Below are 219358 nucleotides of genomic sequence, written 5' to 3' on the forward strand. Positions count from 1 at the left end.
TATTTAACTAGGCAATTAAGGTAAGATCAAATTCTTATTTACAATGACCGCCGTCAGGGGCAGAACAACAGATTTTTACCTTGTCAGCTCGAGGATTCAATCTAACAACCTTTTGGTTACTGGCCCAATGCTCTAACCACTACGCTACCTGCCACCCCAAACATATGAAGCAACTTTTAATTGACAGGGTAGAGTTGATATTGCATAGGATTTTCCTTTCTATATTGTATATATGGACTTAAAGTTTATGTCAATCAATGCCAGGGGGATACAAAACCTGTTGAAGAGGAAAGCTTTTTGTTTTATTTTGTAAGGACTGCAACATAGATCTTGTGTTCGTTCAAGAAACACATTCATGAAAAGAGAACTATAAATTTGGGAAAAATCAGTGGTGCACGGGACTAATCATTCAGGTGGGGTTGCAATTTTAGCACACAATTTCAAAGGGAAGTTTTTGTTTACTCAAATGGACACCAATGGACACTGGCTAGTAGCATTCATCAAATCATGGACAGATAAGTTGTGTTGTGTAATGTATAAGAATACTGTTCTAGTCCTTCAAAATACTTACTTCTAGAGGAAATTGTTAAAAGTCTTCTGAGAAAATATCCATCCAGTCAGGTTGTAGTTGGTTGGGATTTTAATATGGTTTATTATAATGAGACTGATAGATTACCCCATGAAATTAAATTAAATCTTATTTGTCACATAAGCCGAATACAACAGGCATTACAGTGAAATGCTTACTTACAGTGTAACGCTCGTCCTCTTCTTCTGGCGAGGAGAAATCATAGAAAAAGGAACATAGACAACCCACCCAACTCACGCCCTGACCATACTAAACAAAGACCTAACAAAATAACTAAGGTAAGAACGTGACAGTACCCCCCCCCCCCCCAAAGGTGCGGACTCCGGCCGCAAAACCTGAACCTATAGGGGAGGGTCTGGGTGGGTGTCTGCCCGCGGTGGCGGCTCTGGCGCAGGACGTGGACCCCACTCCACCATAGTCTTTCTCCGCCTCCTTAACCGCCTCCGTGGCCTCTTTAAAGCGGCTACCCACGCCGCCGACCTCGGACTTGGGACCCCTAGCAATGGGCCCCAAATGGACGGGCGATTCCGGCAGCTCAGGGCAGACGGGCGGCTCCGGCAGCTCAGGGCAGACGGGAGACTCCTTCAGCGCAGGGCAGACGGGAGACTCCTTCAGCGCAGGGCAGACGGGAGACTCCGGCAGCTCAGGGCAGACGGGAGACTCCGGCAGCTCAGGGCAGACGGGAGACTCCGGCAGCGCAGGGCAGACGGGAGACTGCGGCAGCGCAGGGCAGACGGGAGACTCCGGCAGCGCAGGGCAGACGGGAGACTCCGGCAGCGCAGGGCAGACGGGAGACTCCGGCAGCGCAGGGCAGACGGGAGACTCCGGCAGCGCTGGGCAGGAGGGAGACTGGCAGCACTGGACAGACGGGAGCACCTGTAGGGAGGAGACTGAGAGACAGCCGGGTGCGGGGGGCTGCCACCGGAGGGCTGGTGTGTGGAGGTGACACCGGATAGACCGGACCGTGAAGGCACGGTGCCTGCCCGGTCCCTCTCTCTCCACAGTAAGCACGGGGAGTTGGCGCAGGTCTCCTACCTGACTTCGCCACACTCCCCGTGTGCCCTCCCCCAATACATTTTTGGGTCCGCCTATCGGGCTTCCAACCGTGCTGCCGTGCTGCCTCCTCATACCACCGCCTCTCGGCTTTCGCTGCCTCCAGCTCTGCCTTGGGGGCGGCGATACTCTCCCGGCGGTACCCAGGGTCCCTTGCCATCCAGGATCCCCTCCCATGTCCAGGAGTCTGGAGATCGCTGCTGCTGCCCGTTACCACGCTGCTTGGTACTTTGGTGGTGGGTGATACTGTAACGATTGGCCTCCTCCTCCTCTGATGAGGAGTAAATGTCCATGGTAAGTGTCCATTTTAATATGTATAACTGAACACTACAAAATACAAAATAACAACGTGAACCAAACAAAACGGTCCCGTGTGGTACAAACACTGACACGGAAAATAATCACCCACAACTAAAAGTGAAACCAGGCTACCTAAGTATGGTTCTCAATCAGGGACAACGATTGACAGCTGCCTCTGATTGAGAACCATACCTGGCCAAACACAGAAATCCCAAATCATAGAAAAAGGAACATAGACAACCCACCCAACTCACGCCCTGACCATACTAAACAAAGCCATTACAAAATAACTAAGGTCAGAACGTGACATACAGGCCCTAACCAACAATGCAGTTTAAGAAATATATGTTTAAAAAAAATCCTTAAAATAAAATAAGAAATAAAAGTAACAAATAATTAAAGAGCAGCAGTAAAATAACAATAGTGCGGCTTTATGCAGGGGGTACCGGTTAGTGAATGTGCGGGGGCACCGGTTAGTCGAGGTAATTGAGGTAATAAGTATATAGAATTTATTGTAGAATTATTAATAACAGAGAGTAGCAGCAGTGTAAAAGAGGGGGGAATGCAAATAGGACCAGGATTGAGAACCAATGGCCTAAGGCACTGCATCACTGTGCCACTAGAGATTCTGGGTTTGAGTCCAGGCTCTGTTGCAGCCGGCCGTGACCGGGAGACACGTTAGGCGGCGCTCAATTGGGCCAGGGTCGTCCATGTTAGGGAGGGTTTGCTGGCAGGGATGTCCTTGTCCCTTCACACACTAGCAACTCCTGTGGCTGTCCGGGCGCAGTGCACGCTGACACGTTCGCCAGGTGTACGGTGTTTCCTCCGAACACATTGGTGCTGCTGGCTTGCGGGTTAAGTGGGCATTGTGTCAAGAAGCAGTGTGGCTTGGTTGGGTTGGGTTGTGTTTCGTACGGCTCTCAACTGGGAGTTGTAGCGATGAGACAAGACTGTAACTACCAATTGGATACCACAAAACGGGGGTAAAAAGGTGTAAAAAAAAAATATATATATATTATAAATAAATAAAATTAAATGACAAAATAGAAAAACAGAACAAAAAAAATCTAATTTCTGTTTACTGGAATGTAAACCTCTAATGCATGTAAACCTCTAACGCAGAATATGGGAAATATTGGGAACTGCTGAAATTTGAAGGCATTACATTCCAGGCCAGAGAGAGCAAGATATCCCAACTGGCGGATGACACCTTGACAAATGTGTCACAAGCTAGATTAGCATTGGATATTGTGAAGCAGTTCTCCAAAATCTCAGGTTTAGTATTAAATCCTTCCAAATGTGAGATGTTTGTTCTGAAAGGAGCTGTCAATCCAGCACATGGTAACATCTCTGAAAAAGATACTGTAACCTACCTCGGTAACCTACCTCGGTGTAAAGATCACCAAAAATCTTAAGGCTGTGAATGATCGTAATTTGAATCCTGTAACTGAATCTATCAAAAGAAGTATCCTCATGGTTAGGGAGGGATACATGTCTTCAAGGGAGGGTGCTTTTATCCAAAGCTGAGGGGCTATCTTGTGCATCCTATCTTTTTTAATCTATTGACATTCCAAATCCACTTGCTGTACCTTAGATAGGCCATTGTACAACTTCATATGGAAAAACAAGCCACGTAAGATAAACTGGGTTAAAAGGTACTTGAGAAATCCTGGAATATTATACCTCATTTGGTTATTCATAAGTTTGGAGGGCTTCATTTCTTACTACAATGTCCATATATTGTGATTAAACTTCCTGTGAAATTGGTGGATTTTCACAAACAGGCTTTAATGTTCTGGGCTTTGCTGAAAAACAACTTTTCACTTCATACAGTATTTGTTTTATATGGAATAATGGGTCTATATGACATAGAAACAAATTGTTATTTTACCGTAACTGGTTCTCGAAAACACATTGTCCTTGTCAGCCAATGAAAAATGCACTCTTGCAACATCTGCATAGTATGGAATAAAAGTGGGGCATTTGATAGTCTTAAAGGGGCAATCTGTAGTTGCTACATCCATTTTTGGATTTATAAATTATATATATTAATGTAAAGATATAATGTTATTATATGTAGTAGAACATCCATATTTGGCCAGCTATGTAAACCTTAACATTGGTTTATCCTGCAATAGATGTTCAATTGATAACATACATTTTTGTTTTCTTAAGTGGAAAGTAATCGAAAAAGGAACTGAAGGAATCAGATTATGTTACTGAGTTTGGTTAATCCAAAAGTTGCGTTAGTGATGACAATTTTGGACAGGTAACTAGTAACTGTAATGGATTACATTTAGAAAGTAACCAACCCTAATGACAACACAGCATGGTAGCAAAACAACATGACAACAACATGGTAGCAACACAGCGTGGCAGCAGCACAACATGGTAGCAGCACAAAACATGGTACAAATGTTATTGGGCACAGACAACAACACAAAGGACAAGAAGGTAGAGACAACAATACATCACGCGAAGCAGCCACAACTGTCAGTAAGAGTGTCCATGATTGAGTCTTTGAACGAAGAGATTGAGATAAAACTGTCTAGTTTGAGTGTTTGTTGCAGCTCGTTCCAGTCACTAGCTGCAGCGAATTGAAAAGAGGAGCAACCCAGGGATGTGTGTGCTTTGGGGACCTTTAACAGAATGTGACTGGCAGAACGGGTGTTGTATGTGGAGGATGAGGGCTGCAGTAGGTATGTCAGATAAGGGGAAGTGAGGCCTAAGAGAGTTTTCTAAATAAGCATCAACCAGTGGGTCTTGCGACAGGTATACAGAGATGACCAGTTTACAGAGGAGTATAGAGTGCAGTGATGTGTCCTATAAGGAGCATTGGTGGCTAATCTGGCCGAATGGTAAAGAACATCTAGCCGATCGAGACCACCCTTACCTGCCGACCTATAAATTACGTCTCCGTAATCTAGCATGGTAGGAGGTGGTAGGTCTGGTGAAGTCCTCGAAGGCCGAGGCTTGCCCGAGGGTCAGGATAAAGATGAGTCTGTGACAGTAGGAGTGAAGTTTTTGGAAAAAATGTACCCTTGCCTTTTGGCTGATCCATTTGTGGTTTAAGGGTGTGTGAAAACAGAGTTGGGTACTGTGGAATCGGTGAGGGTAACCAGAAGTGGTCTTGTGTTAATTGTTTGTGTTTCTGCTGGTCAGAGGGAGAAGGCGCTCTGCGTTAAACGAATGTGGGCAAGAAATGGGAATTGTTTCACTCTCAAGAAAAGGGCGCCATTGAAAGGAGTGATTACTGGGGTAGCAGTAAATGTTAAAGTTTACCAACTGAAGGGGAAGATTCCTGCTGTTTGTGATGCTCATCGTTTGGTGCGACGCAGACAGGGTGGCAAAGGTGGTGAAACAGAAGAGTCATTGTCTGTTCTTTTGAGTTTTGATGTTGAGTCTTTGCCCGACAAAGTGATGTTAGGCTATATAAATTATCCTGTACGAGATTTTGTACCGAATACATTACGTTGTTACAGGTGTCAAGCTTATGGGCATGTTGCAGTAGTGTGTAGGAGGGAGGTTCCTAGGTGTGAGAAGTGTGCAGAAGGGTATGAGACAAAGGAATGTGTAGCATTCCTGAGAGGAGTGGTGTGTGTAGTAGATCTGTACCAGTACAGAGAGATAGGCCAACAAGTGATATATGTTTCAGTAAGATTGGATTTTTAGCATTTATAGCAGTGGTTACCAACCGTACTGAAGGGATGGAACATAAGTCACAGAGGCAGCAGGTAGCCTAGTGGTTAGAGCGTTGGACTATTAACTGAAAGGTTGCAAGATTAAATCCCTGAGTTGATAAGGTAAAACATCTGTCGTTCTGCCCTTGAACAAGGCAGTTAATCAGTATTTTATAGCCAAGATCCACCCCCTAGTCGACATAACAAACCAGATGTTTTGAAAGGTCACAGGTGAGACTTTTTAAATGAGAAAGGAGTATCCAATAGCCAGATAGCATTCACTATAAATTATCATTCAGTTTGGTCCCTAAGACGAGGTTTCAATCTCGTTCCTGGCACTTCATAGCACAAAAACACCAACTCATCAAATGGCATAAATCAATTGTCAACTCCAGATACTCCCATCTCAAGTAAAATCCCTTCTTGACCCCACTCCTGGACAAGCTCACTGAGGGGACTGAGCCTCTAGGTCATACACTATCCCAGGATAAGTGCAACACCAGAGATGACATACAATGGTTCCAGACACTACCACACACATCCCCCAATGCCAAAGGAGGGAGTGACTGACGCACAGACATTGTGAAGACAAGGAATTGGTTCCCCATTAATCATGCCATCCCTTCACATGGTTTAAGAATAGGTAAAGACACATTCACATATGAAGACAATGTTCCCTCCTGTCCTCTTCCCTTTCTGATATTCTGCATAGCACCAGGGACATGTGAAAAACAAGCCTGACCTCTCCCATCTCTGGGCCCCAGGTGACTGACCCCCAGCTGAGGGAAGAAGTGCAACTGCCAACATCAGAGTCCAAAGGGATACATTATAATAACAAGTATATCACATAAGCATATTATGCAGATAAGACATATTAATTATCTATGTTACACAACTAATTCTGATTCTTCCACCACAGATGGTCACCTGAATCAGGGTTAGTTTGGCAGCTGGGGAGAAAGAGGAGCAATTACGATAAAGGAAACCAAGTCTAGATTTAACCTTAGCCTGCAGCTTTGATATGTGCTGAGAGAAGAGTGTACTGTCTAGCCATACTCCCAAGTACTTGTATGAGGTGACTACCTCAAGCTCTAAACCCTCAGAAGTAGTTATCACATAGCTAAGGGATCAACCCTACTCCTCAGGCAGAGCGTCCAGTGTGCGCTCTGAATTTAGTAAGATTTTCGTAAGATGTCTAGCTAATAATTTGTTATGCTAGCAAGAGATTGCATAGCAACAGCATCAATTTCCGGTAGACAGGCAAAACGTTAGTACGCTCAACTGAAAGTATACCGTTCATTTACAGGATACTAAAATGAACTAATAGTAAGTCGTATATACTCATGTAATATACAGTATGTTAGTATGGGCATTTAAACACAGCTACTGTCTGAAGCAGTTTGCAGAGGCTGCGCAGCATTAGCTGTATTTTGCCAGCGCGAGTTTCTTGAGTGATTGTTTTATTCTTTCAAGTAAAAACTATCAGAATACAGTGGCTACAGCCCTACAATCGATAAAAACATAGCCAAATACAACTGAATTGAACATGTGCTCCATATGTCTCTTCTGTGCCTAGGCGAAAATGATTTGCTGCAGTTTATCCTCCCATCACCAGAGTAACTCATCAACACCAAAAACAACATTACAATATAACCCAACTCAGATGTTGGCTTACCTTATAAGTAAGCAATGTTATTAGACTAGTAGCCTTCTGTGTTACAGTTCCGACTTAGCGAGAAGTGTGGGTCAGTGTTAAGCTATGTGTGATGTGGTGGGGGTGCTGAGAAGTGTGTCTGTGTTAGGCTGTGTGTGTTGGCGGCGGTGTATTAAGTATATAATTTACATAAAGTTGTATAAAAAGTTGTATTCTAATTTCTTTCATTGTTTAAAACTCTCAGTTTTGCATGAAAATGTGTTAATATGACCACTCTATCCTAAATGATTGGGCTTATATTACTGAAATATGTATTCCTTACTTCCCAATTTGCATATGAAGTGCTTAATTTTGATTTGCATAATGTAGCATTTTAATTTAATATTTTTTATTTTATTTGAATCATCTATGTGTTCTACATCAGCCCTGAAAACGTCATAACAATATAACCATCCTATCTTGAGATATTGGACAAAACATGTTGAATTTAAGAATCCAGACAGGTGATTTGGTACCATTATTGGTACCATTACTGCCATTATTACCATTATTGCTGTCACACCAGCCTTTGCTTTGGCTCCCCCTCCTGTCCAGCTCAAGCGTTCGGCATCGCCAAACTTCTAGCTGCTGCTGAACCTACTGCTGGCAAACGCCCTTCACTCATCAACCCTGGACTTATCTCGTCATCATTACACACACCTGGTTCCAATCCCCAGTCAATCACTGTATATATACTCCCTCTGCCATTTGTCATTGTCGGTCATTGTAAATGTCACTTGTTTTCCTGAGAGGAATCTTGGTTTCTCAAATGATTGCCTCGCCTGGTTCACCAACTACTTCTCTAATAGAGTTCAGTGTGTCAAATCGGAGGGTCTGCTGTCCGGACCTCTGGCAGTCTCTATGGGGGTGCCACAGGGTTCAATTCTTGGACCGACTCTCTTCTCTGTATACATCAATGAGGTCGCTCTTGCTGCTGGTGAGTCTCTGATCCACCTCTACACAGACGACACCATTCTGTATACTTCCGGCCCTTCTTTGGACACTGTGTTAACAACCCTCCAGGCAAGCTTCAATGCCATACAACTCTCCTTCCGTGGCCTCCAATTGCTCTTAAATACAAGTAAAACTAAATGCATGCTCTTCAACCGATCACTACCTGCACCTACCCGCCTGTCCAACATCACTACTCTGGACGGCTCTGACTTAGAATACGTGGACAACTACAAATACTTAGGTGTCTGGTTAGACTGTAAACTCTCCTTCCAGACCCATATCAAACATCTCCAATCCAAAGTTAAATCTAGAATTGGCTTCCTATTTCGCAACAAAGCATCCTTCACTCATGCTGCCAAACATACCCTTGTAAAACTGACCATCCTACCAATCCTCGACTTTGGCGATGGCATTTACAAAATAGCCTCCAAAACCCTACTCAACAAATTGGATGCAGTCTATCACAGTGCAATCCGTTTTGTCACCAAAGCCCCATATACTACCCACCATTGCGACCTGTACGCTCTCGTTGGCTGGCCCTCGCTTCATACTCGTCGCCAAACCCACTGGCTCCATGTCATCTACAAGACCCTGCTAGGTAAAGTCCCCCCTTATCTCAGCTCGCTGGTCACCATAGCATCTCCCACCTGTAGCACACGCTCCAGCAGGTATATCTCACTAGTCACCCCCAAAACCAATTCTTTCTTTGGCCGCCTCTCCTTCCAGTTCTCTGCTGCCAATGACTGGAACAAACTACAAAAATCTCTGAAACTGGAAACACTCATCTCCCTCACTAGCTTTAAGCACCAACTGTCAGAGCAGCTCACAGATTACTGCACCTGTACATAGCCCACCTATAATTTAGCCCAAACAACTACCTCTTTCCCAACTGTATTTAATTTATTTATTTATTTTGCTCCTTTGCACCGCATTATTTTTAATTCTACTTTGCACATTCTTCCATTGCAAAACTACCATTCCAGTGTTTTACTTGCTATATTGTATTTACTTTGCCACCATGGCCTTTTTTGCCTTTACCTCCCTTCTCACCTCATTTGCTCACATTGTATATAGACTTGTTTATACTGTATTATTGACTGTATGTTTGTTTTACTCCATGTGTAACTCTGTCGTTGTATCTGTCGAACTGCTTCGCTTTATCTTGGCCAGGTCGCAATTGTAAATGAGAACTTGTTCTCAACTTGCCTACCTGGTTAAATAAAGGTAAAATAAAAAATCTCTCCTACTATTTCCTGAGTACTTTATATTTTGCACTTTGGGTTCACCCTGTGCCTTTTTGTTTATGATGATATACACTGCTCAAAAAAATAAAGGGAAAACTAAAATAACACATCCTAGATCTGAATGAATTAAATATTCTTATTAAATACTTTTTTCTTTACATAGTTGAATGTGCTGACAACAAAATCACACAAATGATCAATGGAAATCAAATGTATCAACCCATGGAGGTCTGGATTTGGAGTCACACTCAAAATTAAAGTGGAAAACCACACTACAGGCTGATCCAACTTTGATGTAATGTCCTTAAAACAAGTCAAAATGAGGCTCAGTAGTGTGTGTGGCCTCCACATGCCTGTATGACCTCCCTACAACGCCTGGGCATGCTTCTGATGAGGTGGCGGATGGTCTCCTGAGGGATCTCCTCCCAGACCTGGAATCAAGCATCCACCAACTCCTGGACAGTCTGTGGTGCAACGTGGCGTTGGTGGATGGAGCGAGACATGATGTCCCAGATGTGCTCAATTGGATTCAGGTCTGGGGAACGGGCAGGCCAGTCCATAGCATCAATGCCTTCCTCTTGCAGGAACTGCTGACACACTCCAGCCACATGAGGTCTAGCATTGTCTTGCATTAGGAGGAACCCAGGGCCAACCGCACCAGCATATGGTCTCACAAGAGGTCTGAGGATCTCATCTCGGTACCTAATGGCAGTCAGGCTTCCTCTGGCGAGCACATGGAGGGCTGTGCGGCCCCCCCCAAAGAAATGCCACCCCACACCATGACTGACCCACCGCCAAACCGGTCATGCTGGAGGATGTTGCAGACAGCAGAACGTTCTCCACGGCATCTCCAGACTCTGTCACGTCTGTCACATGTGCTCAGTGTGAACCTGCTTTCATCTGTGAAGAGCACAGGGCGCCAGTGGCGAATTTGCCAATCTTGGTGTTCTCTGGCAAATGCCAAACGTCCTGCACAGTGTTGGGCTGTAAACACAACCCCCACCTGTGGACATCGGGCCCTCATACCACCCTCATGGAGTCTGTTTCTGACCGTTTGAGCAGACACATGCACATTTGTGGCCTGCTGGAGGTCATTTTGCAGGGCTCTGGCAGTGGTCCTCCTGCTCCTCCATGCACAAAGGTAGAGGTAGCGGTCCTGCTGCTGGGTTGTTGCCCTCCTACGGCCTCCTCCACGTCTCCTGATGTACTGGCCTGTCTCCTGGTAGCGCCTCCATGCTCTGGACACTATGCTGACAGACACAGCAAACCTTCTTGCCACAGCTCGCATTGATGTGCCATCCTGGATGAGATGCACTACCTGAGCCACTTGTGTGGGTTGTAGACTCCGTCTCATACCACTAGAGTGAAAGCACAGAAGTGTGATTGACTTGGAGTTACATTGTGTTGTTTAAGTGTTCCCTTTATTTTTTTGAGCAGTGTATTTTGAGCACATTTGGTATTTGGTTTTCGTCCCGCTTTGTTCTATGGTGCTTAAATAAATTCAGTAGTTCTAAACCTGCGACATAGGCAGGTTTCCATTGACCCAGTTATATTCGACAAAACCAATGTAGCGATTAATATATATTTTTTCACATGTGTAATGAAAATGGCAGGGGTGGATTTGACTTTTGTTAAACTTTCTTTATTGCGACAAATTATGATGTAACCTGTATTTTTTTTAAAGAAATTATAATTGCCGAATCATTTTGAAGGTACGTGATGTCATTGCGTAACCATAAAGCGCCACTCCACATTTAATTCTAAATGCCTACTATGCTTGCAAAGTCATTTTCAACTATAACAATTGTTTCTTTCAGGACAAGGATTGTCTTGACTTTCAAGAATGCCTGAACTGCTTCGCCTTGCTTTTCTGGTTGGCTGGCAAGTTTCACCATAAAATTATTTCAGATCTACAGGAGTGAAAGTTTCACCATGGCACAGACCATTTCAATATTTTGCCACACGTGAGAATTATTATAATAGGTCAAATATTTGTCAATTATTGCATTCTATCCATGCAGGCTTTCACGGGCTACCTGAGACACGAAATGGATACAGTGCCTTCAGAAAGTATTCACAGCACTTGATTTATTCCACATTTTGTGACACAGCCTGAATTCAAAATGGATTCCATATATTTTTTCTCTCTCACCCATCTACACACAACATGTTTTCAGAAGTGTTTGCTCATATATTGAAAATGAAATACAGAAATATCGCATTTACATAAGTATTCACACCCCTCGGTCAATACATGTTAGAATCATCTTTGGCAGCGAGTACAGCTGTGATTCTTTCTGAGTAAGTCTCTAAATATTGCACACCTGGGTTGTGCAATATTTGCACGTTATTCTTTCTACAATTCTTCAAGCTCTGTGAAGATGGTTGTTGATCATTGCTAGACAGACATTTCCAAATCTTGCCATATTTTCAAGATGATTTAAGTCAAAACTGTAGCTAGGCCTCTCAGCAACATTCAATGTCATCTTGTTAAGCAACTCCAGTGTATATTTGGCCTTGTGTTTTAGGTTATTGTCCTGCTGAAAGGTGAATTTGTCTCCCAGTGTGTATTGGAAAGCACTAAGCAGACTGAACCCGGTTTTCCTCTAAGATTTTGCCTGTACTTAGCTCTATTCCATTCATTTTATCCTAAGAAAAACTCCCTAGTTCTTGCTGATGACAAGCATACCCACAACATGGTGCAGACACCACCAAGCTTGAAAATATGAAGACTGGTACTCAGTGATGTGTCATTGTGTTGGATTTGCCCCAAACATAACACTTTGTATTCAGGACCTAAAGTTAATATCTTCACCACATGTTTTGCAGTTTTACTTTAGTGCCTTATTGTAAACAGGATGTATGTTTTGGAATATTTTTTATTTTGTATAGGTTTCCTTCTTTTCACTCTGTCATGTAGGTTAGTATTGTGGAGTAACTACAATGTTGGTGATCCATCCTCAGCTTTCTCCTATCACAGCCATTAAACTCTGTAACTGTTTTAAAGTCGGCCTCCCGAGTGGCAAAGTTGTCTTAGGCACTGCATCGCAGTTGCTAGCTGTGCCACTAGGGATCCTTGTTCGAGTCCAGGGTCGGTCGCAGCCGGCCGCGACCGGGAGACCCATGAGGAGGCTCACAATTGGCCCAGCGACGTCCGGGTTAGGGGAGGGTTTGTCTAGCAGGGCTTGTCCTTGTCCTCTAGCGACTCCTGTGGCGGGCCGGGCACATGCACGCTGACACGGTCGACAGGTGTACAGTGTTTCCTCAGACACATTGGTGTGGCTGGCTTCCGGGTTAAGCGGGCATTGTGTGAAGAAGCAGTGTGGCTTAGTTAGGTCGTGTTTGCATGGAAACCAACCTTTCAGGTTTATCCAAGTTGGATAAAAAAAGTCAGGACAGGCCGGATGGCAACTGCAAATGTGTCAATAAACTTCCCAAATGTCTACAAAAACATGCTAGACAAAGTGGGATCTTTTTGTATCTGTAGAGTTAATTATGCGGTGAAAAAGCTTGTATGTGCAAATATTGATATAATAACCAAGTCAATTTGGAGCCACGCGATATTATGTAGACCTCCCACTACAACTCGGGAAAGCATGCCGTTTTTTAGGCTACAGATGAAATTCACAGGGTCGTGATTTTGCAAAGCATTAACTTGATGCACCTTTCCAATAAATATCGAGGGGCTTATTTCTGGTCACATGATGATCGATGCTTGGCTGAGCTTTTTTTTATTTTATTTTTTTACATTTTACATTTTTATTAACAACAAATCAATACAGAAAGTACATGAGGGAACACAAGTATATATAGATTATATAGATTATATACAATGGACAATCGAGCTAGGGGGTTGTTAGTAGAGTATTTAACTGTCTTAAAATACAGTTAAATGTATTTTTGTAGGGTAAGAAAATGTGTTTTTTTGTTTGTAAATTTACATTTGTGTATATGAAATTTGGCCAAAAGAATGCTGAAATTAATTACATAAAAAATTTTCAGCTTATTTCTATCGTATGTAAAGACTCCAAGCATTACATCTCTCCACAATAGTGTAACATTTTCATAAATGTGTTCAATTATAAATCTACTGATGTCTTGCCACAGTTTTCTTACATGAATACAATGCCAAAAAAGATGTAACACTGTTTCTAGGTGGTCATTACAAAAGGAGCAATTTGAGTTGATGTTTTCCTTAAACTTCTTCATATAGTGGTTGGCAGGATAATATTTATGAATAATTTTAAAGGAAACTTCATTAATTTTATTAACAAGTAGGTATGTGTGTGGCAACATCCAAACTTTTTTCCAACAGATATTATCAATAAATCCATTCCAATAAGGCATGACATAAGGTACAACATCCTGCTGAAACAAGGTTCGTATCGCTCTGTTGTTGAATGGACCAAAAGAGAAACAAATCTTTCCTACTGATGAGTCAACAGGGTCAACAGAAGGTAGGCTCTGAGGGTCAGGTCTTGACATGTTCCTGAATAACATAGCAACACCTGAGGGAATGGCATCTAAAACAATTGCAAAATCTTTAGGTGTTACAGGGACCTTGTAAAGTGATAAGAATTCCTTATAACTGAGTAAAAGACCCTCTGCATTTACCAGTTGGCTCACCAATAGGATATTATTTCGGAACCAATATTCTAAAAACAAAGACGTATTTTTATACAATATATCCCGATTATTCCATATATAATATCTGCGTGGAGAAAAATTGTGTTTATAAATTAAGGACCATGACAAGAGAACCTGCTGATGAAAAGCAGAAAGTTTCACTGGAACTTTGTCAATATTATAATTGCAAAACAACATGAAGTTAAGGCCACCAAAAGTAGAGAAGACATGATGAGGAATACAATTCCAGATAGAAGTGGGTCTTCTTAGGAATTGTTTTATCCAATTGATCTTAAAAGTATTATTTAAAGTAGTAAAGTCCAGAAAATTCAGTCCACCACTCAAGTGTTCATTGCAACAGTTTTCCTAATGTAATGGGTACGGTTTCTCCAAAGAAAGTTGAAAAGCATCTGGTCTATCTCCTTGTTTATTTTACTGTCAAGATATAAAGATAGAGTTCCATATGTTAGTCCAGAGATACCTTCAGCCTTGGTTATTAGGACTCTACCTTTTAAAGATAAGTCCCTCTGTAGCCATTGATTTAGCTTCTTCTGGGGTTTTTTAATAAGAGGGTTAAAATTTAGTAAGCCTCTAGACTTTTGACCCTTTGTAATTGTAATGATGCTTGGCTGAGTTGTTGCCTAGAGCGCCAACCTGGTTGCGAGCACACATGCCAATACCAGAGTGGGCACATTCGCTATACAACGCAACATTTTATGACGAAACTATAAATTGAGTTGAAAATGTGCTGAAAACCGATTTAACTTGTATTTTTTATTCAGTACTTGGGAATGTAACAGCAAAGATTATTTTTCATTTTTCAGGTTATTTTTCATTTCAACTAGTCAATTTGATAGAAATCTCTGGGGAGATTTTTTTAAATATATATGGATTTCAGAATATTTCAGGTGAAAATCTGTCGCCAATTGGATGGAAACCTAATGATTTTTTTTTCTACACAGAATTGAATTTAAAATGATTGCCTGATGAATACCTTTCTGATGCATTTTAGCACAGGAGGCTGGTGAGGGGAGAACTGCTCACAATAATGGCCAGAATGGAGCTTGTGCTTGATGTATTTGATACCACTCCACTAATTCCGCTCTAGTGATTAGCACGATCCCGTTCTCCCTAATTAAATTGCCACCAACCTCCCGTGCATTTCAGTCACTTCAAACCATATTTCCTTCAAATTGAAATACTGTCAAAAGTACTATCAGGCTGATTTGTAAGACTGTCATAGTCCCAATTAAAAAAGTAAACATTGGCCTTTGATTACATGAACATTTTTACATGGTGGGGTCACAACTTTTTTTTTTATCAAAGTGGGGTCGCAGGCCAATAAAGTTTGGGAACCCCTGACTTACCATTTAAAAAGTATTGCTAACGGCCTGGCCTCCGTAGCCTGCTTTATAACACTAACAATTAAAATAGCTTAGAATATTTCCCTCTGCTTCCTTCTTTAGTTTTGGGCCGGCATACAGCTAAAGTCGTTAGCCATGTTGTGATTCCCAAGAAATGTTTTCTTTATGTGGATTCTAGAATATATATTCACATGAAACTGTCACCAATTGGATGGAAACCTAGCTCCAGAAATCACTAGCCAGTATTGCCATTTTCCTGATGTTTTTGAGACAATCAACACAAAATGTGCATCTTAGAGTGCAACATGCACCTAATGTTGTGTCAAATATTGCTATCCTTCTGTGGTCCAATGATATTTGGTGAATTGACTGGGACACTTTCTGACCCTCAAAATAATTTTGATCAAAATAGATGTTAAATCAGTCCCTGTAGCAAAGAGAGCAGAACACAAATGTATGGCTGAGGGCAGCAACCAGAGGCTATATTGGCAGATGTTATGTGTACGGACTAACTATGAGAAAATACAAGTCTTGATCCTACACAGCCTATACTATATTCCGGTAACACCTTCAACCAGGCATGCTACCCTTGAGCCAAACACTCTCAAGCCACTATGTCAAAAACATGGACAACTTACTTTTAAACAGTTTATTACAATTCGTTTGAACAATGAGGGAAAACACAATAACAACAAGTGAAAGACATAAGTAGAATGGCCACAGTTAAAGAGCTGACGACTCATTTTGGCACTCCCTCTTCCTGTGGCTCAAATTATCCTGGCTCAGCCAAAATGGAAGGATATTTCTGCAATGCATATTCTTTAAAATCTCCATAGGGGTGGGTACACTCCTTCACATAATCACTTTTGAATTGACCTTATAAAATAAACGTTCCCCTATTAGGATGTCCTTAACTAGTTTTGATTTGCACAAATACATTATGTTAGTCCGTGATCAAATAAATGCGATGCAGAGCTAGTGTGCAAAGATTAAGATAGCATTAAAGAGTCAATCCATTGTAACATTGTGGGAGATGCTGTGGTATTATAGTCACCCTCCAGCAGCCAAATACACACAGTGTGACGTGTATTTTGTGGTCCCACAGACCAAATACAAAATTGTAAAAAGACATAGCTAGTTAAAAAAAAAAAGGACAAACATGGAAATGGTCACAAATGTAGTTTTCAACCCTCAGCCAAACTGCAACATCCAGTCCAGCATACCATCTTGGTTTAGGTCAATGTCTCTCCTTTTGTGACCTAAACAGAAAAAGAGGGTTAGAGAACACATTATGACGACATCCAGTATTGTACAGGCAAAACAAACTGGAAACATTTAATGTATTTACAACGTAGAATTTGAGTGGCAATTCTGACACTTACCCTTGCTTCAATGTACTCAATTCTCCGCTCTAACGCTGTCAGCTTTTCGTTCAGGGTGGCCAAACGAGACCGGCAGGACATATCTAAAGCAAAGGAAATATATGTTCCACATATTTTCATTTCTGATCACATCAATGTTACTCATAAGAAAATATTGTTAATTGACTTTGAATAAAATTGCATCAATATCATACGTTATGAAGTTAATGCACATGTTCATAATCTCCCAAAAGACAATGCACATGTTCATAATCTCCCAACTGTAGGCTAACTATTGCAATCAATTTGTCTCAATTGACAGTATGCATGGGACAGGTAGGTACCAAAGTACATAGAGGCTAGCTAGAGGCTAAAAAAAAGTACATCGAGGCTATTGTAAATGTGTTCAAGCTAATCAAATCAAAGTTTATTTATGATACAGAAGTGTAAACTGCACAATACAATGAAATGCCTACTCGCAATTAAAGCGCTCTCCTCAAACAGTGCAATGCTACTTGTATTTACATTAGGCTACAGCCTACAAATAACTATACCACGTAGTCAAAGCCCGTAACCAACAATTCCGTTAAGAAAATACCTAATAAAAAGCAAAAAGTAAGAGAAGAATAACACAATTAAAGAGCAGCAGTAAATAACAATAGCGGACCTATAAACAGGGGGTACCGGTACAGCGTCAATGTGCGGGGGCACCGGTGTCGAGGTAATTGAGGTAATTTGTACATGAAGGTAGAGTTATTAAAGTGACTATGCATAGATAATAACAGAGAGTAGCAGCATTGTAGAAGAGGGGAGGGGGAGGGCAATGCAAATAGTCTGGGTAGCCAATTGATTAGCTGTTCAGGAGTCTTATGGCTTGGGGGTAGAAGCTGTTTAGAAGCCTCTTGGACTTAGACTTGGCGCTCTGGTACCGCTTGCCATGCGGTAGCAGAGAGAACAGTCTATGACTAGGGTGGCTGGAGTATTTGACAATTTTTAGGGCCTTCCTCTGACACCGCCTGGTATAAATGCAAGTAAAACTAAATGCATGCTCTTCAATCGATTGCTGCCCACACCTGCCCGCCCGTCCAGCATCACTACTCTGGACGGTTCTGACTTAGAACATGTGGACAACTACAAATACCTAGGTGTCTGGTTAGAATGTAAACTCTCCTTCCAGACTCACATTAAGCATCTCCAATCCAAAATTAAATCTAGAATCGGCTTCCTATTTCGCAACAAAGCATCCTTCACTCATGCTGCCAAACATACCCCCGTAAAACTGACTATCCTATCGATCATTGACTTTGGCGATGTCATTCACAAAATAGCCTCCAACACTACTCAGCAAATTGGATGTAGTCGATCACAGTGCCATCCGTTTTGTCACCAAAGCCCCGTATACTACCCACTTGATCCCGTTGAAGGAGAGGTTGTTGTCCTTACACCACATGGTCAGGTCTCTGACCTCCTCCCTATAGGCGGTCTCATCGTTGTCTGTGATCAGGCCTACCATTGTTGGGTCATCAGCCAATGTAATGGTGGTGCTGGAGTTGTGCCTGGCAGTGCAGTCAAGAGTGAACAGGGAGTACAGGGGCTGAGCACGCACCCCTGAGAGGCCCCCGTGTTGAGGATCAGCGTGGCGGATGTGTTGCTACCTAACATTACCACCTGGGGGCAACCCATCAGGAAGTCCAGGATCCAGTTGCAGAGGGAGGTGTTTAGTCCAAGGGTCCTTAGCTTATTGATGAGCTTTGAGGGCATTATGGTGTTGAACGCTGAGCTGTACTCAATGAATAGCATTCTCACATAGGTGTTCCTTTTGTCCAGGTGGGAAAGGGCAGTGTGGAGTGCAATAGAGATTGCATCATCTGTGGATCTGTTGGGGCGGTATGCAAATTGGAGTGGGTCTAGGGTTTCTGGGATAATGTTGTTGATGTGAGCCATGACCAGCATTTCAAAGCACTTCATGGCTACAGACGTGAGTGCTACGGGTCAGTAGTCATTTAGGTAGGATACCTTAGTGTTCATTGGCAGAGGGACTATGGTGGTCTGCTTGGAACATGTTGATATTACAGACTCGGACAGGGAGAGGTTGAAAATGTTAGGTGAAGACACTTGCCAGTTGGTCAGCACATGCTCACAGTACACATCCTGGTAATCCGTAATCCGTCCGCCCTGCGGCCTTGTGAATGTTGAACTGTTTAAACTGCCTTACATCGGATGCAGAGAGCATGATCACACAGTCGTCCAGAACAGTTGATGCTCTCAAGCATGTTTCAATGTTACTTGCCTCGAAGCGAGCATAGAAGTAGTTTAGCTCGTCTGGTAGGCTCATGTCACTGGGAAGCTATCGGCTGTGCTTTCCTTTGTAGTCTGTAATAGTTTGCAAGCCCTGCCACATCCGACGAGCATCAGGTGTAGTACGATTCGATCTTAGTCCTGTATTGACGCTTTGCTTGTTTGATGGTTCGTTGGAAGGCATAGCGGGATTTCGTATAAGCTTCCCACTCCTTGAAAGTCGCAGCTCTACCCTTTAGCTCAGTGCGAATGTTGCCTGTAATCCATGACTTCTGGTTGGGGTATGTACATACAGTCACTGTGTGGACGACGTCCTCGATGCACTTATTGATAAAGCCAGTGACTGATGTGGTGTACTCCTCAATGCCATCGGAAGAATCCCGGAACATATTCCAGTCTGAGCCGATAAGGCGGCAGCCAACCCCTCCGGCTCCAACTTCCATAAAGAAGTCGTAAGCCTATTAGGCTATACTGCAACAACAACAAAATAATCATGAACTGGCCGAATGGCAGAGCTATGATTCAGCTATACTTCACCACCACAAGTTGGTTCAACTTCTAACATCATTGTTCGATCCTAGCGCTGTCCTTTCAGAACCACGAAGGGCGTTCCAATAGTTTAAAATAACACTCAAGATATGTTGGCTATGCCTAATAGTCCTACTCATCACTTATTATTACAAATAAAATATTGTTACTTCTCACGATTGTGTTAGATCAAAGCTGAAGCAGTGTCTCGCAAGATCACATAACGATTATTTAATATTTAACATAACCGAATATAACAGCATAGTTACTAAAAAAAAATGTTTAGTGAGATTTTATGATTTTTATTTAACTGGGCAAGTCCATTAAGAACAAATTCTTATTTACAATTGACGGACTACCCCGGACGACGCTGGGCCAATTGTGCGCCCAATCACGGGCGGTTGTGCCTGGATTCGAACCAGGGACTGTAGTGACTTCAATTGCACTGAGATGCACTCGGGAGCCATAATGGTTAGATGAAGCTGAATAGTCACATTTTCTCATGCGCCAAAACACAACAGAGGGCGCCACTAAGCAGGATATATGATTTGATTGAAACAAAATACAAGAAAAGCTAATAGTTAACACCAACTGTGCTAATTTGCTCACAAAACAGTAATTCAAGATCGAAATGCGTAGGCTATTCCCATTAAAATAATTGAGATCAATCAAATGATTGAAAGTGCATCTGCATGCCACTGGTAAAATTGAAAGAATTATCATTCACAATTGACAGCAATGGCCTATTTTGAAATTAACTTGGCGTTTGAGGGTATTAAAAATATAAAATGTTTAAACTGTGTGGGCATAGGCAGACGTTGCAATCGTATGCATATTCTATAACAGGGCTCCCCAATCTGTTCCTGGAGGGCTACCATCCTGCAGGTTTTCATTCCAACCCTAATCTAGCTCACATGATTCTAATAATTAGCTGGTTTATAAAATGCATCAGGTTAGTTACAACCGGGGATGGAGTAAAAACCTACTGGAGGGTAGATCTCCAGGAACAGGTTTCAAGATCCCTGTTCTATAATGATAGGTTTACTAAATACATTACATCTGTCGGTACAAACTATTATGCACCGCCAATGTCAAGAGCTGTTGTAGACTTCCGACCTGCACGGATGCATGTACATTTAAGTTTGAAAGTACATACCGGCCTTAACGAGAGTAAATGGAGATAGTAGCTAAGTGATACTCATTTGGTGAGTAAGGAAAGTATTTTGACTTCAACGCTTGCCGAGCTTCCTGGGCGTAGACGAGACACGTCATATACTCATCGTCGGCATCGCACAGATACACCCCTCCTTAATAATGCAAGTTCACACTCGTTGCAAACTGGTGCTAGCTATCCATTTTAGAACACACAGATACAAAATCAGTGTTGGCTCACTTCATCTTATGTTAAGTTTATACTACAACATGTATTTACAAAATAAACATACGTGTATCGAGTTCAGTCCAATCTCATCGCAATTAGATAGCAAGCGCAGTGAACCTGTTTCATCGATTGCGCGATAAAGTAAACGTAGCCATAACATTGCAAGTATAATTCTTAACCCGTGTTATACATATTAGTAAGAGAGTTGTACTGCAGGTATATTATATTATTGCTGTCTTGGATAGAAACCAACTAACGTACTACGTTAGCCAAGAAGACCAGCAGGGCTGGAAGTAGGTTAGGCCTTCACATTGACAGCAGTTTTGTTGCTGTTGCCAAGTCATCTAGCTACTGAGTACTTACCGAAGGAATTTAGAAAATCTGCTATTTTCTTGATACTGCTCGTGATAACCTCAATGTATTCTCGATTTGCCCAGTCTTGGTGAATCTCCCTCTGCACAGGATCTTCTTGACCGGCCATTTTCTGTTTTGAGGAAGCTGTGTTAGCGCTAGCTACCAGCAGGTAGCGACAGTTCCCTGAAAAGTGAACTACTTCTTTGGTGGGATTTATCGACATCCAACTTTATGGTGCATTACCGCTGCCTACTGTATTGGAGGTTGGGCCAGAGACGATGAGAAACTAAATCCTACCTGCCTGCCCCGTTTCTCTTAAAATATAACAAACTATTTGAGACTGTATCTAATGACGTTCAACTCAATATACCCTTTAAACGAATGTAATGTATCCCCTTCATATTAGATACATGCTCCACTGTCTGTTTCCTGGCAATAATTACACTTTCCTATTGGATGCTTTCTTATCACATTTCAAGTATTATTTAACCGTTTGTGTCCCACCCTTAATCTAGTAAAAAATAGCCTCCTCTCTTCTGTCCCTTCCTGCAATCTTTCCTGTCTTTCCCCTGTACTTGAAATAAATGCCTGCCCTTAGTATCTCTTCTGCTGCTCCTGCCATCTCTGCACCATGACTGTCCATATCAGACTGTTTGCCTCTGCTTTGCTAATTGAAGCAACAACATCAACATCCCCACTACTAAGTGCTTGTTTAGCCAGTACATCAACTGCCTCATTCCCCTCCACCCCCACATGGGCTAGGACCCAAGTAAATCCTATCTGTATACCCATCTGTCTAATCCTGCCATGGGTTTGTAGTACATCATAAAGCAGGTCTTGTCTGCTATTTGAGCTAAAGGACTACGGAATCATCAACAATGCACATGAATCAGAGCAAATAACTACTCTGTCTGGCTTGACTTCCCCCACCCACTGCAAGGCCAATAGTATGGCCATCAGCTCTGCCATATACAGTGCCTTGCGAAAGTATTCGGCCCCCTTAAATGTGGCAAAAGGTCGCAAAGTTCAAGGCTTCAAACATAAAGATATAAAACTGTATTTTTTGGGGGTCCTGATACAGTATCCAGGCGTCTATTAAACTAATCAGATGGATCAACTCCCTCCCTATCTTTCCCGTAATCTCTCCAACACTTCTAGATCAAATACTGGAGGCGGGAGTAGCCATGGTGGGTTTACAGGTATAGCTACTGTTGGACTAAACTCCCTTCCATACAGTCCCATCTCCTTCGCCTGGATATTACACACCCTCCCTAAGCTTGTGTTCTGTCCTCGCTCATGCTCCCAGCATGCCTGTAAAATCCCTTTCACAGGATGAGACACCCCATGTCTTGGGCTCCTGAGTGGCGCAGCGGTCTAAGGCACTGCATCTCAGTGCAAGAGGTGTCATTACAGTCCCTGGTTTGAATCCAGGCTGTATCACAACTTCCCGTGATTGGGAGTCCCATCGGGATAATTGGCCCAGCGTCGTCTGGGGTAGGCTGTCATTGTAAATAAGAATTTGTTCTTAACTGACTTGCCTAGTTAAATGATTCATTGCTAACTGCTGTCTCCAAATCTGCAGTGGCATATCCCTCATTTCCACCTGTAGTGCAGACACTGGGGACGTCCGAAACACCACACTACATATTCTGAGTCCTTGCCCCTGTATGACACCTAACCTTTCCAATGAGCTCCGGGCTGCCGAACCATACTCTATACTACCATAGTCTATTACAGATTGGATCAATACACCATACATGGTCCTCAATAAGGAACACCCATCAGACAGTGCATCACATTTAGCACCTTCTTATACTTTCACACCACTATGTGTGTTCTGCCCAGGTCAGCCTAGTGTCAAAGCACACCCGAAGGAACTTGAAGGCCCCCAACCTCTCCAAGTTTCTCCCATATAACCTCAAGCATACCTTGAGGTATTCTTACTCCTGGTAAAGAACACTGAGTTTTCGCTACAGAGAACCTGAATCCCCACATTAATGCCAACTGCTCTACCTCATCAATTGCTTCCTGACTATATATGGCACATTTCTTCCCCTCTTTCATAAGGCCCCATCTTCTGAAAATAACAACCTCCTAACATCCGGCCGTACCTGACAGTAAACATCATTGATCGTGATTGAGAACAACAAAGGACTAATCGCGCTCCCCTGCAGTGTACCTTTATCCACCAGGTAGCTAGCTGCCTGATAGAGACTTCTCCAATCTCACCTGGACAGACCTTCCAAACAGGAAATCCTTAATCCAGTTGTACATTCTTCCTGCTACTGCCATAATATCAAGCTTGATTAACAACCCCTCCTTCCACATCTCCACATCAAAAAAGACAGCTACAACAGTCTCCTTGTTCACTGAGCCTTCCTGACCTCTGCTTATAATAAGAGCACTGAGTCCATAGTTCCCCTCCCCTTCCTGAATCCACTCTGTGACGATACTAGTCCCCACCTCTCCGGGAAGTAAGTTAGCCTTTCTGTAATCATACTTTCCATAACCTTACATACATGTAAGGTTAAAGCTATTGGCAGATAGCTTGTTTGCCTCATTGGGTCCTTCCTGGCTTCCGGATTGGTACCACTACTGCCTCTTTCCAGCTGCCTGGTAGTTTCCCCTTCTCCCACACTCTGTTGTACAACACCTATACCTTATCCTGTGCCTCATCACTAAGATGGGCCAACATATCATAGCACACCTCATCTTTCCCAGGCGAAGTTAATCCAGTCTTACCTATTGCCCTTTTCATCTCTGCCTTGGTAAATGGTGCATTCAACGCATCATTTAAATCAAATTGTATTAGTCACATGCGCCGAATACATTGAAATGCTAACTTACGAGCCCCTAACCAACAGTGCAGTTTCTACACCGCCTGGTGTAGAGGTCCTGGATGGCAGGCAGCTTTGCCCCAGTGATGTACTGGGCTGTACGCACTACCCTCTGAAGTGACTTGCAGTCGGAGGCCGAGCAATTGCCATACCAGGCAGTGATGCAACCTGTCAGGATGGTCTCGATGTTGCAGTTGTAGAACCTTTTGAGGATCTCAGGACCCATGCCAAATCTTTTCAGTCTCCTGAGGGGGAATAGGCTTTGTCGTGCCCTCTTCACGACTGTCTTGGTGTGTTTGGACCAATCTAGTTTGTTGTTGATGTGGACACCAAGGAATTTGAAGCTCTCAACCTGCTCCACTACAGCCCTGTCAATGAGAATGGGGACATGCTCGGTGCTCCTTTTCCTGTAGTCCACAATCATCTCCTTAGTCTTGGTTACGTTGAGGGATAGGTTGTTATTCTGGCACCATCCGGCCAGGTCTCTGACCTCCTCCCTATAGGCTGTCTCCTTGAGTGATAGGGGGTGGGACTAGGTCTGTATGGAAAGCGACATGGAGAGAGAGAGCGGAGAGGGATGACTCAAGTAGCAGAGTAAACTATAAAAATGACGTCACACACAGCACATTTAACACACCAAACATTAAAAATACCGTTATAAAAAGGTAAATTAAAAACCCAAACCGGTCCTGCATCAATTCTGTTATATAGTAAAATACGTTATACCGCCCAGCCCTAGTTCCAAGTACTCAACAATGATGTTGAACATGTCTTTGTCTGGAAGTCATGTCTCCATCCTAAGTACTATCAGATAGCTGTGATGCTGAATACCTGTTGTGGATATACAGCAAATTCACCTTCAACTGCGCTAATGTTTCAAGATGCACCTCAATGAGAACTTTCTTCAACTGTGCATACAGCAGCCTCCTCCTTTCTTCAGCTGCCGATGGACCTGGATCTTCCTTTTCTGCTATGGTGGATGAGCAACCTTTTCTAGTAAATACAGGGGTATTTCTCTTTCCCACCGGAAAATGAAAGCTGCAGATCCGAGTGTTGTCACTGGGTTTCCGGTCCAACCGGGAAAAAAAGTCACGATTTCTAGGGTAACTTGGTTGACTACTAAAATGGAAACATACAGTGCCTTGCGAAAGTATTCGGCCCCCTTGAACTTTGCGACCTTTTGCCACATTTCAGGCTTCAAACATAAAGATATAAAACTGTATTTTTTTGTGAAGAATCAACAACAAGTGGGACACAATCATGAAGTGGAACGACATTTATTGGATATTTCAAACTTTTTTAACAAATCAAAAACTGAAAAATTGGGCGTGCAAAATTATTCAGCCCCTTTGTAGCGCCACCTTTTGCTGCGATTACATCTGTAAGTCGCTTGGGGTATGTCTATCAGTTTTGCACATCGAGAGACTGACATTTTTTCCCATTCCTCCTTGCAAAACAGCTCGAGCTCAGTGATGTTGGATGGAGAGCATTTGTGAACAGCAGTTTTCAGTTCTTTCCACAGATTCTCGATTGGATTCAGGTCTGGACTTTGACTTGGCCATTCTAACACCTGGATATGTTTATTTTTGAACCATTCCATTGTAGATTTTGCTTTATGTTTTGGATCATTGTCTTGTTGGAAGACAAATCTCCATCCCAGTCTCAGGTCTTTTGCAGACTCCATCAGGTTTTCTTCCAGAATGGTCCTGTATTTGGCTCCATCCATCTTCCCATCAATTTTAACCATCTTCCCTGTCCCTGCTGAAGAAAAGCAGGCCCAAACCATGATGCTGCCACCACCATGTTTGACAGTGGGGATGGTGTGTTCAGGGTGATAAGCTGTGTTGCTTTTACGCCAAACATAACGTTTTGCATTGTTGCCAAAAAGTTCAATTTTGGTTTCATCTGACCAGAGCACCTTCTTCCACATGTTTGGTGTGTCTCCCAGGTGTCTTGTGGCAAACTTTAAACAACACTTTTTATGGATATCTTTAAGAAATGGCTTTCTTGCCACTCTTCCATAAAAGGCCCGATTTGTGCAATATATGACTGATTGTTGTCCTATGGACAGAGTCTCCCACCTCAGCTGTAGATCTCTGCAGTTCATCCAGAGTGATCATGGGCCTCTTGGCTGCATCTCTGATCAGTCTTCTCCTTGTATGAGCTGAAAGTTTAGAGGGACGGCCAGGTCTTGGTAGATTTGCAGTGGTCTGATACTCCTTCCATTTCAATATTATCGCTTGCACAGTGCTCCTTGGGATGTTTAAAGCTTGGGAAATCTTTTTGTATCGAAATCCGGCTTTAAACTTCTTCACAACAGTATCTCGGACCTGCCTGGTGTGTTCCTTGTTCTTCATGATGCTCTCTGCGCTTTTAACGGACCTCTGAGACTATCACAGTGCAGGTGCATTTATATGGAGACTTGATTACACACAGGTGGATTGTATTTATCATCATTAGTCATTTAGGTCAACATTGGATCATTCAGAGATCCTCACTGAACTTCTGGAGAGAGTTTGCTGCACTGAAAGTAAAGGGGCTGAATAATTTTGCACGCCCAATTTTTCAGCTTTTGATTTGTTAAAAAGGTTTGAAATATCCAATAAATGTCGTTCCACTTCATGAGTGTCCCACTTGTTGTTGATTCTTCACAAAAAAATAGTTTTATATCTTTATGTTTGAAGCCTGAAATGTGGCAAAAGGTCGCAAAGTTCCAAGGGGGCCGAATACTGTCGCAAGGCACTGTATATAGTTAAATACCATAACCTATCAGCACATCTAATATTGTACTATGTATGAGGTTTCTGTGTTTTACATTATAGCCATTACCATATATATGATTGAATATTATCTGCTGTTGGCTTGTGTGGATGTATGTATGTATGTGTTATGCAACATAGCTGACTTGAAACATTGTTAAAAGTTTCAAGGCCATGGGCCTTTCTCATGATGGAAAAATACAGAAGACAGGACCTGTGCAATGAGTTGGGGGGGCACATTCAGAGCGTGGGGTTGCAGAACAAGCGGTCTTTTGTTAGATAACAGGAGCCAGGTGTGAGATAACGGTATCGAGCATGAGCGCATGGATGTTCTTCACAGCAACAGTTACATCTATCAACAGAAGCGCCAAGAGGCGGGGACCCGCCTGAACGCCTCCAATAGGCTGAGCAAGTTTAAACCACGCCCAGTCTCTACTCTGACAGGCCGGCTCGGAAGCCGGAACTACCACTGTCATCAGGGTATATTATAATATCTTTGTCAGGAACAAGTCAGTTCTCTGTTTTGCCCTGCGAGGTGGGACAGAGAGCCTGTATATACGAAAATTGCATTTACCACTTATTGCTTAGCTAATAAAAAATACATAGTATACAATCGGTGACTCATTGTCATATTTATCCTGATACCAGATTCGAATTGACGCAAATCTAACATATGTGGATGGGAAATTTCTGTGGGATGGAGGAATCATCTGGAATGCTCAAACAAGATGATCAGGACAGTCTAGTGTCCCATTTGCCCGAAGAGGTTAAGTATTGCGATGAGCTATACAGCTGTACTTATTCTAATTCTCAAGAAAGTTAAAACCCTCTTCTGTGAGGTCCCTGAGGAGGACCAACAGTGGTAGGGGTAGCATCTGAAAGGTACTGAGATGCAGGGATGGAACATAAGGATTTTGGGCACTGGCCAGAAGACCACAATTTTTCTTCTAGCCCAGGTAACATTCAGGTCATAAGTCTGTGGCATGCAATGTTTGCAAAGGCAACATTTCACTGCTGTGCCATGCTAGTTTGGCATAGTCTACTAGCCCATTCTGAAAAGTACTAGCCTTGGGCTAGCTTACTTTCAATCCCGGGTTGACATTTCTAATGGACTTCACAAATCAAATCAAATTAATTTGTCACATACACATGGTTAGCAGATGTTAATGCGAGTGTAGCGAAATGCTTGTGCTTCTAGTTCCGACAATGCAGTAATAACCAACGAGTAATCTAACCTAACAATTCCAAAACCCCTACCTTATACACACACACACACAAGTGTGAAGGGATAAAGAATATGTACATAAATATATATGAATGAGTGATGGTACAGAACGGCATAGGCAAGCTGCAGTAGATGGTATCGAGTACAGTATATACATATGAGATGAGTAATGTAGGGTATGTAAACAAAGTGGCATAGTTTAAAGTGGCTAGTGATACATGTATTACATAAAGATGCAGTAGATGATATAGAGTGCAGTATATACATATACATATGAGATGAATAATGTAGGGTATGTAAACATTATATTAAGTAGCATTGTCATTTGATAAGTCATATACAACAGATGCACTCGTGGAACAAAACCATTTCTGTATTTTGTATGGGGAAAATATTGAGCCCACAAGTCCTTTGAGCCAGCTAGCCACTTTTCCACGTGGTAACATGCTAGCTAATGTTAGACCACTAGGGTAGGGATAATTAGCTAACGTTTAGCTAGCTAGTTACGTTTGCTCATCATTCGTGTAGTCAGTCTTTTCCCCAGAACCCACGGGTGGTGACACGCTAGCTGGTCCACAATGTTAGCACTAATCGCAAATTTTAGGCACATTCCCTAGTACGCCTGTCAGGAATGTCCAACTACACCACTGAGATACAGTGTAATGTTCGCTAGCTAATGTAGCCAACTAGTCAACCAAGGTGCCTAACTACCTAGCCCAACAAGCGATATTTAGCTAGGGGGCTAACGTTAGCTAGCATTAGCTAGCATGTCACCATGTGAAAAAGTATGACTACACAAACGGTGAGCTAACGTTAACTAGCTGGCTAGCTCACAAAGGACTTGTCAATAATACGTTCACAACAGTCATTATGCTAGCCTATGCTGATTTTTATTTGTTTTTACTTTTAAGGAAGGTTACTTAACGTGAGTAAGTACATGTACAGTTGAAGTCGGAAGTTTACATACACTTAGGTTGGAGCCATTATAACTTGTTTTTCAACCACTCCACAAATTTCTTGTTAGCAAACTATAGTTTTGGTAAGTCAGTTAGGACATCTACTTTGTGCATGACACACGTCATTTTTCCAAGAATTGTTTAGACAGACTATTTCACAATTCCAGTGGGTCAGAAGTGTATATACACTAAGTTGACTGTGCCTTTACACAACTTGGAAAATTCCAGAAAATTATGCAATGGCTTTAGAAGCTTCTAATAGGCTAATTGACATCATTTGAGTCAGTTGGAGGTGTACCTGTAGATGTATTTCAAGGACTACCTTCAAACTCAGCGCCTTTTTGCTTGACATCATGGGAAAATCAAAAGAAATCAGCCAAGACCTCAAAAACAATTGTGAACATCCACAAGTCTGGTTCATCCTTGTGAGAAATTTCCAAATGCCTGAAGGTACCACGTTCATCTGTACAAACAATAGTACGCAAGTATAAACACCATAGGACCACGCAGCCGTCATACCGCTCAAGAAGGAGATGCATTCTGTCTCCTTGAGATGAACATACTTTGGTGCGAAAAGTGCAAATCAATCCCAGAACAACAGCAAAGGACCTTGTGAAGATGCTGGAGAAAACAGTTACAAATGTATCTATATCCACAGCAAAACAAGTCCTATATCGACTTAACCTGAAAGGCCACTCAGCAAGGAAGAAGCCACTGCTCCAAAACCGCCATAAAAAAGCCAGACTACAGTTTGCAACTGCATATGGGGACAAAGATCATACTTTTTGGAGAAATGTCATCTGGTCTGATGAAACAAATATAGAACTGTTTGGCCATAATGACCATCGTTATGTTTGGAGGGGAAAAAAAGGGGAGGCTTGCTTGCAAGGGACTGGTGCACTTCACAAAATAGATTACATCATGAGGAAAGAAGAGTATGTGGATATATTGAAGCAATATCAAGACATGAGTCAGGAAGTTAAAGCTTGGTCAAAAATGTGTCTTCCAAATGGACAATGACCCCAAGCATACTTCCAAAGTTGTTACAAAAAGGCTTAAGGACAACAAAGTCAAGGTATTGGAGTGAACATCACAAAGCCCTGACCTCAATCCCATAGAAAACTTGTGGGCAGAACTGAAAAAGTGTGTGCGATCAAGGAGGCCTACAAACCTGACTCAGTTACACCAGCTCTGTCAGGAGGAATGGGCCAAAGTTCACCCAACTTATTGTGGGAAGCTTGTGGAAGTCTACATGAAACGTGTGACCCAAGGTAAACAGTTTAAAGGCAATGCTACCAAATACTAATTGAGTGCATGTAAACTTCTGGCCCACTGGGAATGTTATGAAAGAAAGAAATAAAAGCTGAAATAAATCATTCTCTCTACTATTATTCTGACATTTCACATTCTTAAAATAAAGTGGTGATCCTAACTGACCCAAGACATGGAATTTTGACTAGAATTAAATGTCAGGAATTGTGAAAAACTGAGTTTAAAATGTATTTGACTAAGGTGTATGTAAACTCCTGACTTCAACTATACCTACAGTCAGTGTTAATCTAGCTAATTTTCTAAAGTATCTACCAAACAACAGCTCTTTGACCTAAACAAAATAGCTTGTGAGCAGCTAGCAAACAGGGCTTACCTTATCGCGACAAAATGCATGTGTGCTTATTGGAGTAGTGGTTACGATCTGCTACATAGCACAGAACCACCCTTGCTACTAATCGACGGAGATACCCGAGGTTAGTTACAAGTCCAGGGCAAAAAATGTTTTAATGCAAAGGTAGCTAGCTAGGTAATTTGAAAAATGCTAAACAAGAATACTCACAAGAAGTACACTATCAATGATTTACATTAGAAAAAACTAAAAAGGCTATAATATCTACTTGCTATGTTACTTACTACTTGCCGATGAGTTTGCATGGAGTAATTGATGTTTTTCCTCACCCTGCACCTTAATAAATATTTTTTTCTTATGTTATATCATGGAGGTCACGTTTAAGGTGTACGCCTCCCCCTACTGTGCTGGGGTGTGCAATTAATACAAGTCTACCTAATTCTGCACTACGAAGATAATAAAATGTCAAAGTCAAATAAATCCCTACTATTACACCCGCAATAACAAGACTTAACCTCCACATTGCTCCCACATTCACCGAGTTCTGTATGAAAGTCACATTAGCGGTACATTTTTTTAGGGTTAATTACAGGGGAGGGAATATATTGATAACCTTGTCCCATAGAGATTTGCACGGTTAACAAAACGTCACGCCTGGGTAAGCCTACACGAAACACAGACCTTGCATGGGGTAGTTCTAAAATCCGCTACGGAAAAATGAATGGTGGAAAACGATTGGAACCATTTTTCGGGTTTTGCCGCTAGGTTTTATGGGTATTATGACGCGTCCACTGTGCCGGACTATAGACAGTACCCTAATTAGCATAGCAACGTCCGAGATATGTAACCACGACACACGTCTTTGCCAAACGAAATAGCTACATTCGGTAAGATAAACATCAAACACGGCAGCGATTTGTTTCCTAACCGGTTGAATCGTGTATTATTAGCTAGCTGTAGCATCTTTCAACCTACTCATTCTAACAGCTAACAGCTAACAGTCAGTAGTAGCTAGATAGTTGCTAGCCAGCCAGCTCTTTCCAGCAGCTCTTCTAGCTAGCTAAAGTACTGTTATTCTGTTTTTGGAAATTGGCAAGAATGCCAAGATGGTACATGTTAACAGAATAATTTATATAGTTAGCTGACTAGTTGTGCATTCACAAGTAGCTTCCTATACGACCAAATTGACAGTAACGTACTGACAGGTATTTGATGTAGCTACTGTAACTAGCTAACGTTAGCTCGTAGTAGCTAGCTAACATGGTGGTGCCAGTGAATCAGTCAGTAAGCTAAAATATGCGATTCATTGTTCGCTAGCTAGCTAACGTTAGCAACTTTGGAAACAGGAGTAACGTTATATTGCTGCACTGTCCAGTTTGTTAGACGCCAAAATGCTTGTGCAATGCATTCACCAGGGCCCTGTTTCCCAAAGGTATCTTATTAAGTTAAGGATAAGTTCGTCGTTGGGAAACCGGGCCCAGTTCGCTCGAAACATAGTGCTGCTATTAACTTACTTCCATTTTCAAGATTTTGTCATATCAGAAGTTATTCCTATGAAACCTGCTCTTACACATGTTCTCTGTCTTATCACCTTGCTAGATATGGCTGAGCCTGAGCTTCTGCTGGATTCCAATATCAGACTTTGGGTGGTCTTGCCCATTGTCTTCATCACTTTTCTTGTTGGGGTGATTCGACATTATGTCTCCATTTTGCTTCAAAGTGACAAGAAGCTGACATTAGAGCAGGTATCAGACAGGTAAGGGTATTGTAAGCATGTAGCACTGCCTAGATGGTCTGTGCATTGACCGTTTATAAAAAGGCTTTCAGAACATGTAGGGTTAAAGTAGAAATGTCTTACCGTAAGTTTGTTTTTGACATATTCCTCTCCAATATTCAGCCAGGTTCTCATCAGGAGCAGAATCCTCAGAGAGAATGGGAAGTACATTCCAAAACAGGTGAGATCAATGTTGGATATACCATAAAACACTGATTTGCACTGTTTGACTCTTCAAGTTTAAAAAAAAAAAAATGTAAGTGTAGGCTAGTTGCGCTCAGACTTTGAGAATTCTCTCTTTTACTTCAGTCATTTTTGATGAGGAAGTTTTACTTCAATAATCAAGAAGATGGATTCTTCAAAAATACCAAAAGAAAGGTTGTTCCTCCCTCCCCAATGACAGGTGAGCATAAGAGAATCACATCATTCCTTCTCATATAATCCTATTCTCATACCATGATAGGCAGGTATTGGGCCGTGTATCACAATTAAACCCTGCCACATGATATGGAGCATATTATTTCTAATAGCGCACCATTTACAACTCAGTTTGTTTGCGATTGTACTCTGTAAAGCTACGCTAACTGTTTCTTTGTCCAGACCCCAGCATGCTGACAGACATGATGAAAGGCAATGTGACCAATGTTCTTCCCATGATCCTCATCGGAGGCTGGATTAACTGGACCTTCTCAGGGTTTGTCACAAGTAAGTGACATCCTCCTCACTCACTGCACTGAGACTGGGTTGTTTGGATGATGATTGTCACTAGAGAGCTTCGATATCAACTTTATTTTATGGTACAGAAATTACCAGGTATTTACTAAGAAATTGCATGGTTAAATTGTTATTACATAGAAATAACCTATGAATAACAGTAGTATATAATTAAGTTAGTTTCTTTGCTATAAGCAGTTTGTTCTACATTTGAATTGCCAAACTTACAATGTTCTCTTAACTATTTTCTTGTTCCTCACAGCCAAGGTTCCATTTCCTCTCACCCTGCGCTTCAAGCCCATGTTGCAACAAGGAATCGAGCTACTCTCACTTGATGCATCCTGGTTAGTTGAGGAAATACATACTTGTTAAATTATCTGAGTTCCGTGAAGTTAATATGGTATTATTGCCTCTGAGTCCTTTTGCTAGTGTAAGCATTGATGAATTACAACCTCACCCTCATTTATGTTTTAAGGGTGAGCTCAGCGTCGTGGTATTTCCTGAATGTGTTTGGGCTGCGAAGCATGTACTCCTTAATTCTAGGACAAGATAATGGTAATTTTCATCAAACTTCATAATTCAGTTTAGTTTTTCCTCCAAAGGTTACTGATGCATGTGTTTCTGTAAACTAGATGTGACAGAATTGAATCATAGATTGTAACCAACTTACAGCAGTATTTGTTATCAAAAGCAATAGGTCATTGACAGAAGGTCATTGACTTGATTTGAGGCAACAACAAATCATTTGGAGAAATGAGACTTCTAGTAGGCAAGCTGTCTTGCCTTGATTTGATAATAGACATGTCTGCAACCATTCAGTGTCATGTCAGCAGCAAGGCTGGTTTGAATGGAACATGATTCCATAATGTCAACTATGTTGAAGTGGCAGGCCTCCAATTCTTAACAGTCCTGGTTTTGTCATTAAAGCGATATGAAATAACAAGCGTGTTGATGCTGGTGTAATGTGACACATGCAGGTGCAGACCAGTCCAGGATCATGCAGGAGCAGATGAGTGGTGCTGCCATGGCCATGCCTGCAGACACCAACAAAGCCTTCAAGGTAGAGTTGTCTCCTCTTGATAACATTGACTTACTCTCCATGGTGAATTACAGAGGTGGTGAATTCCTACAGGTCCCAGCAGAATCATCTGACAGACAGATGTTTATTTCCCCCTTTTAGGCAGAATGGGAGGCACTTGAGCTAACTGACCACCAGTGGGCACTGGAGAATATTGAGGAGGAGCTGATGAGCAGGGAACTGGATCTGGATGGAATGTTCAGTAAGGAGTTACCAATGGGTATCTTCTGATTGCCAGTTCATTACTGCAGGGAACCTGCCGCTGGACAACATTTTAGTTTTACTTAAAGTGGCTGACTTCGAGTTTTTCTAGGAACTGACATAGAGAATGATGTCTACATTAATTTCAGTGCCATCATTGTCCATTTAATTTTAATTGGAGATTAATAGTAGATTAATTAACAGAAAACATTATAGTACCAATACTTTTAACTATTTGGAAGATTCAGTGTCAGCTATGTAAAACTCATTACAAAAAAGGATAATAGTAATGGAAAACATAGAAATAATGTACTGTCAAAAACAAAACATTTAAAAGGTGAATGAAAATGTGTTGTATCACCACTTTGAATCATATTTGACCTTGCAGTCTGATTCCACCTACTTGCCATTTGTTTGGTCATACTTGTTGGTTATTTGTGAGCTTGTCGTAAAAAAAAAAAAGGTTTTAATATTATTAGTAACTAAACCCATTTGTAAGAGTTGGCTCTTAGCAACATAAGACAACTAGGTGTTGAAGTAAAAACAACAACAATTAAACATGGTCATTGCTGATGATTAAATTCCAGTTAACAATCTTTTATCATTCCTCTTTGAGTTTATGTGCAGCATCCTGTCATGGCTGACATTAGGCAAATCTAGACATTGGGTGCTGGAAAACTACTGTTTGTGATAGTTTTATGCAATGTGTCATTTTTTTATATTTATTTCTCCCAATTTATTTTTTAACATTTCCCTTGTGTTTTTGTATAAAGACTGTTTTGACTAAATTGCAGTTGAGTTTTATTTACCTCTTAATTGCAAAGAGACACAAGGAACCCAGTTGTCATGGCAATGGCTTGGGACCTTTCTGAAGACAGCAAACACTGAAGGCATCATTTAGCTATCTGACTGTCGTGAACTTTTAATCTAAGAAAATTGTAAGTAAAGTATTTGCCTACCAAGTTGATGATAGTAATTACAGATAGTTCCAATACATTAAGAAGTTGCTGCTACTTTAGTGGAGCCCTATACCGTCGAGCTCCAGCAACTTTCTGCGGTTTCTACTAGATATCACAGCCACAAAGTAAAATTGGGTAGGGTTAGGTTTAAATATGAACTTTAGGAAATGTAATTTAAAAAATGGGGGTGTTAATGACTTTGTGGTTGTGGTAACTAGTGATGACCCCCCAGATCACGGAAACAGCAAATCTCACCAACATTGTGGTGCTCGTGCATCCGCGGTTCTTCTACTGCGCGTTCACGACTCCGGCTCACTCACTGCATGATGGCCGAGGGAGGCGGACCCGAGTCGGGTAGCGCGGCAGACCCCGAGCCCGAGTCTGTAGCCGCTCAAATACCGACACCTTCAACCGAGAGTCAAAAACAGAGTATTGGAACACTTCTCAAAACAACTCTACGAAAGAGCGACGAGTGGTAAGGAAGTGTTTTGAATGTATCTTTAGCAGCTAGACAATAGCTACGGTAATGTTAGCTAGGCTAGCTACTTTTCAGTTCACGGGAACTAACGTTAGCCAGCTAGCTACCTAGTAGCATAGGCCTGTCAAGAGACGGGTAAACCGGTTCCTATTGCATTGAACGGGAAATCGTTTGATTTGTGGGGTTAGTTGGGCCAGAGTAGACATGTGACTAACATTAACAACTTAACGTTTCTTCTCGCCCGATAGTTACTGTAGCTAGTGCAAGCTAGTTAGCTAGCTAGTTGTACTTAGTTAATAACTAAGGTTAGCTAGCCGGCAAGCTATCCAAGCGAAGGCATTGCGCAAGTTAACTGTCTACTCACATTAACTTGCTAGCCGGCTAACTAGTTACGACATGACGAGGTGTCGTCAAAAGGCCCCTGTTCAATGCGATAACGAGTGACTGCGAAGTAATGTTATCTAGCTAACGTTAGCTATTTTACAAGCTAACTAATGCTTTGTCATTGAAACTGGATAACACCCATCGACTGGCCCTCTCATATATTCAGTTGCCAAGGCCACAGGTTTCCAGTTAAGATCTTTGCAAGGTTTTAACTTTAACTAGCCATATCCATACTGAACAACAAGGGACGGGAAACAACCAATGTGGGCTCAGTAGAGCAAGGCTAACCAGACAGGCACTACCAGTACCTGCGACTATTAAACACTGAATCCCTGAACACGTTGTCTTGAGACAGCAAGCTGCCGGGTCATAACGTTTGGTTTGTTATGGTACATCTAAATAACCTTAACCTAAATAAACATGTTGTGAATTTAGCTAAGTAAGCAATCTTTTTAGTTGGGATCGATGGAAAGTATGATATGTTTTTGGGGCAAGGCTACAGACAACTTCGATTGTTTTGGCCTTCGAGTCTTTCTAAACAGGGCAATGTCAACTGGGTAGGTGTTTTTAGCAACGCAGGTGTACAGTGCCTTCAAAAATTATTCACACCCCTTTACTTTTCCCACATTTTGTTGCTACAGTCTGAGTTTAAAATAGATTAAATTTAGATGTCTCATTGATCTACACAACACCCAATAATGTCAGTGAAATTTTGTTTGTCGAATTAAAAAATAATAGTAATACAAAATGAGAAGCTGAAATGTCTTGAGTGACTAAAGTATTCTACCCCTTTGTTATGGTAAAATTTTTATTAACAAATTGCATCATATGTTGCATGGACTCATTCTGTGTTGATTAATAGTGGTTAACATGATTTTCGATTAACTAATCCATCTCTGTACTCCACACAAACAATTATCTGTAAGGTCCCTCAATCGAGTAGGGAATTAAAAGCACAGATTCAACCACAAAGACCAGGGAGTTTTTTTTCAATGCCTTGCAAAGAAGGGTTAAAAACAAAATTAAAAAAAAAGTAGATGCTGAATATCCCTTTGAGCATGGTGAAGTTATTCATTTCACTTTGGGTGGTGTATCAATACACACAGTCACTACAAAGATACCGGAGTCCTTCCTAACTCAGTTGCCAGAGAGGCAGGAAACTACTCAGGGATTTCACCTTGAGGCCAATGGTGACTTTATAACAGTTAGTTTAATGGCTATGATAAGAGAAAACACTGTGAATAGATCAACAACATTGTAATTACTACACAACGCTAAGCTAATTGACAGAGTGAAAATAAGGAAGCCTGTACAGAATAAAACATATTCCAAAACATGCATCATGTTTGTAACAAGGCGCTTAAGTAACACTGCAATGAATGTGGCAAATAAATTACTTTTGTCCTGAATACAACGCGTTATGTTTGGGGCAAACAACACATCTCTGAATACCACTCTTCATAATTTCAAGCATGGTGGTGGCTGCATCATGTTATGGGTATGCTTGTCATCAGCAAGCACTAGGGTGCTTTCTGGGCGGAGATAAAATGAAACGGAATAAAGCTAAGCACAGGCAAAATCATAGAGGAAAACCTGGTTCAGTCTGCTTAGTGCTTTCCAACACACACTGGGAGACAAATTCACCTTTCAGCAGGACAATAACCTAAAACGCAAGGCCAAATATACACTGGATTTGCTTACCAAGACAACTTTGAATGTTTCTGAATGGCATAGTTACAGTTTTGACTTATCGGCTTAAATCTATGGCAAGACTTAAATACCTAACAATGAACAACAATCAACTTGACAGAGCTTGAAGAATTCAAAAAATAACTATGTGCAAATATTGAACAATCTAGGTGTCTGTTCACATTAGCTTGCTAGCCGGCTAACTAGTTACGACATAACGAGGTGTAGTCAAAAAGCACCTGTTCAATGCGATAACGAGTGACTACGAACTAAAGTTAACTAGTTAGCTATTTTACATGCTAGCTAATGCTTTGCATTTGAACTGGATACCCTAAAAGACTCTCAGCTGTAATCAGCACTAAAGTTGCTTCGACAAAGAATTGAATACTCTACACAGTGAATACTAATACAAATTAGATGAATGTATTTAATTTTCAATACATTTGCGAACATTTCTAAAAACATGTTTTTACTTTGCTTATAGGGTATTTTGTGTAGATGGGTGAGAACGGAAAAAAACTATTTAATCCATTTTGAACTAACACAAAATGTGTATAAATCCTTTCTAAAGGCACTGTATTTACATACACTAGCATTGGTTTAAACTGTATTGGGTTGCACAAAAACAGTTAGTGGGAAGCGAAGTTAAATACAACTCCATTTCAACTTACTGTTCCAGAGGGCAGGATTGTTGGGTACTTGAGGCCAAATATTTTAAAGGATGGTATTAATAAACATACTTTCCAGACGTTGGTGTGTTGTAGACCCACTCCTTCTGCTTACCTCATGAGCTCCCAAGTGGCACAGTGGTCTTAGACACTGCATCTCAGTGCAAGAGGCGTCACTGCAGTACCTGGTTTGAATCCAGGCTGCATCACATCTGGCCGTGATTGGGAGTCCCATAGGTTGGCGCACAATTGGCCCAGTATCGTCCGGGGTAGGCCATCATTGTAAATCAGAATTAGTTCTTAACTGACTTAAATATTAAAACATGTAAAAAATAAGTCCCCGCCTCCCGGGTGGCGCAGCGGCAGCTGTGCCATCAGAGTCCCTGGGTTCGCGCCCAGGCTCTGTCGTAACCGGCCGCGACCGGGAGGTCCGTGGGGCGACGCACAATTGGCCTAGCGTCGTCCGGGTTAGGGAGGGCTTGGTCGGTAGGGATGTCTTGTCTCATCGCGCGCCAGCGACTCCTGTGGCGGGCCGGGCGCAGTGCGCGCTAACCAAGGTTGCCGGGTGCACAGTGTAGCCTCCGACACATTGGTGCGGCTGGCTTCCAGGTTGGATGCGCGCTGTGTTAAGAAGCAGTGCGGCTGGTTGGGTTGTGTATCGGAGGACGCCTTCGTCTCTCCCGAGCCCGTACGGGAGTTGTAGCGATGAGACAAGATAGTAGCTACTACAACAATTGAATACCACGAAATTGGGGAGAAAAAGGGCTAAAGTCCTGCACATGCTTCATATGATGCATGTGCAGGACTTTTATTTTGACATGAGGTAACCAGAGTCAACAGACCCACTTTTGGAAAATCTGTTAATACGATCCTTTAGATATTTTGTCTGAAATTCCCCCATTATAATGACCAACTATCCTGCCCACTGGCACAGTAAATTAAAATGGAATTAAATTTCACTTCTGGCTTCCCATGGAATGTCTTTGTGCAACCCAATACAATTGACAGCAACGCTAGTGTATGTAAATATACCAGCTATGGGCTATCTGACAGACTATGGCTGAATTTACACAGGCAGCCCAATTGTTTTTTTTGCCACCAATTGATCTTTTGACCAAACAGATCTGATGTTTTGTTAATAATTGCGCAAAAGATCAAAATTGGCCTGGCTGTGTAAACAGAGCCTACCTAGTATGCTGACTCCTGACCTCATTTTAAACACAGCTGAGATGGGCATTGTAAAGGCTTTAGTTGCATTACCATGTGTCTCATTTAAAGTACACCTAGCTAATTTAGTCACAAAGTTCTCAATTCTAATAAGGGTTCTTTAGAAATAAAGTTTCCCTTGCCTGGGCTTTGGACCATGTGTAATCCTGCTTGAGATTAAAGACATCCTAGCTCACTGTTACTAAATGTGAATGTGACCTAGAGCGCAAGACAGTTTGTTTTGGAGTTGCATAATATGTTGACAGATTAATACAAACACTAACCAGGTTTCCATTCAACCTTTTTATGCAAGTAAAGTACATTTTGGATAAATGTCATGACGGGCCTGATGGAAGAATTCATTTTTTTGTTAAACTTTCCCAATGCCGAAAATACTAAATACGCTAGACAACGTGTCATCCTTTTTGTGTCAGTAAAATCAACAGTGCAAGAAATGTTGGTGTAAAGGTTTTTTTAATGCACAAATATTGATATAACATTCATATCGATGTAAACTGAGTCACACGATGACGTGTGGTCCTCCCACTATGGCTCTTAAAGGAAGCATGCAGTTTATTAGGCTACAGATTAATTAAATTAAAGATCCCAGAAATGTTTTAAACACATAAAAAAGCTTCTCATGTTGTGCACAAATTTGTTAACATCCCTGTTAGTGAGCATCTCTCATTTGCCAAGATAATTCCTTTAGTGACCTGACAAGTGTGGCATACCAAGAAGCTGATTAAACAGCATGACACAGGTGCCCCTTGTGCTGGGGACAATAACACAATGCCACAGATGTGGCAAGTTTTGAGGGAGTGTGTAATTGGCATGTTGACAGCAGGCATGTCCACCAGAGCTGTTGTCGGGATTTAATTTCTCTACCATAAGCCTTCATGTGGGCGAGCGGTTTGCTGATGTCAACGTTGTGAACAGAGTGCCCCTTGGTGGCGGTGGAGTTATGGTATGGGCAGGCATACGCTACAGACAAAAACACAATTGCATTTTATCGATGGCAATTTGAATCAGAGGTCGACCGATTATGATTTTTCAACACCGATACGGATTGTTGGAGGGCCAAAAAAGCCGATACAGATTAATCGGCCATTTTTTACATTTGTAATAATGACTATTACAACAATACTGAATTAACACTTATTTGAACTTAATATAAAACATAAAAATCAATTTAGCCTCAAATAAATAATGAAACATGTTCAATTTGGTTTAAATAATGCAAAAACAAAGTGTTGGAGAAAAAAGTAATGTATGCCATGTAAAATATGTGTGCCATGTAAAAAGCTAACGTTTAAGTTCCTTGCTCAGAACATGAGAACATATGAAAGTTGGTGGTTCCTTTTAACATGAGACTTCAATATTCCAAGGTAAGAGGTTTTAGGTTGTAGTTAATATAGTATTTATAGGACTATTTCTCTCTCTACCATTTGTATTTCATATACCGTTGACTATTGGATGTTCTTATAGGCACTATAGTATTGCCAGTGTAACAGTATAGCTTCCATCCCCCTCCTTGCCCCTGGGCTTGAACCAGGAACACATAGACAACAGCAACACTCGAAGCATCGTTACCCATCGCTTCACAAAAGCCGCGGCCCTTGCAGCGCAAGGGGAATAACTACTCCAAATCTAAAAGCGAGTGACGTTTGAAACAGTATTAGCGCTAGCTAATGCTAGCTAGCAATTTACCTTGGCTTCTACTACATTCGCGTAACAGGCAGGCTACTCGTGGAGTGCAATGGTTAGAGCGTTGGACTAGTTAACTGTGCGGTTGTAAGGGGCGACAGGGTAGCCTAGTGGTTAGTGTTGGGCTAGTAACCGAAAGGCTGCAAGTTCAAACCCCAGAGCTGACAAGGTACAAATCTGTCATTCTGCCCCTGAACAAGGCCCACTGTTCCTAGGCCGTCATTGAAAATAAGAATTTGTTCTTAACTGACTTGCCTAGTTAAATAAAGGTAAATTAAATTAAATAAGATTTCTAGCTCTGACAGTGCTGTAATATCTAACAATTTCACAACATATACCCAATACTCACACATTTAACTAAAGGAATGGAATTAAGAATATATCAAATATATGGATGAGCAATATCAGAGTGGCATAGACCCAGTAGAATAGAATACAGAAAATACATACGAGATGAGTAATGCAAAATATGTTAACATTAACGTGACTAATGTTCCATTTATTAAAGTGGCCAGTGATATCAAGTCTATGTATATAGGCAGCAGCCTCTGTGATGGTTATTTTAACAGTCTAATGACCTTGAGTTAGAAGCTGTTTTTCAGTCTCGGTCCCAGCTTTGATACACCTGTACTGACCTCACCTTCTGGATGATAATGGGATGAACAGGCAGTGGATCGGGTGGTTGTTATCCTTGATGATCTTTTTGGCCTTCCTGTGACATCGGGTGCTGTAGGTGTCCTGGAGGGCAGGTAGTTTGCCCCCGGTGATGTGTTGGGCATACCACACCACCCTCTGTGTGTCTGTAAAAGTTGGTGAGGGTTTTAGGTGCCAAACCAATTTGTTTTCAGCCTCCTGAGGTTGAAGATGCTGTGTTGCGCCTTCACCACACTGTCTGTGTGGGTGGACCGTTTCAGTTTGTCAGTGATGTGTACGCCGAGGAACTTGAAGCTTTCCACCTTCTCCACTGCAGTCCCGTTGATGTGGATAGAGGGGTGCTCCCTCTGCTGTTTCCTGAAGTTCCACGATCATCTTCTTTGATTTGTTGACATTGAGTGAGAGGTTATTTTCCTGGCTCCACACTCTGAGCCCTCACCACCTTCTTGTAGGCTGTCATTGTTGGTCATCAAGCCTACTACTATTGTGTAGTCTGCTAACTTGATGATTGCGTTGGTGGCGTGCTTGGCCATGCAGTCATTGGTGAACTGGGAGTACAGGAGGGGGCTGAGTACGCACACTTGTGGAGCCCCAGTGTTGAGGATCATCGTAGTAGAGGTCTTGTTTCCTAACGTTCAGGTCTCTCCAGAGATATTTGATCGTGTTCAAGTCCGGGCTCTGGCTGGGCCCTTTAAGGACATAAAGAGACTTGTCCCGAAGCCACTCCTGCGTTGTCTTGGCTCTATGTTTAGGGTCAATGTCCTGTTGGAAGGTGAACCTTTGCCCCAGCCTGAGGTCCTGAGTGCTCTGCAGCGGATTTTCGTCAAGGATCTCTCTTGTACTTTGCTCCGTTCATCTTTCCCTCGATCCTGACTAGTCTCCCAGTCCCTACCTGCTGAAAAACATCCCCACAGCATGATACTGCCACCACCATACTTCACCATAGGGATGGTATTGGCCAGGTGATGAGCGGTGCCTGGTTTCCTCCAGATGTGACACTTGGCATTCAGGCCAAAGAGTTCAATCTTGGTTTCATCAGACCAGAGAATTTTGTTTTTCATGGTCAGAGTCCTTTAGGTGCCTTTTGACTATCTCCAAGCAGGCTGTCATATGCCTTTACTGAGGAGTGGCTTCCGTCTGGCCACTCTACCATAAAGGCCTGATTTGGTGGAGTGCTGCAGAGATGGTTGTCCTTCTGGAAAGTTCTATCTCCATAGAGGAACTCTGGAGCTTTGTCAGTGACCATCAGGTTCTTGGTCACCTCCCTGACCAAGGCCCTTCTCCCACGATTGCTCAGTTTGGCCGGGTGGCCAACTCTAGGAAGAGTCTAGGTTCCTAACTTCTTCCTTTTAAGAATGATGGAGGCCACTGTGTTTTGGACACCTTCAATGCTGCAGACATTTTTTTTTGTACCCTTCCCCAGAACTGTGCCTCAACACAATCGTGTCTTGGAGCAACGCAGACAATTCCTTCGGCCTCGTGGCTTGTTTTTTTTCTCTGTCATAGACTGTCAACTGTGGGATCTTAAATAGACTGGTGTGAGCTTTTCCAAAACATTACCAATTAATTGAATTGACTGCAGGTGGACGCCAATCAAGTTGTAGAAACTTCTTCTCATGGATGATCAATGGAAACAGGACACACCGGACCTCAATTTCGAGTCTCCTAGCAAAGGGTCTGAATAATTATTGAATAAATAAAAAAAATGTTTTGCTTTGTCGTTATGGGGTATTATGTGTAGATTGAGGAAAAACACATGATTTAATCTACTTTAGAATAAGGCTGTAGTGTAACAATGTAGTAAAAGTGAAGGAGTCTGAATACTCTCCGAATGCAGTGTATCTATATTCCCAGTCATGCGAAATCCATAGTTTAGGGCCTAATACATTTATTTCAATTGACGGATTTCCTCATATGAACTGTAACTCAGTAAAATCTTTGAAATTGTGGGATGTTGCGTTAATTAAATGTATTTTTATATTTTTCTGTAATTTTTTTATTTGGTACATGGGAATAAAACCGTAAAATGTATTTTTATATGCACTACGTCATCATTCACAGACTTATCTGCAAGAAGTCAATTTGATGGAAACATCTCTGGATTAAAAATGTGCATATTGCTTTTATGCAGATTTTGGAATATTCACTTGATAATCTGTCACCGATTGAAACCTAGCAATTGTTAGACATAATTTAGAAACTAGTCGCACAGGTTGTCTGCATGCAGGGCAAGTTTATATAAAACATTTGTTTTACCGTTGTGTGATATACATTTTAACCTGCAAGTTATCATTCCACCCAATACAGTAGCACTTCTTTTTGCAGGTTTCTGATTGATAGTCGGTGGTTCAAGCAGTGGAAGAAATATGTGGGATTTGACAGTTGGGATATGTACAATGTTGGAGAGCACAGTCTCTATCCCGGCCCTGTTGACAACTCTGGCCTGTTCTCAGGTAATGCAGGCATCATATTCACTTCCACAAAATGTCACATTGTATTTTAATCTGTGTGTAGGCCTGTGTGTTTTCTTTTGTCTCTGCTGTGAGCATGATTCTAATAAGTGCAAAACTAGTTATAAACGAGCACTCTAAATACTTGTTGTCATAAACTTACCTTGACACACTCTCTCTTTCTCCTTAGACCATGAGACCCAGATCCTGAAGGAGCACCTTATAGATGAGTTGGACTATGTCCTAGTGCCCACTGAGGCATGGAACAAGTTTGTCAGCTGGTATGGTTGCCTTGAGGGCCAGCGTCCCATCGTCAGAAAGGTGATACCATTTAAACATTGTATATTTTCACTCTTTTGCTTTAGTCTCTCTCTTTAACCTTGTGCTTTCTATCTAGGTGGTTGAACATGGCATGTTTGTCAAGCACTGTAAAGTGGAGGTCTATCTGTTGGAGCTCAACTTGTGTGAGAATGACAACATGGACAATGTGGTCACACGTCATTTCAGCAAAGCTGACACTATAGGTGAGAGAGAACAGTGTACTGTACTGTGAGCCAGAGAGCAAACTGACGTGTGAACTAACTAGATATGTATCATCTTCAGCCACTTCTGACTTTTAATTAACTAAATATTGTGTGTGCCCTGTCCAGACAGCATAGAGAAGGAGATGCGGTCACTATTTGAGATCCCAACGGGGAAGGAGACTCGACTGTGGAACAAGTACATGAGCAACACGTACGAGCAGCTGAACAAGCCAGACAGCACCGTACAGGATGCTGGTCTCTTCCAGGGCCAGGTAAGAGTACTGGCTCCACCCCAACATCCAAATCTGCTCACTCACTACAATTTTTCAGTTTTTGATTTGTTAAAAAAGTTTGAAATATCCAATAAATGTCGTTCCACTTCATGATTGTGTCCCACTTGTTGTTGATTCTTCACAAAAAAATACAGTTTTATATCTTTATGTTTGAAGCCTGAAATGTGGCAAAAGGTCGCAAAGTTCAAGGGGGCCGAATACTTTCGCAAGGCACTGTACATTCATACATGACTATGAGTATGTTATGACACATGTTATGTTATGACACAGTTGTTGAAATCAGCTGGGTTCAGCACGGCTCTCACTAGTGTGATGCCCACACAGGTGCTCGTGATTGAATGCAAGAACGAGGACGGCACGTGGCCCAGGCAAGCCTCCCATCCAAAGTAAGTCTATCATTATATGGTTACCCATCCTCAATTCTAGGACTTTGACTAAGGTTGCAAAGCGGCACTATATTACTGGATCTTTCGAAGTTCATCAGTAAACTACTAGAATTTTGTTATCTTTCAAGGATATTATGTTATCTAGCACAAGATGTCTAGTGGCCATTTTGGGTACTTCAGATTATCACAGGCGTCTGTAATATTATCTTTAGCCTTATTACATGTCAGATTTAAGAAATAATTACGATTTTTAAATTAAAAAAAAGAATAGAATGACCAAGCTGTAAACGTTATCCTAAATATTAACCATCAACATAGTGAAACCCATTGGTGTTTTAATATGGGGTTTCAGCATGAAATATCCTTTACAATTTTTTGTTACACACATTGTTTTTACAATGTCAATATGTATTTGTTTTCAATGTTTTGGCCTCAAACTGGTGACAGGTGTGAAAAGTAAATAGTTGGAATAGTTGCAGAGTTTATTGAAAATAATGCCATTGTTGATCATTTTTTAATTATTAGGCTATTTTCTCGTGAACCATACTAGATACCGTCTTGAACATCTAGTGGAAAATATCAGGGAAAAAATGAATATTATATATGAATACATAAAAAATCCAAGTATAAATTACGATAGATTGTCATAGATTTACTGTTTATTACAAAAATTACAGAAGATTCCCGTAACTTTAATAAATTACCTGTAGCTTTGCAACCCCACTTGTTGACTAAAATTGCTTAAATTGTCACATTTACTATTTTCTGTCTGATAGGCTTGGGCGGTATACTATATACCAGGGTATTTGGTGATAGCCACGAGATAGTTTCAACGGTATTGAAAAATCTTGGAAGTTTTAATATTTGTAGCTACTTTTGAAGTAAATACCTGTAGTCCACTTGTGCAATATGTTAGGAGATAAAGCAGATCACGTTCTTTATTTTACCTGTCACATTATTTTACATTTGCATGAAGCCATGATTGCCATAGTTCCCCAGAACAGTTGAGCCAGTCATGTTTGTTTGTAAATAGCACAATGGGAGAAAGTGGGAGCAGGTGAGTCCAGCTATGTATTGACAGGGGTTGCTATTTATATAGAAAGTTTTATTTACTTCAATAGTCTAATCAGGGATGTGCAACTATAGTTTTCCTTTGCAGAAAATACTTTAGGGCAACACATTTGGCAGATAGTAGCTTCATTTTCATCAGATGACAACCGAAGTGCAACAGTATTTGGCTGGCAGCCACCCAAGTAAATGAGCTTACAAGGAAAAAGCAAGGTCTTTTTTGCAAAAACTATGCATGACCATCATATTTCCAATGTTTTATCAAAGAAAGAATGTAGCGGACTACATTTCCTAATGTTTTTCTGACAGAGAAAAGTAGGCGGACTACACCAAACAACACATCAGTCAGAGGAGCGCTGTCTGCTAATACAATGCCCATTCGTGAATTTTTATCTGAATGGAGAAGTGTAACGGAAGCACAACATTTGTCTGGTACTGAGCAGAAATTACAATTAAAAGCATTTTAGAAATGTGTTTACAAAATGCAGCAATATATTTCTTATACAATTCCCTTAAACTTAACTTGCTAGTTATCAAAGTAAGTGACTTAATTAATAAGGTGACGGGGCATCAAATTGTGCTAGCTTTCTGCTTTGTTTCAGAAGTCAAAGCCCGTTTGGATGGGTTATCTGTACAGCTGGTGCTGCCATCTTGGTTTTCTGTGTGTTTTTTTCCCTCCTCTCTGTTCTCGGCCTGACTGCTCCCCCACACAATCTCTCTCGTTCACATTTGCTTGTAAATTTACAAAATTACATTCAAAGCTGGATTGCCTGTTTTTGCTATTTGTTTATTTTAGTTTGCTCTTGTAAGCATATTTAGCTAGCAACCTCCATGGAAATGAGCTTTTGTGCTGACTTTGTTAGCATTCTGGTAATAGACATCCAATGGGCTTTTTACCATTTCAGGCGCCCCCTTGTGTACTAAGACGGTAATACCGTAATTCCTGGGATGAGAGAGAAACTATATGAAAATCTGGATACCGCTCAACCCTAATGTTTGAATGCAGAAAATAGTATATATCAGATAATGTGTCTGAAACTTATCCAGTAAGTCTTATGTTCATGTTATTCAGATCCAGTACGGCTACATCCAGGAATTTCACTACCTCTCCAAAGCTCTCGTCCAACTCGTCGACAACCATCTCCTCAACAGTAACAAATGGGGACAGCGGCAGCAACTCTGGCTATACACTGAACAACAGCACCTCCTCTGGCAATAGGCAAGCAAACTGTGTTTTTATCACTATGCCACAATATGCAGTCACTGGGATATCACTAGCCAGTCAGACCAAGTCAATGGAGTCCCATTTACACTACCGGTCAAAAGTTTTAGAACACCTACTCATTCAAGGGTTTTTTCTTTATTTTTACTATTTTCTACATTGTATGAAATAACACATGGAATCATGTAGTAACCATATTTTATATTTGAGATTCTTCAAATAGCCTCCCTTTGCCTTGATGACAGCTTTGCACACTCTTGGCATTCTCTCAGCCAGCTTCACCTGGAATGATTTTCCAACAGTCTTGGAGTTCCCACATATATGCTGAGCACTTGTTGGTTGCTTTTTCTTCACTCTGCTGTCTGACTCATCCCAAACCAACTCAATTGGGTTGAGGTTGGGTGATTGTGGAGGCCAGGTCATCTGATGCAGCACTCCATGATTCTCCTTCTTGGTCAAATAGCCCTTACACAGCCTGGAGGTGTGTTTTGGGTCATTATCCTGTTGGAAAAACAAATGATAGTCCCACTAAGCGCAAACCAGATTTGATGGTGTATCGCTGCAGAATGCTGTGGTAGCCGTGCTGGTTAAGTGTGCCTTGAATTCTAAATAAATCACCAACAGAGTCACCAGCAAAACACCATCACACCTCCTCCATTCTTCACGGTGGGAACCACACATGCAGAGATCATCCATTCACCTACTCTGCATCTCACAAAGACACGGCGGTTCGAACCAAAAATCTCAAATTTGGACTCATCAGACCAAAGGACACATTTCCACCAGTCTAATGTCCATTGCTTGTGTTTCTTGGCACAAACAAGTATCTTCTTCTTATTGGTGTCCTTTAGTAACTTTTTAAAATTGAAATGCAATCCAGGTGAAGCTGGTTGAGAGAATGCCAAGAGTGTGCAAAGCTTTCCTCAAGGCAAAGGTTGGCTATTTTGAAGATTCTCATATATAACATATATTTTGACTTGTTTAACACTTTTTTTTTGGTTACTACATGAATCCATATGTGTTATTTCATAGTTGTGATGTCTCCACTATTATTCCACAATGTAGAAAATAGTAAAAATAAAAAGCCTTGAAAGAGTAGGTGTTCTAAAACTTTTGACCGATAGTGTATGTTTTGGAATATTTGTACAATCCATTGATGTTTGACCTGTTAAACAGTGGACTAAACCTTACTGTTTCTACAGATTGGGAGGTTACAATTCATACAGCTCCTCCTACAACTACAGAGAGTCACCATCCCAACCTGGCCTCTGTGGTCTCAGTAACCTAGGCAACACCTGTTTTATGAACTCCGCTCTTCAGGTACCACACACACACACACACACACACACACACACAAGGTCTGTGTGCAAACTCACATTAGCATGTACTGCACAAAGAATTCATATGGACCCCACAGCAAATATTGGGTACTGTAAAACTAAATTAAAATCAGTCCATAGCCACCTGTGTCTTTTTTTAATAGCTGGGCAATGGCACGCATTTCAGCAAAGCAGAACCTCAAGACTTCCTTATTATTAGGATTGCACATCAGCTGTTGTTAACGAAGAGACCCATGCCCTTGAGTTTACGAGAAGCTGCCGTTCTGTCCTGCCGATGCATACAAAAACCAACTAGATTTATGTTAACCGTGTCCTCGTTCAGCCACGACTCCGTGAAGCATAGGATATTACAGTTCTTCAGTTAACTATGCAAATGAGAAAAAGCTGTGTGCCTTAAGGAAATAGACGCCTGGCTCGAATAGAAGCCGGACTCTAATAAGCTCCCGCTGGGATCAGTGATTTAAGCAAATGAACGCCTGACTATTAATTTAAATTTCAGGATATGTCTTGCTATAGAGCATATTTCCCTTGTCTAAGACATCCAATTATCCCTTGTCTAAGACCGAGCTGTACTTACCTCTCTAAATCAGTTGATGGTGTGGAAGAGCAGGCCACAGACTCCCAGGCTTAGACAGGCTCTCTGACTCACACACACCAAACAAAGTTTGAACTGTATATTTCCCCCTTATTCACCTCACTGTTTTGTTGCAGTGCCTGAGCAACGCGTGTCCTCTCACGGAGTACTTCCTAGATGACCAGTATGAGGCGGAGATCAACCGGGAGAATCCATTAGGAATGAGGGGGGAGATCGCAGAGGCCTATGCAGACCTGGTCAAGCAGATGTGGCTTAGCCGCAGCAGCTATGTGGCTCCCCGCACATTTAAAGTGAGCATCACTTTGAGACTGAATTTCTATAGGTTACTGCAATGTAGTTCTGTTGGAGTGCACCTTCCTCATCCTCTTTTTGACCAGTAGATTTTCCAATTGTCAGTTACGAGTAGATTTATCCTATAGTCAGTTACTAATTTACGAACTCATTGTAGACAGCAATGAGCATGAAACACTCTGTCATAATTACTATAACACGTGTGACTAACAAGCTGCACAGTCTGCTAACCTCCACCCTGTGTTCCCCCTCTATCTCAGACCCAAGTGGGTCGCTTCGCCCCCCAGTTTTCAGGGTACCAGCAGCAGGACTCCCAGGAGTTGCTGGCCTTCCTGATGGACGGGCTCCACGAAGACCTGAACCGTGTTAAAAAGAAGCCTTACCTGGCCCTGCAAGATGCAGGGGGGCGGCCAGACGAGGTACACATACACACAATCTTGGTGATGCTAGAAAGGAGGATTTCCCATAGCATTGTCATTAAGTCCTATCTCGTTTGTGATCACCTCTGTAAAAATCTCTTAACAGTTTTTTTCCCTTCTTCTGAGTGACAGATTGTAGCTAAGGAAGCATGGACTAATCATCGCCTGCGCAATGACTCAATCATCGTGGACATATTCCATGGCCTGTTCAAATCCACTCTGGTGTGTCCAGAGTGTGCCAAGATCTCTGTGACTTTTGACCCATTCTGCTACCTCACACTCCCTCTGCCCATGAAGAAGGACCGCACTATGGAGGTGTTCTTGGTCCGCATTGACCCCCAGTCCAGACCCACACAGGTAACACACACACACACACATACATAGACACATACATACACACACACACACTGGATGTGTGCTGCGTTTCCCCCTCAATGTCGTTACACTGTCATTTATTATAACAATCTTTTTTTATTTATTAAGGATTTCACAACAACGACGAAAAGGACAAGACAAACACAGAGTAATATAAAACCAAACAATGATATCAGACACACCAAAAACAAGAGAGAACTAATAGATAATAAATAATAGCACCACTGCTATACCCCATTATAAACTGACTTTAGATACAGTTCACCTTTTAAGGTCCATTTGACCAAGCAATGAAAGGGGCCCCAAGTATATTCAAAGTAGTAGCGAGTAAGAAACTCTCATAGCTAGCCAGCTGTGCTATGGTACTGGCCCGTTCATCAAAGGGAGGGGGGGGGGGGGATCTTCTTTCTTCCAATGCCTTAAGAGTAAGTGCTTAGCAGTTGTGATGGCCAGGATAAGCCATCTCTTTTCAAAGGAAGTGAAAACATAGACTCAACAGCTGAAGATGAGGACTAACATATACAGTTTTACTGTGATCAGGAACTTTCTAAATAACCTCAAAATCAACTTGTTGTATATTATTCCACCAATCTCTTAGCACTTGACATGACCAGAGTATATGTGTATTAGAGGCATCATCACCTTTACATATCCAACATTGGTCTTCTGGTATTAACTTTGTGGAGTCCAATTGAATAAATGTGTTTACCATTTCTTTATACATAGTATTCAAATTAGACAAGCATTATTTCCACTCTTCGTGGGATATATGTAGAGACAAATATTTTGCCCATTTGTACTTGATCCTTATTTAAAGGATCAGACAATTGCTCCTGTAGCAGATTATAAATTATTTATTTTATCGGGCTGGCTATGGGACAGGTAAGGTTGTTTCCCAACCACTTTGACAAATAACTTCATAGCTGAAGGTGTCTCCAATATTCATTATGTGGCAGCTTATATTTCTCTATAATTTGGGTAAAGTTTAAGAGTTGCTTAGAATGCTCATCAAATAGATCTAACAGATAATGTATTCTGTACCTCAAAAATGTATTACATCCAATTAGGATACTCTTTTTGTGCCACGGAGGAGATTTATAAAGGTCCTTTTTTATCTTACCCCACAAGGTTCTAGTGTTTGTAACAGTGGGGTGATTGTTCAGTTGTGGTCTTACTCTGCCAAAAATTCCAAGCCAGGTCTAAATCTGGTACCAGCCGGGTTTTGCCCCTCCCTTCCAACATGACAACTAAATACTGATATGTTTGACATTGATAGCCCAGTAGTACTTCCTGAAGTTATGGAGACCAGATCCACCTTTTTTGGGGGAAGACTGACTTATATAAAAATATATATGTTTTATACCTAAACTGCTGAGAGAATAAAATAAAATTAAAATAAATAAAATCTAGAACATGCCTGTAAATATCAAATCAAATCAAATGTATTTATATATCCCTTCGTACATCAGCTGATATCTCAAAGTGCTGTACAGAAACCCAGCCTAAAACCCCAAACTACAAGCAATGCAGATGTAGAAGCACGGTGGCTAGGAAAAACTTCCTAGAAAGGCCAAAACCTAGGAAGAAACATAGCGAGGAACCAGGCTATGTGGGGTGGCCAGTCCTCTTCTGGCTGTGCCGGGTGGAGATTATAACAGAACATGGCCAAGATGTTCAAATGTTCATAAATGACCAGCATGGTGCAATAATAATAATAATAAGGCAGAACAGTTGAAACTGGAGCAGCAGCACTGGGGACAGCAAGGAGTCATCATGTCAGGTAGTCCTGAGGCATGGTCCTAGGGCTCAGGTCCTCTGAGAGAGAAAGAGAGAATTAGAGAGAGCACACTTAAATTCACACAGGACACCGAATAAGACAGGAGAAGTACTCCAGATATAACAAACTGACCCTAGCCCCCCGACACATAAACTACTGCAGCATAAATACTGGAGGCTGAGACCGGAGGGGTCAGGAGACACTTTGGCCCCATCCGAGGACACCCCCGGACAGGGCCAAACAGGAAGGATATAACCCCACCCACTTTGCCAAAGCACAGCCCCCACACCACTAGAGGGATATCTTCAACCACCAACTTACCATCCTGAGACAAGGCCGAGTATAGCCCACAAAGATCTCCGCCACGGCACAACCCGGGGGGGGGGGGGGGGGGGGGGACGCCAACCCAGACCGGAATATCACATCAGTGACTCAACCCACTCAGGTGACGCACCCCTCCCAGGGACAGTATGAAAGAGCCCCAGTAAGCCAGTGACTCAGCCCCTGTAATAGGGTTAGAGGCAGAGAATCCCAGTGGAAAGAGGGGAACCGGCCAGGCAGAGACAGCAAGGGCGGTTCGTTGCTCCAGAGCCTTTCCGTTCACCTTCCCACTCCTGGGCCAGACTACAATCAATCATATGACCCACTGAAGAGATGAGTCTTCAGTAAAGACTTAAAGGTTGAGACCGAGTTTGCGTCTCTTACATGGGTAGGCAGACCATTCCATAAAAATGGAGCTCTATAGTAGAATGCCCTGCCTCCAGCTGTTTGCTTAGAAATTCTAGGGACAATTAGGAGGCCTGCGTCTTGTGACCGTAGCGTACGTGTAGGTATGTACGGCAGGACCAAATCAGAGAGATGGGTAGGAGCAAGCCCATGTAATGCTTTGTAGGTATCTTCAAAGTAATTATCTGGGATATATAGAGGGAGATGAGGTAGAGGATAATATATTACAGGTGCCAGCATTGTGTTAATAGAATACATTTTACCCCATAATGAAATGTATATATTTGCCCATCTAGCAAAGTCCTTCATTTTTAGAAGAAAGGGTTTCATATTCTCTCCAACAATATCCCTGTGGCTGGGTGTTATTAGAATGTCAAGGTTTCTGATACTCTTAGTGGACCATCTACACTACCGTTTCTAAGTGACCCCAAACTTTTGAACGGTAGTGTAATATTCTTAAGCACAGCCTTAGACAAAACATTCATTAGTTTAAACCTGGGCTAGTTGAATTTTATTCAAATATAGTGTCTGTGTATGGTTAATGTTCAGAGGTGCCCCTATTGTGTTTGTTTTCGTGATGAGGTCTGCAAAGTAAATAAGATATTTGCCTATACTCTTGAGTCATTGAGGTGGTTCTCAAAACAAGACCAGTTTTTTTTAATGGGGACCTAGAAACAGTGGTCTTTGTACATACTGCTGCGACGCCTTCGATTTCAGAGTGGATGGCAGTCATACCATCTGTGTCGAAGTCAATATTTGTCTCTCCATCCTTCTCTTTCTCTCCCTCTGCATCTCTTTTTTTTTTTCTCATCTCCAGTACCGAGTGGTGGTCCCCAAGCTTGGCTCAGTGACTGACCTGTGCAGCGCCTTGTCCCGGCTTTCTGGAATCCTCGCTGAGAATGTGAGAGCTTTACCCTTTATGTGCTGCTAGTTGAATAAGGGCCATTGTACTTTTAGACTCTCCTTTTACAGTCCCTGCCTGGCATTTGCACACACGTCCTTTATGCTTATGTGCTCATGATGACATTTTTGTTGTGACTTGATAGGATTAAAAGTATCGGTCAGTAGGCTTGGCAATACTCTGGCATATTTCGACATTTCAATACAGTAAAAAAATTAAAATAGGGGGGATTTGGGGCATCCACGCCTGGTGTCAAGATCAAGCTTCTTGGTTACAGCAGAGACATTCTAGCCTGAGTACCAGTCTCTTTAGCGAACAGAGACGGGCCTTTCTGCCATCTACAAATATCTTCTATTGTTAATAAGCTCGAGGAGATCAGAGGAGTTGATCCTGATTCGATAGCCCTCAGCTATTCTTCAATCACAATGATTATCCAAATATTTGGACTATATCACCATTAACATTTAAAAAAAAAAAACACTCCTCATAACAGAGGTATAAGGTTTGCTAAGCAACCGTTTTGTGTTTGTCCACACAGCACGTCTAAATTCAGAAACTACGGGTGCTTTCGTAAATTCTGGCTATCTACTCTGATTTCAGAGCACTCTCGTCTGAGTTGTGCCAGAGTGCAGAATAACTGATGAATTTACGAATGCTCAACACCTGTTGATAATGGCCTGTGTAAGTAAATGTTGGCAATAAAAGCATAATTAAATTGTTGGCAGCACCACAGCTACACTCCCCAATGCTATGGATAACATGAAAACAGCTTAACCAGCTCTGCTAGGGCAAGTAAAATTGGCAGAGTGAGTTGTTTGGAAGTAGCTAGCCAACATTAGCCAGTTAGCTTGGGTGCTTGACTCTCTTTGTGGGGTCAGAACTCTCGGATCAACCCTTCTCCTCAGCCAGAGCGTCCAGTGTGCGCTCTGAACACTCCGAGAGCGAAACACTCTGAATTTACGAATGGACAATCTGACAACTCTTAAATTTACAAATGCCCAGAGCGTACTCTAGCACTCCAGATTGAATTTACGAACAATCTAAACACATTGCAATTCCAACCACAAAACCTATTTGCATTGATTTTAAGCCTCAAAATACAACGTCTTGCCTATCTAACAGCTAAATATTTGTTTTTGACATTGTTATAATTCTAATTCCTATTTTAAGGTTCAACATGTTGCCATGGAAAATATTAATGTTATTTCTAACAACCACTGAGCAACTCTGCCGTATATCCAGCTGCATATTAAATGTTGTGATTGCCGAAATGCCAGTCTCTTTGGCAATGGCAAGGAGTGGAACGTTAGCTAAAGACTGGTGCCCAGACTAGAGAAATTCACACACCAAAAAAAAAAAAGATAGCTTCCGGTAATACTGTATACCCCAGTAAAGTACAGAAACGGTATGAAAATGTGGATACCACCCAACCCTATCGGCCAGTAAATGTGTAGATTAGGTTACAATTATTTAATGCTTTGTAGCCTTTTTTCAATTGTGAGGATAACATTTTGTGCCACTGACGGGTCTGACAAAGACACTCCAGTTGAGAGGAAACCATAAATGCTCCCTCCTGTCTTCCTAGATGGTGGTGGCTGATGTTTACAATCACCGGTTCCACAAGATCTACAGACGAGACGACGGACTCAACCAAATCATGGAGAAAGATGACATATTTGTGTAAGCCTGGTCTCTTCTCTTGCACTGGAAGATAACATATTGAACAGTGGTTGGGTATGAGCAGACGTCAAACAGTATCTTTATTGTCCCAGGGAAATTAATTTACAGAATAACCACGTACAGTGCCTTCAAAGTATTCACAACCCTTGATTTTTTAAAACGTTTTGTTACAGCCTGATTTTAAAAATGATTAAATTGAGATGTTGTGTCGCTACGGGCTACACAGATAATACCCAATAATGTCAATGTGGATATTTTTTTTTTGAAATGTTTACAAATGAATTAAAAGCTGAAATGTCTTGAGTGAATAATTATTCAACCCCTTTGTTATGGCATGCCAAAATAAGTTCATGAGTAAAAATTTGCTTAACAAGTCACTTAAGTTGCATGGACTCATTGTGTGAGCAATAATAGTGTTTAACATGACTTTTGAATGACTGCCTCATCTCTGTACCCCACACATACTAAGGTCCCTCAGTTGAGCAGTGCATTTCAACCACAAAGACCAGGGAGGTTTTCCAATGCTTCACAAAGAAGGGCACCTATTGGTAGATGGGTAAAAAACAAAAAAAGCAGACATTGAATATCCCTTTGAGCATGGTGAAGTTATTAATTACGCTTTGGCTGGTGTTTCAATACACTCAGTCACTACAAAGATACAGGTGGCCTTCCTAACTTCGTTGCCAGAGAGAAAGGAAACCCCTCAAGGATTTCACCGTGAGGCCAATTAAAACAGTTACAGAGTTGAATGGCTATGATTAAAAGAAAACTGAGGATGGATCAACATTTTAGTTACTCTGCAATACTAACCTAAATTACAGTGTGAAAAGAAGAAAGTGCATCCGGTTTGCAATAATGCACTAAAGTAAAACTAAAAATGTGGCAAAGAAATTAACTTGGTGGCCTGAATACACAAACACAACACATCAGCATATCGCTCTTATATTTTCAAGCATGGTGGTGGCTGCATCATGTTATGGGTATGCCTGTCAGGAAGTTCTGTAGGATAAAAAGAAACAGAATAGAGCTAAGCAGAGGCAAAATCCTAGAGGAAAACTGGGAGACAAATTCACCTTTCCGCACGACGGTAACCTAAAATACAAGGCCAAATATATGCTGGAGTTGTTTACCAAGACGACAGAATGTTCCTGAGTGGCCTAGTTACAGTTTTAACTTAAATCTATGGCAAGACTTTAAAATGTCAGTCTAGCAGCAACTAACTTGACAGAGCTTGAATAATTAAAATAATATATAATGTGCACATATATTACAATTCAGGTGTGGAAAGCTTTTAGAGACTTTACAGTTGGGTGTCTTTCTGGGTATCGCTGCCAAATGTGATTCTAACATGTAATAACTCAGAGGTGTGAATACTTAAGTAAATTAAATATTTCATTTTCAATAAATTTGCCAAATTTTTTCAAAACATTTGTGCTTTGTCATTATGGGGTATGGTGTGTAGATGGGTGACAAATGTGTTTTTATCCATTTTGAATTCAGGCTGTAACACAACAAAATGTGGAATACATCTAGAGGTATGAATACTTTCTGGAGGCACTGTACAGTATCCACCACAGATACAAAATGTATTTAAATCGTAAAAACGGAACACCCGAAGTGTGCTACTGTATCATTCTCCATGTTTGTGGTCCAGGTATGAGGTGGCGGAGGAGGACAGGGAGAGGATGAACCTGCCTGTGTACTTCAGAGAGCGCCACTCCAAACACACAGGCGGCTCCACGGGAACCATGCTGTTCGGCCAGCCCCTCCTCATCACTGTTCCCCGGCAGAACCTGGCTGCTGACATGCTCTACGAGAAGGTGCTGGAGAGGATTGGGTGGGTACGCTGTCTGTCTGTGGGCCTGCTTTTGTTTCCACTTCTGCTCATATGTACAGTATGCAGCACATAGACTTGAGATATTGAACATGTACTTGGTGTGCTAAATGTGGGAATATCACGTGGCAAAAGGTTAACGATATTTACTCACTGTTTTCCCGTTCCAGGCGCTACGTGAATCGCGCTCAGAGCTCCACCGGTGAGGGGAGGGTGAATGCCTCTGCCTCCTCGGCCAGCTGCAGCCTGGCAGCTGAGTGCTCCGCATCATCCTCCAATCACAACACTGCAGGGAGTAGTAGCCCCCTGTCAGAAGGGGCGTCCTGCAGCTCCAGCAACGGCAGCAACCACTCCGGGACCTCCAACAGGTCCAACGGGAATGGTGTGTGTGAGGGTAAGCAACAACATGGATCAGAGTGCTCCAGCAGCAGTAAAGGCAGCACAGTTATTTACATCTCGTACACCTATTGGTTTCTTTATTATCCCATGATAAATTGTGTACTAAGCAGATTTTAGTTTTGCATTCATGTAGAAGTGCAATATTTCATTGCCACGGGCTGACATGGCTTGTGTGAATCCGATATTGGGATTTCATACTTTTGTGTGTGTGTTGGTTCCAGGTGAGGAGGAGGCCATGGATCACCAGGTGAGCCCGGAGCCAGAGAACGGACAGTCGGGGGAGGAGGAGGAAGCCTCAGACCTGGAGAATGGCCCTAAAACCAAACAGTGCTCCAGCACCCCGCCCAAACTCTTCTCCTTCAGCATGGTCAACTCCTACGGAACTGCCAACATCAGTCCACTGCCTTGTGACGGAAACTTCCTCAAACTCAATAGTTAGTATTCAGTCTCGCCTCTGGCTTTTCAGTGTTTTGACCAGTTACAAGAGGAGAAAATGTCTTGAAATACATGTTTTAAACTTTTTTCGCAGTGTTTATAGTTAAAGGCAGGTGGTTAAAATATGTTTGTTGAGTTGCCATTAGAAAACCATCTTTCGATGTGTGTTGAGGGCTGACCAAACCTCCTAATCTCCTCCATAGCACATTCCACAGTGGCGATTGACTGGGACTCGGACACAAAGAAACTGTGTTACGATGATCAGGAAGCAGAGGTCAGTACAGTTTCAGTTGACTTGATTAGGATGACCTAAAACCCTTTTATTAATGTCAAAAGTTGGATGCCAGTCTATGTCTATACAGTGTGTATCTGTCTGTGTGACTCAGTCCTCTATCCTCTGTGTGTACTGTAGGCCTATGAGAAGCACGAGAGCATGCTGCAGGCCCAGAAGAAGAAAGCCACAGTGGCTCTGAGGGAATGCATGGAGCTCTTCACCACCATGGAGACGCTAGGAGAGCATGACCCATGGTGAGACCAGGCGCAAGAGAAACAGGCCTTCATTACTCTACTCGCTAAATCATTGAAACCACTACTTTGTAATGTTGTTTTCTGTGTTTCTGTCTGTTTCACTGATATCAACGATGCCTCACCTTGTCCTAACAGGTATTGCCCCACCTGTAAGAAGCACCAACAAGCCACAAAGAAGTTTGACTTGTGGTCGTTGCCTCGCATCCTGGTGGTCCACCTAAAGCGTTTCTCATACAACCGCTGCTGGAGGGACAAGCTGGACACTGTGGTGGACTTCCCTGTCAGGTACAGACAGCACTATGCCAAGAGGTTCTGACAGATACGTGTCCTCTTTTAGTTTAGTTTATTTGCACACATAGAAATAGTTTGTAACAGTAAAAGTCCAGCTACTGTGGATGTAGAACTGTGATGTACAGTAAGTACCTCTTTTCAAAAATGTTCAAACAATGACGGGATAGCTTGGCAAAATCAGTTGGGAGTGAGTGTCAGATCATAGAGCCTCTGTAGGTAATTCAGAATTGGTTCTTGAATGTGGGTGACGTAGATGTTGTCTGTTTCTTGTTGAGTACTTATTGAATTTATATGTGGTGGTGAATTAGAAGGAGGGTAAAACTGATTTTAAAGAGCCGTAAAAAAAATGGAGCAACTTTTTAAATAATTAATTTTCTAAATATTCAGGAGTTCTCTTTTTTTTTAAAGTCATGTGCAGTATGGTCTAGGGAGGGGCATAAGTAATCGAGTATTTGAACCTAGTCAAAACTCAATCTTTACCAGATATTTAAAAAAAATACTGAATCTATTTTGTCAATGTTGTCTTGAAGACAACTTTAATATACTTTGACTCTAGTGTTCCATTTGTACATGTGTTGTTTGCGGGACACATCAAAAAGTAAGCCAAGCATCACAAAGTTCTGCTCCCTAAATTCCCTTTCCCCTCCATGTCCGACTCACTCAATTGTGTTCCGAATGCTGCCTACACATGCGTGCTGTGTGCGCTTACACAAAATAAATGCCTATAAAAATGTATCTAACTGATGGGATACACAAGCTACATTCCTTGCCAAATTATGACAGTTTTATCACAAATTCAAAATGGACTGGTTGACTGAAGTGGGGAAATAAGTGTTCCAACATGGGGATGAATTATGATTGTATCAGTTTGGAATAATTGCACCCCCCCTAAAAATTAAGGTTCCACAATAAAAATAATCAAAAACATTAGTTTGATAAAGACTAAGCATATTTTCATCAGCATCATTAAGCCTGGGCCTACTCACCAAGCAGATGTCCTTGCCATAATTCATTCCCATGCCATGTTCAATGTAGAATTCTTTAGAAATTCCAAGGAACAGGCATAATAAACTCAACTGAATGTCTGTATATCGAAAAGAAGACCGATTTTCATTTGTAACCCTGACAAATTTCTTTCATCTTGTCGTTTCAAATGATCACTCTTTGAGAAAATCTATTCCAGACCCGAGATCCGAATCACTTCGCTATTTTATTCCGTTATACATGTTTTAGTTTTTTTCCAATTGTTCTCTAAAACCAGCAGGTGTTATTATTCTTACAGAGTGTTTCTGCAGGTGACAGATTGATAGTAGTTTGGTATGGTGTGCTGGCCCATATAATGTTAAGTAACTGATGAACGGGGAGATCATTATGTAATAGAGACAGAGAAGTGCTTCTGTTTGAGATATCTAATTTTGCCAAGTATCCTGGCATTTTTGCTGATCTTGGAGGTTGTCTTTGTGTTTCCATGACAATTCATCAATCAAAACACCAAGAATGCGTGTTGTACTGGCTGGATCAACAGGTATATTATCAAAATGGACACCTATATAGTCTCTCTTGTATTTTCTGTTCTTTGGACCAGATAGTAAAACATTTGTTTGTTTTAGATTTAGTGATAATTTGTTGATTTTTAAACCACTCTTATTCATAAATTATTCACATTAAGAAGGGACATTGTCTGTGCTCTTTATTCTTTGTACTTTAAGAGGTGAAGTTATGAAAGCATCCTTTTGATTTTGTAGTCAACTTTTATGGACCCACGGTATTGACAGCTTTTACACTAGAGGGTGCTGGTTTGCTAGATATGTCAGAAAAAGGTCTGTCCATTTTGAGGAAATCATGGTCACATATTTGAAGTGTGTCTAAACTGTCAGGGAGATTGACGTCACACTCCAACAGACAAAGATAATTCTAACCATATATGCTATCCGGTAATAACTGCTCACAAGGAAATTTCACAATCACAAAAAAGGCCTTTCAACTAAACCATATTTTTTTTAAATGTATTTTCCATTTGCAGTTCACTGACCCCTATTGAGTCACATTATCCAGCAAGAAGTAGAACTAAATGTTGCTGACATAGACAACCACTGCTGCGTCCAAGAACCTGAGTCATGCTTACTGAGGAGTTTTGAGACCGATAGAGCCATCTGTTGTACCTCACCCCTCTCACCATCATATCAGCTGTAGTTCTGGCTGACCATCATCCCTCCCACACTGGGTTCAGTGCTGATGACATGTCCAATATTAATCACATTTGATATAATAAAAAATGGCTTTCTGTACAGCCCTTTGCTTATGTTTCTAGCTGTCAGTTATTGTATATGGGTGTAAAGGGCAGGTTTTGCTGATGACATGTCTTCTCTCTCCACACAGGGACCTGAACATGTCTGAGTTTGTGTGTGACCCCAAGGCCGGCCCCTATGTTTATGACCTCATAGCAGTCTCCAACCACTATGGAGGAATGGGAGGAGGCCACTGTGAGTAATGTTTGCCTCTGCTAGCAACACCCTGGTCAGGTCCATCCTTATTGCAGACCTAGATAATGAGATACACAGTACACACACCCTACCCCACCCACATTAATGACACAGTCCGCTCTCACTTTGTTACATTTCAAATATCTGTTTACCTGGGAAATAGTGTGAAGCAATTGGTGCTTTTTGAGGTTGGTTCAGATTCGATTATTTAAAAAAATCACATTTCGGTTTCAATTTTTGTTTAACATTAACCCACATAATGCTTAGTGCATTTAAGTGCTGTAGCACAGAATAAAACAATTAATAAAAGTCCCATGATGGTAGTGACTGCCCATTACTGTTTATCACTTATTAACCATCATTAAGTCACATTCTATTTCAGTTGTGTATTTTACATTTGTTTTGTTTGATTACTTTATTTAATTCCAAGTCACCTCATCTCTATAGAGCTGCTGCCTGACAAAAATCACAATTTTATTAGTTTGTCAAAGTAAATAAGGCATACTTTTATGAATACCATCTATTGATCACTTAGATAATGTAGATGCCTCGCAAAGCAACTGCTTTCTACCCCTCTCGATCGCATGTGTTCTGTCTCTTCTCTCCCTCCTTGTCTGACCACAGACGAACAAGTAGGCGCGCAATGGATGATAGTCATTGTAGTTAATTACCATGTTTTCTGCGTTTGGGCTTGATCTGATTCATCTCTGGAGAAATTGTGAATTGAACTCATAGAAAGAAAAAAATGAATTAAATGTTTTTAGTGGTTTAAAACAAAAATAACCGAAATTGGAGTTAATCGCTCTGCACTGCTGGGAAAAGAGAGAACAGTTTGCTGAAAGGCAGGTTTAACTGCAGTTGATCGGAGGCCATTGTTCTTTTTATATTCACTCTGTTCCTGTTATCTGAATACTACTATCTGCTAACATAGGTATTTGTTTTAGTACCTGGTAACCTGAAGCAGGCCAACTATGCAGAATGTATGATAACAGATAAGGTGTCTGGCTTATGCCTTTTCTCTAAGGAAACTGAGCTTATAATCAGCAGTATTTAATTAGACTGTTGGTTCCCACTTACTCACTGTCAATTTCGATTTGCTCAAACCTTTTTGTGTGTTTTAGCCAAGCTCTTGTTTGGTGACTAACCAGGCCTGCTAGTGGAAACCAGTTCATCAGATAGTCATCCTAGCTCAACTTTAGTCCACCATGACCATAGTTTTATAATCTTCCTCCAATATCTTTTACCTGCAGACACAGCCTACGGCAAGAACAAAGCTGATGGGAAGTGGCATTACTTTGATGACAGCAGTGTCTCAGCTGCCTCAGAGGATCAGATTGTGGTGAGTGAGCCACCTCAACTCTTACTTTCATGTGTAACTCTATGTTCTTTTAGAAAATGTGATTATGTATATACATTTCTATGACGTGGGACTCGTTATTACCCGTTTGAAAGCTATACACGGAGTATACAAAACATTAAGAACACCTTATCTTTCCATGACAGACATACCAGGTAAATCCAGGTGAAGGCTATGATCCCTTATTGATGCCACTTGTTAAATCCACTTTAATCAGTGTAGATGAAGGGGAGGAGAGAGGTTAAAGAAAGTTTTTTTTTTTAAGCATTGAGGCATGGGTTGTGTAAGTGTGCAATTGAGGGCGAATGGGCAAGACAAAATATAAAGTGCCTTTGAATCAAATCAAATTAATCAAAGTTTATTTGCCATGTGCGCTGAATACAACAGGTGTAGTAGACCTTACAGTGAAATGCTTACTTACAGGCTCCAACCAACAGTGCAATTATTTATTTATTTTTATGAAGGTATTAGGTGAACAATAGGTATGTAAAGAAATAAAAAGACAGTGAAAAATAACAGTAGCGAGGCTATATACAGGCACCGGTTAGTCGTGTTAATTGAGTTAGTATGTAGATATGGTTAAAGTGACTGCATATATGATAGATAACCAGAGAGTAGCAGTAGCATAAAATAGGGGTTTGGCAGGTGGTGGGTGGCGGGACACAATGCAGATAGCCCGTTAGCCAATGTGCGGGGTCACTGGTTGGTTGGGATAATTGAATGTAAAGTTAAAGTGACTATGCATATATGATAAACAGAGTAGCAGCAGCAGCGTGAAAGAGGGGTTGTTGGGGTGCAGGCAATGCAAATAGTCCGGGTAGCCATTTGATTACCTGTTCAGGAGTCTTATGGCTTGGTGGTCAAATCTGTTGAGAAGCCTTTTTGTCCTAGACTTTGCACTCCTGTAACACTTGCCATGCGGTAGTAGAGAGAACAGTCTGACTGGGGTGGCGGGGTCTTTGACCATTTTTAGGGCCTTCCTCTTGACACCGCCTGGTGTAGAGGTCCTGGATGGCAGGCAGCTTAGCCCCAGTGATGTACTCGGCCGTACGCACTACCCTCTGTAGTGCCTTGCTGTCGGAGGCCGAGCAGTTGCCGTACCAGGCAGTGATGCAACCAGTCAGAATGCTCTTTATTTTGCAGCTGTAGAATCTTTTAAGAATCTGAGGACCCATGTCAAATCTTTTTAGTTTCCTGAGGGGAATAGGCTTTGTTGTGACCTCTTCATGACTGTCTTTGTGTGTTTGGACCATTCTAGTTTGTTGGTGATGTAGACACCAAGGAACTTGAAGCTCTCAACCTGCCCCACTACAGCCCTGTTGATGAGAATGGGGGTGTGCTTGGTCCTCCATTTCCTGTAGTCCACAATCATCTCCTTTGTCTTGATTACGTTGAGGGATAGGTTGTTATTCTGCCAGCAACCGGCCAGGTCTCTGACCTCCTCCCTATAGGCGGTCTCGTCGTTGTCTGTGATCAGGCCTACCACTGTTGTGTCGTCTGCAAACCTAATGATGCTATTGGAGTCGTGCCTGGCCATGCAGTCGTGGGTGAACAGGGAGTACAGGAGCGGACTGTGCACACACCCCTGAGGGGCTCCAGTGTTGATGATCAGTGTGGCAGATGTGTTGCTACCTACCCTCACCACCTGGGGGGCGGCCCGTCAGGAAGTCCAGGATCCAGTTGCAGTGGGAGGTGTTTAGTCCCAGGATCCTTGGCTTAGTGATGAGCTTTGAGGGCACTATGGTGTTGAATGCTGAGCTGTTGTCAATGAATAGCATTCTCACGTAGGTGTTCCTTTTGTCCAGGTGGGAAAGGGCAGTGTGGAGTGCAATAGAGATAGCATCATCTGTGGATCTGTTTGGGCGGTATGCAAATTGGAGTGGGTCTAGAGTTTCTGGGATAATAGTGTTGATGTGAGCCATGACCAGCCTTTCAAAGCACTTCATGGATGTGAGTGCTATAGGTCTATAGTGATTTAGGCAGGTTGCCTTCGTGTTCTTGGGCACAGGGACTATGGTGGTCTGCTTGAAACATGTTGGTGTTACAGACTCAATCAGGGAGATGTTGAAAATGTCAGTGAAGACACCTGCCAGTTGGTCAGCACATGCCCGGAGCACATGTCCTGGTAATCCGTCTGGCCCCGCAGCCTTGTGTATGTTGACCTGTTTAAAGGTCTTACTCACGTCGGCTACGGAGAGCGTGATCACACAGTCGACCGGAACAGCTAATGCTCTCATGCATGTTTCAGTGCTACTTGCCTCGAAACGAGCATAGAAGTTATTTAGCTTCTCTGGTAGGCTCGTGTCACTGGGCAGCTCTCGGCTGTGCTTCCCTTTGTAGTCTAATAGTTTGCAAGCCCTGCCACGTCCGAAGAGCGTCGGAGCCGGTGTAGTACGATTCAATCTTAGCCCTGTATTGATGCTTTGCCTGTTTGATGGTTCGTCGGAGGGCATTGCAGGATTTCTTATATGCTTCTGGGTTAGAGTCCTGCACCTTGAAAGCAGCAGCTCTACCCTTTAGCTCAGTGAGAATGTTGCCTGTAATCCATGGCTTCTGGTTGGGGTATGTACATACAGTCTCTGTGGGGACGACGTCCTCGATGCACTTATTGATAAAGCCAATGACGGATGTGGTGTACTCCTCAATGCCATCGGAAGAACAGGGTGTGGTAGTAGGTGCCAGGCACACTGTTTTGTCAAGAACTGTAACTCTGCTGGGTTTTTCATGCTCAACAGTTTCCCGTGTGTATCAAGAATGGTCCACCATACAATGGACATCCAGCCAACTTGACACATCCCAATATTAGGAAGGTGTTGCTAATGTTTGTTATGCTCAGTCTGTTCCATGTGTCCCGTGTCTATTAATTAATAATGTCAGCAGTGATGAAAGCTCCCATTGACTTCCTGTCCTTTGGTGTTGTCAGTGTTGCTACAGTGTAACACTATCTCCACCTCTCCCCTCCACAGACAAAAGCAGCCTACGTGCTATTTTACCAACGCAGAGACGCGGGCGACGTCCCTGCCAAGCCTCCGCCCTCTGCCTCTCTGGGGGGTGCCACCGCTGAAGCAGCCGATCACATGGATACCAACTGAGCAGCGCTGATGCTCAGGGACATGCACTGAAGCAAACAAATAATGACAAAAGAGATACTTTGATGCACACACCAAGCTACTTCAGTGACATAAGACTTCTCAGTCAATATTATTAACTCCCCCCCCCCCAGCCCTGTGTTTTATTTTATTTTGCTCATACATCGTCACAAAGAGCCAAAAGCCTTGTTGGATGCGTGACCCTCGAGACTTCCTCCCAGAGCTGGTGGCCTGCTGATGTATGAAACCTAGTTTACTCGTTTGGAAAAAATAAGGGGAATAGAAGGCAAAGAATCCTCTCACTGGACAAACAGAATGTTAGTTGTACCCTAAAATGCATAGGTATTATTAACACAAACTTTTCTGTTACCCACTAGAAAAGTACAAAATAAAAAAAGCCAAATGAGAATCTTGTTTTTACCAAAGTGTTCCAAATTGTACATCGTAAAGAACTGTACCAACTTCACTGACGGATTGGGGGAAAGAGAAACTTGTCCTTGAGTTGTCTCTGAGTGGTATCTGTGATGATAACCCTCCAGTGCAGGGGTGAATTTATGCAAAGTTGTATTTAACATTGAGATATGCACACAATTCAACACATGACACCGATGGATCCTGTGACCTTCTACCTCCTGTAAATGGATCCAGTTAGAAAGTCACACTGGATGTGTTCCTTCTACACACTCACAGAAACAAACACACTCAGGCCCTCTCATTTTAGTCTTCCTCTGGGTTGGCTTGCAGGGCCTGTGTTTAATTGATCAAGGTCCTGTTTACTGGGCCTTGATGTAAGCTGTGGCAGAGGCTATTTATTTTCATAGGCACGAGTTCAGTCAGACCTTAGCGCCTGCTCTTTATGAAGCCCAGCATGCTAACTCTCTCATTCATACACTGCCCTCTGTATTTATTTGGACAGTGAAGCTAAAATATGTACATTTGCTCTATTTTCCAGCATTTTGGATTTGAGATCAAATGTTTAATGAGGCGACAGTACAGAATGACACAGTGATATTTCGTACATCTGTTTTATCATTTAGAAATGAAAGCACGGAGTCTATTATTATTTTTTATTTTTTTCACAAGTGCACAAATTCACTTATAGGGTGTTAAAGTAGTCAAGTGTAGTATTTACTGGAACAGAGAGCCAAATGTACAAATGTTTGCTTCACTGTACAAATAAATATTGTGGGAAGGGTACCCCTTTTTCTCTGAGAAGTCTCATCCTGATAAAGGTGTGCTGTGCCCCCTCGTCACACAAAAGCAACAGCGGCCTTTTAATCCTGCAACCTGTTTAAAAAGGAGGCACTTTTAGTTTTACTTTAGTCACATCTGAAATTTTAAATATGTATGACGTGGCGAGGCCCTGACCATTCGTACATTTCTGGATAATATTGCTGTAGTTTAGAAGAACATTTGATTGCTGACTGAATGGACCCCCTCGACTGCCCCGCTATGACTTATCCTTAGACTACCGGTCCTGTATGGTATTACATTGAAATTGCTTTTGTTTTTTCTTAAAAGCACACTGCGTGATGCAAAATGTGATGTGTATGAAAGGTGCTATATTTATGAAACTTGAAATTGTTGCTGTTCACAAGGCTCCTATCCGTTAAATAGAATTTGGACAGCAATAACTTAAAGGCGTCCTCAGTGTGTTTAGGACTGCAGGCATCTGTGTTCTCCCAACAATGGACTTTCAGACAACCAATCAGCTGTTAAATAAAATATGTTGGTGACATGACAGTTTGCTCATCAATGGATGGAACAAGGACTCCTACAAATCGGTCTGCTTGTATGTTGGACTGTTGCTACATAGCTCTATATTCTTAACTGACACTTAAATGTGTCCCATTGAATAGTAGTAGTCTTCAGGAGTAGCTGTTCAGCTTGTGAGGGCTAGTGGTGGCAACACAATACATGATGGCAGGAACCAGTGTCTCTGATACCAGTTACCCAGATTCAACACCCTGACCTTACTGTAATAATTCTCTATGTCGCCAAGTGTCTTGTAAAGGTTCATACAAGACACCAGTAACCGGAGCTGTACAGTATATGGCTCTGCCAGTAACTACTTCATGGATCAATTTCCCTTAAGATCATTTCTAGCTCAGTGGCATTTGTCTTGTTTTTTCATGTGGCACAACAGCATGTAAATGTCTTTGGGATTGCAGATGTCATACTTGCTGGTCAGTCCATTTCTGATTATGCCCTCCTAAGATGATTACATGATTAATATAACCATATTTATGCCAATGAATAGAAACTCTTTATATATCTGTAATTATTATTCTATAGCAAATGAAAAAGACATCCAGCTGTCCAAAACAGATTTGATTTTAAAGTTGATTTTCTTTACAATCCTCATTAGAAACTTAGCCTTTTGAGCTTCAATTTGATGTCAAATATCTTGAATAGATCTAAATATCAAATCAAAGTTTGTTCCCATACACAAATTTGCAGATGTTACCGAAGGTGCATCAAAATGATTGTTGCTAGCTCCAACAGTGCAGTAATGCCAAGCAAAACAATACACATAATCCAAAAAAGTAAAAGTAAGAAATATAACGAGCAATGTCAGAGTCCGGAATATAAATATATATATCATATGGTGTATAGACAGTATATGAATGGAAACGGTGTGTACAGCAGTAGTTATATAGAATGGGCCATGACTATAATACAGTATGTAAATATTATTGAAGTGACCCGTGTTAAATTACTATGTACTTAGGGCAGCAGTCTCTTAAGGTGCAGGGAAGAGTACCGGGTTGTAGCCAGCTAGTAACATGTTACTAAGGTTCAGGGCAGGGTACTGGCTAGTAGCCACTGAAATCACACTATTTCAAAAATAGGAACATAACTGTTCTAATATTAATCATATTGCCAATATCTGCAATATACATTTTTAATGGAGAATTATTTGGAATGAAAATACAATAAAGACTGGAAGCCTAAAAGGGTGTCTTGTTTGGACAAGTTGCTTTTCAGAACAGTAAGAATTGGAAGAAAACAGCTATTTCATCACATTAGACATTCTTGCTTAAAGTGTATTGTGTGAGTACACACGGTTATTCACCATATCCTTAGGCAATAATGTGATGCAACCTGAAATTGCATCCATTTCCTTGGTGTTTTTTACAGAATAACTTCCTGGAGTCGTCGAATGAACTAAACAAATGGCATTCGAAGCATCTAAGCAAATAAACATCTTTCAGGAAATTTTTCCTTACAGTGATATGTGGTTGTCTCACCTAGCTAACTAAGATGCACTGGTTAAGAGCATCTGCTAAATGACAAATGTTAATATCAGGCTATTTCCTCCCTCAGATCATTTAAATCCCCTCCCCACTCAAACGGTGCTATAAATTCTCAAAAATAAAGTTCACAATCTACTGCCTGTTCACACAACCACACTGGTAACCTTTTTTGGTTGTGTTCCAGATGGGAACTGGCGAGGTAATCCTGCTATGATTCATTGACCTACTTATAGGTCGGCCTCAATGATTCAGAATGGCATTCACCTGAGAACCTGAATAACCAAATTTTGCCTGTCAGAATGGCTTGCACTTCCTCGCATGGCTATTCTGAGAAAAAAATCCGTTCTCTTTCAGCCTTTTTGGCTCAGGTGCACATCTAGTATCAGCAGCTTCCCCTCCCCCAATCCTTACCTTGACCCTAAGTGGGGAAAATATTAACTGACCAAAGATCCTCATCTAAAGGCAACAGCACATTTTTGCTCATGCCACACTTTCACATTTGACCTGAGCATTAATCACATGAAACTCCTGTAAAAGACGAAGACAGACAACACAAAGGGGAAAATAATTTATTTGGCCAACTTCTTACACTTCTTGAAACACAGTCGTGCTTTACATGGGCCAAAGGCAACTGTTATGTTAAGTCTTTTACATTTCATCAGACATCCCTCTCACAAAAGGCTTGGTTTCAATGGATGCCTTCATTTAATAAAAGTTCAGAACACAGCAGCTTTTTGCATATGAGAGCACGGCACATGATGTGAAAAGGTAATGGGTGTGCTGCTGTCACACAGAAGCTAATCTTGTATGGAGGAAGTATTTGTTGAATGGGGAACTGTTGAAAGTTGTTTATTTTTTAAGTTATGGCCAAGCACATGTCCCAAAGTGTGACAATACTTAATAATTTGAAAAGCCATTACAAGTCATTGACATGATTTCCACTCCCCACCATTGCTTCTGTGTGACCAACATGGACGGTTTAGTTAGCCGTATTGAGAAGCTCCTTGATGTCACCCTCAATGTTGCTGGTAAGGAATCTCCTGCCATAACGCTTGAATGGCTCTCCAGCTGGCCCAATGAGGAACTTCTCAAAGTTCCAGGCGATGTCAGTCCTGCAGACTGGACTCCAGATGATGCACTTGGGGTCATTCATTAAGGCCATGGGCTCGTCGCTTGGGAATGGCAGCTTATCCTTGAGGTACACAAACAGTGGGTGGGCGTCCTTCCCATTCACATCCACTTTCTCAAGGAGCTGGAACTTAGGCTCAAAGCCATTTCCCGGACGGACATACTTTAAGGACATCAGGATCTCTTCGTTCTTGCAGTTCTCCTGCAGGAGTAGATGGGAAGAATATGTAACATGTACAGAAAAAAATGTGTTAGATGTTTGATCTCAAAAGTGGCCTAATATCAAGGTGAGTCCATTGTCAAAAGCCATAGCTAGAATCCTCAAATTGGATGGACACCATCTAATTTCATAATTGATAGTGCCCTTTCCCCTTCATTAGGAATTGAGACTAGGCCTATAGCTATATACAGTATAAGGACACTGAAGCCCAACCTTGGTATTTTTTCCCAGCCGATGGCAAAATTAGTAGAATTGCGTGAAATTACTTATAAAATTGCCTTTGCTACAGCAACCAAAGTGACAATGGCTGGGTCATTTTTAACTTGTTTTTGCTGTTGTCAAAATAGAATGAGTTTTAAAATTGTATAGAAATGGTTTAGTCCTAAATTAGCTTACATTTTCTAAAACTGGATGGGGGGAGGCTATGATGAGAAAGAATACAGTGACATTAGCCCATATTTAGAATTATAAGAAAATGCATCCCCTCTTACCTGATGTCCGAACTGATTGCAGGGCACCCCCAGAATCACTAGCCCCTTGTCGGCGTACCGTTCATGGAGCTCATTCATCTGGGTGTAATCCCTGGTGGTCGTGCCTCAGAGAGACGCCACATTCTCGATCAGCACCACTTTACCCTGAAGAGACGAGAAATTAAACAATTCTCCTGTAAGGAGCTTTGCTGTCAGGTCGTAGAACATCTTACATACAGCCATTTGCCTGGTAAATGTCACTCCCCGCTTCTGTCTGCGAAAATGCTCTGTTGGACTTTTTATACAAGGTATCAACACGGAAATGGGAGGTACTTCATGAACATTTTAGGGACGGTCTAGAAACATTGGGATATTTTGAACTAAAATCGCACGAGTATGCGTTATCCAGGACAAACAACTATGTACACTTGAAGAATACAATACGATACAAATTATAATGACACCCCTTGGACGTCAAAAGTAGAGACAAAGATTGTTATAACTAAACCAAGATAGACCACTGCTTGTCGTTTCCAATGTGAACAAATGAGTCATAGTGGGCAGAACAAGCAAGGATGGTCGGGCAGTGCCAAGCACGCGCAAGCGATATCCTATTGGCGCGTTCTAATAGACATCTGCATATTTCCGTTAGGGAACGCCTACTATGTGAAGTGCGCATGTGCAATAACTCGCGTTTTGGGAACAGAAAACTGTATTGAGATAAAATGTTTAATTGATGAGAAGATTTGCAGAATGTCGGTCAAAATCCACCTGTTCCATCTTCTCCCACGGCCCACAGTGGGCTTCCTCTCACTACCATATTTGGATTAGTGTCCCCTCTACCATATTTGGTAGTGAGTGGAAACGCCAACTGGATGCTTCGCATTTACACACCCAGTCAAATATCTGTATCATTGTTCTTTCTGTGGTAGAAACCTAGTAGACAGCTAGAGTTTCACTGGTTTCACAATATTGCTACTGTCTTGACTTTATACAAGGTCCCTCACTGCATTGCAAAACACGGGTGGGAATTCTTACAGTACAATTCTTACAGTACGTCTTACAGTACGTCTTACAGTACGTTTCATTCTCTATAATCCTTCCTAAGTAAGTAAAATTAACAAATTATTGCAGGCCACGCTTCTGTGAAACATCTGTCTAATTTACAATCTATCAGTTTAGAGAGTTAGCTAACGTTAGCCAATTAATAATTGAGTAACACTAGACTAGTCTTATACTTGCGGCTACTCAACCTCTACGGGATTAGTGCACGCCTCCAACTCAATCATCAAGTTTGCGGACGACACTATATTGGTAGGCTTGATTACCAACAACGACGAGACGGCGTACAGGGAGGAGGTGAGATACCCCACAAATTCTGACAAACTCCAAGCATTGATTATGCAAGAATGGGCTGCCATCAGTCAGGATGTGGCCCAGAAGTTAATTGACAGCATACCAGGGCGGATTGCTGAGGTCTTGAAAAAGAAGGATCAACACTGCAAATGTTGACTCTTTGCATCAACTTCATGTAATTATCAATAAAAGCCTTTGACACTTATGAAATGCTTGTAATTATACTTCAGTATTCCATAATGCGTACCTGTACCTATGTTTGTCCTGTACAAATGCGGTCCTTCCGCAGGGAGCTGAAATTCATATTTGAATAAAAACTTTTATCTAATACAACCACCAACTTTTTCACCATTTGTGTTGCTCAACTCAGCACGAATGTGCATGTTCCAATTGAATCTCAGCTTACATAGTAAGTAGTTTTAGCAACACAAATGAGGAAAATGTCAGTGGTTGTCTTCGCTGAAAGTTTGATTAAAAGTATGAATTTCAGCATCATGCGAAGGACCGCTGTCGTACAGGAAAAACATAGGTAGCTACAGGTAAGCGTTTTCAGAATTGACATTTTTACAAGAATCGACTGAAGGTGACTCCATGTTGTTGCTTGCAAATCCCATGACCAGCTATCAAAACTCTGTTCCGCCTCGATATAAGAGAATGGAGTTGAGCGTTTCTCAGCTAACCAAACTATTGCCCTGTGTGCAGACCCAGCACTAGGATAAAGTTACTAAGGGGGCAGTTGAAATTGGCAAGGTGGCAAACAATGTTTTGGGTTCTTGCAGTGGAATTATATTGAATTACGCGTATATAATCAGCTATACCACAAACATAAAGTTCAAATGCAGAGACTCTGAGATCATTGAGTGCTTTTGAAATATGTAGCCTCTGCTGCGCTGTATCAGCACAATGGACAGCGCCATACAGCTAGGCCGTTTTGGTAATGAATATAGGCTACGAGTTATGGCAATTCACATTACAAACAACCCATGTGAATGCAGCAGTACACACAGCTGTCTTACCAAAATAATGCAAACTAAATGCTGAAAGTAGTAGCCTAGTTATTCATGCATGCAAACAGTTCAGCAACACGTTGTGATATGGTACATTTTGGTGAATCAAATTCGACCCACGTAATCAATTAAGCAATGCCAGCCTACCATAAACATGTTTCCAAAACGTACAGTTCCATTTAAAGCAACGAAAACCAATAGGCCACCAATAAGACCATAATAGAAAGTAGCCTATCTATTTATATAAACTGTCTGTAGCTATACCCATGGCCGTCATTTGGGTTTTTACGTTGGAATTATATTAAATTCTGCTTATACCACAATAAAAAACAAACTTTAAAAAATGCTTTTGACCAAGAAGTGTGTCACGGCCGTTGAATGAAGAGGACCAAGGCGCAGCGTGGTGAGCTTACATATTCCTTTATTAAGAATGACGCCGACAAAAACAATAAACACTACCAAACAGACCGTGAAGCTTAATGCTATGTGCCATAAACAAAGTCAACTTCCCACAAAGACAGGTGGGAAAATGGCTACCTAAGTATGGTTCTCAATCAGAGACAACGATAGACAGCTGTCCCTGATTGAGAACCCGGCCAAAACATAGAATACCCACCCCAAATCAATCAGGGGTGACAAAGTGACAGGGTCAATGGAACGAAATCTCACTGCACTCTATCAGGACCATGGAGAGTGGCCTACACACAAAAGCAAGATTTTTATAAAAACCAACCAGCTAGATTGTTTCAATCATAACTTTTCAGAAGAGTTGCAGCTTTCTAAATTCTCTGTGGAACGTCCTGAGTAATTGATTATTCCATTCTCCCCTAAATTAACTTGTAAGATCCCCCTCAAATACCAGTTGGGTTAGTTGAGCTTTCTTCGGGTGTATTACGCCTCTTCTCTGCTGACTGAAAATGTTTGTCGAAGTGGATAATTTGTTCTCGCATTTAGCTGTTGACTCCCCAAAAGTCAGTCCATGTTTCAGTGCAGTAAGTATGATCGGGATAGCAAAGAGAGGACCAGAAAATCATTGCAGGATATCAAGTGGGGTCCATTTGTCCTCATTGGATCCAGCGCGGGTGACTTCGGTCTGCAAGAACTGGCGAGCAACACTAAACTCAGCTTCCACCAAAACACACCAAGACAGTCATGAAGAGGGCACAACAAAACGTATTCCCCCTCAGAAGACTGAAAAGATTTGGCATGGGTCCTCAGATCCTCAAAAAGTTCTACAGCCGTACCATCGAGAGCATCCTGACTGGTTGCATCACTGCCTGATATGGCAACTGCTCTGCCTCGTACCTCAAGGCACTACAGAGGGTAGAGCGTATGGCCCAGTACCATGCTGGGGCCAAGCTTCCTGCCACCCAAGACCTCTATACCAGGCGGTGTCAGAGGAAGGCCCTGTAAATTGTCAAAGACTCCAGCCACCCTAGTCATAAACTGTTCTCTCTACTACCGCATGGCAAGCGGTACCGGAACGCCAAGTCTAGGTCCAAAAGGCTTCTTAACAGCTTCTACCCCCAAGCAATAAGTCTCTTGAACAGCTAATCAAATGGCTACCCAGACTAATTGCATTGTGTGTGTGTGTGTGTGTTTGTCCCTGTTATGCTGCTGCTACTCTCTGTTTATTATCTATGCATAGTCACTTCAACTCTACCTACATGTAAATACTACCTTAATTACCTCTACTAAGCTGTGCCCCCGCACATTGACGATGTACCGGTACCCCCTGTTTTATAGCCTTGCTACTGTTATTTTACTGCTGCTTTAATTTTTTACAAAACACTTATTTTTCTTAAAACGGCATTGTTGGTTAAGGGCTTGTAAGTAAGCATTTCACTGTAAGGTTGTATTCGGCACATGTGACAAATACAATTTGCTTTGATTTGATTTAAACTGTTTTGCTTAGATTCAGAAGTGGTTTCACCTTTTTCATATCTAGAAAGTAATGGCTCTCTGGGTCAAGGGCACACAGGGCCTCCACCAGTTGGCTGAATCGTTCAGACATTTCACCAATGACAGCATCCAACGTGCTGAAGAACAGTCTTATAGACTCAGTCTCTTCTCCTCTGTCCTGCTGGCCTACTGTACTGTCCACCACGTATTGCAACGTACATAACGTTGTCGTTTGCTTGGAGCTGGTGGTGTGTCATTGCCACTGACACTGCATTGTGCCCAAATGGCTTCAAACTCACTGTTGCACCTCAAAATCTCGACAAACTCCAGCGCACTGCAGACCACTTTGACTCCAGTGTAAAGATCTGTTGCTTTTGTCTGGAGTATTTGGTTTGGAGGATCATGAAGACTAAGGATTCTGTGGAGCATGGTGGCTGTAAACTTAAAGCTGGGTACCGTCACTGCCTTCAGAAGCCCTATTGCCTCCACTCTTACTTCTGTGTTGTACAAACGCATGCATTTTCCCCCACTTTTTATGGAAACCCAAAGGAGTCATACCTAACCGCCCAGTGGCTTTCTATAGAACCCCTACACACCGTGGCGCACCCTGTTCATTGTGCTGACACGGTGCAGCGGAGATACAGATTTTGCACAAACCTGTCACTCAATCATTGAAACTTTCTTGCTATTTTTAAATAGAGACATACCACTAAAACTGTGGGGGATAAAGTTTGAACTGAAGGGCTAAGCCCCCTTTAGCCCCCTTGTGGAACCGGGCCTGCCTGTGGATGACCTCTTCATTTGTCTCTTTGCATTTTCCAGACAATGATGCGTAAGAAGAGACCCTCTGTGGAAAAAAGCGAAAGTGCTGCTCCACCAGATGTGTCAAGTAAGTAATTTAAGTCCTTCAGGCTCTCAAACAAACAAGGAAACCAGACTGTGTCTATTGACTTTGTATGTCCCATGAGAAATACACAAACTAGCTAGTGTCAGTCAGTTCATTAGGGATCCATCCCCATCTCATTCAGAAGCCAAGAAGAGTAAGACCACTGGGCATCATCCAAGGCCACTACTCAGGAGGACACCAATAATGACTCTGTCTTTGGTCAATTTCTGTGCGCGGGCTGGTGTCATCTTGAGAAAAGGAAGTATATCCAATGAAATTGGTAAGACACACACCCTCAATAGTCATTCATCAACATATTGACTAATTAGTGTTCTTAACTGGCAATTGGTGGATAATGCATCACTATATTGCTTTGTAAGCTGTAGAACAAATGGTTTTCCAAAAGAGACTCCAGCAACGACTGAAAAAGAGTCCCAGATACCCCGGGGTGAGTATAATGTTTCCAAACTGTCTTTGGTATTGCACATTCTATAAAGCATGATGCCTGATCTTCTGACCTTGATGTCTAAGATTGTCCAGGAGTTAATCAAAGGACTGGAATCTCACATTGAGGATCCTGAGAGGTTCAGGAACTGTCTCCTCCCTGTGTACCACGCCTGGCCGATGGGACCTGCAGGTAACGCCACAGATCACACAGCCCCAAGGGGAGCAGGGCACCTGGCTCTCTCAAATTCTCTGAAATGTTTGCTGAGTGGCAGTAGAGAATTGTTACATGGAAACATCACTTTGTGTCCTGTCTGTGATCCAGCTCTGTCAGTTCATTTTAGGAGAGTCTGCTGTGAATGCTGCTGGGGATCGAGATGCTGCAGGTTTGACAGCCTCTCTCTATGCAAAAACACCTTGGTCTAAGTAGTGTTGGGGTATTTATCCATCATCCTCCACTGGATGTGAAATTCAAATATGACCACAATTTTGTAAAGCCTTTCCTTTTTTATTTTTGTTGTAGACTGGTCATTAACACTATGACAGCAGATCTAACCTATACTCTACACTAATTCCATCTGTATATTCCCACTAAGTAGCAAGGCTAGACTGACTTTCCTCAAACCTCACTGTAACCTGTCACTATCAAGGCATAAGGCGAGACCCAAATGCAGACACAGGAGGAAGATGGTTGGAGTCTTACAATGTTTATTAATCCAAAGGGGTAGTCAAGTGAATGGCCATGGACAGGCAAAAAGGTCAAAACCAGATCGGAGTCCAGGAGGTACAGAGTGGCAGACAGGCTCATGGTCAAGGCAGGCAGAATGGTCAGGCAGGCGGGTACAGAAACAAAGTACAGAAATAGGCAAGGGTCAAAACCGGGAAGACTAGAAAACGGATCATGCAAAAAGCAGGCGAACGGGAGAACCGCTGGTTGACTTGGAAACATACAAGACGAACTGGCACAGAGAGACAGGAAACACAGGAATAAATACACTGGGGAAAATAAGTGACACCCGGAGGGGGTGGAGACAATCATAAGGACAGGTGAAACAGATCAGGGTGTGACAAGGAGTTAGCAGGTAAGCTGATGCAGCTGGTTTCCATGGCGCCAGTGGAGATTCAGCGTGACATCAATAGTCTGCCAGAGATCTTGGAGGACTCCCAGCACAGTGACATCGCCAGCGAGCTCAAGTGGGTGTAGCCCTGTTAGTCTAGTGTTTTTTCTGGGGATATGTGATGCCATGACGTAATTTTTCCAACAATTGTTTTCAGACAGATTATTTCACTTCTAATTCACTGTATCACAATTCCAGTGGGTCAGAAGTTTACATACACTAAGCTGACTGTGCCTTTTAAACAGCTTGGAAAATTCCAGAAAATTAGGTCATGGCTTTAGAAGCTTCTGATAGGCTAGTTGACATAATTTCAGTCAATTGGGGGTGTACCTGTAGATGTATTGCAAGGCCTACCTTCAAACTCAGTGCCTCTTTGCTTGACTTCAAGGGAAAATCAAAAGAAATCAGCCAAGACCTCAGAAAAACAATTGTAGACCTCCACAAGTCTGGTTAATCCCTGGGAGCAAATTTCAAAAGTCTGAAGGTACCAAGTTCATCTGTACAAACAATAGTACACAAGTATAAACACCATGGGACCACGCAGCCGTCATACCGCTCAGAAAGGAGACGCATTCTGTCTCCTAGAGATGAACGTACTTTGATGCGATAAGTGCAAATCAATCCCAGAACAACAGCAAAGGAGCTTGTGAAGATGCTGGAGGAAACAGGTACAAAAGTATCAATATCCACAGTAAAACGAGTCCTATATCGACATAACCTGAAAGGTCGCTCAGCAAGGAAGAAGACACTGCTCCAAAACCGCCATAAAAAAGCCAGACTACGGTTTGCAACTGCACATGGGGACAAATATCATACATTTTGGAGAAATGTCTTCTGGTCGGATGAAACAAAAATAGAACTGTTTCGCCATAATGACCATCACTATGTTTAAGGGTAAAGGGGGAGGCTTGCAAGCCGATGAACACCATCCCAACCGTGGAGCTTGGGGGTGACAGCATCATGATGTGGGGGTGCTTTGCTGCAGGAGGGTCTGGTGCACTTCACAAAATAGATGGCATCATGAGGGAGGATTATTGTGGAAATTATGTGGATACATATATATTGAATCTCAGGACAATGGGTCTTCCAAATGGACAATGACCCCAAGCATACTTCCAAAGTTGTGTCAAAATGGCTTAAGGACAATAAAGTCAAGGTATTGGAGTGGCCATCACAAAGCCCTGACCTCAATCCTATTGAAAATTTGTGTGCAGAACTGAAAAAGTGTGTGCGAGCAAGGTGGCCTACAGACCTGACTCAGTTACACCAGCTCTGTCAGAAGGAATGGGCCAAAATTCACCCACTTGTTGTGGGAAGCTTGTGGAAGGCTAACTGAAACGTTTGACCCAAGTTAAACAATTTAAAAGCAATGATACCAAATACTAATTGAGTGTATGTAAACTTCTGACCCACTGGGAATGTGATGAAAGAAATAAAAGCTGAAATAAATCATTCTCTCTACTATTATTCTGACATTTTACATTCTTAAAATAAAGTGGTGATCCTAACTGACCTAAGACAGGGAATTTTTACTATGATTATATGTCAGGAATTGTGAAAAACTGAGTTTAAATGTATTTGGCTAGGTATATGTAAACTTCCGACTTCAACTGTATACTGAGACACTTAGATTGCACACAGGTGAACTTTATTTGATTAATTATGTTCCTTCTGAAGGTAATTGTTTGCATCAGATATTATTTAGGGGCTTCATAGTAAAGGGAGTGAATACATATGCACTCAACATTTTAACGTTTTTAATTTTTTAGAATTTTTTTAAACAAGTAATTTTTTTCATTTCACTTCACCAATCTGGACTATTTTGTGTATGTCCATTACATGAAAACCAAATAAAAATCTATTTAAATTACAGGTTGTAATGCAACAAAATAGGAAAAACACAAAGGAGTGAATACTTTTGCAAGGCTCTGTAAAATGATGCTGCCACCACCATGCTTGAAAATATGAAGTGTGGTACTCAGTAGTGATGTGTTATATTGGATTTGCCCAAAACATAACACTTTTTATTCAGGACAAAAACTTAATTGCTTTGCGATATTTTTTGCAGTATTACTTTAGTGCCTAGTTGCAAACAGGATGCATGTTTGGGAATATTTGTATTCTGTACAAGCTTTGTTATTTTCATTCTATCAATCAGGTTAGTATTGTGGAGTAACTACAATGTTGTTGATCCATCCTCAGTTTTCTCCTATCACAGCCATTGAACTCTGTAACTGTTTTAAAGTCACCATTAGCCTCATGGTGAAATCCCTGCGCTGTTTCCTTCCACTCCAGCAACTGAGTTAGGAAGGACACCTGTATCTTTGTAGTGACTGGGTGTATTGATACACCACCCAACGTGTAATTCATAACTTCACTATGCTCAAAGGGATATTCAATGTCTGCTTTTTTCGTTTTTACCCATCTACCAATAGGTGCCCTTCATTGTTAGGCATTGGAAAACCTCCCTGGTCTTTGTATATGTGGGGTACAGAGATGAGGTAATCATTCAAAAGTAATGTTAAACACTATTATTGAACACAGAATGAGTCCATGGAACAAGGGGTGTGAATACTTTCCTGAAGGCACTGTAAATGTTGGTACGGTCAGTGTCGATCATTTTTGTTTTATCGGCCCAGTTATACGCGTAAGTACAAGTACTTTTTGAAAATGACAACATGCAGACACCTGCATGTTTCAACTCAGCCTGCTGTGCTGGGAATGGAGTAGACATGCTATGGTTCTTGCCTTTCTAATGGAGTGAGTGAGTGAGTGAGTGAGTGAGTGAGTGTGTGTGTGTGTGTGTGTGTGTGTGTGTGTGTGTGTGTGTGTGTGTGTGTGTGTGTGTGTGTGTGTGTGGGTGTGTGTGTGTGTGTGTGTGTGTGTGTGTGTGTGTGTGTGTGTGTGTGTGTGTGTGTGTGTGTGTGTGTGTGTGTGTGTGTGTGTGTGTGTGTGTGTGTGTGTGTGTGTGTGTGTGTGTGTGTGTGTGTGTGTGTGTTTGCAGGCTGCCCACTGATCCTGACTGACATGGATGTGGTGGAGAAGTCAGAGAGCCTGTCCAAGCCAGGTAGAGAGTTCCTCTCTGGCCTGCTCTTCCACACCATCAACTGGTTTAGAGAGGTCAGTACAGCTCTTTCTTAGACAATGGGGTAATGGGATGTCTTAGACAAGGGTTTTATGGTCTATAGCAAGGTGTGGACTCCATTCATATGGCATATTTGTGGATCTGTCTTATCTTGCATGTCACACCTATAAGTCACTCTTCATGTTTCCCATGTTCATGTTACACACCTCTCCTACCCGTATCTGTGTTTTCATGTTTATGTCACCTGTATCTACAGTTGAAGTCAGAAGTTTAAATACACCTTAGCCAAATACATTTAAACTCAGTTTTTCACAATTCCTGACATTTAATCCTAGTAAAAATTCCCTGTCTTAGGTCAGTTAGGATCACCACTTTATTTTAAGAATATGAAATGACAGAATAATAGTAGAGAGAATGATTTATTTCAGCTTTTATTTATTTCATCACATTCCAAGTGGGTCAGAAGTTTACATACACTCAATTAGTATTTGGTGACGTTACCTTCAAATTGTTGAACTTGGGTCAAACGTTTACGGGTAGCCTTCCACAAGCTTCCCACAATAAGTTGGGTGAATTTTGGCCCATTCCTCCTGACAGAGCTGGTGTAACTGAGTCAGGTTTGTAGGCCTCCTTGCTCGCACACACTTTTTCAGTTCTGCCCACAAATTTTATATGGGATTGAGGTCAGGGCTTTCTGATGACCACTCCAATACCATTACTTTATTGTCCTTAAGTCATTTTGCAACATCTTCAGAAGTATGCTTGGGGTCATTGTTCATTTGGAAGAACCATTTGCGACCAAGCTTTAACTTCCTGACTGAGATGTTGCTTCAATATTTCCACATAATTCTCCATCCTCATGAAGCCATCTATTTTGTGAAGTGCACCAGTCCCTCAAGGTAGGCCTTGAAATACATCCACAGGTACATCTCCAATTGACTCAAATGATGTCAATTAGCCTATCAGAAGCTTCTAAAGCCATGACATCATTTTCTGGAATTTTCCAAGCTGTTTAAAGGTACAGTCAACTTAGTGTATGTAAATTTCTGACCCACTGGAATTGTGATACAGTGAATTATAAGTGAAATTATCTGTCTGTAAACAATTGTTGGAAAAATGACTTGTGTCATGCACAAAGTAGATGTCCTAACCGACTTGCCAAAACTATAGTTTGTTAACAAGACATTTGGGGAGTGGTTGAAAAACGAGTTTTAATGACTCCAACCTAAGTGTATGTAAACTTCAGACTTCAACTGTATCTATCAACACTTGACTCACTAATCAAATTAGCTCAGTCTGATCTCATCTGTTTTACCAATGTGTTTGTGTTTGTCTGTGTTTACTCAACTCACCTGCTTGTGTGTGTGTGTGTGTATATATGTGTGTGTATACACAGGTTGTGAATGCATTCTGCAGTCAGAAAGACCCTGAGATGAAAATAAAGGTGGTGACTCGTCTTCAGAACATCACCTACCTCCAGACTCTATTGGACAGGACTTTGGCAGGTACAATACTGCACTGAAACAATACTATAACAACGGACAGGAAATTAAAATGTAATTTTATCAACATTTTTCTGATCAAAATGTTTAAATATTACATGCTTTGAAAATGTGAGAATTCCATGCACTGTTAATTTGACCATTCCAGCTTTTGTGTTTCAGAAATCCCTGGCTATGCTCCTCCTCTAGCCAACTTTGATGGGGAGAGTACAGAGGGAGCTCCCGTGTCTAGCTCCACTGCTATTCCAAAGAAGGGAAAGAAATATATATTTTTTTAAACTTTTTCCTGAGATGAGATTCATCACTTATTGTGGTGCCACAATCTGCCACAATCACTTCCAGGTACACAAGACACAACACAGCTTCATGTTTTTTTGTGTCTCGGCACACATTTAGCTCATTGTTGTAGTCCCCCTTTGTGACTGTCTTTCCTGCTGTGTGCAGACTCTGCTGTCTAAAAACCAGGGGATGGTGGACACCCCAGGTCCTGATGTGAAGGAGCACCAGCTGCTGTCCTCAGCCTACCAGCTCCTCCTACAGGTCCTACACACCACCTTCAGCTGGTCAGTCACACTTCAACACAACACCACCTGCACACTCCTGCCTTTCAGAACAATATCAAATGACAATTACTCAGGGTTTGGCAACTGTGGTCCTGGAGAGGTTGGTGTTGGCTTGTTTTGTTTCAGCCCAGATCTATCACACCTGATTCAACAAATGGGAATCAGGTGTGTTAGTGATCTGCAACAAAAGCATGCAGCTATTGTGTGTTAGGTCTGGTTTTTCCCAACCAGAGCACCATAGCCTGCTGAAGAGAGCTCTGGGACTGCTGGCTGACCGCCTGAAAGAGGGAGGGCCTGAACTGACCTTGGACCAGCTCATCCATTGAGAGGTGAAACATTCCCTGTCAGATCACAGCCAGTGTTGTGTGTGTGACAAGTATGGTGGAGCGGTTCTCCCCTATCTCTCTGGTCTTCAGACACAGCTTTAAGTACATCCTGAACTTCCGCAGTACAGTGCCCAGCCTCAGCATAGCTCTGTGTCTCTCCCAGCTCCTCACCACTGTCTAACCTCCAAACAAGCTTCAATGCCATACAACACTCCTTCCGTGGCCTCCGACTGCTCTTAAACGCTAGTAAAACCAAATGCATGCTTTTCAACCGATCGCTGCCTGCACCCGCATGCCCGCCTAGCATCACCACCCTGGATGGTTCCGACCTAGAATATGTGGACATCTATAAGTACTGTGTCTGGCTAGACTGCAAACTCTCCTTCCAGACTCATATCAAACATCTCCAATCGAAAATCAAATCAAGAGTCGGCTTTCTATTCCGCAACAAAGCCTCCTTCACTCACGCCGCCAAGCTTACCCTAGTAAAACTGACTATCCTACCGATCCTCGACTTCGGCGATATCATCTACAAAATGGCCTCCAACACTCTACTCAGCAAACTGGATGCAGTCTATCACAGTGCCATCCGTTTTGTCACTAAAGCACCTTATACCACCCACCACTGCGACTTGTATGCTCTAGTCGGCTGGCCCTCGCTACATATTCGTCACCAGACCCACTGGCTCCAGGTCATCTACAAGTCCATGCTAGGTAAAGCTCCGCCTTATCTCAGCTCACTGGTCACGATGGCAACACCCATCCGTAGCACGCGCTCCAGCAGGTGTATCTCACTGATCATCCCTAAAGCCAACACCTCATTTGGCCGCCTTTCGTTCCAGTACTCTGCTGCCTGTGACTGGAACGAATTGCAAAAATCGCTGAAGTTGGAGACTTTTATCTCCCTCACCAACTTCAAACATCAGCTATCTGAGCAGCTAACCGATCGCTGCAGCTGTACATAGTCTATTGGTAAATAGCCCACCCATTTTCACCTACCTCATCCCCATACTGTTTTTATTTATTTATTTACTTTTCTGCTCTTTTGCACACCAATATCTCTACCTGTACATGACCATCTGATCATTTATCACTCCAGTGTTAATCTGCAAAATTGTAATTATTCGCCTACCTCATGCCTTTTGCACACATTGTATATAGACTCCCCCTTTGTTTTCTACTGTGTTATTGACTTGTTAATTGTTTCCTCCATGTGTAACTCTGTGTTGTCTGCTTATACTGATATGCTTTATCTTGACCAGGTCGCAGTTGCAAATGAGAACTTGTTCTCAACTAGCCTACCTGGTTAAATAAAGGTGAAATAAAAAATAAAAAAAATAAACTGTGGCTGAGAGAGGAGGGCACCAGGCTACAAACAGGGAGCAGACTGGTAAGACATGCACTAAATCAATGTCTATAAGATTGATGCAACAGTAAAATGGACTGTATCAGGATCAATTCCATTTCAATCCAGTCAATTCCAAAGATGTAATGATATTCTGAAAAGTTACATTGATTTTCAATGAGGATCTGTTCAGTATATAACAGTCTCTGCCTCTAGCAACCCTAGCCCGGCAGTTCCTGTGCCAGGAGTTGGTGACTACGAGCGGAGACCGAGAGAACCAAAGAGGACCCAAAGACAACGAGACTCTCCAAACTCTCCTCAGGTGTGTGTCCCATATGGATTCATGGCTGATGTAGAGCAGTTAATGAATTAAGGTGGCCATTAGGTGTCAGTATACCACAGACACTGGAAAGGGGAATTTACTTTATTGGATAGACCCAACCCTCTTGTAACCTCCATTTATTGTAGCTCTTCTCCTGCTATTGTGGTTGCCATGCTCCCACTGGCTGTATAAGGTGAATACTACTATTCAGAGTGTTCATGGTGTTTGCGTTTCCTTCTCCTCCTCTCTGTAATATTTACCTGGAACACACTGATGATGTTCTGAAGGCAGTGGAGGAGATAGCTGGAGAGGGCATCCCTGAGATCCTCAACGCAGTAGCCAAAGACGCCAGCTCTAGAACTTGGCCCACTCTCAACAGGTAGGTCCTGGTACATATGCGTACAACTACCACTATCTCTCCTGTCCTCTATAAGCCCCCCCCCCCCCCTCCCCAGGCTGACGTTCCTGGCGTTCTATAAGGGAATGATGGGAGAGCTTGAGAAGGCTGTGAGGAAGATTCCTCCTGTCAGGCACAGTGACAGCACTGAGGTACACCAGTTACACAACTGGACACATACACAGGCAGGCACAGAGGAACTGCCAGTGGAGCAGAGCAGAGCAGATGCAAGCTAGCTGGCTAGTGGGCGCTAGTAGACAGTGACTATGATACGCTTGTGTGTGACTGCATACATTCAGCAAGCATTAGTGCGTACTCTGTGTGATTTATAATGGGACATTTACCCATTTCTGTGTCCAGGTGAAGAGTGAGAAGCTGCTGACATGGAACCTGGTTGTCAGAGACTTCCACATCCTGGTCAACCTGGTCAAAGTACTGAGTCTGTTTGCACTAGGAGCTTGTCATGAATGGGTTAACCCTTATTCAAACACATGATGTGTCTTGAATGTGTAATGATTGTTCAGTTCACTATGGAACATGTATTGCTGGAAATAGCATTTAAATTACTGTGTCCACGCCAAATGAGAAGCGTGTAAACATGTATTCCCCCAGGTGTTCTGCCTCTCCAACACACACTCTGGCTGGAGGGAGATCAAGCCATCTGTCATGCTCTACTGGCTCCAGTGCAGGGGTGTATGTGTGTGTGCATGTGGATGGGCTCTGCTGGCTGGGTTTGGGTGTTGAGAAGCTCGAGGTAGTGTGTGTATTCTAATGTGTCGCCTCCATCTTCTCCTTGCCAGGTGTTTGACAACAGACCCGTGCTCAATGTGTGCCTGAAGGGGAGTCTCAGTACATTGACACTGGCTCACGCTGCCACAGTGTCAGACAGATTCCATAACTATTATATTACCTGTCTTTTTATGTTGTTGTTGTTGCTAGTATGGCCGTTTTTTCCTGGAGTCTTTCCTGAAGCTGGGGATGCAATTTGTTGGATTTCAGTTTTAAAAAGCACAAGATACAATACAAAATACTGAGGGGAAAAATACTAGAGAATGGTTTATTTAAAATTAAATAAGGCAACATTACATGGTGTTAATAGCAGCTAATGCTGAATTATTTGACATAATTTACAATAGTCATCAATACATAATACACAAGAAATCCATCAACACAATAAAATCTACACTACCGTTCAAAAGTTTGGGATCACTTAGAAATGCCCTTGTTTTTGAAAGAAAAGCACATTTTTTGTCCATTAAAATAACATCAAATTAATCAGAAATAGAGCGTAGACATAATGTTGTAAATTACTATTGTAGCTGGAAACGGCAGATAAAAAAAAAAATGGAATATCTACATAGGCGTACAGAGGCCCATTCTCAGCAACCATTACTCCTGTGTTCCAATGGCACGTTGTGTTAGCTAATCCAAGTGAATCATTTTAAAATGCTAATTGATCATTAGAAAACCCTTTTGCAATTATGTTAGCTCAGCTGAAAACTGTTGTTCTGATTAAAGAAGCAATAAAACACTTTTTTCCCCCCGTTACTACATGATTCCGCATGGGTTATTTCATAGTTTTGATGTCTTCCCTATTATTCTACATTGTAGAAAATAGTACAAATAAAGAAAAACCCTTGAATGAGTAGGTGTGTCCAAACTTTTGACAGGTACTGTATGTGTAACTGATAGACGCACACACACTACATGTTAATGTTTTTAAATGTATGTAAATTGCAAAGTCTTTTGTCTATTATGTATTTTTCTTTGTGTGTCGGACCCCAGTAAGACTAGATGTTGCCATTGGTGTTGGCCAATGGGGATCCTAATAAATCAAATCAAATAGATGCCTTTGTGTTGCAGGGTGAGGAGATCCTCTCTCAACGCTCAAAGGGGAGTTATGACGAGGAAGACTCCCTGCTGCCTCAGGAGCAGTCAGAAGATGAGGTACTGGCCATAATAAACTTATGAAGCTACTGAGTTAAATGTAATTTCTAAAATAATTTCTCTCTTTGTTACATATTTGATTAAAACACTATTCTAAATTCCCATAAGGAAAACAGACAAAAGCTTTTATGTGGCGTTTTTATCATCTTTAATTTTCTGCAAGCTTTCTGTCTATTGTAATCAAATCAAATTGTATTTGTCACATGCGCCGAATATAACAGGTGTAGACCTTACAGTGAAATGCTTACTTACAAGCCCTTAACCAACAATGCTGTTTTTAGAAAATACCTAAAAAAAGAAAAAATATGGGAAAAGAATAACAAATAATTAAAGAGCAGCAGTAAATAACAATAGTGGGGTATACACGGGGTACCGGTACAGAGTCAATGTGTCAATGTGCGGGGGCACCGGTGTCGAGGTAATTATGTACATATAGGTAGAGTTATTATGGCTATGCATAGATAATAACAGAGAGGAAGGAGTAGCAGCAGCGTGTGGGGCAATGCAAATAGACTGGGTAGCCATTTGATTAGCTGTTCAGGAGTCTTATGGCTTGAGGGCAGAAGCTGTTTAGAAGCCTCTTGGCGCTCCGGTAATCTCAAGAACATTTTGATTTGTGGAGGATCCTTATGTAGTGAATATTGAGGTTTACAGACAGCTGTAAGGGAAATGGGAAGCTGTGTGTGGAACACTGGGCTGATAAGATATGTTGTACTGTTTTTGTTCCTAGCTAATCATTACTGGCTAGATCCAGAAAACAACAGTGAGGCATGTTCAGGCGCACTGAGCCATGTTGTTAGACAGTAGCCTTCTATTCTACACTAAGGGGGTGATTTGCTGTACAATCCTTCTTAAACACTGCTCAGTTTGTTTATAACACATAGCTACTTCCCCAGCTTCCTCTGCTTGCAAAGTGAGATGTTTTCCTGTCTAATGCCCTGCTGTGGCAAAATTAGAGAGCTCAAACAAATGTTTTACTGTTTCTTTCAGGCCCAGGAGAGTGACTCTGAGGAGAGGAAGAATGGCAACAGGAAGGAAGAGGGGGATAACGATGAAATTGCAGATGACTCGGATAATTAGGACAATGTGTAGGAATACTGTCAACTCTGTGAACTCTTGACCTTTGTGTCAACAAACTCTAACCTTGCTTAACCCATATCCCTTTGCACCCTCAGATAGGAATAGGTCAGGGAGAACCAAGAGAGGATTCCTTGTGCGTTGCTGCCATTGAGAAAATGGACAATTAGGGGATTACTGTGGAAAGAGGGGTCACTATGTTAGTGGATGTTCAAAACGCTGCAAACGGCAATAGAGTGCTGCATTTTTTCAAACACTAATGTCTGAGGCTGAGAAAGGGTCTTATGAAATTGTGACGTTTTGGAAAGCTGCTGAGTGCAGAAAAGTTAGATTTACTTTGAAGATACAGTATGTTGCAATGAAATACTTCAACTGTAAAATATTATTATTCATGTATAAGACTCTCTTTAAATATTTTACAGATTTTCTCTATAAATATGTTAATCAGGTTTAGCATGTTTTAAAGTAACTGCCCAGTTAAAATCTCACTTTTAAAAGTTAACATTCTGTTAACTCATATCCAAATAATGTTGTTGACTCGTCCTATACTCGTATTTGTGGCCAAAGCACAAATTGGAGAAGAAACACTTAAAAACCCCCACCTCAAACTTTTTCTCAAAAAACAAATAGTTATCATATATAATGTGACGTACTGTATCATTCAAATATATACAAGTTAGTCTTGTTTCCAGTCTCACAAGCTTGATTGATTGCCTGAAACTGTAGTAGATAATGCAATGGGCTCATTTGAGTGGTAAGGCGAAAACAACCAACAGTAGACGAAGGTTGAGGAGTGAAGTTGGGGGAGGTGCATCTGTAACAGCTGAAAGTATGACACTAACCACATTTCCTTCCACAGTTTTGCGAGTAAAGTCATACCGTATATAAAAAAAATCACGACAGCTGTGATGCAAAAAAGAAAGGTCGATGGAAACTCCTTTATGCGCAAATGTGAATATAATCACCATCATATTGAAGTAAACTTAGTCACACGATATGGTGTGTGTGGTCCTCACCACTACGACTCAGGAAACCAAGTAGTTTATAAGGCTACAGATTAAATTATCTATGATGAACTTCACAGGGTGGTGAATGTGCACAGTGAACTTGATGCTCCATTACAATACATATCGAGGGTCTTATTCTGGTTACATGATGATCGATGCTTAAATATTCTGGCTCTTATTATCCACAATAATCTCATCATGTAGACTAGCCTACCCGCACTGTATCTGCGAGCTGTTGGCTACAGCGCATGTGCCAAAACCATAGTAGGCACATTTGTTATTTAACTCATCAGTTTTGTGACTAAACTATCGGTAGGGTTGAAAATGCGATGGAAACATTTAACTTTCGATTTTGAAAACTTCAGTGAAAAGACAATTTCGTGTGCACTGTCATCATGCACATATTTTTATCCGCAACAAGTCCATCGGGATTCTAGAATATTCGCATGAAAATCTGTCGCCAATTGGATGGAAACCTGGCTACTGATGTGGTTTTCCAACAAGGCTAAGTACAACATGGCAGTGTTGCCATTGTTTATGAAAGTTGTTCTTCATGTCGAAATAAATGTCTATAATCCCCATAAAACACTTAACTTGCAGTTGACTGTGGTGAAAACTTCTTGACCTTTGATCAAAATAATTTTTGTAAAGTTCATGCAGTCGACATGTAATTGCAAGTCTGGCAATTTTTATCCCCATAATGCAACACTTTGAAAGGCGGTGACTAACAATGACAAAAGTGATCAGCTCAACACGCCCCATGTACGCATCTCTTTGGTCAAGGAACCTACGAAGTTTACACAAGTGTAACAGGATGCGGATGTAGTCTCGTGGTAATATATTTTAGCTACTTTAAAATAAATGGCACCTGGACTAGCCAACCAGCCGATTGATAATGTAATAATAATTCCCACAATAATGCACAAATGTTATGTTATTTTTTATGATTATAGCTTCGTCGAAAAGGGACACCCCTTCATACGAGGCTAGATGGTTTATCCGGGAAGCATGTTCCTGTGTTTAGGGAAATAAACGGTGTTAGTCTATATAACGCCACCGTCCTACCACAGATGATCAATGAGCCAGATATCTCACAGGATGTATACATGTGAAGCATCCTGTTGGCGTTTCAACTCACTACCAAATATGATGAGGAGGAAGCCCAGCGGCCGGCAGTGGGAGAAGATGGAGCGAGATGGATTTTGGCCAAGATTCTGCAAATGTTCTCATTGATGAAACATTTGATCTGCATATAGTTTTCTGTTTCCAAAACTAAAATTGGTAACAAACAGTGTGGTATGCGTTTCGTATAATGTACCCTTTGCCAAAGTTTCTAAAAATTGGGATGTTTAAAAGGAGTGCAAGAGCGGGCTTTTATTATTGCCCATGCGCACTTCAGAGTAGGCGTTCCCTAACGAATAGATGCAAATAAATTCTAAAACGCGCCAATAGGATCTCACTAGCTTGTGCTTGGCTCTGCCCACCTCCGTGCTTGTGCTGCAGACTATGATTAATTTGCTCCATTGGAAACGACAGGCTCTGGTCTATCTTGGGTTAGTTATAAAAATCTTTCGCCCTACCTTCAGTTATCACGGAAAATCGTATGAATGCAAACAACAGTTATACGGATTATTCTCGTTTTTACATCACAAGCAATTCATATGCATCTTCTTTTCAAATCTCGGGGATATCTTATTCATGACGTTTGCGCTTTGTAGTTTGTAGACTGTCCGCAAATTTGTACATTCCGAGGAGGCTCTTCTTGACACTTCATATAGAGCTTGACATAATCAAAATAGAACGTTTCACTTGGAAGAGGTTGAGTTGCATCAGTGGCACCAGTGTTAGTGTAGAAAATGTCTGACTCTATTATTTTAGCACTGATAGTGTTTCTCATCTTGTGTTTGATTGTAACGGTGGTTGCAGCTGTTGTGTACTCTGGGCTGTTCACTGAGGTCAATATCAAGACAGGGTCGCCTTATATCAAAAACGTTACTATTGCCTACAAATTCCATAAAGGACCGTATAAAGACTGTGGTGCAGCTTTCACAGAGACTGTCAGTATTGGGCCAAAGCTCAATACCATCCGTGTGTCCTACGATGACTCCACAGAGGTAAGGTATGGTTCTTGCCTTTCTAATGGAGTGAGTGAGTGAGTGAGTGTGTGTGTGTGTGTGTGTGTGTGAGAGAGAGAGAGAATAACTGATATAAATAAACTGTCCTCACTTTCAGATGTTTTCTCACTGGCCACTCTTTTCAAAGGGACATGCCTTGAATCCAGAGAGCTGAATGTGAATTCTGATTTGGGAGCATTAATAGTCAGCTGTACAATGCCACGTTGCACAGCTGATGATTTCCCCCCTATTGTGGTTCCAGTTTACTTTGGCATTAGCATACAACTGACTCATACATGTCAAAGAGATGGGCAAATCCTCCCTCCCATGGGTCAGATGAGAACTGAATTTATGACACTAAATATAGTCTAGTAAGTACACCCTGACTAGTATTTATGCAGTTCTGTTCATTTTTATTTATAGTGCTTGCGGGGAATTTCTTCTGACACAGTGGCTGTAAGAACAAACTGTCTTGAGGGTTGTTCCTAGGCCTAGGCCTCCTTCTCGAGGCCCCACTGTTTAGTAATTTTACACTGCAACAGTTCGTGGAGTATCATGGTTACATCCTTGTTAATATTTTACTATACCTGTACTGTAATGCACCACTAAATATACAGCTGGGAACTGTATTTTGATTCAGTCCTTACATGAGCCTGGGTGTTTAGTCAACAAGCTGTGGCAGGCACACAACAGCTGCCTGTTAGATAGGATCTCGGTACACATCTAGGCTAACTGATGATAAGGGCTGAACACAGGCTGGGTGGCGAGTGGGACGGGCTGGCTATGCTCATGTGACCCAATGGTAATAGGAGCAGACAGGCTACAAGAGAAACAGGTTGAATATTACATTTGTGATGTGAAATTCCTGCAAGACCAGGAGTGAAAGTAAGCCAGGACGGTAAGGCATACCGGCAAAATAAATAGTTGGGGTACACCGTACCGGTAAAGGATGAGCCTATCACAATAATTAAAACACACTGAGTGTACAAAACATTATGAATATGTCATGAAAATAGCATGAACTGACCAGGTGAATCAAGGTAAAAGCTATGATCCCTTATTGATGTCTCTTGTCAAATCCACTTCAATAAGTGTAGATAAAGGGGTGGAGATGGATTTTGAGAAGCCTTGAGACAATTGAGACATGGATTGTGTATGTGTGCCAATCAGAGGGTGAATGGGCAAGAGAAAAGATTTAAGTGCCTTTGAACAGGGTATGGTAGTAGGTGCCAGGCACACGGTTTGAGTGTGTCAAGAACTGCAACACTGCTAGGTCTTTCACATTCAACAGTTTCTCGTGTGTATCAAGACTGGTCCCCCACCCAAAGGACATCCAGCCAACTTGACACAACTGTGGGAAGCATTGGAGTCAACATGGGCCAGTATCCCTGTGGAATGCTTTTGACACCTTGTAGAGGCCATGCCCCATTGAATTGAGGTTGTTCTGAGGGCAAAAGGGAGGGGTGGAACTCAATACTAGGAAGGTGTTCTTAATGTTTTGTACACTTGGTGTATATTCCAAGAGAACTGTAGGCTATTACACTATTTATCATTACTGTATGTCAGTCGGGTGAAAAATGAGTGAATAGACTTAAACTTGTGGAATATGTTCCAAAATGCGGCATGGTTCAATGATAACACTGAAATTGAAATTGATTCAATGATAACACTTTGTCAAGGCAAAGATGAGTGGCCGAGACAGTCGCCCGCGGACAGAAGTGTACGCATCAATTCATGTTACAAAACTTGTGTAGGCCTAATGAATAACAATCACCAAATTTCATTCAAAACACTTTTTGGTGTTTTGAAAGGGATCTCTCTTTGGCACAATTATTTGAGAGTGTTGTAGCCTAGTAGTTGGAATAGTAGACTAACTGAGGTCTGGACACTGACTGTAGGCCTCACATTAGGGCTGGGCGGTATACTGTATTTTATGATATTTGGTATTGATGCAGGGACCGGTTTGGGTTTTTACTCTACCTTCTATACCAGTATTTTAATATTTAGTTTGTTAAATGTGATATGCCATGTATAATGTCAATTTTTATAGTTTACTTCGCTACTTGAGTCATCTCTTTCTCTCTGTGCTACTTTCCACACAGACCTAGCCACGCCCCCTGTCACTCAAGGAGCGCATTTGATGTTCCTCAACCACGACACTTGCTTTCAGTCTGCATGGAAAATGCAGCACATGCAACAATGTTGATGACAACAATGCTGTTTTCACTTTGCTTCATAATATAAATCCACTAGCGTTCTATAATGACACTATTAGTTTGTGTTTCTTACATCAGCAAACAGCTAGTTTGTCTTTTCTTAGCAAGTTGCCCTAAATCTTGTGAGATGCTAATTGCTAGCTAATAAATGTACTGAGTAAGAGCAAACATAGCTAGCTAATACAGCCTGATAATACCAGTGATGGTGTAGATCTAAATCAGCATGTTGTTTATGCAACAGTATCTTCTAAATCAAAGAGGAATATGCAAAGCAAGAATATGTTAGTTACATGAAGTAGCTATGAGAAAACATGCAATGTAGCCAAAGCCTATAGGATCCTCTAGGGAACACTTATCAACACTTTAGTTCCTACCCTGTCACAATAACTCCTCCCTGGAATTTTAATTCGTTGTCATCTCAAACAAGACTGTTTTCAAAGTGCCCACTATTATATTCTAACTATAGAATTATAATAGTCATTCTATTTCCATGATTCCAACAGTTTTGCTGTAATTCACAAGTGAAATCGCAATTGCAACATATGGTTAAAAATAAGTCCTGGATTATTTGCCCATATCGTGCAGCCCTACGTAGCAGTGTGGAATTTCTCAATTGAGCAGTGGTGTAAAGTACTTTAAGTAAAAATACTTTCAAGTACTACTTAAGTAGTAGTAGTATTTTTTGTTTGTTGGTATCTGTACTTTACTTTACTATTTTTATTGTTGACAACTACACTACATTCCTAAAGAAAATACAGTACTTTTTACTCCATTCATTTTCCCTGACACCCAAAAGTACTCGTTACATTTGAAATGCTTAGCAGGACAGGAAAATGGTCAAATTCACGCATTTGTCAAGAGAACATCCCTAGTCATCTACTGCCTCTGATCTGGAGGACTCACTAAACACAAATGCTTTGTCTGTAAATTATGTTGGAGTGTGCTCCTGGCTATCTGTAAATACAAAAGAAACAAGAAAATGGTGCCATCTGGTTTGCTTAATGTAAGGAAATTGAAATTATTTGATACTTAAGTACATTTTATCAATTACATTTACTTTTGATACTTAAGTATATTTTAAACCAAATACTTTTAGACTCTTACTCAAGTAGTATTATACTGTGTGACTTTCACTTTTAATTGAGTAATTTTCTATTAACATATCTTTACTTTTACTCAAGTATGACAATTGGGTACTTTTTCCACCACTGCAATTGAGTGCAGGAAATGCAGAAATAATAAAAGTGCTGAAATTTGTTTTAGTTGAATTGAACAGTATTAAAACATCAGAATGGAGAAATACTCTTAGAATGTACAGCTGAAGTCGGAAGTTTACATACACCTTAGCCAAATACATTTAAACTTAGTTTTTCACAATTCCTGACATTTAATCCTAGTAACAATTCCCTGTCTTAGGTCAGTTAGGATCACCACTTTTTGTTAACGATGTGAAATGTCAGAATCATATTAGAGAGAATGATTTATTTCAGCTTTTATTTCTTTCATCACATTTCCAGTGGGTCAGAAGTTTACATGCACTCAATTAGTATTTGTTTGCATTGCCTTTAAATTGTTTAACCTGGGTCAAACATTTCAGGTAGCCTTCCTCAAGCTTCCCACAATAAGTTGGGTGAATTTTGGCCCATTCCTCCTGACAGAGCTGGTGTAACTGAGTCAGGTTTGTAGGCCTCCTTGCTCGTACATGTTTTTTTTCAGCTCTGCCTACACATTTTCAATATGATTGAGGTCAGGGCTTTGTGATGGCCACTCCAATACCTTGACTTTGCTGTCCTTAAGCCATTTTTCCACAACTTTGTAAGTATGCTTGGGGTCATTGTCTATTTGGAAGACCCATTTGCGTCCAAGCTTTAACTTCCTGACTGATGTTGCTTCAATATATCCGCCAACTTATCCAGCCTCATGATGCCATCTATTTTGTGAAGTGCACCAGTCTCTCCTGCAGCAAAGCACCCCCACAACATGATGTTGCCACCCCTGTGCTTCATGGTAGGGATGGTGTTCTTTGTCTTGCAAGCGTCCCACTTTTTCCTTCAAATATAACAATGGTCATTATGGCCAAACAGTTCTATTCTATTCTGTTTCATCAGACCAGAGGACATTTCTCCAAAAAGTACGATCTTTGTCCCCATGTGCAGTTGGAAAGCATAGTCTGGCTTTTTTATGGCGGTTTTGGAGCAGTGGCTTCTTCCTTGCTGAATGGCCTTTCAGGTTGTCGAAATAGGACTCGTTTTACTGTGGATATAGATACTTTTGCACCCGTTTCCTCCAGCATCTTCACAAGGTCCTTTGCTGTTGTTCTGGGATTGATTTGCACTTTTCGTACCAAATTACATGAATCTCTAGGAGACAGAATGCGTCTCCTTCCTGAGCGGTATGACAGCTAGTTGGTCCCATGGTGTTTATTCAAATCAAATCAAATCAAATTTTATTTGTCACATACACATGGTTAGCAGATGTTAATGCGAGTGTAGCGAAATGCTTGTGCTTCTAGTTCCGACAATGCAGTAATAACCAACAAGTAATCTAACTAACAATTCCAAAACTACTGTCTTATACACAGTGTAAGGGGATAAAGAATATGTACATAAGGATATATGAATGAGTGATGGTACAGAGCAGCATAGGCAGGATACAGTAGATGGTATCGAGTACAGTATATACATGAGGTGAGTATGTAAACAAAGTGGCATAGTTAAAGTGGCTAGTGATACATGTATTACATAAGGATGCAGTCGATGATATAGAGTACAGTATATACGTATGCATATGAGATGAATAATGTAGGGTAAGTAACATTATATAAGGTAGCATTGTTTAAAGTGGCTAGTGATATATTTACATAATTTCCCATCAATTCCCATTATTAAAGAGGCTGGAGTTGAATCAGTGTGTTGGCAGCAGCCACTCAATGTTAGTGGCTGTTTAACAGTCTGATGGTCTTGAGATAGAAGCTGTTTTTCAGTCTCTCGGTCCCAGCTTTGATGCACCTGTTCTGACCTCGCCTTCTGGATGATAGCGGGGTGAACAGGCAGTGGCTCGGGTGGTTGTTGTCCTTGATGATCTTTATGGCCTTCCTGTGACATCGGGTGGTGTAGGTGTCCTGGAGGGCAGGTAGTTTGCCCCCGGTGATGCGTTGTGCAGACCTCACTACCCTCTGGAGAGCCTTACGGTTGTGGCCGGAGCAGTTGCCGTACCAGGCGGTGATACAGCCCGACAGGATGCTCTCAATTGTGCATCTATAGAAGTTTGTGAGTGCTTTTGGTGACAAGCCAAATTTCTTCAGCCTCCTGAGGTTGAAGAGGCGCTGCTGCGCCTTCTTCACGATGCTGTCTGTGTGGGTGGACCAATTCAGTTTGTCTGTGATGTGTACGCCGAGGAACTTAACTTACTACCCTCTCCACTACTGTTCCATCGATGTGGATAGGGGGGTGTTCCCTCTGCTGTTTCCTGAAGTCCACAATTATCTCCTTAGTTTTGTTGATGTTGAGTGTGAGGTTATTTTCCTGACACCACACTCCGAGGGCCCTCACCTCCTCCCTGTAGGCCGTCTCGTCATTGTTGGTAATCAAGCCTACCACTGTTGTGTCGTCCGCAAACTTGATGATTGAGTTGGAGGCGTGCGTGGCCACGCAGTCGTGGGTGAACAGGGAGTACAGGAGAGGGCTCAGAACGCACCCTTGTGGGGCCCCAGTGTTGAGGATCAGCGGGGTCGAAATGTTGTTGCCTACCCTCACTACCTGGGGGCGGCCCGTCAGGAAGTCCAGTACCCAGTTGGACAGGGCGGGGTCGAGACTCAGGGTCTCGAGCTTGATGACGAGCTTGGAGGGCACTATGGTGTTAAATGCCGAGCTGTAGTCGATGAACAGCATTCTCACATAGGTATTCCTCTTGTCCAGATGGGTTAGGGCAGTATGCAGTGTGGTTGAGATTGCATCGTCTGTGGACCTATTTGGGCGGTAAGCAAATTGGAGTGGGTCTAGGGTGTCAGGTAGGGTGGAGGTGATATGGTCCTTTACTAGTCCTTTAAAGCACTTCATGATGACGGAAGTGAGTGCTACGGGAGGCGGTAGTCGTTTAGCTCAGTTACCTTAGCTTTCTTGGGAACAGGAACAATGGTGGCCCTCTTGAAGCATGTGGGAACAACAGACTGGGATAGGGATTGATTGAATATGTCCGTAAACACACCAGCCAGCTGGTCTGCGCATGCTCTAGGGCGCGGCTGGGGATGCCGTCTGGGCCTGCAGCCTTGCGAGGGTTGACACGTTTAAATGTTTTCCTCACGTCGGCTGCAGTGAAGGAGAGTCCGCATGTTTTCGTTGCAGGCCGTGTCAGTGGCACTGTATTGTCCTCAAAGCGGGCAAAAAAGTTATTTAGTCTGCCTGGGAGCAATGGTTGCCATGGCGCCGACAGAGATGGCCGCCTCGCTTCATGTTCCTAGGAAACTATGCAGTTTTTTGTTTTTTTACGTGTTATTTCTTACATTAGTACCCCAGGTCATCTTAGGTTTCATTACATACAGTCGAGAAGAACTACTGAATATAAGATCAGCGTCAACTCACCATCAGTACAACCAAGAATATGATTTTCGCGAAGCGGATCCTGTGTTCTGCCTTTCAACCAGGACAACGGAATGGATCCCAGCCGGCGACCCAAAAAAACAACTCCGTAAAAGAGGGAAACGAGGCGGTCTTCTGGTCAGACTCCAGAGACGGGCACATCGTGCACTACTCCCTAGCATTCTTCTCGCCAATGTCCAGTCTCTTGACAACAAGGTTGATGAAATCCGAGCAAGGGTAGCATTCCAGAGGGACATCAGAGACTGTAACGTTCTTTGCTTCACGGAAACATGGCTCACTGGAGAGACGCTATCGGAGGCCAGCGGGTTTCTCCACGCATCGCGCCGACAGAAACAAACATCTTTCTGGTAAGAAGAGGGGCGGGGGCGTATGCCTTATGGCTAACGAGACGTGGTGTGATCACAGAAACTCATATCCTTCTGTTCACCTGATTTAGAATTCCTCACAATCAAATGTCGACCGCATTATCTACCAAGAGAATTCTCTTCGATTATAATCACAGCCGTATATATTCCCCCCCAAGCAGACACATCGATGGCTCTGAACAAACTTTATTTAACTCTTTGCAAACTGGAATCCTTACATCCTGAGGCTGCATTCATTCTAGCTGGGGATTTTAACAAGGCTAATCTGAAAACAAGACTCCCCAAATTGTATCAACATATCGATTGCGCAACCAGGGCTGGAAAAACCTTGGATCATTGTTATTCTAACTTCCTCGACGCATATAAGGCCCTGCCCCGCCCTCCTTTCGGAAAAGCTGACCACGACTCCATTTTGCTGATCCCTGCCTACAGACAGAAACTAAAACAAGAAGCTCCCACGCTGAGGTCTGTCCAACGCTGGTCCGACCAAGCTGATTCCACACTCCAAGACTAAATAACGTTTGTTCAGAGCCATCGATGTGTCTGCTTGGGGGGAATATATACGGCTGTGGTTATAATCGAAGAGAATTCCCTTGGTAGATAATGCGGTCGACATTTGATTGTGAGGAATTCTAAATCAGGTGAACAGAAGGATTTGAGTTCCTGTATGTTTCTGTGATCACACCACGTCTCGTTAGCCATAAGGCATACACCCCCGCCCCTCTTCTTACCAGAAAGATGTTTGTTTCTGTCTGCGCGATGCGTGGAGAAACCAGTTGGCTGCACCGACTCCGATAGCGTCTCTCCAGTGAGCCATGTTTCTGTGAAGCAAAGAACGTTACAGTCTCTGATGTCCCTCTGGAATGCTACCCTTGCTCGGATTTCATCAACCTTGTTGTCAAGAGACTGGATATTGGCGAGAAGAATGCTAGGGAGTGGTGCACGATGTGCCCGTCTCCGGAGTCTGACCAGAAGTCCGCTCCGTTTCCCTCTTTTACGAAGTCGTTTTTTTGGGTTGCCGGCTGGGATCCATTCCGTTGTCTTGGGTGAAAGGCAGAACACAGGATCCGCTTCGCGAAAGTCATATTCTTGGTCGTACTGATGGTGAGTTGACGCTGCTCTTATGTTCAGTAGTTCTTCTCGACTGTATGTAATGAAACCTAAGATGACCTGGGGTACCAATGTAAGAAATAACACGTAAAAAAACAAAAAACTGCATAGTTTCCTAGGAACGCGAAGCGAGGCGGCCATCTCTGCATACTATTGTTTGTACAGATGCATGTGGTAATATCAGCCGTTAGGAAATTACTCCCAAGGATGAACCAGACTTGTGGAGGTCTACAATTTATTTTCTGAGGTCTTGGCTGATTTCTTTTGATTTCCCCATGATGTCAAGCAAAGAGGCACTGAGTTTGAAGTTTGAAATGGATCCACAGTGTCATGACGTTGCCCTCTTTGGGTATAGCAAGCCCCTTCCCCCTCTCCCTGCCTCCCCCTGCCTCCTTCAACTAGGCTGCTGTGGTCAGAGAGGGGTCGTAAATTCCTGATGAGAAGACCCTGACACATGGCCACACAGTTTAAGAGGCGGAGTGAACTTCCACCTCACAGAACTTGAGGTCCGAACAAATTTCATGTTCCGGACAAGGTATAAAAGATTGGTGAAGAATCCAGCTACGAACTGGTCCATTTGTTACATTTTGGGGAAGCTCATGGGAGACCCATTACCAGAACGCTGTTTATATAATAGCCTCAGATATGAGGTTTACATCTAATTGTTGTATAAGATGAATGAGTGAGTATGATACTGTTTACACAATTTTACAATGTGATTTTGGACTGTTTAATGAAGGAAAATCCAATTCCCTTTTGAGTTTAACTAAATCAGAAGACCGCCCACTGAGCCCAGTTAGGGTCAGGCATCCTGGGACAACCCCTTTTCTGCAATTCCGAATAAAACCTAACTTTGAGAAATTATCACCAGACCATGTTTTTCTCCATTAGGAGAGGACGAAGGTTGTAGACCATTGCTGAATCTTTTAACCATACCACGTGGTTAAACTCTTAGACTATCGATACCGACATAATAAGAACAAGTCTTTGATATTAATTACTAGTCTGCAGCTAGGAATTTGGTATCATTGAATGCGAAGAACGACAACTGCCGAAAACATCCATTCTATAATGAATGAAGGAATGTCACTCTGAACAATCTACTATAACCACAACCAAGAGAGAGAGGGAGAGAGACGGACAATTCTACAAAGAAACAAACTTTTCACCAGCGATCAAGATGACACACTGAGCGTAAATATATATATTGATTGCAATTTTTCCCGAATGAGTGAGCGTTCATGTGCAAAGGATTAGCATTTCAATTGTTATATAATTATCAACTCTGTAGTGACTTCTCAGCTGACCCCACTCCGTGTTTTGTCCACCAAGCCGCGATGCCGGTTTAGCCCACTAGGGCACATTCCCTTATCATTTCTTGTAACCATATTTATTTATGCATTTCTGTGAATTACTTAGTAATAAATAAATGATTTAAGACAATTGATGAATGGATGACTCAAAGTGAAGACTGGATTCGTGCAGATAACAATAACAATTTACGATGTTTGGAATGAGACTAACATGAGGTAAAATAAATAATTCATTAATCAGAAGACTATTGATCAGATATGAAAAGATCTGAAAGGTTATATTGGGAAATTATATCTTTGTAATCTGAATATTTTCCTTGGTGCCCCGACTTCCTAGTTAATTACAGTTTCATGATTAATCAGTCTAACCGCGTAATACTAATTACAGAGAATCTTTGATAAATTTAAGTCTTCAATTTAATGATAGTAAAGACACGACAATAGGTACACCTCCAATTGATTGAAATGTCAATTAGCCTATCAGAAGCTTCTAAAGCCATGACATAATTTTCTGGAATTTTCCAAGCTTTTTAAAGGCACAGTCAACTTAGTGTATGTGAACTTCAGACCCACTGGAATTGTGATACAGTGAATATTAAGTGAAATTATGTCTGTAAACAATTGTTGGAAAAATGACTTGTGTCATGCACAAAGTAGATGTCCTAACCGACTTGCCAAAACTATAGTTTGTTAACAAGACATTTGTGGAGTGGTTGAAAAATGAGTTTTAATGACTCCAACCTAAGTGTATGTAAACTTCAGACTTCAACTGTATGTGTTGCCACCCTAGGATTATTCAGTACTCATAAAGCAAATGTAGAACCTTAATTATTCGAAACCAATAAATATTGTCATACCGTGCAATTAAAAAAATATATACTGTGATATAATATTTTTGCAATATCGCCCAGCCCTACCTCACATTTTTTATTTTATTTATTAGGATCCCAATTAGCGGAAGCCAATGGCGACAGCTAGTCTTACTGGTATCCGAAACATAGTGAAAAATATATTAAAGACAAAATCATTTCCAATTTAAAAACATTAACATGTAGTGTGTGTGCATTTATCAGTTAAACATTTGTATATCCGTACATCCGTACATACACAACAAGTAGGTCACATTGGGGAGAGGGCTTGTGCCGTCAGGTGTTGCTTTATTAGTTTAAAAAAACAAGTTTTTCTGTTCTATATAAGATGGGAGTTCCATGCACTCATGGCTCTGAAATAATATTTTGTGTTTAGTTGTGAAAAAACCCCACGGTGGCACATAAGTGTGTGTGTGTGTGTGTGTCCGTGCTGTTTATAAGTTGACTATGCAAACAATTTAGAATTTCCAACACATTCATGTTTCTTAGAAAAAAAAAGAAGTGACGCTGTCAGTCTTGCCTCAACTCTCAGCCAAGAGAGACTGGCATGCGCAGTATTAATATTAGCCCGCTCTGTTCTGGGCCAGCTGCAGCTTAACTAGGTCTTGCTTTGCAGTACTTGACCATATGACTAAACTATAATCAAGATAAGATAAAACTAGAGCCTGCAGGACTTGCTTTGTGGAGTGTGGTGTCAAAAAAGCAGAGCATCTCTTTATTACAGACAGGCCTCTCCCCAACTTTACAACCATTGAATCTATATGTTTTGACCACGACAGTTTAACACCAAGTACTTTAGTCTCCTCAACTTGTTCAACAGCCACAATATTATTTTTGGATACAATGTTCAGACATTCACAGAAGTAGCTACAGCATAACACAATCTTACAAACCGGAAAATGTAGGCTACATTTGTTTTTGTTTTTCAATATTTTTTTTATTAACAACAAATCAATACATAAAGCACATGAGGGAACACAAGCATACATAGATTACAAACAATGGGCAATCGAGCTAGGGGGTACAATATCACATTACATTACACAAGGACCTTAAGGGACATGCATATACTTACAATTCTAACAGCTTTTTTTGTTAGTAGAGCATTTAACCGTCTTAAAATACAGTTCAATTTCTTTTTATAGGGTACGAAAATGTGTTTTTCTGTTTGTAAATTTACATTTGTGTATATGAAATTTGGCCAAAATAATAATGAAATTAATTACACAAATGTTTCAGCTTATTTATATCGTATGTAAAGACTCCAAGCATTACATCTCTCCACAATAGTGTAAAATCTTCATAAATGTGTTCAATTATAAATCTACTGATATCTTGCCACAGTTTTCTTACATGAATACAATGCCAAAAAAGATGCAACACTGTTTATGGGTGGTCCTTACAAAAAGAGCAATTTGAGTTGATGTTTTCCTTAAACTTCTTCATATAGTGGTTGGCAGGATAATATTTATAAATCATTTTTAAAACAATTTCCTTTAACAAGTAGGTATGTGTGTGGCAACATCCAAACTTTTTTCCAACAGATATCAATAAATCCATTCCAATAAGGCATGACATAAGGTACAACATCCTGCTGAAACAAGGTTCGTATCGCTCTGTTGTTGAATGGACCAAAAGAGAAACAAATCTTTCCTACTGATGAGTCAACAGGGTCAACAGAAGGTAGGCTCTGAGGGTCAGGTCTTGACACGTTCCTGAATAACAGAGCAACACCTGAGGGAATGGCATCTAAAACAATTGCAAAATCTTTAGGTGTTACAGGGACCTTGTAAAGTGATAAGAATTCCTTATAACTGAGTAAAAGACCCTCTGCATTTACCAGTTGGCTCACCAATAGGATATTATTTCGGAACCAATATTCTAAAAACAAAGAAGTATTTTTATACAATATATCCCGATTATTCCATATATAATATCTGTGTGGAGAAAAATTGTGTTTATAAATTAAGGACCATGACAAGAGAACCTGCTGATGAAAAGCAGAAAGTTTCACTGGAACTTTGTCAATATTATAATTGCAAAACAACATGAAGTTAAGGCCACCAAAAGTAGAGAAGACATGATGAGGAATACAATTCCAGATAGAAGTGGGTCTTCTTAGGAATTGTTTTATCCAATTGATCTTAAAAGTATTATTTAAAGTAGTAAAGTCCAGAAAATTCAGTCCACCATTCTCATAAGTGTTCATTGCAACAGTTTTCCTAATGTAATGGGTACGGTTTCTATCTCCTTGTTTATTTTACTGTCAAGATATAAAGATACCTTCAGCCTTGGTTATTAGGGGACTCTACCTTTTAAAGATAAGTCCCTCTGTAGCCATTGATTTAGACTCTTCTGGGAATTTTTAATAAGATGGTTAAAATTGAACAAGCCTCTAGACTTCTGATCCTTTCTAATGGTTATGCCTAAATATGTAAGTTCTTCTTTTACTGGAATACCATAATATGAAGGTGTCACACAATCTTTGACAGCTATGAATTCACATTTATTAATGTTAAGATAAGCCCAGACGCTTTGGAAAAGGATTGTATCACATTGAATGATATGGGAATTTGGTTAGCGTCTTTCAGAAAAAGTGTAGTATCATCAGCCAGCTGGCTTATAATAATTTCTTTATCAGCTATGGAAATACCTTGTACAGGACTATTATTTAAAGAATTTGCAAGAAGTTGGGTGATTAATAAAAACAGGTAGGGAGAGATAGAACAACCTTGCCTAATTCCTCTCTTTAACTCAAATCTAGTTGAGGTGCCATATTTCAATTTGATAGAGCTGTTACCATTTGCATAGAGAGTCTTAATAGTCTTGCAGAAAAAATCCCCAAAGCCTAGTCTCAAGGGAGTGGAAGAGAAACTGATGCTCTACTGTGTCAAATGCTTTATAAAAATCTAAAAATAATATGAAGCTATCGTCAGTTTAGGTCTGAGTAGTCAAGTATGTCTAATACTAGTCTGACATTGTTAGAAACATGTCTGTTCCTCATGAAGCCAGACTGTCGTTCATCAATGATTGCATCTAGGACCTCTAATTCTTTTTGCAAGTAGTAAGGCTTATATCTTATAGTCATTATTAAGAAGACAAATTGGACGCCAGTTATCGATGAGCAGCACTTATTTTTTAGGCTTAGGTATCAGTGTTATTAACCCCTGACTCATTGTAGGAGGGAGAACATTGTTTTTAATACTCTCTAAAAAGACTTCAAATAGGAAAGGGAGCTACTTGTTCAGAAAATAATTTGTAAAATTCTGATGTAATTCCATCAACACCTGGTGATTTATTGTTCTTTAGATGTTTGATAGACTCTATAATCTCTTCAACTTTGATGGGTTCATCACACTGTTTAGATTTTATATCACTGATAGAGTGAACATTATTCAGTGAGTTAAAAAAACATATCTGTGGATTCCTGACAGTATGTAGAGTAATACAATTTTCTGTAAAAATTGCTACAGTATTTAGCGATTTATATTCTGGTCATCTGTAATAACACCATTAATCTTTTAACTTATGGATAGTGTTATTTTTAGTGTGACATTTCTCAAGTCTAAAGAAATAGGATGAATTCTGTTCTCCCTCAATCCATTTTTTCCTAGATCTAATAAAGGCTCCTTCTGCTTTTAATTTATATATATTATCCAGTTTATTTTGTAACTCAATTAGTTCCATCTTCTCCTCCCCCGAGAGGTCGGCTGGGGACCTCTGAGAAAGGGAATTTATCTTAATGATCACCTTTTCCTCTTCAGCTCTTCTGGTCTTAGCAAGATTACTACCACATTTGATAAGGTATTTGGACACCTCAAATTTAGGTTACATAGGCTACATTTGTCAGAGCGCTAACTGAGGAAAGATTGACGTAACACAAGTGGTCATAATTTTATAACTCTCGGCTGACAGAAACTACAATTTGAATTAGTTAATAGCAGTTACTATTTATAATTTATCCCATAACAGGTGAGCTCACCATTGATCGAAATAATTGATAGAAAAAAATGCTTTCTAGAAATCTAAAGTCATTCGACAATGGGTAGTTTGCGCGCTGCCATTTTTTTTGTTTGTTTTCGCATCAACCAAAGATGATAATAAGAGGAGACGATGAGTTTGGTCTGTTTATAGTATGCATGTTGAAGGGGGTGTGTCGTCTACGATCATTCACTTCCCTTTATTCACTTCCGGAAGTTTACCCGAAAGATGAATGAACCATTCTTTCACCTCCTTTTCTTGTAACATCTTTGGTTTGAGAGACGTTTAAACATGGCACCACATATAGCTGGTAAAGAGCTTAGCATTAGCTCATTATAATCAGTACAACCTTTAAAAAGGTATTGGGTGTCCATTACATTCTATGCATTAATCAGAATGCATTATTTGTCAACAGTACTTGAAAATGTGAATTAAACTGTAAATACAGTAATGAAACAGCAGGGAGCAGGTCTCAAACCCTATGTGCCTACAGTAGAAACGACAACACGTTTACAGAAAATAAGGAACTTACTTTGATAGGAACATACACATGTCCAAAGTTATTATTTGTAAGGAAAACAAGCACCAGACAGAAAATGTATGTGAATTAATGAGGAGGCAGGAACCCACCTCAATTCCAACTGTTGATCGAAAATACAACTTAGTCAATAATATCAAAGGCTGCAATGAAATCTGAAAGTACAGCTCCCACAATCTTTGTATTATCAATTTCTTTCCACCAATCATAGAATGGACCTATCCCAAAAATAAATAAATGTTCATTCTGAACAGAACCATTATTTTTTTCGTTCCGTTACACAGGTCCAACCTGAAGTTTAGTTCTGAACCGTTTCGAACTCCCAAAAAGTTACATTTTATATCGTTCCATTTTAAACCTGAGATTTGTATTTACATTTCGCTCAACTTTAAATTACTTCACCAATCAGTGCGGATAGAGTATCTTGCTATGGAGCAGGCAAGCTATTGGAGTGTAGGGCGCAAGAAGCAACAGAAATTTTGTTGGGCGAGAGACGATGGAGAAGGAGGCTTGCATTATCTGAATTAGGCCCACTGAATTATACCAACTGAGGAGCGGCTTCTATGAAGGTTGGCTAGCTAGCTAACAAGCTTCTGTGTGCAGAGTGGCATCAGAATTAAAATAAAAACACCTTACCTTTTCGTACTTTATAAATCCAATTTGAAACGTGAACTGTAGTACCTTTTTAAGTAGCATTGAAAAGGTTAATCCGGTCTTCTCTAATAAAAAAATATCTCTGATTTCTGAATCACGCATGTAATGTCAGTAGGCTACAGTAGACTGTGTTTCAGAGGGAGGGGCAGGTAGCCTACACACAGAAGCACTGGCAAATATGTTCAGCTGGCAGGCAGGCAGACACCGGAATACGTTTCTGAGTGACAGAGTGAGGTCTTTAATGGGACTAGAAAAAAATGTCCAGAACATTATTAACCGGTTCCCATGCTTTTAAAATAACGGTTCTGTTCCAGAACGGTTCCTCAACATTTTTTGTTCATCTCTGGTATTCGGTTCTGTTCCCTGAACCGGGTTCAACCCCTGCTTCAGACCACTGCAATTTAGCTGGTACACATTTACATTTTTATTGGATTGAAATTTTAACTTCTAATTACTACCACAAAGATGGCCTTCGGTCCACCTACCATCAAATATCAACTTAAATGATCATGTCTATTCTATGATCTATATTTCAATAGGTTTCCAATGGAGGATTAAAACAGCAGATATTCTCATTCAAGTTAACCTTCTCTGATGTGTGACATCAAACTGTCTTTGTGGTAAAGAATGTAAGAGGGGCGCTGCACCATCTTGTGGACTGGCTGCGCCACTATGTAATCATTGTCCAGGCACCACACCATAATAGAGTATTTTTTGCAGGAAATGGCAGTTTCAACAACAGGAGTCCAAAGGGGGGCACTTGGGCACGTCCCTGACCAAGGCCCTTCTCCCCCGATTGCTCAGTTTGGCCGGGTGTCCAGCTCTATTAAGAGACTTGGTACTTCCAAACTTCTTCCATTGAAGAAATGATGGAGGACACTGTGTTCTTGGGGACCTTCAATGCTGCATAATTTTGTTGGTACCCTTCCCCAGATCTGTGCCTCGACACAATTCCTTTGACCTCATGGCTTGGTTTTCTGCTCTGACATGCACTGTCAACTGTGGGACCTTATATAGACAGGTGTGAGCCTTTCCAAATCATGTCCAATCAATTGAATTTATCACAGGTGGACTCCAATGAAGTTGTAGAAACATCTCAAGGATGATCAATGGAGATGCACCTGGGCTCAACTTCGAGTCTCATAGCAAAGGGTATGAACACTTATGTAAATAAGGTAGTTCTGTTTTTGTTTTTTTATGATCAAATATTTCTAAAAAACAGTTTTTGCTTTGTCATTATGGAGGATTGTGTGTAGATTGATGAGGGGGAAATGTAATTTAATACATTTTAGAATAAGGCTGTAATGTAACAAAACGTGGAAAAAGTGAAGGGGTCTGAATTAGGGATGCATGATATTTTAGTGAACATATCGGAATCGGCCGATATTAGTTAAAAATGGCAACATCGGTATCGTCCGATGTCTAGTTTAATGCCGATGTGCAAATCCGATGTCAAAGCTGACGTGCATACCTATATAACGTAGGTACATGGCGTAATGACGCCACGTAAAATGTTGCACTACACGTGGAACACAGCATTCATAACCTAGCCCACAATGTCTGCTGTGTGGATCGAGCAGTCAACAAGTCATTTGAAAGAGTAAGAACATTTCAGCGAGACAACTCAAAGGCGAAATGGAATTCACTGTCCTTGACAATAAACTGTTTTCTGTCGTGGGTGATGTTGGCTTTCGCTGACTGGACGAGCACCGGTACACACTACCAAGTGCGCTATTTTTCAGATGTTGCTCTACTGGAGTTACACTGTAATATCGTCACTGCTATTAGCTTCACGACATACATACTATGGAATGCCGTTTGGTTCTTTGTGTCAAAAAAGATACAGTAGCACTGTCATTGATGTACAAAAAAGTCTGCAAACAAGCAAACGCCGGCCACGAATGATGTGTTTACAATATTGCGTTGGTAATAAAGAATAATTTGTTCAACCGCAACTTCTGGGGTAGCTAGCTTTAGCTTGGTACCTAGCTAGCACCAATACAACCAGCCTGAGAACAATGACCAGTAGAAACCGCAGTCATTTTCATTATTCTTAGCAATGATTTAGGAATCCTTGTGAGTAACGTAAACTCACTCACTTTTGTACATCGCCTTGGTCCGTACAATTGACCTTATTTTAGCGCCCAAAAAACGTAATACTTCCAGGTCAACTGTAATGTCAATACCATTGTAAAGCACAATTTTTCCCCTTTCCAACAGAATTCATGCCGAGACCTCCACGCTGCCCGTTTCTGCATAATTCAACAAGGCAATGAGCTCCTGTCGGGTCTTTAAAAAAATGGTGGGTGGGGAAGCAAAACTAATGCGTGGTAGTGAGATGGAGAGATGTATGGGAAAACGTATTTAAAAAAAAAAACACTATAAAGAGTTTATATAATGTATCATTACATACTTATTTGAAGGTTTGTTTCTAATTTAAATCGGGTTTTTTGGGCGGTGCTAAAGTGATCTTCAGAAGTAAACAGCGGCTTTGAGAATCATGATCGCTTGCAGTGATGACGCAAAAAATTACTAGGTATCCCCCCTTACACCGTCACTGTCCATTTCTTGTTTTTAAACGATGAGAGAAGTGCTACACCTGGTGGAGAGAGATTGTAAGACAGAAATAGTTGCTTTATTCATGCTGTACGTTGCGGCATGACACGTCTCGATGTAACGGTGGGTCAGTTTTTTTTCACCTTTTCTCCAATACTGTAGAGCCATTACCATGTCGATCAACACTTGAATAGAAACGTAGTTCACACCCCAGATTTTGAAGTCAACACAGTCGCTGCTATTATTTTTCTTTGTAGCCTCTTATGTAAACTCGCCCTTACTTTAGCGCCCCAAAAATGTAATACTTCCAGATCAACTGTAATGTCAATACCATTGTAAAGCACAATTTCTCCTCTTTCCAACATAATCAATTACACGGCCTAAACGCAGCCTGTTTCTGCATAATTCAAGCAGGCAATGAGCCCTGTCGGGTCTTTTTAAAAATGGCGGTTGGGGAAGCGAAACTAATGCGCGATAGTGAGAAGGAGAGATGTTGTGTGGGAAAATTGCTTTTCTTCACTCGGTCTGTCCAACTTATCACGTTATCGCCTCTAAAATGTAAGTAAAACACTATAAAGAGTTTATATAATGTGTCGTTACATACCTATTTGAAGGTTTGTGTCGAATTTGAATCAGGTTTTTAGGGCGCATGCAATGATGATGCAAAAAATTATTAGGTATCCCCCCCTTTACCCCCGTCACTGTCCATTTCTTGTTTTTAAAGGATGAGAGAAGTGCTACACCTGGTGGAGAGAGATTGTAAGACAGAGATAGTTGCTTTATGTGTGCTGTACGTTACGACATGACACGTCACAATGTAACGGAGGGTCAGTTTTTTTGAAGTCAACACAGTCGCTACAGTCCCATTAGTTTTCTTTGTAGCCTCGTTTAATGTTGCGGTTGCGCACATTTGTACGGAATGGGGTGAGTTTACGTTACTTAACCCTGTTGCCCAAAGCTAACGTTATAAGCAGCCAGCTAGCTTCATCTGGCTTGTGAGGCTCGACCGGAACGGTTTATGTGTTGTGAAGCTAGCCACATTAAGGATTAGGCACAATAGTGGAATTTGCAGTTTGCCTTCAAAATAAAAGTCTGTCATTGACAGTGATGCAAATAAATACAAATAGTATAATTATGCCATATGTTTATTTTGATCGCTAACCGCAATGTCCACTATTGTGGATAATCCTTTTTGTGGCTAGCTTCACATAGATAAAAAACTCCCTCATAAATTAGGGTTATTTTAGATGACACCTAGCTGTATAGTTAGCTAGCTGAAACGGATGTCCTTTTGCAATGTTTTTAGGGAAGAACATTGCTAACTAAATTTTTTTATGACTAGCACTGTAGGTGCGCGAGACAACTTTACCAGCATCATAGCATACGTATCAATGAATCGTTGTGACATAAAATACGAGTGAAAGTGTAATCAATGTGTAATAACTACGTAAAAAAATGTATGAACGTGTTAAATTATTATGTGACGCACAGTCATTCAGGTCCTGATTGGTCAACAAGCTTATTCGACACGTCATATAGTGTTATCTACTGGTCATTTTCTTTTTTTGACACGCAAAGACCTAAACAGCGTTCCATAGAAATCCTGATTGAGAATGAAACGACTGAACAAATGAACAACAAAATAGCACAGCAAGTAAGTGAAAGAAATAGGTTTTGATGATGTTTTCCTGGTAATGGGGACATATATAAATGCCAACAAAATAAATGTTGTGTCTGTCTATAACCTTTTATTTAACTAGGCAAGTCAGTTAAGAACAAATTCTTATTTACAATGACGGCCTACCCCGGACGACGCTGGGCCAATTATGCACCGCCCAATGGGACTCCCAATAACGGCTGGATGTGATACAGCCTGGATTCGAACCAGGGACTGTAGTGACGCCTGCAGTGCCTTAGACCACTGCGTCCATGTGTGTTGACTATTTAACTGTACTAGAACGCTTAAAAGGCCATAAAAAATGTAAATATCGGAATTGTTATTTTTTTTGGCAAGGAAAGTATAAGATATCGGTATCGGCCAAAAATGTCATATTACTAGTCTGAATTCTGTCCGAATGCACTGTATCAACAGAAATAAGACAGATCCTGCTTCTGTTGCCTGTTTAAGTGTTTGTTTAATAGCCGACTCATTCTGTGAGCAACAATCCTCTGTGAGCACCAACCACAAATTGTTTGTCGGATAAACAATTTTGAAAATTCATCTGTTTTTACTTTTGGCTATGCTGTAATAAGAGCTTTAAACTTTTTTTCATTAGAACAGCCTCTCTTCTATTATTTATAAATTATTTAGTGTTCCAAATTGTCCCAAAAATTATAATAATAACCCTCCCTTTTTCTTGATCTCCTTATTGTTATTTTGACTATTATTGTTATGATCATCATTATTAGAATAAGTAATGTCATTATCATTAGTAGGTTTACAATAGCAGCCTTGTATAACCACAATCGAGCTGTAGGCCTAAGAGCGTTTAGTCTTAATACCGTAATTTACTTCGGGCCTTTATTTTAATACTTATATGCTGCTGTACTGTATCAATCAATCATTAATTTGTTCATGTCATCACACAGCATACGAGTCATTCATGAATTGCAATGCAATCAAGCATTTTAGTTTTAAAATACCATAACAAAGCGTAAATCATAAATAAACTGTTCCATTTTGGAAATTGCATTCAAGAATGAATGTGACTGGTTTTAGTCTTTGCAGCAATAAAGGCTTTAAAAAGAATAAGTACAATAACAAGCACGTTACAACAGACTCTGGTACGCTTATCATTTATTTAGTGTTGTTTACAAAGTTCCAAACGGGCAGAGAAATTATGTTGTAATCTAACAGCACCTGTTTGGCACACACAATATTCACACAACGCTTGCTCCGTACCTTATTTTTCTTGATCTCCAGCATTTTCCGCAACTAGTCAAATTTATTCCACACTTTTGACTTCCCCTTTACCTCTTGAGCAAAAAGTAAACAGTCCCCCATTTCAAGTTTATTTGTCACGTCCTCTGCATCCATTATGCTGTCACGTGTTTTGAGTTTGTTATAACCAGTTTATTGATGTGATTATGAAATGCTACAGCTCAGGCCCTATTGGTCACATGCATGCGATGCATACATGTGTCACTTAAAGAGAGCAAGGGTGGAGGGAATAGGGAATGTTTTTCCTAAGCAAATGAGGGATCTTCAGTCAAACTTTTCAGCCCGTAATGGCTGTAACCTAATTATGTTCCAGCTTCACCAACACAGACAGCGTGATAAACACTATTAATGTTCTGTGGTGGTCGCTGGGGCAGGGAGGAGAGGGAGCTAATGGGTGCTAGTTATTCGATGTCATTTAAAAAAAAACACAGCATAGCAAGTCTGAGCCCGGTTGGCACAATAAAGTCAATTAAGGTCGGACTCATTTGTGTGTCTTAATTATTTCGTCAAACAGTGTGTTTTTAAAGCATCAGACAAGCTCACTGGATATAGTTGATAGGATGTATCTATATATGGAAAAATATAAGTTTGAAAATGTCGACCTACCGATTGGTCGAAAGAACAGGCAACTCGGTTGACAGAGATGTATTTTTGTCGGGGACAGGCCTAGTGCCCTGACAAGCTACTACAGTGCCTTCAGAAAGTATTCACACCCCTTGACTTTTTCCACATTTTGTTGTGTTAGTCTGAATTTTAAAATGTATTACATTTAGATGTAGTCACTAGCCTACACACAATTCGCTATAATGTCATTTAAAAAGTCTGTCTGCTTTCCCACAGACACTGGGTGACATTCACCTTTCAGCAAGACAATAGCCTGAAACATAAGGCCAAATATACACTGGAGGTGCTTTCCAAGACAACATGGAATGATCCTGAGTGTTCTAGTTACAGTTTTGACTTTAATTGGCCTGAAAATCTACGGCAAGACTTGAAAATGACTGTCTAGGAATGATCAACAACCAACTTGATAGAGCTTGAAGAATAAAAATAATAATAATAATGTGCTATATTGTAGTCGTGGCCAAAAGTTTTGAGAATGACATAAATATACATTTTCACAAAGTCTGCAGCCTCAGTTTGTATGATAGCAATTTGCATATACTCCAGAATGTTATGAAGCATGATCAGGTGATTGCAATGAATTGCAAAGTCCCTCTTTGCCATGCAAATTAACTGAATCCCCCAAAAACATTTCCACTGCATTTCAGCCCTGCCACAAAAGGACCAGTGACACCATGTCAGTGATTCTCTTATTAACACAGGTGTGTAGTTGTATAGTTGTTCTTTACATTAATTTCCATCTAATGACTGTAGGCTAATTCAAACACTGATGTAATGGTGGCCTTTTGTCATGATAAATCGTCTGCTCCTATGAACTTTTAAAATTTTTAATGAATTTATCTCATTAACACTTTGTTCTAGCTAGCTATTTGTATAGGTAGCTAGCAATGGCTATCACTGCGTTTACTTGATAGCTACCTATACAAATAGCTAGCTAGAACAAAGTGTTAATAAGATAAATTCATTAAAAATATTAAACGTTGGTGCTCATGGTTCCTTTTCCATGGAAATGCCCAGTACTACTTCTGAGTTATACTGTTTACTTTCTATACTTGAGCTGCCAATGCCACTTCACCATATTCCTTCATCCAAATAAGGAACAATCCAAATTGTGCGTGAGGAGTTCCTGAAGGGGAAAAGCAATATTTGAAAAGGGGGGAAGAGTGACATGCTGCTCGCTGTCTGTTTCCCTTGTGCATTAATATTTTAGTGAGTGTGTTTTGACAGGCTTTCCAACAGAGCTGTTTTAGTATGCATGTGGGGTGTGCAATTAATGTCTCCTCACAAGCGGAACAGATGAGAAGAGCGAGCGAGAGAAAAAAGTAGGTTTCAACCCCACCAGCAGGGGAATGGAGTCTCAGTCCTCTCTGTCTGTCTTCCCTGGGGGAAAGGATGCCTGATGGATGCAGACGGAGCTGTAATTATCTTCTAACGAGCCTCAAACTCTCTCTTTTGCTTATGTTACAGTTTCAACACCATGTCTTACAGGTCTGCCAACGAACTGCCACTTAACTGAGGATGTTTGTCAATGGCTCTTTTGGTTAGAGACATTCATTTAATGCTCCAATGTAATGCAGCAGCTGTCAGTCATAATATAGGCTAGCTTAAGCTCTATTAGTTGACCCCTCGTCAACCAGTGCATAAGCCTTCTGTTTAGAAGTATTTCAGGCCTTATGTATTGGAAGATTTTAAGAGCAATGTTTGAATGGTTATAAATGTGTTATTATGGCTGTTCATGTAAGGGCCTATAATTTACCACTAGATGGCAGTGATGACATGCCTGTAGCAGAGGGATCTTTTCTGGAGGGCACAAACACACACGCTATTAGCATAACTAACAGGATTCCGGTAGCATATATGCATTGCATGTTATTTTGATATTAGGTTAAGCATCTTAATTTGACCTAGGTCTATAGCCAGTGTGTCCAATATTAATCTGCTGTGGTCACTCTGTTGTGACTGGCATCCACACCTCTCTACGTCGGGGCATCACAGTCAGACAGCACCCAGACAGCCAATTATCTTTAGGCCTGGCTGGCTCTTTGTCCTGGCTGCCCAGTGTTGGGCGGGCGGACAGGCGGCTGGTGTGTGCGTGTGTTTGCTTTAATTGGCTTAATGCTCTAATCTCATTACCACAAAGGCATGGGTGTCCTAACAGGGTTGCTGACAGTCACGGGTCAGGTCTCCGGTCAGTCTACCTCATAGCAGAGTGGACAGGTAGATATGTAGACCACAGTGACGTCATCGTTTCCTCCGCTTATTAGACTGTTTGAGTGGAGACACAGCAGGTCTATGGTGCTCTTTAGTGTGGTAATAGGGAGAGGTTCAGCGGAAAGCAGCCAGAAGTCTACCTGTCTGATTCGATTGGCCAGAAGCATTAAGCCTACATGGGAAATGGCCTGGAATTAAAAGCTTGTTTCAAAGTTTATTCGCTACGTGCACAGGATACAACCGGTGTAAAACTATATAGTAAAATTCTTACCTTGAGAGCTTTTTCCAAACAATGCATTGATAGTAATAATAATAATATACACTGAACAGAAATATAAACACAACATGGAAAGTGTTGGTCCCATGTTTGAGTTTAAATAAAAGATTCCAGAAATGTTCCATATTCACAAACTTTATTTCTCTCAAATGTTGTGCACAAATTTGTTAACATCCCTGTTAGTGAGCATTTCTCCTTTACCAAGATAAATCCACCTGACAGGTGTGGCATATCAAGAAGCTGATTAAACAGCATGACCATTACACAGGTGCACCTTGTGCTGGGGACCATAGAAGGCCACTCTAAAATGTGTAGTTTTGTCAAACAACACAATGCCACAGATGTCTCAAGGTTTGAGGTAGCATGAAATTGGCATGCTGACTTCCGGAATATCCACCAGAGCTGTTGCCAGAGAATTTAATGTTCATTTCTCTACCATAAGCCAATGTCGTTTTAGAGAATTTGGCAGTACGTCCAACCGGCCTCACAACCGCAGACCACATGTAATCCAGGACCTCCACCTGCAGGATTGTCTGAGACCAGCCACAAGGACAGCTGATGAAACTGGGTTTGCACAAATTAAGAATTTCTACACAAACTGTCTCAGGGAAACCCATCTGCGTGCTCGTCGTCATCACCAGGGTCTTGACATGACTGCAGTTCGATGTCGTAACCAACTTCAGTGGGATAATGCTTACAGTGCCTTGCGAAAGTATTCGGCCCCCTTGAACTTTGCGACCTTTTGCCACATTTCAGGCTTCAAACATAAAGATATAAAACTGTATTTTTTTTGTGAAGAATCAACAACAAGTGGGACACAATCATGAAGTGGAACGACATTTATTGGATATTTCAAACTTTTTTAACAAATCAAAAACTGAAGAATTGGGCATGCAAAATTATTCAGCCCCTTTACTTTCAGTGCAGCAAACTCTCTCCAGAAGTTCAGTGAGGATCTCTGAATGATCCAATGTTGACCTAAATGACTAATGATGATAAATACAACCCACCTGTGTGTAATCAAGTCTCCGTATAAATGCACCTGCACTGTGATAGTATCAGAGGTCCGTTAAAAGCGCAGAGAGCATCATGAAGAACAAGGAACACACCAGGCAGGTCCGAGATACTGTTGTGAAGAAGTTTAAAGCCGGATTTGGATACAAAAAGATTTCCCAAGCTTTAAACATCCCAAGGAGCACTGTGCAAGCGATAATATTGAAATGGAAGGAGTATCAGACCACTGCAAATCTACCAAGACCTGGCCGTCCCTCTAAACTTTCAGCTCATACAAGGAGAAGACTGATCAGAGATGCAGCCAAGAGGCCCATGATCACTCTGGATGAACTGCAGAGATCTACAGCTGAGGTGGGAGACTCTGTCCATAGGACAACACTCAGTCGTATATTGCACAAATCGGGCCTTTATGGAAGAGTGGCAAGAAGAAAGCCATTTCTTAAAGATATCCATAAAAAGTGTTTAAAGTTTGCCACAAGCCACCTGGGAGACACACCAAACATGTGGAAGAAGGTGCTCTGGTCAGATGAAACCAAAATTGAACTTTTTGGCAACAATGCAAAACGTTATGTTTGGCGTAAAAGCAACACAGCTGAACACACCATCCCCACTGTCAAACATGGTGGTGGCAGCATCATGGTTTGGGCCTGCTTTTCTTCAGCAGGGACAGGGAAGATGGTTAAAATTGATGGGAAGATGGATGGAGCCAAATACAGACCATTCTGGAAGAAAACCTGATGGAGTCTGCAAAAGACCTGGGACGGAGATTTGTCTTCCAACAAGACAATGATCCAAAACATAAAGCAAAATCTACAATGGAATGGTTCAAAAATAAACATATCCAGGTGTTAGAATGGCCAAGTCAAAGTCCAGACCTGAATCCAATCGAGAATCTGTGGAAAGAACTGAAAACTGCTGTTCACAAATGCTCTCCATCCAACCTCACTGAGCTCGAGCTGTTTTGCAAGGAGGAATGGGAAAAATGTTCAGTCTCTCGATGTGCAAAACTGATAGAGACATACCCCAAGCGACTTACAGCTGTAATCGCAGCAAAAGGTGGCGCTACAAAGTATTAACTTAAGGGGGCTGAATAATTTTGCACGCCCAATTTTTCAGTTTTTGATTTGTTAAAAAAGTTTGAAATATCCAATAAATGTCGTTCCACTTCATGATTGTGTCCCACTTGTTGTTGATTCTTCACAAAAAAATACAGTTTTATATCTTTATGTTTGAAGCCTGAAATGTGGCAAAAGGTCGCAAAGTTCAAGGGGGCCGAATACTTTCGCAAGGCACCGTACCTTCGATGTCACTGGGATGGTGGAGAAATGTGCTCTTCATGGTTGAATCCCGGTTTCAACTGTACTGGGCAGATGGCAGACAGCGTGTATGGCGTTGTGTGGGTGAGCAGTTTGCTGAGGTCAATGTTGTGAACAGAGTGCCCCATGGTGGTGGTGTGGTTATGGTATGGGCAGGCATAAGTTACTGACAACGAACACAATTGTATTTTATCGATGTGCATTCAAATTGCCAGAGATACCGTGACGAGGTCCCGAGGCCCATTGTCGTGCCATTCATCCGCCGCCATCACCTCATGTTTCAGCATGATAATGCACAACCCCATGTACTCAATTCCTGGAAGTTGAACATGTCCTAGTTCTTACATGGCCTGCATACTCACCAGACATGTCACCCATTGAGCGCATCTACTCGCAACCCCTCATGTTGTAAACACAGTCCAATTCAAAGTGAATGGCACAGATCCATACAGTGCCTTGACCCCTTGACTTTTTCCACATTTTGTAACATTACAGCCTTATTTTAAAATAGATTAAAAAAAAAAAAAAAATCCTTAGCAATCTACACACAATACCCCCAGAATGACAAAGAAAAATCTAAAATACCTTATTTACACAATTATTGAGGCCCTTTTCTATGAGACTAGAAATTGAGCTCCGGTGCATCCTGTTTCTATTGACCATCCTTGAGATGTTTAACGACTTGATTGGAGTACACCTGTGGTAAATTTAAATAGATTAGATATGATTCGGAAACACACACCTGTCTATATAAGGTCCCACAGTTGACAGTGTATGTCAGAGCAAAAACCAAGCCATGTGGTCGAAGGAATTGTCCGTAGAGCTGCGATACAAGATTGTGTCAAGGTACAGATCTGGGGAAGGGTACCAAATCATTTGTGCAGCATTGAAGGTCCCCAAGAACACAGTGGCCTCCATCATTCTTACATGGAAGAAGTTCGAAACCACCAAGACTCTTCCTAGAGCTGGCCACCCAGGCCAAACTGAGCAATCTGGGGGGAAGGGCCTTGGTCAGGGTGGTGACCAAGAACCAGAGTTCCTCTGTGTAGATGGGAGAACCTTCCAGAAGGACATCCATCTCTGCAGCACTCCATCAATCAGGCCTTTATGGTAGAGTGGCCAGACAGAAGCCACTCCTCAGTGAAAGGCACATGACAGCCCGAGTTTGCCAAAAGGCACCTAAAGGACTCTCAGACCATGACAAACAAGATTCTCTGGTCTGATGAAATCAAGATTGAACTCTTTGGCCTGAATACCAAGCGTCACGTCTGGAGGAAAACTTGCACCATCCCTACGGTGAAGCATGGTGGTGGCGGCAGCATCATTCTGTGGGGATGTTTTTCAGCGGTAGGGACTGGGAGACTAGTCAGGATTGAGGGAAAGATGAGCGGAGGAAATTACAGAGATCCTTGATGAAAACATGCTCCAGAGCGCTCAGGACCACAGACTGGGGGTGAAGGTTCACCTTCCAACAGGACAACGACCCTAAGCACACAGCCAAGACAACGCAGGAGTTACTTCGGGACATGTCTCTGAATGTCCTTGAGTGGCCCAGCCAAAGCCCGGACTTGAACCCAATCGAACATCTCTGGAGAGACCTGAAAATATCTGTGCAGCGACGCTCCCCATCCAGAATTGGAGAAACTCCCCAAACACAAGTGTGCCAAGCTTGTAGCGTCATATGAATAAGACTCTAGGCTGTTATCTCTGCTGAAGGTGCTTCAACAAAGTATTGAGTAAAGGGTCTGAATACGTATGTAAATATAATAGTTCTGTTTTAAATTGTTATACATTTGCAAAAATTCTAAAAACCTGTTTTTGCTTTGTCATTATGGGGTATTGTGTGTAGATGAGAACCCCCAGATTTAATCAATTTTAGAATAAGGCTGTAACATAACAAAATGTGGAAAAAGTCAAGGGGTCTGAATACCTTCCGAATGCACTTTAATAAATTGACCGTCTCGGCCTCAATTTTTTGCCAGTTGTTTTCCAAACGACTTTTTGCTGTCCCTTTTAATTGGGCCTGAAACAGCCCAACGTCATAAGATATCTGCAGTCTTTCCACTGTGAACCCCTACTAGTTTCAATCTCAGGCAGCCTGGGAATCTCTTGTCTTTGTCGTGGGCCTATTGGGGCGGGGGAGTTGGCTTAATTGCTTCCAATCAAGCTACCTTAACAACAATTGCAACCGACAGGCCGTCTCTCATCTCACACAAAATCGAGGGGAGAAAGACTTGATGTCTGGGTCTCTGACTGACTTTGTCATTCCTGTTCTCTCAATCTCCTCTCCTCACTGTCAGTGTCATTTTACTTTGATTTGCTCTCTGTGGATGGATATCAAGTCTACTCCATAGCCCAATTCTTATTAGGCGAACACATGGAGAGAGTCGGACTTCACATAGGCTATACTACATGCCATGATTGTAAGGGTCTATCAACTGTAGTGCAGTGCAGCTTTGGTTCACAATCACACAGCCTCTAAGCTCCGTCCATCCCATCCCATCACAACAGTCAGTCAACACACATACTGCACTGTACTGGAGCCTGATCACACAAGATTTAAGGGGGCAGCAAATTTCAAAATATATGAGCGAACAAGCAATGTTTTATTCTCTACTCTGAAGATGATGTCCCACGTCATTCTGTTTCTGTGGAACGTTTATCTATGTTGGACTACACAAACTAACCAAGAAAGATGAAATTGAGAGGGCATTACTGTAGTTTGAAACCAGCAGTGCTAAATTAACCTAGAATGAGGACACTAACCGTGTCCCCACTACTGTGACAGGATGGGTGGTGAATCCTGCCACCAGAACTCGGAGAGGAGAGAAACCCACCCTATGGTGTGTTAGGCTGAGAGAAACTCAACTGTGTATACCTACCCTGTGTACTACTTTGGCATCAGTCAAGAGGTGCCGGTTTCCCATAGCCAGATTATGCCTAGTCCTGGATTATCAATATTTCTAAATGATGAATCTTCATTGTGATTTTTTTTGTCCAGGACTAGGCTTAATCTGGGAAACTGGCCCAAACTGGTGTTGAGTGGACATCATGTAGGCTGCCCATAGACAGTGAGCTGGTGATCCATTCTGGTGTTGAGTGGACATCATGTAGGCTGCCCATAGACAGTGAGCTGATGATCCATTCTGGTGTTGAGTGGACATCATGTAGGCTGCCCATAGACAGTGAGCTGATGATCCATTCTGGTGTTGAGTGGACATCATGTATGCTGCCCATAGACAGTGAGCTGATGATCCATTCTTTAACTGGCCTGTTAACCAAGGATTCATCAGGAGACTAAATGACCCCACGCCACATTGCCAATCCAGACTAATATTTAGATTTGTAGTCCTGCCTGGCTGTTAAATTGTCATGTGTGATACTTGGCTAGGCAGAGTGCATGGGGCTCCATCATTATGTACATCTTTTCTCTTCTTGGACTGTAATACAAAGGTTAGGCTTCTCTCCTCCTAGCTGAAAAACAAGTATGTGTCTGTGCCCCCGCACTGTCCTCCCTAAAGCGCTAATGCTTTAGCGATGAGCCATTGGAAAATAGGCTGATTTTGAGAATAATTAATTCCTAGAAGTGATACCCGGGAGGGAAGAGCAGCAGAGAGAAGATGAGTGTAAATCCTCATTACATGTCTGCTAATAATGAATTACCTCTGCCAGCCATATCTTTTTATTGTTGGAGAGTCCTCATCTGTCAGAAAAGGCCCTCGCACCTCCAAGCAAAGAATTGCTTTTGAAATGACTTTTCTTCCCAACAGCTCTCAGGAGACCTGGTTTATAGAGGAACTGGGGTGGAGAGAGAAGGAGAATCACACCATTTGTGAGAGGATGCATCTGCATTAGGAAATAATGAGCATTCTAAAGCATGGGCAGGAGCATAAACAACGATTGTTAAAGTTGACTGGAGGGAAAATTGAGGGACCTCTGGCAGTTTGTGTAAACTCTAGCTATGTTTTTGGTGGTGTTGATGTGATGGAGCTTACACCGTGTGATGTGCTGAATTAGTTTTCTGAGGCTTGGCGATGCAACTTGACAACTACACCGTCCAATTACGGCCCGGACAGCTCCACTGTCTTCCCATTAACCAACGAGCCAGTTGTTTGCCTGGGCCAATATCAGGGCACTGTTAACTCTCCTCAGCCTCTCCTTTGGATTGAAGCCAGCTCTGTGTTTCAGACCAACTGTTTTTTAAGGAGCTGTGGTTGGCTTTGAGAACACAGCTCTCTGCATTGGACAAACTGTCTGGCAGAATTCTCCTAGTGCGTTACATTTCTGACATAAACCTAACTTTTATTTATTTATATATTTTATATATATACACACACACACACACACACACAGCTAAAAGAAGAGGAGAGAGCAAGAAGGATACTCAAATCTCCTAATTGCCTGTAGTCTCTCTGGGGTGTGTTATCTGTAGTGGAGGAGAGATGAAATCAAGTGTTGCTGATTGTGTTTGTGTCTGCCACTGTGTCTGCGTGTGTGTTGTCTGTGCATGCGCGCACAAGTGTGTTTGTGTGTGTCAGTTGCGGTCTGTGTCGTTTTAAGATGAGGGAGGCCGTATTTATTTTTAATAAGCATGGCCTTATTTCTATTAAAGCTTATTGGATGAATCGTTCATATTCCATTCACCCAGCTCTATGGAACATTGATAGATTTAGGCTACTACATGATACTAGAATTGTCCCTATACCCATCATGAGGTTGCAACAACCAAGCCTACGAATGAAAGTTTTCAACGTAGGTGCAACATTTGAGTAATCAAGGTGACAGTGATATATTCTTTGACCAGGTGAAAAAACTTTTCCAAGCCAAACCTTCGTACCATAACTGCTACACTCAGCCTACATCATTGTCACTGTGAAAGTAAAGAAAATACAAAAAAAATCTCTCTTGCTTTTTCATGTTTGTAGATATGTATTTGTTCAAAATTGTTCAAACTATTGTCTTTCTCCCTCTGAGTCAACTACTCACCACATTTTCTTCACTGCAGTGCTAGCTAGCTGTAGCTTATGCTTTCAGTACTAGATTAATTCTCTCTTAATTTGATTGGGCAGACATGTCAATTTATGCTGCAAGAGCTCTGATAGGTTGGAGGATGTCATAATTACTCTAAGTCTATGGAAGGGGGTGAGAACCATGAGACTCCTAGGTTTTGTATAAGTCAATGTACCCAGAGGTGGACGGAAACTGTCTTCTGGCTAAACCATGGTGCTATCCCGGAGTGTGCTGTTGAGGCTACTGTAGACCTTCACTGCTACTGTAGACCTTCTTCAAAAGTGTGTTTTAATTATTTGGTGAAGTGAATATATTTAGTATAGTTTTATCTAAAAAAGGATAACTTTTTTTTTTTTAAATCACTATTAATAAAATAATAATAATTCACTGAGGATGCTGCTTCTCTGAGGAGCCTCCACTGGTGGGTGTGTGGGCTGCGAGTGATAGCAGGAGCTCTAATTGATATCATTAGCAAGCGAGGTAGGTAGTATCAAAAACCTAGGCAACAGTGACTAGGGTCTGGTTTCAGTGGCAAACTATTTTGGTATAGAAGAACTACATCTCTGCCAACGCCACTACCTTATCCGCTTAAATAAAGCAGTAGCTAGCAACATGGAGAACACCAAGGTTATTCTTAATGAGTGCACCTTCACTAAAACCACTGCAAACGTTGTTTTCCAATCGCCATGTTCTTCTGCCTTGTGATTTGTTTGGAGAGTTGTCTATCTGAAGAGTGCCCCTTATCAAAGTTGCCAAAAGAGAACGTCATTGAAACCAGACCCTAGTCACTGTTGCCCAGGGTTGGGTTTTCGAGACTAAGCGAAAAAGGGAGAGATGGTTAAATAGTGGGACGAAGCCGTGGGAGGGCAGCGGCCATCTCTCCTTTTATTTAAATGGATGTAGCTGTTTCTTATCACAGCCTGGCAGTATTGACCAGTCATTATACACAAGCCTTGTTGACAACCAACACCTTTTATCATGCTCATGTAGGAAGGTGGGTGATACACGCAGCCAAGACAATATAACTTGTACATCGACAGCCTGGACAAAAGCAGCATCCACATGGACCGTTTTTAGTGTTGATTGTGTACTAAGTCGCTAGGAACACAGCCATTGTGATTATTTCTAATGCTTGCATGGCCCAGCCACTGGTCAGGAAGGCAATTAAAGGGATGTTTTGTTGGTTGGGGAGTAGACTATAGCCCATACCTAGAGACACTTGTGACTTTCTTCACAATGTTTTGATCTTACATTCTCCTGTACCAAGGCCTGGCTTCTTTATGGTAACAGAATGTTTATTCAAAAAAATGTAGTGGGGAGAGAGAAAGGAACAAGAGAGAGGAATTGTGGCTGGTTAAATTATAAGATGTGTGTGGCTGTCAGGGATGTTGATGAAGAGCGCTAGGGACCAGTCACACCAAGGAAGATCGTCACAGGCCTACAGGAACAGCGCCCAGCCCAGAAGCCATGTCTCTGAGATCTGACCTCATGCCATTCTTACGTCACTGTATCACCAGCTACCAGACAGACTGCAGCAAGACTGGAGCCCAGTGTGATTGACAGCTTGCTGTCTGATGTCCACACGTACTTATGTTGAAAGATTCTCCCATTCCTTCTGCCTTCTGTTGTTCTCTTGTACTAGCTGGTCTGATTGGAGGACTGGGAGGATGGATAGGGATTTCCACTGTGTACAAAACATTAGGAACACCTGCTCTTTCCATGACAGACTGGCCAGGTGAATCCAGGTGAAAGCTATGATCCCTTACTAATGTCACTTGTTAATAAATCCACTTCAATCATTGTAGATAAAGGGGAGAAGACAGGTTAAAGAAGGATTTTTAAGCCTTGAGAAAATTAAGACATGGATTGTGTTTGTGTACCATTTAGAGTGAATGGGCAAGACAAAATATTCAATTTTTTTAATGTAGGATCTTATTTTGAGCCAGTTTGCTTCAGCAGGAAAATAATCCTGCAGCAACAGGAAATGTGAATTATTATGTTGATTATAATTAATGGACATTTATGTAGGGGTTGATACATTTTTCGTTAGGGAAAATCATGTTTGACATTTCAAGTGGAAATTACAAACTTTTTAAACTTTTTAAAACCTAAAATACACAAGTTTTCATTGTAGGAAAATATTAAGCAATACAACAGTGATTCAGTTAAGATCTTACATCTGTAGTAGGTGCCAGGTGCACCAGTTTGAGTGTGTCAAGAACTGCAACACTGCTGGGTTTTTCATGCTCAACAATTTCCTGTGTGCACCAATAATGGTCCACCAACGAAAAGACATCCAGCCAACTCGACACAACTGTGGGAAGCATTGGAGTCAACATAGGCCAGCAAAATGTTTTGTTCACACAGTGTATATGTTCTGAACTTAATATTTGACATGTGTTTTGGTCTCATTTTGGTTTCTGTCTGTGCCCCCCCCCCCCTCCCCCCCTGTTCATCTCAATGTCTCTCTCACACACACACAGGTGCCCGATGACCAGTGTCGCTACATCATTGGCAGTATCCTGAGCGAGGGAGATGAAAAGCCTGACGAAGATCTCCAGAAGCTGTATGAGAAGTTTGGCTTCAATGTGCTGTCCTTCCCCGAGGTGTCCCTGGCTGTGACCACCACCTTTCCCTCCACCACCCCCCTGTCCCACTGGCTGGCACCCTACAGAGTATACCCCGAACTCCGCAACTACATCATGGTATGTACCATACATCATTGGAGGTTACCTAGTCCTCTTTATTCCTATGTGGTACCAGAGAGGATGAAGTGAAGTGAGAGGGGTAACTGGGCCCAAAATTAGTTTTCTCCTGTTTTTGTTGTAGTTGTTTGCTCACCAAGCGAGGAGTTTTTGTACAGAGGTCAATGAGAGCTTGTCGAATGTGTTTATTTGCTACATGTGGCTTATTTGATCGGATAGAAGTTCCATAATGCTTAGGTTGTTACGAGTATACTAATATTTAGAAGTAGGACACGTGACATCCTGGCAACTTAACAGTTGTGCCTGTTATCACAGTCGTATATGCCCTCTCATTGGCTAGAAGGGTGCCACCTGACCTTGCCGCCTCATGACTGCTTTCCATTTTTGAAGACATTTATTTTAATTGTTTGAGCGGGTGGTGGAGTATCTGGTCAATATAATGCATAATCTGTGGTGGTACATAAGGCTTACATCCGATTAGGCTGTTGTCACAAACTGTCGTCCTCTAATCTGTCTTTGTCAAAAGTCCTCCATGTTTGTGCTGTATATGTTCAAAATCAAATGTAATTGGTCACATACATATGGTTAGCAGATGTTAATGCGAGTGTAGCGAAATGCTTGTTCTTCTAGTTCCGACCATGCAGTAATATCTAACAAGTAATCTAACAATTTCCCAACAGCTACCTTATATACACACAAGTGTAAAGGAATTAATAAGAATATGTACATATAAATATATGGATGAGCGATAGCCGAACGGCATAGGCAAGATGCAGTAGATGGTATAGAGTACAGTATATACATATGAGATGAGTAATGTAGGGTATATTAACATTATATAAAGTGTCCTTGTTTAAAGTGACTAGTGAAACATTTATTACATCCAATTTTTTATTATTAAAGTGGCTGGAGTTGAGTCCGTGTGTTGGCAGCAGCCACTCAATGTTAATGATGGCTGTTTAACAGTCTGATGGCCTTGAGATAGAAGCTGTTTTTCAGTCTCTCGGTCCCAGCTTTGATGCACCTGTACTGACCTCGCCTTTTGGATGATAGTGGAGTGAACAGGCAGTGGCTCGGGTGGTTGTTGTCCTTGATGATCTTTATGGCCTTCCTGTGACATCGGGTGGTGTAGGTGTCCTGGAGGACAGGTAGTTTGCTCCCGGTGATGCGTTGTGCAGACCTCACTACCCTCTGGAGAGCCTTGCGGTTGTGGGCAGAGCTGTTCCCGTACCAGGCGGTGATGCAGCCCGACAGGATGCTCTCGATTGTGCATCTGTAAATGTTTGTGTGTGTTTTTGGTGACAAGCCAAATTTCTTCAGCCTCCTGAGGTTGAAGAGGCGCTGTTGCGCCTTCTTCACCACGCTGTCTGTGTGGGTGGACCATTTCAGTTTGTCCGTGATGTGTACGCCGAGGAACATAACTTTCCACCTTCTCCACTACTGTGCCGTCGATGTGGCTAGAGGGCTGCTCCCTCCCTGTTTCCTGAAGTCCACGATCAGGAGAGGGCTGAGAACGCACCCTTGTGGGGCCCCAGTGTTGAGGATCAGCGGGGTGGAGATGTTGTTTCCTACCCTCACCACCTGGGGGTGGCCCGTCAGAAAGTCCAAGAACCAGTTGCACAGGTTTGGAGGATACTATGGTGTTAGACTACAGCTCAGCATTTATGAACAGCATTCTTACATACAGTGCCTTGCGAAAGTATTCGGCCCCCTTGAACTTTGCGACCTTTTGCCACATTTCAGGCTTCAAACATAAAGATATAAAACTATTTTTTTGTGAAGAATCAACAACAAGTGGGACACAATCATGAAGTGGAACGACATTTATTGGATATTTCAAACTTTTTTAACAAATCAAAAACTGAAAAATTGGGCGTGCAAAATTATTCACCCCCCTTAAGTTAATACTTTGTAGCGTCACCTTTTGCTGCGATTACAGCTGTAAGTCGCTTGGGGTATGTCTCTATCAGTTTTGCACATCGAGAGGCTGAACATTTTTCCCATTCCTCCTTGCAAAACAGCTCGAGCTCAGTGAGGTTGGATGGAGAGCATTTGTGAACAGCAGTTTTCAGTTCTTTCCACAGATTCTCTATTGGATTCAGGTCTGGACTTTGACTTGGCCATTCTAACACCTGGATATGTTTATTTTTGAACCATTCCATTGTAGATTTTGCTTTATGTTTTGGATCATTGTCTTGTTGGAAGACAAATCTCCGTCCCAGTCTCAGGTCTTTTGCAGACTCCATCAGGTTTTCTTCCAGAATGGTCTGTATTTGGCTTCATCCATCTTCCCATCAATTTTAACCATCTTCCCTGTCCCTGCTGAAGAAAAGCAGGCCCAAACCACGATGCTGCCACCACCATGTTTGACAGTGGGGATGGTGTGTTCAGCTGTGTTGCTTTTACGCCAAACATAACGTTTTGCATTGTTGCCAAAAAGTTCAATTTTGGTTTCATCTGACCAGAGCACCTTCTTCCACATGTTTGGTGTGTCTCCCAGTTGGCTTGTGGCAAACTTTAAACAACACTTTTTATGGATATCTTTAAGAAATGGCTTTCTTCTTGCCACTCTTCCATAAAGGCCAGATTTGTGCAATATAGGACTGATTGTTGTCCTATGGACAGAGTCTCCCACCTCAGCTGTAGATCTCTGCAGTTCATCCAGAGTGATCATGGGCCTCTTGGCTGCATCTCTGATCAGTCTTCTCCTTGTATGAGCTGAAAGTTTAGAGGGACGGCCAGGTCTTGGTAGATTTGCAGTGGTCTGATACTCCTTCCATTTCAATATTATCGCTTGCACAGTGCTCCTTGGGATGTTTAAAGCTTGGGAAATCTTTTTGTATCCAAATCCGGCTTTAAACTTCTTCACAACAGTATCTCGGACCTGCCTGGTGTGTTCCTTGTTCTTCATGATGCTCTCTGCGCTTTTAACGGACCTCTGAGACTATCACAGTGCAGGTGCATTTATACGGAGACTTGATTACACACAGGTGGATTGTATTTATCATCATTAGTCATTTAGGTCAACATTGGATCATTCAGAGATCCTCACTGAACTTCTGGAGAGAGTTTGCTGCACTGAAAGTAAAGGGGCTGAATAATTTTGCACGCCCAATTTTTCCGTTTTGGATTTGTTAAAAAAGTTTCAAATATCCAATAAATGTCGTTCCACTTCATGATTGTGTCCCACTTGTTGTTGATTCTTCACAAAAAAATACAGTTTTATATCTTTATGTTTGAAGCCTGAAATGTGGCAAAAGGTCGCAAAGTTCAAGGTGGCCGAATACTTTCGCAAGGCACTGTAGGTGTTCCTCATGTCCAGATGGGTTAGGGCAGTGTGATTGCGATTGAGTCGTCTGTGGACCTATTGGGGCGGTAAGCAAATTGGAGTGGGTATAGGGTGTCAGGTAGGGTGGAGGTGATATGATCCTTGACTAGTCTCTCAAAGCACTTCATGATGACGGAAGTGAGTGCTACGGGGCGATAGTTGTTTAGCTCAGTTACCTTAGCTTTCTTGGGAACAGGAACCATGGTGGCCCTCCTGAAGCATATGGGGACAGCAGACTGGGACAGGGATTGATTGAATATGTCCTTAAACACACCAGCCAGCTGGTCTGCGCATGCTCTGAGTATTCGGCTAGGAATGCCGTCTGGGCCTGGCAGCCCTGCTTGGGTTTTCCTCACGTTGGCTGCGGTGAAGGAGAGTTTTGGTAGCGGGCCGTGTCGGTGGCACTGTAGTGTCCTCAAAGCAAGCAAAGAAGTTGTTTAGTATTTCTGGGAGCAAGACATCGGGGTCCGCGACGGGGCTGGTTTTATTTTTGTAGTCCGTGATTGACTGTAGACCCTGCCACATACCTCTCGTGTCTGAGCCGTTGAATTGCGACTCTACTTTGTCTCTATACTGACACTTAGCTAGTTTGATTGCCTTGCGGAGGGAATAGCTAAACTATTTGTATGCGGCCATGTTTCCCGTCACCTTGCCCTGATTAAAAGCAGTGGTTCCCGCTTTCAGTTTTGCGCGAATCCACGGTTTCTGGTTGGGGAAGGTTTTAATTGTTGCCGTGGGTACAACATCACCAATGCACTTGCTAATAAATTCGCCCACCAAATCAGCGTATACATCAATTTTGTTGTTTGAATCTATCCGGAACATATCCCAGTTCACGTGATCAAAGCAATCTTGAAGTGTGGAATCAGATTGGTCGGACCAGCGTTGAACAGACTTGAGCACAGGTGTTTTAGTTTCTGTCTATTGGCTGTGAGCCTATATGATTATGATTATTATTATGATTATAATCGAAGGGAATTTTCTTGGTAGATAATGCGCTCGGCATTTGATTGTAAGGAGTTCTAGGTCAGGTGAACAAAAGGACTTGAGTTCCTGTATGTTGTAATGATCACACCACGACTCGTTAATCATAAGGCATACACCCCCGCCCTTCTTCTTACCAGAGAGATTATTATTTCTGTCGGCGCGATGCGTGAAGAAACCAGCTGGCTGTACCGACTCCGCTAGCGTGTCTCGAGTGAGCCATGTTTCCGTGAAACAGAGAATGTTACAGTCTCTGACGTCTCTCTGGAAGGCAACTCTTGCTCGGATTTCATCTACCTTGTTGTCAAGAGACTGGACATTGGCGAGTAGTATACTCGGGAGCGGTGCGCGATGTGCCCATCTACAGAGCCTGACCAGAAGACCACTCCGTCTGCCCCTTCTGCGGCGCCGTTGTTTTGGGTCGCCTGCTGGGATCCGATTCATTGTCCTGGGTGGTGAACCAAACACAGGATCCGCTTCTGGAAATTCGTATTCCTGGTCCTAATGTTGGTAAGTTGCTTTTATGTCCAATAGTTACTGTATGTAATAAGACTTAAGATTTCCTGGGGTAACAGTGTAAGAAATGATACATACATTATTTTTTTTATCACATAAGAACGCAAAGCGAGGCACCCATCTCTGTCGGTGCTGGATGTTATGTTGTTTAATTCATCACGCTAGACAGAGAAGCTCTTTATAGTTGATTAAGAATTAATTTAAGGTAGGTGTTGGTCCCTGGGCCCATATACTGAGCCTCCATGTCCTCAGGCCTGGCTCCAGAAAAGCTATTGACATTTACTGATGACATTTACACACATGGATTCATTCAGGGGCATCCTTCTGCATGCATAATGCCCTGGATGTGATATGATTGTCTGTCTGTCTGTCTGTCTGTCTGTCTGTCTGACCCACTGTGATGTGCTGTCTGTCTGTCTGACCCACTGTGATGTGCTGTCTGTCTGTCTGTCTGTCTGACCCACTGTGATGTGCTGTCTGTCTGTCTGACCCTCTGTGATGTGCTGTCTGTCAGACAGACAGACAGACAGACAGACAGACAGACAGACAGACAGACAGACAGACAGACAGACAGACAGACAGCACATCACAGTGGGTCAGACAGACAGACAGCATATCACAGTGGGTCAGACAGACAGACAGCACATCACAGTGGGTCAGACAGACAATCATATCACATCCAGGGCATTATGCATGCGGAGGGATGCCCCTGAATGAATCCTGTCTGTCACACTGTCTGTCACACTGTCTGTCACACTGTCTGTCACACTGTCTGTCACACTGTCTGTCACACTGTCTGTCACACTGTCTGTCTGTCTGACACACTGTCTGTCTGTCTGTCACACTGTCTGTCTGACACACTGTCACTCTGTCTGTCTGACACACACTCTGTCTGTCTGACACACTGTCTGTCTGTCTGTCACACTGTCTGTCTGTCTGTCTGTCACTCTGTCACTCTGTCTGTCTGACACACTGTCAGTCACTCTGTCTGTCACTCTGTCTGTCACTCTGTCTGTCACTCTGTCTGTCACTCTGTCTGTCACTATGTCTGTCACTCTGTCTGTCTGTCACTCTGTCTGTCACTCTGTCTGACACACTGTCACTCTGTCTGTCTGTCACTCTGTCTGTCTGTCACTCTGTCTGTCACTCTGTCTGTCACTCTGTCTGACACACTGTCACTCTGTCACTCTGTCACTCTGTCTGACACACTGTCACTCTGTCTGACACACTGTCACTCTGTCTGTCACTCTGTCACTCTGTCTGACACACTGTCACTCTCTGTCTGTCTGTCTGTCTGTCTGTCTGTCTGTCTGTCTGTCTGTCTGTCTGTCACACTGTCTGTCTGTCTGTCACACTGTCTGTCACTCTGTCTGTCACTCTGTCTGTCTGTCACTCTGTCTGTCTGTCACACTGTCTGACACACTGTCACTCTGTCTGTCTGTCACTCTGTCTGACACACTGTCACTCTGTCTGTCTGTCACTCTGTCACTCTGTCTGACACACTGTCACTCTGTCACTCTGTCACTCTGTCTGTCACTCTGTCACTCTGTCTGACACACTCACTCTGTCTGTCTGTCTGTCTGTCTGTCTGTCACACTGTCTGTCTGTCTGTCACACTGTCTGTCACTGTCTGTCACACTGTCTGTCACTCTCTGTCACTCTGTCACTCTGTCTGACACACTGTCTGTCTGACACACTGTCTGTCTGACACACTGTCTGTCTGTCTGTCTGACAGACACACTCTGTCTGTCTGTCTGACAGACACACTCTGTCTGTCTGTCTGACAGACACACTGTCTGTCTGTCTGTCTGTGGGTTAGACACACTGTGATATGCTGTGCTGTCTGTCTGTCTGTGGTCAAATATGTAAAAAAATAGTTGCAGGGTCTTTTGATTTAGGATTATATGAAGGTAGAGTGGCCCACCGGCACCATCTGTATGTGTGTCACCAGCGCCTTGCTCCCATACAAGCTAAACACCTTCACCCACTTCAAGGAAACTATAGTGCCGCCGTCACTGGCCACCTCCACAAACGTGGACTGTGAGCTCTCGTTCTCAGTGGTCAACGTGAGTAAGATATTTAAGCGTGTTAACCCTCGCAAGGCTGCCGGCCCAGACGGCATCCCAAGCAGCGTCCTCAGAGTATGTGCAGACCAGCTGGCTGGAGACAGCCTACAGGGAGGAGGTGAGGGCCCTGACAGAGTGGTGCCAAGAAAATAACCTGTTCCTCAACGTCAACCAAACAAAGGAGCTGATTGTGGACTTCAGGAGACAGCAGAGTGAGCATAACCCCATCCACATTGATGGGGCCGCAGCGGAGAGGGTGAAAATATTAATGTTTATCATCGTGCACATCACTGGCAACCTGAAATGGTCCTTCTGCAACAGTGCCTCTTCAACCTCAGGAGGCTGAAGAAATGTGGCTTGTCCCCGAAGACCCTCACGGACTTCTACAGATGCACCAACGCTGTATCACCGCCTGGTATGGCAATTGCACCGTCCACAACAGCAAGGCTCTCCAGAGGGTCAGCCCAACCCTGCCTGCCCCCCAGGACATCTAGAGCACCCGGTGTCACAGGAAGGCCAAGAAGATCATCAAGGACCTCAGCCACCCGAGCCATGGCCTGTTTACCCCGCTATGATCTAGAAGATCATCAAGGACCTCAGCCACCTGAGCCATGGCCTGTTTACCCCGCTACGATCTAGAAGATCATCAAGGACCTCAGCCACCCGAGCCATGGCCTGTTTACCCCGCTACCATCTAGAAGGCGGAGACAGTACAGGGACCGAGAGACTGAAAACAGCTTCTATCTCCATGCCATCAGATTGTTAAATAGTCACCACTAGCCGGCCTCCGCCCAGTACCCTGCCCTGAATTTAGTCACTGTTACGAGCCGGCTACAACCTGGTACTCTACCCTGCACATCAGAGACTGCTGCCCTATGTACATAGTAATTGAACACTGGTCACTAATAATCTTTACACACTTTTTTACCCACTTCATATGTATATACTCTATTTTAGTCAAGACTCATCCTATATAACTACAGCTGTACACACCTTTTCTATTCACATACTGCCCATACTATACACACCATCCTAGACATATATATTTATATTCCACACTCTGACATTGTTCATTCTGATATTTCTTAATTTCTTATTTTGGGGATTTGTGTGTATTGTAATACAAATTATCATATGCATTTTGCTGCACTTGTGGTAATATATGCAAAATACTGTATGTGTATGCGACCAAAAGAAACATTTTATTTGATAGAATCACGAATGCAATAGTCAGAGGAGTTGGCTCAAACACATACAGATCTGGGACCAGGCTATACAATTTACATCTGGTTGTGTGGGTTTCTCTATAAACTGTTTATTAGTTGAGAAGTATTTTTAGGCTGACGCTGGCCATGTTTGTGCTGACAGTTGCTAAGGTACTGCCAACAGTGCCAGTGTGGCATGGGAGTGGCACTTTGGTCTGTTGAGCCCTCCATCTGTTGTAGAGGTGTGTTGGCGGGCACAGAGAAGGCGGCAAGAGAGCAACACACAACTGAGTCTCTGCCCACTGCTCACTGCCCTGATACAGCCATGCCATCACATGCAGACAATTACTCAAAAGCTTGAGTGGGTTTTACTGTTGACATGGCATTATGGATGGCATTCAGCACCATGCAAGACCACAATAAAACCTTAACTCAGAATTACATTGTTATGAGAATTTTGTTATCAATGTTCATGAACTGATTAATCTACTCAGTCTGCAACCCAGAGTTTGTAAGATTCTGGTTGAATGAAACAGACGAGTCCCAGCTTACAAAAGTCAGTGTTTATTCACGAGAACGTTCTAACATCACAAATGCAAGCCCAGTCTTTATAACAAACACGTTCAAATCTTAAGCTACGCTTTTCTTAGACAGTCTGTGTTTTTCCACTACACAGATACATTGTTTAATCTGCAACATGTTTCATCATTTTCTGCAAGCCTAGCAGTTTCTCCCCTCCACGGGTGGGGACAGAATGTCCTGTAAAGAACACAGTAGTCCAGCTTGTCTGTCGATAGCTCCTCTTATCATTTGTTTCACACTTGCACCCTGCTTACATACTAAAAAGGGACAAAAGGTCCTTGTTCTAATTCTGACTAAAACTACACACATCATCAGATTATAGTTTTAGGATTGTAATACATTTCATACAATTATATGGTTTCAGAGTGGAATTATTTAATCATTATCTTTAGACATATAAACTATTTTATCACATTATGACATCTGTTGAAGGCTAACGGTAGCCTTTCGCCTTGGTGTTCCATGACTAAGGGACCTACTACACCAAGTGGAAGCAGATCAGCAATAATAATCTAGCCATCAAACCAAGTAATAATCTCACACCACATTACTCCTGTCTTCTGTTACATTACCATGGACAGGCTATGTGTCTGCTAGCCTGCCTATAGCTGATGTCAGGGTGGTGGAAACAGCATCATGTCCTACTCAGGGCAGAGAAAGGCTCATAACATGGTGTGTCCGAGTCCACCAGCTGACAATGACTTGACCTGGGTGCTGTGACCGATCATTAAACCCCCTGCTCCCGTCTCTGTCTGTCCATGAACGCACTACTGTTAACATCCTTAGCCTGAGGAGTCAATGTGAGTGAGGTCCGGGCTGTGTGTTAGTGGGGTTAGTGCTGTCAGTGGTATGCATGGGGGCCACAGCTAGGCTAATGAATAATGGAGGGTAATGTTGAGAGGGCTGGTGTGAGGCTGGAGTTTAGATTAGGAGTAGGGCTGTGGTTGGGCATATGAATAATTGAGCATGGTGGAGAGGGGGGAGCCTCCAGTGACAGTTCTTACTTTAGTACTACACTCTGTCCCACTCTGCTACAGTCTTTACTGCCAGGAGGCAGGCTGGTGGTGGGAGCCTAGCTTCTTTACGGCCCCGTCATATCTCTTAAAGGCAGGTGAAATCAGTGGCGTTTTAGCACAAGAGCCAGTGAGAGGCTTCCTGGCATTAGCAAGCCTGACTATGAAACAGAGGGTTAAGTGGGTGGTCTGGCAAAGTGGGTTTCATGCATTCTGCCACACTCAAGTACATGTGTTTTCTCCCACTGGCCATATGCTCAGCCTGCCTGTCTCCTAGGGCCCTGGCCCCACTCTAGGCAATATCGGCTCCAGGCTCCCAGAGACCAGGCTACAGGCTGTCAGAAAAGCCGGTTAATTACAGAGCTGCTCCCGTCTCTCCCTGGAGCTCTCTCACTCCACAGTTCAATAGCCCCCCTGTTCTCTAGTTTAACTCTCCTAATCTCTCACCCACCTACTCTGGCAGGAAGCAAGCTGCCTCACAGACACTCTGAAATACACAACAGCACGTCAGACAACACAGTCAAACTCCTTACATTTCACATTTTCGATTTATTCAATGATTTTAAGGAAGACAAATGGATTATTTTCTGTGGGGGCATGTGTATGCGTTTCTGTCACTGTTTTGGTGTGTGTGCCTGTGCCTTTGCAGCATTCAATGTAAAAACAGCGGAAGCGTGCGTATGTGGGTATGTATGTGGACTGTGTGAGCAGAGCTTGATGGTGAAAGGAAATAAATTGGGGGAAAAAGCAGGAACAGACATACTATATTAAGGGGATTGCAGTGGGCTCTGCCTGATCTTTGATCTCTGTTTTGCCTTGGCTTAGATGACATGACACATTTTGTCAATGTGTGTTCTTATCTTGTGGATTCAAGTGGGAGCTATATGCCAGGTCGCAATTGTAAATGAGAACTTGTTCTCAACTTGCCTACCTGGTTAAATAAAGGTGAAATGTAAAAAATATTGGCCTTGACCTTTTTAAGGAAACGGATACACGTTTTCTAAGATGTTACTGGAACTGCCAGAGCAGAGTAGAAACAACCGTGCGATCAATCAAAGTGGGCTGCTGCTTTTATTGCTTTGTTTTACCTTCTACATAGAACTGTAGGATATTAATTGTATCACCTTGTTGTTGCAGGACATTTCCTGCACAGCACAACATGGAAACTAGTAGTATATTCACGGTTATAAAGGCTTCTAAAGTTTTTAATTTTCTCTTTAAAATGTCAGACTTAATTTGCCATAAAAGATGAAGTATCCCCTACAAAATGTCCCATGAATTATAATCAACACAATAATTCACATTTCCTGTTGTGAGAAACTGGTCAAATTAAGATCATGCATCTCTACACTATATTAGTAAAGGAGCAACAGAATGGGAAACATGGGAAATTACAGCCAAGAATGTATGTAATATTGAAGCTCAAGTATGCAATACTTTCCTGGATGACAGACTTTTCCTGCGTCATTGGCTCGCCAAGACAGCAACAAGTTGGCACCCAAGGCTAATTCACTATACGACTGTACCCCATGGCCATGATGTCGCAGTGTAGTTTAGTCAAGAACATAGGTAAGGTCCAGAGTTTCTCCTGATCAGGACACAACTCCTGGCCCTAGCGTTTAGTTTGGTGGATCGTTGCATTAATAGATGATATAGAGGTGAGTGACCCTTCTCTCTGTTCTCTCCTGAATGGTGGCACCTTCCCAGTTTGCTCCAGCACCCTGAGAGCTACAGTCCTGTCATGGTTTATTCACCTGCTGCTCTTCTTAATATTCTTTTGATGTTATTATTTGTTGAATTAAACAGAAAATTGCTTCTGCTTGTCCACAGCATCCATATTTAATGTCCTGGCCTGATGAGTGTAGCTGGAGCTGGAACCGAAAGGATTTCAGGTGTATTCACCTAGAAAACCACAACATCCAAATCAGCCACCACTCACTGTGAAGTTCGCTTCCAGCCAGCTATCCAGCGCTGTGAGGAAGCGTGTTTTGAACGTGTTCATGTGTGATGCCTATCCTTTTACTGAAGGGAGGCTGTTCGCTGATGCCGTAATGATCAGCCAAATGGATTTCAAAGTATGTTTCGGCAAGTGTTTGTATTCCTGGTCGTATTCCTCAGGTTGTTGACACATCCCTCTGTAGTGATTGTCAGGGTGTGGGGTCTGATATTGTCACAGTTGTTCTTACATTGTTACTGTATTCCACTTCCTACTATTACACATATCTGTCTGTCTCACCACTGTGCCAGCTAAGAGCCTGTTTGGGGGGACTCTAGTGTTTTGCATTTACAGATACCCCTTTACCATCTTAGTTATTACATGCATGATAGGTTTAGAGCAAGGATAGCGTCAGCAATTCTCTGCACCCGTCATATGTACACACTAACACACATTCTCAAACTCTGACACACACACACGCATGCACACGTGTCTACACTATATGAAATACTTACATAGAAAGCCATAGAACCTGCGCCAGTGAATGACATCTCCCAGTCCATATGCTCTTACAGATGAAGAGTTCCCTCTCTGTATCCTACTTTCTACTGAATTAGTGGACGACAACATGGGTCCTGAATACCTCGCCTCATATTAGAAGACTCATATTTGTTGATAACCAGACTGTTATTGACTGAGTAATAAGAATGATCTCTCAAAGACAGGGCTCCAGCTGGAAAGACATAGGCCTACCTATTTATGTTTTAGTTGTCCTCCTCCCTTAGTCACAGAAATGACTGTTTATATTAGTAACAGTCTGTGCTCATAAGGCTCTCAGGATGTTTAGGCCCCAAAGGAGGGATGTACACTCAGTGTGCAACCGGCTGACCCATTGTACTCAATGACAATACGATAGGTCTAACATTACTAGTGTGCATGAGTACGTGTGTATGCGAGTGTGTTGGCATGCAGTTTGGCCAGAGCTACAGTTGAAGTCAGAAGTTTACATACACTTAGGTAGGAGTGATTTAAAACTTTAAATTTAAAACTCCACATTTCTTGTTAACAAACTATAGTTTTGGCAGGTCGGTTAGGACATCCACTTTGTGCCAAGTAATTTTTCCAACAATTGTTCACAGATAGATTATATCACTGTATCACATTTCCAGTGGGTCAGACATTTACATACACTAAGTTGACTGTGCCTTTAAACAGCTTGGAAAAATCCAGAAAATTTCGTCATGGCTTTAGAAGCTTCTGATAGGCTAATTGATGTCATTTGAGTCAATTGGAGGTGTACCTGTAGATGTATTGCAAGGCCTACCTTCAAACTCAGTGCCTCTTTGCTTGACATCAAGGCGAAAATCAAAAGAAATCAGCCAAGACCTAAGAAAAAAATTGTAGACCTCCACAAGTCTCGTTAATCCTTGGGAGCAATTTCCAAACGCCTGAAGGTACCACCTTCATCTGTACAAACAATAGTACAGAAGTATAAACAACATGAGACCACGCAGCCGTCATTCCGCTCAGGAAGGAGACGATATTCTGTCTCCTAGAGATGATTGTACTTTTATGCGAAAAGTGCAAATCAATCCCAGGACAACAGCAAAGGACCTTGTGAAGATGCTGGAGGAAACAGGTACAAATGTATCTATATCCACATTAAAACAAGACCTATATCGACATAACCTGAAAGGCCGCTCAGCAAGGAAGAAGCCACTGCTCCAAAATCTCCATAAAAAAGCCAGACTATGGTTTGCAACTGCACATGGGGAAGATCATACTTTTTTGAGAAATGTCCTCTGGTCTGATGAAAAAAAATAGTAACTGTTTGGCCATAATGACCATTGTTATGTTTAAGGACAGCAAAGTCAAGGTATTGGAGTGGCCATCACAAAGCCCTGACCTCAATCCCATCGAACATTTGTGGGCAGAACTGAAAAAGTGTGTGCGAGCAAGGAGGCCTACAAACCTGACCAGTTACACCAGCTCTGGCAAGAGGAATGGGCCAAAATTCACTCAACTTATTGTGGGAAGCTTGTGGAAGTCTTCCCTAAATGTTTGACCCAAGTTAAACAATTGAAAGGCAATGTTACCAAATACTAATTGGGTGTATGTAAACTTCTGACCCACTGGGAATGTGATGAAATAAATAAAAGCTAAAATAAATCATTCTCTCTACTATTATTCTGACATTTCACATTCTTAAAATAAAGTGGTGATCCTAACTGACCTAAGAAATGGTAATTTACTAGGATTAAATGTCAGGAATTGTGAAAATCTGAGTTTAAATGTATTTGGCTAAGGTGTATGTTAACTTCTGACCTCAACTGTAGATGGGCTTCCTTCATTATTAATGCTGTCATTATTTATTTTACACTTAGATTGGTTAACACAAGGCCTGCGTCCCTAGGGTGACTCAGAGCTTATGGCCTTTCTTAGACTCCACCCTGTCTAGAACCAGCACCAGACCTTATAGTTTCTATATATAGTATAGAATATGCAGTATGCACTGCGGTGTCCTGTGTCTTATGGTGCATCTTCCTATTTAGGGAAAGGTTGGTTATGGATAGGGTTGCAAAATTTCAGTAACTTTCCCAAAATTCACAGGTTTTACAGAAATCGGGAAGGAATAAAAGCTGGAAATCCAGAAACGGCCAACCAGGATTTCTGGAAAACATGGGATTTTTGGCAAAGTTACCGGAATTTTGCAGCCCAAAGTTATGGATGAGCATCACGGCTATATTAAGACTGATATGATGCTGATGCAGGCCCGGTCCTGGCCATTCTGCCTTTCTAGGCGAGACAAAAATAAATTTCCGGCCTCCTATCCCTGCAAACATAGAATAGTCTACAGTGTCACAATGAAATTGTATAAATGGCCATCCATATGTTATTACTTGTTAAACAGACAGTTTTATTAGTCCTGATTCCTGACATAGTGTGCAGGTCCTCCCCTTTCTGAATGTGTTCTCTCACCCAGCACTGACTGAACCAGTACCAATACTGCAGCATTGGCATTAGAGGAGCAAGGTACAGTTTGACGAGTTTCATCTCTGTGTACAGTTTGATTGGTGTGGGACTAACATTTAAACTAGTCTTCTTTTTAACTCTTATACATAGTATACCTAAACTGAAGTTGAGGTCATATTCTTATGCTGGTTAATGTGGTATTCTGGTAGGCCTTGAAGCTGTTATTTCCAGAGACAGTCTATGGGGGCCAGTGGAGGTTGATGCAGGTCGTTTTGTTTGTGATGTGCTCATTGATTCCTTGTTTCCTCAGTCTCTCAGCTACTCTTCCAGTCTGATGCCCCTGCTGTGGATCACACACCCTGCTGACAATTAGACTCCCTTCCTGTGAGCATAGCCTTATAGGTTGTGTGTGTGTGTGGGGGGTGGTGGGGGACAGCTCTGGGCTGCTGTTCCCAAATCAAATTTTATTGGTCACATACACATGGTTAGCAGATGTTATTGCGAGTGTTGCGTAATGCTTGCGCTTCTAGTTCCGACAGTGCAGTAATATCTAACAAGTAATCTAACAATTCCACAACTACCTAATATACACAAATCTAAGACTATATACATATAAATATATGGATGAGTGATGACCGAGCAGCGTAGGCAAGATACAATAGATGGTATAAAATATAGTATATACATATGAGATGAGTAATGTAGTCGGGGTGATATTATATTATCCTTAAAGCGGGCAAAGGTGTTTAGTTTGTCTGGAAGCAAGACGTCGGTGACCATCATGGGTGAACAGGGAGTACCGGAGGGGGCTGAGCACGCACCCTTGTGGGGCCCCAGTGGTGAGGATCAGCGAAGTGAAAATGTTGTTTCCTACCTTCACCACCTGGGGGCGGCCCGTCAGGAAGTCTGGGACCCAATTACACATGGCAGGGTTGAGACCCTGGGCCAGGCTTAATGATGAGCTTGGAGGGTACTATAGTGTTTAATGTTGAGCTGTAGTCAATGAACAGCATTCTTCAGATGGGATAGGGCAGTGTGATTTTGGGGCATCTGTGGACCTTTTGGTGGCATTATGCAAATTGAAGTGGGTCTAGGGTGGCAGTTAGGGTGCAGGTGATATGATCCTTGTCTTGTCTCTCAAAGTACTTCATGATGACAAGTGAGTGCTATGGGATGATAGTCATTTTGTTCAGTTACCTTTGACTTCTTGGGTACAGGAACATGGGTGGCCATCTTGAAGCATGTGGGGACAGCAGACTGGGATAGGGAGAGATTGAATATGTCCGTAAACACACCAGCCAGTTGGTTTGCGCATGCTCTGAGGACGTGGCTAGGGATGCCGTCTGGGCCGGCAGCCTTGCGATGGTTAGCACGTTTTAAATGTCTTACTCATGTCGGCCACGGAGAAGGAGGACATGCAGTCCTTGGTAGCGGGCCATGTTGGTGGCCCTGTATTATCCTCAAAGCAGACAAAGAAGGTGTTTAGTTTGTCTGGAAGCAAGACGTTGGTGTCCGTGACGTTGGCTGGTTTTCTTTTGAAGTCCGTGATTGCCTGCAGACCCTGCCACATAAGTTTTCTAACAATGTAAGAAATAGTACATCAAAAAAACAAATACTACATAGTTTCCTAAGGACTTGAAGCGAGGTGACTTTCTCTGTCAGCGCCATCTTCCCTGCAATGCTTTTCCATTTGAGCTGCAGGTCAAATCTGCCTCTCACATTCACTTTGACACAGTCACCATCTCCTTAATGTGTGATACGTGAGTAAGGGTTGCCATGGAAATATTGCTTTTGATATAGTCACGCTAAGGCATGAAGCATTATTCTGTGAGACCGATGCAGTGTCCTCGCCTATCCTCTGGCACATAGATGTTATGGCTGTTTGACTTCATTTGAAGGCCATTAGTCAGTAGAAACTTTTGGATGCTCACCAAATGATGTTAACCTTTTGGATGGGAGTCCTCAACACTCACACACGGATTCTCTGTTATGTTGATCAGTCTGACTATTGTTTAGTGCCAGTCTCCTCTCAATACCTCTCTTCCCTCCCAGATGACAAGACTCCAACGCTTCTCTTCTCTTCCTGTCTGTCTTCTATCTCTGCAGAGAAAACAACAATCCAATCTCACCAACAAGAAAACGAGAGAGGCGGGGAAGTAAAACAAAATTATAATGCCACCGTGGCATTTCACTTTATCCTCGTCTCATAAATCCAATAATAGAGAATGATAATTAAGATGGACAAGATAATACTCTATTACCTGTTATCATACTTGAAATGAATGTTGAATGTTATTGCTTTGCCCGCCTATACCCACTCACCCCCCCACTAGCCCTCCTGCTGCTGAGAAACCCCCGTGTGGGAGGTAGAGGGTCTGTGTGGGGGCTACAGGCGGTAGGAGGGTGGAACTGACCCAGAAGGAGTACTGAGTGGCAGGCAGGGCTACAGACTCCAGGGTATAGCCCTGCCCTACACTGACACTGACACATAAACACACACGCACGCACACATAAACACACACGCACGCATAAACACACACACACACACACACACACACTTAAAGCCCCGTTGGGCTGAACTCTCCCACACAGACTTTGAGCATCATGGTGTGTGTGTGGATCCAGCCATCATCCGACACCTCTGTGAGATCCATCGACTTGGTGTGTCTGCTTAGTCCATCCGGCCAAATGAGCAGATTCATCTTGGCCTTTAAACTGAAGGTCATGGCATTTAAAGAAGTTCAGAATAACCTTGGGCCCAGATTTGTTTCTGCTTGAAATGGAGGCAATAGGGTTGCATGAAACGAGAACACCTCCAATGATGCATGAAACGACAACATGTTGTGTGTGTGAGAGCTGCACAGCAACAACTACAGCAACAGCATAGAACCTGCCCCAGTGACCCTACAGGAGAACAAGGATAGAAAACATCAAACAACATGACCAAAGTCATCCACGGCATTCTCCAAAAATCTAATCAAATCAGAAGGCTACATAAAACAGATGGCTTCCCGCTCTAAAGCTTTCTCTTGGTCTCTCTCCATCGCTCGCTCCCTCTCTTCTCTCTCTATCATTAGCGGCTGCTGGAGTTAGTGTTTGATCCTGTGATCTACAAAGACAGAGTGGGCCTGTGTTTGTCTCTGTGTGCCGGGATCTTTCTGAGAACACAAGCTATTTACCCACTCCATCCATCTCCGAGAGGATAAATCCAATCTTCCGCGTGTGGGTACTGAAGGCACGATATATGTGTATTCACACATTTTGGCACAAGAAAAAACAAAATGCAGCTTAACTGAGGTAGATTCTGCATTATCAGGCAATGTTATAGTCCCAGGGTCTTTAGCTAGAGACATAGATTGAGTGAATGTCCTAAACCTCAGGGTATCCATTCGTTGGTCCAGGTGTGAGCACACACCTCTCACACAGCCCTACTCCTGGTGTGTAGCCCTCATAGCATCTCTGATGAGGCTCTACGGTTGGCTTGTTCTCTCCCCTCTCTTTCTACTCATTCCCTCCACAGCCTCAGCCTACACTTTGATAAACAATTCAAGGCTGTCTTACTAAGAATTGTTTTAGTCATTCTAGCGCTCTGGTGTTTAACCAGTGGAATGTTGGCTTATCCTGTGTGCTTTTTAAGATCCCTGATTCTACTGTCTGCACCCCATAATACAGGCTGTCTTCGCTGTCCTGTCTGTCCTGTGGTTAGTTGTTTTTTTACTGTCCCCTAACCGCCTCATAAAGTAGTTCCTGTTCTATTGGAGGTTTGTGCTGGATATCCTATGAATGGCCAAACCCTGATTCCCAAATCCGAGTAAGTAAACGTTTCCTTTAACCACTGATATAGGATCAGATGTTTCCAATCCCCCTAATGGTTAAGGTTGGGTTAGGATTGGGGTTGGGTAATAATCTGATCCTAGATCTGTGGTTAAGACCAACATGTACCTGGATCTCACATGTCAGAGTCAGGCAGCCAGCCCTCTCCTCTGGACCAGATGGTTCTGGTCTCCAGCCTCACATTTGTAAAGACCAGTCTGCCTGGCAGAGGAACGGTGGGTGAGTGAATATTAGTCAGGAGGACCCTTCTGGGTGAAGCAGGCAGAAGGCTGATAATCCAGTACCCTGTGTCTGTACTGGAGATACACAGACATAACCAGGATCAGAGGTGTTGAGACTGATCTGCTGTTGACATTTCTTCTCAGACGCTAGGCTTTGCTTTCACATTCCCCAGGTTTTTCCGATAGGAGGGGAGGGGAAGGGAAATGGGAGGCAGTGGGTTTCTGATAACCACTTTGCCTGGGAAAGTGTGTGTTGGAGTGTGTGACATTACAAAGTGTCATGTTTGACAGTTGCAGACAAGTCAGTTGAGAGCGAGTTGTCAGGTTTGCTAATAAGGCCGAGGCAGGGAGCCATAGTGGTTCTGTGCTGTGTGTTGGTTGGGAACATGGGGACCGACCCCACACAGACCACACACCGCATCTTGCACCTCAGGGGCCATCACCCACTGACTGGGTGAAAGACCAGCGTTATTGTATAAATGTACATTATTGGGGAATAGAAGTGCATTGCGGGTGAAGTAGAAGATAAAACACCTCTAGCACTGTGTTTTGTTAGAGGCATCCTCTTCTCATGTCTCTGTTGGAACTGTGTCGTGTCTTTGGCTATGCCGGATTAAGTGATATGACATGCTATTCTATAAAATAATTTATCCGTAATTAAATTACCTGATTGAGCTAATCATGGGGCACCATGAAATAATATTTATAGAGCTGTTATCTTCCGAATAAACTCTTAAAGACCTAGTAATATTTTACATCAATAGCAGTCAATATTAATCGTCATCTTAATTCAGTCTCATCTGAAAGTTGTAAATTCTTGGTTATCTGCACCAACCCTGGCTAACAAGTTGCATCAGCAATACAAAATTTGGTTTAATTATTTATTTACTAAATACCTAACTAATCACACAGAATTACACATACACATAATTAAATCATAACTTGATTACAAATGATGTCATAAAGTAAAATGTCCCTAGTGGGAGGAACAGATATGACAGCTTGTTACACAAAAGAAAAGGGGCTGGGTTTGAGTGAAAGAGCCGGGAAGACTGATGAACAAAGGGCGAAGCTGTGCCATCGTAAATACAGTATGTTATGCATTCTAAATTACCGCCCATTTGGATAAGGAAAATGCAATATATATTTACTCTGATCTGCGCGTAGGTAGGTTGGTGGTAGATGGAAGGCCGTGTTGCCCAACCGAGTCCTTTGTCCTTTGAAGAATGTCTCTGCTGGTAAATTGGATACGTTGTAGTAACATCGTTGTGTGGTAGACGGGATACTCTCTGTTCCTTCCTAACCTGCGTTTGCAGCTGCTGTTGCTAACTCAACGGCTAGGAGGTATCACGTCTGTAGTGAATAAGAGTTCAAAGTTCATACCATTCACAACCAAAGCTCACGCTGATGTTGGCTTCGTTCTGTAGTTATTATCTGAACCATTCTGACATCGGACCGTCGTCCTCACATCCTCGGAACAGGAGGTTATATTGTCGTCAAGGAACATAGGAAGGGAGAGGAGGGCGTGTTTGAAAAGTTTTATAGCCGATGTCCCTTCACAGGGGCGGGCCACTGATTGAGCTGAGCCCTACCTTATGAAAACCCAAATCTCACGTTTTAGAAGCTAAAATCACATTTCATCCCATCACGAATCCCATGTGAATCTGATAACTCTGATGTGTAGACTTTCCACTGTAGAGTTTGTCATCTTATCATTGATGAGAATTTCTCAAATGACAACCGAACTGACATCATATTCATTAAGTACCACCGCATATGTTCAATTGGTCGGATTACCAGAATATAGTTCATTTCCCCCCACCTTCTGATGTTCCCAGAATCTCTGTTAACCAAGGGTTTTGTAAATGTGACATCAGTACGGTAGAGAGAGGAAAAACGGGGGAAGAGGTATTTATGAATGTCAAAAACCTACACCCCAGGCCAACGTCATGACAACTGTTTTGAGAGAACAATGAGATGGACTAGATTGACTTGGTTATTGTCCACAATGCAAACCAGATAGATTAGATATGTAACAGCGGTCAAGCCTCACTAATGGTTAAATTAAATCAGCAAGCTAGTCAATTATGCTTGGAGTATAACTGCTAGCTCCAAACAAGCCCAAAGGTCACTTTCTGAGTGTGTGGTTTTGGTTCCTCCTACCTAAGGCCTTTTAGATTGCTATGGTGCACCCCCCCCCCCCCCCCCCCAATGTAGTGGTATTTCCAGCAGCAATTGTGCTCAGTGGGGCGCACTCTTAGTTGAGGCTTCATGATGACCACTGATGTGGGGAGTGAAGTACAGAGGGAACAGGCAGGTAATCAGTTGGCCCAACACCCTTCAATTAACCAGACCTTTATTTAGCTCAGTGCCCAGTGTGTGTTTGTTTCCCAGTGCATTTTGGCTCTGAGCATTGTCAGTGGATATAAGCATGGAGCATGAGAATCAAACCGGACTAAAGGAAAGGAAACTCCCCCTTCCAACTTTAATGTCCGATTCACTTAAACTTTTTTATGGACTTCTGTAATTGGGTCCCCTGCTCTGTTTTTTTTCCAAGCCTAATGCTGTGTTCGTAACCAAGTGGGATAGAGGACACTAGGTGGATAAAACACACATTGCCGTTGAGGAAAATGTAAGCTTAATGACAATTGTGTTAGACAACTATATGGTGTTCTTTAAAGCTACCGTAATTTCTGGACTATTAAGCGCACCTGAATATAAACCGCACCCACTGAATTAAAAAAAATATGTATTTTGTACATAAATAAGCCGCACATGTCTATAAGCCGCAGGAGCCTACTGGTACATTGAAACAAATGAACTTTACACAGCCTTTAAACGAAACACGGCTTGTAACAAAAATAAATAGGCTTTTAAACTAAACACGGCTTGTAATTTTTTTTTTCTTTAAATAGCAGTAAACAGTAGCCTACCAAGAAAGTCATTGGTCACTATCTTCCTCCTCCTGTGCACTGAAACTACTGAAGTCATCTCCTTCGGTGTCGGAGTTGAATAGCCTCAGAATTGCTTCATCCGATGTTGGATCGCTGCCCTCTTCAACACGCAGCAGTCCAGCCTTTCAAAACCCGTTGATGATAGTGGATTTTTTTGACAATGCTCCACGCTGTCAGCAGCTCTATTTCCCTTTTCAACAGCCAGATCGATCGCCTTCAACTTGAAAGCTGCATCATATGCATTTCTCCGTGTCTTTGCCATGATGAGGGTGACAAAATGACTACCGTAATCAGAATGATGGGAAGTTTGAGCGCGCTCAATTTACGTCACATTATGTGACGGTGCTCAGTTTTTTGGCGGCATGAATCTTGTGAAAGCGTGAAAAATCCATAAATTAGCCGCGTCATTGTATAAACCGCGAGGTTCAAAGCGTGGGATAAAAGTAGCGGCTTATAGTCCGGAAATTACGGTATTATCCAAGTTGAACTAGAACCGGACAAATCTGGATTTGAGGAAGGGGAGTATGAATTGAGGCAATCCCACATGTTATACAGTTGTGGCCAAAAGTTTTGAGAATGACAAATATCAATTTCCACAAAGTTTGCTGCTTCAGTGTCTTTAGATATTTTTGTCAGATGTTATTATGGAATACTGAAGAATAATTACAAGCATTTCATAAGTGTCAAAGGCTTTTATTGATAATTACATGAAGTTGATGCAAAGAGTCAATATTTGCAGTGTTGACTCTTCTTTTTCAAGACCTCTGCAATCCGCCCTGGCATGCTGTCAATTAACTTCAGAATTTGTGGGTTTTTGTTTGTCCACCCGCCTCTTGAGGAGTGACCACAAGTTCTCAATGGGATTAAGGTCTGGGGAGTTTCCTGGCCATGGACCCAAAATATCTATGTTTTGTTCCCCGAGCCACTTAGTTATCACTTTTGCCTTACGGCAACCTGCTCCATCATGCTGGAAAAGGCATTGTTCGTCACCAAACTGTTCCTGAATGGTTGGGAGAAGTTGCTCTCGGAGGATGTACCATTCTTTATTCATGGTTGAGTTCTTAGGCAAAATTGTGAGTGAGCCCACTTCCTTGGCTGAGAAGCAACCCCACACATGAATGGTCTCAGGATGCTTTACTGTTGGCATGACACAGGACTGATGGTAGCGCTCACCTTGTCTTCTCAGGACAAGCTTTTTTCCGGATGTCCCAAACAATCGGAAAGGGGATTCATCAGAGAAAATGACTTTACCCCAGTCCTCAGCAGTCCAATCCCTGTACCTTTTGCAGAATATCAGTCTGTCCCTGATGTTTTTCCTGGAGAGAAGTGGCTTCTTTGCTGCCCTTCTTGACACCAGGCCATCCTCCAAAAGTCTTCGCCTCACTGTGCGTGCAGATGCACTCACACCTGCCTGCTGCCATTCCTGAGCAAGCTCTGTACTGGTGGTGCCCCGATCCCGCAGCTGAATCAATTTTAGGAGACAGTCCAATATTAGCACATCACTTGTGAATGATGCCCAGCATAAGAAACAATGCCTTTTTTTTGCGACTTTGTCGCACACTTCATCCAGCCTAGCCTATACCTTGGTAAGGTTTGTATCACAACCAAAGAGGCTAAATAACTTGTTAAAATGAAGTACAAGGGGTGTAGAGCCTAACTGACATGCATAAGCAGCAAGTTTAGGGAAGATAATTTTCACCGTTAAAAATGCACCTTTATAGTTAAAGCATTACATGCATAATTGCGGTCACTTTTGATAATGGTGTTTTTCCACTAATGGAACATTCGCGCTTATAGACTACTACCATGTGTGCATTGCTGTGCTTATAATGTGAAGAAATAGGCTAATAGTTTATCAACATTTGTAAGCTAAACATTCTGATCTGTTGCATCAGACACATTGCCTATAAAGTTTTTTTTGATGCGTGTGGTTGTATTAATTTGGGCTCTATCGCATCCCACAACTGTCCCAGATTATGTTTAGAATATTTATTTCTCGCACAGAATAGAATGGATCTGTACTATGGGGGATAATAGACTGACATAGGCTAGTGCTTTTGCTGTTCGTTAGGCCTACTCATCTTGTTGGCTGAAGAAAAGTAAACGTGGACCATTCTTCCAATATCTTCAATATGCACCTCGGAATTGGATAAGGACATGCTCAGTTGCGTCCCTGATTGTGTCTGTCTTCACTTGTAGCCTGTGAGAAAGACCCGATCACGAGATGGAGAGTCATGTGAGTGAGAGGTGATTTGGAGCGCTCGGAGAAGGGCACAACAACCACTGGCCGCAAAAGGCATGGATATTTTTAGGGTGCACTACGGCCACACAAAGGGGTTGCCGCCATGAAATTCTAGTCATTAACAAGTGCTTGTCAGGGCCTCCCGACTGGCACAGTGGTCTAAGGCACTGCATCACAGTGCTAGCTGTGTCACTAGAGATCCTGGTTTGAGTTCATGCTCTGTCACAGCTGGCCGTGACCGGGTGCACAATTGACCCAGCGTCGTCCAGATTAGGGGAGGGTTGGCTAGCAGGGGTGTTCTTGTCCCTTCGCGCACTAGCGACTCCTGTGGCGGGCCGGGCGCAATTCACGCTGACACGGTCACCAGGTATACAGTGTTTCCTCCAACACATTGGTGTATAAAGAAAATCAAGTGAAAACTGAATTATTGTAGGCCTATGTCACAGGTTTTTTTAATAAATGGTGTTAAATGCTGTGGACGTGTCTGTACTTGGAGTTGGGCAGTGATGGTTAGAACACATTGACCTGTAGCTCCCCCAATCTCCTGTTTAAATCCAGAAATAACACCACCACCTCGTTTTAATTATTAATTTGCAGAAGCTGTCTGTGAAAGTAAACAGAGCTGTGAGTAAGTGGCTTTATCATTAAGTTCTTCCTGAGAAACGAAAGACATTTGGTCCAAATGAAAACAGCAATATTTTTGAAAGTATTCGTAGTTGAACAACTTTACTGAACAACTTTCTTTCTTTCGTTTTTTTTATTTTACCTTTATTTAACTAGGCAAGTCAGTTAAGAACAAATTCTTATTTTCAATGACGGCCTAGGAACAGTGGGTTAACTACCTGTTCAGGGGCAGAATGACAGATTTGTACCTTGTCAGCTCGGGGATTTGAACTTGCAACCTTTCGGTTACTAGTCCAACACTCTAACCACTAGCCCCAGGCGTCCTTGTAAGCCGTCTTTGTGAACAGAGGACAATACATGTTTTAATTTTTTATTTTATTTTTAAGATCGAGCCTACTTGCCCAAATTCTGCTCCATCTCTCATCAATGCCTTCACTTGATCCCGTGTGCCCTTTCCCCCTGCACCATGTGGAGTGTAAACTTGTCACATGCTAACAAGCAGCAGCTCTGCATTTGGAAAGTAATTCAGACCCCTTCACTTTTCCACAGTGTTAAAGTTACAGCCTCATTCTAAAATGGATGAAAAAATATATATATATTGTCCTCAATCTACACTATTGAAGGTCCACAAGAACACAGTGGCTTCCATCATTCTTAAATGGAAGAAGTTTGGATCCAGCAAGACTCTTCCTAGAGCTGGCCGCCCAGGCCAAACAGAGAAATCGGGGGAGGAGGGCCTTGGTCAGGGAGGTGACCAAGAACCCGATGGGCACTCTGAAAGATCTCCAGCATTTCTCTGTTGAGATGGGAGAACCTTCCAGAAGGACAATCATCTCTGCAGCACTCCACCAATCAGGCATTTATGGTAGAGTGGCCAGACGGAAGCCACTCCTCTGTAAAAGGCACATGACAGCTCACTTGGAGTTTGCCAAAAGGCACCTAAAGGACTCTGACCATGAGAAACAACATTCTCTTCTCTGATGAAGCCAAGATTTAACAATTTGGCCTGAATGTGAAGTGTCACGTCTGGAGGAAACCTGACACCGCTCGTCACCTGGCCAATGCCATCCCTACGGTGAAGCATGGTGGTGGCAGCATCATGCTGTGGGGATGTTTTTCAGCCACAGGGACTAGAAGGTTTGTCAGGATCAGGGGAAAGATGAACAGAGCAAAGTACAGAGTGATCCTTGAGGAAAACCTGCTCCAGAGTGCAACAGGACAACAATCCTAAGTACACAGCCAGGAACATGCAGAAGTGGCTTCGGGACAAGTCTCTGAATGTCCTTGAGTGGCCCGGACTTGAACCCGATCGAACATCTCTGGAGAGACCTGAAAATAGCTGTGCCATAACACTCCCCATCCAACCTGACAGAGAAGAATGGGAGAAACTTCCCAAATACAGGTTTGCCAAGCTTGTCGCGTCTTACCCAAGAAGACTCGAGACTGTAATTGCTGCCAAAGGTGCTTCAACTAAGTACTGAGTAAAGGGTCTGAATATTAAAAACCCTAAAAACCTGTTGTTTTTGCTTTGTCATTATTGTGTGTAGATTGATGAGTGAAAAAACTAAACATTTAATCCATTTTAGAATAAGGCTGTGCCGTAACAAAATTTTGAAAAAGTGAAGGAGTCTAAATACTTTCGAATGCACTGTATATTAGAAGCACGCAGCTAGCTTTGCCACATTAAGAGAGATGATAAATTGGTGTTCCTCTATGGAGAGCCTGCCTGGAGAGACACTTTATGGGTGCGAAATATTGATTCAGTTCAGTCAATTCCCCCGGGATGGGAGACATTGTAGATCTAGTTATATATTTCCTCTGATTATTAACGATCAAATACTTCACTCCCAGGCTCTGATTTAACTAGCTAACGTGTATACAGAATTGCTTTCATTTTAGCAGTCACTGTCTGACTTATGTTGCTTGAAGTGGTGTGGCAGTTGGGTAAAAGCCTGGCCGTGCTCTTCAAATATCACAGTGATTTGAGTGTGCAGATTTTTCATTCAAATCTAACAGTGTCTGAACAGACAGACTTGGGTATGACTCATTCTCTATCAGTCTCAGTCTAGGTATTCTCTCTCAGGAAGAGGACTCCTCGTGTGTGTGTGTGTGTGTGTGTGTGAGAGGCTGCTGCAGGCTAGGCATGCTGGGGAGATGAATGGTGTTGAAGACTAGAGATGGTGGCAACATCAACTCTCTGCTGCTGATCTGTACCTGAACTCACTGATAACAAGAACCACTGACAGCCTGAGAAAAGGCAAGCTTGTTATTCGATTTACGGATGGTGTTTGTGTGTGCTTGCATGGGTTTGTGTATGCATTTGAATGAATGTCTCTCTCTCTGTGTGTGTGTGTCACAGATAGCTCATGTTTTCCATGTTGCGTGTGCCTGGAATGAAAACAGGGCATGGAGCTGTGTGTGAGCCACTCGATTAAATTAAGGAAGCAAATTGATTGAGCATAGCGCTGTCTACATCGGAAACTGGCACTGATTTGTGGAGGCGGGTGAGCGTGTTGGCGCCTAATTTGATCACTCAGCTGCTAATGCAATCTGTGTTACGGCAGTCAGTGCAATTGCGATTAATGTGCCAATGGGCCGAGCTGGAAGGGAGAAGCAGCTAGTTAGGGGAGAGGGGGGATGGCTAGAGCTGCTCCACAGCCCTGTGATTGTTATGGGGAGATAGGAGCAGGAACCTTAGCCCCCAGGTGTTCCATTCAGCTTTAGTGTTCATACACATAATCAAGACGTTGATACAGTACTTGGAATCTGGACAGTTTAAATCTCATGAGGACTACCCTACAAAGCTTGAAATGCACATGTATCAGTTCGTAGTCAATCATTATTTCAACCATGTATCACCAATAGCGCAAATTCCCCTAGGCAGTTTTTCTATTACAGCCATTTCCACACTAAAAGTATGTTTGCGGTAGCTCCTCTTTAATCCTGCTCCACTCAATGATATCAAACCTAATTGAATCAGAGTATGATGGACATGTGTGGATTGATTTTATCCTTTTCTGTGGTAGTATGCAGGTTGATATAGCCTAATATTAGTGGGTCATAGAGAGGGTGTTATTTATTATTACACGGTTATCACATAGAGATGAGCCCTGCCTCCTGTTCACTTCTATTATCTCCTGTCACAGTCCCTTATAGCCCCAAATGTCACATTAACATGTCCCTGTCCCACTGTGGTCTCATACAGCCACCAGCCCTCCCTCCTCACACCAGACCAGAGACACTTCTATTCAGACCAGCAGGATTTCTTTATCATATCATGGTTTATGCATTCCCTGGTTCTTTGTGGGGATTTGAAATGGCTGTGATGTGAATAGGCATGTGTTAGATTGGGATTGTGGTAGAAAAGGGCTCTCTGTTTGAAGACAGATATTTGAGATGTGAGGTTTTGACTGAAATAAGTGGCGGTGAGGGTGTTTGATGGCAGGTAGAGAGGAGAGAGGGAAGATAAGCCCTCTGCTTGCGACCGTCGCTGCTCAGAATGATATGCGTCTTCTCTTTCTGGTGCTGGGGGAATTCATGGATATTTACAGGGGATAAATGTTACATTTCAATGTGATTTATCAGATATGAGGTATAATAGAGTTGACCTTTACGGAAGCACCCCTTAGAGAAAGAAATAGGGAGAAAAGGAGAAAGAAAAAGAGTGAGAGAGACCGGTCAGAGTGAGGCAGGCTTTTGATGCTGAGGGCTATTGTAGTGGGGCACAATATGCACCGGCCTGCAAAGACTCCCTTTGTTTCCGTGTGGACAAAGCTGGCCCTGGTTCATCCTCCATCTTTCACTGGTGCCGTGGTGCTATCAAAGGCCTGGCCTGTCGCAGTCAACAGTATCACTCGGCTGGGGATGGGAGCCCGTCTCTATGGACCTGACACACTGGCTTGTATCCCAAATGGCACCCTATTCCCTACACTGTGCACTACTCATTATGGGTCCTGGTCAAATGTAGTGCACTACAAAAGGAATAAGGTTCCGTTTGGAATGTGACCTCTGTCATGGATAAATATGGTAATGTGACTTTTCCAGCTCTAAGCCTTACACAACAATGGTTTAAAGTCAACCCTGTACATTCAGACCATTTTTTTGAGGCAAGTCATTGTGCTGAGATAATTTGCCTGCCAGATATACATTTCTCCACCAGTTATTTCAAAAATGTTTTTTATTGAATATCCAAAACATACAATATACTTGCAGTAACGCCGCTCAACAACTACATCATACCAGTCATCATACCAGTCAGATTCCCATTCAGAGCGACACACAGAAGCATCCAGGGCCAATGCCCTGCTCAAGGGCACATTGACAGATCTACCACCAGGCTAAAAAACATGAATCCAAACCCTCCAAGATCCCCCCCACAGTTCCCCAATAGCTGCCCCTCAACCATTCGAGACCCCTCCCACAGCCCCCCCAAGAAGAAAAATAAAAAATACAATGAATTCCATTCCTCACCCCCAAGAACCCCCAATGCACCAACAACCAAGAGAAGGAACTAAAGAAAAAAGGAGAAGACAGAAGAAAACAGCAAACAACAATGCACATTTTTTAAATTAAACAAAATCAATTTAAAACAAAGGACATCAAATCATAACAGCAATGCCAACTGTCTATGCTTGTGTGCATGTCTGGAACTATTACATGTATGTGTGTGTGTTCTTGTATGTGTTTACTTGAATGAGAGTGTGTGTGTATATGCATATGTACAAACACCTGCATGGCATCAGCCTCAGGCAAACCGACATTAGTTTTAAAAACACTGCCCCTCAGTGTCATTCAAACCTGCTTTTTATTATGTTTTATTTTGCCTTTAAAGAAAAAAAAATGTACTTTTATCTTTGACCATCATTCTATCTCCCGCACAGCAACTCCACTCGCACTTGTCTCCAATTCCACATCCCAGCCCTCAGCTTCCCTCAGCCCAACCCATCTATCTCTGCTGGCCACCCACTTCGGGTTTCTACGCAACACATATCTTTCATCTATGCTGTGATGTTTAACGTGCAATTTCAATCTTAATCGAATAGAATCCACAGAATGCGTGTTGAAGATAAATACTTTTACTAAGAGTATTAGTAATTGACTGACCCGGTCTCTCCAGATCTCCTAACAGTACTATTTCTAGGGTTAATTTTAGATCATTGCTATGCGTTTTCAGCCATTCCTGAATCTGAGACCAGAAACAGGCTACCTTAGGGCCATACCAAAATAAATGGTCTATTGATTCTGTATCCTCACAACAAAATCTGCAGAGCTTCGATGATTTTATGCCCCAAATATTCAACATTTTGTTGGTGGAAATTATTCTATATAATAATTTTAGCTGAAAAGCACAAAGTCTTGAATCTTGAGTTGTTTTATAAATCAACTCATACAAAAATCTCTTCCCAACTATTTTGCAATCTGTATGCCACAGTTGTCAACATCCTGGTCCTCAAATGAAACTGGTATACTTTCCTATTTATGCTATTTTTTATTCCTCTGCCAGTTTTGATCCTTATATTGGGCAGACAGACCAGTTCCCTACCTCCTCCCACTGCCACCTGCCTCCTCCCTCCTCCATTTTTGGGGTGATGCTGCAATCAGTTGGTTGTACTCTTGGATTGAGCAGACCTTCCCGTACAATTCTGATAACTGTACCATTCCAATTAACAATATAATTTAAGAACAAAATACCCTTTTCAAACATCTTTCCCATAAATACAGGTATTCTATCAACCAGCAAATTTGAGTTCAGCCATAATATTTGTTGTATCTTTTCAGGGGGATGAAATTGAAATTGTAGCCAGCTCTGCAATGCTTGTTTGAAAAAGAGATACTTTTTTCGAAGTATCATTTTCAATTCATCATAAATTAAACATGGCAATCTGCACAAAGGCAAAAAGGTCATTTTTAAACAATGGATGAGCTTTTCTTATTAATCTACTTGAGAACCATTTAGGGTTCAAATAAAGCGTTTGAATGAGTGAAGCTTTTAGAGAGAGGTTTAGTTCTTTTATATTTAATCATCTCAATCCACCCAATTCATATTCATTATATAGATAGGCTCGTTTTATTTTGTTTGGTTTAGCGTCCCAGATAAAGCAACGTATTTTTGCTCATATGATTTGAAAAACAAATCATCAGGAGTAGGCATCGCCATAAGTAAGTGAGTAAACAGATATAACTAAGGAGTTAATTAGGGTATTTTTTCCATAAATAGACAAATAGACCTCTCCATTGATGCAGGATCTTGTCTATTTTTACAAGTTTTCTATTGAAATTCATTGTGGATAGATTATTTATATATTTTGTGATATGAATACCGAGTATGTCTACATCACCATCAGACCATTTTATAGGTAAACTGCACTCTAATGTAAAAGTTGTATTTTTTAAAGATCCAATACCTAATATTGTACACTTATTATAATTAGGTTTTAGTCCAGAAAGTACAGAAAAGTTAGAGACATTGCAGGGATCTAGCTTGTGGACTTAACATACAACTTGAGTCATCGGCATACATGCACAGCTTTGTTTTTAAGCCTTGGATTTCTAATCCTCTAATGTCTTTCAGCATGACAATGATCCCAAACAAACACCGCCCGGGCAACAAAGGAGTGGCTTCTTAAGAAGCATTTCAAGGTCCTGGAGTGGCCTAGCCAGTCTCCAGATCTCAATCCCATAGAAAATCTTTGGAGGGAGTTGAAAGTCTGTGTTGCCCAGCAACAGCCCCAAAACATCACTGCTCTAGAGGAGATCTGCATGCAGGAATGGGCCAAAATACCAGCAACAGTGTGTGAAAACCTTGTGAAGACTTACAAAAAATGTTTTACCTCTGTCATTGCCAACAAAGGGTATATAACAAAGTATTGAGATAAACTTTTGTTATTGACCAAATACTTATTTTCCACCATAATTTGCAAATAAATTCATTAAAAATCCTACAATGTGATTTTCTGGATTTTGTCTGTCATAATTGAAGTGTACACATGATGAAAATTACAGGCCTCATCTTTTTAAGTCGGAGAACTTGCACAATTGGTGGCTGACTAAATACTTTTTTGCCCCACACATGTATGTGTGTATATGTATGTATGTGTGTATATGTATGTATGTGTGTGTGTGTGTGTGTGTGTATATATATTCATGCATATATATATATATATATATATATATATATATATATATATATATATATATATATATATATATATATACATACAGTATATCACAAAAGTGAGTACACCCCTCACATTTTTGTAAATATTTGAGTATATATTTTCACTGAAGAAATGACACTTTGCTACAATGTAAAGTAGTGAGTGTACAGCTTGATTAATTGTGCCCAATTAGCCATTTTCCCTCCCCGGTGTCATGTGACTTGTTAGTGTTACAAGGTCTCAGGTGTGTTAAATTTGGTGTCATCGCTCTCACACTCCCTCATACTGACTGGTCACTGGAAGTTCAACATGGGACCTCCACTGCTCTTGATAATGACCATATGTAATGAAGCTTCCTGATGAGCTCCATGTGAGCGATGAGCATCTCCCTTCCTAAATTTAAAACAATTGTGGCACTGAGTAGGAGAGGATGACAGCGGTGTACCCAAGTGCAATGAACAGAAACACACAGGCTGGGTGTGGTGTAGGGAGGGCTGGGAAGGGAGGATGGTTGGGCTGCCGGACACACACAACAAATACTTGTTAGTGTCCACTCCAGCTCTCCATGCATGGCATGTACACGGCTCCTCAGCCTTCACTGTGACTGACTGACTGAATGGGCTCAATCCAAAAAGAGCAGACAACCAGCATATCGCATGAATGAGTTCTACACAGAAAGAGAGATTGGCAGACACTCTGGAGAGAGATGGGGAGGGAGGGAGTTGTGGTGACAGACGGTGAGAGACAGCTAGCAGACTGACATGAGACTGTCCCTATTCTCTCTAGTTAGGTTCGTCCCAGCCTGGAACAAATTACACCCAGAGATAAGGACACTGGTTAGCAGGACATTGACTGCGAGGGGAGGTGTGCATTAGCAGGACCCATGGATTCCTTTAAAATAGCCATTATTTTAAAGATTAAACTAGCAGTTTTAATTAGCCCCCCACCAAGATGTACTAGTGACTAACTCCCTCAAGTTTACTAATTGCCCTGTTATGTGGAAATAATAAGGAATAAGCTAATTGATTCACACGTTAGCGCTCCTGTATTGATGGTAATGTATCTTATCACCTTGATGGATTATGTAATATGTGTCTATTTCCTCGCATTCCCATTATGGTAAATGAGCCACTACTTGTTCATGGTGACAGTGAATCAGATGGACAGTATGGAGTGTGTTTTTTTGTCCTTGTGTGCATCTCTCATCACTCTCCCCTTCTCTCTCGGTCTTTGTCTCTCTCCCCTCCTGTTTTTTACCTCTCACCCTCCCGCTCTCCCAACTCTCTCAACTCTCACCTGTTTCTCTCAATTCAATTCAAGGGGCTTTATTGGCATGGGAAATATATGTTTACATTGCCAAAGCAAGTGAAATTGATCAAATAAATAGTAAAAAGTTAACAGTAAATATTACTCACACAAGTTCTAAAATAATAGAGACATTTCAAATGTCATTATGTCTATATACAGTGCTGTAACGATGTACAAATAGTTAAAGTACAAAAAATAAACATAAATATGGGTTGTGTTCATAATGGTGTTAGTTCTTCACTGGTTGTCCTTTTCTTCTGGCAATAGGTCACAAATCTTGCTGCTGGGATTGCACACTGTGGTATTTCATCCAATATAAATGGGAGTTTTATTTATTTTTTGTAGTTCTGTGTAATCTGAGGGAAATATGTGTCTCTAATATGGTCATACATTTGGCAGGAGCTTAGGAAGTGAGTTCCACCTCATTTTTTGGGCAGTGTGCACATAGCCTGTCTTCTCTTGAGAGCCAGGTCTGCCCATGGTGACGTTTCTCAATAGCAAGGCTGTACATAGTCAAAGCTTTCCTTAATTTTGGGTCAGTCACAGTGGTCAGGTAATCTGCCACTGTGTACTGTCTGTTTAGGGCCAAATAGCATTCTAGTTTGCTCTGTTTTTTCGTTAATTATTTCCAATGTGTCAAGTAATTATCTTTTTGTTTTCTCACGATTTGGTTGGGTCTAACTGTGGTGCTGTCCTGGGGCTCTGTGGGGTCAGTTTGTGAACAGAGCACCAGGACCAGCTTGCTTAGGGTACTCTTCTCCAGGTGAATCTCTCAATAGGTGATGGCTTTGTTATGGAAGGTTTTGGAATCGCTTCCTTTCAAGTGGTTGTAGAATTTAATGGCTCTTTTCTCGATTTTGATCATTAGTGGGTATTGGCCATAATTCTGCTCTGCATGTATTATTTGGTGTTTTACATTGTACACCGGATATTTTTTCAATTTGGTGTTTGTTCCATTTTGTGAGTTCTTGGTTGGTGAGCGGACCCCAGACCTCACAACCATGAAGGGCAATGGGTTAAAAAAAAAATAGCCAGATCCTAATAGGTATGTCACATTACATGTTCCTTTTGATGGCATAGAAAGCCCTTCTTGCCTTATCTCTCTGATTGTTCAGTTTTGTGGAAGTTACACGTGGTGCGGATGTTTAGGCCGAGGTATGTATACATTTTGTGTGCTCTAGGGTGCTTTAACAGCGTCTAGATGAAATTTGTATTTGTGGTCCTGCCAACTGGACCTTTTTTTGGAACACCATTATTTTCCGCCTTACTGAGATTTACTGTCAGGGCCCAGGTCTGACAGAATCTGTGCAGAAGATCTAGGTACTGCTGTAGATTGGGGACAGAAGTACCAGATCATCAGTAAACAGACATTTGACTTCAGATTCTAGTAGGGTGAGGCTGGGTACTGCAGACTGTTCTAGTGCCCTTGCTAATTCGTTGATATATATTTTGAAATGGATGGGGCTTAAGCTGCATCCCTGTCTCACCCCACAGCCCTGAGGGGGAAAAATGGTGTGTGTTTTGCCTATTTTAACCGCACACTTGTTGTTTGTGTACATGGATTTTATAATGTCGTATGTTTTCCCTCAACACCACTTTCCTTCAATTTGTATAGCAGACCCTCATGCCAAATTGAGTCAAAAGCTTTTTTGAAGTCAACAAAGCATGAGAAGACTTTGCCTTTGTTTTGGTTTGTTTGTTTTGGTTTGTTTGTTTGTCAATTAGGGTGTGTAGGGTGAATACATGGTTTGTCTTTTACGGTAATTTGGTAAAAAGCCCATTTTGACATTTGCTCAGTACATTGTTTTCACTGAGGAAATGTACAAGTGTGCATTTTCCCAAGGTTGCTGTTGACGCATATCCCATGGTAGTTATTGGGGTCAAATTTGTCTCCACTTTTGTGGATTGGGGTTATCAGTCCTTGGTTCCAAATATTGTGGAAGATGCCAGAGCTGAGGATGATGTTAAAGAGTTTAAGTATAGTCAATTGGAATTTGTGGTCCGTATATTATATCATGTAGAATACCATCAACACCACAGGCCTTTGAGTGTTTGTATTTTGTCCTATAGTTCATTCAATGTAATTGAAGAATCCAGTGGGTTGATCACGTATATGTTTTTGCTGTTTGTTCTTTCTTATAGAGACAAAAATATTAGAGTAGTGTTGTTTATTTAGTGTGTTTAAATTTTCACAAAAGTGGTTACATTTTATGGATTCTTCAAATACATTCAGCTGATTTCTGACGTACTGTTCCTTCTTTTTCTATAGTGTATTTCTGTATTGTTTTAGTGATTCACCATAGTGACGGCGTAGACTTCTCTGTTTTTGGTTGGATAGGTTTCTCAATTTCTTTCTGTTTTTTCATTCTTCATCAAACTATTTGTCATTGTTGTTAATTTTCTTAGGTTGTCTGCTTAAAATGTGTAGATTTCATAGGGAAGCTGACATGTAAAATATACTGTTTAGGCTTTCTACTGCCAAGTTTACACCTTCACTATTACAGTGAAATGTTGTGTCCAGGAAGTTGTGTAAAAGGGATTGAATTTGTTGTTGCCTAATTGTTATTTGGTAGGTTTCAACACTACTTCCCTTCCATCTATAGCATTTCTTAATATTGTGCAGTTCCTTTGGCTTTGAGTATTGCTCTGTTCAGGTAGACGGTGATTTTGCTGTGATCTGATAGGGGTGTTAGTGGGCTGACTGTAAACACTCTGAGAGACTCTGGGTTGAGGTCAGTGATAAAGTAAACTACAGTACTACTGCCAAGAGATGAGCTGTAGGTGTACCTACCATAGGAATCTCCTCGAAGCCTACCTTTGACTATGTACAGACCCAGCGTGAGACAGGAGTTGTGAACCTTTTTTGTTGGTTGTTTTGTCATAGTTGTGTCTCGGAGGGCATATTTGGGAGGGAATACTGTCACCTCCAGGTAGGTGTTTGTTCTCACTCACTCACACAGACAGATTTAACAAGGCGTTGGTTGGCAGTCCAGGCTGCTCATTGTCTTTTGTACATTAATAATGTGCGATAATGCTGTCAATCTGCAGCCAGCGAAAGCAGAACACTCCACTGTTGGGCTATTAATCTCCCTCTCCTGTCACTGGCACAGCCTGAGATAGGAGGAATACGTTCATATGGATACTCCCTCCCTAGAGACCTGTTGGCATGTTATTGTACTCCAGATTTTCATGCCTGGATCACTTTTTTATATTCTGTTCAAAATGAATATAAATTGTTTATTTGTCTTGCTTTGAGAGTAGGGAAGGAATTTACATCTTCTCCTTTATGTTCAGATTTTCAATATTTTGTACCCGTGAGCAACTGAATAGAATGGTTGGCTTTTTCTTGAGTTTAATGTGTGTGACATTGTGTTGATAAGAATGGACAACTAATTTTGCATTGCTCTCTAGCATTGTGATTCAGTGAAGTACAATATATGTAGAGATGTTTGTGGACATCCCTTCAAATTAGTGGATTCGTCTATTTCAGTCACACCCGTTGCTGACAGGTGTATAAAATTGAACACACAGCCATGCAATCTCCATAGACAAACATTGGCAGTAGAATGACCTTACTGAATAGCTCAGTGACTTTCAACGTGGCACCTTCATAGGAGGCCACCTTTCCAGTAAGTCAGTTCGTCAAATTTCTGCCCTGCTAGGGCTACCCCGGTCAACTGTAAATGCTGTTATTGTGAAGTGGAAATGTCTAGGAGCAACAACGGCTCAGCCGCAAAGTGGTAGGCCACACAAGCTCACAGAATGGGACTACTGAGTTCCAAACTGCCTTTGGAAGTAACGTCAGAATAAGAACTGTTTGCCAGGAGCTTTGTGAAAAAAGATTTGCGTGTAAGTGCGTGAGTGTGCATGCTGTGTGTATGTGTGACTGTATGCACATCATGAGTCTCCTGGTTTAGCCCAGTGCTTCAGATCCCCAGCCAGGCTCTCCTCTTCTCACTCCCACCACCCCTCCTCACTCCAACCACCCTTCCTCTCTTTCAATCCCTGAGATTATCAAAGTATCCCGTCTCCATGGAAAAGAGGAGTGGGGGATCTTTGGCAGAGACAGTTTCCCTGACAACAAGCTCATTTAAGCCAGCCGCCTGGAGAGAAGTAAAACACAACTGACAATTCAGAGGACCAGGAGTTAGTATGCACTTTAGTGTGATACACACTACAGACTGGAACGACTCTCCGTTGTCTCCTGGTTTGAGAAGTCTCAATACTAACTGTAGTGTTAGAGCAGCCCATAATATGAGATCTCTTGTAATGTCTGCTGAGACGGAGAGTTCCACTGGTGCTGAAACTTTATGGCTGCTTAGTTGCAAACGGCTGTCTGCCTCTTACAACACCTCAGTCAGGGATAGGGTTGCAAAGCTATATGTAATTTACCCAATTTACCAGAATCTTCTGAAATGTAGGTAATTAACAGGTAATCTGGTCATTTTTGGTCATTTCTACATTTCATTATATATATATATATATATATTACTCAAAAAAATAAAGGGAGCACTAAAATAACACATCCTAGATCTGAATGAATGAAATATTCTTATTAAATACTTTTTTCTTTACATAGTTGAATGTGCTGACAACAAAATCACACAAAAATTATCAATGGAAATCAAATTTAGCAACCCATGGAGGTCTGGATTTGGAGTCACATTCCAAATTAAAGTGGAAAACCACACTACAGGCTGATCCAACTTTGATGTAATGTCCTTAAAACAAGTCAAAATGAGGCTCAGTAGTGTGTGTGGCCTCCACGTGCCTGTATGACCTCCCTACAACGCCTGGGCATGCTCCTGATGAGGTGGCGGATGGTCTCCTGAGGGATCTCCTCCCAGACCTGGACTAAAGCATCCGCCAACTCCTGGACAGTCTGTGGTACAACATGGCGTTGGTGGATGGAGCGAGACATGATGTCCCAGATGTGCTCAATTGGATTCAGGTCTGGGGAATGGGTGGGCCAGTCCATAGGATCAATGCCTTCCTCTTGCAGGAACTGCTGACACACTCCAGCCACATGAGGTCTAGCATTGTCTTGCATTAGGAGGAACCCAGGGCCAACCGCACCAGCATATGGTCTCACAAGGGGTCTGAGGATCTCATCTTGGTACCTAATGGCAGTCAGGCTACTTCTGGCGAGCACCCAAAGAAATGCCATCCCACACCATGACTGACCCACCGCCAAACCGGTCATGCTGGAAGATGTTGCAGGCAGCAGAACGTTCTCCACGGTGTCTCCAGACTCTGTCACGTCTGTCACGTGCTCAGTGTGAACCTGCTTTCATCTGTGAAGAGCACAGGGCGCCAGTAGCGAATTTGCCAATCTTGGTGTTCTCTGGCAAATGCCCAACGTCCTGCACGGTGTTGGGCTGTAAGCACAACACCCACCTGTGGACGTCGGGCCCTCATACCACCCTCATGGAGTCTGTTTATGACCGTTTGAGCAGACACATGCACATTTGTGGCCTGCTGGAGGTCCTTTTGCAGGGCTCTGGCAGTGCTCCTCCTGCTCCTCTTTGCACAAAGGCGGAGGTAGCGGTCCTGCTGTTGAGTTGTTGCCCTCCTACGGCCTCCTCCACATCTCCAGATGTACTGGACTGTCTCCTGGTAGTGCCTCCATGCTCTGGACACTACGCTGACAGACACAGCAAACCTTCTTGCCACAGCTCGCATTGATGTGCCATCCTGGGTGAGCTGCACTACCTGAGCCACTTGTGTGGGTTGTAGACTCCGTCTCATGCTACCACTAGAGTGAAAGCACCGCCAGCATTCAAAAGTGACCAAAAAATCAGCCAGGAAGCATAGGAACTGAGAAGTGGTCTGTGGTCACCACCTGCAGAACCACTCCTTTATTGGGGGTGTCTTGCTAATTGCCTATAATTTCCACCTGTTGTCTATTCCATTTGCACAACAGCATGTGAAATTTATTGTCAATCAGTGTTGCTTCCTAAGTGGACAGTTTGATTTCACAGAAGTGTGATTGACTTGGAGTTACATTGTGTTGTTTAAGTGTTCCCTTTATTTTTTTTGAGCAGTGTATATACACACAGTCGTATGAAAAAGTCTGGGCACCCCTCTGAGGCTGCATAATAATTTACTCTGTCGTCACAGAAAATGATCACAGTGGCATGCCATTCATTTTCTAATAAAAGCTGAGTACTGGGGTATTGTCCAGACAAAGATTTTTAGTGTAGCAATTAAGTTGTATGAAATTAAATCAGATGCGAAAAATAGGCTATGCAAAAATGTGGGCACCCTTGTCATTCTGTTGATTTGCATACCTGTAACTACTTAGCACTGATTAATTGGAACACACAATTGGTTTGGTGAGCTCATTAAGCCTTGAACTTCATAGACAAGTGCATCCAATCATGAGAAAGGGTATTTAAGGTGTCCAATTGCAAGTTGTTGTTCTCTTTGACTCTCCTCTGAAGAGTGGCAACATGGGGGCCTCAAAACAACTCTCAAATGACCTGAAAACAAAGATTTTTCAACATTATGGTTTAGAGGAAGGCTACAAAAAGCTATCGCAGAGATTTAAGCTGTCAGTGTCCACTGTGAGGAACATAGTGAGGAAATGGAAGACCACAGGCACAGTTCTTGTTAAGGCCAGAAATGGCAGGCCAAGTAAAATATCGGAGAGGCAAAGGCGAAGGTTGGTGAGAACGGTCAAAAACAGCCCACAGACCACCTCCAAAGACCTACAACATCATCTTCCTGCAGATGGTGTCACTGTGCATCGTTCAACAATTCAGCGCACTTTGCACAAGGAGAAGCTGTATGGGAGAGTGATGAGGAAGAAGCCTTTTCTGCACACATGCCACAAACAGAGTCGCTTGAGGTATGCAAACACACATTTGGGCAAGCCAGCTTCATTTTGGAATAAGGTGCTGTGGACTGATGAAACCAAGATTGAGTTATTTGGTCATAACAAGGGACGTTATGCATGGCGGCAAAGAACACAGCGTTCCAAGAAAAACACTTGCTACCCACAGTAAAATTTGGTGGGGGTTCCATCATGCTGTGTGGCCAGTGCCGGTACTGGGAATCTTGTTAAAGTTGAGGGTCGCATGGATTCCACTCAATATCAGCAGATTCTTGTGAATAATGTTGAAGAATCAGTCACAAAGTTGGTGCTGGATATTTCAACCAGACAACGACCCAAAACACTGCTCAAAATCTACCCGGGCATTTATGCAGAGGAACAAGTACAATGTTCTGGAATGGCCATCCCAGTCCCCAGACCTGAATATCATTGAGAATCTGTGGGATGATTTGAAGTGGGCTGTCCATGCTCGGCAACCATCAAACCTAACTGAACTGGAGATGTTTTGTAAGGAGGAATGGTCCAAAATACCTTCATCCAGAATACAGGCACTCATTAGAGGCTATGGGAAAAGTCTAGAGGCTGTTATTTTAGCAAAAGGAGGCTCTACTAAATATTGATGTGATTTTTCTATTGGGGTGCCCAAATGTATGCACTTGTCTAATTTTGTTTTGATGCATTATTGCACATTTTCTGTTAATCCAATAAACCTAATTTCACTACTGAAATATTACTGTGTCCATCAGTTATTTGATAGATCAAAATTAAATTGCTGATCCAAACACCCAATTATTTCTAAATGGAAATTGTCAGAGGTGCCCAAACTTTTTCATACGACTGTATATATATAGTGTATACATTTTCTATATCTGTGTCCATGTGTTTCTAGTGGATAAAATAACCTAATTAATTTAAAAAGCATCTAATTAATAATGGCGTTATTTTCAATTAGCTCTGCAACTCTTACAACTATAGATTTTTTTCACAACTGCCACCAGTTTGGTCCCTAAACATTTGCAACAAACACATATTGACATAGTAAAATACATTTAAGTATGTAAACAAAATCTAAAGCATATTTCATGCTGAAATCCTCATATTAAAAACCATGGTATTCACTAAGTTGATGGTTTATATTTAAGGTAATATTTTACAGCTTTGTCATCCTATATAAAAAAAAGTAAAATAAATCCATATACACTATATGTGACAGACCAGCACGATTTGGTCTTATGTAGCAAAATTTGAAATGGTGTTTTTTCAGCAGCATTTTTCAGCATCGTTCACACTATTTTAAGCTTTAGACCCACCCATCTCTTTAAGGATTCACATGTGATACTATGTACCAAACAGCCAAAGAGTTTCAAGACTAAAGGATGGCTTATACTACGGGTGTGTTTGTGAATTTAATCTGGAGTGCCAGAGTGTGCTCTGGGCATTGGTAAACTCAGAGCGTTGTCAGATTGGCCGTTCGTAAATTCAGAGTGGTTTGCTCTCTGAGTGTTCAGAGCGCACACTGGACGCTCTGGCCGAAAAGGAGGGTTGATCCGAGCATTCTAACCCAACAGCAGGAGTCAAGCATCCAAGCTAACTGGCTAACGTTGGCTAGCTTGCTAGCTACTTCCAGACACAAATGAGAACAGCTCACTTGACCATTTTACTCGCCAAAGCAGAACTGGTTAGGCTGTTTTTATGTTATCCAGAGCGTTGGTGACTGCAACTGTGCTGCTGACAACAATGTAATTACACTTTTTTGATGTTTACTGACACTGGCCATATTCAACTGATGAACATTCGTAAATTCATCAGTTCTTCTGCGCTTTGGCACACTCATATGAGAGTGCTCTGATATCAGAGTAGATAGCCAGAGCGAATTTACCAGCTATGTCTATCGACAGTCATCGCAGTGTCATCATAAACATTCTATTGAGATAGTTACTTGCATAATGGAGTCTTTTGTTTAGACATTAAGCTAGCCAGCTAAACAATGAACCATAATCCCAACTCATAACAGTACTACCCTGCATGAATCTGCAGGTAGCTAACCAACCAGGTTCAATGTTAGCTAGCTAACATTACGCTATAACTAACAATGCAAATGGCACTGAGATATGCATAATATTACTACACAGATCATACACGTAACGTTAGCTAGCTAGCCAGCCAGCTAATGTTAGCTAGCTAGCGAACAGTACACTTTAATTTGAAATAAAAACAACTTTCTGACAAAATTAAAAATGTGTAATATTTGAAAATGTAGGTAGCTAGATTATCTTACCCATATAGATGGATGGATGCTTCTCCCTCTGTCACGGATGCCATGGTTGCCCTTAGTTTGAAGATGTAATCTGGAGACAGGTGTTTTATAAAACTGACTTCTGTGTGTTCTCTTTTCAGCTCCCCCTGCATATTTACAATCAAACGCCAGAATTTTCTCCGTCTCCTTAGCTATAATACTTGAATTCCACCTGGCATTCCACTGATTTCAAAACTTGGTCCTCCAGAAAGTGGAGAGCAACATTAATGCAGTTCTTCTACGTGATATATTAAAACAAAAACAAAAAAAGCTACGTTAGAAAGGATTACCTACACATACTGACCAGCTCATATTATAGACAGAAGCATGCTACATGGCAGACCAATCCAAACTCATCTCTCGGTTTGTCCAGCCCACTCATTATCTCAGCCTATCATGGCTAGTGGGAAGGTTGCTGACTTTTTCGATGGCTAAACCAACTAGGCTTGTAATTATTATTATTATTTTCTTCGTATTTACAGATGGCATACAAGTTTGTCACATGAAAGTGTGAAAGTAAGGCACATGAAAGTTCACATGTTCTAGAAGGGATTCCTGGCAAAATAAATAATGAAAGTTTACATTTGAATGGCGCTCCTGTGAAGTAGTGACGTGCGACATAAGCCTAGTTTCCTGAAACGAGTCACACATGTATAAAGTATGTGGACACCCCTTCAAATTAGTGGATTTGGCTATTTCAGCCACACCCGTTGCTGACCGGTGTATAAAATTGAGCGCACAGCCATACGCTCTCCATAGACAATTGGCAGTAGAATGGCCTTACTGAAGAGCTCAGTGACTTTCAACGTGGCACCGTCATAGGAGGCCACCTTTCCAACAAGTCTGTTTATCAAATTTCTGCCCTGCTAGCCTTTTGTGACTAGGGGGCAATATTTAAATTTTTGGAAAAAATAACGTTCCTGTAGTAAACAGGATATTTTGTCAGGACAAGATGCTAGAATAAGCATATAATTGACAGCTTAGGATAGTAAACACTAAAGTTTCCAAAACTGTACAAATATTGTCTGAGTATAACAGAACTGATATTGCAGGCGAAAGCCTGAGAAAAATCCAATCCGGAAGTGACTCATCTTTTGAAAGCTCTGCGTTCCAATGCGTCCCTATTGAGCAGTGAATGGGCTATCAACCAGATTACTTTTTCTCCGTATTCCCCAAGGTGTCTACAGCATTGTGACGTAGTTTTACGCATTTATGTTGAAGATGTAGCCGTAAGCGGCTACATTGCGCAACTGGTCACCTGATGGCTCCCAGAGTGATTCTCGCGTAAAATACAGAGGTAGCCATTATTCCAATCGGTCCTACTGAAAAACGAATTGTCCCGGTGGATATATTATCGAATAGATATTTGAAAAACACCTTGAGGATTGATTATAAACAACGTTTGCCATGTTTCTGTCGATATTATGGAGCTAATTTGGAATATTTTTCAGCGTTTTCGTGACTGCAATTTCCGGGCGATTTCTCAGCCAAACGTGAAGAACAAACGGAGCTATTTCGCCTACAAATATAATATTTCTGGAGAAAAGGAACATTGGCTATCTAACTGGGAGTCTCGTGAGTGAAAACATCCGAAGCTCATCAAAGGTAAACTATTTAATTTGATTGATTTTCTGATTTCCGTGACCAAGTTACCTACTGCTAGCTGGACAAAATGCTATGCTAGGCTATCAATACACTTACAAATGCTTGTCTAGCTTTGGCTGTAAAGCATATTTTGAAAATCTGAGATGACAGGGTGATTAACAAAAGGCTAAGCTGTGTCTCAATATATTTCACTTGTGATTTTCATGAATAGGAATATTTTCTAGGAATATTTATCTCCGTTGCGTTATGCTAATTAGTGTCAGTCGATGATTACGCTCCCTCATGCGGGATGGGGAGTCACTAGAGGCTAGAGCTGCCCCGGTCAACTCTAAGTGCTGTTATTGTGAAGTGGAAAGCAACAACAGCTCAGCCACACAATCTCACCGAGTGCACAAAGCAAGGTCTATACAGAAATGTTTTGTCGATATCGGTGTGGAAGAACTTAACTGGCCTGCACAGAGCCCTGACCTCGACGCAATCGAATACCTTTGGGATGAAACGCAGACTGCGAGCTAGGCCTAATCGCCCAACATCAGTGCCTGACCTCACTAATGCTCTTGTGGCTGAATGGAACCAAGTCCTGCAACAATGTTCCAACATCTAGTGGAAAGCATTCCCAGAAGAGTGGAGGCTGTAATAGAAGCAAAGGGGGATCAACTCCATATTAACGCCCATGATTTTGGAATGAGATGTTTGATGAGCAGATGTCCACATACTTTTGGTCATGTAGTGTATTATTCCTTGAAAGTGACAAATTCTGGTAGTTTTACTGGTAAACATAGAAAGTTTCCAGTACTATACCCACCCTTTGCAAACCTAGTCGGGGACGAAGTTAGAAAGTCAGTATCCCTCTCCTCAAAGTTCCTCTGAGACTGTTCTGCTCTGTGACCAGCGCATAGCTGTGGTATCAGACGTGTTGGGTTTCATTTCATCTTTTTTTTTAAATGCTGGGAATGTTCAACATAACAATTCTAACTAATGGCGTATATTCTCATTTTTGTTGTCTACTGACATGCGTTTCTCTTGTGTCAGTAAACATATTTTGTGGCAAGCTGTTTGGATTGCTGTAGCTGCAGAATGCTTCAGTCTGCTCTTCAGTTTGGCAGACAGGCAGGCTTGTTTTGGATTTCAGCTGAGCTGTCTGGTTGAGCTGTGCTGTGGGCTTCATTGAGGAGAGGCGGGTAGAGTCTACATCTCTACTGGCTGTGTGATCCTGCCTGGTTGTCCTGATGAAAAACTGGTGCTGGAGTTCACTGTGGCTGGCTGGAGCTATAGCTTAGTCACATCTCCCCTGTGTTTGGGCTCAGGCCAAAGGGGCATTCTATAACAACCCACTCTCCTCTCTATGTGCCAAGGTAGTGTACTGCCTCCCTGTCATAAACATTTGGAAATGGTTAGCTTTCAGGACAAATGCGATAGGCCATCCGGTCGTTGCAATCATGACCACATAAACCTCTTTTTACTGGTCTGATTGACACAATTGAAAGATTAGCAGTTATTAAACAGAGAAGCCGTCTTCTTATTTAATTTTACTGTTATTTTACCAGGGAAGACATTAAGACGTACAGTGCCTTGCGAAAGTATTCGGCCCCCTTGAACTTTGCGACCTTTTGCCACATTTCAGGCTTCAAACATAAAGATATAAAACTGTATTTTTTTGTGAAGAATCAACAACAAGTGGGACACAATCATGAAGTGGAACGACATTTATTGGATATTTCAAACTTTTTGAACAAATCAAAAACTAAAAAATTGGGCGTGCAAAATTATTCAGCCCCTTTACTTTCAGTGCAGCAAACTCTCTCCAGAAGTTCAGTGAGGATCTCTGAATGATCCAATGTTGACCTAAATGACTAATGATGATAAATACAATCCACCTGTGTGTAATCAAGTCTCCGTATAAATGCACCTGCACTGTGATAGTCTCAGAGGTCCGTTAAAAGCGCAGAGAGCATCATGAAGAACAAGGAACACACCAGGCAGGTCCGAGATACTGTTGTGAAGTTTAAAGCCGGATTTGGAGACAAAAAAAATTCCCAAGCTTTAAACATCCCAAGGAGCACTGTGCAAGCGATGATATTGAAATGGAAGGAGTATCAGACCACTGCAAATCTACCAAGACCTGGCCGTCCCTCTAAACTTTCAGCTCATACAAGGAGAAGACTGATCAGAGATGCAGCCAAGAGGCCCATGATCACTCTGGATGAACTACAGAGATCTACAGCTGAGGTGGGAGACTCTGTCCATAGGACAACAATCAGTCGGATATTGCACAAATCTGGCCTTTATGGAAGAGTGGCAAGAAGAAAGCCATTTCTTAAAGATATCCATAAAAAGTGTTGTTTAAAGTTTGCCACAAGCCACCTGGGAGACACACCAAACATGTGGAAGAAGATGCTCTGGTCAGATGAAACCAGAATTGAACTTTTTGGCAACAATGTAAAACGTTATGTTTGGTGTAAAAGCAACACAGCTCATTACCCTGAACACACCATCCCCACTGTCAAACATGGTGGTGGCAGCATCATGGTTTGGGCCTGCTTTTCTTCAGCAGGGACAGGGAAGATGGTTAAAATTGATGGGAAGATGGATGGAGCCAAATAGAGGACAATTCTGGAAGAAAACCTGATGGAGTCTGCAAAAGACCTGAGACTGGGACAGAGATTTGTCTTCCAACAAGACAATGATCCAAAACATAAAGCAAAATCTACAATGGAATGGTTCAAAAATAAACATATCCAGGTGTTAGAATGGCCAAGTCAAAGTCCAGACCTGAATCCAATCGAGAATCTGTGGAAAGAACTGAAAACTGCTGTTCACAAATGCTCTCCATCCAACCTCACTGAGCTCGAGCTGTTTTGCAAGGAGGAATGGGAAAAAATGTCAGTCTCTCGATGTGCAAAACTGATAGAGACATACCCCAAGCGACTTACAGCTGTAATCGCAGCAAAAGGTGGCGCTACAAAGTATTAATTTAAGAGGGCTGAATAATTTTGCACGCCCAATTTTTAAGTTTTTGATTTGTTCAAAAAGTTTGAAATATCCAATAAATGTCGTTCCACTTCATGATTGTGTCCCACTTGTTGTTGATTCTTCACAAAAAAATACAGTTTTATATCTTTATGTTTGAAGCCTGAAATGTGGCAAAAGGTCGCAAAGTTCAAGGGGGCCGAATACTTTCGCAAGGCACTGTAGGTCTCTTTTTCAAATGTGCCCTTCACAATACAACACAAATATACAGATTATACACAAAATATGTATATACAGTATACACATTAAAATTCAAAAATACAGTCATGAGAAGCACAAGTAAAATATCACAAATCACCCAGAAAAACAGTTACATTCCTCCACAAATTATTCCCCAATCAATACTCTAAACTGCCCGAACGGCACCAAAACATTAAGATTGAAATGTTTTTTGTATTAAAACTAAAGGCAGATTTACCTAGCTCAGTGGAGACTTGATACCTCAACCAGAGTGGGCAAGCCAGACATTTACCTGACACACTGTATAGTCCACCTCCCCTTAGAGAGAGACAACTCCTATTGATTCCCCTCTGTTTGGAGCTGGACCTCCAGTCTTGCTGGCTCAGAATCTAAAGTATGTGTACTTTAGTGTTGTTCTGTGACAGCATCTTCACTTGTGCCCCAGGGCATGCAGTGTTTGCCCTAATACAGTGAGGGAAAAAAGTATTTGATCCACTTCTGATTTTGTACGTTTGCCCACAGACAAAGAAATGATCAGTCTATAATTTTAATAGTAGGTTTATTTGAACAGTGAGAGACAGAATAACAACAACAAAAATCCAGAATAACAACAACAAAAATCCAGAAAAATGTATGTCAAAAATATTCTAAATTGATTTGCATTTTATTGAGAGGAAATAAGTATTTGACCCCTCTGTAAAACATGACTTAGTACTTTGTGGCAAAACCTTTGTTGGCAATCACAGAGGTCAGACGTTGTAGTTGGCCACCAGGTTTGCACACATCTCAGGAGGGATTTTGTCCCACTCCTCTTTGCAGATCTTCTCCAAGTCATTAAGGTTTCGAGGCTGACGTTTAGCAACTCAAACCTTCAGCTCCCTCCACAGATTTTCTGTAGGATTAAGGTCTGGAGACTGGCCTTGCCACTCCAGGACCGTAATGTGCTTCTTCTTGAGCCACTCCTTTGTTGCATTGGCTGTGTGTTTTGGGTCATTGTCATGCTGGAATACCCATCCACAACCCATTTTCAATGCCCTGGCTGAGGGAAGGAGGTTCTCACCCAAGATTTGACGGTACATGGCCCCGTCCATCGTCCCTTTGATGCAGTGAAGTTGTCCTGTCCCGTTAGCAGAAAAACACCCCCAAAGCATAATGTTTCCACCTCCAGGTTTGACGGTGGGGATGGTGTTCTTGGGGTCATAGGCAGCATTCCTCCTCTTCCAAACACAGCGAGTTGAGTCGATGCCAAAGAGCTCCATTTTGGTCTCATCTTACCACAACACTTTCACCCAGTTGTCCTCTGGATCATTCAGATGTTCATTGGTAAACTTCAGACGGGCATGTATATGTGCTTTCTTGAGCAGGGGGACCTTGCGGGCGCTGCAGGATTTCAGTCCTTCACGGCGTAGTGTGTTACCAATTGTTTTCTTGGTGACTATGGTCCCAGTTGCCTTGAGATTATTGACAAGATCCTCCCGTCTAGTTCTGGGCTGATTCCTCACCGTTCTCATGATCATTGCAACTCCACGAGGTGAGGTCTTGCATGGAGCCCCAGGCCGAGTGAGATTGACAGTTCTTCTCTGTTTCTTCCATTTGCGAATAATCGCACCAACTGTTGTCACCTTCTCACCAAGCTGCTTGGCAATGGTCTTGTAGCCCATTCCAGCCTTGTGTAGGTCTACAATCTTGTCCCTGACATCCTTGGAGAGCTCTTCGGTCTTGGCCATGGTGGAGAGTTTGGAATCTGATTGATTGATTGCTTCTGTGGACAGGTGTCTTTTATACAGGTAACAAATTGAGATTAGGAGCACTCCCTTTAAGAGTGTGCTCCTAATCTCAGTTTGTTACCTGTATAAAAGACACCTGGGAGCCAGAAATCTTTCTGATTGAGAGGGGGTCAAATACTTATTTCCCTCATTAAAATGCAAATCAATTTATAACATTTTTGACATGCGTTTTTTCTGGATTTTTTGTTATTTTCTGTCTCTCACTGTTCAAATAAACCTACCATTAAAATTATAGACTGATCATTTCTTTGTCAGTGGGCAAACGTACAAAATCAGCAGGGGATCAAATATTTTTTTCCCTCACTGTAAGTCAGGCTCTCTCACATGGAGAGAGAGGGAGCGAGATCTACATTTTGTTACGAACAGAGGCTGGTGTGTTTTTTTCCTAAACAGTCTTCTTTGCTGACACAGTGCTCCACACTTTGCTCAGGGAGCCTGCGACCCAATTAGTCATTTGTTGGCAAACTGTCCAAAACTTGCAACATGAAACGGGGACAAGTGGAGAAAAAAAAAGAACAAAAAAATCTCTGCCTGAGCACAACAATACAGCACTTTAGATAATAACAACCACTAGAGAAACAAAGTAATGCAAACTCCCCTTGTGTCGCTATGGCTGGCATGTGTGTTAATTCCCCCTCGGGGGCTTCGCTTACAAAAAGTCCCCGGGTGTCAAAAGGTGCCCGTTGTTACCAAGGACAATTATCATTGTGTACTGCAGCATAATTACCATATGAATAAGAAATTCTGTTTTGAAACCTCTCCATATCCTTTCAGAAAGTCACAGTTGAATTTGAAGGAGAGCCGTACCATTGTACTCTTAATACAAAGCACCGGTTGGTTTTCGTTATGTGGGGAGGTTTTGGAAAAAACCCACTAGGTAGTTAAAAGAAGATGGATGCTGAGTTCTAAAGAGCCTGGGAGACTGAGGAGGGCTGTTAGAGGGTTATCCCCAAGGACAGACCATAATGATTTCCTCTATCAGAGATCTCACTCTTTGTGTCAGGAGTTAGACTGACTGACGGACAGTTTGGCCTGATGTCCATAAATAGGCTACTCATCTTTTAGGTAGGGATGGCAGGCTAATGGAAGGACTTTCTTTAACAGACCATCACAGGCTTTATCTGATGAGGATTTCTATGCTATTCATAGTCATTTGGAGCCAGTGAGGTATGGCCAGGCTGGAATGGGGCTTTATAAAGGCAGAAGGTCAGATTTAAGTGCCCTCTGGGACCAGGTGATATGTACTTTAGAGAGACGACTGTATAGCTAACTGTTGGACAGTATCTAGATGTATTTCAGAGGGAAACTCTCACCTGACTTTGACCAAGGTATCTGACTGACAGTGCAGTGAAGTTGAACATGTTTATCATCACTCTTAAGGTAACTCGTTTCCTTTTTCGCAGCCATGCCCAGCAATTCATTGGTGACAACCTCCTAAAATGAGTGTGGTAAGGCTGGGGCAGGGATGTTGTTAGGAGTGTTAGCTACATTAGCTGTAGAGGCTCAGAACTTTTCTTAGTAGAATAATAAGAGAAGGCCAAGGTTGAACCTACTCATGTACAGGGGCCATGGGACCCACGCCCACACTTGGATAGAATCCATCTTTCACCTTCCAATTATCATCACATAATGTACTGTACTGAAGACTCTAGTGGACCCTAGAGTGTGTTATAGAAACTCTCTCTTTCACTGTCTCATCTCCTCAACTCTTCATATTATCTCTCTCCTTCTCTTTCTCTCAACCTCTCTCGATCTTCCTTTTTCCATCCCTCTTCTCTCTTTATTACTCTCTGTATTTCTTGCCTTATCTCAGAGTTTCTCTTTCTCCCTCATTGCCTCTCTTTCCCACAATCACAGTCATTATAGGCTGAACAGGAACAGGGAAGTGGGGGTGAGGAGCAGTGAAGGGACAAGGAGATTAGGCACTCTGTCAGCAGAAGGGACTGTTAATTCTAACCATTAGCTCTGTTCTTTAGTAGTGGGTGGCTCATCTGGGCCTCAACCATGGCCCTATAGCCCTGTGGTTGGGAGGTGTCTCTTTCCCCAGCACCAGGAGTCTCTGTGAGGGCTGGACACAGCAACATCCTCCCTCACTCCGTCACAGAGGTTGGATGGCGGGGGCGAGGACCTGAGGGTGTTGCTGGGGAAAATGTGTGTATTTGGTACCTTCTAAATATGTGTGATTCCTTTGTGAGTCAGTCGATGTTTCCTGTTGTTGTCGCTTTAGCTTTCTTTTCTCTGAGATGGTTGATCTCTGCTGTCTGTAGCACCCAGAGGGTCAACGTCACGTTCCATCACTCCTCATTCTCGATTGGGAACATTGGCTTCTAGAGCCACAATGTAAATCCATGTATTTACCATGCTGCTCCTTCTGGATATATGGAGCAGAGTTTCATTCATAGCCTCTTCAAGGTTTCTAGGAGACCCACTGCTCCTTATCCCAAGGCTCAGTCCCAGACAGTCTGGAGAAGAGATGACAAGAGGAGAAGGAAGTGGAGGAGGAAGAAGAAGAAATGGGATGCAGGACACCAAAGCTGTCCCCAATACAATCACAAGCAGAGCCACGCCCGGTGTCGCTAGAGCGTGATGTGACAAGGACATCCCTGCCAGCCAAATCCTCCCCTGACCCAGACGACATTGGGCCAATTGTGCGCCGCCCCATGGGTCTCCTGGTTGCGGCCAGCTGAGACAGAGCCGGGACTCAAACCACTCTTTTTTTAATCTTTTTTTTTAAAATTTTACCCCGTTTTCTCCCAAATTTCGTGGTATCCAATTGTTTAGTAGCTACTATCTTGTCTCATCGCTACAACTCCCGTACGGGCTCCGGAGAGACGAAGGTTGAAAGTCATGCGTCCTCCGATACACAACCCAACCAAGCCGCACTGCTTCTTAACACGCGCATCCAACCCGGAAGCCAGCCACACCAATGTGTCGGCAACCTTGGTTAGCGCGCACTGCGCCCGGCCCGCCACAGGAGTCGCTGGTGCGCGATGAGACAAGGTTATCCCTACCGGCCAACCCCTCCCTAACCCGGATGACGCTAGGCCAGTTGTGCGTCGCCCCCACGGACCTCCCGGTCGAGGCTGGTTACGACAGAGCCTGGGCGCGAACCCAGAGTCTGTGGTGGCACAGCGCCCTTAACCCGCTGCGCCATCCTGGAGGTCTCAAACCAGGATCTTTAGTGGCACAGCTAGCAGCTGCGATGCAGTGCCTTACTGTGCCACTCTGGAAACCCTGGAAAAAGCCATTCTACCCAAATATACACTACAATTCAAAAGGTTTAGAACACACACACAACTGCCAAAATAAAGGAAACACCAACGTATTGTCTTAATAGGTAGTTGGGCCACCATGAGCCAGAACAGCTTCAATGCACCGTGGCATAGATTCTACAAGTGTCTGGAACTCTATTGGAGGGATGTGACATCATTATTTCATGTGAAAATCCATAATTTGGTTTATTATTGATGGTGATGGAAAACGCTGACTCAGGCGCCGCTCCAGAATCTTCCATACATTTTCAATTTGGTTGGCATCTGGTGACTGAGATTACCATGGCATACAGTGCATTCCACATTTTGTTCTGTTACAGCCTTATTCTCAAATGGAAGAAAAACGTTGTTTACTTATCAATCTACACACAGTACCCCATAATGACAAAGCAAAGCAGGTTTTTAGAAAATAAAAACTGAAAGTATTCAGACCCTTTACTCATTACTTTGTTGAAGCACCTTTGGCAGCGATTACAGCCTTGAATCTTCTTTGTTAGGACGCTACAAGCTTGGCACACCTGTATTTTGGGAGTCTCCCCCATTCTTCTCTGCAGATCCTCTCAAGCTTTGTCAGGTTGGATGGGGAGTATGCTGCACAGCTATTTTCAGGTCTCTCCAGAGATGTTCGATCGGATTCAAGTCCGGGCTCTGGCTGGGCCACTCAAGGACATTCAGAGACTTGTCCTGAAGCCGTTACAACGCAGGAGTGGCTTTGTGCTTAGGGTCGCTGTCCTGTTGGAAGGTGAACCTTCACCCCAGTCTGAGGTCCTGAGCGCTCTGGAGCAGCGCAAGGATCTCTGTACTTTGCTCCGTTCATCTTTCCCTCGATCCCGACTAGTCTGCAAGTCCCTGTCGTTGAAAAACACCCCCACAGCATGATGCTGCCACCACCATGCTGCACTGTAGGGATGGTGCCAGGTTTCATCATCCAGATGTGACAATCTTGGTTTCATCAGACCAGAGAATCTTGCTTCTCATGGTCTGAGAGTCCTTTAGGTGCCTTTTGGCAAACTCCAAGCGGGAGTTTGGAGTGGCTTCCATCTGGTCACTCTACAATAAAGGCCTGATTGGTGGAGTGCTGCAGAGATGTTTATCCTTCTGGAAGGTTCTCCCATCTCCACAGAGGAACAATTCCTTTGACCTCATGGCTTGGTTTTTGCTCTGACATGCACTGTCATCTGTGGGGCCTTATATAGACAGGTGTGTGCCTTTCCAAATCCTGTCCAATTAATTAAATTTACCACGGGTGATCAATGAAAAAAAGATGCACCCAAGCTCAATTTCGAGTCTCATAGAAAGGGGTCTGAATTATTTAGTAGATTAGGTTGTTTTTTTCTTTCTAAAAACCTGTTTTCGCTTTGTCATTATGGGGTATTGTGTTTAGATTGTTGAGGGGAAAAATAATTTAATCCATTTTAGACAGACAGTCCACACACGGAGTGCCTTCAGAAAGTATTCATACCCCTTGACTTATTCCACATTTAGTTGTTACAGCCTGAATTCAAAATGTATTAAATTAAAACAATATCACCTATCTACACACAATACCCCATAATGACAAAGTGAAAACATGTTTTTAGGAATTTGTGCAAATGTATTGAAAATGAAATACAGAAATGTCTCTTTTACAGAACTATTCACACCCCTGAGTCAATACATGTTAGAATCACCTTTGGCAGTGATTGCAGCTGTGAGTCTTTCTGGGTAAGTCTCTAAGAGCTTTGCACACCTGGATTGTACAATATTTGCACATTATTCTTCTTTATATTCTTCATGCTCTGTCAAGTTGGTTGTTGATCATTGCTAGACAGCCATTTTCAGGTCTTGCCATGTATTTTCAAGTAGATTTAAGTAAAAAATGTAACTAGAACATTCAGTGTTGTCTTGTTAAGCAACTCCAGTGTAGATTTGGCCTTTTGTTTTAGGCTATTGTCCTGCTGAAAGGTGAATGTGTCTCCCAGTGTCTGTTGGATAACAGACTGAACAAGGTTTTCCTCTAGGTTTTTGCCTGTGCTTAGTTCAATTCAGTTTATCCTAAAAAAAACTCTAGTCCTTGCTAATGACAAGCATACCCATAACATGATGCAGACACCTTCATGCTTGAAAATATGAAGAGTGGTACTCAGTGATGTGTTGTGTTGGATTTGTCCCAAACATAACGCTTTGTATTCAGGACAGGGTAGCCTAGTGGTTAGAGCGTTGGACTAGTAACCGGAAGGTTGCAAGTTCAAACCCCCGAGCTGTCATTCTGCTCCTGAACAGGCAGTTAACCCACTGTTTCTAGGCTGTCATTGAAAATAAGAATTTGTTCTTAACTGACTTTCCTAGTTAAAGGTAAATAAAGTAATTTTCTTTGACACATTTATTTGCAGTTTTCCTTTAGTGCCTTATTGCAAACAGGATACATGTTTTGGAATATGTTTTTCTCTACAATCTACATTCTTTTCACTCTCATTTAGGCTATAATTGTAGAGTAACTACAATGTTGTTGATCCATCCTCAGTTTTCTCCTATCGCAGCCATTAAACTCAGTTACTGTTATCAAGTCACCATTGGCCTCATGGTGAAATCCCTGAGCAGTTTCCTTCCTTTCTGGCAACTGAGTTAGGAAGGACACCTGTACACCGTCCAAAGTGTAATTAATAATTTCACCAAGCTCAAACGGATATACATTTTCAATCTTTTTATTTTTACCCATCTACCAATCGGTGCCCTTTGCGAGGCACTGGAAAACACGCCTTGTCTTTGTGGTTGAATCTGTTTGAAATGCACTGCTCGACTGAAGGACCTTCCAGACAATTGTATATGTGGTTTACAGGGATGAGGAAGTTGTTCAAAAATCATGTTAAACACTATTATTGCACACAGAGTGAGTCCCTGCAATTTGTTATGTGACTTGTTAAGCACATTTCTACTCCTGAACTTATTTAGACTTGCCAAAACAAAGGGTTTGAATACTTATTGACTCAAGACATTTCAGCTTTACATTTTTATTTATTTGTAAACATTTCTAAAAACATAATTCCACTTTGACATTATAGGTTATTGTGTGTAGGCCCGTGACAATTTCATCCATTTTAAATTCAGGCTGTAACGCAACAAAATGTGGAAAAAGTTGAGTGGTGTGAATACTTTCTGAAGGCACATGCATACATACATGGAATCTGTCTCTCAGAGAACAGAGGTTTATAGGGAGTGGAAATGCGTGTTCGTTTTTGTCTCTCCACAAAAAAAACCTGGGAGAGATGCGCTAACTTATCCATCCATACCGTACCACTATGTTGATTCTCCTCAAGCTCACTTTTATGAGGATGCCTCCTTCATACATCTGAGCTGGTAGAATATCCTGCCTACCGAGGCTACATTTCAACTCTTCCTAGATCAGGCCAGAGTCCCTTCACCAATGACTGCTTTCTACCTTTACCTAAGCTCTACTGCTGCTGCTAGCTTTAACCAACTGATGAAGAGGACATGTATGGATTAGACCTATAAAGGCTAGGACATACTCTATATTGAACCTGTTCATTAAACATTTTCTGCTCCAGTCTCCCTGCCCCATTTCACCATCATTGTCCGCTCTAATTGTATTTCAGTACAAAATGTGAATACGTCTGATATTACTCACAGATTAACATCAATTCAATCAAACTGGGAATTGGGTTGGCGATTTGAGAATTATTCCCCATTTATATTAATGTATTTCTGGAGGATCTCTGGTTTTTCATTCAATGCTTGCATGATTAAGGGAGCTTTAATGGCCAAGACTAAATGAACCCAAATCACTCTAATGGCGTTCTAAATGGCCTGTGTTTTTGCTAAATTTGTGCACTGTGCTGATTTCTTACAGCCAAAGGTGAGGCTAGAATTTATTTTTATTGTTTGTTTTAAATGAGATATGGACCCCATTTTAAACATATACATGTGTATGGTCTCCTTACACACACACACACACACCTGCTCTTATAGAGAATCAAAATGTCTAATTTGCCCCACTATGTGTTTTGTTCTGAACCTACAATTTGTCATTGGTTTGTCAGTCAGTAGAGTCATTGGAGTGAGACCAGGTTTGGGCTCAGCACAGAAAAACTCCTGTTGTTATTGTCTCTCTGTTAAGTGCCTTGTTATTAGCTGGATCTGAATTGTGTTTGGAGTAAAGAAGTGTCGAGCTGATCCCTAGACAAGAGAGTAAAAGAAGAGATGAGAGGCAAAGGAATAATCCATGGTCAGTGCAACAGGCCTGATTGCCTCTCCTCTCCCCCAGCCCGCCTCATCGATTCTGGGGGAGCTGGGAGGACCACAGCGGCTGCTGACAGTCACTACAGCTCATCAAGTCTTCCTGCTCATCGATCGCTGGGTGCAACTAGAGGTTGAACCCAACAGCCAGCCTCCATCCTCCTCTAGCCAAACCATAGCCTGATGCCCAGCTCCATGACTCTCTGCCTGGCTGCTGTTGGCCACACGGGGGTGGAGGACACAGATAGCAGATGTCCTCCCTGTGACTGTCTGGGCTTGTCTGAAAGAATGTGGAAAATCGAGGCAACACAAGGAGGACAGAAATACTCTGTGCTGAGGAAGTGTGTGACCGGTGCTGAGGAAGTATGTGACCGGCAGGAACAGTCACAATTGAACACCTCCTATAGAGGTGTGAAAGAGTTTTTGTCCATCCCCACTGAGAGAGAAGAAAGAGAGCGGGAGAAGGAGGGAGTGGATGGGTTATAAGGAGGAAGGACTCTGGCTTTCTAATGGTACGGAGGGCGTAAATAGGCCAGGGGAGAGAGGGGACTCAAGGGACTCTCAGCAATTGTCACCCTGCCTTGCATTTGTATTAATTCTCCTCTGTCTGCCCAGGGACCAGCTATAAATAGACTGATCTGCTCTGTGTGTGTGTTCCTGTGTGGACTGTAATGAGCAGCCCCTTGTCCACAGTTTGGGGCCTAACTAGGCTGCACTCGGTCACTGTGAATGTGGGACGGTGATGGCCCTGCTCTCTCATATCTCCCTCCTGTTATTCACAAACTGCTTCTTAGCCAGCTCTCATTTGCTGGGGAGTGTTTGTACACCACCTTCTGCAACTGGATCCTGAACTTCCTGACGTTGGCTGTGAGGATTGGCAACAACACAACACCTCCACCCCGGTTCTTCTCCAAATGCTACCACTGCACCATTGAGAGTGTCCTGACCGTTTGCATCACAGCCTGAAACGGGAATTGCGCCATCCACGACCGCAAGGCCCTCCAGCTGGTGGTGAAGACAGCCCAGTGCATCACTGGGACTATGCTCACACCCATCCAGAACATCTACTCTAAACGCTGCCTGAGTATGACCTGCAGCATCATCAAGGACCCCACACACCCCAACCACAAGCTGTTCCACTCCCTTACCGTCGTGCAGATGGTCTGATACCAACCGGCTGAGACAGTTTCTATCTACAAGCCATCAGACTGTTGAACACTTGAACTGGACTGACCACCTGCTCGGATTCTCTCCACGTTAGCACAGATGCACACATACACATCACATCTGCTGCTACCAGACTCTTATTAGGATTGCTAAATGCAGCACAATTTAAACACTTGCCCCCCCCCCCCCCCCAAAAAAAAACGCATGTAAATATTGGACTACAAGTTGTGCCTTCCTGTATTATACTTATGCTAAAATGTTTATTCTATTCTACTGAGTCATTTACTTTATGTTTGTATTCTTATCTTTTGTTATTTCTTATTGTTGCATTGTCGAGAATTAACCTGCAAGTAAGCATTTCATTGGACGGTGTATCAAATTAAATTTTATTTGTCTCACACACATGGTTAGCAGATGTTAATGCGAGTGTAGCGAAAGGCTTGTGCTTCTAGTTCCGACAATGCGGTAATAACCAACAAGTAATCTAGCTAACAATTCCAAAACTACTACCTTATAGACACAAGTGTAAGGAGATAAAGAATACAGTGCCTTGCGAAAGTATTCGGCCCCCTTGAACTTTGCGACCTTTTGCCACATTTCAGGCTTCAAACATAAAGATATAAAACTGTATTTTTTTGTGAATAATCAACAACAAGTGGGACACAATCATGAAGTGGAACGACATTTATTGGATATTTCAAACTTTTTTAACAAATCAAAAACTGAAAAGTTGGGTGTGCAAAATTATTCAGCCCCCTTCAGTTAATACTTTGTAGCGCCACCTTTTGCTGCGATTACAGCTGTAAGTCGCTTGGGGTATGTCTCTATCAGTTTTGCACATCGAGAGACTGAACATTTTTCCCATTCCTCCTTGCAAAACAGCTCGAGCTCAGTGAGGTTGGATGGAGAGCATTTGTGAACAGCAGTTTTCAGTTCTTTCCACAGATTCTCGATTGGATTCAGGTCTGGACTTTGACTTGGCCATTCTAACACCTGGATATGTTTATTTTTGAACCATTCCATTGTAGATTTTGCTTTATGTTTTGGATCATTGTCTTGTTGGAAGACAAATCTTTGTCCCAGTCTCAGGTCTTTTGCAGACTCCATCAGGTTTTCTTCCAGAATGGTCCTGTATTTGGCTCCATCCATCTTCCCATCAATTTTAACCATCTTCCCTGTCCCTGCTGAAGAAAAGCCACCACCATGTTTGACAGTGGGGATAGTGTTATCAGGGTGATGAGCTGTGTTGCTTTTACGCCAAACATAACGTTTTGCATTGTTGCCAAAAAGTTCAATTTTGGTGTCATCTGACCAGAGCACCTTCTTCCACATGTTTGGTGTGTCTCCCAGGTGGCTTGTGGCAAACTTTAAACAACACTTTTTATGGATATCTTTAAGAAATGGCTTTCTTCTTGCCACTCTTCCATAAAGGCCAGATTTGTGCAATACACGACTGAGTGTTGTCCTATGGACAGAGTCTCCCACCTCAGCTATAGATCTCTGCAGTTCATCCAGAGTGATCATGGGCCTCTTGGCTGCATCTCTGATCAGTCTTCTCCTTGTATGAGCTGAAAGTTTAGAGGGACGGCCAGGTCTTGGTAGATTTGCAGTGGTCTGATACTCCTTCCATTTCTATATTATCTCTTGCACAGTGCTCCTTGGGATGTTTAAAGCTTGGGAAATCTTTTTGTATCCAAATCCGGCTTTAAACTTCTTCACAGCAGTATCTCGGACCTGCCTGGTGTGTTCCTTGTTCTTCATGATGCTCTCTGCTCTTTTAACGGACCTCTGAGACTATCACAGTGCAGGTGCATTTATACGGAGACTTGATTACACACAGGTGGATTGTATTTATCATCATTAGTCATTTAGGTCAACATTGGATCATTCAGAGATCCTCACTGAACTTCTGGAGAGAGTTTGCTGCACTGAAAGTAAAGGGGCTGAATAATTTTGCACGCCCAATTTTTCAGTTTTTGATTTGTTAAAAAAGTTTTAAATATCCAATAAATGTCGTTCCACTTCATGATTGTGTCCCACTTGTTGTTGATTCTTCACAAAAAAATACAGTTTTATATCTTTATGTTTGAAGCCTGAAATGTGGCAAAAGGTCGCAAAGTTCAAGGAGGCCGAATACTTTCGCAAGGCACTGTATGTACATCAAGATATATGAATCAGTGATGGTACAGAGCGGCATAGTTAATAAACAGTAGATGATATTGAGTACTGTATATACATATGAGATGAGTATGTAAACAAAGTGGCATAGTTAAAGTGGCTAGTGATACATGTATTACATAAAGATGCAGTAGATGATATAGAGTACAGTATATACATATGAGATGAATAATGTAGGGTATGTAAACATATTAGGTAGCATTGTTTAAAGTGGCTAGTGATATATTTTACATTTCCCATCAATTCCCATTATTAAAGTGGCTGGAGTTGAGTCAGTGTCAGTTTGTTGGCAGCAGCCACTCAATGTTAGTGGTGGCTGTTTAACAGTCTGATGGCCTTGAGATAGAAGCTGTTTTTCAGTCTCTCGGTCCCAGCTTTGATGCACCTGTACTGACCTCGCCTTCAGGATGATAGCGGGGTGAACAGGCAGTGGCTCGGGTGGTTGTTGTCCTTGATGATCTTTATGGCCTTCCTGTGACAACGGGTGGTGTAGGTGTCCTGGAGGGCAGGTAGTTTGCTCCCGGTGATGCGTTGTGCAGACCTCACTACCCTCTGGAGAGCCTCCTGTGGTTGAAGAGGCGCTGCTGCGCCTTCTTCACGATGCTGTCTGTGTGGGTTGACCAATTCAGTTTGTCTGTGATGTGTACGCCCAGGAACTTAAAACTTACTACCCTCTCCACTACTGTTCCATCGATGTGGATAGGGGGGTGTTCCCTCTGCTGTTTCCTGAAGTCCACAATCATCTCCTTAGTTTTGTTGACGTTGAGTGTGAGGTTATTTTCCTGACACCACACTCCGAGGGCCCTCACCTCCTCCCTGTAGGCCATCTCATCGTTGTTGGTAATCAAGCCTACCACTGTTGTGTCGTCCGCAAACTTGATGATTGAGTTGGAGGCGTGTGTGGCCACACAGTCGTGTGTGAACAGGGAGTACAGAAGAGGGCTCAGAACGCACCCTTGTGGGGCCCCAGTGTTGAGGATCAGCGGGGTGGAGATGTTGTTGCCTCCCCTCACCACCTGGGGGCGGCCCGTCAGGAAGTCCAGTACCCAGTTACACAGGGCGGGGTCGAGACCCAGGGTCTCGAGCTTGATGACGAGCTTGGAGGGCCCTATGGTGTTAAATGCCGAGCTGTTGTCGATGAACAGCATTCTCACGTAGGTATTCCTCTTGTCCAGATGGGTTAGGGCAGTGTGCAGTGTGGTTGAGATTGCATCGTCTGTGGACCTATTTGGGTGGTAAGCAAATTGGAGTGGGTCTAGGGTGTCAGGTGGGGTGGAGGTGATATGGTCCTTGACTCGTCTCTCAAAGCACTTCATGATGGCGGAAGTGAGTGCTACGGGGCGGTAGTCGTTTAGCTCAGTTACCTTAGCTTTCTTGGGAACAGGAACAATGGTGGCCCTCTTGAAGCATGTGGGGACAACAGACTGGGATAGGGATTGATTGAATATGTCCGTAAACACACCAGCCAGCTGGTCTGCGCATGCTCTGAGGGCGCGGCTGGGGATGCCGTCTGGGCCTGCAGCCTTGCGAGGGTTAACACGTTTAAATGTTTTCCTCACGTCGGCTGCAGTGAAGGAGAGTCCGCATGTTTTGTGTCAGGCCGTGTCAGTGGCACTGTATATACCATGTGTATCCTGTACATATGACTAATAAAACTTGAACTTGTAACTACTGCCCCTGCTCCATAGTGGTATCCTGTCTTATTCCACTAGCATGGCAGCAGGGTCTTCCGAAGCATGTGTAGTTCTTTAGTGAAAGCCATGTCTGGTCTAGTGGTCTTTGATTGTCTCTGACTACTGTATTTTGTTGTGTTTTGTCTCCTTGATATCTACCTCACACACACACTGTTCTGGCAGCGCCACTAGAACTGGAACAGCCCATCTCCACCACATATCTAACAGCAAGTGTCCTGGGAACCCAAACCTCCCCAGCTCAGTGAATGAGCAGACGATACACTGAGAATCCACTTATTTTAATGCTAATAATCATTCTATATAATTACCCAGTTGGAATCATGAAGAGATTCTTTTGAAAAACTTTAGATAGAGAAAGTGGGACAGAGATGGAGTAGAGAGGGATTTACACATCGTGTGACAACTTTAAGTTTTTCACCTGTTACAAATTCTGCTTTCTATCTGAACGGGCATTTATAGAATGCAGTCCATTAAACCCAATTTCTCTTGTTTTGATTTGTGCATTTATCTTTGTCATGTCTTCTATCTGGCTAACATTTGGAATGATAAACTCTTCTCCACGCCTTAGCTGAGAGGATGACAGATTTGGTATTTGTTTGTAGTCGTATTGCAGCAGCTCCTCTTCACAATCCATATATGACCCATAACCTTTTTTTGGACAGAGGGAAAAGTGGGCTTTGGCGACATCTCATTAGCCAATGAGGAGATTAGGTGTGAGGGGGGGACTGAAGAGCTTTAGGAGGATATGATGGGTTCTCTACAGATGGATCAGGGAGAATGAGAAGGTGATCCTTCACTAAAGGCTGAGCAAATATAAACTCTATGGGATTCATTTCATAGTCTTTTACTCTGATAACAGTATTGTGCTTGAGTTTCCACTATGCTGCTTGTGTACTGAAGACCCTGCACAGTTTTCTTTATCTGAAAAACTAGAGCACTTTACTTTCAAAGAACTATATGTTCCTGACCTGCACAGCCATTCAGTTCAAAGACCTCTACATGCTACAGTAGGTTTATTTATTGAGTGTTACTGTTGTACATTCCTGCTGTATTGCTCCAGTGTTTAAATGTCCAGCTAAACTTTATAGCAGATCTCCAGTCAGAGCTGTGAACATTTTTGATGTGTTCTGGCCCTATAGACCCCCCTAAGAGACGTGACCTGCTGCTCCGCTTTCCCTCCTCTCGCCTCTCTCCTTTCCTCCCTCTGTTGCTGTCACTGGGCTAGTCACAGAGAGGATAGAGAGATGGCAGATGGAAATGAGCAGAATAAATGATGAGCCTATCACAGAGACCTTTTGAAACACTCTCCCCCGTGTGAAGGACAAACAAGGCTACCATCACACATCTGGAAATGAAAAGGCTGCTTCTGTATTGGCGTCTAGCCTAAGTGATTGAAAGAGGGAGAAAGGCGTCTTAAAGACTCAGAAGTAGTGTTGCTTTTCAGTTTATTACCAGTGGTTTGTGTAAGGCCTATGTACTGTACTGCACAGTGCTCTACAGTTATTGATACATGTTGAATAGGCAACCTCTACTGCTTCTAGGGCTAACAGTTTCTGTGGCTTGAATGCTCCAAGGGTGGTGTTACAGTACCTGTGTTTCCTTCACTCCTATAGTGTCTATGAAAAGGGAGGCTGTCTACTCTCAGAGCAGCTGCCATAGAGAGCAAAGTCACGACAAAACCCGACGAGATCCTCCCTTCTCTCTCTCTCTCTCTCTCTGTCACTCTTTCTCCTAATTTTCCCTGTCTTACCTCCAGTCACACCAACACTTAATGAACTTCCCAATTAAACTAATTATCCTTAACGACGCTAACTCTTTCCTTAAAAATGTTTGCTTTCGAGGGCAGAAAATCTAATTAGGCAGTTTGTATTGAGGGAGTTGAACATTGTCCTTGTATACCAATTGACTACGGTTGCTCAATCAATTTGTCCCCGCTGCTTCGCTCTTCTATCTCTGGGTTTCTTTGTCTTGTCTTGGTCTGTTTGAATTAATTAGTCAGGGATTTCACCATCGATCCAGGAGGAGGCTGAGGCTCTCTCATGATAATCTGCCTTCATTGTAAGCAATTGTTTGCTAATTAATTTTGCAGGACAGTTTTCAAGTGTGATGCTCTGTGTCCAAATGCTCCATCCTCAAAACCTTCACTCTCTCTCCAGTAGTAGGGATAGTTTTTATCATCTGTTGCAATAGCAGCTAATGGATGCTCTGATAAAAGTATTGTCACTGAAACGTTGGTGTTGGTGTGAGATCCATTACATTGTTAGTGGAGCATCCAAGATCACCAGTGTGCTGGATGTGTGTTTGTTTTTTTCCCCTAGCTTTCCTAGCTAATGGATGTGTGTCATGTCGTTGACGTGTTTCAGGGATGTTTCTGCTCTGTTTTGATGCAGATAACTAGGGAGAAAATAAGAATAGTTAAAGCACAGTCTTTTTATCTCTGATAACTTCCTTGTCCATTCTCTCATGTCGGTCTGTCTCTGTCTAGAAGGCTTCCAGCACAATTATCTATTTTATTACACCATACAGCACACTCAGTGAGAAGTAATGATATCAAATCTCAGAAAGTTTACAGGTTGGAAGCAAGTGTTCCTCACTCTCTGTGTGTGCTGCTGGGTTTGCATGTGGTTAGTAGTAGGGATGCACGATGTATCGGTGAGCATTTTGGAATCGGACGATATTAGCTAAGAATGCCAACATCGGTTATGGCCTGACGTCTAGTTTAACTCCGACATTAAAAACCGATGTCACAGCTACCGTGTAGCGGTATTTATTCGAGAGGGGTAAAGAAAGATTTTGTTTGGGCGCCAGGCAGATATTAACCATGCCGAAAGGAAAAGAGTAGAATAGAGAGAGTACCACTACCAGACCCACACACATCAGCAGAAGAGACTGCCTAGAGTGTAGCCTGTTTACCAGATAGCCAGTGGAGAGAAAAGAGAATACACACCATATAAAACCCACATCACAGCACAGGGGTAACCCCAACAAGAATACCTGATACAATAATAATACTAATAATGGCAGAGCAATTTAAAAGCAACTTCATACAAGAAAGAACCCAGTCATCAACAGAGGATTTGCAATAATCTGTATTATCTTCCAGTGGATGAGTGCAGAGGGTATGAATGTGGGGGTGTTCATAGACACAACAAAGGCCTTAAAAATGTCCACAATCTTCTCGGCCACATGTCATTAGTACACCTCACCTCAATACAGTTCACATAACAATACACAACTTGCAAGCAACCTCCCTTTTAACTGAAATGTCCATCCAAATACTTCTGGCAGGGCAATAATAGTCCAGCTCTAATGAACTTCAATGGGAAGTGCGTTTGAAAAATAGACAGTCTGTTGCAGGATAAAGCACTGGGATGATAGAGGGAAGAGAAAGAGAGAATGAGAACGAGAGAGATCTTAGCTGTGGTCTTCGTGTGTGCTGGTGTACTGTCCGACTGTCCGATGGTTTGTTGGTTTGTATGTTAAAGCTTCGCAACAATGTTGCTACTAATCCATGCGATCCATAACGGGCGCGGTCCCAAACGAAAACCACCACGACCTAGAGCGATCACACCGATGATTGAGTTAAATACTCTATAAACTACACACGCTGAAAACAAATAAAACTTCTGCAGCACAGCACACACATTCAAACTGTTGCGCCACCAAAGAGCTCCTCCCAAAAGAGCTGAAAGAGCTGTCTTTATTTCCTCCTTCCTTACTGCTCATGCGCTCTTAAAGTGGCAGCGCACGGTGAAAGCTCCATGCAGATTTCGCCACAACCGCGCATACCTATATAACGTAGGTACATGACGTAATGACGGCATTTAAAAGTTTGCACTACACGTGCAGTACAGCATTCCTAACCTAGCCCACAATGTCTGCTGTGTGGATCGAGCAATCAACAAGTTGAGCAGTCATTTTAAAGAGTAAGTCAATTTCAGGGAGACAACTCAAAGGCGAAATCCATTAAAGCCACGATAATGAAATTCATTGCCCTTGACAATCAACCGTTTTCTGTCGTGGGTGATGTTGGCTTTCGCCGACTGGTCGAGCACTGGTACACACTACCAAGTGCGCTATTTTTCAGATGTTGCCCTTCCGGAGTTACACAGTAATAGCGTCATTGCTATTAGCTTCACGATATACATACTATGGAACGCCGTTTTGGTCTTTGAGTGTCAAAAAAGATACAGTAGCACTGTCAAAGCTGTACAAAAAAGTCTGCAAACACCGGCCACAAACGATGTGTTTACAATACCACGTTGGTAATAAAGCATCACTTGTTCAACCGCAACTTCTGGGGTAGATAGCTTTAGCTTGGTACCTAGCTAGCACCAATACAACCAGACTGAGAACAATGACGAGTAGAAACTGCAGTCATTTTCATTATTTTTAGCAATGATTTAGGAATCCTTATGAGTAAGTATTTGCTAGGTTGCCACTTGGCTAGTGCGACTCGACTGGACCGGGTTATGTGTTGTAAAGCTAGCAACAATAAGGATTAGGCACAATAGTGGAATTTGTGGTTTGCCTTCAAAATAAAAGATGTCATTGACAGTGATCCAAATCAATATTAAAATGATGATATACTTTTATTTTTAAAACTAACCACAAAGTCCACTTTTGTGGCTAATCCTTATTGTGGCTAGCTTCACATAGATGGCTCCGACCACCATTCATCAAATAAGAACTCTTCTAAATTAGGGTTATTTTAGATGATGACACCTAGCTATATAGTTAGCTAGCTAACAGTCATATAGCTACTGAAACAGATGTCCTTTTGCTGTGTTTTTGGAGACGAATATTGTTTGGATCCATGAACTAGCTAGCTTTTTTTATGAACAGCACCGTAGGTGCGCGAGACACATTTACAGGCATCATAGCATACGTGTCAATGAATCATTGTGACATATAAAATATGAGTCATAGTGTAATTACTACGTAAATTATGTATGAACGTGTTAAATTATTATGTGACATGCGGTCATATTCAGGTCCTGATTGGTCACCAGGCTTATTTGACAAGTCAAATAGTGTTATTTGACGTGTATCTTTTTTGACAAGCAAGAACCCAACCAACATTCCGTAGAAATCCTGGTTGAGAATGAAACGGCTGAACAATGAACAACGAAATAGCACAGCAAGTAAGTGAAAGAAATAGGTTTTGATTATGTTTTACTGGTAATGGGGACATACGTAAATGGCAAAAAAATAACTATTGTGTGTAACCTTTATTTAACTAGGCAAGTCCGTTAAGAACACATTTTTATTTACAATGACGGCCCGGACGACACTGGGCCAATTGTATGCTGCCCTATGGGACTCCCAATCATGGCCAGATATGATACAGCTTGGATTCGAACCAGGGACTGTAGTAATGCCTCTTGCACTGAGATGCAGTGCTTTAGACCGCTGCGTCCATGTGTGTTTTAACTATTTAACTGTATTAGACTGGTTAAAAGGCCGGTAAAATTTTAAATATCTGTATCGTTATACAGGAAAATATCTGTATCGGCCAAAAATGTCATATCGGTGCATCAGTAGTTAGTAGTTATCACTGATACACTGCACCTCGAGATCAGGCTCATTGTCCAGGCTAGGGAGTTTTCACACTAAGTATACCAGTCTTTGGTTTGTACAGTAGCCTGCGTATTCTGTCAGGGAGGTAGTTCTGGCCTCCGGTTCAGTTGAATGGCTGTTGTTGTGGATGTCAGTCCTATATATCAACCATAGCATGTTGGTTAAATAATCTATAAAGCATTCCTTCATTATAATACATAGGACGAGATAAGAATGGAAAGGCACATGGGTGAATTGTAGTGGGAATGGCTGAGTAGATAAGCACAGTGTGGGAAGAGTAGATATTTTCTTATCAGACTTCACAGCTCGATATGAAGAGAGCTTTCTTCCTGTTAAGATTTGTGTATCTAGAAGCTAAAGCCTAGTTTGATCTTCAAATAGCCTGTGTTCCTATACACAACTCTGTGTCTTTAGTGCTATAGCCTGAGATCAGCTCTGTCTTTAGCTCTATAGCCTGAGATCAGCTCTGTGTCTTTAGCTCTATAGCCTGAGATCAGCTCTGTGTCTTTAGCTCTATAGCCTGAGATTAGCTCTGTGTCTTTAGCTCTGCAAAAAGCCACACTTTAGACTAACCCCAGACGCATATGCTTTTTACATGAGGAAACAAGATGAAATAATTTGATGAAGTAAGAAGACCAATTATTGTGCAGCACAGGAGCCGCTTAAATGCCTCTTTAACCCAGAAAAACACTGCATTTTCATCAATGCCTTATAAAGCACCTGAATTATTGAGGAGCGGGTCATGTAACAGGGAGAAAAGTAACACAACCACGTGCACTGTTTTGGAAGGATTATAAAGGCTTTGTTACTACTGCCATATGCAGTAACCAACATCAGCATACTGCTCATCGTAATATGCTGTTCACTGGCTGCCTATTTACAGAGAAATATACATAGCAACCCAATAAACATGTATAATTGTGATAACCAACATGTATCCTTGTCTAATGGTTTTTAGTCTCTTCTTTGCATGTGGTTAGAGCTATTCTTAGCCAATGCTCCACAGAGGAGTTAACAGTTAAGCAGACGTGCTGTGCTGTTTATGCTAAGCTATACTGTGCTGTATAGATTCAAAGAGGTCCACTCTGTTCTCCATATGAGAGCAGAGCCCATCTCTGTCCCAGAAGCCCCTGATTAAACCTCCAGCCCCAGACTGAGCAGGTTAACTGGAAGCATGTTTACTCCTGTGCCGCCGACCATGGAAATGGATCTCCTCCAACCAGGAACACAGCGATGCAGGACTGCGATGCGGGGAAAAGGGCAGGGGGAGGAGGAAGGAAATCCCACATCCTCCCATTGTAATTAAAAACGTTCACGCCAGGAGCGCCATTTTGATTATGACAGGCCAGTTAATCTATCTCTTTTTTATTTCCTCTGCGGTGGGAGGGAGATATCTGATTGCATCAGAGGAGAAAATGAGCTACCAGGAGACAAAGAATGTACTAATCTATTTATCATTAATTAATAATGCATGTGGGTGGTAACTTTATTTATGTTTGGCTGTCAAATCAGGGAGTAATTATGGTGTGGCAGAGGGCAGGATCAGTGTGGGTGACAAATGGAACAGGCCTGGCGCCGATGGGCCGTAAATCTAACGGCCACTGTTGGCCATCCATTATTCACAAGCTCTTTCTTAATGATTAAGTGGTTAGGGGGTGAATGTTATTTATAATAACGGTTACATGGAGAAAATCTGAACTCTCTGAAATTAAAATGGATGGCCCTTACTTCAGCAAAATCTATTTTTACCTAAACCCTCCCTGAACTCTTGAAGAAGAAAAAAAACAAGTGACCCTCCCCCATACCCTTAATAATCATTAAAACAAAGTGGATAGCTGAGAACATGTAAACTCAGTGTAACATTGATGTGGCAACTCTCTTATGCTCTGCTATTGCACAATTCTAATTTGGCCCTGTAGGTCACATAAAGTTATCCCCAGTAAAATGAGCCCACCACCTCCACTGCTCGCACCTAATCCAGTCCCCACCTGTGACTGAAAACAGGGGGAGAAATGCCAATTGAAAAGCTCTCTCTTAAAAATGTAGAATTCTGTGTAAAATAGCTAAAAGGCTATAAAGTAGCATTTACTGTTAGTGAAGTTTCTAGGTAGCAAGTTAGCATACACTAGAGATAACTGGGCTAGTCATTGTCTAAATGACAGGAAGAAACACATTCATAACCATAATGTGGCATTTTAGGCACACTTGATGTTGTACGCCCAGCAGAGAATCAGAGATGAGGGGCAGCATAGGGCACACATGGATATACACTGAGTATACCAAACATTAGGAACACCTTCCTAATATTAACTTGTCTCCTCCCCTTCATCTACACTGATTTGAAGTGGATTTAACAGGTGACATCTATAAGGGATCATAGCTTTCACCTGGATGCACCTAGTCAGCCTTTCATGGAAAGAGCAGATTTGAGTCTATAGAATGGAGCAGCATAAACAAAGGTCATTGTTTTGTATACTCAGTGCATAGCCTAATAAGCAACTCATTATAAAACACTGAGAAATATAGAAATGTCATCAATAACAAGTTATGTGACCCTCCACTATTTATTTAACCTTTATTTAACTAGCCAAGTCAGTTAAGAACAAATTCTTATTTACAATGACAGCCTACCGGGTAATCGTGGGTTAACTGCCTTGTTCAAGGGCGGAACGACAGATACCACTATGTCGAACAAACATATTATCTGTCAACGTTTATACAATTGTACCGAAACTTCCTGTTTCCATCACAGCTATCATGATAAAAATATGTATACGATATGACTTTACGAGCATAAACCACGTTTCCATCCACAGTCTCTCTCTCTCTCTAATGGATGCATTCCATTGGAGCTGTTCATCCATTAAGGAGTGTGTGTGGTAGTGTGATCGTCTGTTGTGTCCTGAAGCTGTGGAGGTCTAGGAGGTTAATTACTTTCTCAATAGAAGATATCTCTCAGCTTTCATGTCATCTTTATCAGTCACAACAACACCGGCACACAGACACTACAGCAAGTCCTGATATGTCCAGAAAATATGCCCTATAATTTGAACACTACTGGTGCCTTTAGAGAGGATTTGTAGTGACATTTGCGAAATGCCTTTACAAATCACCTCTGCTCTGTGTTGGTCCCTGCCATTGGTAAACCAATGTAATTCATCCTTATTTGTATTCACCTTGATTTTTGAATGACTTCTATTTTTGTGAGATGGACTGTAATTCATATCAGGCTTTAAATAGCCGCTTGACAATAACCGGGCTTGGGATAATGCTAGCGGCAGAGCGGTCTCAGCAAACCATTACCTCCTGCAATAGTGGCAAATTCTTCTCTACCGGTTATATTCACAGGAAATAATCACTTGTTGAGTCAAATTATTATGCCATCAGATTGTAATCAACATAATTCACTGTATCCCCAAGTATTTTACAGTGACTGGCTTCTCTGCTGTGTTTCAGTGACTGGCTTCTCTGTTGTGTTTCAGTGACTGGCTTCTCCAGTGTGTGTTTCAGTGACTGGCTTTGTTTGTGTTTCAATGATCTGTTGAGCTGTACACTAATGTCATCCTGGGGAAAGAAATCTTCTTGATTGTTCTATCAGAGCAATGCTATTAGAGATATCAGAGACCACTAATGCAGCTAATATGTATTATCTAGTATGTTATTTTATCTGTCAAATCAATCTTAGTAAACGCTTCCATCTGCCTGTCACAGTGATGCCACACTATCTATCATATACTACAGGAGTGTTGCTGAAGTTTGAAGAGAAATGCCCCTCATTTCTCCTTGTGTCCTCACCCAACCCACGCAATAAAAGTTTGCATATGGCAGTAGCCCTGGGGGCTGGGGGGGTTTATGTGTAGCAGGTGATTCATACCACGGAGGAGCAGAACTAGCTAGCTACATACGTACTTTACCCAGGATAAGATTAAAACTAGTGATGCACCGATATGACATTCTTGGCCGATACTGATATCCGATATTTTCCTTGCCAACAAAAAAATATATACCGATAACGGATATTAAAACATTTTGCGGCCTTTTAATCATTCTAGTACAGTTAAACCGTTAACACACACACGAACGCAGCTGTCTAAGGCACGGCATCTCCGTGCAAGAGGCGTCACTACAGTCCCTGGTTCAAATCCAGGCTGTATCACATCCCGCTGTGTTTGGGAGTCCCATAGGGCGGCGCACAATTGGCCCAGCGTCGTCTGGGGTAGGCCGTCATTGTAAATAATAATTTGTTATTAACTGACTTGCCTAATTAAATAAAGGTTACACACACACACCACAATGACCAAAAAGTTATTTTGGTGGCATTTACGTATGTCCCCATTACCAGTAAAACATAATCAAACCCTATTTCTTTCAATTACTTACTGTGGTGTTTTGTTGTTCATTTGTTCAGTCGTTTCATTCTCAACCAGGATTTCTATGGAACGCCGTTTGGGTCTTTGCTTGTCAAAAAAGAAAACAATGACCAGTAGATAGCCCTATTTGACGTGTCAAATAAGCTTGTTGACCAATCAGGACCTGAATATGACTGCACGTCACATAATAATGTAACGCATTCATTCATTTTTTATGTAGTTATTACACATTGATTACACTATCACTTGTATTTTATGTTACAATGATTCATTGATGCTGGTAAAGTTGTCTCGCGCACCTACAGTGCTGGACATAAAAAAAAAGCTAGTTAGCTCATGGATGCAAACAATGTTCTTCCCCCAAAAAATAGCAAAAGGACATCTGTTTCAGTAGCTATACTATATAGATAGGTGTCATCATCTAAAATAACCCTAATTTATAAGACAGTTTTTATTTGATTAATGGTGGTCGGACCCATCTATGTGAAGCTAGCCACAATAAGGATTAGCCACAATAGTGGACTTTAATAAAAGTATGCCAGTCAAGCCTTATTAGCCAGATTAAGCTAGCTGGCTGGTTATAACGTTATCTTTGGGCAACAGAGTTAAGTAGCTGGCTAGCTAGTTATTTTCAGGAACTGAAGTTCAATTTCAATAGGCGAACAACAAGTGGCAACCTAGATAATATACTTACTCACAATGATTCCTAAATCATTGCTAGGAATAATGAAAATGACTGCAGTTTCTACTGGTCATTGTTTTCAGGCTGGTTGTATTGGTGCTAGCTGGGTACCAAGCTAAAACTAGCTACCCCAGAAGTTGTGGTTGAACAAATGAGGCTTTATTACCAACACGGTATTGTAAACACATCGTTCGTGGCTGGTGTTTGCTTGTATGCAGACTTTTTTGTACATCTTTGACAGTGCTACTGTATCTTTTTTGACATGCAAAGACCCAAACAGCATTCCATAGTATGTATATCTTGAAGCTAATAGCAGTGATGCTACTACTGTGTAACTCTGGTAGGTCAACATCTGAAAAATAGCGCACTTGCTAGTGTGTACCGGTGCTTGACCAGTCAGCGAAAGCCAACATCACCCACGACAGAGAACAGTTGATTGTCAAGGGCAATGAATTCCATTATCTTGGCTTTAACGGATTTCATCTTTGAGTTGTCTCGCTGAAATGTTCTTTCAAATGAAATTCGATTTGTTGACTGCTCGATCCACACAGCAGACATTGTGGGCTAGGTTATGAATGCTGTGTTGCACGTGTAGGGCAACATTTTACGTGGCGTCATTACAGCATGTACCTACGTTATATAGGTATGCACGTCAGCTTTGACATCTGTTTTGCACATCAGCTTTAAAATAGACATCGGTCGATACCGATGTTGGCATTTTTAGCTAATATCGGCCGATTCCAATATGTTCACCGAAATATCATGCATCCCTAATTTAAACCAATCAATCCCCTCGTTCACACTGCCACTCTCGCCCAATAAACAAAATGTATCACCAGCCCTCTCCTTCACCCCTCTCTCTCCCTCTTGTCACCTAAAGTGAAGGGACAGCACACCTCCACAACCCACTGCCTCCATCTCTTGAATATATATTTGTTAAAATATTGTTATAAAAAATAAATGTATCATTTGTACAGTTCTTTATTACAAATTTTATTATTTGTCACATTTGACTGTGTAAAACCTTGCAGTGCTACTTTTTTCTTTAACATCTAGTGACTCCCCATCCCGCACGAGGGAGCGTAATCATCGACTGACACTAATTAGCATAACGCAACGGACATACATATTCCTAGAAAATATTCCTATTCATGAAAATCACAAGTGAAATATATTGAGACACAGCTTAGCCTTTTGTTAATCACCCTGTCATCTCAGATTTTCAAAATATGCTTTACAGCCAAAGCTAGACAAGCATTTGTGTAAGTTTATCGATAGCCTAGCATAGCATTTTGTCCAGCTCGCAGCAGGTAACTTGGTCACGGAAATCAGAAAAGCAATCAAATTAAATCGTTTACCTTTGATGAGCTTCGGATGTTTTCTCTCACGAGACTCCCAGTTAGATAGCAAATGTTCCTTTTTTCCAAAAATATTATTTTTGTAGGTGAAATAGCTCCGTTTGTTCTTCACGTTTGGCTGAGAAATCGCCCGGAAATTGCAGTCACGATAACGGCGAAAAATATTCCAAATTAGCTCCATAATATCGACAGAAACATGGCAAACGTTGTTTATACTCAATCCTCAAGGTGTTTTTCAAATATCTATTCGATAATATATCCATCGGGACAATTCGTTTTTCAGTAGGACCGATTTGGAGTAATGGCTACGGGTAGCCGCCTACGGGTATACTTCAACATAAATGCGTAAAACTACGTCACAATGCTGTAGACACCTTCGGGAATACGGAGAAAGAGTAATCTGGTTGATAGTCCATTCACTGCACAATAGGGACCCATTGGAACGCAGCACTTTCAAAAGATGAGTCACTTCCGGATTTGATTTTTCTCAGGCTTTCGCCTGCAACATCAGTTCTGTTATACTCACAGACAATATTTTTACAGTTTTGGAAACTTTAGAGTGTTTTCTATCCCAAGCTGTCAATTATATGCATATTCTAGCATCTTGTCCTGAAAAAATATCCCATTTACTACGGAAACGTTTTTTTTCCAAAAATAAAAATACTGCCCCGTAGTCACAAAAGGAGTGAGGTGTATATAAATTGAAATGTGATTGTTTATCTCTGAAATGAAACCATCTAGTGGTAGGTTTCAAACAAATACATGTCTGTCGATAAACAACCCCATGCCATAATTAGATACTTAAAAAACACACCAATCTATTTTAGAAGTTCTTGAAACAAAAAAAGCGAATTTATTAATATGTATGAAAATTGATTTATAGCGTTTTGGAATTAAATGTATAAACTCCCCTCTTTCATCACACATCTGCTTCCCTCCACCCTAGGAAAGTGACTATGTAGACATATGACTCTATATAAATGGAATGTTAATGCCCCGCATGTGGAGGAACATATCGCACATGCCATGAATTCCTATTCACGCACCATACATACTGTATACAGTATAATAGTGTTATGTCAGCACACTGGGAGGGTTTCATCATGTCGCTCCTCTCTGATCTTCTCTTCTTCTCTTCTTGTCTGATGCCTTCTGCCCATCTGCATAACACGCATAGCTTCTCATTGGAATGGACTCTTTCACATAACAGTATAGTTGAGCCCCGATGTAGCAGTAGTGGGAATGTGAGAGGCTCTCATTTTAAACCTGCACAAACATGGTGATCATTGGGTTTTTGGAATTCAAGGACAACAACAGGTTGGCTTGAGAAACCTAATATGCTGCTTTCTTTGGAAGGGTAAAGTTCTTCTACATGTGTCTAGAGGTTGTCCCTCTAAGGCAGCAATTTGCCCCTGCTCTAAGGATGATTCCATTTGCTGAGACTTATCCCCCATCAAAGGTCAATATGTGCTGCTATACAGTATGGATCATAGATCTTGTGGAATATCGGTATATATCAATCCTCATGTTGACTACCTCACCACAGTGAATGAGGTTATACAGCATATTGATGCTGTGAAACTTGTTTTTTTGTTTTATTAGTCCTTTAATTAAAAAAAAATGCCTGATGTCTTTGTTCCAGACAAAAGAGATTGGCTCATTAAATGTAGTGTTTGTGTCTGTGCGTGTATGTGCGCTCATCTCTCACACAGCCTTGTTCCAATCAGGGTGTGCTGGATAAGCAAACTGCCTAGCTTTAAACATTAATGAGCAGAGTGTGAAGTAAAGGTTTAAAGCAGGGGGCAATCTTATACCTCTGGAAAGAGTCTCTTTCAGGACTGTTTTGTGTTGCACTCTAGAGTGGGAGAGGAGAGAAATGAGTTTAAAATCAGTTTAATGGTTCACAGCTCTGTTTATTGTTATGGGAGAAACGCAGGGCTTAGTGATGTGGTACATGGTCAAGCTGACAAGTCTTTCTGGTCAACAGCAGCTGTCTTTAGAGAAGGACGTAGTCTTTCTTTAGAATAACTCACCCTACATTGTTGAGATAAGTGCTTTTTGGATACAGAACGGCTGAGCCTTAGAAAAGCTCAGGATTGGAGGGCAGATCTGACAAAATAGACTGCCTCTTGCCAATGGGAATCAAACATGCAGTTTGAACTCTCTTTCTCTGTCTCGCTCTCTCTCACCCACAGGAGAGGCAACTCCATGCTTGGCCATTCATTGAGATCAATACAGGGGACCTAACGCACTACATTGCTCCGCTGTCCTCCCAGAGCGGCTTCCACCACACTGGCTTCGTTGTGCCCGAGCTCGTCACACAGACAGCGGCCAAGACACCGGTGACAGAGGAGTCCTTGGACCAGGACAGAGGGACGGATATTTCAGGTACTCTAAGCCCCTCTTCCTTCCATACAACCACTGACATTGACCAACCAGGTGTGTTCTCCCCCGTTTGGGATGTAATGGGCAAGTTTAACTAACACCAAATATCTTTTAAGTTCTCATTCAACCTACCCAACCACAGATGCGTTTTAGCTAGTTTCATTCATAGCAAGAAAATAAGAGTGGATGGCCAGTAATGGAAAGTGAGACAAAAGCATTGAACAGCTTGTTCCACTAAGAGGTTTGTTTGAATTACTTCAGCTAGATGGAGTTTGTAGAGATTTAGCTCTACAGCTCTAGTCTATCCAAAGGTAAAGAATAAGATAAAGATAAGAGATATAAAGAACCAACAGACAGCCAGGATGAGCCTGCAGGTATTTTGTGCCCCTCCGTGTTGATCCCACCCAACAGCCCCTGGAATTGTTCTGTCACTGTGAGTATGTTTCTTCAAGTGAGATGTTTTTTTTAGAGCCACCGTTACTCTTTTAAACTTGACAGGTCCTATAGGTTAGCACAGCGGTGATATTGACTTTGTCTTTGCACAAATACTTTTAAGAGAAGCTGTGGGGTGTGTGTGTGTGTGGATAAGGCTGTGTGGGCTGGAGGTGTAGGTATAGACTGAGATGGCTCGTCTGAGAGGAGGAGACACAGAGGGTATGAGGAAACAAGGGCTCACAGAGGCTGTGTCTCTAACCGCTCTTCTTCATAAAGTACACCCCTTTGGTTTATCAGATGCCCTGTATTATGAGGGTTATTGTCTTTACTTTGTCCTGTCCATTCATGTAATGATGTCTGGGTGGGTTCAGAACTGATTACCATGTTTAGTCTCTTCCATTGGTCACTGAGGAGTCAGTGCCAGTCTGTTGTTGATGACATAGACAATACCCCCCCCCCCCCCCCCCAGAATTGAGACAAAATGGTGTTCATTGGTAGAATTGAATATGTGGATGACAAAATATTTTGGATTTGTTCAATCAACAGAAAACCCAACTGAGTTCAGTTCACTGATAGTTTACTCTGAGTTTACTCTCCCTCTCTCCTTCCTCCTTTACCTCTCTCTCTCCCTGCCCCCTCATCTCTCTTCACCTCTCTCTCGCTCTTTCTCTCTTTCTTTCTCTCTTTGCTTGGCCCAGTCAAATTGTGTGGACTTCTGGTGGTGTGGGAGTTTGTCTGGTGTACTGTGTTGTGACGACATGACATGAGGATTTTTCACTTAAAGCTAAATCTAAATTGCTTCAATAATCAATCTGTCAGTCCCCCAGCAGATCTTGTTGAAGCATGCACTTTCTATATCAATCAGCTTACACAGTGGGTCAGCACAGTTCTGTAATACAGAAGGTGTGTGTGTGTATGTGTGTTTGTGTGTGTGTGTTTTGGGGGGTGGTTTACAGATGCTGCACATTATGCTCCTATATTTGGGATAATAATCACTCTGGATTCACCAGTAAAGCAGAAATTCATCCTCCTCTTTAGAGAGAGATCCAGACTGGCTTGTTGTTTGTTCTCATAATGAGAGACGGCTCAATCAGTGGTGCTGAGCTGTGTCTGATAGACCAGCCCTGGAAATCAAACTCCACACAGACCTCCCTGTGTGTGGCCAGCCAGCCTATGACTCAAACACACTGCCTTGCATGGGTGGGCTTGAGGGGTGGCTGTACTTGTACTGTACTGTACTGTACTGTACACACATCACTGCAGTACTGTGTGCTCAACGTCCCTCTAGAGAAATGACGATACAAATCATGTGCTCTTTACATATGATGATGATCTGACGATCACTACTATGTAAATAACTGCTTATTTCATAAATCACTAGGGACATACAGTGGGGCAAAAAAGTATTTAGTCAGCCACCAATTGTGCAAGTTCTCCCACTTCAAAAGATGAGAGGCCTGTAATTTTCGTCATAGGTACACTTCAACTATGACAGACAAAATTAGAATAAAAAAATCCAGAAAATCACATTGTAGGATTTTTTATGAATTTATTTGCAAATTATGCTGGAAAATAAGTATTTGGTCAATAACAAAAGTTTATCTCAATACTTTGTTATATACCCTTTGTTGGCAATGACAGAGGTCAAACATTTTCTGTAAGTCTTCACAAGGTTTTCACACACTGTTGCTGGTATTTTGGCCCATTCCTCCATGCAGATCTCCTCTAGAGCAGTGACGTTTTGGGGCTGTTGCTGGGCAACACGGACTTTCAACTCCCTTCAAAGATTTTCTATGGGGTTGAGATCTGGAGACTGGCTAGGCCACTCCAGGACCTTGAAATGCTTCTTAAGAAGCCACTCCTTCGTTGCCCGGGCGGTGTTTGTTTGGGATCATTGTCATGCTGAAAGACCCAGCCACGTTTCATCTTCAATGCCCTTGTTGATGGAATGGAGGTTTTCACTCAAATTCTCACGATACATGGCCCCATTAATTCTTTCCTTTACACGGATCAGTCGTCCTGGTCCCTTTGCAGAAAAACAGCCCCAAAGCATGATGTTTCCACCCCCATGCTTCACAGTAGGTATGGTGTTCTTTGGATACAACTTAGCATTCTTTGTCCTCCAAACACGACGAGTTGAGTTTTTACCAAAAAGTTATATTTTGGTTTCATCTGACCATATGACATTCTCCCAATCTTCTTCTGGATCATCCAAATGACATGTACTGGCTTAAGCAGGGGGACACGTCTGGCACTGCAGGATTTGAGTCCCTGGCGGCGTAGTGTGTTACTGATGGTAGGATTTGTTACTTTGGTCCCAGCTCTCTGCAGGTCATTCACTAGATCCCCCCCTTGTGGTTATGGGATTTTTGCTCACCGTTCTTGTGATCATTTTGACCCCACGGGGTGAGATCTTGCGTGGAGCCCCAGATCGAGGGAGATTATCAGTGGTCTTGTATGTCTTCCATTTCCTAATAATTGCTCCCACAGTTGATTTCTTCAAACCAAGCTGCTTACCTATTGCAGATTCAGTCTTCCCAGCCTGGTGCAGGTCTACAATTTTGTTTCTGGTGTCCTTTAACAGCTCTTTGGTCTTGGCAATAGTGGAGTTTGGAGTGTGACCGTTTGAGGTTGTGGACAGGTGTCTTTTATACTGATAACAAGTTCAAACAGGTGTCATTAATACAGGCAATGAGTGGAGGACAGAGGAGCCTCTTAAAGAAGAAGTTACAGATCTGTGAGAGCCAGAAATCTTGCTTGTTTGTTATTGACCAAATACTTATTTTCCACCATAATTTGCAAATAAATTCATTAAAAATCCTACAATGTGATTTTCTGGATTTTTTTTTCTCATTTTGTCTGTCATAGTTGAAGTGTACCTATGATGAAAATGACAGGCCTCTCTCATCTTTTTAAGTGGGAGAACTTGCACAATTGGTGGCTGACTAAATACTTTTTGCCCCACTGTAAATAAGGATACAAGTAGAAACAATAGGTGTTTTTTTATTTAACTAGGCAAGTCAATTAATAACACATTATTATTTACAATGACAGCCTAGGAACAGTGGATTAATTGCCTTGTTCAGGGGCAGAACGACAGATCTTTACCTTGTCAGCTCTGGGATTCGATCTAGCCACCTTTTTGTTACTGGCCCAACGCTCTAACCACTAGGCTACCTGCCACCCCAATGAGATGATTAGTATTCTCTGCAGGTCTTACTACTGTACCTCAGGGGACCTGTTTCACCAAGTGTGCCCGTGTGAGGAGGGTGTGCTTTTGCATGTCCTCCATTTGTTTCATTGCGCCAGTAAGGCATTTATTTTAACACCTGAACATTGCAGACTGTGCATGCTTATTCACAGATGCTGGATTGTGAGAAATTGATAGTGTCTGGGTGTTTCATTTTGGAGCACAAACTCAGGAGATAATATTTACCATGTCGAGGGTAGTTATGGAACATTACGTTTTCCTCCTATTCCTAGCTCCAACTTGGAAACTTTGGGATCATGCAGTGAAGAGCACCAAATAAGCTTCATCTGTCCTGGATGAACAATAGTCTGTTCTCATAGAGCTTGTTGTGCTGAACTGAGGTCTGGTTCTATATGACATCATCATTACCCTCCATAAGTATTACAGAAATGGCTTCAGTATAATTTAGTCCTACTGAATGTAATTTATTTATAATTGCTGTGTAATTACACAACAATTGCTACATTTTCGATGTGATTGTTATACAATTAGGCCTACATATGATTGTGTTGTTATAACCCCTCCTCTCCAAACTCCCAGCTTGCCTCAGTCTTGTCTCTCTAATTATCTCCTGCTCTCCTTCTTTATAGTGTAACTCTCAACCTCTTATTTAGCCTTTGTCCAACCCCTTCAAATGTTGAAGTTGTGGGTGGGGGGAATTGCTCATAACTATTCATTTTGGGGGTGGATAAATGTAGTTGTTCCTGATCCCAACACTTTCTCACTAAAGTATAGTTACCAGACGTCCACTGGCATGCTCTGATAATAAACCAACGTGCATCAGGAATAATTAAGACTGACATCTATTGCCACTTGCGCTGTAAATTTGAATCCCCTATGCGGCACAAGAAAAAATCTTTTGAAATGTGAATTCCCATTTATTGCAGTATTGTGTTGGGAATCCGCATTGCAGTATATACGCAGTAGCTCTTTTTCCAATGGTTAAAATGAACTCCCAGATTGGTCTTGGGTACTATATGAAACTTACAACTACTACCAGGGCAACCCCACTCACACTTATGCTATCACTTTTCAGAATTAGAAGTGTGTGGGCATGGATATGGTGTTAGAATTCACAACCGTTGAACTGTCTTAGCAGACTGCGCCACCAATCAGGCATAGTGGTTGGGAAAAAATACAATGAATTGACATGACTACCATTATCATCTATTTCTTGTTATGATAGAGGTAGCTATGAATCTAAAAGTATGGTCCTCATAGCCTACATGGTTTGTTTTCTTTGTAAAAGCACATAGATGTGTATGAAACGGTAAGCAAAAATGTTGAATTTGGTCATGTGCGTTATTGCCTTTAGAATTTTGTGTAATGTCAGTAGTCAAGTCAAGGAAGCATCATTCAAAATATATGTGACTCGTTTCAAGAAACTAGGCATTTGTCGTGGATCACTACTTCGCAGGAGAGCCATTTGAATGTAAACTCTTTTTTTTTATCACAAAGTATTTTTTGACAGAAATTCCTTCTGGAAAATGCTAACTTTCATGTGCCTTAATAACAAACTTGTATGCCATCTGTAAATAAGAATACAATTGTTAAATTACGAGCCTAGTTGGTCAGCAACTTTCCCACTAGCCATGATTGGCTGAGACAATGAGTGGGCTGGACATGCCGAGAGAGGAGTTCAGATTGGTCTTCCATATAAAGGGCTTCTGTCTATTTGAGCTGGTAAGTCTGTGTTGGTAATCCTGTCGAACGTGACTTTAAAAAAAACATGTATCGTGTAGTGGAGCTGCATACATGTTGATCTCCACTTTCTGGAGGATCAAGTTTTGAAATCAGTGGAATTATAGTATGATAGCTAAAGAGATGGCGAAAACACCTGTCTACGGATTACATCTTCAAACTAAGGGCAACCATGGCATGGCATCCGTGACAGGGAGACATGTCCATCGTGCATGATGATGTAAGATAGTCTAGCTAGCTACGTTTTCAGATATTACATATTTCTAATTTTGACAAAGGGGTTTAATTTCAAGCTAAAGCGTACTGTTAGCTAGCTAGCTGACGTTAGCTGACTGGCTCGCTATCTAGTATTACGTGTATGATGTTATTATTCGTATCTCTGAGCCGTTTGCTTGACTAGTTAGAGCCTAATGTTAGCTAGCTAACATTAGACCTGGTTGGTTAGCTACCACTACCAGCAGATGCATGCGAGGTGTAGTAACGTCTTGAGTTGGCTTCAACATGATCTGCTTCAATTTGAGAGCTTTGTCATGACTTATTTCCAGGTGTTTGTGGGTGAAAGAAGTCAATTTTTGTTGTAAGGGTCTTCCTGGGGGGTATACTAAATAGACCAATTATTTCTTAGTTCAGCAACTGGTAGAACATAACCACTCTACCTGCCATTCTCCAGTACTACAGCCTGAGAATGGTCAAATACAACACATATATAATACCTCCATGGACCCACTGATAATCATCTTCTCTCATTGAGAAGGCTTAGGTTTACCCCTTTCATAGAAAAACTCAGGCATAATGAATATCACTGCCCAATATGCCCTTTTTAGAAATGATGGGTTTGCTGTGTATGGACTTGCTGGCTGGTAAATGGGATGTTTGTCAGCTTATTAATATGCCGTAAATAACCCCAGAGTCAGAACACCTCTCATATAGACATGGTCTCTCTGCATATTACAGACAGGCTCAGATACACTGGACCTGATAATGAGCTTGGTGAGAGATGGACAGATCTGAAGGATGTGGGACTTGTGTGAGGGGCTCAGAGACCATGTGTGTTTATTGCACTGTGGTCCCCTGTGACAAGATGGTCCATAACTCAGTGTGATGTGTAGATGGCATTTGTTTGGGGTGTGAACCCAGCAGGGGAGAGGAGAGACTGGACCAGGGTGTCCTGTTACCCTCCAGGGACACTGACAGGAGATTAATCCTCCAATGTTCCTTAATGAATTAACCTCTCCAAGGCTGTTGGAAGATGATTCCATACAAAGAGAGAACCTTTTGCTGGTTCATCAATGTAGGTGACTCTACCAAGACGTTTTTCTGCCAACTTTACCATACCGCTAACTTTTTCCCGCCTTTTCCTTATATCTGAAAGGTAGCGCCGATATCAAAGCTGACATTTTTATGTCCGCCTAATGACCTAGTAATCATTTAGGTTAAGTTCTGCCTATGGCTTAGTATGAAAGGCAGCCATAATGCTGAGGCGGCATTGGCACACACTATGCTCTAAACTCCATGGCAACACAGACCCATAACATAGTTAAATAATTAAACAAAAAATATGTGCTATTCTTTTGAAAATACAATTTATTAGGCTTGTGTTTCTTAGGATCTGCATAAACAAATAAGTAATTGAATCCGTTTTGATGGTGTATATATTATCAATGGATTTATTAAAATAGAGCCCACACACATCTGCACACCACTACTACCACTCGTCTCCGGCATGCAAACAGGAGGTATAAAGGTGTATGCTGGCAAGAATGTGGTAAAAATGGGCCTGTTGTAAGAGGATCATATAAACATTGCCCACTTTTTTACAGGCTAAATATGTAAATCCAATGTGAAAGCAGTAGCCTATACATGACCTGGGATGATCTCCTACATCACACACCTGTCACAATAGGACGATGCACATGCTTTGGATTCATGGGTTTACATAATGAGATCACATGATAGAGGTGACTGACTGGTGTCCTGTAGAATGCTTTCTTTGTCTGTTTCTTACAGTAATCAATGCTGAAAAGGTCTCATTTGTGTGCCTATTTTCAGCCTGTCCATTTCTGCACAATGACCACAGAGCTGGGGCCTAATTGAGATGACAGTGCTAATTGCAGTCACAATAGGCAGGAATTAATTTCTCCGGGCCCAAAACGATACAGACAGGGAGATGGCAGAGGTCATGCTAGCTTCTCTCCATGAAAGAGATTAAGATGATTAATTCATCTTCATTCCAGGGCTGTTATAACTACACACACAAGCACACACGCAAATGCACACAAACCACTCCAATCCAATATGTCTTGGATCATGACAAACTGAGGAGGATATTATGATAAGACACTGGTGGATATTCCTCCATCAGAAAGGACTAGCAATCATAGGCTAATCAGGCTCAGCGTTTGGCACATCTTAATTACTCTGAAAGCATCATGGGCCAGTTCATCATGTTATATGGAGGAAATCTCCGAAGCATTACGATAATAGTCCATCCTGGTGATGAGTGCACATATTGTTTATTTCCTGGACCAGACAGCAGAAACCACAACCATTTCCCCTCTGGTAAAGGAGTGAGTTGGAGAAATACTAAATGAGCAACCAAGCAGGATGCTATCGTTATATATCATGTGACTGACTTATATTGCTATGTAGGAATGGGCCTTTATCTTTATGACCAATAATATCAGTCTCATCATTGCTTAATAGGATTCGGGAGAGGAGTTGAATTTTCTGTAATGACCCATACTGATCCAACACACATGCGCGCACACACACACACACACGTATTCACGCATGCACACACACACACACACAGTATCCATGTACAGAACAGGGGTAGAGTACAGAAGCACGGCAGCATATCAAATATTCCACCACCCACTAAGATCCTCTAGCCTTCTTAGGATCTGTAATGCGGTCTTGCATACACTCATTTGTTTAAAAAACTATTCAACTGGAAGGATGTGAGTGAGAACAATGTTATTGTCGCTTGTTGCTGCCCACGTTCAAACTGGCTCAATTTTCTCAGCCTCTCTTAAAAATGACAACAATGGCAGATCTGGCATTGACACCAATGAAGTCTCTGTGTGTAATGGAGCTAGTCAACTTCTATATGAGCTGTTGAGTGATATATGTAGTCAGCTTGTCTCAATTTACAGGGTAAAGTTTGTACTTGTACTGTAGCTTGCTTACCCAAATTCTATATTTTGTCTGTTTCCCTTTTGTAAAGTTGTTGAAGTAATTCACGAGTTTGAAGCTGGAAAGATCCCAACCAGGATACCAACTCTGTGCCTCTGTCTGCTCTCTCTTTCTCCTTAACATTCTCTCTCTCTCTCTCTCTATCTGTCTCTCTGTCCCTCTCTCTCGCTCTGTCTCTCTGTCCCTCTGTCCCTCTTGTGTACTTGTCTTCAATTACAATAAATAGGAAGACACAAAACACAACAGTTAATGAGTGTGGACTTAGGGCTCGATTCAATCCGTATCACAGAAGTTTAGCGGAGACTGTGTTCACTGTATGGGTTAATTGGAAATGACCTTTACATTTCTTTCACGCAATCTGTAATGCTTCAGCCATACAGATTGAATACAGCCCTTACACCTTTGTTCATGACGTCTCCACAATTACAATTATTGTAAGTTCTGGCTCAGTAAGATGGTCCGTTTTGAACTGACATCTATTCGCTGTTTCACCTGACACCTCTCTTCCTGTGGTTGCAGGTGCAGAGTCCCACAGTGATGTCAGCAGCAAGCTGAGCAGCCAGGCGCAGTCAAAGAGCACAGAGACGTCTCTGGCCCACAGGGACCAGGGGGACGGGGTCGAACAGGGGCAGGGTGGAGAGCACAGGGAGCCAAGTGAAAAGGGGCATGGGGACAGGGGCTCCAGCGAGTCAGTGGGCAGCGGCTCTTCCTTTGAGGAACTGGACTTGGTGGAAGAGATGGTGGAGGAGCTGGAGAGAGAGTTGGGGATGGAGGAGGAAGGCCCCACTGTGAAGGAAGGATCAAGGGAAGCCCCAGTAGAGGCTGTAGCTGAGGAGAGGGAGCCCGTAGGGGATGGAGAGGAGTAGAAGGGGATGGATGGAGCAAACTCCTCGGGTTTGATCCTTTTAAGGTGGGAGTGAGATTTTTTCAGCTAATCTTGTCTTTTATGTCAACTTGTTGGTGGATCTGTAGCCATACTATTTATCATGACAGACATGACATCTATTTCTGGACCTTTTGAACTTTCCTGTATGTTAAACTGTAATGTCTGTGAGTGATAATGACAAAACAAAGATGGGTTGATCAACATTAAACAGAACTGTTGTAGGAGATGATACATTCACCAGTAGAAAGTGATACATTTTTTGAGGGGACAAAAATATTGTTACAATATACTTGTGGGACTGATGAAAGTCAAAATGTCTTTTGATTGAAGTATTTAAATGTTAATAACATTGTGTCCAATATGTTTAATCATTTGATGTAAGATAATTTGTTTATATATAAATATAAATAATTGAATATACTGTATTTAATCGAATACAGTATAGTTTTAGACAGTGGTCACCAATCGCTCGATCGATGCATTCCTAGTTGATCACCTAACTGAAAAGCCAACGATAAAGGCTATGACAAAGGCCGCCACTCCTTTTTGTGTGTGTGTTATGCTGTTGGTGGTACAGTAGGTACACTTGATTCAGAAGCCCTGTGTGCCGGGGAGGAGAAGTGTTCCCATTTTTAACCATTTAATTTGTCTGAAAAGACTAACTGCTTACTGACTGACCAATCGGATAGCTCAAATCATGTACCTACATCTTCCAGGACCCCGGCCACAGTAGTTTTATACTAGCCTACATGAGATTTCATATAATTTAAAACAATGACCATAGAGAGACTGTCAAATAATACAGCAAATAGCTGATGTTTTTATGTGTGAGGTCATGTCCAAGTTTGTATTCAGCACTGTCAACACTGTTTTTATTCAACGCTTCTCCCTGCTTCCATTCTCAATGCAGCTGCAATGAATGAGTAGCCAAGTGTATCGATAGCCCTGTGTTTTTATTATTATCAGCAGCTCATCATGTCTATTTTAATATGGAGGAGTATTTCACTTTCCCTGGTCATAGGAACAACATGAGTTTGTGCATGAGGCAGATGCAGTGTGACTCGACTTTTGCCATCAGGTGGAAGACGTTTTCCCGTTTCCCGATTTCATGTAATGGACATATACAAAATATTCCAAATTTGTGAAATTAAATTTAAAAAATTACTTGTTTCAAAAAATAAATAAACTGAAAAGTGGTGTGTGTATATGTATTCACCCCCTTTGCTATGAAGCCCCTAAATAAGATCTGGTGCAACCAATTACCTTTAGAAGTCACATAATTAGTTAGATTGCACACAGGTGGACTTTATTTAAGTGTCACATAATCTGTCACATAATCTCAGTATATATACAACTGTTCTGAAAGGCTCCAGAATCTGCAACACCACTAAGCAAGGCACACCACCAAGCAAGTGGCACCATGAAGACCAAGGAGCTCTCCAAACAGGTCAGGGACAAAGTTGTGGAGAAGTACAGATCAGGGTTGGGTTATAAAAAAATATCAGAAACTTTGAACATCCCACAGAGCACCATTAAATCCATGATTAAAAAATTGAAAGAATATGGCACCACAACAAACCTGCCAAGACAGGGCCGCCCACCAAAACTCACGGACCAGGCAAGGAGGGCATTAATGAGGGAGGCAACAAAGAAACCAGAGATAACCCTGAAGGAGCTGCAAAACTCCACAGCGGAGATGGGAGTATCTGTCCACTTTAAGCCGTACACTCCACAGAGCCGGGCTTAATGGAAGAGTGGCCAGAAAAAAAGCCATTGCTTAAAGAAAAAAAGCAAACAATTTGATGTTCGCCAAAAGGCATGTGGGAGACTCCCCAAACATATAGAAGAAGATACTCTGGTCAGATGAGACTAAAATTAAGCTTTTTGGCCATTAAGAAAAACAATATGTCTGGCACAAACCCAACACCTCTCATCACCCTGAGAACACCATCCCCAAAGTGAAGCATGGTGGTGGCAGCATCATGCTGTGGGGATGTTTTTCATCGGCAGGGACTGGGAAACTGGTCAGAATTGAAGGAATGATGGATGGCGCTAAATACAGGGAAATTCTTGAGGGAAAACTGTTTCACTCTTCCAGAGATTTGAGACTGGGATGGAGGTTCACCTTCCAGCAGGACAATGACCCTAAGCCTACTGCTAAAGCAACACTCGAGTTGTTTAAGGGGAAACATTTAAATGTCTTGGAATGGCCTAGTCAAAGCCCAAACCTCAATCCAATTGAGAATCTGTGGTATGACGTAAAGATTGCTGTACACCAGCGGAACCCATCCAACTTGAAGGAGCTGGAGCGGCAGTAGGGGAGGGGGGATAGTTATGCACGCTCATGTTTTCTGGTTTCTTATCTTATTTCTTGTTTGTTTCACAATAAAAAATATTTTGCATCTTCAAAGTGGTAGGCATGTTGTGTAAATCAAATGATACAAACCCCCACAAAAATCTATTTTAATTCCAGGTTGTAAGGCAACAAAATAGGAAAAATGCCAAGGGGGGTGAATACTTTCACAAGCCACTGTATGGTCTGAGAAGAACAATATTGGCAGTTCACTGTATTAGGCCTACTGCACAAACCTCATTCCTACAGAACTGTTTTTATTAGGTTAACGTTACATTTTTTAAGTCATGTTTAAAAAGAAATCTGAGCGGTAGTTTGCTGCTTTCTTTTTGACTGCGAAAGTGATCTTGACTCAGAAAAGATTGGTGACCACTCAATTAAGATGAACAACCATTAAATGAAGGAATTGTATGCATTTAGTTGTGAAGGATTTGTAATTTTATCTACCTACATATCATGATCATGATCAGATCTGTTCTATTACTTTGGCCTAGATTTTTCTGGTGTAGAAACTTGTTCAACTACTCTGGTCTGTCATGTGTACCAATATAATCTTTACTTTTTGACTTAAATCAGGGATATACTGAGTTCTTCCCTTATTTTAGGTATAACAATATCCTTTATAGCATGATAATCCTATGATCTAGACATTGGGCTCACTCCATTTGCTGTTGTCACATGTTATTCTGTTTGGTCTCTCGTCTTGGGCTTTGAGTGATGGAGATAATGTACAATGCCATGGGTGTTTTTCTGTCTGCAATAAAAGATCATATGCAATTTTCTTTTTTCTGTATCTATACAGACAAGCAATACTGTATGCATGTTATGTGGTAAACTCCTGTAGTATTCAGACAGTGAAATTATTTTCTTCTATCCCTATTGCTCACGCCACAGCGCTGAAAACTCATCCTCTGTTTCATGGTTCCACCTGTCACCAGAGGGCTGCAGAGAGACCACCCTAGAGACAATTATGACACTCAGGTGTGTTCCATTACTCATTATGATTTTCACTTTAAAAGAGGTGTTTTTTCTATTTCTCTTTGCAGAAGCTTGAATTGTTTACCTTGTGGGTTCGTTTCCTGAGTGAGTTTGACACTTAGTGGTTGTTGTTTTTTCAAGTGTACTGTGATCCTGCGCCTACCGTTTCTTAGTAAAGTATTATGTTTATCCTTAACCACTGATTCCTTGTCTGGTCTCTTATCTGCACCTGGGTCCAACCTCACCATGTCAGACTTTGTGGCTTTTTCATTGATGAAAGTCTCTATCATTGTCTCTTTTCTGAAGAAGACAGATGGACCCAAAGCACCTATTAACTTAACACTTTCTTTTATACAACCATCTTTCATGACCATTCACACTTTTCTGTAATTTCTTGGAGGCCTGTATTGACTACCATTTCCTCTTTTTTTAAAGGAGGCTCAGAGACAGGCTTGGTGAATAGATTTCAAAAGACTGAATGAAAGAGGGAGTATGAATAAATGGCATCTCTAATAGTATAATATATTTGCGATAAAACTTGCACCGCCATGCAACCCCTTTGTGAAGGTGAAATTTGTCTTAGCAATCTCTTGAAGGAATAGATGTTTAGGACAGAGGAGAAAATCCATATGCACAATCTGTGTGTGAAGAGAAGTACTCATATATACAGTGGAGCAAAAAAGTATTTAGTCAGCCACCAATTGTGCAAGTTCTCAGACTTAAAAAGATGATAGAGGCCTGTAATTTTCATCATAGGTCCACTTCAACTATGATAGACAAAATGAGGGAAAACAAATCCAGAAAATCACATTGTAGGATTTTTCATGAATTTATTTGCAAATTATGGTGGAAAATAAGTATTTGGTCAATAACAAACAAGCAAGATTTCTGGTTCTCACAGAACTGTAACTCACAGAACTGGCTCCTCTGCCCTCCACTCGTTACCTGTATTAATTTCATCTGTTTGAACTTGTTATCAGTATAAAAGACACCTCTCCACAACCTCAAACAGTCACACTCCAAACTCCACTATGGCCAAGACCAAAGAGCTGACAAAGGACACCAGAAACAAAATTGTAGACCTGCACCAGGCTGGGAAGACTGAATCTGCAATAGGTAAGCAGCTTGGTTTGAAGAAATCAACTGTGGGAGCAATTATTAGGAAATGGAAGACATACAAGACCACTGATAATCTCCCTCGATCTGGGGCTCCACGCAAGATCTCACCCCGTGGGGTCAAAATGATCACAAGAACGGTGAGCAAAAATCTCAGAACCACACGGGGGGACCTAGTGAATGACCTGCAGAGAGCTGGGACCAAAGTAACAAAGCCTACCATCAGTAACACACTACGCCGCCAGGGACTCAAATCCTGCAGTGCCAGACGTGTCCCCCTGCTTAAGCCAGTACATGTCCAGGCCCATCTGAAGTTTGCTAGAGAGCATTTGGATGATCCAGAAGAAGATTGTGAGAATGTCATATGGTCAGATGAAACCAAAATATAACTTTTTGGTAAAAACTTAACTCGTCGTGTTTGGAGGACAAAGAATGCTAAGTTGTATCCAAAGAACACCATACCTACTATGAAGCATGGGGGTGGAAACATCATGCTTTGGGGCTGTTTTTCTGCAAAGGGACCAGGACGACTGATCCGTGTAAAGGAAAGAATGAATGGGGCCATGTATCGTGAGATTTTGAGTGAAAACCTCCTTCCATCAGCAAGGGCATTGAAGATGAAACGTGGCTGGGTCTTTCAGCATGACAATGATCCCAAACAAACACCGCCCGGGCAACGAAGGAGTGGCTTCGTAAGAAGCATTTCAAGGTCCTGGAGTGGCCTAGCCAGTCTCCAGATCTCAATCCCATAGAAAATCTTTGGAGGGAGTTGAAAGTCCGTGTTGCCCAGCAACAGCCCCAAAACATCACTGCTCTAGAGGAGATCTGCATGGAGGAATGGGCCAAAATACCAGCAACAGTGTGTGAAAACCTTGTGAAGACTTACAGAAAATGTTTTACCTCTGTCATTGCCAACAAAGGGTATATAACAAAGTATTGAGATAAACTTTTGTTATTGACCAAATACTTATTTTCCACCATAATTTGCAAATAAATTCATTAAAAATCCTACAATGTGATTTTTCTGAAAATGTCAGGCCTCTCTCATATTTTTAAGTGGGAGAACTTGCACAATTGGTGGCTGACTAAATACTTTTTTGCCCCACTGTACGTAAAAACATGGTCTGAAGGTGTTCATTGTTTTAGCTATTATCCCAGTGCCTCTGTTCATAGCCATATTTGGACGTCTAAATTCACAGCTCCACGTGGTCAGTGCTTCTTAGGTCATTCTCTGAGGAAAGAGGCAGCAAAGTGCTACACGTCAGCACATCAGGAATTGGCCAGACCTAAGGTGACTATGGGGAAATTCTTGTCCCTTTAGCCTTTTATGATATGTAGAGTAAGCCTTCTGTTTTGAGTGGGTTTTCAACTTAACACTTAAATTGCTGAAGTTAATTAGCTGTTAAGGCTAAACTTAAAACCACTTTCCACTCTGATTATATGAAATTGGAACATTCACTTTAACTTTAACTAATCTATAGGACCCTCTGAGTCTGTGGTGAGGGACTAATGTCATGGATGTTTACTGCTAGTTATATCGGCTTTGTGTGGAAAGCCTGACTAACTTTCTCAGAGCATTTAATAGAGCTTTTACACATCCATAAATAAATACTGTTGTTAATTTCTTTAAAACACTTAATTTGATGCAGACATTCTTGGCCAATCACCACTATAGATTGTCTCATTAACAGAGAATCAGTTGTCACATTCCAGCCAAGTGTTCAAGATTGAAGTAGAAATTGGATGTCTATCCATGTCCTGAGAACATCGGGAAATGTCTTCAAAACCAGCCACTAGGTCTAACAGTGAGCACGACCATCAAGTAGGCTTTAGTAATCCCATGACTCTGGATCAGAAGTTTGTGTTAAATCTCAGTTGTGGACACTTTTTTGGGGGGGGGCAGGGGTTAAACCTATCCCAAACCTTAACCCTTGACTCTAGAGAAGGTTGTGTGTTTGATCCCAGTTGTGGACACTGGACACCCAAACCTTATCCCTTACCTGTCACGCCCTGACCTGAGTATACTTTGTTTTCTTTATATATTTTGGTTAGGTCAGGGTGTGACATGGGTGATGTATGTGTTTTTGTCCTGTCTAGGGGTTTTGTAGGTTTATGGGGTTGTTTACCATCTAGGTGTTTATGTATGTCTATGGTTGCCTAGATTGGTTCTCAATTAGAGGCAGCTGTTTATCATTGTCTCCGATTGGGAACCATATTTAGGCAGCCATCTTCTTTGGGTATTTCGTGGGTTATTGTCTGTATGATAGCTTCACATTTGTTTTGTTATTTTGTATAGTTTGTTTAGTGTCCGTCTTTATTAAAAGTATAATGTATTCACATCACGCTGCGCTTTGGTCTCCTCACTTTGACGAGCGTGACATTACCTTAACCATTCAGAATGAGTGCCTATACTTAACCTTTAATACTTAACCTTTAATTTCTAAATGTGGCTTTTGGAAAAATTGAAAGATACAGAGCAGCAACAAAAACACTTCAAAATTCGACTTTTTGCGCAACTTCAGTATTTGGCGTTTGGAGAATGTGGATGAACTTCTAATTCTGCGTGAGCGCTTGTTGCACATTCAACTACTATTGTATCATTAGGCTAACCTATGCATTCAATCAGGGTGTGTCCAACAGTGTATCCATCACGGGCGAATGCCAGATGGGCTAGACCATTTTAAGGTCTAGCCCATCTGGCCGGCAGCCCATGGTCCTGTTAAGATATTTTTGTAAATATTTTGGGGCAATTACTGCCAGCCCCCCTACCAAGATGGACCGGTTTTCTAATAGGCTGAGCTGAGATCACACATTCACAGTCAAAAGCTGCATCAGCAAAAAACAGAAAGGGTGCCTATAAACATTGTTACCTTAACTTTTTTTAGGAGGCTAAAACCATGATTTGGTCAAACAATTAAAGTGCAATCTGTTCAGGATTCCTGCATGAAAGTGTATGCCCTGTGCCTGCTGCTGTGATGAGCGAGCCCCATGCGCTCAACAGAAAAATGTGTTCTGAACATGTCCATATGAAATTGCGGGAAAGACACAGCTTTGGAAACTTCGTCCCCTTGTCCCCGTGGAACAGAGGAGGGTCTCCGCTCTCTGTAGGTATAATTTGTATTTCTCAACTCTCATTATTGATCTCAATAGCAACTATTTTACAAAGATATTGGATGGCTTGATGGCTTTGAAATATGGAGCAGTGCACCGGCCATTGCAAGGACATAGGTCTCATGGGTAGTAGTAGTAGTATCAAGGCGAGACCCAAATGCAGACACAGGAG

At 42.0% G+C, this 219358-nt stretch overlaps 5 protein-coding genes and 1 long non-coding RNA gene across 6 annotated transcripts; 4 read left to right on the forward strand and 2 right to left on the reverse strand.

The window, feature by feature from the left end:
- Positions 1 to 16137: 16137 nt before the first annotated feature.
- LOC110528157 (putative protein BRICK1) lies at positions 16138 to 21625 on the reverse strand. Its single transcript, XM_021609984.3, has 3 exons — positions 21435 to 21625; positions 16886 to 16968; positions 16138 to 16762 (listed from the first exon to the last, which is right to left on the reverse strand). The coding sequence occupies exons 1-3, from the start codon at positions 21550 to 21552 to the stop codon at positions 16736 to 16738; spliced, it is 228 nt and encodes a 75-aa protein (XP_021465659.2). The 5' UTR covers positions 21553 to 21625; the 3' UTR covers positions 16138 to 16735.
- A 10003-nt stretch (positions 21626 to 31628) lies between these two features.
- pob (partial optokinetic response b) lies at positions 31629 to 35374 on the forward strand. Its single transcript, NM_001160544.1, is given in 9 exon segments — positions 31629 to 31710; positions 32423 to 32579; positions 32721 to 32778; positions 32907 to 33000; positions 33198 to 33302; positions 33574 to 33655; positions 33787 to 33866; positions 34289 to 34371; positions 34492 to 35374. Coding segments are annotated over 8 exon segments (786 nt in total). The 5' UTR covers positions 31629 to 31710; positions 32423 to 32424; the 3' UTR covers positions 34621 to 35374.
- Positions 35375 to 35404: 30 nt separating this feature from the next.
- On the forward strand, positions 35405 to 68536 carry LOC110528158 (ubiquitin carboxyl-terminal hydrolase 4). Its single transcript, XM_021609985.3, has 22 exons — positions 35405 to 36024; positions 44658 to 44785; positions 44973 to 45103; positions 45180 to 45306; positions 45433 to 45578; positions 45924 to 45985; positions 48126 to 48272; positions 49478 to 49595; positions 50327 to 50500; positions 50762 to 50920; positions 51053 to 51277; positions 54616 to 54699; positions 56285 to 56379; positions 58034 to 58216; positions 58384 to 58607; positions 58834 to 59046; positions 59251 to 59321; positions 59460 to 59575; positions 59711 to 59860; positions 62246 to 62349; positions 63600 to 63688; positions 66673 to 68536. The coding sequence occupies exons 1-22, from the start codon at positions 35873 to 35875 to the stop codon at positions 66796 to 66798; spliced, it is 3024 nt and encodes a 1007-aa protein (XP_021465660.3). The 5' UTR covers positions 35405 to 35872; the 3' UTR covers positions 66799 to 68536.
- A 2071-nt stretch (positions 68537 to 70607) lies between these two features.
- On the reverse strand, positions 70608 to 72123 carry gpx1 (glutathione peroxidase 1). The gene is given in 2 exon segments (NM_001124525.1): positions 70608 to 71382; positions 71892 to 72123. Coding segments are annotated over 2 exon segments (573 nt in total). The 5' UTR covers positions 72114 to 72123; the 3' UTR covers positions 70608 to 71031.
- Positions 72124 to 85861: 13738 nt separating this feature from the next.
- On the forward strand, positions 85862 to 90740 carry LOC118965308 (uncharacterized). Its single transcript, XR_005052625.2, has 3 exons — positions 85862 to 86105; positions 87987 to 88070; positions 89061 to 90740. It is a non-coding gene; the product is annotated as an uncharacterized LOC118965308 (long non-coding RNA).
- Positions 90741 to 90930: 190 nt separating this feature from the next.
- LOC110528159 (testis-expressed protein 264 homolog) lies at positions 90931 to 215155 on the forward strand. Its single transcript, XM_021609987.3, has 4 exons — positions 90931 to 92268; positions 126345 to 126566; positions 201972 to 202164; positions 211262 to 215155. The coding sequence occupies exons 1-4, from the start codon at positions 92011 to 92013 to the stop codon at positions 211606 to 211608; spliced, it is 1020 nt and encodes a 339-aa protein (XP_021465662.3). The 5' UTR covers positions 90931 to 92010; the 3' UTR covers positions 211609 to 215155.
- Positions 215156 to 219358: the final 4203 nt, after the last annotated feature.

Source organism: Oncorhynchus mykiss, chromosome 7 (assembly GCF_057628025.1).
Source record: "Oncorhynchus mykiss isolate SJ-2025 chromosome 7, ASM5762802v1, whole genome shotgun sequence".
Lineage (NCBI taxonomy): Eukaryota > Metazoa > Chordata > Actinopteri > Salmoniformes > Salmonidae > Oncorhynchus > Oncorhynchus mykiss.

Coding starts and splice junctions, on each gene's coding strand:
- LOC110528157 (XM_021609984.3), bottom strand. CDS start 21,552: ATGGCCGGTCAAGAAGATCCTGTGCAGAGGGAGATTCACCAAGACTGG. Junction 16,969..21,434: donor AGATTTTCTAAATTCCTTCG/GTAAGTACTCAG, acceptor CCTTTGCTTTAG/ATATGTCCTGCCGGTCTCGT. Junction 16,763..16,885: donor TTGAGTACATTGAAGCAAGG/GTAAGTGTCAGA, acceptor TTTTCTGTTTAG/GTCACAAAAGGAGAGACATT.
- LOC110528159 (XM_021609987.3), top strand. CDS start 92,011: ATGTCTGACTCTATTATTTTAGCACTGATAGTGTTTCTCATCTTGTGT. Junction 92,269..126,344: donor CCTACGATGACTCCACAGAG/GTAAGGTATGGT, acceptor ACACACACACAG/GTGCCCGATGACCAGTGTCG. Junction 126,567..201,971: donor AACTCCGCAACTACATCATG/GTATGTACCATA, acceptor TCTCACCCACAG/GAGAGGCAACTCCATGCTTG.
- LOC110528158 (XM_021609985.3), top strand. CDS start 35,873: ATGATGGCCGAGGGAGGCGGACCCGAGTCGGGTAGCGCGGCAGACCCC. Junction 45,307..45,432: donor CAGCAAAGCTGACACTATAG/GTGAGAGAGAAC, acceptor TGCCCTGTCCAG/ACAGCATAGAGAAGGAGATG. Junction 58,608..58,833: donor CGGGAATGGTGTGTGTGAGG/GTAAGCAACAAC, acceptor TGTTGGTTCCAG/GTGAGGAGGAGGCCATGGAT.